The sequence below is a fragment of the Corvus hawaiiensis genome, chromosome 26, assembly GCF_020740725.1.
Source record: "Corvus hawaiiensis isolate bCorHaw1 chromosome 26, bCorHaw1.pri.cur, whole genome shotgun sequence".
In the NCBI taxonomy this organism is placed as follows: Eukaryota; Metazoa; Chordata; class Aves; order Passeriformes; family Corvidae; genus Corvus; species Corvus hawaiiensis.
In genome coordinates, this window is record NC_063238.1 from 22,749,415 (window position 1) to 22,970,138 (window position 220,724).

At 40.3% G+C, this 220,724-nt stretch overlaps 3 protein-coding genes across 7 annotated transcripts; 2 read left to right on the forward strand and 1 right to left on the reverse strand.

The window, feature by feature from the left end:
• The first annotated feature begins 5,014 nt into the window (after nucleotides 1–5,014).
• KCNS2 (potassium voltage-gated channel modifier subfamily S member 2) lies at nucleotides 5,015–10,067 on the forward strand. Of its 2 annotated transcripts, none has more exons than XM_048286289.1 (2): nucleotides 5,015–5,065; nucleotides 5,733–10,067. In XM_048286289.1, the coding sequence occupies exon 2, from the start codon at nucleotides 5,770–5,772 to the stop codon at nucleotides 7,201–7,203; it is 1,434 nt and encodes a 477-aa protein (XP_048142246.1). In that variant the 5' UTR covers nucleotides 5,015–5,065; nucleotides 5,733–5,769; the 3' UTR covers nucleotides 7,204–10,067. The 2 variants fall into 2 exon arrangements, with proteins under 2 accessions (XP_048142246.1, XP_048142248.1); XM_048286291.1 differs by lacking the exon at nucleotides 5,015–5,065 and adding an exon at nucleotides 5,189–5,268.
• Nucleotides 10,068–10,479: 412 nt separating this feature from the next.
• On the reverse strand, nucleotides 10,480–149,546 carry STK3 (serine/threonine kinase 3). Of its 2 annotated transcripts, none has more exons than XM_048286287.1 (11): nucleotides 149,360–149,545; nucleotides 142,371–142,451; nucleotides 141,811–141,939; nucleotides 139,747–139,861; nucleotides 122,264–122,428; nucleotides 121,672–121,839; nucleotides 90,259–90,396; nucleotides 88,211–88,336; nucleotides 76,557–76,749; nucleotides 65,980–66,155; nucleotides 10,480–21,155 (listed from the first exon to the last, which is right to left on the reverse strand). In XM_048286287.1, the coding sequence occupies exons 1-11, from the start codon at nucleotides 149,380–149,382 to the stop codon at nucleotides 20,997–20,999; spliced, it is 1,473 nt and encodes a 490-aa protein (XP_048142244.1). In that variant the 5' UTR covers nucleotides 149,383–149,545; the 3' UTR covers nucleotides 10,480–20,996. The 2 variants fall into 2 exon arrangements, with proteins under 2 accessions (XP_048142244.1, XP_048142245.1); XM_048286288.1 differs by lacking the exon at nucleotides 10,480–21,155 and adding an exon at nucleotides 50,276–50,341 and having other exon boundaries at nucleotides 149,360–149,546.
• A 21,141-nt stretch (nucleotides 149,547–170,687) lies between these two features.
• On the forward strand, nucleotides 170,688–176,871 carry OSR2 (odd-skipped related transciption factor 2). Of its 3 annotated transcripts, none has more exons than XM_048287139.1 (4): nucleotides 170,688–170,982; nucleotides 173,875–174,601; nucleotides 175,271–175,370; nucleotides 176,110–176,871. In XM_048287139.1, exons 2-4 carry the CDS (start codon nucleotides 173,946–173,948, stop codon nucleotides 176,290–176,292), a joined length of 939 nt encoding a protein of 312 aa, XP_048143096.1. In that variant the 5' UTR covers nucleotides 170,688–170,982; nucleotides 173,875–173,945; the 3' UTR covers nucleotides 176,293–176,871. The 3 variants fall into 3 exon arrangements, with proteins under 3 accessions (XP_048143096.1, XP_048143095.1, XP_048143097.1); XM_048287138.1 differs by having other exon boundaries at nucleotides 170,689–170,986; XM_048287140.1 differs by having other exon boundaries at nucleotides 170,689–170,986; nucleotides 176,192–176,672.
• The last annotated feature ends 43,853 nt before the right edge of the window (nucleotides 176,872–220,724 follow it).

Sequence of the window (220,724 nt, forward strand, 5' to 3'; positions counted from 1 at the left end):
GAAATGTTCCATTCATGTTCAGTACATGGTTCAGTTTCTTCAGCTGCCAGATGGTCTTTCTGTGGTCTACTGAGTTCCACTGTGTCACAGTGAAGGTCTGTTTTCAGACATTATCACTGCCTTGTAAACATATAGCTTAGTGAAGTGTCTGACTCTCCTCCCTCCCCAGTTGTATACTGCAAATGCCACAGAGCTTGTGCAAAGCCTTTGCCTCCTAAGAAAAGCAGGCATGTCAGTCAGGGCACTTACAGAATGAGGAGGCTCATAAACAAATGGCACTTCTTTTCTGCCTGTGGTTATGGGGGTTTGAGAATGACTGAAAGATGAAAAAAGCAGGGACAATCTCAGCTTTCATTAAACTTCCAGTTAGAAAAGGCTGGCCACAGACTGACAGGAACCAAGCATCATGAGAGTGGCTACCTTGCTGCCATGAGGGGATAAGAACAAAGTATGTTTAGAAGGGTCCCTCTTCTGCAATGTTCTCTCTCAGTCAGGGTTTCTGTCAAATTCAGGCTGTACTCAGATCATTTGGATAAATTATCCAGAAATTGATGTAGCCTTTATGAATTTGTTTAAATCCATTTTCAACTTCATTCTTATAAACTTGGTGATGTTCTGCACCAGTCCTTTTCTGGTATTTAGTGAGCATGATGCACAAAACTATTTTTATTTCTTTTAAACATATTTGCTAACTGGCCACAGTCAACAGTTGTGACAGTAGAAATGCCAACACAGAAGGGTCTCAGCCACCTTTGGAAAGAAAAACAGACCTTATCTATTGATCTTAAACTAACACATTAAGACTCCAGGATTTTCCAGTCCATCTGGAACAAAAGGAAATAGTCAACAAGAATGTACATTTGAATCTGGCCCCGGGAAACCTTTCAGTAAGTACTAAGCTCAGACTAAAGTTCCACCTTCAGTGTAATAGACAGTTGTGTCCTCAAGTTCAAAGTGAATCTACCCACTATATCCACCGTGCCAATCAAACTACTGACTTTGGTCCCATAACTTCCTTTAGACCCTGTTCAGTATTTCATTAGCACTCGTAGATTTAGTCGTTTTGTAGCAGTTTCACTTCTTCCAGAAGTGACAATGCATGGCACTTCTTCCAAAGGTGACATGTCCTCAGCAGTGTTAGCTCACTGTAGAAGTGGTGGGGGAGCCAACAGGGACCAGGCAGGAGGTGTTGTCTGAGGACAGGGCTTCTTAGGCAGCGGCTTCCTACGCTGAGTCAGTCGTTAGAATCACAATAATTTCCACATTCCCTCATGGTTCAGGTCACCACAAACCCCAAGCAGGGTGCATTGTCAAACACTGCAGTTGCTGAGTGTTCCTGGCCCTGAAGGGCACCTGTACCCATGCCATATTTTTACACAGCACTGGAACCTTGTGATATTCCTTAAATAACATGGTACCACATGTACCAATAAAACAAGTCCTGTCTCTCACACACAGTCTCAGTCAGAAACTATAACCACCAAACCCAAAGTTAGTTTAGCTTTTGTAATATTGCCCTAGGGTAATATGAATCACTCATTCATCTCCCCACTCCAACAGGCAATTCTTTCACGCTTCTTTACGCTCCCAGCCCAGTCCCATCTCAGCACTGCTCTTGCATTCCCTATGGTCCAAGAAGTGTCCACAAGATAGTGGAGACAAAGTGTTGTTTTGTATTTATTTGGAGTACTACCAGTGCATCCCAAAATGTGCTCTTATCTGACACATCACAAGCTCATTTTGTGCAAAAATGACATACCTGATTTCTTTTGACATATCTTTTGCCTCAGATTACACCAGTGATAGTGTGCCCACAGCAATTTTTTCTGTACTTACTGTTGAGAAAGGCAAAAATACTAGGTCAGTAACAGACCTGCTTATATGGCATGGAACAGAGTGTGCCCCTTGCAAAAAAATTCAGATGGATTTTGGATTACTAATTTGGGTGCTGGAAGCATTTTAGCCTTATTAGCAAAATGCTTGGACTGAGTCTATTAGTCCTAATTACAGGAGGAGTTATATCAGACCAGTGAGAGCTGTATCCTTATGCAGTTATATTGCTTTGCTGTTTATCTCCAGTATCTCTTCACAAACCTTGCTGTGTTTTTAAATGGGAAAATGCAAATTAGAAAAGTGACCAGCAATTTTTCCAAGATAAAGATCAGAGATGGATAAATGAGTAATGAGACTCCCTATAACCCTTTTTTCTTAGCCAAGTGGCTTAGAAGGTGAGAACAATTTATAAAAGCTTGGAAATCCTCTAAATATATCTCCACTTAGTTTCTTCCAAAGCAGCATTAGGGGGAAAAAATATTTAATTTAAGAATAAGAAATAAAAGGAATTTTTTTTTTTTACAAATTTGCTGAAGATGTTTCAATATGTTTAAAGCCCCCACTAGCTACGCAGGAGCTGGTGAAAACACACAGACATTGCTTGAATGCACTTCCAGCAGCAGCAGTTCACTGTTCCTTGTAATGTTACTGAGGAATATGAGTTATTTTTGCTCTCCTAAGAGTGAGTGGGAAATTACAATAGAGAAGTTTTATGATTTATCCAAGCCCTGGGGAATGTGGTGGGGCATCCAAGTCAAAAATCTTAACGTGGTGGTTCCCAGTCCTGTGTCCTGCCACCCCTTGCCCCAGGCACTAAAAGCCAGCATAATTAGAGCTCCCCAGTGAGTGGTTCGCCAGCAGACCCCTGAGAGGGGGCGGTTGTCACAAACACACAGCAGCTACACTGCCACTGGGAAGCAGGAAAGCTGCCTCTCTGGACATGAAACGCAGCTGTTACAGGGAAACGGGCAGGTCGCCCCTGCATTTGCAAAGCCTCCTGCCTGCTGTGTGCAGTCTCTGTCTCCTGCGTGCCACCTCCCAGCAGGGGAAGAGCTGGAGGGACCGGGCTGAGAGGAGCAGCACTTTCTCTGGCCAGGAGAGCAGCCTGCTGTCCGTAATTCCGTGTGGATTCAGCGTCCCCTGGGATGTCACCGGACATGCAGTGAAGCATGCTGGAACACAGGGCCCTGACCCAGGGCATCTGTAGGAAAGGGAGGCAGAAGCGCTCACCAGCAGGAGAGCAAAGCAAGAGCACACACCACCCAAGAACAGGCGAGCGGGGAGACCAACTGTAGCATCACGGAAACATGGATCTTCTGAAGCCTATCCGAGGGGCTGAGGGTGCTGTGGGTCCATGCACACGCTGTGGGAGTGTCCCCAGAGGTGTGGAGTCTTTGGCCACACAATGCACCAGCCTCGGTGGGATGTGCTGGGATGTGGTGGGATGATCACAACACCCCAGGTAGGAAAGCTGAGCAGGCTCTTGGACACCTAGCCAGTGGCATACACCAGGACTTATTTGCCCCACTCCATGTCTGCACTCAGTTTCCTGGGCTCTTAAAGGGCTGATCTTAAATACTGGGGGTTCCTTGTAAATAGGGCTCGTGTGGCTGGAGCTGGAGGCTGTAACCTCTCTCCCTCCCCAAGGGTTTGAGGAACAAGCCGAAGGTGATGCTCGAGGCTGGAGTGCTCGGGGCTCTGACAGGGCAGGGGGAAGCAAGAGAGGAGTCTCCATCCCCCTGCACACCCTAATCCTATGAAGAACTGACAGCGGTCAATTTCCAGGAGCCGCAGAGCCGTACATCAGATACGTGAGAGCGTGAGTGAGAGGCGGCCACGAGGCCGCTGGCAGGAGACGATGTAGGTTATCCCGGCATAAAGCACCTGTCTCCCAGCATCTGTGCTCTGAACAGTCGGCCCCTGCGGGGTCAGGTGTGCAGGGATTGTCACGATCAAGCCTCTCCCGGAGAAACTCAGTCTCACCCCGGGTTGAGCAAGAGAAGGGAGATTTCTTCCCAGCCGCCTCTAGCCTGGGCAGGGATCCTGCCATCGCTGACCATGTAGCTGGACATTATTCCATGTGCTAGCACGAAAACTCTACCCACCAAGGGCAGCAGCGCAAGGAAGTCAGCCCTCCCACCCGTCCTGCTCGAAGTGCCGCCGTTCACGATGATCCCTCCCGAAATGGCTGGCAGGGCTGCGTGCGGAGGTCGGGGGTTCCCAGACTGCAACTAAGGGGGCGGCGAGCAGCTTCGACACGCAGCTCCGCTCCCCTCACACCAAATTGCTCTGACAAGTGTCCTCGTCTTTCCTGTTGTCAGTCCCCGCAGGGGCCCTGCCCAGGCTCCACAGCGAGGACCCGCTGGGGCCACGGGCGGGCGGGGTAGCGGCACCCGCTCCCCCGGTCCCTTCCCGGCAGGTTGAGGGGGAGAGGAGCGGGGGGCGGGCGACGCCCCTCGGGAGAGGGTCCGCGGGTGCTCGGAGCCACTGCGCCCGTGGGTGGGCGTCCCCCGTCGCCCCTCGGGAGGTTGTGCCGCTCGGAGCTGGCGTGAAGCAGGATCGCGGTGGGGAGGAAACCCGAGTTTGCGGCGCCGCTGCCGCCGGTGCGCGGGGGCAAGAGCGAGAGCGAGCGAGCGGAGACACCTCCGGCACACCGGCTCCGCCGGGCCGCCCCTCCGCAGCCCCCGGCGGCCCACCCGCCCTCCCCGATCACTGCCGGCGGGGTCGGGTCGGGGGTAGGTGGGAGCGGCGGGGGCGGGCGGCAGCCGCGGGGGTCGTCGCCATGACGAGCGGGCGTGCCGCCGCCTCCCGCCGCTGAGCGGGGCGGCCGCTGTCCCTTCAGCACCGCGCGGCCGGCGGGGCCGCCCTGCCCTGCCTGCCCTGCCCTGCCCGGCCCGGCCCGGCCCGCCCCGGCACCGGCCCGCCCCGGCACCGGCATACCCCCCGCACCGGCACACCCCCGGCACCGGCACCGGCACACCCCCGGCACCGGCATCCCCCGGCACCGGCACCGGCACACCCCCGGCACCGGCATCCCCCGGCACCGGCACCCCTCCGGTACCCCACCGGCACCGGCACACCCCGGCACCGGCATCCCCCCGGCACCGGCATTCCCCGGCAGCCCCGGGCAGCGCGGCGAGCCCTGGCGGCCCCCGCGGGCGGCGGCGATGGCGGGCGGGGGCCGGGGGCAGCGGGGCGCGCCGGCGGGGGGCCGCGGCCGCTGAGGCAGCAGGTAGGGCGGGCGCGGGGGGCGCGGAGGGCGGCGGAGCCGGGCAGGGCGGGTCCCCCGCGGGTCGGAGCGGGGGCTCCGGCCCCTGAGGCGCGGCGTGGGACGGGAGCCCGGGCGGCGGCGGCCAGCGGGGGCTCCTTGTGTGGCGGGGCCGGGAGCGGCGGGAGGGAATGAAAGATCCGCGCGGCGCCGGTGGCACAAAGGCCGTGAGTAACGGGGGGTGGTGGGAGCGACAGCCGCAGCCCAGGTGAAGGGCGAGGGGAGGGACAGGAGCCTGCAGTTGGAACAAAGGAGCCTCCCTCAAGGTCTTCAGTGGGAGGTGGGAGAAAAGGAAACGGGGGAAAGGGGAGAAACGGGGGCAGAGGGAGAAAAAGGGAGGGAAAGCAAGTGAACGGGGGGAAAAAGGGGAAAAGGGGGGAGAGGGAAAGGAGAGAAGGAAAGAAGGGAAGAAAGAGAAAGAGAGGAGAGAATTAAAGAGAGAAAGAAAGAAAGAAAGAAAGAGAAAGAAAGAAAGAAAGAAAGAAAGAAAGAAAGAAAGAAAGAAAGAAAGAAAGGAAAGAAAAAGAAAGAAAGAAAGAAAGAAAGAAAAAATAAAAGAAAGCAAGCATCAATAGGTGAACATGCTGTAGATTTGTTCATTCTGCCAACTTTCTGTGTAATTGTATCCTAGGTTTTCATTCCCTACCCACCTTTGGAAGGAGCTCACTATGACAGGGCAGAGTCTGAGGGCTTTATCTGAAGCAAATTTTGAAGACAATGAGATCAGCATCAACGTTGGAGGCTTTAAGAAAAAGATGAGATCCAACACATTATTAAGGTTCCCTGAGACCAGGCTGGGCAAATTGCTGAGCTGCCACTCAAAGGAGTCAATACTGGAGCTTTGTGATGACTATGATGACACCAAGAATGAATTTTATTTTGACAGGAACCCCGAGCTCTTTCCTTATGTGCTACATTTTTATAACACTGGCAAACTCCATGTGATGGGCGAACTCTGTGTGTTTTCTTTCAGCCAGGAGATTGAATACTGGGGAATCAATGAATTCTTTATAGACTCCTGCTGCAGTTATAGCTACCATGGGAGAAAAATGGAGCCAGACCAAGAGAAATGGGAGGAACAAAGTGACCAGGAAAGTACCACATCTTCTTTTGATGAGATTTTGGCATTCTACAATGATGCCTCTAAATTTGACAAACAGCCCTTTGGAAACATCAGGAGGCAGCTCTGGCTTGCTTTGGATAATCCTGGGTACTCAGTTTTAAGCCGGATCTTCAGTGTCCTTTCAATAGTGGTGGTGCTGGGCTCCATTGTGACCATGTGCCTGAACAGCCTCCCAGACTTTCAGATTGTTGACAGCAATGGGAACCCCGAAGAAGACCCTCGCTTTGAAATTGTGGAACATTTTGGTATTGCATGGTTCACTTTTGAACTGGTGGCGAGATTTGCAGTAGCTCCTGACTTTTTAAAATTTTTCAAGCATGCCCTGAATTTGATTGACCTAATGTCTATCCTTCCATTTTATATTACATTAATTGTCAACTTGGTGGTGGAAAGTAGTCCGACTTTAGCAAATTTAGGCAGAGTTGCACAAGTGCTGAGACTCATGAGGATCTTCCGTATATTAAAGCTTGCTAGACACTCCACAGGTCTCAGGTCTCTCGGAGCCACCCTGAAGTATAGCTACAGAGAGGTGGGGCTTCTTTTACTCTACCTCTCTGTTGGCATCTCCATTTTCTCAGTAGTGGCTTATACCATTGAGAAAGAAGAGAATGAGGGGTTAGCCACCATCCCTGCTTGTTGGTGGTGGGCTACTGTTAGCATGACCACAGTTGGCTACGGGGATGTGGTACCAGGGAGCACTGCTGGCAAGTTGACGGCATCTGCATGCATCCTAGCTGGTATCCTAGTGGTAGTGCTTCCCATTACACTGATCTTTAATAAATTCTCCCACTTCTATAGGCGTCAGAAGCAGTTAGAGAGTGCTATGAGAAGCTGTGATTTTGGTGATGGCATGAAAGAAGTTCCATCTGTCAACTTAAGGGACTACTATGCTTATAAAGTTAAATCCCTTATGGCCAGTCTGACCAATATGAGCAGGAGTACCCCCAGTGAGTTGAGCCTGAATGATTCACTGCATTAGTCTACAAGTCTGACAGCAGCTTGCATGAGAGCTACCAAGAGCTATGTTTATAAATGTTTTCCTATATGTCTTTTTTTTCCCTAGAAGATAGAGTTGCTGACACTGCACTTTGCACTTGAGAAACTAAAGACATTTCTATTACAAGTTAACAGTTTGCACATTTCATCCTGTTGCATAGGGGTACTAAATGCTGACTTTTCCATACAAATGTTACCACTTCCATGACATTAGTGCTAATGGTATAGTGATGATCTGTTACTTTGTGCATATTCTCATCTGAGCAGAGAAATGAATGTACCCAAGTGGAATAAAAATTCTCAGCTGTGACATGAGTAATGAAAAAATCACCTATCACCTATACTGGTATCTGTACTGGTATAGGACTTCCCATGCATTTTACAATGGTTTAAAACAGCCACCTGTGAGTCACTGATGCAGGAACACTTTTACCCATATTGCTGACCAGTCATTCTGATCATCACTTGTCTGAAAACACCTCTAAGTTTGCTTACTCTTGAGTATGTGTGTTAAAAGCTGGGTGTTCATGTTCTGAAATGTTATGTATAGTAATATTTTTCAGAATCTCCTAAGCATAGACCTTCCTCTGTTTCCAAGATTAGATCAATACTGAGCCCTCTGAAGAAGGCTACCCCTCATTTTCAGATAGCTACATATTCAAAGACTACATTTCCACAAGTGACTCTAGGTATGGAGGCCCATATAGACCTCTCAGCATCCCATTTCCAGAAGGGATCTGCTCACAGCTCGGTCCCAGTGCAGCTGCAGATGTGTTGTATCAGTTCATCAGAATGGTTTTGAGATTAGACACATGGGCTTTCAACAATTAGAAGCTCCAATGAAAAACCTGGATTTGATTAATGAAGTGAAATATTCCCACATGAACAGTACAGGCAGCATTTTAGGAATTGACATTCATATACTGCAAAAAGACTAATTATAAAGATGCCATATGTGATGCTGAGATATAAAATCTAATTTTATCAGTAAAGCTTGAAAGCAGGTGTTGATGACAGACAATTCCATTAAAATTTCTGCCAAGGAAACTCTAAGCAAAAAACCATTTTCCCTCAGAAAGAAACTCACAATTTACAGCTAAGGGAGAGTATAAGGCCCTAAGAAGGGAACGGATAAAGAAAAAGAGCTTAATACTGCACTATCTGTGGGTAGATCCTCCTACCTACTTCTGTGATGTAGTCAATTTAAATCCTTTCAAGGGCTGGCATGTACTTGTTTAAAAAAAAACCCAACACCTTGAGAGAACAGATCATCTGGGATTTCAAGTGTAATAATGAATCTTCAGAGTTGTTTTTTGAGTGCTCAGTCTCCTCCCTTACACAATTGTAGAGATCAAACACTTGTAGTCAACAGGCAGAAGGTACTGACTCCCTCTTTTTACTTCTTGGGATCTGTGCTAGAAAACAAACTACTGGCACTCAGCAGGCAGAACAGCACTTCTCTTCAGATCCTACTGCTTTTCCATCCCATTCATTACATACAATGTTCCAATTAATTTTTTTGTTAGTTTTACTTGTGAAGACTAGAGAGGTGCAGAAATTAAATTCAAGCTAGTTAGAAGAGAAATTAAAATGAAGCTAAAATTTTCTTGTTTGGAAGACTGTGTTTTTATACCATGACAAAGCGTGGCTCAACTGACAAAATAAAGCAAATATGGTCCGAATAGGTAATTAATTACCTAATAATAGGTAATTAATAGCCTCATTTAGGCAATTAGAGGTTGCAGCTTGGTCTGAATCTTCTGACGCTGTATCAGCTCCACCTAAAAACCAGACAGCTGAGCACCCAGGACGGGATTTCTGTTTGCCCAGTGATCTATGACAGAATACACAGAGTGAAGTAACTTACCCCCCCTACCCCATCTCCATTGAACATCCTCCCCTCACATCAATTAGTAGCTGATTTAGGCCATGAAGTGTGAGGGAAAAAGGTCCTTTCCAACCTTACCAATTTTCAACATAGCCCACACAAGTTATAAGTCAATTGGCAAGCCATCGTTTGCTGTCCCTGAAATTCAAAGTGCCATATACATGGTCCTGAAGGTAGACATAGATAACCTGAATTTGGTGTCCAAACTTGAAACATTTTGCTAAGGTTTGCACTTCTGTATAGGGCTGGTTCAATTCAATTTATGCTGAGTCCCAGGCATAAATTCAATACTCCTGTCCCTGATTCATACTGATTGTGTGTAAACTGTGACACACCCACAAACAGCCACCCAGCACATGGACCAGCGTGAGGTCACCTGTTGAACTGAAATACCAAGAAAGAAACAAGGGAAGGAAGAGGTGGGCATGTGCAGCACATACACTCTGGTCAGGTTACATGCTGCAAGGGTGGCAAATTCTCTCACTAATGCGAAGGACACTGCAAACTCTCACTACGTCTGTTGGCTGGGGAGTTCAGAGAACTCAGCTCCAAGCAGTGGTTTTATCTCAGTTTCATAAGCAGTAGATTTACAGAGCTGAAAACCAGGGACTTCCAGGGCAGTTATTTGGTGAGACCTGTAGACTTGCCAAAGAGCCACAAATTCCCTCAGCTGTTGCTAGTTTAACATTGCAAAGGTTGGATTTAACTTTGCAACACATCATTTCACTAACCTATAGCTGAACTTATGTTCTAGATTTATTATTATTTGTAGGGCTGATGCTCTGTCATTTCTGCAAAAATTGAATGGAATGTGCCAAAATTGCATTTTACTAAAGAAAATGAAATACCCCAAGGAATTCCAAGTTTTATTGTACTGGTTGAAAGGAATTTTCATTATTGCATTTTTATATAAGTGCTTTTGATCAAAGACAATAAATAAATAAAGTACTGAAATTTAAGATGATCTTATTATCATGACAATTACTTTACACAGTGTACAGGAATTCCTTTCATAAACTTAACTAATTCCATGTTAAAAGTAGTCACATTTTTGCTGCCCCCTCCTCCTGAAGACCATTCCAGAGCTGTGCTGCTCTCCAAGACATGCACAACTTTTAGCATAATTTTATACCAGTTTTTTTTTTCTTTTGCCAACACTATTCTTTAGCTTAAATATTTCATTTTGCTCTTAGTGTATTTATAGACAGCAACCATATGGCCTTACAGACGTATTTTCACAGGTTTATACCTCCCAAGCTTCCTTTTAGTTCTCTTTTTGCAAGTCCTGTTCCCCTGACCACACATGGGGATGTAGCCCTTTTTCTGCATTACTTCTGCTTAGATTTATTATGTTTGAGTATTGTACAGCAGTTTTAATATTCGCTTATGACTAACAGAATTTTTCACTGAGCAGAATAACAGTTTAATGATTTAAGCAATGTTGCTGTCTTATCTCCCCCAAAATATCTAGGTAAGGAAGAATAAGGCACACCTTTCCTGCCATTTTATGAAGTAATGTCTATTCTAGGGCTCAGTGCAATAAGTGCTGAGAAAACTTATCTCGCATTAAATAAAAGCTACAGGAAAATGTTTACATTACACTTCGAAGAAAAAATGCAATCTCTCCAAATCCTCACAGGGGAGAAGAGCTGGTGCATTTTTTGCACAGTCAGTACTTTTGCCAGACTTCTTCATTCACTGTTGTGTGAGAGCAGGGCATCTGCACTTCCATAAACCAGTGGGTCAGAATTGAAGGATGAGAGGACTAATTGGCCACTTTCTCCAGAGCTGGAAATCTGAAAATTTCTGTGGTCAGAAATCTCCTTACTATGGATGTACAGTTTACTGAAGAACATTGCATCGGCCTGTGCTCCTCCTGCCTGTGACAGTCACCTTTCTGGCACCAGTGAAAATGCTGTGCCTATTCACTTTCATCTGAGAGCTTTGTATTGTTTAAATGAGAATTGTGGTAATGTTTCAAATGAGGTAACTTTATTGCCAGGAATAAACTGTTAGAGAATCTGGATTTCTAGTACAAATCTAGGCTATTATGAGAGTCAGAGATGCCCTTGAGAAGCAATATGTTACATTATGTTCCTGAGATGTAAAATCTATATATAGATTGTGATTAAGCTTTTTATGTATGTTCAGATTTTGTACTATTGCCTGGTTTATTACTCACTTAATTTCATCAGCTGCTAATTCTCTCTTTCCCTGCAGACTTTCCATTTTGAAAATAGACTGGTTTTTCCTCACATGTTATATAGAGCATGAGCTACTTCACATTGCAAACTTAAAAACAAAGAACTTTGCATTTAATTTTCCAAATTTATTACCTCCAGTATTTGTACCTTTTTGTATAGAACTTTACAAGACTGCAGGGAACCACTGTATCTGGTGCTCTTTGTACTGTGTGTCTTGTCCCAGTAGTGTGTAGCGCACTCAAGAACTCAGTTTTGTGCCACAAAAAGGAAATTAAATGCATAAAAAATTATCTTTCACCAGGGATCTAGAACTGATTTAAGTTTCAGGAACATTCTGAGTATATATTATAATCAAAGAGAAGCCTGGGCCTCGTTGTGAAGGTAAGTTTTTTTTAAATATGCACATCAGGCTAGATTTCTATTCTTAGAAATGCTCTTAATTGGTGATTGTGGTGGGGAACCCACATTTTTCAGTGGAACAAACAGTACATGCTTCTTGTTCTCTACCTGACAGACTGGGGACTAAACAACATACCAGCAGCATTTGTAGGCACTAAATCAACTTGACATGACCTTTCATCTCTTCCAAAATAACCCCCATCCCTAGAGGCCCCAGCTGTGCACATATAAGCAGCAGAAAGCCCCTGGAGTAACTGCTCCTGCTGTGCTGGTTATCCATTTCCTCTCACAATACTCTTGACTTTAATCTACCTTTGATGGTACTTTCAAACAACATTCAACCCAAGTCACTACTCATATCCCTCGGTGAGGTGTTGTGCCAGAACTATTCTTTTCTCATCATGTTATTCTTATTTTCTTTTCCAATTTATGCACCTGGCTTCCCATTAAGTTACACCAGAAATTAATTTGATCTCCTGTAACTAATTTTCAAGTTGCACACTATTCAGACAGGGTAAAAGAATGTTCCCATCTGACTTCTGAAGCATTTTTTACTGATTCTGCCTTTTTCCTAAAAAAAAAAAGATTATGCTTCTCATCTGAGAATAATTTACAGAGTTAAAAATAGAGCAATGGGTAATACATTATTCAAAGCAACAGTTCTACAGAACAATCATTGAAGCTGCTAAGAAACATCATTCTCATTAAAGATTGTGGATCTCTTCACCTCTCATATATAAAATTATGGGTTGTCAAGTGGAGGAAGCAACCTCCAAACAGTCTAGAAAGTGTTTCCCGAGATCATATAACACTGCTGGAAAAGATCTGGCTCTGGAATTTATTTGCCCTGCTAGAAAAGAGGACGGAGAATCATCTCACAGGTGTTGGGACTCACACTGACCTCCCACTGCAGAAATTTGTTTGCCTGACATTGCCTCACCCTTTACACACAACCCTAAATCATGTAAGTCCTCACTTGGATAAGCACATGAATTTGCCATAAGAGGCAGTGGCACAAATCCAGCATTTCAGCTTCACATCAGCACCTCCCACTCTTGCTTTTTTTCTTTAAGGGTACTAATGGGCTCTGGCTTCTCACAAATCTCTGTTCAGATATAAACAGGGCTAAGTTTTTCACGAATTGGACAAAGTCTGCTATAAATCTGACCATTTCTTCTATAGATCTAAAGCAGCCTAAGAGAGCTGCCCACTTTCAGATGCATGGTCCAGCATCCTGGCTTGTTGTCACCCAGTGTGCAGGTGTTCTGTGTGGTGCAAAAGTCTCTGTAGTTCTGAGCAGGCTATTCAACTGATGACACTGTCGACTTTCAAAGAAAACTCTTAATCTTACTTGGAAGATGAGTGGTGCTCACACAGCAGCACAGTTTGCTTGCCAGCAGCTGCTGTGCTGCTCATCCCAAGTCCTGTATCTCCTGCTTCCCCCTCTCTATCTGCCATGACCTGATGTGGCTATTCCTGGAGCCTCCATGACACATGAGGACAGGTGACGTGGTGGGGTTGTAACACAGCAAGATGAAGGTTTGGAGTTCCTGACTTTGGAACATCAATCCCACCAACTTTTGGTGGAAATTATCCTTTCAAATGACTATGCTATTTTTGAAATTTGTGTTCAAATTCTAGGAAATGTTCTGAACACTGACACCCTACCATAGCCCTTTAAGGACCATCCATTTAATTACCAGGTAAATTCTAATTTATTTCTATTGTATCAGTGCCTAGGCATGTCAGACCATGGGCTAGCAACTCCCTATGTTACGTTTCCAAGTATGGCAAAAGACAACATGTCAAAATTGTGGTTTCCTTTTGGGAAATAATCCATTCTCTATGTTTCTTCTTTCCATACCAAAGCACACCTTCCTGCTGCCACTGTTAGCATGATCATTTTTTAACATTTTGATCTCTTCCTGTTGAAGGAAGAAGCCCTGGATGTATTTTTCTTTGGTGAGTTGCTCACCATTCCCTGTGGGAGCATGCTCTAAATAAGACAGCTGAAACCAGGGAAGAGGCTGATGCCACTTGCAAGTACCTTCCAGGAGTGGGTTATCCCCATTCTGCTCTCCCTTATGCATATCCCCCTCTTTTGAGCGATCAGCAGAGAGGCAAGACAGGCCCCGCAACAGGGACATTGCAACTGGCCAAAGTCAGGCTGCAGCTCCTTCTCCAATCCTTTCTTACTCAGCCTGGCAAGGCAACTACCAGGTTTGGCAGTTGATTTTTAGGAGGGGCATCTCACTTCAGTATTGGAAACGCTTTATAAATACAGGGAAATTTTGCTTATACTTTTGACGGCAAAAATGCTTGGACCTTCCTTATATGTTGGTTGAAGGTAGCCCCACTCCTGGCTGTCACATTTTCCAAACTGGAGCTGTACTGGTGCTCTTCCCAGTGCTACCAGGGCAGTGCTGGAGAGCACACAAAGGACCCTGCTTCATGTGAGTAGTTACACAGCACTGGCCCATCCACCAGCACACAAAAATACAAATGTTTCTTCACACTCGGTAGAAGCCCCCGAGCACCAAAACAATTTAACGTGCTGGGAAAGGAAAGGAGGTGGTAGGTGTTTCTAGGTGTATTTGATTTCCTTAGGAATCCCTTTAGATTCAGAGAAAGGTCAGTCTAGACATACCAAGAATATAGAAGAAAAAAGCTTTGATAGACAGTTAATGATACCTGAAACAAGATACCTGACAATTTTCCATCCTGAGAAAGCAGTATTAAAAAAGTGAAGTGCATCTTTTCATCTTTCCAGAGAAGAATGAGAAGAAAGCCATAGTGAATGAAAGTTAGTCTGTTTCAGTTCTGGGTGTTTAAAATAAAGAATTAACAATACAGTCCAGAAAAGAATGAACCTGAATGGAAAACAAAGCTGCTGCTGAACAGCGTTTAAATTCTTTCCTTGAAAAGTGCACAGGACAGCCATGTCTTGCATGGTTTCATTTATAGATCTGGACCAAGAATCAGAGACCACCTTCCAAAAGTTTAGACTTCAAATTTGTAAGCACAGCCAGGGGTGTTAGACACACCCTTCCCTCACCTGGGTCAGCAGCATGGCACTCCAAACTCGAGGCTGGCAGCCTCACAATATTTTGGGAAGGTAAAGCCATACAGGTTCTGTCACTTGCTGTGATGAAGGAACATCTCTTTGGCTCTGCAGCACGGCCCCCATTCAGCCCTGAGCAGCCTCGCTTCCACTGATCAGGACAGAAGCTGGAAGACGGCTCAGAAATGGAGCAGTAATCTTCTAAAAATGCCTGAATGGTTGTTCCTTGTTGTAGAGCAAAGAGCTGAACTAAACACTTCAGTTCACATTAGTCAAACAGTGTGCAAATAAGACTTCCTCCTACTCTAGCTGCAAGATAGGACCAAACTGTTGAGCTTTCTGTGGAGGCAGTGACTGAAGACAAGCGCTATGAGATGTATAAACTTATGTCAGTTGATGGGCTGAATAAATCAATGCTAACTACACTTAAAAGGCTTCAAAATTATACCTACTCTTGGAATAAATTTGCATTAATTTTTGGGATGCAGGGCTACTCTACTGCTGGTCCTATAATCCTAGAGAGCCTCACTTCCTTATTTCTTCTAATAATTACATATTTGGGGGCTGTTTAAACATCTGCTTGTCAACAGAAGTTATAATTACACTAACTAGGAGAAATAGGTTTCTTGGGTTTGTTGAATCTAATACAACACTATTGCTATTGATTTTACCCACATTACATTGTGGAATGTAAACAGCCTCAAAAGCTAATCTATTTTTATAAAAGCTGAGCTATCAGTGGTGGATGTGTTTCCTTAGCAGGAGAGATACCCACATACCTATAGTGGGTTACCAAATTGCTTTTGGTTGTTTTAGAGTTTCTAATGGGATGAGAGACTCTTGGAATGAGTCAGAGCAGTATTTCAGTTGTATTTATTGAAATACTGAACCGGTACTCACCACATCAGAAAATTCTGTTCACTTTCTGAGGTAAATCAGATTGGACTAAGCAACTGTATGTGTATTTAAATTGGTACAGTGCTGAACATTAATACAGTCACCCCATTATTTTCTGAACAGTCTCAAGGCCATTTTCTGTAAAGATCAACTAATAGGAAAAGCAACCCAAAATTTTATTAATTGTATTTGTAAGTGGAGCATTTGATTTGTTTCTGCATTTTTATTACAAAACACTTTGAAAAATTCTGGTCTTCTTCCATAGTTTCAGCAGGAAAAATTGGTATATGACAAATAAATACGACTTATCTAGAGACTGAAATAACACCTGCACTTTTAAAAGAGTCTCATGTTTTGGATATGGTTGCTATGAAAAATGGTACTTCTACTTAATCCTTCCTCAAATAATCTCTGACCTTCATAATCTCTGGACTGTGACACCTGTTTTCATGTGTGATGAGAGATCAAAAGGACACCTCTTGCTGTTAAGCCTATATACCCCACTATACTGCAATAAAAATGAAATATCAATTGATGCATCACACAAAAGGCTAAGTGTCATATAAATCAACTCAAAAGCTTTTGGTCTCCCTCTTTGATGTATTTGCTGCGAGGCTTTTTTTAACAACAACCATGCAGGCTTTGGGAGCCCAGGAGGAGTGCAAAGCAGCAGAAAGATCTGAGTAGGGAAAAAAGTAGCGTTAGAAACATCTGAGGGCCACAGCCATCTTCTCATGCATCAATCCTTCCAGTGACACCGAGGGAATAAAAGGAGGAATTGGAGGGCGGGGTGCTTGTTTCTGGGCACACCTGTATGCAGCAAAAGAACAGCTAAAGAATTATACTGGTCAGCTCCAAATACTGTCCAGAGGGGAGAAACAGGACGAGGAGGGCTGAGCATTTCTCTGGGAGAAGCTAGGGAGAGATACTGCAATGTATTGTATCTGTCCTCGGAAGAAATATCCACAGGGAGAGGAAACGAGGTTTTTAGTAAACAACATGCAGCTTAATTAATTTGACAGAGGAAAATATATTCGTATACATTAGCACGTGGCCACGTATATTTACAAATTTAACTTCTGAAGCTGTGACACCTAAAGAGAAAATTTTTAAGGTCACTGGGGGTTGCAGTGCCATGGTACATGGTAAATACCGTTAATGTTTTCCCCCATTGTGACAGACAGAAAACCAGTATTTGAGCCCAGAACCAGATTATAGTTTAATTCTTTCCAATGTCTTCCTGCTGCCTGGGTCTGGGCAGCGCCCTACTTAGTGCCCAGTTTAGCCCCTCTGAATTTTCTGTGGCCTGTAGAAAGGTCTGTTAGCACCAAACAAGTACCAGCACCAGGCAAGAACTCTGGCTGTTTGCCTACAGCACGTGAAAACTTGCTGCTCCCACCATCAGTTCTGGCAAAGCTAAACCCAGTGCCCACAGTAAAAACTTGGGAGGCTTGGGAATAGTGCTATTGCACTAAGAAAGGCCCTGGCACAGGGCATGGAGTGATTGTTAGCTGATGCCATTACACAGACTCTTCCACTGCACTGAGATAATTCCCTAAATATTCTTTGTACATCAATAAAAAAAGACACAAGGAACTTTTGTCACTTCAAATATACCATGGTTCACTAAGGAGCATCAGTCATGAGTTCCATTTACTGAAGTGTATTCGTGGGCAAGTTCTTAAGAGAATAATTTTTAAAAATCAGAAAAGAAATGGGCAATGGAATTATATTCGAGACATTAAATGTATATGTATCCACTTTTCCTACTTAAGCCTATCCATTGCCTATTGGCTTTCCAGTGTGATGAGAACAACAAAGGAACAACTCAAACCCCTTATGTACCTCCAAGTTAAGGATGTCGAAGAAGATATTTGGGTGATGCTCAGCTCTCTCAGGATTAGGTCTTTAGCAACATCAGATTGCAGAGAGAGGGACCTCCACAGAGTACTGAGGATTCCTAGTCTGATCTACTTTCATGAGATCCTCAGACTTCTAGTTCTTGCAGCAATGTTGCGATCTGGAAAAACCCTTTCCAGAGCTGACTTTGAGAGACGTGGGTTTCTATGCTCACAGTGTTACAGAAAGGAAATGAAACATGAGGGATGCCTAAGGAAATGAACATTAATGGTTACTATTAAGATAATTTTGCTTCAGTTAGAATGAACAAGTCGACAATTATACATGAAAAATTAGCTTTTATTAAAAATGTTTAGTAATAAGCAATGATTTTTCAAAATTTTTTTTAACTTACTAAACCTAAACATACAAAGTCAGAAGCAAACAAGAAATTGCTTGGTTAAAATCTTACTGAAGGTTAACTTGTCAGTAGTTCTATTAGATTTCCTGCAAGGCTTGCTTTTAAAGTATCTTATTTATTGTATTATTGGCTTTCCTTCACAGAGATGCCCATCCTCCAGTAGAGATGTGTAGCCATCAACATGGATGATTCAATTCATTTATATAAACAGAAGAAAGAAAAAATAAGTTGCATCCATCTCTCAGTACAAAACCTATTTCTCTATGTTAATGCTTGCACAGAATTTGGAGCTCCATATGCTGGCTGCTGAAGCCTAAGGCAGCTCTTTCACTGGCTGCAGTCTCCACCATACCAGAATGGCCACATACTAATTTCATATTAATTCATGAAAGTATTCTTTGGTCATGAACATCCCGTACCTACCCAGCTTACAGTACACTAGATGTTATTTTTTGCCCTTTTAAGTAGCTTGTTTTATTTGTTTTATTCCATGGCATTCAGATTTTTCTCACGCATGTATTTTCCATTCTTGTGTGCGTGCACGTGCACGAAGACTGAGTTCTTTCTATGCAGATAGAAAAAAAAAGGATGTCCTTTATCTTCTGATAGCTTTCAGATGTCAGACTGCAACAGCTCTAGTCTAAAACAGCCTTTTATTGGAGGCCCTCGGGATATGCAATTCATCTTTAGGGTACCACATTAACTGAAGTTTTCAGAATACACAAAACAGGAAATTTGTGATCATTTTGTATCATTGTCTATTACACTGTAAAACCACATTATTCAAACTCAAAGTCTTATTTTTGGTGTGAAAAGTTCAAGATTGAGTAGGGGAAAATCTAGCTGCTGAGGATGAAGGTAAGAGTGTCTAGACAATGACACTTTGCTTAAAAGGCACACCAAGAAAAGGCAAGCTAGGTTCCTCTCCTGATGGTTTCAACGTGTTTTATATTTTCTCTTACATATACATATAGATATGAATATATATGTGTGTATATCTACACATATCAATGTATGCACACACATCTTTTGAGTTTTTGAGAACAAAAGTTCAAGAAGTAAAAATTACTTGTAATAAATAAGAACCATACTAATAGGGGGAAGTTGGTACTGTTATTTTTTCCTGCATTATGATTATTATCTAATGATATAGTGATATGTTTATACCATTTTTTTCCTTACATCATTTCATTGTATAAATGTGAGGCATAAGACTACCAGCTGCATTTTATCTTGCCTAAAGTAATTTTTATGGATCTTCTGTGTTCTTGCATTTTCACATGGAATGGTCATTGCTCTAAGAAGTATGAAGAGAGCTGAGGATAAGGATGTGCTAACAATCACAATTAAGATTTATTTGACTCTGGGGTTTACATGTCAGAGTGTGGTGTGCATGCATGTATATGGCTCAAACCCAAGTACTGGTACCAGCATGGCTGTAGAATGCTGATCCTTGTAAGAACTTCTTGTCTCCACTGGCATAAGCTTTATGACATAATGCATCATTTCCAAAATCGACACTGTTCAATCTTAATGGTCCATATATGTTGACAATTAATGTTAAGAGGTATGAGATGATTACTAACTTCCAGAAAACATTTAACAGAAGATGCCCATATAGTAGTCACCATGAAAAGTTTAACAGCTGAAGGCTGAATGTAAAGATCTTTTCAGCTGAAAGAAGTCTGACTATCACAATGAAGTTATTTACATACAAGGCAACAATAGTAAAGATTTCAACAGAGAACCCAGTAGATTGTTCAGAGAGTGGAACACATTTTCTGCTAAGTCTGAAATACTTCTCACAATGTTTTAAATTCTACCAATAGATATTCCACAACATAAACCAGACAAGAACTTGTAAAAAGCTATTAAGATCTTGGTCCTGCATTTCTGATTCCCCAAAATCTACCAACAGAAGACTATAGGAATTTTGAATGTTTAGCAATCACAGGACAACCCCCTCAGAACACTATTAAATGTTGCTTCTTTTCTATACTTATTAAATATAAGTATTCAATTTATTTTCTTTGGTTTTTAAATTACTATCCTTTGTAGCTATAATGTGAAAACAAACAAACCCCAAAGCACTAATAATTCCCCTCTCCCCTCAAAACAGCGATTAAAAAAACCCCAAATGAACCAAAAAACATATCCAGAAAGTGTAGCTGTTATTTCATTATAAAACTACGGTGCAAAATAGAGGTTTATACTGGTCAGAATTGCAATAGCAATTGGAAGTTTACATTGAAGGAGTGACTGTAAGTATTGCTTCTCCTGAATAACAAAAATTAAAACTGCTTAGGCACTTGTTTTCTTGTTTAATGATAGCTGACTCAGTGTGCGTACAAATGACAGAAATACTCTCTCAAAGAATGCTCTGTAGTGTAACAACTGTGCTACTCAACTACACCAGTCCCTGATTCAGGAAAGCAGAAAAACATGTGCCTATTACTTACTTTATTCCTAAATCTTACTGCTATGAATGGGCTGGATACATGTTCAAGTGCTGTCCTGAATCGGGATAAATTGGTGTTTTAAAAGATAATACAGTGGTGAGCAACTTTTCATTATACTACAATACCAATCTTATCTAATTTGACTCTGCTCTCCCCAGTATTATCCTAATACTTCCCAACAGAAAACAGGCATAAAATAAATAGGATAACCAAAGATTACATAATAAATATGCTACTAAGTGGGAGAAAAATACATTGCAATATAAGGCTCGGTAGTGTTGCACAATCAAGAAATCATTCCAGGTGCTCCAAAACACAATTCCCAATGTACAACACCTAGTTACCACTACACACCTGAAAAAAATTGGGAAGTAATAGATTAAACTTCTATTACATTAAACATTTGAAAATGCAAACAAGTGGTAATGTGTTTGCTGCCTTTGCAGAACACCATATGTATGTTCTTGACTGCTCCAATTGTCACTGCTTGTGAAGGAAAATTTAACAGACTGGAGTTTTGAAAACTCTCATAATTGAATTCCTTCTGACTTACAAAGTTACCAGTGTCCACACTGACTCATAGTATTATGTTTGAAAGTAAAACCAACTCAGAAATTTTGCTGCCTCCGTTTCTTTGCATCCATCGCATCTAGGATAGGTTGCCTCTTTGCAGTGTACCTCTGACGAAGCTCCTCAATTTCTCGTTCCATCATAGGGTCCAAAGCCTTTAATCTCATCTGTAATTCTTCTAAACTCAGATTCTTTAACTGTAAAACAACCAAACAAAAAAGAATCCCACAAAACATATTAGAAACTGTTTTCAACAAAAATGAAAAACCACTGCCTTTTGTAAGCCTTTGGTTTACAGCTGAAGGGTTTTTACACACTTAAGAGTGTATGTATACTTACATGTAACTGTTGATATAGCCAAAAGACTTAGTGTGCTCCACAGTAAATAACACCATATGAAATCAAACACACATAGTTTTAATTTAAAAAAAAAGCCAACCTTTTCAAACCTTGCAAATAAATTGCAAATAAATCCAGGGCTGGAGTTTAACTCATTAGGCTGAAAAAAGCATGCCACAGAATAGAAATATATATATATACATACTCATGTATATAAATTACATTGCATAATCAAATACTTCTTACTGAACTTCTGTCTCTTATAGAAGCCTGAAAAATAGAGAGCTGTTGTAAGTAATAGCCTGACAGATATTATGGGGTACTTTCTGATAAGAATGACAAGGCACCTGTCTTCCCCAACAGACTGATGTCAGAACTAGTCAAAACAAATTGCTAACAGTGTTTAAGTAATACATGAAATAATTTCCTGAATTCATGGTGGGTTACCTTTGACCAAGTTCTTTTCTTTCCAAAGATATTTTCTCAAAATGTTTAATGGTCCATTACATTTCGCTCATTAAAAGTGACTGGTCATACAACATGTAAATGATTTCACTGCCTTGCTGGCTGCTGCCAACAAAGGTTGAAGTCTTGTCAGATACTGGGGCAGGTCAGGCACTACTGCTCCACCTGCTATTGCAGGGAATGATCTGCATTTGAAATGCATTCTTTGTCCGGCCTATGTGGTTTTTTCCTGATGTAATTTAGTGCCTTTCTGTACTTCTCTCTTGTCAGAACTGCCAATGTGCCAATTAGTCTTCACCACAGTGAAAAATACCAACAAATTTCAAATAGCACATATAACTTCCTCTTAAGAAAGGGATAAATCTTTATTTTGTTTGCAAATATTCTGATATTGCAAACAAGCACGCTACCTAACTCATGGGGAAAAAAAAAGAATTTTCTGAATCAACTACTAATGAGTCAATACTTCATTCATGAATCTAGGGCAGGCTTCCATCAACACAGTCTGATCTGTTTTCCCCAAGGAATGAACTGCTACTTTTGATCTTTATTTTTATCAGCAATTGAGGCATACAAATTAGCAACACATACTGCTACATACAGTCCAAAGCCCAACATTACGACTTCTACTAACAGACCACATTTTCCATAGTAAACAACTTAAAGTCATAATACAGAGAGCAGACATATCAGAAATGCATAGCAGAGCATGTGGAAAAGATAAACATTTTCATGCAACATCATTTTAACCATAAGATTCCTAATGAAGAAGAGAATTAAACCCCAGATGTCAAAACACCTTCGAGAACCAAAGATCCCAAGATCTGTATGAGACCTCAGATATGCCCAGCAATGTTGGTCTTACAGAATCACAGAATATGCCAAGTTGGAAGGGACCCACAAGGATCACCCATGTCCAACTCCTGGCCCTGAACAGTACAACCACAAGAGTCGCATCACATGCCTGGTAACATTGTTCAAACGGTTCTTTAACTCTGTCAGGCTTGGTGCTGTGACCACTTCCCTGGGGAGCTGTTCCAGTGCCAACCTTCCTCTGGGTGAAGAACCTTTTCCTGATATCCAGCCTAAACCTCCCCTGACACAAGTTCAGGCCATTCCCTTGGGGACTGTCACTGGGCAACACAGAGAAGGGATCAGTGTCTGCCCCTCTTCTTCCCCTCATGAGGAAGTTGTAGACAGCAATGAAATTTCCCCTCAGTCTCCTCCAAGCTGAACAGACCAAGTTCTTCATACGGCTTCCCCTCCAGACCCTTCACCATCTTTGTTGTCCTCCTTTGGACACTTTGTTTGCCCTCCCTTGCTCTCTCCCAAGGACTCTTCTCCTTATGAAGGAAAGAGTTGCCTCCCAAGGCATCAAATATCATCCAGTTTACTGCACTCTTCCCATATGACATATAGAAAAAAGGATGGGGGAAAGGAATTCCACAGTCACCAAGACTTTTGCAGAAAAAGACCTTTTAATTTTTCAGAGAAAGAAAAGATTAAAAACCTGCACTATTCTACTTGATTTTTAGCCCATTGGTATATGTAACTGGCACATGACACACTTTTCAGTGAAGATATTCTCTCAGAGGAGTTAAGTGTCAGAGATTTTAAGTATAATGGGAAGAGATGACAGTGCCGACTCCACTGTTTAACATATCCCACAGCACAGATGAGAGGAACAATAAACCCACGTGTGACAGGAATAATGTATTTAGCACGTGTGACAGGAATAATGCATTTGGGGCTCCACACACCAGCAAATGCCTAAGGTAGACACTGAATAATCTTGTGCATGTGTTTTGTGAGAACTGCCAGTGATGAAGTCCCTACCCACTCTTGACCAGTCTGGACAGCCACTTATGCTCTCTCAGTCACCACTGCAGACATCAGGGTTACACTGCACAGAATAGACTCCAACTGATATAATCACGTAATTATTCTGCCCTGAAAAACATTTTTCATAAATCAGCGGAGAAGAATGTGGTGGGTGAGTTTTTATTTAAATTTCAATCAAGAAACAGAGCCAGCGAACAGAATTAACTACTCTTTAAAGATCACAGACAGCTGGGATGAATATTAAAATATAAAAAACCCAAATTTTTTAAGCCAGAGACTGAGAATCTCTTGGAATTATCTCAGACATGTCACCCAGGAGATCCAGATAGCCACAGTACTCACCTATATGAACAGCTGATGCTCAGGATATTTAAAGGAAGAAAGTGGCAGAAAATAGAAGAGTTAGGAAGGTCTTGTCTATCTGACATCAGATGAGAAAACCATGTTATCGGCCACAGCTGAATCTGGGAAATATGTGCGTGTGTCTGCACACATTTATGCCTACTTGGCAAATTTAAAAATATATTTCTTTGACTTCTGTCTGTGCTATAGGTATTACTTCACAAACCCTAAATGCCTGCAGTAATTCAAACACTGAATGCAACAGCAAATATATCAAATAAGATGTGTAGAAATAACTCAAACAAGATACTTAATTACTCCTATGTAATTTATTGCCCTGCATGATAAATATTTTGGTTCAAATTCTTAAAGCAATAGAGCTCAGCATTCATTTACTTCCACTTGCAAACAGTTTGCAATTTAAACTGCCATAAATAATTCACCAAGTAGCTTGTTGTTGTAACTACTGGGGCTACTGGCATTAATGGGAAAGGAGAGAGGAGCACTCAGCAGTACAAGCTACAGGAATTCAGAAAGGCTTTAAATTGTATTTCAGTAGCTTTTAAAAAGCTTTTAACTATAACAAATAAATCGTTACAATTACAATTGTAATCAGGATAGCATTTGTGTGACAATAATAGATAGTTCAATTTCTGCCACTCCACGTAATGGACTCAATCATGTACTATCAGAGATCAAACACCCACAACCACACAAGAGACAGCAATTAGTGTCAGGATGGGCCACTTCCAAGGCAGAGGTCTTTAGTGAATGGCATTTCTGGTGGCAGTGTTTGCCTTCACTGGGACCCTTTATTTCACCAGGTAATCACAAGGGTTTGGGAAAGCAATAGTCCAAACTCCAACTTGTAATGCCACACACAGACACAGCCTTTTAGGGTGAGTACACATACCCTGTTTTCCAGAAGAAAGATTAGCTGTATAAAAAACCCCACTTTTCTCCTTAAAGGTGTATTTGTCAACATAATCATTAAAGAGAGCTACAATGTATAAGTGAAGCAAATTGAACAAGGAAGTCAAACCACTGCCAGATCCAGATGACGTTGAACAATTTCTCCTTGAAGCTGACGTATTCTCAAGACACAGTCGCATGCAAAGAAACCTCACTGAAATTCTCTGCTTTGCTACAGCAAGGGATATCAACTTTGCCTACGAAGAGACCAGAAAACAGTCATCCTTATGGGACAAGCTTCCAGTGCTGCAAGCTGAGTGCCAGCAGCTCCTGCCTCGACCTTCTCCTCTCCCTGATCAGGGGGAAATCCTGGTGGAAGGCAACCATTCAAAAAGGAGGTCCATCAACCCAAGTTTCCAGTGGTAGAAGTATCTTTCAGCAGCACCAACCTAAGCTGAATAGCACAGAATAGAAGCATAACTAACCTTCTGACTGAACTAAAATTTTCAGTTTTAATCTTTGGAAAAGGCAACTCAGCCACACACTTGGGAGACCAGTAAGTCTGGAAACTTGGTACACTTTATCTCAAACTTCTAGCAAATGGAACACCAATCCTTTAACTCCTCCTTGCTCATTTTTTTGTAACAGGTTAGAGGCCTTTCCAGGAAACGCCACGTGTAGAAGTTAAAAAGGAGCAGAACAGATAAGGAATTGTTAGCAAGCTTTTCTTAATGTGACTGTCCTCATTAAGCTGGGATACAGTAAAAATCCCAAAGCTGAGGCAGCTGTGGCCATGAAGTGTTCTAGTTGCCATCGGAGCACTGGCCAGAGCTACAAGTGCTCCACAGACAGGCGCACTGCCCTTGTGTGAAGGTGGCAGGAACCACTGCTAATCAATCTGGGGGTTTACAATAATCCAGCATAATCATGCAACATTTGTTGAATACAGTGCAAATTAGCATGTCATCAGAAGAGTATTTCCTGTTGTAGTGGGTTGACCCTGTCTGGATGCCAGGCACACACAAAAGCTGGTCTATCACTCCTGCAACTGGACAGGAGAGAGAAGATATAACAAAGATTCATGACCTTGAGATAAGGTCTGGGAGAGATCACTCACCAAATTCTATCATGGGCCAAAGAGAACTGAATTGGGGATATTAATTAAATTTACTTATAACAAAATCAGAGCAGGATAACGAGAAGTCAAATGGATCTTAAAAACAACTTCCCTCCACCACTCCCTCCTTCCCAGCTCTACCTCCTTCCCCCAGCAGCGGAGGGAGACAAGGAATGGAAGTTACGATCAGTTTATCACATGTTATTTCTGCTGCTGCTCAGGGACAGGAGTCCTTCTCCTGCTCCACTGTGGGGTCCCTCCCATGGGAGACAGTCCTTCATGAACTTCCCCAATGTGAGTCCATCCCATGGGCATCAGTCTGCACAAACTGCTGCAATGTGGGTCACTCTTCCACAAGGTGCAGGCCTTCCAGGACAGGCTGCTCCAGCGTGGGTCACACACAGGGTCACAAGTCCTACCAGGAAACTTGCTCCAGCATGGGCTCCTCTCTCCACAGGCATGCAGGCTCCTGCCAGGAGCCTGCTCCAGCATGGGCCTCCTACAGATTCATGAATCTCTTTCCAGCATCCACCTGCTCCGGTGTGGGCCTTCTCCACAAGCTGCAGGTGGATCTCTGCATCCCCATTTACTTCCATAAACTGTAAGGGCACAGTCACCTCACCAGAGGCTGCAAGGGAACCTTAGCTCCAGCACCTGGAGCTGAACCTCCTCCCTCACTTCTTCTCCACCGACCTTGGTGTCTGCAGAGTTGCTGCTCTCACATAGTCTCAACTCTGCTCTTCTCTGGCCACAGTTACCACAGCACATTACCTTTCTTTTCCTTCTTAAATATGTTATCACAGAGGTGTTACTACCATTCCTGACTGGCTTGGCCTTGGCCAGCAGCAGGTCCAGAGCTGGCTGCCACTGGCTCTGCTGGACACAGGGGAAGCTTCTGGCAGCTTGTCACAGAAGCCACCCTGCTATCAAAACCTGGCCACACAAACCCAATACATCTATGCAGAAAACATTCTTACTCTGGTCAATACTGGTTCCAGGTGCTTGTTTTTTTCACACATCTTCAAACAGTGACACACAAGGAACTCCTTCCTCACATACTGATGCAGTCACCTCCCAGAACCAAACTTCTGCAAGGGAAGTGCAACAAGTTTTACTTTTTTTGTCTTTTGGTCTAACTTCTTGCCTCCCATATGGGTGAGGTTCATTTGGATCACTATTTTCAGCAAACCGAAGAATAATTACTTGCAGTCAATACTACTGCCTGTGGGAGAATTCACACTATCTTACATATTTTGCTTACAACCCTCATACTGATGAAAATTCCAGCCAAAAGGGGCACGTGGAAAATAGGTGTGCATTCCTGTCTACAGACCTGAGTTCTGTAGCAACAAGCTCAGAAGGAAAGAGATAAAGTACAATCAAAAATGGACTCTCAGAAGTCATGAAGTCAAAGAGCACAATGTAAATCCTGACTAGTGGCTTCCCCATGTATCCAGCATAGGAGTCAGCAGGAAGGACATATATCCAAGATACCTGGTGGTGCTTGCAGTCCATGGATTTAGGTGAGGGGGGTCTGGAACTCCATAGCCACATTTGGCCAGCATGTATCTGTAGCCATCCAAACTTTTCAAGGAGCGGAAGCCAAACTGTGGTGGATGTAGAACACTATAATCTTCATCGATTCTGGACAGCAAGAGAGGTAAATAAAACCTCTATGCCAATTAAGTTTTCAATATGATAAAAGTAGATTTAATTATTAATTCCATAATGCATGAGTTACCATTGCAAACCTCTAGTCTATTGAAGTAAATTATGAAATACTGCTATTTAGCTGGTGCAGTGAAAACAAGCAAATTTATTTTCAGGGTTTAAATCGTTAAGAAAGTAGATATTCAGTCAAAAAGTAATCTGTATCAAGTTTGTTGTATTTACTTGAAAAAACAAATTCCTCCTAGCAACTGCTCAAATGAATCTTACATGCAACATGCCTATTAGGGGCCTTTGATTAAAAAAATATGGATTGTTAATACTATATTCTGAGTCATCTATTTTCCCATCTGCTAGTAATTCCTACAATATGAATTATCAACAGAATGGCTAACAGCAACTATTGCATCAATGGCAACTGCAAAAGGGGGTTGCCCATAGCACCTTCGAAGATTTAACCAGTGCGTATCTTGGATTGTCTTGTGTGCTAGTGGTCTCAGGTAACAGACACTTTTCTCTCCAGCTGTTCACTTCCCTCTGCTGAGTAGAGTGTTCTTTTCTCTACTGGAATCAGCTCCACTGATGGTTTCAAACTCTTTTTCATTACCGGTATAAAAAGTTAGACTTGAGTCAGAATCCAAAAGGTACAAGGTGGGCCTTTCTGACCAATTTATCTCTACTATGAATTCACATCCAAAATCTGTGAATCCCACTAATAAAAAAGTTGTCACGTTTGTGTGCAAGGAAATACTCCACAGCTACTGTTGTCTGTTCAGCTGCTCCTGTGCAGCAACAGGAGGAGAACTGCTTTATGTTTGCTTATACAGCAAATCCTGCTGACCCTGTCTAAGCAGTGTCAGGTGAGGACGAGCCATCTCAGGCACCCACTGGCCACACACCAGAGCTCTGACTTGCTGCCATCCCCACTCCTGCAGTCACTACAGTGAGCAAATCGGTCACAAGAAAACAAACTTGGATGGGGAATGGAGGGAGAGCATTTATTTCAGGGTGTCAAAAGAGCAAGAATCCTTGTTGCAGTGCACAAAGTTATACAAATATAAAAGAGACCTCATTTACTGTAACAATTTATAGAAGAGAAGGACTGACAACTGTCAGAAGCCAAAGTTCATTCCACAGGACTGCAGTCATCTTAAGCATCTTGGAGGGTAAAATAAGCATATAAGAGAAAATTAAAGATGGACAAGTTAATGTATTTTTAAAATGTTTTTCTAGGGATAAAACTGTATATAAATTCTCAATTATTAATCCCTATTTTCACTAATAGAATTATCTTTGCTCTAAATTAAAGCTGAATGTAATTTTAGCAACACAAAGCTAAATCTTAGTCACTACCATCAATATTTTTCAGCTCTAGGAGACTTCTCTTAGTTTCATATAAAGTGACATTTCAATAGATATCACCACCAGGAACAAAGTGTACAGAAAGAAAAAGTCCTACCATTCTCTCTTTCCTATGTCATTTACACAGTGTATATTGTTACACTACATGCTAGGGTCTACTGAAGCATGACACTTTAATTTGCTATCACCTTCTCTTTAGAATTTCATCATCCATCATAGACTTTTTCTTTTAGAGTATCACAGGCAAAAATTCACAGTTGGAAATCTCTCAGAGAAAATCTTGGTGGCTTTTTATATACTGTGATTTTCTATACCAGGAATCTCAAGCTTAATTGTACAGTTTGTCCTGAAGAATACTATAAATGTTTACGGATGCTCCCAACAGAGTAAATAAGCTAAAGATTAGGAAACACACTCCATCTGGATACTCACCATGCTGTTTAAACTTCATTGCAAATATATCCACACATTGTTGATGACAAAGTAGCTACCACACGTGATCTAAAAATATGCAGGATTTCCCCCCCAGCCCCTTCTGCTTTTGGAGGAAAAAAAAAAGCATGGGAAGAAAAAACAAACAAAATAACCCCCAAAACATCCTTTTAAATATTACCAAGGAAAGATATGAAGGTTTAAAAGGAAAAGGAATTCTTCAGCTAAAGCTCTTAGTATGGCAAGCAAGTAGCATCAAAAAGTCAGCATTTTATCTTTATTAATCTGTAGCTCTCCAGGGCAAGTGCTTCTAAATTATCCTTCATACTGAGCTCAGCTAACAGCAGGTAAATTACAGTGCCCTTGAATTCACCATATCACATTTCAGCTACTGCAGCTATCATTCAGCTACATAAACCCAAATGTTACTCTTATATCCAAAAGTTTTCTCAAGTTAAGGCACTGCCTCCCTGACATCTGATTCTTCCATGAAAAGAGCATTTTAAAATACTCAGTAAATAATGGTATTTTATTTTTGTAAAATTCTACTGATCTACACATAAATGCAAGCTGTATTAAGAACAAAGATATAAGCTATTAGAGATGAGAAACCATTAAAAAAACCATTTATTTAAAACACCAAAACATTGTAAAGATAAATTAAAAAATGAAAGATGCTCCTAGTTTTGCTAAAATATTTTGTAAATGCAAAACTATAGTGAAAAGTGAAGACATAAGTAACTCAAAGTAGAAGCCCCGAAGTTAAAAAAAAGCTGTATTAAAATCTAAAAATTCATCGAATACACAATGATATAATTTAAAGCTATTTTTCCCCAATAGTCCATTTAAGATTCTTTTTAGAACAGGAAGAAAAATGGAAACTCATTTAATAGTGAGGACACACAATGCATGCACAGCAATAACTCTCAGATCCAGAAAAGCATTTAACCTGAAGAGCAATGAAAGAGGGTAGAAGAATTTTAAACCTCAAAACTTAGTGTCCTACTGAGGGATAATACAAGTGAATCCTAATCTTCCAAGAAGCATAAAAGGTTGATACTCAAAACTAAACCACAAAAACTAAATATTCCTAACAGGAAAAGTCTGTTGGAAGAGACACACAGCCCCCAAACCCAAAACGCACACGCAAATTTGTATCTTATTTGCTGGGAAACCTTGACTTAGTTATATTCTTTATAAGGAAGAAAATTCAGTTTAGTTTGAAACAGCCAATTCAGAAAAGACCTAGGAAAACAACAGATGATCTTCAATAAATGGAAAAATGATAGACATACTGTTTGCTGGGGTTTATTTCATATAGAAAGCTTTCTGGAAGGCACATATGAGAGGGGGTGGGTTTCAATGACTACTGACACAAGATAGACAGAAAAAATCCTACAGTCCAAAAACTCAGGGCAATTTATGAGGTTTATTAATCAGTGGGAGAAGGAAAAAAATACAGCAAGGGCAGCAAAAAACTCCCAAGAAAACGGAGACATCAGTTGAAAGAGGCCTGCAAAACATCAGTAATTGTATAATCTGAACTTGCAGCAACTCAATAAAGACTGGTCCAAGCAGAAAGATTTAACTGAAATCTTTGGCAGAGAGAAGAGGAAAACACTGCCTCAGGAAGGCCTGAAGGTTATCACCTGAGAGAGGGACTGGGGGAGGATGACAGCCAAGCACACCTGAGCCTGCTTAAGCACCAACACATAGCCCATGGATGCTGCACATAGGGACTGACTGCAGTGAACTGGGAGGGGAGGATCAATCCTCCAGCCTGAAGCGACCAGCATCTTTGCCAAACAGCATCAAATTTTCTTTTCTATACAACCTTAAAGATCAAAGAGAAGCACTGTTGACTTTTAAAGAATGCTTCTCGGTCCACAGTTCCTCAAAAATTCTTTATTCCTTCCTCAAACATGTTGTGGGAATCCTTTTTTCCCTACCAGAACTGCTTGGCTACTATTTAGTTTGATGCGGTTCACAGTTTTCCTGAAAGACCTGGGCACCCAATAGCAGCATCATGGCCCACAGCACCCCCGGACGGGGAAGGGTACTGTTCCACTCCTGCATGGCATTCAGCAGCTTGCTGAATCACAGGGGCTGGAGATTTCACTTGCTGAAGGAAGTTTTAATGTTATGAAAACTGGTAAAAGTTGTTTAGGAAACTCTTTTATTGTGCACAAGAACTTAACAGATTTTTAAAAATCTCTTTACAACAAAATGATAGTGTATTAAATCTTCCTAATAGTGCCTTCTATTGAAGCCCTATCTATAAATCATACCAATCAGGCACTACAGAGTTTCAGCTGGTTCATTAAAGTAGATTTAGTTTTTCTTTTGGCAAAATGCACCAGCCCCACATTTGGAAAACACATCATAAATAAACAGTATCAAATAATATTTAATGAACCTGATGAAATCCACTGTATGATGGGCTAAATCTAGTGGACATCTACTGGCTCGCCTTCAATCCAGACTAAACTAAATCTAAAATAAGTGAACAAATACAGAAAGGGATATTCTGTGAATAACACCACTTAGCTAACAGCTTTTAAATAATATACAGTAATCTCTTGTTTTACAAACATGTAGTAGACCATTCTACTGCAAATAACATACTAAAAAATATCCTGAATATACAGAACAAGATAATCACTGATAATCTCTCATGTCAAAATGCAAGAGTTCTATGTACCAACATAAAACTAAGAGCAACACTAAATTAAGTAGAATAGACCATTCATCTTAATGAACAAGAAATCCAGGGAATCTAGACACTGAATAGTACACTTAGCCATAATCTAAATCTAGTCTCTAAAACACAATCCACCTTGTGAGAAGTGGGATGCCCCCTCTGCATGAATTTAGAAACTACATTTATTCATTAAGATTCAATGATTCAGTGGCATATTCACTTACTCAGTCCAGAACCACCAAAATCATGTGCCAAAGAAAAATTTTAGTATTTGTCTATGACTCAATATACTATAAATTTAGTATTTATTTTGTCTATGACTCAAACATCAGTGGAATCAAGCCAACAATTAGCACAGTTCTTTCTTACCTTCAAGAATTATCTCCTAGGAAGGTCTACAGTATTTATCTATTTGCTTTCTCACAGAGAACAAAGCAACACTAGTTTATTTAATTAGGTTTTTCAGATCATAATCTGCAGATATAGTTTTGACTCACTAGATGCAAACAGGTACTATACAAGCTTCTGTGCCAACGCCATTCATGAATCCCCATTCAAATTCAGAGTGCTCACTATTCCCCTTCCGCACCTCTGGAGTGAATGATGACAACTACAGAGCCCACAACTGAGGAACGGTACAAGCTCTGCAAACCCTTTTGATAGGAACCAAGTTTCAGAAGAATCTTTCTGGCCTCTCTGCTGGTTTTCCAATCCATCTCTTGAATAATTATCTAGGGTTCAATTAAGGGCTCAGTTTTCTAGACTTAAAAATCCATAAAGAAAAAGAAAATAATTACAAAATCTTATCTATTGCATAGTGTATCAACAACGAAAAGGTTACACACACTGCATTTGAACATTAGTAATACTCAATGTTCAAGCGCAGAACATGGGTAATCTTCTATTGTCTGTAACCTCTAGTCTAAATCCCTCTCAAGAAAAACTGTTGGAAATTTAATCCAGGTTTTAGAATTGATTTTGTGTTCACAATCTGGAAACTGAAGTAGAACCAAAGGCCTAATCTATATTATTTCCAAACCTAACTACCAGGGCAGGAAATAACGTGAACTCTCATCCAGCACATTCCTAGACCACATAAAAAGCATAAGGAAAACGTGAGCTAGACAAATGCATTCCTCTAATGAGAGATGTCAGCACTCAAACAAAATCCATGCTCAATGCAGTCAGCTACTATACAGCTCACAGGCTCAGCTTTAAATAAAATTATGTTTCACAACTGCGCTTTCAGAAATAATTAAAAGCCAAAGAAAAAGTTATTTCAATTTGCAGTGCATTGTAAAAGCAGTTCACTAGCTCTGACCATCTTCATACCAGTGCCTTTCCACAGTAAAGATAAAAATACATGCCCTCGCAATTTATTTGGAGTGCATCACTGGGGTTTCTGCTTACAGAACATCTATTTCTCAGTTTGAACGGTAAACTACATTCGAAGATACAACACTGAAGAGAGACAAAGCACAAATTTACAGGACTGGTCATGTATTAAGTGTCATTGTTCAGTTTGTAAGAATAGAAAGCGGATGAATAACTCCCTTATCACTGACAGATCTGATGAATATACATGAGCTTAAACAGATGCAGGGAAACATAGGTTTAGTGTCAAAAGACTGCATATCTGTCCTGGACTTTAAATATTAATTTAGAAATGCACATGGATTTTTTCTTGATCCAGTTATCAGACGTCTGGACGTGCGCACTAGGATTTACTGTCAAAAAAACCCTACTCTCAGAAAGACATGTAAATATACAGCATGCATTCTTGAACTGATGCAAAAGAAATTCCCCTTATGTGGCAGAAGGATGCAGGAATGGAGTGGGGAGGAATCATGAGTATCTTCATAACTTCTACATCCCGTCACAAGCAGAAAACAACACTACCTCAGACAGTTTAAAACCTGGCATTATCATACAGCAGCAAATCATAAGAACCTCAAAAATGTAATTATTTAAAGAATCCCCAGTACTAGTATCATCTCCCCTTGTCCCCCAAAAGAGAGAGATGTATTTTCATTTGGAATTCAAATGATTTTCTGGGTAGATTCTATTGGTGACAGAGAAGTCACTTTTGGCATTAAGCCGCCATGTTCTGAAAAGCTGCCACAGTTTTGAATACTAACTGCCTTGTTGAACTACCCCACATACTGAGTAGTGGACCCACTTTTTCCTTGAAGAAATAAACTGCCAGCTCAGGTTTGGATGGAGGAAAAACTATACTACTTTTTCTGCTTAATGTCTCTGAGACTTGCATTCTTACAGTCTGAAATCAGTGCAATCCAAATCTCGATGTCCCAATATTCTATCACCACAAAAGTTACATTAGCAATTTAAGAATGCTATAGACATGAAGGAGGCAATGTCTTGTTGGGTTTTTTGACATCACTGAAAATGTAAGGTTCTCATTATAATAGTCCTACTTCATCTCACACACACACCTATGTTCACAAAGTTGAAAATATGAATACTGTATAAACTATGGGAATTCACAATGCTGTAAAATCAAATACATTAGAGAAAATTTTTAAAAAATTATTTTGTTACAGTGAAAGTCAAATTCACCAAAGACTCCATTAAAAAACACAAATGCAAATAATGACTTCACAATATTTTAAAATCTAAAACATAAGAAGAGGTATTTTAAAGTAGCAACATTATCATGTTGCATACAAAAAAAATGTGTGGAACTGGCCCATCAGTTAATTTTGTAAAATAAGTACCTTTGCTTCCATTTTCATTACTGATTCTGACTTTATACTCTCATTCTTGCCCATTTCAATCTCAAACCACATTCTTCTTTCCTCCATCAGTATCTCTTACTGATTTAAATAGAATCTCAGAAAAATAGCTTATTCTGTTGATTTTTGACATTAATATCTCCAAATATCTTCTATTCTGGGAGTTTGTACTTATGTCATTTTGATGCCTTAAAAGGCCTCCCAGAAACAGAGACTAGACAGGAGTAAGGGAATAAGAGTAGGTATTTATTTGAAAGGCCTTCAAAGGTACTCCCTGGGGACTCTGAAGCTATTCTCAAAATGGACCCCAAGATGGACCCCAGGTCATGAGTTCTTCACTCTTTTATAGGTTTGGTTCATTTGCATAGCAGGTTTAATTCTCCAATTAAAGGTTCAGTTTTCCCCTCCGCTTGCCCCCCTTAGAGGCTCTTCGGTTTATACTTTTGGCCTGGGACAGTCTTGGTGCCCTTGGAAAGCAGGGCTGGAGAGGCTTTGTTATGTCTACGTAGCACAAGACAGAAATTAACAAGCTACAAGAAACCTCAGAGTCACACACCAAGCAGTACAGAATTTGAAAAATATGAAAGTTAAAACCTAAGGCATCAATTTGATGGTCTGTATTACACAAGGAATCCTAGTAGTTATGAACTAAATGCCTACTAATCTGGTTGGTGATGATGTTAGAATGCCAGTCACATTTACCAGATCCTGGCCATTAGAATAGTAATAGCAAAGGCATATTTTCAGCAATTTAACAGTTTCTCCTACGTCAACAAATGTATTCTATTTATACTTCCCTAAGCAGAATCACAGTGCATAATAAGCTGCCTAGAAGCAGCAACATTGCAAAACTACAAGGTAAATTAATCACATTAATTTCCTTAATTATGCTGAAAATATTTCACCTCTTTCTCAGCAATATAATATCATGCAACATTTTGAAAGCAATATAATTTGAAAATTAACAGATTTGTTATTTAATGTTGCCGTAACAACCATAGAAAATTGTGTAAGAAAATACCAAGCAATAAAGGATGAAATGCCATAGAAACAGATAAGAATAGAACAAGTTGTGTCAGTTCTAGCCTTAAGGAAAATTTTAGGCACAGAAAAGCTCATGGACAGAATTATGAAAAGGTGGAGAAATAGAAAAGGGCAGTTCATGTTGGAAAATGAAAAACATAGCTGTATGGCATAGTGCCAGTGTTCTCCAGCAGAGATTACATGCAGATTAGTTGAAACCTCTAAGAAAACTAAAGCACATTAGATAAAAATTCAGCACAGATTATGATAGAAACTTGTTTGACTTTTTGGGTTTTTTTTAATCTCTTGCTTATAACAATACTGCTGCAGTGTTGCACAATATAAATAGTCAAAAGCCCTCACAACCTGAATACAGTAATAGCTAAATTACTGCCAGTTTTACATGGTTTTCTAAAATTCCCTCCAGCAGAAGGAACTAACAATTGACTTAGGAAGTTATGAAGGAATTCAAACGTAGAATCTATTTTCCTGTAGGTCAAGCCACTACTGCACTGTATAATGAATGTAAACATGAGATGATATCATTTAATCTCTGCTCCTCACCTTTTCAACGACCTTTCAGAGAAAACATCCTGGAGCCTGAATTTTATTTAACGTGGAAGTCATACAGGCTGGATAATATGACGTTCCTACCTATGAGCAAAACATCTTTAACGCATTTATTTCTCCTAAAATAAAAATGTTATACAGATATCTCTGTATCACAGCTAGAGCTGACACACAGACCAGTCAAATGCAGTTTTGTGTACAGTAGAAGAAACAATACATTTACAGCTCTTTGTTTGAAGAATTAACAAAGTCAAAATCAAACCTTTCTTGACTGAAACTCCACTTTGGATGTTATCCACTACCTTATATTGAGAGCATAATCAAGGAAAACCACTTTCTTATTACACCTCTCTTCTTTCAAAGAAGGACAAAAAATCAGATGGCATCAAAATGGAGCTCAAAGATGGTATATTTAGATTTGATACAACAGACATATGGAAACCATTATATAAAGAAAGGAATTGTTGTATAAAATGTTCAAGTGAGATGCAACTTAATGAAAGACAAGAATCTTGGGAGCAGCATAAAAAAGGATAGAGACTAAAGAAGCTTCATTCTACACCAAATCTGACCTAATGACAGGACGTAGCCAAAAGGGCCAGTCCTGCTGTGTGAAACCCTCAGGCTTCCTTGCATGAGGATCTACCAATTCTGCAACTGTAGGGTGAGCTGGGAGAGAGGTGAGGACAAGGGGGTGTTGGACATTTTTTGAGCATGACAGACTGACTCAGCTCTCTGGCTATGACTGACACATGGAAGTAACAGAAATAAGCCAGTATCCCCTTCTGCCATGCTTCAATCTTTTCATACCTCCCATCTCCTGAATAAGCCTGGGGTACACCACCCATCTGTCCCTGGCTCCAAGATACTGAGGCCACAATCAACCTTTCAGCATGCCAAAGACAACAGCTGACTAGGGGCTTCAGGCTACAACCCATCCTTCAGCACAGGTGTCAATCTGGATCCCTCTTCTCAAAGGGGCAAATTAGTAGCCGTAGTATTGAAACTTGGAGCAAATTAACTTCCTTTGAAAGCTCCACCTTTGCCAAATTTGGACAATATGACTCAAAAGTTATCAGGATAAACAGCACAATAACATAAATCAGATTTCCTCAAGAAACAGCTGAAAAATAATATACAGCTAGATTGCACAAAAGTAATCTTTGTACAGGGTGATTAAAAATTTGAAACACAAGTATGATTAAATGTTAGCAGAAAGCACATAGTAAGACTAAGTATCCCATTTTGGGTAGGTATAGGTTGGGAGGGGTAATCACAAAAATCTATGAAAGATGACTGTGCTTTTTACGACAAAGTGAATAAAATTGATTTTATACAGCACAACTTCTAAATCATATAAAGTATTTCCCCCAAAGCTCTGGAACAGGATTAGTAGTTTCCTCAAATTCAGTCTGTGTGCAAAACTGTAAACAAGTAATTTAAATACAAGAGTAGGGGATTCTGCAGGGCTGGGGTCAACCAACAGAGCAGCTTTTCTCTTTCTGGTATTCATAGCACTTTAGGAGAAACACAATGGAGGTGTATCCTTAGCCCATTTTAAGATTCACCATATATTTAACAGCAAAATAACAATACCAATACCTATACCAAGAAATGGCAAAGCATCTGAAAACCCAACAAGCTGTTAAATGAAAATGTTAATACCAGCAAGCAAAGCTTTTGTACCAGTTATTTCTGGTAGACTTAGAAAACACAATTGTAAACTTTTTTCTTACTTCACGATATTTTTTAAATGCCAAATGCCTATAGTAAATGTTATGTTACAATCATCAGTCATTATCAGTGGACTACACAATAAATGCTTTTGAAAACCTTTTTATGATGTCATCTTACAATATAATCTATTGCAACAGTTTCTTATGTTCTTATATTTCTTCCTTGTTCCAATAGAACAAGAGTCTAGTACCATATTAATTTATTCTCTATATAAATTTGATCTCCCATTTATAAAAAGAATGTGAATTAGGCCCAATTGTGGATGTAGATGGGGACCTACTCAAGTACTGAAGTTATACAACAATGAATTTTAAAGCACAATCTAACTTATCAATTGTAATTCTAAAAAGCCCTCACACCATTAAAGAGGAGGAAGTATAATCTTTGAAGAAAAAGTTTCCGGTGTCACTTATTTGAATTTTTATGTTGCTTCAGTGTTACGACTGACCTGTTCAACTAACTGCTCAGGCAGCCCTCGTTTAATTTGGAAGCATTCAAAATCTTCTCTCTCAGAAAAGCCTCCAGCAACTCGGCATCACATCTTCTTACCAGTGTGCAAAAGCATTGCCTTAGCAAAACCACAATAAATTTAAAAGCAGGATACAAACAGCAGAGTCTACAACTGTTGTGATAGCACTGATGAAAATGTTACAATCTTAATGCTTCAACAAAAATGTTTTAATTAAAATGTTTCACTGAGGCAATTGCTATTTTACTTTTTACCATAGATTTTGATTACATTAAAAACAACACAACTAATTAAAATAAAAGCTTAAATAACGTTCACAGTTTCATTAGGAGATATTTCACCAGAAAGTGAATGTTTATTGGTAAATTCTCTGTCCAGTGAATTAAAAGGCATCAGTGGCCCTATCGAATATAAAAAACACGGGAAAAGAAATCAGCAAGTATTGCAAAGTAAGTTACCAGACAGCCTACTAAAACTCTCCAAATACTGAGATTCTACAGCACTGCAAGAAAAACCTACCTCACCCCTGAAGTAGTTGACACTTTTTTAGTGATGAGCACTATACCACTCATCCAGTTTTACTTCATGTTATCCAACATGTAACAATGAGGTCAAAAGGTGTTACTAAAATGACAGGCTACAATTGATTATTACAACCTGAACTGGAAACCAAAGGCAGCAGGGAAAGGGAGGTTTTCACCCACCGTCATCCAGTGCAGTACATGGTCCAGGACCATGTAATGAGTTATCACAGTACTTATCCTGTAAGTCAGATGGCTTTTCCAAAAGCAAAGTCTGAAGTGCAGCCCAATTGTCTTTAGATTCCCTGTATCACATCCTCATGACATATGTGCTAATTTAAGGGATTCAACTAATTTCAGGTGACTGCTTTGAAAATTTCGAAATTAGAACAAGTCTTACACGGTTACTGCTAGTGACAAAGCTCTGACTGAACATGGATCAGTTTAACCTTTAAATATATATAGTCTAAGATATCACTTGTTAACATAAGCCTCCCACAGACTAAAAGTAGAAGCCCTTTTATACTTTAAATGTGAAGTTGCTTGGTAAAACTACTCTAGAAGGAAGAAATAGAAAGGAAATTTTGGTACAGAACAGTCAGGAAACTCTCCATTAACGATTCCTTCAGATAAGAACTTCCTAAAGCACCAGTGTCAGCATGAGCCTGAAATTTACCAAAACCAGTCTTAAGATACTTACCAAACTCCTGACATGTCTCCTGTAGATCTCCCTAAACTGATACAGTCTTGCTGTCTTTACAGCAAAATTTTCTCTTGCCTGCTTTACAAGTAGACATAGCTGCTATTAAGAAAAGTAATAAGAAGCGTAATTTTTACTCCGTACTTTTGTCCTCAAAAATCAACATATGCTTTTATGTACAAATGTAGCAAAAAGTCAATAGCAAGCACCACAGCAAGGAGAAAAACTCAAAGAATACATCAAGCATGCAAGACATTACTCATACATAAAAAAAAATATTCCATGTTCATGAATGCATTGAGCATAACAATTCTACTTAAATTTCACAAAAGGGTAGTTGAGATCATGGGCTATCCGGCACCAGGTACCATGTGCTTAGATGAGCGTAAGGCGAAACAAAGCATGAAGCTTGATGGCACAATCGCACAACAAAAGTAAAAAACCCCATATGGATAAGACAGGCAGCTTTCACTTAAACACCTATCACTTACTCAATTAATAAACCACCTGCATACAAAAGCTTGGAAGCTTCAAAATACCTTTTTCCTTTTTTTTTCTTTTTAAGAAAAAAATATTCTTCAAGCTATTTCCCATTACATCAAGCACAAACGTTTCCATTTAACCTCACAAATTGGAATGTGTCTTATTTTAATCTTTCACCTTTGCTCAGTTGAAGAAACTTGTACTGTTGGTAACGGGAGACAAAGCAGATCTTACTTAAATTATGATTTATGCTATGCGTTTCTATATTCTCAGGACACAGGATTCCAGATTGATAGCTACTTGGGGTTTTTTGGGGGGTGGTGGTGGTGTTTGTTTTTCTTTATTTTTTTGTTTGTTTGCTTGCTTTGGGGTGTTTTTTAATGTTTTCAAAGTAGTCAGTCCTGCAAAAGCAGTTGGCAGGATCACCAGGCTCCTGACGCAGTAGGATTATTCATCAGGCACTCATTTTGATTTTTAGCTGAAAAGCTCTAGTCTTCATTCCACAAATCATGGTTTGGGAATAGGGGATTCCCATGGCTCTGACACCAACACGCAAATTTGCAACAGGGACTGCATATTCCCAGTTCCAGACCCGGCATGTAGAGCTGCTCTTCCAGTGCCCTGCTGGATGCCAGCACAGAAGTGTCTGTAGGGGATGGACACGTGCAGGGTGGCTGTGTCACCTCCCCCTGCCCCGGGCTGGAGGAGCCTGGGCAGCTGCTGCAGGTACCACCCACCACAGCAGCTGCTGCACGTGCTGCGGATCACACCAGTGCCACATGGTATTCCACCACCTTTGCTTGCTTTTTTGGGAGAGACTTTACAATTCACAGCTTGGACCACTTGCTTTATTTTCCAAATTGACTGAAGGATTATCAGGTAGTAAGAACACAGCGCAATTGTTTGGCAGCAGGTTCCAAGAAATTAATACTTTTGTGGATCCAATGTTGTCAGGACAAACTGCAAAAATAACACATTTACAGTAGAAAATAAGATTAAGGAACAAAAATACAGACAACAGGGATCAGGATTACTTATGTAGCTGTAAGCATGGGGAATGAAAATCCATGAAAAGAAATAAGGGTATCTTCAGAAAAATAAGCAGCAATCTGACATGAAAGTAATGCCAAACATTATCACATTCCCACAGCTACAACTAAACCAGCCCAGCAATACCTTCTTCCTCATCTGAGAATTTAACAAGCCTAAGTTCTAGAAGAGATAATGGAATATAAACAGAAGATTAAGAATTATGCCCTCATGCTGAGTCATTTGTCCCAGTTTCCATGCTTGCTGAAATTCTGGTCCTACCTCTAAAGCAAAACAAATGGCAAAAGGAATTGTCCAGCTATTCTGTGTAAGAATATTTAATTTCCTCAGGAAACAAGGCATGGGCATGAAGCTCAGCAATGTGCAAACTGCATTTATACACGGCTGGCCTCTCTTCTAAGACACCTCTCTTCAGTTCCTGGTCACTTTAGACAGAGTGAAAATATTGATAATCTCGCTGAAAAGCATTTCCAAGTACATTGTAGTCTAAAGAAAACATGTAAAAAACAATCTAGTTCTTTTAATTTCAACTGCATAGTAATACTCAAAATACCAAAGTACAGATATTCCTTGTTTCACCTGAATGCAGCGAGGTAAATTTACGGTATTCCAAATTATGGTATTTATAGCATGAACCTAATTTTCTTTAGAAAAAAGAACCACCAAAACAAAACACAGCCAAACAACACAAAACAACAACAGGAAAAAAAAACCCACTCCCCAAACAACTAAACCACAACAACAACAAGAAAGAAAACAATCCCAAAAGAGAATAACCCAAAAAACTGAACTCTCCATAACCCCCAAAAAATCCCCAAGAGCCAAACACCTATCACTTTTGTAAGTCCTACCCTAAATATTATGTACCCCTGTAGCTTTGGACTATTTTAATTTTTGTATGACAAATCCAAGGGATTTCACTTGCATACAGGAAATTGAAGCAGCACACTTTATTTCTTTTCAACTCTTCTCCAAAAGTATACATGGTATGAAAAAACCAGAATGCTAACCGTGGGAGATGGAAGACCACAGAAGTCTCGCTGGTTAAACCAACGTCCATGGACTCTGCCCTGGACTGGTCAGATCTGTAGTTTACAATCCACTCCCACCCCATACAGGGAGAACCACAGGGGCCTCAGGGGAGGTCAGAGGTGCAGAAGCAATGAATATCATAATGGATTCTGTCTCCACTAAGGTTTGATTACTGTGTACTATGGAGGAAATTTGCTATCACCTTACTACACTAAGTATTTACAGAGCAAGAAATTCAACTCACTGGTACAAAAGTAGTCTATTCTCTTTCAAGTATTATTTCTGATGCTTTGAACCAGTTGCTCAGTACTGTGGCTGTCAGTGGAAGCTCACCCTAATAAAAGACTGCCTCATAGGCTCTCCTACTACCTTCTTTTTTTTTTTTTTTTTTTTTTAATAATCTATGCCATAAAATTATACATCATATATATTTTATTTCCATTCAAATTCAACACTAGGCATGGGAACATATTTCTATGCTACAGGTACTTTAGTAAAAATCTGTGAGCAGTTTGATTTAAAAGCCATGGACAGCAACCTAAAGCAATTTTTGACCATGTAAAATGTTTTATAAATAGTTCCATGTGCGCTGTTCTTCTGGAGTCTCACTAGAGACGAATAATGACCTTGTATTTCATTCTCATTTACTCTGAATTAGCCAAACCTTCTGGTTTTAATTACATACTTAATACACCTGGCATGGTCTAATTACAGAAAACAAAACATCATTTAAACAAAGGATGACCTTGAACTTAGTCTATCAAAATAACAGTTAACTTTTTCAGTTTTTAACGAACTGCCAAGACATGCAATAGCAATTTTCCAAATGTGATCATATGGCTTTAGAGCAACAGACTTATTGCATTAGGAAACATCTGTACACACCCTTTATGGCTTTCCTCATTATTAATGCAAATCCCTCTTAGATTTCAATAGTGCTATAAACAGTTCTATAGGTAAACACCAAATTCACACTACTGATATATTTAATGTGTTGGACTATACCAGATCTAGATTTGCCAAGCAGCAGCCTGTTGAAGCTGAAGCAACTTTTTTTAGTGGTTTTGTCTGAGTACTGCAACTACTAGCAAAGGGAACATGAAGCTATAGCCACGACAACATGCTGCAAAAGAGGCAACAAAAAGTTCTAATACCAGAAACTTAATTAAATACATCAGGTATTCTACTGCTCAATGTGGTTACTTATCTGCTTGAAACTGAATATTTGCTTTAATTCCATCTTCAGTTGTGTTGAAGAGTTTCAGTGACAGGTTGGTTTTAGAAGAATGTTTCAATATAATAATGAATGGTCTTCACACAGCTGCTAAACGTTTTTTTACTCCTACTTGTGATCAAGAAATGTTAAGAAGCATATTTATTAAAGCATCTGGGATTTAAAGTCAACAGAATGTAATGCCTACACAAAATTCAGTAAGGCCTAAAATTCCTGTAATATAACCAGATTTTATATCATTTTATATTGGTTATCGTTACAGCCCTAGCACTTGCCACCTCAGCATGTCAGAACAGCAAATGTGAAGTGCATACGAGGTAAATTATGTCAGTAATAGTATAAGGAAGGACAGGAATTAGAATCTGAGCATGCTCAACAAAGATCTCCCGAACTACTGGCTATTTCACGAAGAGCTGGCATGCAAAGATGTACTCCCTGAATACTGGTCTATGTTCCATATTGCTGACCACAGCATACTTCTGTAACAGAATACTCCAGCACACAAGGGTAGAGAAGCTGGTTATTAGAGATTTTGACAATGTTTCAGCATGGGAACAGATTACTGTCACCGCTGACACAGCCAACGTTTTGAACATACATGACAGGAAAGTTAGTGTTTTGCATGTATATTAGGTCTGAATAGGTAATATTTGTTGAAAAAAATAATTCTTAACAAATTAATAGGTTCAACGAATTCATATAAAAGTATCCTATATAGATAAGCAAATACATTCATGGTTACCATGAATGTTGACAAACATCCATTGCTTAATTTATTTGGCTGGCAAACTAATAATAACATTGATTGTCTGAAGGAGAAAAGCATCCTAAACTTTTAATACTTCACTGACAGAATTCAATAAATATATTGAAATAAATGAAATAGTAAGAAAAGATTTTACAACATAAACCATATATGTAATAGATTGTGATTAAACAATTACATATATCACTAATTATTTAACTGAAATGCAATAGCATCCAAACCAAGACTCCAATGCCTGACACAGACACATTCCAAACTGCCCGGGAGGGGATATGATCTTAATGAGATTTGTCACAAAGTAGTACATCTTAGAAAATTAAGATGAGATATATGGGAGTGAGCAGAATTTACACTTCAAATGAGACCTGATGGCAGGACTCTTGTGTTGTATTCCAGCTCTGCTATGAGCTCATTGTGAAATCACACACCTTCAGTTTCTCTGTCATCATTCTGATAACAGCATTTATTAACTTTTTTCCATTACAAGACTATAATTAAGGAAGTCCCTGAATAAATACTCAGATCTGAATCCTTCTCACTGTGCTCTCTCAACCAAAAGGTCTCTGTCAGGGCAATGACGTTGCTTTAGCTCTACCAGAAAATCCTGTTTTCACAACCTAGGCTATGCCAGATGCACAAACATGGCACCTGCTAACATAACACAAAAATAACATGTCATAAATTCAAACAGTATTTCATTCTCTTCAGATCTAGCATGGCTATGCTACTTTGAAGTGAAAATAATCCTGTCCATCAAACAATGCTAGTGACATAAACAACCTGGAGCAAATAGGCATGTTACATTAGCACAGGGAAATAAAATCAATATCAGCAGTTAAAAAGGTAATCTGGAAAAAAAGCCTTGAGACTATGCAGGACAAAATGCTCTATACCTGAGTTCTCACAAACTCTGAAATTAATGGGCACAAACAGTTAAAATACAGTTTAACTGCAAATTGAAAACCATGATAGTTTTTCCTGAAGATTATTTCCCTAAATAGCAACAGAAAATAAAAATAAAAATCACCATTTCACAAGCATAATGCAAGAAAATTAAAATAATCTTTTAGTTCAATTAAATCTGATTCAAAAAAACTTGACATTATTTAGCCTCTGCATTGTTCAAAGCACATAATTATAGTTCAAATGACAGCACAATATAGTTGTCAAAAATATTGCAAGAAGGCAAATCTACAGCAAAAATAAGAACACAATCCTAAAAATGAGTGCAAATTCATCCCTATTCTCTTCTTTTGTACTGGAACTAAGAGATGAACTTAAAAGTTTCAAATACTATTTCCATAAGTGGGCATTCATATTTATAGTGATGAATTTAATTAACCTATCTCAATATATGTATAGTAGCAGATACTCTCTTCTCTAAAGCCCTTAATAACAGGCATAAGACATCACAATACAGTCCAAGGCAAAAGTCACCCACTATAAAAAAAACACTCCTACAAACCACTGAATTACATGAATGACACACTGAGTCTGATAATGGGTCCATCTCTGCTTTCTACAATACACAACTATTTTAATAATCCTGGCAGCATCCCTGGTGATAAATTCCTTGCTGTCTGCCAGTGGCTAGCCTCTTCCTTCTGTGAGACCAAGAATTTATTTACACGGTATATAAAAACAGCTTACACATGAAACAACAGAGGGCTTTTGGTTGGTTGGTTTTTCATTTGACAGTATTTTGTCTTTGTGTCCAAAAAGAAAGACTCAGCTCAAAAACCTTTTTTCTGAGTCTCTCTAGAGTCTGTTCAACTGTAGGGAAAGAAAGTAGCTCCTTCAAGAGGATGACACACAGCCTAACTAATCTCCCCTGGCTGTTGTCAAGGCATTTATAAGGGTTTTTACAAGGGTTTTACAAGGTTTTTACAAGGGTTTCCTGTACTGTGGTTCCAGAACCAGGGATGACTTGTCACAACTTAAAATTAGTATTCTGATGACAGCTGTCCTGTTCCTGGAGAACCAGCTATTCCCACCTGCAAATGCTCATGACGCAAATACAGAATCGATACATGGGGGAACTGATCATATTCTTGACTGCTACTGACAACTTGTTTATGCTTCAGGGATCTTCAAAGTAGACATGAATGCCAAATCTTTATCATAACTTCTAGGGTGGGTATTTAAACACTCATATATACATTGTTTTAGTTGTGCAATGTTCTCCCTAAGGCAGACATGCAAGGGAAGATTTAATAACCTATATGACTTGAGTAAGTTATTCCTCCTTGGAGGAGTAAGAATTGTTAAAGATTGTTCAAAAAGCTTTAATTACGCATAACATCATAAAATTTTAAACTGAAGATTAAAAAATATTGTTTAGCTGTCAGATCTATAAAACTGTGACACAGCCCTCCCCAAGGAAAGTAATGGAAGTACCTTAAATTCAGACATGTCAAGCTAATCTAGAAAAAGTATTTGGTAGCACATCTACTTTAGGGATACAGAAAAGATCATTTAGTAAGTAATTTTAATCTCTCATTCTTCTGATTAATAATAGTTTAGACAAGAACTACCCTACTAAAAAAAAAAAATAGAGTAAAACATAAGGAAAGAAACTACTGGAATCAATATTCAGTTGCTAATTTACTTTAGGACAACCTCCACATGTATTCAAATTTGAATTACCATATGAACACATCCGTAGTATAAGTAGCTCAAAAACCACTGAAAGAATAAAGCATTTTTCTCATTTTGGATATTGTATTGGATACTACCAGTAGACTTGTGTGGTTTTGTGCCTAATATTTTCTTTATGTTATGTCTCCTTTAAAACATAAAGGGAAAATGAAACTCAAGTTTATCTGAAATAAAAATTTTGAAAGACCCCAAAAAATCATGATAGTCTACATAGGTCACCTTTTATATCCTTCACAAGAAAACCATCTACTTACAGTATTTTCGGACCTTTCTGCTTTTAATTTGAAGGAGGAAAATAACTTCCTTTATTTTTCCCCCACAACTTAAAGAGTCAGTATTTCTAGATTGTTTTGGAAAACTCCAGAGAGATAAGGTCAGACATCAATGATCCTCAAGTAGTAGTGTATTCAAGTACATGTCTTTGGAAAAATTTTGCCTGCCCACAAATTAGCAGCAGAAGCAAGTTTTCCTCAAATGCAAGGTGTTTTCCAGGTAACCCTTTCTACTCGCAATTTAGTGGCAGATGCAAACTACTATTGAGGCTCTGCAGATTTTTCCACATAACTGAAGATAGACTCTTGACTAAAGAAGCGTTATTATAGACACAATTTGTAAATTACAACCTAAATAACACAGGCAAGCAAACTTAATGCTTTGCTGAATTAGAGGTAGAAACCTGGTACTTGGAAAGAAGAGGGGTGAGAGAGTCAAGGAGTGTCATTAGGTATTCTCAGAGAGGCAAAGCCAGAGATAAACCTTACAGACATAAGAAAGCTTAAGTAGTTGATAGGTACAAATTAGTGGCTAGAAAATCTTCAGAGTCCATACCAAAAAACATGAAAAATCACAGTTGACATCGGTTTATTTAATACAAATTATTTGATCTAACCATTCATTCATTAACTGCCTCCACACAGTGTTGTGCTTACCATTTCTAGTGAGTGAAAAGGTGGAATAAAGAATGAAATAAAGTGAATCTGTTTGTGTACCAGCAAGAGGAAACAATTAAAAGGCAAGAAAAAACACTTAAAACAAGGGTTGCAAATGCTCTCATCAGTCTTACACAGGAAAGTGTAAAACAAGTTTTGACTCCATATTTTACTTATGGAGTTATCAGGTGACTGGGGTTTAACATCAATTCCTAAAGAAATAAAGCAGCCTCTCAAAAAAAACTCCAACCACCTTCTACCCAATTTCAAGAGCCATCTTCTTTCTATTCTTTCTTTTTTCATACTGTATGGCTATCAAAAGAATTTTAGTTTTAACCAAAATACTAATAGCTGCTGAAATAAGAGAATGTGAATGTCTTCTATAGTCATATTAACATGTAAAGTATAACTCAATATATTACACCAACTATTTACCTCCGCAACTCTGCTTTCTCTAATATGGTTACAATTACATTGTATTGCCATGGAGAATAACTCCAGTCCAAGCTTTCCTCTAATTTTGATTGCTGCTGAAGTTTCTCCCCTCATGTTTGTCCGAGAATGCCTTACTACTGAACAGAAATCCTAGTTCTTCTAAATGCCCAGATAGAAAATCAAAACCATAAACCTGGCAGTAAAAGAGAACAAGCATTACAGTTTCCAATGTTACCAGAAGACTTGCAGCCTCATGGTGGTTTTACTATTTTCATTTTCTTCCAATAGTGTGTGAAATTAACAACCCCAAAACTTAACTGAGTGGTTGTTATGCAACAAACCACATATTTACATGTAGGATTCTTCAAGCAAAAGTTTCTTCTGAATTCACATTTTCTTCTCTCATAATTCCTCTTATGTCATTAAACTAGTGGATGAATGCAGAAGTATCCTTCCTGAAATTTGCTGTTTGATTCCCACAGGGCTTTTTTCTTTTTTATAGATAGTAATATACAGCAACATCCAAAAATAAGCTACTGAGCAGTAACCAGAACATCCTTGAAATGTGATGCTCTATGCACAACTGTAGAAAGATTGGGGTTTTTTGGTCTCTGAAATACTCACAGGCATATGCACTCTAGTTCATGCTGTGGAGGTTGCATATGTGAGGTACCAACTGGTAAATGCGCATCCTTGGTTCCTCATATCCAGAATCCCCAGTAACTTTTAATGGGACCGCATATGGAGTTAGGTATATACACATGAATGCAATTCCTTGAAGTTCCATTACAAGCTGAACCCACTGGTTTTTACTGAAGAGGATATGTAAAACCTTAAGGAAAGCAGCAACTTAAGAACTACTTGAGCTGCATCATGCACAGAAGCCCCCAGTGATGGTACCATGCTTACAGAAAAGCACATATGGAATTTACAGGAACAAATCTGCAAGTCTTAGGGATAGACACATTTCTCACATCTCAAAGCACACTTGTGCTCATGTGGATACACGAGTCACACCTCTAGCCCTCTTGCAGGAGATCCTCACCCAGCATACTACCACACCATCTCCTTGTGAGGAAATCATCATGCACACAGGCATTTTTGCCATCTGTTTGAAAAGCTGAACAATCTTCCTAAACCTTCTTGTCCACATAAAAAAATAAAAATTGAAAAAAAAAAAAAAATCTGACATCTCAGATGTGTGTGACTTTGGTAAGAACACAGGCAGGGTGATTTCCTGGCTTGATTCACACGCTGCAGGAACCACATCAAATGCAAACTTACAGAGTTTTTTTCAACATAGAGAAAGCCCATATGACTCAAGATATATTTTCCTAAGTATGTAGCAATCACTAGAAAATATTATTTTCACTCAAAGAATTAAAAAATTGAAGAAGCAATCATGCAGCCATGAACTTACAGAGATGATTCCATAAGGGGATGTAAAGGTAACATTAAAGTCTCAATAAAACACTGGTTCATTAGATCAGCCAGAAAACTCTTATTATAAATCTTCATATTGGGAAATTTTGCTGAAGAATACAGCGAACTCGTTCCAGAAACAAGGTGTACTCCTAAAGATTGCCTAAAGAATAACTGCTATTTTTGTTTTCAAAAAATTATTCTGACCAAGGGGAAGGAGACCTCCCCCTCAAAACATATAGGATGAGTACAAAGCTTACCATCACCCACAGAAACTGGTTCACTTGTGTGTACACAGAGTGAACTTCCGAACACTTTTTCACACGGGTGTTCTCAGAGGACCAGTGGATGATCAGGATACTTTCCACAATCTGGAGTAACACTTAAGGCATCAGGCAATGAAAGTCCCATGACAGTAAGCCTGAAAACCCAAAATTAACTGTTACCATGGAGAAGAGATTATGGAATAAAACCTGCCTTCATGAAGCTAGGGTCAATTTAGGTCTTAGAATATTGTAACTTTCTAAGGATCAGTAATAATCAACCCCAAAATTAGCTCAGCTGGTTAGAGCATGGGGCTAATAATGCCAAGGTTGCAAGTTTGACCCCCATATGGCCATTCACTTAAAAGAGTTGGACTCCATGATCCTTGTGGGTTCCTTCCAACTTGGAATATGTTGTAAATCTGTAAATAAAGTTATAGAAAAAGACGAGTAAAATGACTGTGACTGTTGGATTAAAGAGGTATCCAAATGGGACCCTGTGGATAAACCAGGCCAAGACCAAAAATATTTATTCACCTAATAAAAAATATTTCTTCTTCATTATCAGGGAAAAAATAGGCCCATTTAAGCATCTCATGTACCACAAAACTGGCTTGAGTACCTTTTTGAAGTCTATTCACTCAAAATTCTCCAGTCCACACTACCCAATATTATGAGGGTTAGTCAATGAGTCTTATACTACATATATCAATTCCACATATAATCACCTTTTCTACAGAGCATAAAGATCTCATGCCTCCTTTTTTGTTCACAGAAATTATTGTCCTAGTATGTTCTTGGCATTCTTGACATACAGAGGGTTAGACTCTTCTTAATTACCACACTGGAGAACATGGTGAGATGGGCCAGGTGGGATCAATTGCTTCAACCACAATCACCCTTTGGGTGTATCTGAACAAAGCATATGCCTGCCTCATGAACATCACCAGCTGTAAGACTGAGACAGTCATGAGTGTACCTACTTGCCAATCACCTAGCTGTTGCAAAATACCAAGAAGACTCCAAGGCAGCTCTGATGATCACAATTCTGAGGACAAAAGTTCACTCCAGTGAACAGCCAAGAAATGCATTCAGGCCACCCTGTAGCCCTTCTACTGCAGATAAGGCCTTCTTCTAAGAAGTTCCAGAGAAAGCTGACGACTTTAATGAGTAGGAATTTGGAAGCAGTACTTCTGTACATGTGTCATGGGGCAATTTGAGGACAGCTCCGAAAAAAGAAATGAAAAAGCAGCTAGACTGATTCTCTGTATCTGGCATGTGTGAGCACTTATGTAGAAACTCACTGAAGTGATCTTAACTGTAGGACAGATGGTATTTGTGCTTTGGATCACTGAGGGGGAACCAGACCTGGCACTCTTTCCAATAAAGCGAGCATCTGCAATGGCGCTTCTTAGTTATTGAGCTGTGACTGCACGACAGAAGTGCTGTATCAGGAAAAGACAGAGAAGAGCTGATACAGATCATGAAAACTTATTCATATGTCAGAGACGGAGATGAGCTTCTAGCTATAGAAGATTGCTGAAATGAGTTTTAGCAGGTGAGGTGGGTTAAGTCTTGCTAACAGCCAAATGCCCACCCACCAGCTGCTCACTCTGCCCCCTTTCTTATCAGGATAGGGGGAGAAAATAGGATGAGAAAGCTCGTGTCTCAAGATAAAGACAGGGAGATTGCTTACCATTTACCATCACAGGCATAACATGCTTGACATGGGGCAAATTTAATTTATTGCCAATATAAATAGATTCATGTAGTGAGAACCAACCAACCAACCAACAACAGAAAACCACTGAAGCAATACTTGGTCTCTTTCCCTTCCCAGGCTTGACTTCACTCATTCATTACAGACTCTTCTACCCATAGCCACTACTCCCCCAACAACACAGAGGGACGGATGGTGAGCAATTATGGTCAGTCAATAAAAGTTCCTTGTTGCCACTCCTTCCTCCTCATAGTTTTCATAGAATCATTAAATGGTTTGTGTTAGAAGGGACCTTTAAAGACCATCTATAATCCAACCCCCTTGCCATAGGAAAGGGCATCTTTCGCTTGATCAGGCTGCTCAAAGCCCCATCCAATATTTGAACGCTTCCATGCATGGAGCATCCACAAGTTCTCTATGCAATCTGCTCCAGTGTCTCAGCAACCTTATAAAAAAAAATCTTTCAGTTCAAATATGCACTTGCAGCTCACTGAATCAGTTTAAAGTCATTGCACCTTGTCTTCCGCTACAGGCCCTGGTAAAAAGTCTCTCTCCATCTTTTTTTAAAACTCCATCGTAGATATTGGAAGGCCACAGTATGGCCTCCCCAGAGCCTTCTCTTCTCCATATTGAACAACCCCAACTGCTTCAGCCTTTCTTCCCCTCTGATCATTTTTGCATCCTTCCTCTGGACCCAGTCCAACAAATCTACATCTTTCTTGCATTGAGGATTCCAAAGCTGGATGCAGTACTTCAGGTGAGGACTCATGCATGAGAGCTGAGCACAGGGGAAGAATCACCTCCCTGGACCTGCTGCCTGTGCTTTTTTATGCAGCTGCCAGTGGCCTTCTGAGCCACAAATGCATATCCATAGAATCATTCAACGGTTTGGGTTTGAAGGGACCTTTAAAGACCATACAGTCCAACTCCCTTTTTTAGAAGCATTTTAAGGATACTGCCACTTTTCATGGAAGCAGAAATAATTGATACATGACCTCTCACATCTTACCTTATCAGTCCCTATTCTCATCTCAGTACACGTTATAACACATCTACTGGGCAACTCTGTCGCATGTGCACTATTACATGAAGGCCAGGCTGGACTGATTCTCTGCCACAATGACTGGTGGTCAAAGCCATCTGTGTCTTGTTCAGAGTAATGCATCTGCTCATATTACTCCTATCTTATGACCAGCAGAAAGACAGGTGATCTTCCTTGTTTTGTTGTATTCTCTGTTGCCTCCATCCAGACTCGCAGTAGTCTATTCCTCCTTTTGATTTCCTCTCTCTGCCAGTCAGCATATATGATCTGGGTACCAGTAGTTAACAATACAGTGCTTAGACCTCACTGATGTTGCGTAATGAAAGGCTTTTGTGTGTGCATGGAAAAAGTGTTGCTCTTCTCCCTCCTTTTCTTTTTCAAATTGATATGAAATTACATTCTGTGATTCCATATATAAAACCATGAAAGAATGTTAAGTAGAATACTTGAAAGACACTAAGGAAGAACATCTTACAATTCTTTAGGCAACCTTAATTTTGCTTTTTTTCCTAATTATAGCACTGTAACACATTTTTTAATTACATGACTATGGGTTAAAACTCAGTTAAATAATGGGCCCATAAGTGGTCAAGAGATCATAAATGAACAATTCCTTAACTTTTGACCATTTGATTTCAGCATCTGAACACAGATTTTTAACTCTTTTTTGCATTGAGAACCCTTCACAAATACTACTTTTTCTGACATAACCAACAAACTAAAGATCACAGATGAACATTCTCCTTCATATTTGGTCTTATAATCTGCTTGTTAGAGATGAAGGAAGACTGTCAATCCATGGCTCAACAAGAAAAAGTCCAAAATAATGCCAATAGATTTGGTGAATAAAAAAAAGCAGCTAGCTAGAGTATTCTTTCTGTCATATCTCCCACTCAGTAGGCAGAGGCTCCAGTATTACCCTAAGATGCTTCGCTGGGGTCCCAACTACTCCTGTGAATTCGAGAAGCAGTAAAAACAAGGTCTACCTCCTGGAATTTGTTCTTGGCAAAAATGTACTTTCCTTTTAGACACAGGTCACGTTACAACCACTCTTCTGATTTCATAACATGAAAAATGCCCTAAATTGAAAATTCTATTACACCTCTACTAACCAAACCTTCCGTTGTCATACCATACTGCTGTCCACCTGCTAAGTGACAGTTCTCACAAGAAGCACAGTACACTCCAGATGCCAGGTGAAGTTCACTGCACCGATTTTCAATGTAAGCTGTAAAATAGTGTCTTGAATCAGCCATCTGCAAAATCCTCTCACCTCCACATGTTAGAACGGCAACTGCCAGCAGTAGAGGCATTTTAGACAGCAATTCACTGATTAAAACTGTCAGGTTATTTTTCAATGAATGTATCTCAGTTCTGAAATTAATTTCTCCTTAACCTGTGGTCTAACAGCTTGTGTTTGCTGACTTCCACAACATGGGATATGGAACTGCAGAAGAAAATTACCATTGTATTTGGTGACAGGACAGTATGAGGACCACAGGGTACTATCATTCTTTGGAGGTGTTCTATTCTGGGAAGCTGCAATGAGATGAGATGTACAAAGGAAGAAATTAATTGAAACCAAGTTAAATTAATAAACTGCTCAGTAGGGTTTGGAAAATGTGTTTTCTAATGAACCTGTGTTAATTCTAGGGTAGCATAGGAATCTGTAAAAAAGGTGGGTGCAGGGAGCACAGTTTGATGTTGGAAGCAATCCAGCCACTCCACGCACACATGACTGCTGAACCTTCACAGCGCTCGTCCTCGGTGAGCTGCTGTTGCCGTAGCAACAGCTCTTTAAAACATGGAAAACAGGTCAGGTAGTTTCAAACTAACCACTGTTTCCACTGTCACTATCTTCCCCTGTAGTTTTGAACTAGCTCATCTCTGAGATGATCGCTGGGCTGTTGCTATTAAGTCAGCAGCCAGCAGAGAGAAGAAAACAAGGCTCTTGAGTTTCACAGGGATGCGTAATTAACATGGAGTTTGGCCTTCCTCCACCTACCACTCTTTCCCCTAAATCCTTTAGAAATCCCTTTCAGAGGTATCAACTCTTTTCCATCTCTTTTTCTTTGCATATATTCTTTACTCTGAAAACCATTTGGGACTTGAGATTTTCAGTTTTCTTTTTTAAATAAAAAAGCAACTGCAAAATTTTAGATTTAAATCCTGTTAACTGCACAGTGTAAGCAAAAGGTGCATTATTTGGCCATAACATCATTCCGTCAAAAGGCTGTAATAGTACCATTCAAAACTTTATGTAAGGAAGAATAACCATTGGAAATTAGGTCTTTAAACCCCATGAAAAGGAAGTTAGCCAGCTCAAGAGACAACAAATGAAACAGCTGAGCATATACACACCAAGCTGCACTACAACCAACGCACTCCTGCCAATTCCTTCTGTTTCTCTAAAGTAGCACTGAAGGTGGACTGCACACAGTTGCTCACATCTTGCCAAATTTTAAGTCACAGAAAAAATACAAAAGGACAAGCCTTCGTTTCATTTTTTAATTTAATGCCTTTGTTACATGAACCTGCCTGAAAGTAGGTCTCTTCATCTTGCCTCACAGCTGTATTCTACTAGTTAATGGAAACTCTTTAGACAGAAATCACGATAAAATTTACAACTTTGCAAAAGCAAAACAAAAAGCCCATTTCATCCTATACCACACACATCACAAGCACCATGGAAATACTGTATTTCTAGTTCTGTGAACATTATCAGTACAATAGTTCTCATCTTGAAGTGGTTAGCCATCTCTGTAGAATACATCTTCTTCTTGTGTGTGGATGGCATTTAGAACATGTGACTATAATCAATGGCAATCTTAAAGTAACCCAAATGTTTGCACTTTCAAAAGAAAGCTGCCTCTTCCATTCACACACTTCTTCAAGTATTCCCTATGCCAAAAAGCACAATCTTCAAAGAGGACACAACAAAATAAAAGAGGTAGTCATTTCACGATGGGTCATTTGTACTAACAGAACTTTTTGCATTTAGATAACTTTTTAGGGTAATGTGAAAGTTTGGTCTGTGTCTTTGAAGAACACTTTTTCCTCCATTCTTACTTGAAAGAATAATACTTAAATATAAAAACCAACTACATATACTGGACTGTAGTGACACCATGAGGGAAAAAAAATTCAAACATGTTTTTAGAAGGTTCCACCTAATTCACATCCACAAGCCCTACAACACGGTCATACAACATAATGTAGTCAAGGCTCCACAGGTTGCAAAGTTCCTGCTTTTCAGCTACAGACCTAACCTTGCCCATGACCCTCGTCTGCTGCAATGCAAAGTAAGTTAAATTTTTCAAAATGGTTTAAGGTAACTTGTTTTAGTTCTCACTATGGCACACTAAAAATTGTCATGGAAATGAAGTCAGGGTTCTCAGCTGAGCATCAAACAGCTTCTTGAAATAGCGATAACCATGTTACTGTACCTTTAGAGCCATCCTATTTGAGCAATTTTGTCCTGGAACATTTATGTCAAGGAACTAGATTATCTGATTACTATTCTTATATCTGTGCAACTCATAATGTCAAACGCAAATGTAAGTAATACCACGATCATTAAATAGATGCCAGAGAAGTGTTAATTCTTCAAGTGTTTCTTTCTTATGAACTGGGTGAACTTGCCCTAAACTAAGGAATGCTGAGAAAAACAGTCTAAGCTGTGAAATTTCTAACCCAAAATCTAAATGCAGTTTCCCATTTAGGTACACAAACAAAAGTAGCTTCTTCAACAGTCTCAGCAGTGAAACTTAACATTGACATCGGTAGGAGTTTTGCCACTGACTTTAGCAAGTCTTTATGGAGAGTTCGCCAGTAACTGCAGCTTTGTATACTGGGCTTGCATAGCTTTATTTTTAAATTTTTACTCATATAAAAATATAAAGTAGGTATAAAAACTTGTCTAATTAATTTTTTTGCTTTGTTGGATTTGTCATGTCTGTGTACCCTCCACACACCAGGGGATTTCACATGAGGTTTTATCTTTTTAAGTACTGGTGCTGTCCATGAGGTACATTTCTGTCCAGCCACAAATAACATCATCAATGAATAAAAAAAAAGTCAAGTCTCCAAAGAGTTAGATTACAAATTTCCACTGCAAACATCTCATCTTTTTCACCAAAAATAAAATGACTAGTTCATAGCAATGCTACAACTCCCAATGAAAGTAAATGTGAATTATAATGCATGTTTAGTCACAGATCTAACATAAAAGAATGACATTTGGGTAATTTTAACATACACTTTTCATACATTACTAAAATACAAGTAAATGAGAATAGCAAGTTATTCAGAAACTACAGAAATACAGATTTTGCTCTCAAGTTTCACAGCAGTCCCTTTTTATATCTGAGTTATGCAAGTTTTAAGAAAAGAAATAAAATTTACATGTAAGGCAGAATATTTTGGACAATCCCTGGACTTGGTATATGTGCACTAAGTCAAATCTAATCAGATATCTGAAGATACTAATTCAAAATAACGAATAACTCCAAGTATTTGAGCTGACTGCTTGAAGTCAATGCCTTAAATGCAGAAGCCTCTTTCTTCAAATTCTACAAGGTATTTGCAAACTAAAACCACACAGATTTTTTTCCATTCTTCATAAAGCTCAAGAGTATTAAACATCAGCCATTTAATTTCCAGCATTTTGTTTATGAAATATTGTTAACATCTATGCTTAATATATAGTCTACACATGGTACTTATTGGCTGCCGATCAAAACATGAGGCACAGAAATCTAATACAAGTATTGTGATTATTCAGAGTTAGCCACACAGTCACTAAGCTCATCCAATTTTTTTTTTCTGTTAAATTGCTAGAATCCTGTCTGACAAGATCCCATTTGAGTCCAAAAAAAAAGGGAGGGCCGGTGCAAAAAACCTAAACTGATAAAAACATCCCAAGTTCTTTACCAAACAATGGTGAGGAAATCCTCCTTGAAACTAAGAAGATATAAAAATTAACTTAAAACAATATTGCAATATTCCAGTCGCCCACTCTCCCAAGGGAAGTTTTATTTTTACTCCTTTTCATTAGCATTAATTACCATAGCAAAGAGTAGAAGAGCAGATTTTGTTTCCCAGTGGTAAATTTGCATGATACTGACATGGAGATGATTTCAAAGAATTCTGCTGAAACTCTGAACTGGAACAAGCACTCCTTGGTGTGAACACTCAGTTTGGAGATCAGACATTATGCACAAAGGTGTGGTACACTGTCTTGACACTAACAATGATACACAGAACACCAAAACTCCTTGGATTAAATATCCTCTCTGTTTGTTTGGGTTTTTTTTTAATTGCAAGGGAAAACAGAATATAGACCTGCATCTGAATTTGATGGACAAAAAAGGAACATTTAAAACTTGTCCAGCCACAACTGCTTTTTTAGAAGTTTTTCAAAGCTCCTTCTCAACTATGCACATCACTGAGCTATTACACAATGATCCTAAAGAGGTATATTAGTACAGACAACTGGTTACTACGGTAACAAGATGTTACTTTAAACCAGCAGCACTGTCCCAGCTCATCAGCTTCACTCATTTCTTTCCTTTGTTCTCTTTAAACTATGCACAAATTACACACTTGCTGTATAACCAAATACCCATACTAGAGCTACACTTCAGTCTCTCATTTTCCTCATTCGAGCTAATGAGGTAAAAAAAGGCATTAAGATGACGCAAGCATTTGGACTCTTGGTGTGAAGTAATTTTATTCTTTATACTAAGAATTTGAAAGTTGGCTGAGAATTAAGTTTTAAAATGTTTTCTCACTAGAAACTATTTTATAATTAAAAAACACACTGCACATTGAAACTATTTGATGTGATAAAATAAGATGGCAGGGATCCTTTAAAGTTTTGGGAGGGAAAACTTGGCTAAGTTTTACTGACTGAATCTTGGCTGAAATTTTCCAGAGGCGGACTCATATTTGGAAGTAACAGTTGACTGCTAATTGCGAAAAAGATTAAGGTTACCCAAGGTCTAGCTCCTCCAAAACACTGATGCTCCTAATAAACAAATTTAGTATGTCACTATTTTTGAGAGTTCAAGCTTGTAAAACCTAAGTGTTCTCAACATCTTTTATGATTACAAACATCAGGCATCAGCAGTAGCTTAAAAAGCCATCAAAAATAAGGCCATCGGAAACATTTACATGAGCAGGTCACCTATAACAATCCCCTGCTCCAAGTGGGATTAACTCCACCAAAACAGTTCCTGATGTATTTATCTAACCAGGTCTTCAACACTTACAACAACGGCAACTTCGGTAACCCTCCGAGGCAATCTGCTGTTGTATGTAGTTATCCATTCTTCTCACTAACTTCAAATAAACTGCTGCAATTCAAGCCTGACCTCTTGCCTTGTCTTCAGTGTGTATGTTCTGTTTTTAACATGTAAGAATGCAAAACGCTTTTTGCTCTCAGAGGGTATTTCCTGTGCTCTTTTAATATACAAAAATTTATATAATCTTTGTCAGATATCACAATTCACTTTCCAAAGCTGCCCAAGTATAGCACTGGCACTTTGTTATGCTTGACTCAGTGGTCAGAGTAACGGCTTTACAATAATCCTACAATTTAAGATTAACAGAAAATACTGATTCTGTTTACAGCCAAAAAAATTACTAGGGTTGATTTTCAATTATTTACTTATATGCTAATAGATAAAGGGACATATTCAAAGAGAAAGGATGCTATATTCAATACCAGTTGGAGGAACACTCTGTTTAGGTACCATACTTCCCCCTCTCTTCATGAAAAATAATTCTCCTTTTGTGATCAGAATATACAAACAGGATTTAGTTAAATCAATCAGTACTTGACTTACATAGTTTAAAAAAAAGTGTAATAAGTTGTTCTGTTATCTTTGCCTAGGAAATCCCAGCAACCAATACTACACTTCTAGTTTATGTGTCAGGCTGGCAAAAACTCCCCTCCTGAACAGCTGCATCATAAGCCTAACAAACCATGGCCACAACATGCAAACCATCCACTGTGGACCCCTAACACCAACATCTCTCCCATTAAATTACCCACACACATACCTTTCATTTTTTGTAAATAATCACCCAAGACACAAGAAGCTTCTCTAACAGCCACCTACTTTAAAAGGTACAGAAAATCTCCACTGCTGAGGATTACACTGTCCTCACAAAATGACCTAGATAAAGCCTATCATTTTCATTATATTAATTTTACAGTCTCTCCCCTTTTTGCCATGCCTGAACTGAACTGAATGAAATTCTGCATGGAAACTATAAGCAGCAATAATATCTTTATCTCATATGCATATGGCCCATGCAAACACAGAAACCTAAGTTTCATATTTGCTTAGTTAAGAAAACATTCTTCCTGTCAGCATCTGGAAATGCTTCATGATATTCAAGCAACTAATTAAAAAGAAAACAAAATGAATAAATATTAATACGTCATTTAAAATTTTCAAATCACTTAGAAGAGAATCAGAAATGATTGAAAATAGGTAAAATATGTTAACTCCCATTAATTAGAAAGAGGACTGTTTCAAACAAACTCATCCGCTGCTTAAAGTCAGCATAAACCCAGCCAAGATTCTGGACAAAGATATATTTCCAATGAAGTTGACTCAGCTTAGCTTTGTTAATGAAGTTTTAATTAAATTCTAGATGGTCTTCAGTCATTTTATGCTATTTAATTTTTTACAGAATCAATTGTTACTTTATACATTTATAAATGCTAACTGACGTGTCAGTATCTGCAGTACTATTATTCCAAAATTATTATATTCTAATGTATTTGTTCCTTTTGAAACCCAGGGAAATATTCTGCCCACAGTAACAGATGGCTTTTCAATTTTTTGTTGCTATTCCAGAATCTTTAAGTCACCCAAAATGCATCTACTTAAACATGATACTGCAGTTATCATGCAAAACATGATCTACATGTTCACTGTTTAATATTTAACAATCTGGATACAGTTCCTGTTTGGAAATAATTCTACTAGAGACAGAATCATTACCCTAGCATTGCTGTAATAAACAGATTTGCCTTTTTACATTTTATTGTCTCATAACAAAAAGTAAATGACTCATTTAAAATGAAATAACATATTCAATTAGTGCAAATGAACTTTAGCAACTCACTCTGACTAATTTTAATTCAGAGGTTATCATCAATTAGGTTAATGCAAATCCTTTGTTAGAATCACATCCCACTCTAACACACATTACTAAGGGGCAGAAGGATTTACAGGGCAATTTTACATCTTAATGAGATCTAAAATGTCATGATACAGTAAAAATGTAAGCAGCAGGTTATTTCACAACATGTACACACTGCATGTCAATCTAGCAAGCTAAGACTTATCTGGGTATCCCCACATAACAAAAATGTTGAACTCTTCTTCTTCAGAATTGAAAGTTCACCTTTTCTTGGTGAAAACTAATTTCTGTAATTAAAATTGTACAATAAAATCTTCAACTGTGAAAGACAAAAAATTTAAGCAAGCTGCTTTAACACCCTGCAGTTACATTACTCATTTAATACACAGATCTGTCCAGCACGTACATATTTCATGGGAAACATTCCCCATGAAAAGAACAAAGCTATCATAACAGCAACATGGTCATATGAATACATAATATCTACAAAAAAACCCTGTTCTTAAAAGGACTGGCCAGTCAGATGGGTGAAACAAACACATTATTTGCTCTCATTCTGATCCAAACTGCTGACTTCTGAGCTAAAACTAAAAGTCGGCCCATTAAACAGTTAAGCCTCCTTATGAAAAGCTGCTTATACCATGCATCATTAATGCTTCTAGGAACCTCCTACCCATACATTACAGAGCTTTACTGCATTTTTACTTATTCAATGACATTATGCCCCTATTCCTCACAAGTTGTATCTTGTTGATTACACTTACTGGCATCAAGGTTTGCTGCGCATAAAGCATCACTTAACTCCAAGTAAAACTGACAGAATTAAGATTAAAAATACTGCTTTAATTATGCTATCTACCACATGCCCCTTAAAAATTAGAATCAAAATGTGTAGGAGAATTGCCTATAGACTGGTAGAATTCATGGAAAGCAAAAATCCACAATGATACTTGAGTGTGAGATATACATTAACAATTTAATATAAAAGCTGAAGTTTGAATAAACATTAGTTTGGGCTTTTTGAAAGAGCTATATATCAAATCAGAGCTTCAACAGCTCCACTTCAAAGGCTGAAGTGGAAAAAGCAAAACAAAACATTACAAGTACTTCCCCAGAAATACATTTCCCTGAGATTCACTGGTATCAAAGACCCATACTTTTGAGTTTGAGAATTTTTATGAGACATCAAAAACAGACAGTAGAATAACCAAAAACAAAGATTACAACCAGCAATTCTATACAAATTCCTACTCACAGAAAACATTCAAAAGTGTTTGAGGTTGACTGGGGTTTTTTTTGTTTGGTCATAGTTTCTTTTTAAAAAGCAAGAAGAAATGTAGTCTAAAAATTCCAAACACCTCTGTTGCATGAAAAATAGCACTTTAAGTCTGGAAGCAAATTTAACAGGGTAAATTTGGAATAAATGGAATAATTCAAGGTGAGTATACAGTAACAGAATCAAGTCTAGTTGAAGTTATTTGCAGTATACGTGATTCAATATAATATAAAACTTGAAGGTCTGTGGTGACAATATTTTCTTATCGATTCCTGGCACACGACATCAATAACCAGCACAGACTGATCACAGAACTGAAAGCACGCAGGACCAAAAGTCAGAGATAGCTCTTAAGTTCTCATATGGTATCAGTGAAAAAGAATTAAGATCAGCTTTTGAATTTCAAAACAGATGTACTTCAACAGAGAAAAAACCCAAAGGATAAATACATACTTACAGAGCAAATAATGCTGCTAAAATTACTTTTTTTAAAGCTCAGATTGATGATCAAAGCATGTTATTTTCTTAGGAAAGTCTTCTAGTTATATTTGTGTTGGCAAGTAGTTTTTAAAACATTTATATCAGGGCAGAAAACTATGCTCACACCAAAACTTCCAAAACAGACCTAGCGCTAAGTTCATTTGCCTTACTTTATAAGTTTGTTTATCCACATTATGAGAACAGTTTCCTATATCATTTATTTACATTATCTAAAAACATCAGCAAGTATGTAACTGCTCTATGCACATTACATGTATTTGTACATTTCAACAAATAAAATAACTATGTTTTATCAAGCAGTACGATAGACTAAGAACAGGATAAAATATCATTGTGACCTAAAGCAAATATACTATTTGGCCACAAGAATTAGCTCCCAGTTCTGCATGTTTCACCTTACAATATACAGAAATAAGCAAACTAATCAGTTGCAGGGATTTATAAGGTTTGTTTTTACTTTCTTTTCCCTTCTCTTTCCCACCTCAGTGGCATTGCTACTTCCTAGTTCATGCTTTAACAGACATATACACTAATATATTTCTAGGGCTTTCCATCCAATACACTTAAATACTTCTTCTTAGCATGACCCTGTCATTCACCCTGGCTCACAAGTGAAGTGCTCACTGGCTGCCAGGACTGCCATGGTGTGTTTGGCTTACAAAGGTAAGAAATAATGGTTTCATTCAGCAAATGAGTTTGGTGACTTCTGGCTTACAGAGCATCCTTCCTCTTTTACACAGAAAGCTGGAGTACTATTAGTATACTAGTATTAAGTTGAATTTTGATCATTTATATTTTAGTTCTAGCGTATCAATCCCCTCTTCAAATAAAATTATGACTGTCATCATTTACAGTTTGGATACCTTTTTAGATCCCATTGAGGCTAATTCCAAATAAAATAGCATGGAATTATTTAGTACAAAAAGTTTCCATCATTTATCCCTTTTACGAATTATTTAAAGACTTCATGTCAGCAACTGAAAACATTAATGTTGATCTCACAAGGAACAGACAATATATTATGCATGCTGCCCACTCATTTATCCTTTGAGAAAGTCTCTTGCAGGCCACTTGCCAATACTGCCACTCACTGTCTAAAATATAAATACAAGTGCTTCTAGGATATATCAATAAATAATAATTGCCAGTGGTTCAAATCAGCTGGCAGTTTAAAACCCATATCCTGTACAACATCGGCTGGTACCAGGCGCTTTACTGAAATGTAATTTTGAGTGGACTATTCTGAAGCAGTACATCCACTACTGAAGCACCTTCCTAAACTCTTTCTTAGGATGGCTTATCTCTTCATCATGTTTAAAACAAACTACCATCACACACAGAGCCCATACAAATAGTTATTCACTTTTTAAAAAATCCTACTTGGTTTTCAATCAGAATAATTTTGTAGCAACAAGCCTCACAACACTGCCTTTTCAGGAGGCCAAGGACAAACTGCACATCACGTAAATTCCATGAGACTCAGGAACAGATTGCCCAGACAAGCTGTGGATGCCCCAAAATTGGAAGTTTTAAAGGTTACAGCCTTAAACAGCTAGTGAAAGATGATCCTGCCCACAGCAGGAAAGCTGGACTAGATGACTTCTAAAGGTCCCTTCCAACCCAAGCCATTCTAGGATTCTGAAGTCTGTATTTGCCAGTCTAACACCACTAGGAAGGTTTGCCTACAAAACAGAGCAGTTTCTGAAGATCAGAACTCCTTGGGTTTTGTTCTAGGACAAATTCCTATTTCAAGAAGACTACTTCATTGTACAAGCAATGTCAACAAATTCCACGTGATTATCCATGTGTGAATTATTCATGAATAGGTACTCACACAATCAGCATCTTGGCATTTACAAAAAAAGTAATTTTTGCCTGCATTTCTTCACAAGTAATGGAAAAGATAGGATGAATTTAAAATTGTTCTAAAGGCAGTTTTATTGCCACTATAATAAACCCACTGAAACAATGGCCAGTTATTTTCCAATGAATAGTGCAACTATTTTGTTAGTCAATCACCAAGATGATGATGACTGCATTTCATAGGGAAAAAAAAAAAAAAAGCCTAAAAAAACTCCACCCAAACCAAAATCCAACTAAATCAAAACTCTTCAGCAGCAACAGCTTGTACTATGCCATTTAACTGGCTTTACCTCAGTAGCTTAAATTTAATAGTCAGCTTTAAGTAGAAATGCTGTAAGTGAAAACTGGAAAGAAAATTCCACACCTACAGCCGTCACCTAAAATTAAACACAACAATTCTCTTCAAACCTCAAGTGTGCTTCAAAAAGGCACCATGTGATCATATTTAGCTACTGCACTGTAGTTAAGAACATTTCATGCACAACAGATAAACAAAAATTTCATTGAAATGTTAAAAAATAGCAAAGGTGAAAACCAGGTATAATTACTTACCAGTCTCTAATCAGTAATTATATATTTCATTTTAAGTGCAACCTATAACTTAGGAACATTTTCTTTTTGACCCTGTTACAATTTGCAACATAGGCAAAATGAAATAAACTACACATATGTTGGAGGGCAAAAACTCCACCCTAAAATAGATGAATTTGTGTTAGGTGGAATAGTTCTATGTAAAGAGATGTGTGCTATTGGAATAGTACCAAGAAGGTGACTTGTGCAAAACAGTAGGTGGTCTTAAACATCTCCAAGGAGATTGATTAAATGGCTCCAATCCAGTTTAAAATGCTTATCATTTTACTGGGATACACAGCAAACATGACAACAATATTCCATGTCTGTAGCAATTTAATTTTTTTTTTTAACAGAACTGGGTCAAATTTTAAAGTTGCCATAGCACATAAATTTTAAGGAACCAAAAAAATTTTTAAAAAAGAGTCATTACAAAGTAATGTATATACTGTCATACACCACTCCTCATTAAAAAAGTCCTGTGTTTATCAGGTGTACTTATTTCAGCAACCAGGATGAGGCACAAAGATTAGATATTTGGACAGTATTCTTGAAAGTTTACTTATTTTACTTGTATTAATACAGTTATAGAACGGGATTAACTATTTTTGGCATATATAAAATAAACTGCATGCAAGAGATTAAACAATAAAAAAGTACTTACGAAATCGAAGTCTCCATCTTGAGGGACTTTCCAGTTATCAGGGAAAACATTTTTGGATATGTGGTAAGGTTCATGCATGTTCTGATTACAGTTTTCAGGGCTTTTATTCTTGGAATCTTGTTTATCAAAGTAGTCCATGAAAGAAGGTCTTTGAACTTGTGGTGAAGTAGCATTTCCTTAGTTGAAAGAAAACAAAAAAAAAAAAGGTAAAAACTATTCAAATATTAAAGAATTAATGCACTATAAACTTCACTAATTAATTTTCCTGGGGTTTGCAGAAGCTAATACAGTCATCTGCATGTGATGCAAGCCTCTGTTTGTCCCCTGAGGGTCTTTGGCATAAAAGCTCATAGTCAAAGGATGATATTTTTGTAGCAAGACACAACGTGGAGAAATGTTCAAGACATTTCAGAGTTGCACACACAAATAATATTAGAAGTTACTTCATGCAATATCAATTTGTTGTTATAGAGACTGAATAACATGAGGTGCTAAGCATCCCTTTGGGCGCTGAATGCCCCTAACTTCAAGGCCTGGTCCACAGGCACTTGCAGGAAAGCAACAGAGTTTCACTAAAGGTGGGATTTAATAATTATTTAGAAAAAGAACTTGCAAAATGCAAGTACACAAATTGTGTCTAGATGCTGCTTAATTCAATTCATTACCAATGAAGATTCCCATAAAATTACAGGATCACCCTCTACAGATGGTTGCAAAGCACCCTGTCTCCATAGTGTAGAAACCCTGGGGGATTTTTGTCATCATCTAACAGCTGCAAAAGCTTTATGAAGCAGATCGAGATCAGCATGAACTCCTGCTCTTTTATGCTTTTCACAAAACTAAAAGTAAAAAAAAAATTATCTTCAGTCCTAAATGACTGAAATTTGTTTTCATTTGTGGGATTTCAAAGCAAATTCATTACTAAATAGCACAATAAACAAACATAACTGTTACCTCAGAGACCATATTCTGCATAGCATTGACACATGAAATGTACTTACTGGAAGTGTAACACATTTGACACGAAGATATATGAAATGTATTTCCACAAATAAAATATGAAATGGGATGAGAGATAAATAACTAAGATGGGGGGGAAAAAACCTAACACTAAAAACCAGACAAAACTATACATTTAAATTGCAAACTTAACAAAGCAATAGGAATTTTTATTTGATATACTTGTTTCAACAAGTGAAAAGGTAAACTGAAAATATCTTTTCAGCTTGTGTTTAACATGATCACTAGGACTTGCTAATCTCCTTATCTGGCTTTATACTTGTTATTCATTCACTAAGTGGGTTTTTCCCCTCTCTTTCACCTCTTATTTCATCATCTCTTCCCATCCCCTTTGTCTAAAGATTTTTTAATTCATTCTAATTTTGCTGCATGACTAATAGCAGCCTATTTTTTCATTAATGTTTATTTTTGTACTGCCATCTTTTCACAGAATCATCACGGCCAGAAGAGACATTCAAGATCATCTAGTCCAGCCACTGACCTAGAAACGTGATAATCACCACAACCATACCCCAAGTGCCACATCCAGACAATTCTTGACACTTCCAGACGTTCAAAAGATGTCACCCCCCACCACCTCCCTGGGCAGCCCATTCCAATGCTTACTCACTTTTTCTGTGGAAAAAAAAAAAATTCAAATACCTAATTTGAACCTTCCCTGGAAAACTTAAAGCCATTTTCTCTCATCCTTTTACTTGAGACATGGCAGAAAAGACCAACCCCCACCTGGCTAAACCTCCTTTCAGGGATTTGTAGAGTGCTATGGTCACCCCCGAGCCTCCTTTTCTCCAGGCTAAACAACCCCAGCTCCTCACAGGATTTGTGCTCCAGACCCTTCACCAGCTCCATTACCCTTGTCTGGACATGCTCCAGCACCTCAATGTCTTTCTTGTAGTGAGGGGCACAAAACTGACCACAGGATTTAAGGTGTGGCCTCCCCAGGGCTCAGTACCCAGGGCTCACTGCCCTGGACCTGCTGGCCACACTATTCTTGATAGAAGCAAAGACTGTATGTTGATTTATTGCTTCTTTTCTTTCTGCTTTTCTTAAATTTTTCTGTTCTAGTAAGATTTCTTCTGGCATTTTTTAATGCATGTTTTCTATTGTCATGCTCTAAGCTTTAGTGACTTTGACTTCAGCTGCTTTCCTCCAATTCCACAATGGTTCCTTCATTCTATCTATTTCCATACACACCTTCTTTTCCTCACATTTTTTAGCTGTTTTTTCTCTCAGTTTTTGCCACTTTTTTTCATATATTTTTTTCTAATCCCTGATCAGTTATCTCTACGCACCATCTTTTAATTAGTAACAACCGTGACCTAGCAATTCCGTGAACTAAACTCCAGGTTGAATTTAACTGACCGGACAGCAGACACCTCTTCTCCAGAATCTCCCAAGTTTGCCCCCACTGAACTCAAGATCCCTTGAAGGAGATTTCTTGATCTCTTGAACCTGGGACTGAGGAAGGGATGCGAAGTAACCAGCAGAAAAGAGCACTAAAGGGCAAAAACCATAGTCATAGAATGGGCTGAGTTGGAAGGGACCTTTAAAAACCATCTAACTCCCTGTCCATGGACAAGGACACCTTCCACTAGACCAAGTTTCTCAAAGTCCCATCCAACCTGTCCTCGAACACTTCAAGGGATGCTGGATCCACAGGTTCTCTGGGCAATTTGTTCCAATATTTTAACACTCTCAGAGTAAATAATTTCTTCCCAATATCTACTCTAAACCTGCCCTCTTTTAGTTTAAAGCCATTACACCTTGTCCTATCACTACAGGCCATTGTCACAAGTCCTCCTCCAGCTCTCCTGTAGGCTCCCCGTTGGGTACTGCAAGGTCCTACAAGGTCTCCCTGGAACATTCTCTTCTCCAGGCTGAACAACCCCAAATGTCTCAGCCAGTTTTCCTATCAGAGGTGCTCCACCCCTCTGACCATTTTCATGGTCCTCCCCTGGATTTGCTCCAACAGCTCCACGTCCTTGTTTTGGGGGTCCTAGGGCTGAACACAGTATTACAGACGGGGTCTCATGAGAGCTGAGTAGAGCAGAAGAAAAATGGAAAAATCTAAATTTTAGAAAAGCACACATTTACAAAACAGATCCAAAAGAAGTAGTATGAAGGAGGTAGAATTAAAACCAAAAAACACTATGCATTTTCTTATTACAAACTTTTCATTACTTGGTGATCGCTGCCCAAACTATTTGTACCAAAAAGATAGGACACCACATTGCTGGCCTTTCACAACCAATTTTTTCTTCTGCTGCGATGGCTGTACTTAAGTTTCATCCCTGAGACATAGCTATAAACAAAAAGATTACCAGTGTCTCTATTCAAAACCCCAAGTACCAAAATGTTGGCCCATTACAGGTAAGGCAGTCTCCGTCCTCTCATGTATCAGGCAATACTGAAGATTTTCCAAGCACTTCTTGTAAGTTTTGAAACTATTTATAAATATCTTCCTTATACATGTAATAGAAGACTACCTACATACATAAAACAAACCAACCCCTGTAAATTCCTTGCTATCAAATGCAAATTATGGAAATTGAGTCAAGAGGACTGAAATTAAGCCAAGGTAAGCAAAGAACATTTATTTTTTACTTTGAGAACTTCTTTTATTTGTCTTGATAAATAAGAATTTAGAATTCACTTCTGATTTCAATTTAGCATACAGTCAGTTAACCCAATTAAAACAGCACGAGCTGCTTACCTTCACTGCAAATATAAAAACTCACATACAAAATCAGAAATACAACTGCAAAATTATGGGACCAGATATATTTCAACTTCTCTTTTGGTTTCTTCCTCCAATGCAAAAAATCCCAAAGGATTTATTTAGAAATTTATTTTTAAGATTTTATTTTATTTTTATAAATAATTAAATTTAAAAGGAGACACTATTTAGATCTCTAGCTAACTTAACAGGTTCAGTTAGTGCTTCATAGGAATGGGTTGACATCTACCAGTCTAAAGACCATGTGAAAGCTCCTCTTTTGTATTTACTTTATAAAACACTCAGGGTCTATGCCATAGTGCCATAGCAAACTGATATAGGTTACACCTTTTTTTTTTTTTTTTTTAGTGAGATTATTTGGTCTGAAAGTACTTTTTCTAACTTTCATGAACAACAGAGTAACATTATCTTCTCAACCATCTTTCAAAAACCAAGAAAATTAGATGTATAATACATAAAGATTCCCTTAAGGACAACTAATTCACTCCTCTATTCAATAAGTTACATTTGCCACAAAAAATCTATAGCACAGTCAGTATCACTCCACATTTGCACCGAAAACCTACTGTGCAATAGCCTGTTCCATTCTAGAAGGATTTGGATTTTTCAGTTCTTCTAATTATTTGTTTTTCAATAAGCAATGATCATGTTTAAAAATGTTTTCCACAGTTTCAATATTTAAGAATATCTGTCTCCTATCACCCCTACACTTGCCTACTGCAAAGACAGCTTTGGAAAAAAAGCCATAATAAAACAACAGTCAGAAATTGCTGGCAAGCCATAAAACACAGAGAGCACCATTGATGCTGAAAACACATTCTACCTCAGCAATACCCCTGATAGGAACACAGCCAATAGGGATGTCCCCAAATAGTTATGTGTCTCCCAAAAAGTATGCTGAATAAAATGAATGAGGCAACGACATAACACAACACCAACTCTATGACACTGTTTCAAAAACATTATCACAAACACACATTTCTCAACACACATTTCAAAATAAGGAGGATGCACACTTCATTCTAATGCATATTTTGGTAAAATTCAACTGATGTCATCCACCATGAAAAATTATTTTGTAGTGAAGCATTTCCAACAGAAAAGTATTGTATTACTATAAAATTGATTTTAAATCAGTTTATAAGTTCTGCTGTTAGTTAACAAGTAAGGTCAGCAGATGAGGATGACCATCTCCTACAGAAGGGAGACTCCCACTACAATTTCCTGTGGAACGACTGTAAGTCCTTCTCTCACTCTGTTACTACCAGGACACTGGACCTCTTCTGCAGCTGCATATCTACAGAGGAAAGCTTTCTTCCTTTTGCCGAAAGCCATGAGCTTCCACAGCCTTCCACATTCTGTGGATCTCCATCTACCACTCAACTGAGGAGCATTTTCAGCCGCTTGGTGAAGTTAGAGATCTGGCTTTCCTTGCTCTGAAGTGCTTCTGTGAACATCCTGTCAGTATTTTTATTCCCTCAGAATACACTGCTTTGGCACTATTAGAGTCAGAACCTGTAAAGCAATCATCTTTCAGCCTTCTTTAGACCTATACCTACTTATGTGCTCTCACCCTACTACAAAGGCTACCAGAGCTTATACAAAATCACATACTACTTGGGTTTTGTATTCCATACATTCCTACCACTACTCTCTCCCCCCACAAGGTGCCCTACAACACAGCGGCAGTAATTCTGGGAAATGGGAGACAGGAGCCTAGAATTTTGACCTCAGTCTCCAGGCAAATGCATCTAACAGTGAACTACCACATAGAAAGCTGCCACAGCCACCTCCTTCAGCCATATGCTAAGCAGGAATTGTGACTGTATGAGCGGGAAAGTTCTGCTGCTAACGCATGCCTACTAGGCAACCATCTCAGAGAATTAGAGGCCAGGCTACTGGCAACCACAAGGAAGCAGCAGTAGTAACAGCAGCACCAGTTAGGCAGGCCAGAGCGGCTGGGAGTCTACCGCAGGACAAATCTAAGAAATGTTTGACTATTGAGAGCTGTGGAACAAAGTGGTTACTGAGTTCACAGTTTTTGTATCACAGTGACTTATACACCCAAGTCTTCGTTCAGTTTAGGCCTCATTAGGGCTTTTGCTTGTTGCATGACACACCTATTTACCAGAAATAATTGCAACTGGCATTTAAATGGAAAATCCACATAATTTTCAACTAGCTGAAGCTTTCAGAGGCTTTTTGAAGGACTATGACCCCAAGTTACAATTTTTAATGGGAAAAAGTTTCCAGCACAAAACATTGCTTTGCTTCTTAAGAATAAGACTTGTAAAACTGGTTTAATAATTTTTGTTCTTTTTTTTCCCCACTCTCTGAAAAAAAGAAAAAATATTCAATGATATTACTATTACAATCATGGAATATGCTGAGTTGGAAAGGACCCATCAGGAAGATCGAGACCAACTCCTGGCACTGCACAGGACACTCCAAGAATCACACCATGTGCCTGAGAGCATTGTTCAAACACCTCCCATTAGTCCATTCCAGCCGAATGACACTTTATTTCTGTTTTTAACAAAACAAAGAAAATACGCATTAAACTAGCATTTTGCAACAGCTCTCAAAAGCAGAATTGCTAACAACATTATAAAAAAAAAAAAAATCCCCACTTTTAAAATATACTACTACTAGTGATATAAATGAACAACTTTATTACCAACCACAGAAAATGGCTTGAGAACCATTTGAGGACCTGTAAACATCTATCACCTCTTTATACATACATACACAGGAGTAAAGCACCAGTACACCTACGTACGGCACCAAGCAAACCATCCTATCGGGGCACAGTAAACACACTTGACTGAAAATACATCCATGAAGTATCAATGCCCAGGCTTACAGCACCACTGAAACCAGCCCATAATTAAGTTTCCTTAATTAGGAATTTCTGGAATTAGGTCATAAATTGTTATAAAACATGTCACCAGCTTTTGCTTTTCAGCTGAAAAACCAGCTGTAGGATTTAGGCCTTTCTAAGAGTTTTGAAGCACCACTCCAAAGCTATTCAAGCATACACCTCATATCACAGGGGAGACTGACTTACAGTATCAAACAATCCCTTACCCTGGATGCTGAAATCACTAAAAAATAATGAATAAACCAACTCATGAATTCTTCTATCAACATGTAGGTTCTACAGCATGGTGCATGTCCCACTATTACCAAAACTACCATTATACAATAGGATAAGAAAGTTGAGCAAGTAAGTGCTGGAGCCAAACCTGCTGCCTGACAGCTGAATGATTAAACCATCACTTGCTTCAGGCTACCTCCAGTTTGCCAATTGTGCTGGAGTTATGCTGCTCAAGACAGTCACCTGTGGGGGGGGAAGGCCAGGGAAGGAAACCTGCTGTCCCAAAGATTATATTCTTGTTTGTTTAGAAGGAAGAATGTGTTTAAGAATTATACTGACTAAACCTAAAATGTTCATGTCTTACAGGGCAAAAAGTAATAAAACAAAAACCTGATTACTTTTCTACATTCTAGTTGTCAAATGCCACCTCATTCATTCTCTGTCCTCTTCTTTTAATACATTCATTACCAACCACAAACTATGCAGAAGCTTCACCGAAGTCTGAAGCAACAGTTAGAAACCCAGAATAAACTTAAACTGCACTAAGAGACAACTAGTTTTCCAGCCCAAAGCAGATGCCAACTATAAATTTAACAGGGCAAAAAAGAGAATCAGGGGGAATGTTACTGAAAAGGAGAAAAGAGAACAAGCCTAAGTACTCCTGGTGCACCAGAAAGCCCTAACACTAAGCCTTGCGGAAAACCACAAGGGGAATGTGAGGAAGCTGGTCTGAACACTAGTCTCTCCACTGACATATGAAAAAGCTTCCACACAAAAATAAGTAAAACCCAGGCAACTGAACAAAAGAAGTAACATTTCCACCATTCTCACTCTTTCCTCTACTCTGCATTAAACCTCGTAAGGTTAAGTTACTCCCAACTCTCTGCGTTCTTCATTTTCTTTCCTCCTTCCAGGTACATACCACAGAGTCTTTGATAAGAACATGCACAGGCATAACAAGCAAGACAGCATAAATGTTGTTTATTACTAGACTGTATATTGTATGTTGGGGTAGGAAGACAGGCCTCTTCTTGTTCCAGATCCCAATTTTATCTGGGCACAATTCCCTATTAGTGAAAAAAATATGGTTTTGGTTATTTTCTGTCATGGCTCCCAGAGGCCTCTAAGCATGGGTACTTATAAATAAAAACATATTATTGTTTCTTATTTTGTCCTTGAGCAGGGAAACAAAAGGCAGAAGGAAACAAAACATGAAACTAAACACAACAGCAATTAAATAAAAAGTTTGTCATAAATATTTTGTGTCTCTAGGAAGGAAATGAAATCCTTCTTCCCTTGTTTACTAAGTTTATTTCTCCAAGCTTCTTGCTTACAATGTTCTGTTATTCAGCAGTATCAAAGAGCACTTCTAAGATACTCATTCTGATTTATTACAATCAAATCACACAAACATCCAGAAAGTGCCTACTTTGCCTATAAAGGTACATTGGAAAAAGCAATCAATCTCCAAAATCTTGTGTCTTTGTCGAGTACAACGAAGCACAAAATCTGTGTCTGCCTTTCAGAGACAGCAAGGTTTTTTATGTCCCTTCCTGGTGACATTTATTTAGGAAACTTGCTATTGCTCCTGTTTCAGCCAATAGCACAACAATCACAAAAACCAGAGGACCAGCTACAGTGGACATGATGAATATTTCTTTTTAGCTGAGAGATGTGGAGGTCCTGTTCTTGACTTATTTCTAGTTTTTAATGTAAAAAATGCAAATAATGGGTGCCTAATGCAAAATACAAGAAATTTTAGCAAGGAAGTGCTGAAACCAAACCTGTGGCCTGACAGCAGAATGATTAAACCATCACTTGTCATGAGGCAAACTACCTCCAATTTGCTGGCTTTGCTTTGCTGCAGTTACAGGGCTCAAGACAGTCATGTGTGGGAGAGGAGGGAGGGGAAGGAAACCTATCACCTGTCCCAAAGATCATTCTTGTTTGAGAAGAAAGAAGAATGGGATTAAGACATATACTGACCAAATGTCAAGGTGTACAAAGGCAATTCCCTTTCTAACTAAAGATCATTACGGGAATCAATAAAAATTGAAAACAACAGTACATTTTAAAAGCAGTGTCCCCAGCAGACAAGTAAAGACACGGAATAAGAGAGTGCAATGCAAACCTAATGCCACTCTTTTGATCTGTTTGGCATAGTAGCAGGTATTTCCTCTCAGCACATATAAAAAACTACATGGATAGTGTGGTGCAATTTGGTATACTACTTACACAGAATTTACTTAAAAAGACTGAAGTGATTTGTCAGGCTGCATAGAAACTGCACTAAACCCTAATTCATAATACTTCCACCCTAAGAATTTATTCTAAATTTTTTCATACTATCTTTCCCCTTTCTTTTTTTTTTTTTTTTTTTAATCACTTAGCTTGTCCTTAGTTTGTTGAAACTGATGGGTTTGAGATCACTTGTACTAACCTTCCATTAGCCTCATGGTCTAACAGGCAAGTATTCTGTTTCAACATAAAGACAAATTAAAGCACATACTGAATCTGGAGGTGAATCATCATACTTAAACTAATCACTGTCAACAGCAATCTTATTACTGAGAACTCTAAAGGAAAAGCAAAATAAAACCCAAAACAAACCACAAAAAAGCCAAACAAACAAAATCTACAAAACCCCTTTTTCCTTCCAACTTCCTGTACACAAAAAAAAGTATCTGCTTTGCACTTCCAACTTATCTTGAGCAAATTACATCAGGTATCTATATGGAAACACAAATGCAGCTTTGTATTTACTACAAAACACTCTACAAAGTTATTTATTTGGCACTGATTTCCACTCTTGAGATATTAGCTCTCTGTATTACACACACACACAGAGCGCCCCACACCCCACCCCCCCACAACTGCCTGGAGTTAAACACTGCATTGTGCCTCATGAAATCAGGCAGCTACAGCCTGAGTTAGAGTCATCTATTGATGCTGCCTATTTAAGCAACTAATTCTATTAAAATTTATGAACCTCAATCTGCAGTAGTCTTCAGCCAAACAATGAGTGTATCAGTAAATAAGTATGTAAATTAACTATTTTTAAAATGTATATTTATGGATATTTCAGTATAAGTTATAATTTTATACATAAAAACATCCACAACTTTTTTTCTCTTTGTTACATACTCCCTCACATGCTGCCAAAATCAATTAGAACTTTTTACTTAGGTTTCAGTAATCTTTGGATCATGGCCTTAAATCAACCATTGTTGAATTACATTCCAAAAAAGTCCAAATAATTATTTGCTTAAAAAATACAGATCTGCTAGGTGATCATGATTTACAAAACAATTTTGCAGCAAAATATATTACTGATTGCTGACCCCAAAGAGAGTCACAATATGTTCCCAGGACCAGTGACATTGAAACAGCATAATCACACCAGTTTAGCTCTAAGGAACTGGTCCAAATGTATGTGGGACAGGAGACAAAGAGACAAGCAGTAAAAGGGACAATTCATAGAATGACAATTTGAGAGTCCTCTAGAGAAACTTAGTAAAACACCAAAACCAGACTTCTGCTTTGAATCTCCCACTATAGTCAAATTTTTCTCTACAAATTATAGAGTGCTTAGAGACACAAATACCCCTCTCCCCCTGTTTTAACCACAGAACTTGAAACTTAAAAGCCATTCATGATACAGCACTGTCATGCAGCATGAGAAAACATACTACATTATTAGAAGAAAGCAAATGAACAACATACGTTTCATGGTCCCATCTTCCTCTTCATCGTCATCACTGTTTATTACCATGGTCCCCAAGTCTGACTCTAACATGGTGCTGTTGTGTTCAATCATTGTCTGAGCGCCTTCACTCATCGTACTGGTGGCTCTCATGGTACCAGCGCTCTCTGAATTGGTCTTCACCATGGTGTGAGAGTCCAACTCATCTTCATCCTATGGGGAAACATTTGCCAGAAGGCAGCAGATCATTAAAAGAAAATAAAGGTAAGATGCAATCACTTATTGATTAGTTTTTATCTTTATGTGACCGAGCTGTACTGCTGGACTTCCAGGTTTAAAACTTTAAAAGAAAAATAAAAAATCTTCCATATAAAGAAAAATAAAAACTGTTCTTTCTCACAGATGCATGGCAGGGTAAATAAAACGTGGCCCAGCCACTCACTTTGCATTAACATCCAGTTTTGAGTTATCTCTGTGATTTTCATGACCCACTTTATCTCTCTGGGTTCCAAAAACCACTAACACAATTTACAGAAAGTGATTTTGCTGTTTTGTAAGGGACTGTCACCAAGGGTGCTGACCACCCTTAACTTTGCATCATGCCCAGCATCTGACATTACATACAGGACCCAGATGACAGGCTCATGTTCAATTTAGCTACTAAACAATTTTCCAACAGAATTTGTAAAGTACCCCTCAGAAACAAAAAGTCAACTTGACTTACTTCAAGTGTTTACTTCCATTTTAAAACCTTTGTTACAAACCTGAGTCAATAACTTGTTAATACTACACATAAAAATAGCCCTTGAGCACATACTTACCCACTAAGTGTGGGGGATATAATATCAAGAAGATAGACGGTAGCATTTTGAATCGGTAACGGTAACAGGCCAGGAATTTGAAACAGAGAACTAATGACAATCCAGTTAATGAAATGTGAAATTCATATGGAATACCAATATTTGAAAACACTAATGGGAAATCCCATGGGTTTCCAGAATCTAATTTAGATTATACACACAACATCACAACATTTCAGGAGTAATGTGATGTGATGGACTGTTGACTATACACATTTTCTATATGAATAAAATCTATTACTAAAGGAAAAAAACCTCAGACATTCTCATTTCTTGATTAAATGTAAGTAACAATATCCATCACTGTGAAGTTACTGTAAGTCAAATTGTTACATTTTAAATACAAATGCTACTTTCACCAGTTTTATAACCATATATGCATCCATTTCCTCTATTGTGTCAAAACTTCATTCGAGTTCCTTTATAAATGAACTCTGTCCCTGATTAGCAAAATATTTTAGCTACATAGTTTAAAAGACTATTGGACAACCCTTTTATTTCTTTTAATTTGCCCCTTACAAATAGCATGTTGTTGCTACACAGAATCATAGAACTGTTTAGGTTGGAAAAGACCCCTAAAATCATCAGTTCAACTGTTAATCTGGCACTGCCAAGTCCACCACTAAATCATGCCCCTAAATGCCACATCTACATGACTTTTAAATACATCCAGGGTAACATGTAACATTAAAACACTACTTCGCCCACGAAAAAATTTCCCCTTTTTCCTAAATCTTTGCATTGCTTTACAGATTTTAAATGTTTAACTATGAAGAGACTTGTAAGTTCAGGGGCTGGGGGAGACAGACACAGAATGGGAACAGAAAAAATAAAGTCTACACTCAAATCCCTGCAAGGTCCAGCACTTTGTGTTTCTCAGTGAACTCATTCCTTTCCTTCCTGTTCAGTCCCTGACAATTTGCCTCTCGTACAGACACACATGCACAAGCCAGCTACATGACCCAAGCGCCTGCTTCACTAAGGGTTGGTCTAGGCAGATACGGAGAATTGAGTCTGCAGTAACACCAGCTCCTGAAAATAATTCTATTACACCTCAACTAAGAGATACAAAACCAGATTTAATCTTGATACAGAAAGTCTGACTAACAGCATACCATAATGAATCCAGGATACAGACCTAAACAGACATACTAAAATTCCAAATGTCAAAGGAATCTTTATTTTCCAGATTCTAATTTGCAAAAATACTTGAGTTCTTCATTTGGATTCTTTCTGGGGGGTTTTTTTAGTTGCATTCTATTTAGTACCCTACCCTTAAAAAACCCTGTGATATTCACAAAGATATAGACAGCTTACAGCTGCAGCACTAGGCAACTGTGCCAGTAAAAAAAAGGAGAATATTCTGGGACTGCTCCTCCTGGTGGCAACTTTAATTTTCTCTACTTACTCCCACCAAATGTTACTGTTAACCCCAGTGTTTTCTATGAATTGCATTTTTCCCCTTCTAAAAAGGATACTCAGAAAAAAAAGTAGATTTGCATCCCATTTTAAAAGTGACAGAACAGTTAAACTACAAGTGTTTCTTTCAGTGCTGCAATACAGCGCAAAACTGACTCAAAACATACTGATGTTTCACCCACTAACCACTACAAATTTGGCATCTCTAACATACAAGCAGGCAAATCTGAGTTTAAGGCATAGTTACATTTGACTTACAGATTCACTTGACTAATATTAATATCAATATCCACTTGCAGTGCATACAGCCCTGAACTTATCCAAGCTGAAATAGGAAATAAAACAAACACTTTCTTGGAGCTCAAAACTTTTATTTTAGAAGTTAGTGGAGAAAAGTGATGGCTTTATGAACATACGAACAAGTATGAAATAGAGTCCTGAATTACCACTTGCATAACTTCTGCTTCACTGAAAAAAAATCATCTTTTATTTCTTCAGTCAAATCAAGTATCTGGGCTTAGTCCAAAGAATAGCATTTCTTTTTCCAGTCTAAGAGTGCCAAAAGCCTTATCTTAGTGTTGTCTCTCAGCAAAGAGAACAGTTATCTTTTACTACCTAGTAGACTAAGGATCACAAGAGCCCACCTTAGTACAAAAAGAACAGCTGTCCCAAAAAGGAAAGTACACATCAATTTTGATGAATGGTGTTCTCCGTATATCAGGAATGATGTACGGACACAGAACAATATAAAACTTCTTCATGGCCTGTGCATGCCCCAGAATAATTAATTTTGTAGCTAACACAAATTGCTTCCAGAACTGTCATTCCAGTATTTCTCACAAATATGAGATTTAGCTAATATGGCAGTAGACTACACTGGTTCTGGAAAGGTAACTTTATAAAAATATGCAGTGGATCCAAGTTATGGAAATGCACATTTACATGAGAGATGAAAGTGATTCTTTCATACAAATTCTGATTCATGCTTTACAGTGCATAAATATTGGTGTAGAAATTGTGATCTGTTGTTAAAAAAGGTAAACACACTGATTAAATAAAAACAAACACAATCTCAATTTTAACCAGGAAAAAAATAAGAAGTATTAAAGCTGAAGTGTCATGTTCTCATACTGTTTATAAAAACAGATCCAAGAATCAAACAATAAAAACAACTAATTCTGGAATTAAACTGTCTGCTGTTCTCCTGTGTACCAGTAATAAGCACCAAACTTGTATTTGGAAGGGGTATCTCTTACACCATTATACAGCAAGAGAAGGTGCGCCTAAGTGAGAACTCTAAAATCTCTTGAAATGCTACAGAATTTACAATAGACTACAGAAACTCTGAATAACATCATAATGTAAAGTACAAGTAAAGTACCAGCAATAACCTGCAATCCTATAAGACTAACTCTCTGGATCTCCTTATTTTCCAAAAAAAGTTATTATTAAGAAAAGCAATCCTTAAAGCATAAAAATGAAATCATAGAGATTTGATTATCAGGATAGAAAATACAAAAAGACTTCAGCAAAAACCACACACAAGACTTCATGATATGCTTGTAAAATAAAAGATCTCATCACACAAGAAGTTTTCTCAGAGAAGCTGACCCTGCAGATCATACCTGAGCCTACATCATTACAGAAGTGAATGAGCCAAGGTGATAAAGATTAATGGATTTTTCAGTTGCATTTTAAACACCAATAGGGACGAAGACTGATAAAAAACTAAACAAATATGAAGAAGCAAATATGGCAGCAGTTGCCTTTAAAATCTCTCTACCTATGGTTTGGCATGTAAAAAGAACACTAGATGGCAGCAAAGACGGGAAACTCGGCTGCAAGGCATTAAAGGAAGATTTACATGCTGGCAAAATTTAGTATCCTGTAAAATAATTTCATTTACTATTAACACCTCATCATCACCTTTGAAAAATGTAGCTGTAGTCACAGCTATCTTTTTTTAAAGCACTGTAGTAGCTACATAAACACATAATATCGTTTGGTCAAGCGCAAGGATTTCGTAAAAGCTCCCAAGTACAAAGCCAAGCTTCAACCTGAGTATATGATTAATACTGAGCACACAAATCTTAGACCCATCAGTAAAACAGGTAAAAACTTAACTTTCAGCACACAGTCAAATCCCATCACATTCAATAGACATCCATCACAAAACAGCACATAAGCGTGTTTTCTCCCTCCAGGTAATTGATGCATCAGGTAACGACAACTTGCTGCATGCCCATACCTCCCCATGTTTATTCTTCCTCTAAACCAGTTTCTGGCTCTATGCTGCTGTGGATTTTAACAATATGCTATATTTCTAACTTCAGGACACTTAAAGTACTGCAATCAAATTTAATTAACACATACGTCAAGTGTTCTTTGGCATAAAGAAAAAATGGTATGAAAAGAGGAAGCTTTAACACTGTCATGCAAAATTATATGTATATATATAGATATAGCTATAACATATACATGGAAACACATGAAAGAAGCATGAAAGCAAATATAAAAACCTTCAGAAAAGTACAAGATGGTGGATCAGATTTAAAATACAGGATAGCTCATTTGATTCACTAGTTCCTTTAAAACAACACTATAAATATTGTAAAAATATAAAGGAATAAATACAGCAATTATTTCTTAGAGTTTCAAAATACAGATGACAAATTTTCATAATTAATATAGGATTAACCAAATAACCCTTTGTATGAATGAATAAATAATCCTACATATAGGAACAATCGATTATCGACAGTTGGTTTTGGTGTTGATAGTTTGGTGTTGATAGTTGTCAACCACTAAGTGCCCAAGGAAAAAAGAGTGGATTACTGAAGCAGTAATTTCTTGATTTAATACTCTAAAAGACTTAAACATTTCTCACATCATAGAGACATTAAAATGTTAAAGAAAACATACAGAAAGCTGCTTGTTAGCTCATTCCTTTAAAGATCCACAGAAACAAATATTTAGACATGTTTTCTGTGAGCTGCCAGGCAACGAGTTACTTTACATTCCCATAATACAGCTGCCCAGCCTCAGCATCCACTTCACATCACACTTCTAAAAATGCATGAGAAGAGATTGGTCATGTCTCGTAATGCCTAAACTAACATTTAAACTTTGATATTGGGATTAACCTCCTGTAGAACACACCACTTGTGATTTTTGCTTAATTAAAAAAACCTGTACAACTACCTCAGCACCTATCAAAACACATCAGTTTGTCAGATGGCATTCTCATCACATGAGCAGCTCTCATAACAGGCATAAAATCAATTCTGAGCACACTATTTATGTCTTTTTATTATTTATCTCTCAGGAAGGATACAGACATAAAGACTGTATTCAACCTGGGCATCTATTTACAGCTTTATAATACATGGTTTTGAACAGCAAAAAGTATTTACATTACAATTGACAACTTCTCATGCTATAAAATGTTCACAGACAGTGGTGAAAAAGAAAAATAATCAATTTTAGGGATGTGACTCTTCCTCGCTTGAAGGATAACTACCTGAATTGACCCTGAAAATTAAGCACGTAATTGTGAAAACTTTGTATCTGATTATTTCTCCAAACCCACCCACTCCATTCTACTTCTAGTTACGCAAGTCACTTTTAACTTGAATGCCCCTTACTATATAATATATGACTTTAAGAAGGTATTAAAGCACAAAAACTTATTCAAATATAACTGTTAGGGTTAAAACAGGTTTCCTAACATAAGAAACTTCACAGTTAGAACATTTTACACCTTTCTTTTTGATGGATCCCAAATCAGGTACTAGTGAGTAACGAACAGAACTGCTCACAATTTATATAGGAAATTCTTGGGGGTTAGATCAATAAATTCAAGCCCCTGACAGGTTAACTGAAACCATTTTTTTTCAATAGTATATGGACTTAATTCACTGCCCATGAGAGACCTTTAACATCAGTAGACTCTACTTACCACTAACACCAGTATTTGCTCTTGCTTTTAGATATTGTTAAATATGCATTTCTCAAAGTTCAAGTCTGTTTTTGTATTTCTACAGTGAGGACTTCACAGTGGTATGGCTGGGAAGAAATCCATTCCTGAGGTGTTATTTTTCAAAATTTAAGTGCAAGGTGGCTATTACTTTGCAACTGAACAGTACACACAATCTAAAAACATTTATAGATATTAAAATATTAATAAATAGATGCATTATTTACTGTCACTACTACTACTACTACATAAGGTAACATAGGGACTGTCATTAGCTCTTTCTAGGACTGTTGCCATCACTGCAGATTTATCAAGACCTGTACTGTCATTTGAATTATGGGATCATGTAGTCATGCAAACTACATACAAGCAGCCCTGTATTTCTTATGGGGTTCTGTGAAACAGATACGTAAGGAGTAGGAATGTGCAAGGGTTATTTATCTTTATCCTTGAATGCTGGACTGCTGACTTCATCCACTACCAAAATGTATACCAACTATACCAAGCTGGCACTCATCTGCTTTCCCTTTCCAAAAGGAAAATAATAAGCACTCAGAAGTGCAGAAAGAATTGGTTTACTCTTTTCTCTGGCAGTTCCACAAACAAGTTCCAAATTAAATGAAAGACACAATCTTTGAGCTTATTTTCAAATTATACATTATTTCAAAGTGAAGTGGGAGGTTGGGGGGATTGATTGTTTCTTTTTTTAAAATGACAAACCTAAATATTCTAATGCTTTCATTTTATTCTTCCAGATTTTTATCCTGGTTTCCTTTAATAACTTGTGGGTCCATTGATTAACCCCTGCCTAGTATGATTAAAAAACTAAAATCAGAATTCCACTTAGTTCAGGCTTCATTTATACCTACATATTGCTCAGGAGTTTTCTATTACGCAGTGTATGAGCAACATGCATTCAAGAAACACCTTACAGAAAACTTCTCTAATTAAAAAGAAAATGGTAAGACTTTCAAGGAATCATAGAATGGTTTGGATTGGACGGGACCTTAATGACCATTTAGTTCCAACTCCCCTACCACACCTTCACCTAGATCAGGCTGCTCAAAGTCCCATCCAACCAGGCCTACACCACTTAAGGAATGGGCCATCCACAGCTTCTCTGTGCAACCTGTTCTAGTGTTACACATCCTCTCCACGAATACTTTCTTCTAATATCCAGTCTAAATCTACCGTCTTTCAGTTAAAAGCCATCATCCCTATACTACATGCCCTCAGAAAAAGTCCTTCTCCAGCTTTCTTGTAGCCCCCCCCTAGGTACTGGTACAAGTTTACACTGCTGTTTCCTAGTTTGGCTGGGTTTGCACTACTGCCTGATCAGAACCTTTGGTGACAGCAACTACACAAGATCCTGGTGTTCTCTCTCAAATCAGTCTGGAATTTCTTACAGTGATGTACTGCACTGAAACTGTTGCAAGACATAGGATGTCTGTATTATGACCAAACAATTATTAAAACTGGTCCAGAACAAAATGTGTTCTGCATTGTGACACACAGAAGATATCCATAGGTCACTCCAAAAATTGTTTTTGTCAACAAGGAAATCCCTCCTCACTTCACCATTAATATTCTTCATTTCAATCATTTGTACCCTCACTTTTTCTATTAAAGCTAAGTATTTCTTTTTTCACTCAGGGCTTACCAAGCAATACCAAATTATTGGACATGCATTTACTGATAGCAAAAGTCACACTTGTTTTAACACACCAGTCACACCAGTTTTAACAACTGTTAAATATTTAATCCTAACTACAAATCTTACCACAGATTATTTTCTTGAATCATAAAACTGTGTGAAAACTTAGGGAACTAAAAAAATCTCAACCGCATAAAAGAACATACACAAAATTATTTTTTACAGTAGGTACCAAAATCCTCTTTTACTTAATCTTTTTATTTTGAAACTTTTGAAAATGCTTAATTCTTCAATATAAACTTTACAGTAGAAGCGCCTGGATATCCTCTTGTCCATTACGAGATATTCTTGCACGTCTCTTAAAATCCCCTGTAAACATCGTTTGGTATTATTCATTAATTTAGTTAATCAATTACAGCCTGGAAGTCTGCATCCACAGTGAAAAATAAAAAGGAGTACACAACATCATATTACAAAGGATGATAAAAGCATTCTAAAAGAACATATTGCTGAAGTTTTTACCCAGACTCTCTCATCCTTCTCCTTTTGTCATCTTGAAGTCTCATCTAGTGATCCCTTCACTCAAGGAAATACTACAAAGCTTCATTTTCCAGTTTCTCCCCTTCTGTCTCTCACTGTGCTGAAGTCATGCTCTTCTTTCTATTTTTCTACTACCTTTCTTTTCTGAACTGACTAGTCTCATTCACAAGCCCACTTTCATGGCTTTCCCCTATTCTGTCACTCTGTTCAGTACCGAGAAGTCAGCTCTGCCTCAAGTTTGCCTCTTCCATTACTCACCTGTTAGGTTTTCAAACTTCTACTCTTTTCTCACATCCTGTGCTACTACAGGCAGGGCTGTCTCTAGCCCTCTGCAAGGCTGGCCTTTAAAACTCCTCTACATCATAATATACAAAAAGAAATGAGCAAGGTATGCAAATACTGAGATGTCCACTGCTCTTACTTCCTGCCTTATATCAAAGACCAATTTCTTCAAGCAGAGGTTGACTTCTGTTTCTGGGTTTGTTGATGCTCATACATTGGTATATGATTACAGCCCCTAAAAGTCTATTACTGTAAGTAAAAAATTACAGACTTAGCGTTTCCATATACTACAACTGCACTCAATTTTAAGAGCAAACCAACCTTTTAGCCAAAGTGCTAATTAGACAAGTTAGGGACTGCATTAGACAAAGTTGCCAGGAGGTGCAGGGAGGTGAGTGATCCTTCCCCTCTGCTCCACACTGCAGAGGCTGCACCTGGAGTGCTGGGTCCACTTCTGGGCTCCTCAGTATGAGAGAGAGGGACACACCAGAGAGAGTTAACACAGGGCCACAAAGATGATTAAGGGACTGGAACATCTCTCCCACGAGGAAAGGCTGAGAGAGCTGGGACCGCTCAGCTTCAATAAGACAAAGCTCATTGAGGCCATCATCAGTATGTGCAAATATCTGAAAGGAAGATGCAAAGAGGATGAAGTCAGGCTCTTTTCAGTGGTGCCCACTGACAGGAGCAGAGGCAATGGGCATATAAAAAACTAAGGAGGTTTCCTGCGCACATCAGGAAACACTTTTTGTTCCATGAGGGTGACCAAGCATTAGCACGAGCTACACAGGGAGGTCATGTGTCGCAGCGGGGATTACTGCAACAAGCATATTTCAAACCAGGAGTCCCGTGGAAAGGAAGTATATATGGACAGATTCGTGGTAGATGTTTCAGAGGTGTTTATTTCTCCAGCCGCATGGCCAGGGCTGAGCTCAGGAACTCCGCAGTCACGGGACCCGAGGGTCCTTGGCATTATCAGGGAACCCAAACCAACCAATGGGGAATGAAGCTGAGCAGGGGCAGGGAAACCCCGTGTCTCCCCCCCAGGGCCCCTCTCCCAGGGCTCCATGGCAGGGGGAGGGACCCCAACAGACATGGAGTTTCCTTCCTTGGAGATATTCAAAAGCTGTCTGGACATGGTCCTGGGCAGTCAAACCTCAGTGGCCCTGCTTAAGTAGAGGGGTTGGACAAGATGACCTCCACAGGTACCTGCCAACCTCAACCACTCTGTGATTCTGTTTTCTCAGCCCTGCTAATCAAATATATTCCTGTTACTTTCAGATTTGAGGCACTTATCTTCTATACTTAGTGACAAGCAGAGTCTTGCTGTCTTACTCATAACCTATTCCTTTACTGCACCACAAGAGTACATGGCAGAATTCCCAACTACTACAATGGTAACACAAGAAACAGATTGCTGCCTCAATCCTGGATTTGAGGTTCTCTTATACTAAATGCTAAATGGGGGGAAGTGTGGAGGGAAGGAGTGTGGGGGGCGGCAGAGTGGGGAGTGCAGTGTTACGTTCTGACTTCTGCACCCATGCAAGAGCCATGAGGAGTTGCTAAATGCTTCTTCAGCTGAGGTGAACCAAACTTGTCTTACACCCTTCCACGCAGTAGTGGGAGAGGGAGGTGTACACCACATCCTCAGCTGGCACAGACTGCGCCTGGCAATGTGATCTGAACCTCAGACTAAGTAATTAGATGTCATGCCTAATTTTGGGTTAATGCAAAAGACATCAACAATGCCCAAGCATTTAACATCTCTAGTTCAGAAGGCAATACTATAGATGAAAGCATACTAGTAAAGACATTAGGTTTTTATGTCAGTAGTAAATCAGTCTCCTCAGAAATCAACTATTCAATAAGTCAATTCACAAACATCAACTCCGCGTGTCAAGTCACACACAGGAAAATTTCCTAACATAAAAAAAGCAATCACAGCCTTCCCTGCCAGTTTATTACTGACTAAGCAAGTACAATTCAGAGTAAAACACCTTTATAAAAAGACGCGATCAATATTCTTAGAACACACACTCTTAGAACAGAAAAAAATGCAGCAAACCACAGATTGCTGGAGATCAAAAAGATTGCACAGAATCTGCTTGAAAAGTATTCCTATATATAGATCATCACATAACACTCTGTAACAAGGATTCTACAATTTGCTATAGGACAAACTGCATTTACTGCACTGCTCTTTTCTGTTTGCTCAAAGCTGTAACATTCCAGTCTCCATCTTCTCTTTGTGCTCTTCCTGAATTACCCTGGTACGCACTGTATGTGTGGCAATACACTTCTTTGAAGCACATTCTGCTGCATTGCACAAGACTAACATGAAATAAATTATGTTGGGAAGAGTAATAATGCCAGGAACACAGACTTAACACTGCCAAACAATTCTAAATGCAACCTACTTATCACACAACCTGCTCTCTCCCCAAACATTTGCTCACAATGTCATCTGAAGAATGAAGTGCCATCACCATTTTCATGTTACTTGGTTCAAACCACACTGCAATCACTACTTACTAAGTGTTGTGACTATTCTGTGTATTAGACTTAACCAAAACAACCCAAAAAAACACCAAGCAAAGTGCCCTGAACTAAAAACTAAACCACTTGTATAGAAGTCCACCTGTGAAAGTAGAACCTTAAAGAATTTGGGGGTTTTTAATGTTAGTCTCAATAGCTGACTATTCAGCTATGGTTTCTTTTCCCACTTTCTAGAAAAGCTTTTTACTAGGACATCTCATGAATAGTGCTGAAAGCTGGCTTTTACAGCATTACTCATAATTAAGAGTAGAATACTCAGAATTCATAGCATTAAAACCACACAGAAAACTGGTACAAAAAAGTATTTGAACACAACTACAGGAAGGAGGGGAAAACCAGCAACTTATCTGTAAAGTATAGATGGTTATAGGAAAAATGGGTACACACCGAATTTTCTTCCTCCTCTTCTAGTTCTCTCTGCTGTTCCTCATGTCGCTTTGCCTTTATCTCCATAGCTTCAGTGATCAGGTCCCTTAAAATTGAAACTGGCTTAGCATTCTTAATAAATGTATGCTAGGGGAAAAAAAATCATTGAAATATGTAGTATCATTACAGCAGTTGTGCTTCAGATTTAATTACAAATCCTATTCAACACCACAGATTCCAGTACATTACGCAATAATCAAAATCTATACCAACACAACATACAGTATCCTTCAGCTGCTTCATTAAACAAAATTTACTTTAACTATTTTTAGTAACTGCAAACCTTGGGAAATGTAATCACTTAACAACTGTTTTAGAGTTGAGGAGAGAATTTTCCAAAGAAAACATGCAGTAAGTAGTAAATAGAGTAGTGATGATCTGACACAGAAAACCAAAATTTTTCAGATATTCAGTTTCAAAAGTTAATTAATCTTACCAAATTGAGAGCATAAATTAGTGGCTCTAACCAGAGCAACTATGGCTGCTTACTTCAACAAAGCTATGCTTTAAATGTCATAAAATATTTCTTGATCTATGATGCTGAAATGTGGAACCAGTAAAAAAATACTTCACTTCTAGCAGGAAGTTTAATTTTAATTCAAGGTCGTTTAAATAATCACTTTCTCATTTAAGACAATGGGCATGATACCATTTGCACATTTTGCTGCCTAATAAACACCTGCTGTTAGAAAAAATATGAATTTTGCATTATTATATTAATTATTAATAATTATATTTGCATTATTATATTAATTTAGGCAAAACGTAACTAAGCACCTCAGAAATATATCATTAAATATTTAAAAATTGTTCCACGAAGAACAGAATCGATGTTTTCAATTGAAGCCTCGTGTCCTACACCTATTATCTATCTTTTCCCTTGATATATTAATTCAATTACTCTCTTTTTCATTCCATGATCTCTCCTCACAAGCAATACTTTCATTCCCACTCAAACACATTCACAGCACCTCCAGCTCCATCACATATGCTCCAAATTCCAGCTGGGGAAAAAGACAACACAGATTCCTGAAGAACACAATATTTGGTTTTCTGGTCAGTAAGCATGTGGAAAGAAACTGCACGCTGAAGCTTTTTCTTGTTTGTTTCTCCTTACTTGCTCACATTAATGCAAGTCTCTTCTATCCAGCTGCTGGTATTCAGCTAACCATACAAACTTCAAATCTTGAAGGTCTCAAGTACTGATTCATACATCACACAGACACACATAACTTTTAATTTTTACTTAACTTGGGGTCTACATTTTGGTGCTTTGAAATTTATAAAATTAAATATTCATAACATGATCTACAAATTTGACAGATCTATTACCAAAAACTACTTTGCAAAATTTTTGTTTTCCTTGTAGTGGAGTTCACTGGAATTTAAATTTTAACAGCTGATATTGCTAGCTCAACACAGAATAAATCTAGTAGGAGAGTCATACAGGCAGTAAGAGCCTGGCATACCCTGCCTAACTCCAAAAGTCCACACTGACAACTGTGGCTCCCATATAAAAGTGCCCACTTAGTTTAACTCAGCCCAAGAGAAAACTCATTTGTCCATCTGCATCACACCCTTCTAGGACAGACAGCCACCTGCCTGTTTAACCTGACATGACCAGAAGGAAAGACTTTGAATATACTCCATGTGTGGTCCACACAGAAGAGTAACCTGGGCTCAATTCTTTTACTAAACACTTGTCTAAATCCTGAGATCTATTGAGGGCCTCGAACCACAAAGCAAGGATCCAATTTTAATAGCAAGAACCAGCCTTAAACTATTTAAAGAGCAATGAATTTTCAGAAGCAGCAAGAAGAAAAATAAAATGGGGGCAGAGATGCAAGAGCTGTCAGAGAAAAGACCACAAAGTGAAAAATAAATAAGGCATAACAATAGTTAAAATAAGATTTTCCCTTACAAATTTTCACAATATTTTGGGTTTGAGGGGAAAAAAAAAAACCACCCAAACAAAAAATGTGCTTTTCCTCAGTAAGTTAAATACTGACCTGTAGCAGCTGGGTTGCTGTAGCTCTTTGTTCAGGATTTTTCACTAAGCATTTCTTCACAAAATCTGTAAACTCATCAGACCAGAGCTCTGGCTTCCGGAAGGTTGGAGGGGGATTTGTAGGAATCATAAAAATAGCCTAGATAAAAATCAAACAATAGCAAGTCTAAACAAAACACATCACCACAGCAGCTGAAGCCAAGTTAAAAAAAAGAAATTGCTTTATCCACCTTTCTTATCAGGCTAAGAATCAGGAAGACAAATTTTAAGTATGCAAGGATTTCTACTCAGATCAAGATTCAGGAAGTAAATCCATCTGCTACTAATGTAGCTACTTCCCATTAGATTTTCTCTATTTACACTGTACCCCATTGAGCACAAGACTCTTTATTTCATCGATTGCTGTTCATCAATCTGAAGAGATGATTATATTCTTTCAGAAATTCTTAGCAGAAATGACAGCACTGCTCGTTTATACACACATATAAAGTTGCTGACAACAGCCAAGCTCACCTTCTCCTCTCTTAAGTGTATTTAGTTTTATATGAGAATTGCTTAGGAAATTTGGGAGGATTGCTATTTCCTTTTGCATTCATAATTCATCAGATGGAGCTTTAAAACTTGCTTGTCCAAGTAAGATTTAGACACATATGCCAAAAGACCTAAGGTAACACTAAAAGATGACATAAATAAAATAATCAAGTAACTAGTTTACAGTATTGAGAACTTACATGAAATTGAAAAGGCACCACTTTACCTATATAACAGAAATTTCTTCTGTTGAGAACCATATGCAGACAGATTTTTCAACCAGGGAAAAATACTCATGCTATATAAAAAAATGTTTGTCCTACTTAAGATTATATATATATATAGTGCCATTTTTTATATTATTATTTCTAGGTTTTTATAATTATTATTATAAATTCATGCTTGCAGCTGGGGGAAAAAAGCTGTACAACTCTGACAGATTATTGCAAAATAATGAAAAATGTTGAACTTCTGTATGTAATAAATAACATCCAGTATCAGTGCTTAAGACTTACACATGATAGCAACACACTAGAGCTAGGTCTATTGACAAGAACAACAGGCTATTATTTTCTTCTAAACCCAGGTTCAATTCAACTACATTTTCCAAAGTCACAGGGAATAAGAGTTCTTCATTTGCTTTTCTAAAAGCATAGGCAGAAATAAATACTCAGAAAAGGGAAAAAAACTGATTCTGCAAATGTTTAAAGTATTAGAAGCACTAGAAGGTTCAGCCTGTGTCTGAAACATAGGGAGAAGGTAGAAAGAACTTAATGAGATTTTATCCGTAGCTTCTAAAGAAGTCTGACTGGCCTAGAAAGTTGGTTGAACTCATTCAAACCCTCACCAGAAAATTTTTTCTCATATTCTGAAGGGAAGTGGAAACCATGCAAAATGACGTAAAAACTGTTTACTAACATTTTAATGAAAAATTAATTCAGTACTGAATAGTTGCTTGAATTCAAATACTTAAATGTTTACAAAACTTGCCATTTTGTTTAACAAAAATGTATGCTACAACAGCAGCTTTATCTTTTCAGTGGGCAGCCATGCCAAACAAGTATATGGACTCAGATAGGAAACGTGGCACTCAGTAACTGGCCTTATCTACTTCACTTGTGAGGCAAGATTAATTGTCAGTACAAGTGAAGTGCTTCTGGCGAAAAGCAGTGGCTAACAAATTCAGCTGTTTCTGTCCTTGAAATTAATGATCTTTCTGAACTTTGAACTGATGACTTTTGATCTTATCTTCAGTTACTCTTAACAGCTAACTCTGCAGTAGCTATTGAAAACACACAGCTGTAACAGAAGTCTACCAACTTCTGTTTGGGTGGTGTCAAAATAGGTACCATCATAATAGGTTTCATCATAAACACTGACCTCTCTCCCCACAGGTAAGCACGGATAAGTTGGAGTCCTACTCAGCTCCACAGTTCTAGCAAAAATGTTTGCCTTGGCCAACTATTTTCATCAAATACACAGCAGTTAAGAACCACAGCAAAGAATTGACTTCTTTGTCATTCACAAAGGACAATGAGAAAAAGAGGAAATTCATGAATCATTCTTTTATGCCAGACAACAAAAGCCACAAAAGGAGATATTCAAGTGTTAGAGTCCTAAATCCACATTTATGCTTTGTACTTTCATTGAAAATACCTACTTCAGAAATATGTATATTTATGTAATGCTTAAACTGTAGACTTTTTAAAATCCTATGTCACATGAGCTCTATTAGCTGAAAAGAAAAATTAGATGCATTTTTGTAATACAAGAAAACATACAGAAACTACTTATTCCAAATGTTTAGTCCAACTTGGTACTCACACCACACACTTGCTAGCATGTACCTCTCCCTCCATCTCTCGGCACTCCATTCTATCAACCAGCCTAAAATTCTGGTTTTCAATTCCATCTTGCCTCTCTCCGAATTTTGGCTTGCCTATCTCTCTGCAGAAAAGTTAAACGCCTGTCCTCTTTCAAAATAGTCTATGATTTAGCTTTCAACTACTCTGTTTCCTTCCAAGAGGCTTGCAAAGAACTCACTGGAGCATTATAAAGCTAGTCCCAAATCTCCAGGAATAAAACAAAACACTTATCTGACAGGAACTGACTCCTCATTTTTGCTTCCACTTCTTGTCAAAAAAGGTCATTTCTACCCTACAATAACTGTATATTATTTTAAAACAAAACTATTTCAATCACTCTGGGTGCCAACAGAAGCAGGAAATACTTGGTTTTTTCATGCTTCTTTCATCTTACCTTAGATTTCTCCAGTCCCTGTGTTTTCCCAAACTATTACTTGAAGTTTTTTTTTCTCCTCCACTCCACTTGTAATTTTCTCAGAAGTTTCCCACAGCTATTGGTTTTAGTTTAGCTCTCACAGTAGGGCTGAGAACAGTGCTCATACAGACAGTGTTAGGCAAATGTTGATTGAAAGAAACACCAAATATAAGCTACTATCCACCCAATTACATGGGCTGAACTGGCAGTACCAACTGAGGAAATGTTAGGAGGAAATTGCTCAACAGAGGGGCAGGCTCTGACTTAGAAAAGAGCTGGGGCTAATTCTTTTTTCTCTCCCGCCTTCAATATCACCTTCCACATTTCCTTACATTTCTGAGACAAACTGACAAATCTTACAAGAGTAAGACATCAAATATACAACCAAAGAATTAGATTGTATGACTCAGTCTTCAGTTTTAACCATTCAATCATCTCTAAATAGAGAAAGAAATCTCTAAAGCTACAAGAAGGCTAAGCTTAATCTGCATTTGTCTTCACCTGCCTGTAACATAGAGCTCATTCCAAATTTGTCCTGAACTGGCCCTTCCACCTCTGCACCTTGAGCCCAATTCTACCTTGAATCATCTTTCACACACTGGTCTGAGGCAAATCCTTCACCTTGCAGTGAAACCAGAATTCAAGGCAGATTATAATCTATGTATGACAAAAGATATGGGGAAGATAAAATCATCCAGGGCAGCTTTTGGGGCCACTTCTGAATTGAACACTGGACAATCCAACACAGTTTCTACCATACCTGTTGCCTGGTAGCACTTCTCTGCTCAATCATCAGCAGTTACAGCTAAGCTGAATACCAGACTGAGAACCAGGTCTTAAATGAGAGCAGAACTGCACAAGTCAGCCCAGGATTTTCTTTTTATTATTCTTAAAGGGCCTAGTATTTTAAATTAAATCCAGGCTGAAAACAGGGCAGGGGGGTTTCCATGAAGGTTCTTTTATGGACAATTTTATTGGCGTGAAAATGTAATTATGGTGATGATGATGAATTAGGAAACGCCAAAAGAAAAATGAGATGCTCATATACCACACATGGAAATTCCTAATCAGAAAATCCTTGCAGCTCATTCTTCTTGTCAGTCAGGGTAATATATGTGTATTTCACACAGCCCATGAACACATTAAGTGATCAACAGCAATTTCGTAGAGGTACCGTGTCTTCTGGCTTTTAGCTCCTTGAGTAACTTATCTCTATTACTTAGCTGAAATAAGTTACTTGCAATAAAAAGCAGAAAATCTACCCAGTACCATAAATGCTACTTTAGAGAACAACAGAGACTTCTATATTGTGGTGAATTTATAATTTTCATGCTGTGAAGCTCCATTGCTAGAATCTATAGAGAAAAACTTTTTTATAAACAGGGTAAGGATCCATGACATCAGTTTGTGACTTCATAGTTTTTGCCACCACAATTAACTACTTAGTTTAGCAATCTACTGTAGGAAACAAACACCAAAACACATTAAACTCAGTAACACATTCAGGGTACAAAAACCTATTTGAGGCCGGAGGAGTTAAATATTGGGTACTGTAAAATTTTAGTAACTTTGGAAACAAAGAATCAGCTGAAAGACACATTTTTCTCCTCTCTGTGATACATAGAACCGCCCTCCTTTCTTGAATAGCCTTCAAAAAGACTACTAAAACATCATTAATTATTCATTTACACAATTCATCAGCTGTCTAAAAATGAAACATCAGCATGGAGATGGGTGAAATACTAGCAGGTTCTACACTGGGTTTGCTTTGTTGAGCATTTTTTCTTGATGTGGCTTTTTGGGGGGTGGTTTGATTTGTTTTTATTAATTCAGAACTACGATATTGCAACACAGTGAAAAATAAAGTTACTGAAAAACACCTCCTGTTTAAAGTCAAGAAAGTTGGTTCACAATCTACGTCATAGTAAATAATAGATGTATTTGTTAGAAGCACCCTAAAAATCACTGCTGCTTCCTCTCATCTGCAAACACAGACGTTGATGAAGATCATCTAGTGTACTCACACCTCTTGTGCAGAACTACAAACAGGCCTGGTTCCATCAGACATCTATCACATACCTGATCCAAGTTGATTCTTACTAGAATGAACAAACACAGGATTAAATGCAGGAATGGGTAAGTGAAGCTTTAGTTCAGAGAAGTTCTGGACAAACAATAACTGACATAAAATTTTTAATCCTAATGAGGGGGAATATGTGTGACATTTAACATGCAATTCTACTGCACTCACTTTGATAGTTTTTGTAATGGCCACTGATTAAACCATATTACACAATACTACATAAGGTAAAAATTACATTTAAATTACTTTATTATAAAATTACATGTATTAACACTAGGAGCACCTGGAAAATAAAATAAAACACCATAAGGGAAAAAAAACCAAACTAAATGAAACAAACCACAACGTGTACCAGTGGCTTAACAGCCATTTACTGTCATAAGCCTCCCTCTGGAATAATGACCTTTACCGATCAAATCAAAATATGATTCACTTAAGATGTAAAGTAATAAAGTAATAAACACAGAGAAAAGATACATAATGGAAGGACTATTCACATGATTAACAGCAAAGATGGGTTATTGAAAGATAAGCCATTTACATTTACTTATATATTTTTTATTGCTAGTAAGCTCGTAACATTTTGACAGCATTACAACAGGTCAAGAATGTAAAGATACCAATCTCAAATATTTTGCAATAGTAAGTGCAATTGCAAATCTATTGAAAAGAATCAACCCTTGCCTTGTTAGCACCGTCATGCACCAGAACGGTGTCTCGAGATTCACCTCTGAATTTACTCTTCGTACTAAGGTGGGAACTGGACTAATGATCCAGTCATGGTTCCCTTCCAAATTGACATATTCTTTGATTCTAAAAAATTGCTTTAAATTAAAAAAAAAATATTACAGATTATTTGTTATGTGACAACAGGTCAAGTTAGCATTCTAAGGCCAAAAGTTAATTCAGTTTGGGGTTTTTCATAACTGGTTTTAAACAAGCTTACTTAGAAAACGGATTTTTAAATCCCATCGCATTTCCTAACTTTAAACTTCTACCATATCCTTCACTGGTATATTTAAAAGACAGAATTTATTGCACTAGCTGCTATCCACTTATCAAGACAAAGAGTAAGTTCCCCCTGCTAACTCAGCTAAAAGTATCGTGTCCTCTGCATATATGCCTGTTCATTATCAAACCATTTTGTCAGATGAGTAACAAAAATATTTATTACCACCAATCTTTTCACAGAACTATCACCTCAGCATGTTGCCTTACTGCCAGTTAATTAATATGAGTTTATCCATTTCTTTTTTTCATTTTTCAATGTTTCTTGAACTCTTATAACCCATCACTTGTACAATCCAAAGATATCTGAAAGCTACTCAACAAATGATTTCATGGAGTTATACAACTCCAAAGAAAGAACTTTGTTTATCTGCACTGACCTCCTTGTGTTTGCTTCTTTCTTCTTCTCCCTTCAAGCCCAGCAGACCTATCAATATTTCTCCAGGTTTTCTTCTAACATATTTAAAAAATTCCCTTTTATTTGGGGAACTCTTCATTACTTTTACCTGTAGTTTTTTACTGTTATTTTGTCCCAACTTTCCATCTTCTACTTTAAAATGGAACAGTTTGAGTTTCTCTGCCCAACTCAGTAGGGCTATTTTCATTTCCCGAACCCAGCTCTTCAACACAAAATATTCCTGAATTCTGCCATGCAACTGAATTCCCTTTTATTAGGGATGTAACCTTCAAGTTCCCGTTTCATCTGCAAGATGCAAGTCATTGATGTCAGTGACATTTTAACAGAAGACACAGTCAGCAACCCACTCCTCAAAATTCTTCCCTCCTTCAACTTAGATCACAAGTCTTGTGTATTGGTTTTGCATGGCCTGGTTTTTGGTAGCAGGGGAGCCACAGAGGTGGCTTTCTGTGAGAAGCTGCTGGAAGCTTCCACCATGTCCAGCAGGGCCAGTCCCTGACGGCTCTGAAGATGGACATGCTGCCAGCCAAAACTGGGCCAATTAGAGAGGTTGGTAACGCCTGTGTGATGACATATTTAAGAAGAAAATCAAAGTGCACACAGGTTTTATTTTTCTAGTCAGAGAAGAGGAGGAGGTGAGAACATGTGAGGGAAAACAACATGGAGACACCAAGGTCAGTGCAGAAGGAGGGGGAGGAGGTGCTCCAGGCACTGGAGCCGAGATTCCTCTGCAGGCCACGGTGAGGACCATGGTGCAGCAGCTGTGCACCTGCAGCCCATGGGGATCCACGGGGGACGCAGAGATCCACCCGCAGCCCGTGGGCGAGGTGCCCGTGCCGGAGCGGGTGGATGCCTGGAGGAGGCTGTGATCCAGTGGAACACCCGGCAGAGAGAGAGGGCCCTGCTTCCAGGCTGGAGCAGCCTGTCCTTGGAGGGCTGCACCCCGTGGAAAGAGAGACCCACGGCGCAGCAGTTTGGGAGGGCTGTGTGCCCGTGGGAGGGGCTCACGCTGCAGCAGGGGCGGGGTGGCTGCTGCTCGTGGGAGTGGACCCACTCCGGAGAGGTTCAGGGAGAACTGTCTCCTGTGGGAGGGACCCCCGGCCTCACAGGGGAAGACTCCTCTCCCTGAGCAGCGGAAGGAGATCTCGGTGATGAACTGACCAAACCCCCACGCCCTGCGCTGTCGGTGGGAAGGAGGGAGGGGCTGGGGGGGAAACGGTGTTTCACTTCTCATTATTCTCCTCTGATTCTGTTAGTAATAAATTCACTTTGTAACTTTAAGTTAAGCCTGTTTCGCCCTTGAAGTGCTTTCTCCCGGTCCTTAACACATGAACCCTTCATTAACTTTTTTTTTCTCTCTGCTCAGCTGCAGCAGCGGAAGGTGAGCGAGCCATGGGTACCTGGCAAACCACGACACCTTGAAAGGAGGGCAACAAATGCCTTTTCAAAGTCTGTAGAAATTAAAAATAAAGCATGGCAAAAATCTGCAATCTCATGAAGGTTTTTTAACCTTCTTTGGCTTCACTGGGGTTTTTTGTTGTTTTCCTGGGGATATTTTGGAGTGAGGAGGACAGTGTTTTAGATAAGCAAAATTTTTCAAGGAAAGGCATTCAGTGAAATCAAAAATAATTTCAGGCTACTCAGGATTTTGTGCTTAAACTACGCAGTCAGCTATCAGTTCTGAATTTTAATTGACATATACAGGAATTTTCAGAGGAAAATACGTAACGTGCAAATAATCCCTTATAGGTATTAAAAAGTGTAAGTATTTAACATTTTATTGAAAGGTTATACTGAAAGTTCACATCCACAAAAATTGTAAGTCTGCACAAAACTTACTGTTCTTGGACATAAAAAAAAATTTTAAATCCCGACAACTTAAAAAAATCCAAGCACTACTGGAAAACAAGACAGTGAAAGTCAGCAAGTCTTACAAAAATATGGAAGTTTCTAACAGCTGAAAGGAACTGCAGCATTCAGACAACATCTAGGACAGTGTTTCTAATAATTTCATTCACCCAAAAGAAAACCTAAATGAGCTGAAATTTACGTCATTATTCTTATTCTGAAAAGTACCCTCAATTTTGGCACTGAGTGAGCAAGATTCATTTAATCAGGAGGAGAAAGAAGGGGGCACTGCATGTATGTGTACGTGGGTTTTTTAAGAGTTTTTTTAATTTGAGAGGAGGAAGTGTTTGAGAGGAAGCGGGTTGAGATAGGAAAAAATAAATAGATATTAAACTATCTTTAGACTGAAAGAAGTATCTGTTGTAGTAGCTTAAACTTCAAAGTGAATTTTTACTTGACACAGATTTGGGAAAATAAGTATTTTTAAACACTGTTGTATAGGAGAAAATTTCCTTTTGATAGTGATGAACACCTCCTCTTTGTGAGGAAATCACCATAACAGAGAAATGGGGCCACTTCAGGCCACTGGCCAATTCTACTCAAACCCTCAGAGAACTTCAACACTTAAGAGTCTCTCAGACTAAATTATACATTATGACAGATTCTGGATCAAGAGCTAGACAACTCATTGCCTAAAGGATATTTCCCACACAGGTGGCCAGGAATGAAAAGAGAAAATGTCTTTGTGAATGATGGTACCTCTCAGACAGAAGCATCCTGCTATGACATAATCACTGTGCTATCACTCCCTTCACAGAATACGAGATCAAGAACATGAACTTGAAATCAAACAACCTTCTCTTTTTTCAGTATGGAACTACTTTCTTGTCAGTTACAGAACAAGGAAATGGTTCAGAAAGTGCACACTGTATGACAGAATCCAAGGAATACTCTTGTGATTGATCTACTCTTCTTTCACTATAGTTAGTTTTACTCCTGATTCAGTACTATCTTGAAAATTCATAGGCACAATGCCTAGAAGGTTCCAAGTTTTTACCCAGAATATGAAACCTACTTTCCCTCCAAGAAAACTCCAATACTTTACTAAAAGAATATTTTCTGTTCTTCCCACAGTATTTACTGCAGTTTCTGAGAAAATGAGGCAATGATTACATCCAGAAACATACTAACATTTAATGAGACATGAAGTGGAAAAACTGCATTTGCAATTATATTTACTTGTAGAAGAATCAAGGAGTAACTTATATTTGTGAGAAAAAGCTGCAGTAAACTCATTGGACATTAAATGCGAAATCTCTGACAACCACAGACAGTAGTAATGAAAGAGGCATTCAAGAATTAAGTGGCAGTTCTCCTTTATTTGGGGTATGTTAGACCTCCAGCAGCAGTTTTGTGTTCAGTTTCAGGCATCACAATTTCAGAGATGTAAACCAACTGAAGATGGCTTGAAAACAGAGTAACTGCAATGCTTAGATATTTTAAAAACACACTCTGCAAGAAAAGATTGAATGAATTAGGATTGCTCAGTCTAAAGAAGAGGTAACTGTAGTGAGAGATATGGTAACAGTCTCTAACATGTTAAATGCCACTTCAAAGAGAGAAAGTGTATAAAGAACAGAAGAGGAGCTAATGAGTTTAAATTTTAACAAGGAATATTCAGGTTACATTGTAGGAAAGTTGCCACTAAACTACCCAAGAAGTTCCAGAACTTGTAATTTTATTCTACAAAAAAAAAAAATATAGACAAACACAGTTTCAGAATTTCATGATCAAAATTTGGGCATGTGTTTTGAAGATCTTTTCCACCACCACCAACACCTCCCCATTTGCCCTGTGCTCATATAAAATTAATTTAAAACAAAAAAGAGGATTATCATGTTCAGTCAGCCTAGGTACAGAAACAGAATGACCATGTGACCATGTTTAACACACGAAACATGAAACACAAAGGAACAATCCCTTTCAACAGTATTTGCTGCTTCCTACTTCACCTTTTACAGTAGCAGCAGATGAACAGGTGACAGCAAAACCCAACCACCAGCACAAAGAAAAACGACCCATTTACTTGCAGTGTTCAAACTAAGAACTAAAATTAAACGGACAGATTACAAATTTCCAGATATTAAATGCCAACATCCCACTGATATAATGAAAACAACCAATTAATTACAGAGTAATTAATTGTAGTCTATAAAAGTAGTCTATGAAAGAGTAATTGAGTTCTTACATCTTAAAGCACTGTCTACCTTCAAGTGAAGAATGAAAACTTCTCCTGTTTCTGCTCCACTGACTCTCAAGGTACTCAGAGACTACAAGACTCAATAGTATTGCTTTCCCAGCTACCAGGTACACAAAAAAACACACTTACTGTCCTTGCCTTGCTAGTGTTTCCAGTATTCTCCCTACTGGTTTCAAATAAATGTCATTTATATTGTAGCCCCTTAAATTCCATTGCTAGATTAGTGTAATAGCCACATGTTTTCCTGTAAGGAAATGTAGTTGCTACAGTAAAACTATTTTTTCTATTCTAGAGGCCATGATGCAGTGGGAGGCATTACAAAGTAAAATCTGGGCATTTGAATGTCCAAATGAAAAGAGAAGTACAACCAAGGCATAGTATTACTTACACAATTACACTAATCTTGCATTTTAAAAAACTAACATGCCTTTTAAACCAAACTGAATAAGACAACTACAAGATCATAGAGTCAAAGTTAAAATTGGTCAGAGTTAAAATTCAAATATACTGCCTGAACTGATACTTCAGTTCTTCATGGCACTGTGTTAGCTTGGTAAGTGTAAGCATTGCTCTCGGGAATAGAGAGTGAAAAATATGAACTACATCACAGAATTCAAAAGCAATCCTACCAAATGACAGAGGTAAAGCAATATACCAAATTCTGGACAGGCTAGGTAAATCAGTAAAAAATATCTCTCTGAAATGGCATTGTGTCTGAGGAAACTGGAATTGGTAATGATCACTTATGATTTAATAACTGATATGACATACATCATAAGGAAGAGTCTTCCAAAAATGGAAAATGTTCCAAAGAGAAAATGTACACACAAAATTCAAATGCCATGTATTTTTTTTTAAGAGACAGTAAAAAGTAAAATGAACTGTGAGCCAAAGTTAACTCTGTATCTTCAGTTTTATTTATCAAACTGAAAAATCTCTTCAACTTTCTCTTTTCCTGTGTAAGACCAAAACTATGAGATGTTCTGTTTGTATTACAATTATACTAATTCAATGCAGGTCACTTGCATTTTACTGAATCCAGATGACATTTAGTAAGCTAAACATAGGCCAACTGGCTTTCTATTTTTTTTAAAGGCGGGGGCTGATTGCCCCTGGGAAGGTCATACAGTGGCTACAGAACACAATTGCTTGAATTACATTTTGACTAACATCAAACACAGAAGAGAAGCTAAAAACTACCTTTTTTTTCCCTGCATGCCTTCTAGATTTCTCATATTGAAATACACTAATTTAAAAGTCACCTCTTTCCACCCTGAGGTGATACATACAAACACATTCACCAAAGTTTTTTTTGTTTCCTCTTTCTCCACTCAGTTTAAAAATACACATTTTTAATACTCTAAGTAGTACAAACAATTTAGTTCCCACTTTATTTTTAATATCCCCAGTGGCTAACTAACCTTTTCAAGCCTGCTCATTTGAACCACAGTAAAAAAGAAAAACATAGCACCCTAGATTTAGTGAGCACTAAAAATAAGCCTCTTCTATTTCTGCAATAACATTTGTATTCTCAAATCAACCTGAACTGCCATGTAATTAGCCATACAATAACCTTTACTGATAATGCAGAGAAACTAGTTCCAGAGGAGAAGGAAAACCCTCAAGCTTATCCCCAAGAAAGAAATAAACAATATGCCTTCCTTAATGTCTTAGTTGTGATCAAGGGCTGATTCTCTTTTGACAAAAACACTGGCTATAAAATAGCTATGCTATTAAATAAAACATCAGTTTAGACCTAGTGCTCCTGACTGCAAATCTGTCAGTGATATTCTTTCTAATCATGTCTGTCTGGACTTGGCCTCTTTTTTCCTTCCCCCCAGAAGTTATCCACCTCTCAAGCACCGTTATCAACTGCTAAAATAAAATGTAATGCATATTATTAGCCTCACTAGTTGTTTATTCTGTAACACACTGAATTATACAAGTTAGTTATTATTTGTATCATCTAAAGGTTTCATATCCATCTCTAACTCCTCACAATATGATTTGCTACACTTTTGATAAATTTCACCCAAAAGAGGAAACAGAAGCATAACCCAACACAGATTAATTAAAATGCATTACGCTAATGGCATCCAATGCTAATTAGATGTCCACTAGACTTGGTCATCTTCAAAATACTGCACATCCTACAGGAACTGCACACCCTACAGGATGTCATGCAGATAAACTTAGTTGTATGTCCATGGTATCACTCTGCAAGATATCAAGGACATAGTAGAGAAAAGTTCTTCATAATTAAGAAAAAAAATTCATAGAATAAGATATTTTGGAGGCCAGAAAGAAATACAGACACTGAGAGAAAAGATCTGCAACATGGTGAATTGGCCTTGCATCTATTTTCCTTTGCTTAAACCAAGTTATAAACAAACCTGAAGAGAGAAGATGAAAAAAATAGCAAGCATCTATCAAGACTCTTGCATTACTTAGCCTGGAATATTTTACAAAATTTCGTAAGTGCTGGGGTTGGGTCTGTGGTCTGTGTTTTACTGCCCTGTCCAAACACTTACTAATCATATTTTCTCCATTTTTGTTAGCATCTGGTTTAACCTACTACATTTTGTTCCATTCAAAGGCATGTATCAGACTGACACTGCAGAGAAAAAAAACAAGTGAAAGCATAGCCCTGTTACTATAGGTACACAGAGAAATAACATTCCTTCACAAACAGTTCAGGGAACAAAAATTTATAGCCTATATTACTGAAAAAAATTACAGTTTAGCAATGTGGCTGTTGCAATCACTCAAGTATGCAAACAATACAGCAATAGCTGAAGCAGCGACTAGAAATGCTGATATCGTATAAATGGGCCATATCATACCCTTAATTCCTAGCAGCTTGTCCCCACTTTATACAAAAATACCTCAGGGCAGACAGGGGAAAGGATTTCTGAATGCAGAGGTTCTTCAAGACATGGTAACCATATACAGTTACATGTAAATGGCCTTTCCTCTCTCCTCAAATGATACGTTTGCAATCATACTCCTGGCTCCCCTAGCAATATGATAACTATTTACTGAATAAACTGCATAGTTCACATTAAAAGCATCCCAAAAAGCATCTTCAAGACTCATCTTGCTTGAACAGCCTTTGAATGACAAGATGCTTTACAGCACATGTATGGAACTACCAAATGAAGGCTCTGCAGATCTGAGAAAGGTACACTTTGAAAACAGTGAAGAACTTGCATCTCTCTCTCTCTCTCGCTCTAATTGTATGTATTCATTCCACCCGAGCAGCTTCACAGAAATTTCTCTATCCAGCCTAAGAGTATCTAGAATCATCCCTTAGAGCAGACACAATAGAGGCAAGAAATATTGCTCAGTGGAAAAATACAACATGAACGACATCTATGTTAGCTGAGGGACGTATGCAATTTGAAAAAGGTTATCAGCTGGTTAGATTCCCAGCATAAGAAAATAATAACCTAATCCCTATAAAAGTCTGCACAGTCACAAAATTAATCAAACTCCTCCATTCCTCCAAAGATCCAAGGTCAACAATAAGGAAGACTATTAAAAAGGTGCAGGTTGAAGGAAATGATTACAGATTCAAGAATTTCTGAGGGACACCAGTCACAGAATGTTTGATATTGGAAGGGACCTCTGGAGGCCACCTTGTTCAATCCTCCCCACCAAGCAGGACCGCTCAGAGGTAGATGTCCAGGACTACGTCCATATAGCTTTTGAATACCTCAGGTATGCTCCAGAACACTCCCTAGCTGAACAGGGTTCCTAGCACTCAAATACAGATGACTGAATTACAAGTTCCTCATGGAAGCCAATAAATTGAGAAGTAACACAAGTGATAAAAATCCTAAAGAAAAGTCTTGACATGAAATAGGAAGAATCATCATTTCCTGTGGATTTCCAAGGCAAGAAGACCTTCTTTGGAAGTCCCCTACCACAAAGGTTAAGTTTTGAAGCATTGTTCCAGACCCATGTTTTCCTGAAAAGTGTCAGAACTGTTCCTGACAAATATTACATTACTGAGCTTAAGGAACAAAGAGCTTCACAGGGACTCAAACTTTGCTTGACTTCTTGCTTTCTCAGGAGACTGATCCTCACCTGGGAAAAAGCAGTCCCCCTTACGATATCACTCCTCTTGGTCACATGTACATAGAGTGTCCTCAGGCCACAGAGGAGCTCTTATGTCTAAAGTCTCAGATGCGAATGATGGGAGGTAGATGTTGCCATCGTGTTAGAACAGGACAAAGGCTGAAGCTATACCAGGCAACCAGAGTCTCAGACAGATTCTGAAAGTCACCTATGAGCTAGCACAGTGTGAATGCAAATTCCAGACATACAGTTCACTCATCCAGGCCAAAGCAACACACTAATATAAAGCTGGGCCACCATAAGACTTTGCATTAAGAGTGCCGTGCATTTCTGGAACACTCTTTCCTCTATCACAGTATTTAGAGCTAATGTCTTCTCTCTGAAACCCTACACATTTAGCTCAACAGCAGACCACACAGTGCACCCAAACCTATTTCAAATCAGAAATGAGAGCAACTGATTTGGAAGACAGCAAAAGTTAGAAAGCTGCTGAAGACTACTAGCACAAACTTCAGGCAGAGAAAGGCTGGGCATGCTGCCTGAAGAGACAGAACTCAACCCAAAAGCAGCAAATGCCAAGTCATACAGCAAAGGTTTCCCTAGAACAGACAGCAACACCAGAAAGTGCAGAGGGTGGTATCTTAATCATTCCTTCTGCAGTTTCTCTTGGCTACCTACAAGGAATGACGTAGGGTGATGCTCTGAAACAATGACTCAAAAACAGCACAGCACACTTCAAAGGGCCTTTCCCATGGCAGAGCCCCAGGCACTGCATAACCAAGACAACCAACAAGTCCCATGTCTAGTGGATTATCTTCTTTGTCCCTAAATGGATATGCCCACTGAAGAAGGAAATTAGCCTTCATAAGTTAAAGGGAACATAAAAACGTAACTAGGAATGGCATAAAGATGATTAAACAAGCTATCCAACCAGGATAGAGCACTCACTTGAAGAAATTACTCACTTATTTTGAACAAGCCTTTATTTTAAGCAGTAGCAAACTCCACAGTCAATCCTAAATCAGCTGACATACAAAAGAAAAGAGAGATGTGGGATTGTTCCAGGTTTCCTTTACACAGAAAAATAGAATGTGAACATACCTGTTACAGACTGCTGGGCTGTAATGCCTATGTTAGACTGACACAGGCAATGATTTAGAAGACAACCATGTAAAGAGAAGTGTCAATTGCTTAAGCTGAAATTCAAGCACACATTAAACTAAGAAGCTGATCTTAAAAACAGCAGCAAAAGTTTTAGATAGGATAAATTCAGGATAAATTCCTTCAAAGATTCTATGCCTGTAATTACATTTTTCATTTTAAAAAAATAGTCAACGATTGAAAAGTTTTCATGTGAATCTGCCCAGCAGTACAGATAAATACAGGATGATTTACCAGATGCTCTGCCTAATTCCACTCCAAAGGACATATCTGACATCCAGTTGATGCTGAAAATGCATAAGAAGACTCATTTTCCACACAGTAGTTAAGCATTACTTGGGCATCCATTCTTGGCAGTAAAACTGAGAGTGTCTTGGTTTAGTATCAGATGGAGATTCAAGATCACCGGAGCTCTTGGGCATAAATATTTTGTGAAGGTCTACAGAAACCAACAGTTTGCACTTGTATGGTCACCAAGAAGACATCATGAAAGTTACTGAACAAACAATGCCTTCCGAGTGTTATTAAACCCAGAGACTAAAACATAATTAAACAAATACTCATTTTTTGCCTGACTGAAAACATCCACTTGTAACAGGCATTATTTGCAAATATATAGAATCAAAGAACTCCTGTGCGTGTGTGTGCCTGTTTATCTATACGGAGTTCTTTGACAGATAAATCCATAAATATATATCCCTGCATCTAAAAAACTAAGTTTTTTTGTTTATAGATATTGAGATATGTTTATGGGTTTTATATATACAAATATATTCCCCTCAAAGAACTAACTCCATAGATACAGATATTTTAAAAAAACAGTAACAATAAAAATTTGTTGTTTTCTTCACCTTCATTCAATGGAGGCAGGTTTCCACATGTCTGGAAGTAGCTTGTAACCATGGGAAAAAAATACAAAGAATACAATGCTCATTTTTGTGTGAAAATCCTGAGGCTCTTTACCATCTTCTACATGCAAGTTTTGTAAATTTATTGCTCTGCCTCTCAACAAGATTTGCCTGTATTTCCCTAGCAAGGCTGTTTGTATTGGAGATGAAGCATAACTCTACAGTACATGAGCACGAGGTACTGCAGCTAAGGAATAGTGAATTCTTAAAATATATCAATTACATCCCATTAGCTACTCACATGCATATCCTGAACTCACAGTCACTGTTTCTTCTCGTTAAGAAGCTGGTGTGCAGAGACAACAAAATACAGGTGAAACTACTACTACTGAAAAATCTCAAAGCAGAGGTTCCCCTAGTGAAGGGATCACCATGTCTGGGTATGGCGCGTTCTCATTTTCTGTGTGAAACAGAACTTCAATCTCTCAAAGAGACTTTGCCAAGCTTCACTCCTGTGACTTTACTTACCTTTTCTCTGCTTGCATGCTGGAGAGCTCCCGTTTGCCTAGCCAAAGCACCAGGGATACAAAAGGAGGTGGAAGAGATGAAAATTCATGTGGAAATTGGGAAAAAAACCCCAATACTTCTGAGCACATCTTGCCTGACCTTAACAACTCAGACTAAGTTTCAAAATTTGGCTTTAACTTATGGTAGGGGACCAGCCAATCATTACTCTGGCTCTAAACGGGGCCATTTAAAACCTTCCACTTCTAGAACACATCCCTTTATCTGCCAAATGACACAATTTTTTTTTTTTGAGAACCACTGTTTATGTACTAAAAATAAAAAAGCCAAGCATACATATTTAAACTGTCTGTAACAAGTAGTCACCTTCATTTTTTTAGAGAATACTCGATAATTTCCTTAGGCAAATTATAAATATACTTAATGATAAATTTAGGAAGAGAAAACATATAACTTAACTCCTAAATTTGCCAGAGGTTCTGTAAAGAACAGCATCCAAAACCAACACACCTTACCTTTGCATATCATCCCACCAGCCTTAGCTTTCTCTGTCATTTGGACTTAACACCCCATATATACAAATCACTCCCTCAGTGTAAGAAAAGCAGTCTTTGGTTGACCATCATTGGAATGGTTATTTGAAACTAGTAATCACACAATTCTTATCATATTACCAGTATTTTATTGGAAACAGATGCTAGCAGCACAACTTAGTAAGAATTATTGAACAACTTTTCTTTCAATTTCATAACAAATTAGGCAACGCTTAGTTGATGCATCTGAAAAAAGTTACAGAATTGCAAGCCCTAAGGCACAGGGCTGGTGTCATAATTTAAACCATCACCATCTGAAATGCAAAGGCATTAGAAACATAATGTTTTACTCTGTAAAACAAATTTCCCTTATAGATGAATTTGTTAATAAATTCTGAAGCCTCAATAGCAACCAAAAGCTACCATTTCAATGTTAAAAGTCTAGCAGAATTCTTACAAACATAATACTAAAATTCCCCAGATGTTTATAAGTAAGTAGTGAAATACAAATAAATAATTAAATACATCTTTTTAATTAAAGCCCATTTTGGGCATAGCAATCATGAAATTATGACAGAGTTTTTGATTCCTATCATGAAAGCAAAACAAAGCTAGACAAGGGAATAATGCAGAACTCAAATCATCCTGTGTGTACACTACAGCAGCAGAGCCTAGGTAATAAGTCCCCAATTTAAACAGAAAGTAAGATATTTTTAGTGCCTGTTTTTAGCTCCAGATTTGGTTTCTTGGCCCCTAGCAATCCATTTTACTGCTTTTAAAGTCACTCTGGGAGGCTATTTTTATAAATATGATTGTTAAAGGAAACCAATAAAGGTGGAGATTTTGTCAATTGCTGAAATTCTGGAGTGTGAAATTACTTATTTTGGCAACATGCATCAAGAGCATATTTTCATCAAAGTTATGTTATAAAAGGCAAAAAAAAAGTTCCTGTGTCAATGCCAGGTTTGCCAGTCTCCCTCTACTCACCATGTGTCTTCTGATAACTGTCATTAATTAAATGTGTTACAAATGTAATTATGATATTCCAGATAGACTTTCTTCTTCTGTTAACACTAAAGGTTAATTTTATGGAAAAAAAGTTCCCTTCAGGTGTGAAGAAAACTGAGCCAACCATGTTCTTATTTTCTGCATATAGGTAAGGAATCAAGGTAACATCCTAACTAGGCTATTAAAAAGCAGTAGGAAAAGAACACAGTGCATGAAACAATACCTGACGACATATATGACTTAACAGCTTAAGAAAATGAACATTATACACATTGTCTTCATTGTAAGAAAAGGCTAAATAACTAAGGAGTCAAGAACAAACTCTCATATTATGGGCATGTTAGTCTAGTTGATTTTTATCAAAGCTCTTTTCAGACAACACTAAAGCAGCTTTAGGAATCGTAATGCCAGATCAGAAACACTGCAAAAGAATACATTGTTCTCCTCTCATAAGTTAATTTTAAAAAGAAATTTAATAGGCTAAATTTTGCATCAGCTAACTTCATGCTGAACCAAATCTTAATCTAACCTCAACATGCCAGCAGCAGAAATCCTGCAGCATATGCTTCAGCAGCTCCGTGAAATGCACTTCTGTGTCCACACTCAGTCCAGGCACCATGAATGAATTCAGCATGAAAGGTTATGAATTACAGCCTGAAATAGAAAGTATCTTTTACACGGAGAGAGGTAAACATGGAAACAAGTTCAGAGACCAAGCACGTTACTTTGGGTACAGAGGCACGTCAGGGCAGTGCACTGCTCCTGAGCTGGAGCCGTGTCATGTCCTGCTGCCCTCGGGCAGCACAGCTGTCAGAGGGAGCACCCACCAACTTTTCAACACCCATCCAGAAAGACACGTCCTCTGGCTTTTAGCCTGTCCTACTGTTCATCCAGGCCTACAGCAGTAAGACCTTTCTCTAGCAACATTAGCTTACTGTAGTATTTCCAGTCTAAGAAAGAACGTTCCAGCTACTTCACACGCCACATATTTTCACACCAAGCAAGTGGCAATGCAACCAGTTGCTCCATAGTCACAATTTATACATGACAATTCACAAGATTGCTAAAAGGATCAAGTTACCAGAAACTTTGTGCCAATTTCTCTAAATAATTTAACTATTCTGTTTAACTACACATGGTTTACAAATTAGGAACTTCGATACGCTCATTTTCACCACCAAGAATCAAAGGCTAGCCACTTCTAAATATCAAAAAATACAGCTTGCACAAATTAGTCGTATTTTTCAGAGAAACAAACAAAAAGCAAGACATTTACAGTACACACACAGTTGCTCTAGAGAAACTCCTGGAGAAAACTGGAAGGGGGACAGTATGGGCAAAGTTCACTTGTGTCTGGATGTACCTGCCCAGTGTAGATGTGCCCTCTGTCCCAAGGTTAAAGTCCATGATTATTACATTTCTTAAGGAACATCCCTCTTGAAACAGATGACTGTTTCAACACATGCATGTCAGTTTGCCAATAAATCCTGTGCTGGCTGATGCTACCTGTTTTACATTTTCATAGCACGAAAAAAGGAGCAGCAGTAGAGAGAATACTGGGCTGCCATCTCTAATGCCCAGTCTACAATCACAGCACCAGGACACTGGGAAGTACTGCACCATAGGTACCCATGAATTCCATCAAAGGTGCTCTCTTTTCTGGGAACAGATTATTTCGTTATCTTCCAGAATTATTCTAAATTTCTGGGGGAGAATGGAAAATGTAAGACACCTTAAACTTCTCAGACTGTGTTCCTGTAACTATCACTATAAATCCGATTTGCTCCACCAGAACACCAACTTTTCTTCTATTTTTAATCATCAACAGTATGGCATGGAGCTCAGGAATGTATATTGCAGAGAAGGCTTCTGTCAGTAAAGCATAGTTTCTCAGGCAGGTAGGTAATGATGAGCAGTATTTGCAAGAATTATGTCCATGTTTGTGTTTCTGAAACACAATCTGATAATGCATTAAGATTTGTGGCATTTGGAACACCATATATGTAATTTTCATAACATGAAAATTTTCAGACATGGTAAAGAAGCACAGAAGAAAGTAGAATCTGGAGGTAACACTCATGTTGCCTTTATTTGTTTCCCATGGGAATGCAAATAATGACAACTTACATCTGTAATAAAATCTTGGATCCATACAGCTTTAAAAGCAGACAGACTGTGTTATCTAAAAACTATGAATTTTTACTCTACTTTTCTGCAGGTAGTTATTACAGCTTTCAAACACAGCTTTTTAAGACAAAGGATATCAAAAATACTTCCCATATCTCAGTGTATTTTTAAAACAGCAGAACAATACAAACTGGCATTTGTACAGAAAAATCTAATTTTAAAAAAAATCTCAAATTGTATAACCAAATCATTTGAGTTAGTTTGCAAAGTACTGACTGTGTGTTAAAGCTTTGTCTAAGTATTTAGTCAGTAAAAAAGGCTGAGCCAGGCTGATTTCATTCTTCTCTAAAACCAGGGTGGTCTACAGGCAATTTTTGATACCCCGGGTGTTGCCAGGGAAACAAAATGAAAACAGGTGCCATCAAATATAAATTAAGAGATTTAGTTCTATTTTAAACCACCTTAAAACAAAGTTTCCATAAACTTAGCTGATACTACTACAAATTTGACAATACTTTATAACAAGAAAAGGATTATAAGTTGTCTTTAGACCATCAAGTTTTAACTGAAGCAAATTTAGACTGATTGGCAACCCTTCCTTTTAAATAAATAAATTTCTTCATTAAATATGCATCATCCTCTTTAAAAATTACCTAGTGTACATTTTAAGGCAATACAATACCATGACAGAAACAGGGTCCATGCTTTCTTAATAAGCTTTCCTCATTCCAAATTTTATCCTCCTCCCCATCTAAGCAATTTTTTAGATTTTTTACGAAGTAAACAACCAGTATAGGCTTAAAGCATAGATAAATCTTCTGGTAAGTAGCAACAGAAGCTTAATATTTTTCCTCCTAATCTGATTGCGGTTTTCTCCCACATATTAAAAAATCAGATATCCCTTTAACTAAAATCCAAGTAAATACACTTCTGCTTTTAAAACTTGTAATAACACGTTAAGAATTTGGCAATACAGCAGTCAAGTCTCTAAAGCACTTCCTCCAGGTCAACTAGCTATACTGACAGAAAACATATTTAAGAAGAAAATGAACATACAATTCACTTTAATAAATAAACATTAATTAAAGTTTCAAAGAATGTCTTAAAATGGGGGGTTTTTTGGCTTAAAAAGACGTTAGTCGTATACAAAAATTCATTTCAAATAAAATTCATTTCAATTAAAAGCAATATACAGTCATCCCCTTTAATGAAGCTAACTTCCAGACTCTGAATAAAAATTAACCTTGTATATTTAGTGCTAATCCTAGAACTTGAAAGATTGTAGAAATAAAAAGAAATGGAAGTATATTTGTAGCTAATATGTATAGCTCTTCCCTTAAACGTTTTGAAATCTGTGGTATATTTTAAAACATGCTGCAAGGTATTATAGAATCGCTAATAAAATAAATTCTCCTGAATTTGTGCATAAACACCATGCTGAATTATTTTCCACATCCATAGTGCAAGTTAAAGAGAAACTGAATAAATTCAGCATACAATGACATGTACAAATGATGGAAAGGTGGTTTTTTTTCCAAATAACAGTGGCGGTAAAGCTCATTAATAAAAAAGTCTCATCATGTTAAAATTTTGATTTTATATTTAATGAATCTTGATGATTTACTACAAATTGCCTACTTCAAATAAAATTTTCTTGAGATCTTCAAGTTGCAAAATAATTTTGCTTTGCACTCTCATCTATGTTTACAGTACTACTAACATCACAAATAAGCAAACTGATACCAATTTAAAACTTCTTAATAAGCTTTCTTTAGGGGGTTGTTTGCTTGTTTGTTTTTAATATTTGCCTGGAAAGAAGGCAGCCAGCTCAGCCACAGGGGTACTATTAACCTATGCCATGCTAGGTCTGTCGAATACATTCTGGACTTTACCCTCATTAACAGCTCTATCAAATAATCTTTAACAATGCTTACAGATGCAGAGCTTGAGGCAATGCTCACTCAAGTCATCAAGAATATTTCCATTAATTTCATGGCTTCATTCAACCTCTGTTTACTGTTCCAACATCTTCGAAAAATAATCTTCCTGGGTCCAGCATTTCCCACTGAAGTGTCTTGTAAATAAATAGGTAGCATCATGGTACAGTCCTTTTTTCAGATTAGCACTTCTAAGAATCTGAATCACTCACAAAAGATGCACAGCATTACATGAAACTAACAAAGATCAAACTCCCCTTACAGTTATTTTAGTTAAAAGTTTCAAGTTAACTCATTTGTGTGTAATTATGAAATTACTGTACCGATCCTCTGCTTACTTTGAAAGTGATTAATCAAAGTCAGAGAAAACCAACCATCAACTGAAGCATGTCTCAAATTTCCTATGCAAGGATAAGTCTAAAAAGATGCACTTATTTAATTTTAATTAAATCCTCATTTAGAAGCACGCAATAAATGTTTTCCATTTAATTCAAATTAAACTCCAGTTCCAGGACAAATTTCAAATATTCTCTGCTTCTGCTACTTTATTACACATGACAGATTAACATTCCCATTTTGTACATATACGCACCAGCAAACCCAACATAATTTAAAAATGTAAAGAATGTATACTTTTAACAGTAATAAACATTTATTCTACTTCCAAACTTCTAGTGATATAAAGAAAATTCTAGAGATGTGAAGGAGTGATAATGCATTCTCTAAGCCACAGTCAAACATGTATGCTAGATTCTGTAACTTTTAACTGCACTTTGTTTATATTGCAACAGTTTTATTACATGAACTTTCAAGCCACCTCTTCACTGAAAAGAAAAGCAAGATAGAGAGATGCAAGAAAAAAGAAGAGTAAAATTAAAAAGCAATACCTACAGGAAGACAACAATTACATACATCAGATTGCAGAGTTTTTCAAAAGGTTTAATGTGAACAGGAGTAGGATGCTGTCATCCTCCAATTTAATCATTGAACACACCTCAAGTAATCTAGCGTTTTCACAGCAAATCAATGCTAATGCTGTACCATTAAAGAGTTCAATAAACCAGAGAGATCTGTCAGTCTTTTGTTTGGGAAGCCATGTGGCAGAACCTCTTCAAAAAGTTCCTTGGGCTATTAGGGAGGAAATCTTTATCTTTGAAGTTTTGCCAGAGAACAAATGGTATTCTTCCTATCTTGCCTTCACAATGGTATTACAAATCTCTCCTTTCTCATAAAATTGGCTGATACTAAGCATATTATCCCTGTGCATAGCAAGCTGTCCAGTCTTGGAAACTGGATGCTGCCATGCTGGCACATTATTCTCTACAAGGCTCAATACATGTCACTGAATCTGGCAAAGTCAAGCAATGAACTGCTGATTGCAATTTAATAAGTAAAATATCACATGCTGTGTTTCATATGTTTTGCAACCAGATACCTCTAAACTTGTCTTCAGTGTCTGAGGACAACTCGCTACCATTTCTTTTTAGTCCATTTATATATTTTGACTAAGCCATGCCATAGGAATTTTCATTAAAATACTATGCTAGGCACACTGACAAACTGAAAGAAATTATATTTCTGTATCACAAGAAACTAGACTATACCCCTAGAGCAGTTCCCTGAGTTGACTTAGTCACTCATCAGAATTTCTCCCCCTCTCTTCTACAGCAAGTCCACAGGAGGGCTGATCACAAACAAATAAGCAAATTAAATCCTTCTGAAATTCGCTGCCTGCATTAATCTTGCAGGCATTAAATATTAAAAAAGAAGTTATGTTCAAAGGGTACTATATCTGTATCTGTGACTAGCATTTCCACAAAGAATACAAGCTTAAGGAAGAAAGCACTTAAAATCACCTTACATTTTTAAGTGAACACCAAACATATTTTAACTAAAATTATAAATTGTAACTTTAAGTTTGGAGAATCACATACCCTTTGAAATGAAAAAGAATTTCAAAAATCTACAGAGCAGGATCTCTGCACCTCTATGAGCAGCTTGCCCAGGAGCCACAAATGCAACTTTGACAGATAATGATTTTTCTGCAGGATCACAATTTGCCCTTTACTTAGTTTTCAATTCACTGCTGAAAACTCAACCACAGTGAAAAGTAATGTCAAGCTGACACAATTACCAAGTACCTAAAGATTCTCTTTTTACCTAGTAAAAATGCCATTACTGTAATAGTTAACAGCTGCCTTAATTGTATTCCAGAAAATTTAGAAATTTATTTCCTCACGTTAAGGTACATATAACAACCCTTAGAAAACATGCTTTCAATACACCCATCAAAGAATAACAGCTGACGAAATAAGCTACCAAGTCCAACTGTTGGTACAATTACCGCAAGCATTAGCTGGCATCGTAACTCACAGAAAGAGCAATTCTCCTGGTGATCAGTAGCTCTGTTATCTAGATATTAAGATTCGAGCAAACTCTATGCAAATATTTCATTTAGGTAGGACCTCAGGTATCTGCTCACAAAAAATGGAAACACACACAGATACTCAAGTTCAAATGCACACAATCATTCATTTTCATTTGCCCAACATTTATCATCTTATTCCAGAAACCTTGTTAAAAGGAGTCAACTCATGAACAGGGTGTTATGACCTGGTGTGCACCTCAGCAATTACCTGCCACATCATAAGCAGTTCAGGTAAAGAGGTCTGTTCACACACTATAAAAACTGATCATTCATTTAAAATAAGTAAGTAAATATGTTTATTTTGACAAATAAAAATAAATCTTGAATGAAAAAGCATTTAGTACCTTTTTTTTTTTAATGTACTGCTGAAAGTATTGTCTCATCTATTTTGGTTTTCTATTCATACAAAAATCCCCACACAGCAATCATTCACATTTTGATCAGAGCAGGTGGACCGGTTGCATACTAATTTGAATTAGCAGCATTTTTAATTAAAAATTAAAGCTTTCCTTTGTTAAGACCCCTTAAGTAAGTCACACTTCCTTAGAGTACAATCCTGAAAAGCTGTTGAACAAAAAAAAGAGAACTACCAAAGATACAGTGCCCAGATCAGCACTGGTATTAGTATAGGTGCAACTGGTCTGAACCACATACTACTACTACTCACCCAAGGAAAAAATGTTACATACCCCAGTAGAATATGGGGTCATATTTCTCATGGTGGTTTATGTGGAAAGCAAATCCTTTGAGATTGATTTTTTTTCCTCAGTCTATAAAGAGAATATACTTTATCTTCTGTTAGACAAATACAGTCTGGTGTTAACAGTGCCTTTTTTTTTTTTCTTGAATAAAGTTATAACACCTATTTGAAACTTTGGCTATAAATAGTACCAGAGGCAATTATATTATGAATCAACACTTCCCTTCAGCTGCACGCAAACTTAAGGCCACTGCAAGTTTCCCCCATGAAGTTCTGCTCTATCACAGCAATAGCATATAAAGATGGAAGAACAATGAGGTGGAGAAGGAGAAAGGCTTTGTGGGGGAACACTGAGACATGAAAGGTCTAGAATCCTGTCTAATTTTATCAATATGCCCAACCAGAAAAAGCCACAAAGGACAGGCAGAACAGCTACAAAAATGTCAGTTTGTCCCTTAGGACAAGCATTTTTAAGAGTCAACTGCAGAGATGCTTTACAGTTTCCTTAAATAATTACTAACTTTTAATCACAATAAATTTACAGATGGCCAGCTGAGACTCTGGTTTTTCAATAACCTTAAGTCAACTTGGTTGATGCCCAAAAACAGATGACCCATTTCTTCTACCAGTCCCAGCCACACATTTTTGTCCCCACCTGGCTCAAGCACCCTGTTAGCAATATTGTTGAAAGCTACTTCTTGCTACTTGGTCAGTTTTCAGATGGATCCATTTTCTGATCCAGTTTTTCATGCGGCCACCTAAATGCTCATTCCAGCAGAAATGGGTGTTGAAAATGCATGGAAACAGGTAGGAGTACCACCCGTCTGCACCCATCACCTGCATTTAGGTCTGTATAAAGCAAATACAAAAACTCCATTTAAAGCCAGGAGAGGGCCAAAGGTCTTACAACAGCCTTTTGAAAACCCTGCAACAAAACACATGCTTCTGCAATTCTTCTGCTGTCACAACTATATCACATCAGTGTCTTGGGTCCCTCACTGTAAACACATATTATGTGCACCTTACATTATCGCAGCTCACTGTCACTCTTCCACAAGATTGTGAAGAGTAGTAAAATAATGAACAGTAATGTACAATGAAATACCCATATTTTAAACTCTTTAAATATTAGCTCACTATCTTGATACAGCAGGCAAGAAGACCTCAAGTTACAAATTAACAGCGTCTCATGGAAAGTTCTTAAAAGGTAAAGGACTTTTAGAAGTTAATTCAAAGTCTTTTATAAAGATAAGCAAAAGCACTAAAATAAGAAAACCATATACTTTTACAAACCTAGCCTAATTTAAAAGCAGTAATGCTGAGATAAGATATATGAACTCTTAGAGAAAATAACAGAAACCAATGAGACAACACTATCTGTTGGAGAGAAGAAATGCAAGAGTGACAAGACAGAAGTGGTTTTTCTTTTTTCCTCTCCTCAATTTCTAGCACAAAAGGCATACAGAAAACTGTCTTCTCAATGGCTGAAAAACTGGTCCGAATCTGACTGCCATGCTCCACATGACACCTTTTTTCTTACAGCCCTACAGAGCAATAATTCTCACTTCAATCTCCAGTTTTAATGCAGTATGTCAAGAATAAAAAACTAGGAAATTGTAGTTTGTTATAAGACACATCAGGAATAAAAGGTTATTACAAACAGATTAGTCCAGGGTGGAAATGACACAGGCAAAGCAGGAGGCATGGATAATCTGGGTAAGTGCCATGGAAAAATAAATATCATGATTGGACTTAAGGCAAATGGAAGCAGTTCAAATTGGCTTCCTCCAATTCACTGCAGAACATGTGATGTCCACATGTCCATTTCCAACAAACTTCACCATAAAGAAACAAAGACCAATACTGTGAAGTGTTGAAAAACACATCTAGCACCAGCTTCTTCTATGCCACCACAATGTGAATTACTGCAGCTACCTGATAAGCATGAAAGAAAAGAGTTTGGGCTTTTTTTGGCTTTTTCTTTTCCTTCTCTTTTGTAAGAGAGCTACCAGCATTTATTTGAAGCACACCAATCTGTCAGTAACTGTTGGCCTTGCAAAGAAGAGCAAGTTTTATAACACACACATTTCAGTTCTATAGGTGGTCTAAAAGGCTCAAGAGCAGTAACTCCCCTCAGCCCATTTCCTCTGTCCACTACATGCTCCTACAACTTCTCTGGCCCAGTTCTAGGAGGTTTCTATCATGTTAACTTTTCAGAACATCAGTTCCTTTATCCATGTGAGGCCACAAAAATATAAGTGCTTGCTAACAGAAAGGTCAGGAACTCCTGGCTATGGACAGCCTGTCTCTAGTACCAGCAGCCCACACTTAAATTGATCATAAAAATCTCAGCCTTGCAGGAATAACTGATCACATCATTGCATGAACACAAGGAAAAATTTCAGTAAGGGTGGCCTAGAAGGACCTCAAAAAGAGCCATGCTTAAGTTTTAGGATTAGCTTTATGGCAAAGTGTTATTAATCTACTTGTTATTAAAGCCAAATACCAGCAGCAGAAGGATCATACAAAAACTATGCAGCTTAAAGGATGTTCCACCAAAACCAATTCTTACACGACAATTTGAGATCATGGCTTGATTAGCAAAGACAGAGGATATTTCACAAGCACGTTATCAGTTTTTAGCAAAAAAGCAAAATCACAACTACTACAGTAAAACAGTCCATTCTCTGTGGTCTTGTTACAGATTAAAAAAAGGGAATTTAGAAATAATAAGGATAGATATCACATGCGGAGGAATGACTGAACAAAACAGTTAGTGGTTTGAATTAAGTTTTGTCTGTGGTAGGACAAATATTTTATCACTACAGGACAGCATATATGCTGCAGTCAATGGGGACATGGGAAATCAGCTGTTACAACATCACTGCAGCTTCAGAGGAAGAGATTGAGTCTTACTCTAGACCCATAATGAAGTCCCCTTTAATTAGCTCCACTATAAATTGCTACCTGCTCATCACACCAGAGCAATCAAAGGCAGATGCAAACACTGTTAGCCACATTAACCCTGGCTGCTGAACAATCTACTGCAATCAACATGCTTTTAGCCCTGCTAGATGGGTTAAATTATCTAGGTTTGAGTGATTTTTTTATCAGCAAATTCCTTGCTATTTCTAGTGGCTGTATCATCATGTTTTAGGGCAACTTAAGGATATCTGCATTCTTCCCTCCTTTAAAACTACCTGAAAACACTACTCCTTTGAAAAAAAACCACAGAAAATACAGAAGTTTCACTTTTCATCATTAGCAAAAGCAGAAAAGGACTCTGACATTGAATATGTGAGGCATTCCATAAATCTTAGGTGAATAAAGCATTAAAACTACTGAGCTGGCAAGTACTCTTGACCTTTGAGCCTCAAACCAAGTGTGACAACTACAGCTCCTGTTGAACTCAGATTTGCAGCAGAAACAAGTGAAATAGCATGGATGACACTTACACAGTCAAATACACTATGACAGAAATACTTAGCCAGAAAAAAACCTGCTTTTTCTTCCCCCTCCCACCTGAAATACCATTTTGCATCCTCCACTTCTTCTTTCCCAGCTGAAACTAGTACAATTCTTTGGAATAGTCAGAGTGTGGTTAAGCAGAGGAAGCTATGCTTGTTTGCATGGAATCTGCTATTTCCTCTCTGCCAAAACACTTGTTTAAAGAAGTCATGTAATATTTCTATTAAGCTGTAAATGCAGTTGACAAGGAAATGGCCTACTGGCAGTGCATTACCTTTGTGGCAGTGCCAACCAGCCTACAGCAAAATAGTGCACATGGTAATTTCACTGTGCATTCCCAGGCAACAAAACTGTGCCTTACATAAATACCACAGAACTCCAGCAACATCTAGAAAAAGCAATGAAAATTTGCCCAAGCTTTCATGCTTGCCTGTATCAATTCTGTGTCATAACTAAAACAAAGCATCTACATATGGCCAAAAGTCCTGTGAAGCTGTATCATATGACACCAGAAAAACTACTGCAACTTAAATCTGTGTATTTCTTGTTAACCACTGTAACAACTCACTAATAAAAATGAAGAAAAACTGGAGGTATCAAATATACAAAAGAGTACTAACTACATACAAGCCCTTAAAAACCATAACGTAATTTATTAACAAGAACACATGTATGTAATTCAGAATTGTGTTAAATTACTTTGGCCTTTGATAGCATTCACTTGATTGCAAGAGTTAAACAGGTCCACAAGCATTCAAACTCAGTGACCTTTGATTTATAAGCAGCTGTTGTCATGCACATAAAAATTCTCTCTGATAATGTAGTCCTCACCTTTCAACAGCTGGAGCAACTACATACAATGATGTTACTTAGATGTAATTAAAGCATTTCTGTTTGAAATATAACCAAAAATCCCAGCACAATCAAATGTATTCAATTTGTCATCAATCATTCTTCAAAATATTTTTAGAGGTTATTTCATCTTAACTTAAATTCCCATCAAAATCCAGCTTCAGAGATACTTATTTTGTTCTCAGCTTTTGCCTGAGTATTTTTAGTTTGAATTGTTATTTTAAAACAGTTAATTACATGGAAAAAAAACATGGTGCAAGAAAATAATTGAACTTTGCTTCCAAAATTATGTAATGTCTCAACACAAATCACTTGCTTGCTTTAACAGAGCTGCACATTGTCATGAAATTTTAGGAAATATCTCTCCTCTAAAGAGCACACACAACCAAAAACCAAGAACCTCACTAAAAAATAGCACTGAATACACTTGAACTCAGATGTCCATCACCTCACAGGAATCGTATATGAACAGTACCTTCTCTTTCTATATTGGTGGCTTCTTTATAGTAAGATCCTGATACAGGAGGCACCAGCAAAAGAAAACTGAATAAAATTGCATGACATTTTTGCAGCAAATTGCAACGATTTTTTGGAAAAAAATATGCTTTAAGTAATATAAAGTGCCTTATTAATTCAAAATGGGTTTTAAACAATTTAAGACTGGAGTGTTTATTGATGCTCAGTGCAATCAGCATAGCTATTCTATAGCTCATTACAAAATAACAGCATGACTAGTGTCAAGTTAGCCCTAGGTAAACATTGTTCCCCATGAACTTCTCCAGGTAACTCCTTTGTAACTGCTACTCCTCATAAAGCAACTAATTCTATTTACATTTTATTTTGCAAAAAGTAAACTAATTCAGTAAAAGACCTTAGGAGCCATAATAAATAAAAGCTGTCAGGTGTTACTAATATTAGCACTGCTCCCATAGGACAGTTCTGAATTCTTCTTTAGGTCACCTTTATTTCAAAACTGCCTTTCAAAAGAGGACAGACTCTTGGTGATGGAAGTCTCCAAGTGCAGGTACAGTACAGAACAGATGCGATATATTACCCCAAAGCCAATTCAGAGCTTATTGCTGTAGCTCCCTCTCAAGTGGAGATAAAGGCATTCTGGAACCTTACAGAAACGTCTTAAAACACAGGCAAATTGGAGTCAATAGGAAGCAATGCGGAAAGTAAAAATTGTTAGTATTAAAATCTCTATTCAAAACCATACAGCTTTATGATTCCAGTATTAAAGGGTTTTGAATGATCAGTGGGCTTGAGGATTTTTTTGTTTTTAATATAACAAACAAAAAATACCACCATTCACTTACCCTCATTGGGTGAATATCAGCATATGGAGGCTTTCCTTCAGCCATTTCTACTGAAGTGATACCAAGGGACCAGATGTCTGCCACACAGTTATAGCCAATCTCTTGTATGACTTCAGGAGCCATCCAAAACGGAGTTCCTATAACAGTATTACGTTTTGCCATTGTATCCTGTAATTATATTGTTTATGCAATTAAACCAGAGATGCTTATTTTCAGATTATTTTTATACCAATTCTATATTTTAAATTATCCACCCAAAGATCAAATGGTAGTAACTTCCAATTAAGACCAAACAGATTCAGCCCATGAGCCTACAGAGGCCAAACTGGTGACAATAATCGTAAGCCTCTAACTAAAATTTAAAGTGGGATTATCAGGCACTTGATACACTGGGTTATAAAAACAAACAACTAAAAACTAAATAGCCCTGCACTACATTAAATATTCATTGTGATAAAGAACGCTAGTTCTGCCACTACCACTAGTGACAGTGACACCTCTCAGACATAAAATTCAAGGCAGAAGACAAACGTGAAAGAACAAGGCTAGGAGCACTAAAGCATTTTTAAATGATCTTTCCACAGTTACTTACTGTTAACTGGCCAGCCACACCAAAATCAGCTAATTTTGCATGTCCCTCGGTGTTAAGAAGGATGTTTCCAGCTTTTATATCTCTATGTATTTTCCTCATAAAGTGCAAGTATTCAAGTCCTTTAAGAGTAGATTTCAAAATAGTTGCAATTTCATCTTCTGTTAGCTGCAAAAAAACATAAAACCATTTTCAGGTATACACATACAGTCCATACATTTGACCTATTTAAAACATGATCATTTCATAGTGATTATTATAAAGAGCACAATGTTTGATTTATTTTTAGCAGACCAGAAAAACTTTAAAACTGAAGTTAAAAAAATGAATAAAAAATCAATTATTAAATGCCAACTAGAAAGAAAAAAAACATGGTATAGACTTGGTAGGCCAAAATGCTTCTCTTAACTCTAATATACTGCAGAGTCATACGCCATCACAAATTATACAGTAAGTGCAAGTCAACTGGCAACAAGCTGACAAACACTTCATTACCAAAGAAAACACAACACAGTAAAAAAACTGAGACATATTTTCTTTTATTTGCTTCATAAACAACACAGACTCTTAAGTAAGTCATCAGTTAGCAGCTGTTTATCCTCATTGCTTTCTATCAACACAATAGGAACACTCAAGCTCCTGAACAAGTGTTATCAGAGAAACAGCAAGAGTCTCTTTTTCACATACCAGACCCCCTTGAGAACTCCTCAGATTTTCATCAGCATTTGTTCTCAAATAAAAGCAAAAGCACACACATATAATTCATTCCATGTGATGCAATTTCTCAAGGAAATACAAAGAAATTATCCATACAACTGAAATGCCAGTTAATTACAGGATACTGATGCTTTAATATAAGAACTAAACAAATGAACTTGACACATTCTTAGAAATGCAAGAAATGGCAAAACTGAAGATGAACACTCTAATTTGGCTGCAATGCTGGGTTGCATTTTCCCCCTTTCTCTACTTTTCCAATCCTACACAGAAATTAAATTAAGCAATGGCAATTCCTTCCAGTTTCAGTTCTGAAATTGGTAGACATCCACACCTCCCTCCAAAAAACAACCACCACCAAAAGCCTGTAAGAAACAAAAAACCCACTCACGATCACTCTAAGCCAAAAGAGCAAATCAACAACAAGGAAAAAATATTATTAGTCAGCAAGATCATCTGCACTTGAGCTGCTCACAGCAAGTTTTATTTATTTAACAAACAGAACCACTTCCCCATTGCAGCTTCTATCCAATCTCATAAAACCTGGGTGTGGAGCCCAAGAGCACAGTTACACATACATTTATTTAAACAGCAGTGCCAAGCTCCAGTCCTCTTTTCCCTGCAACCTACAGCAGTAATTCACACACTGTGTCAGCCCTTCCACTGAACAACTGTAACAAACCCTAATTAAAAACAAACCTTTCTGCCAAATTATTTTTCCAACAAAACAGCTCCTGGATTCAACTCATGGCATAGTGAAGAAGGACAAAGCTAAGTAGCTGCTGCTCAGATTGGCATTGCTTTCAGAAAACTGCATGTGTTGATATACCAGAAGAGTTCCAGAGATTTTATAAACCTTTTCCTATGCAAGCAGAGGATGAAACTGATGGTGGTATTAGCTCCAAGCCAAGCAGTTACCGCCTCTGCTGTGCATTATGCATTCCATGCCCACCATTTATCTCTGAGATCTTTAAGTGTTTTTATTCAGCAGCACACTGCTCAAAGCCTTTATTTGTGCTACTTTATGCTGACTGCTGTGCTGCTTCAAAGGACTGTATTTCAGAAGAACTGCAAACCCTGTTCAAATAAGACAACTTTCCTGGCATTGTGCCATGGAGTCTACCTGATCTGGAGTCAAGCAAGAAGGGACATTAAATCAACTGTAAGATAAACTGAAGTATGGTCGAAATGGTATTTGGAGAAAGAGACAATCCTCATTATGTGAGCTAAAAATTCTATGGTGAATCACTAAAACTGATTATCTGCAGACTCACACAGGCAATTTAAACTCTGGCTATTAACAAACACTGTATCATGAATGGTTTAAGACCTGCTGCGTTTAACACTTTCTGCCCAAGTTTTGCCAAATCCACTCAATATCCAAAACAATACAATGTCCTGAATCTCCAAAGACTTCCATGCAGTTAATCCTGAACATGCAACAGAAAATGATCCCGAGCACTGACAAATGTGTAGCAAGACGAGCATACGACTTACTGCCCACTTCATCTAGAAACAAGTATTATGAAAAATGGTGCTTAGAGGACACAGCAGAGGTCTCTCTTCAATATGTTGTGTTTCCTAAGGAGGTAAATCCCTACCTTAGTTCTTGAAAAATTACCCACACGGAGACCTTTGGATCATCAGCTCTAGATGGAGAAGTGGTTTTGTAGCTGCATGGCAAAATCTGGCTCTCAAAAGGAGAGCTTAAGAGAATACTGGAACCAAAAGCTAGCACAGAAGCTATGGAGCAAGAATCCAGCAAACCAGAAGAGAGTTCTGGAGTATTGCAGCCTGATGCCCTATCTGGGGACCCTCAGCAAAGCAAAGCTCTAGCACAGCTAAATGTTACAGAAGAACCAAGCATTTACACATCCAAATACACAGAGTGGTCAGAGAAGCCCAGAGAAGTGAGCATCACCTCTAAGTAGGCAACAGGCATGAGTCATGTTTATCACGAACAGCAGTTACAGGGAAGCACAGAACAAAAGAAGGGAGAACAGATACACGCAGTTCCAAGACACATCAATCCCAACTCCAGACATCCTAGATTCATCCACTTGTGCTCCATATAACCATCATCTATATAACATGATGCAGTCAACTAAAATTACTCCTGCTTATACTATTGCTAAACATGGCCAAGTATGTGCACAATAATACTGAGACAAAATGTTGGGCTTTAATACCTAATAATATTTAGAAGCATGCAATGAATTTCCAGCTTTACTCAAGAAGCCAAGAAAGTGCACTCACCTTCCCTAGACAAAATTACCTTTTCAGAAAATAATGCACTGCAATATTGAACTTTATTATGCAATGACTACAAAAAAAAGTATTTTAGAAAGTATTTCAAAATCATTAATTTCATTATTTTTGTGCAATTTAAACTTTTTGCAGAACACATAGCATCTATGCATAAAAGTGAAAGCACATAAATACGAAGTTCTCCACATGAATACTTCTAAACCCAGAAACATTATGGAACTATGCAGTATAGCAGCTGAGCCATACATACACCATTTCTTCCCTTACTGGATGCACTAAGCATTGTAAAAAAAGTTCCACTTATGTTGTTCCTGTAGACCAGAACCATCTTGTGCAGATGTTTTTGGACACGTTCATGGTATTTAAGTATTTTGTACACTGCCTGCCAAAAAGCAAATGGTATCCTGGCTGCATTAGACAAAGTTGCCAGGAGGTGCAGGGAGGTGAATGATCCTTCCCTTCTGCTCCACATTGCAGAGGCCACACCTGGAGTGCTGGGTCCACCTCTGGGCTCCTCAGTACAAGAGACATGGACACACCAGAGAGAGTTCAACAAAGGACCACAAAGATGATCAAGGGACTGGAACATCTCTCCCATGAGGACAGGCCGAGAGAGCTGGGACTGTTCAGCCTGGAGAAGATAAAGCTCACGGGGAATTTTTTTAATGTATGCAAATAACTGAAGGGAAGGTGCAAAGAAGATGAAGTCAGGCTGTTTTCAGCGGTGCCCAGTGACAGGAGCACAGGCGATGGGCACACTCTGAAACACAGGAGGTTCCCTCTGAACAGCAGGAAACTTTTTAGTGTGAGCATGACTAAGCACTGGAACAGGTTACCCAGGGAGATTGTGGAGTCTCCCTCCTTGGAGACCATGCAGACATGGCCCTGTGCAGCCAACTCGAGACAGCCCTTCTTTAGCAGGCTGGTTGGGCCAGATGACCTCCAGAGGTCCTTTCCAACATCAACCATTCAATGATTCTGTACTAGTATAATTTACAACTCCATACAACAAAATTAGGTGCATTTTACACCAATTTGAATAAATCATGGAGTGGTTTGTTTTAGCTGACTTGTCTACATTTAAAGTTTGAATACCACCCCAAAATAAAAAAATTCCAAAATATATCTTAATATATTATTTTTATATATATATATATATATATATATATATATATATAAATATAACTTACTAAGGAATAACTAAGTCATGTCTTAAACTGCAAGTATGTCTGAACTGTCTGAACAAAAAGCAGGTATGTGTTCCTAAGGAGGTAAAATCACTAGCTTTAGTTCTTGAAAAATTAGTGGCTGAGGTCCGTGCTGACTGAAAGCCAGGCAGAGTTATTCCAATTTACAAAAAGGGCATGAAGGAAGACCCAGGAATCAACATATCTGTTAGTCTAATCTCAGTTTCTGCAAAACTAATGGAAAACATCACACTAGGTACTACTGCAAGGCTTTGAAAGAACAATGAAATCACCAAGCACTGTCAACATGGGTTCATAGAGGGAAAGTCCTGTTTGATACCCTTCTATGATAACGCAGTGAATGAAAAGTAAGTGGTGGATACTAGATGTTACTTAAGTAAGGCTTATGATACTGTTACTCACAGCATTCTTCTGCCAGATGACCATATACACAGTGATCTGGAGGCTGAAGGGCAGGGCTCAAAGGGTTGTAATGAATGGGGCTACATGTGGCTGGTGACCTGTCACGAGTGACATACCCACAATTCTAGGGCCAGTTCTATTTATCTATTTATTATTTTTATCAATGATCTGGATGCAGGAATTGAATGCACCATTAGCAAAGTTCTCCGAGGATACCAAAGTGGGAGATGCTGTTTGAACAAAAAGCCTTGCAGAGGGATTTGGAGAGAATGGAGCACTGGGCAATGATTAACAGGATGAAACTGAACAAGCCTGAATGACAGATTCTATGCCTGGAATGGAGAGATACAGGGACAAGCATAAACCGAGAGAGAAACGGCTCGGGAGCAGCCCTGCAGGAAGGGATCTGGGTGTGCTGGTCAGCAGCAGGCTCAGTAGGAGTCAGCAGTGTGCCCTGACAGCCCAGAGGACAAACCCCTTCCTGGGGTGCATCAAACTCAGCATCACCAGCCGGTCACAGAGGTGACTGTCCCTCTGTACAGCCTTGGTGCGGCCTCACCTTGAGCTCTGGGTGCTGCTCTGGGCCCCTCAGCTGAAGAATGAGGGTAAAGGATGTGAATGTGTCCAGAGGAGGACAGCAAAGGTGGTGAAAGGGCTGGAGGCAGTGTCCTGTTTGAAGGGACTGAGGACTTTGGGCTTGCTTTATTTGGAGAAAAGGAGGCTGAGGGGTGACCTCACAGATCTCTACAGCTTCCTGAGGAGGGGACAAGGAGAGGGATATGCTGAGCTCTTCCCTCTGGTATTCAGGGATAGGACATGTGGGAATGGTTCAAAGCTGCACCAGGGGAGGTGTAAACTGGACATTAGGAAGCATTTCTTTATTGAGAGTGGTCAAACACTGGAACAGGCTTCCTACAGGTGGTGGACGCCCCAAGCCTGTCACTGTGTAAAAGGCATTTGGACAAAGCCCTTAATAACGTGCTTTTGGTCAGCCTTGAACTGATCAGGCAGTAGGACCAGATAACCACTGTAGGACACTTCTAACTGAAATACTGTTTTCTGTTCTATTCTGGTTTTCTCCCTGTGATGAGCATAGCAGTTAACCCCATCTGGATTTTACAATGTATTCCATCATTCTAAACTTGCATAAAAAGGACATACAGACATATTCCTGAATACAGATTACCTAAATGCATCAACACCTTATGTCTTCATATTTACCTGATAGGAAAAAAACTATTTTGTTGGGAAATATTGAAATTTTTTTTTAAACGTGACAAAAAATAACATATAGTTCGTCTTTACATCATAGAGGCTAGCTGACATGTAAACTAATGCAAACCTGATGGAATTTGGGGAAAAAAAATGCAGGCAGACACATTTTTTAGCCTACCAATTGTTGGAAGCAACAAGGGACCAAAGTGCATAAAAACAGATCCAAAGCTCCTACAACTATTCATTTATTCACAAAACCACAAATAAACTCCTAAAATCCACATCAAAAATGCTTCCTAATTATGTATCCTCCCTTCTGTACTCTAAATCATAATCTGTCTTCATAAGCATGGTGAAAAGTCACTATGTAGGTAGTATAGTGTGTGTGTCCCTACAAGTGACTTTCAACATACAAACAGCTAAGTATAGAACCAGACCATTACATGCTTTGTCACAGCACACAACTTGCCATCTACTCAATGGCCAGTACTCTCTGGTTCTAGAGGTAGCTGGATATTGACATATAAGCAATGCCATTGAAAATCACGACACAGAACCATTAAAAGAAACAAAACTAATTCGTATTAATATAAAATTATGTTCCAGTCAGTGGTGCTAATCTGATCTAGATGTATGGTTCTTACACTATACTATTGCTGATCAATCTGTATGGGCAGTATCTTTCCTGTAGAAGAGTTGGTCTACTTTATTCTGAGCTTTTAAACGCACGCCATCCTTCTTTCATCAGCACAGCTCTATACCTTGCACCTTAGTATAATTTCACAGTCATAATCTTTCTGCTTTGTTTCTGATTTCCATTCGTGTCAAGATCCTCACTTAAACCTTGTGGAACACTAATCGGTTTGGTATCTTTGGCTAGTTCTAATCCTGTATGCTGTCCCTTTGATGGGTTGGTGCTACCCTCTAAATATGATTCAGCCATAGAGCAGTTTCTAATGCTTCACCATCAAAACCACATGCAGATTATATATCAAAAAGAATGTGAATAATAAAGGTGAACAACTCTACAGCCTACATAAAATACATTAGACACAAAGCCAATCTTTAAAATCAAAATCTGGAGCAAAGCAGCAAATTCCAGTGTTCCACATCTATTAGGAGACCAGCTAATTCACATATTTATATCTAGCTGACTATGAATGCCACGCACAAGGGGGACTGAGAGGTACATTCAAGTTCATCACACACTACCTAACCCATGCAGCTGTTGGGACAACTCATCTACAGGTTCTCTGCGCAGTCATTCTCCTTCCTGAGGCCCCTCTAAAGGGGTCTGGGTCAGCTGAATTGTTTTAACTGCTTAAGTCCATTCCCAGCTGCTCTTTTTACACTAATACATGCACATTAAGTCTGATGCTTTCAGGAAGTATCAGATTACTGCATCTAAACACTCTGATTAGGTTGAGCACATCGGGTAGGTCCACTCTCATGACAAATAAAGGAGCCATTCTTCCACCAGAAGCTATGAAGCTCAAACATTACATCCTATCAGAATCTCACACCTCTCCTATTCTTCATTTACATGAAAACAAGGCTGGACTAACAAAAAACCCGAGGTGCAGGAGAGATGGGCAAATAAGGAGGCGAGAAGAATGACAGTTACCACAATACCCTTGCCATTTGTAATACTTGACATCTAACTTGGGAATTAAGGCAGAAATCTTCAGAGAGAAAAAGATTTGTTACAGATACAGTTCTAGCCTGAAGCCAATCTTAGATTCTAGTTCCCACTACCTGTTACAAACTACACGGTCCTGAAATCGCTTTCCTTGAGCCTCCCTTTCAGGGCAACTACACTTCAGACTTCTTTTTTAAAGCAGATCTGTAGGCTATGTGTGAAGACAGTGCTCTTCAAACAAAATCACAGCCTCTGTCTTGGAGTAAAGTACCAAATCATGACATTACTTATGAAAAGAAGGTTTGGTCTAAGACTTTCAGATAATCTCTACTTAATCCTATAACTAAGGAGACACCTCAACATTACAGTAATGGACAGAGTAAGAACTCACTACCATAAGAGAATTACCAGTGCTACTAGAGTATAACAACTTAGGCATAAGATCATAAGAGAGGCGGCAAGAGTTGTTATTACTGAGCCCAAGTCATGCTGCACATAAAATAATACAGAAAATATGTTGCAATAAACATAACAACAAATATTCACTGTATAGGTGACGATCAGTGTTGGTATTTTTTAAGATTTGTTTTTCACTACATAATCCCAGTAACATAACTTTCATAATATTTCTTGAATATAATATGCAAGAGACCATATCTTCTCTCTTCCTTAAATTAGCATTTTTGTACTGGATAATTAAAGATAGTGCTAACACATTTCTTCTATCTGTAGTTTGAAAATTACTATAGCCTAGCAGCAACACAAAATTATCTAAAACATATCTAGTGGCTCATATGAAAAACGATTTTGGGAAATCTCAGGTGTCTCCCATGCTTAACATTAGCTAACATTAATACATAGGCACAGGGATCAGAATATGGAAGTCAGACTCCTCAGCCCTTCATTACCATGCTCCAGCTTTCTGTAAGATATCTATGAAGTACTGAACCAAATGTTGAGCACAACCTTAGAAGCAATGCAGAAAAGTACAGAACCTCTTTAGCACTGTAGTAAGTGCAGATTTTAACTATGATTCAGCAGCACATACATTGACACGTCTACACACAGCGGTGATCAGCACCAATGTAGTCAGTTTGGTTTTTCAAAGTCCTCTTCTGACAAGAATAAGGTTAAGAACTGTGAATAAAGTCAAGAACTTCCCTGGAAGCCCTTACCACAGGTCTGCTAAAACAATACAACTGTATGCCTTTCTGACAGGAAGCACTTATCCAACTTGTCACTGTTTAAAACCAACCTCACCATTGCAATAGAGCACATCTGCAAATAGATCACTTGGCTCACAAACTACACGCCTGTTCATAACATCCCCACTGGTTCTGACAGCATCACCAAGAGAGACCTTGGACAATCTTACAAGTGAACAAAGAGCTGGTTGAGCATAAAGGGCAACCTCCTCAAAGTATGAAAACAGTCCTTCCTGACGTGCAAGGTAAGTAAACACAGCAGGAACCCATCTTGAATGAACTAAGAACTCCTAACCGAGCTAAAGTGCAAAAAACATGGCATACAAAGAGCAGGAACAGACTACTAATGATAAATAAATGAGCACTGCGTGGATATAAAGGAGTTGAATTACAAAGGCCAAAAATAGGGCAGACTTGAATCTGGACAGTGAAACAGAACAGCAAGAAGATTGTCTACAATTGGTCTATATGCAGAGAAAAAGGGGAAAGGAAACGTAAGAAAGATTTTGTGTTGAGTGCTCAATCTATTGACAAACTATGCAGAAATCTCCCAACCATGTTCCTTGCATCAGCCTTTAGTAGGGTTTCTCTGGATCTCAGTTGTCTCTGCCTAGTAGGAAAACGGGACAAGTTAGGAATTACTCCTGTAAATTGGACAAATACAAGTCCATGGGAGCAGATAAAACACATCCAAAGGTGCCAAGGAGCTGGCTAATGTCAACTCAAGACGACTATTCATCAACTTTAAAAGGTTACAGCAATCAGGGTGTCATCTTCAAAATGGGCAAGAGGAACCACATGCTGATCAGCTCATCTTCAGGCCCCAGGATATTATGGGGTGAATCCACAGAGAACCTAATTTTTAGACACACAAAAGATAAAAAGGTGACTGGAAACAGGCAGCATAAGCTGACCAGAAGGAAATCATGCCAATTTAACCTGGTCACCTTCCTATGAGGATGAAGAGAAAGACGAGGATGTCATTTTGTTTGACTTTACAAAGGCTGTTGGCAGTCTTCAATAGATATTTTTAGCTAAACCTGGGGAATCATGGAGAAGATGTAGAACAACAACCAGCTGGACTGCCAGGCTCAGCAGTGGTTCATAATGTAACCAAGAGCCAGACAGAAGCAATGTTCTCAGACACTGATCATAGGGTGAATACTCCCAACATCTTGATCAACAACCTGAACAACGAGCAAGAACACACCCCATCATGGTTTGTGGATGACATGAAACAGGGTGGAAACAGTCAATACACTAAAAGACAGGGCAGGGCTGCCATGTAGAGGGATCTCAACAAGCTCGAAGAATTAGCCTGACAACAAATCTAGTAGCTCAACAAAGTCAAGAGTCCCACACCAGGAGAGGAGAACCCCATGTCATGACCAGTATGGACTGACAATCAATGTGGCAGTGAGCACTCCTGCAGGAAAGGTTCTGGGTGGCTCCAGAAGACAAGCTGAACATCAGTCAGCAACATCAGCAATACACCCTAACCATACACTGGCCTTCATTAGGAAAGCACAGTCAGGTCAAGTAAATATTCCCCTTTATTTAACACTTGTGAAGCCAAATCTGGAACACTGTGCCCAGTTCCAGGCTGCTACAAAAGATAGGCTGACAAATTGGAGAGTCCAGCTAGAACTGGACTAGAGGGGCTAGAACAAACCAAAACAATCCTCACTGAACATACAAGAATAACTAAGTTCACAGAGCTGGAGAAAGTGACTGTTGAGTCTCTCACCTTTCAGATTGTTAACACTGATCTGAACAAGGTCCTAAACACTAACTGGACTTCCTTCCTTGGAAGAGTAGATTCACCTAGCTGACTTCCAGAGGTCCCTTTCAAATTAAAATTATCACTTATTCCAAATTAGTGGCACACTGTTCACCTCCTTCCTTACCACCTCTAAAATAAACATCCAAATTCAAAAGAGTAACCTTTCACCTGCAGTTTTTCTACATTTCCTCCACTTCCTCACCACAATAATATATAGCAATAAACCCATCTAAAATTTATAAAGATTCTTTTATTGTAAACTAAAATATATGTGGAAGACCATAATGAAACTTGGCTTAATTCCTTGAATGGAGACAAATTTTATTGCCCAGATGATAACTTTATATGCAGAGAGTTTGACTCAAACTGGAAATACATTAAAAATTCAGCTGATATTTCTGGCTCTCCAAGGCAAACAATGATGGAGTTCTTTTGAGGGGAAAGAGCAGTGTGAGAAGGCAATAAGGCTAAACTTCCACCCTTTATTACAACAGGAATAAGATTTTCTGTGTTTTGCGATACAAGCTGTATACAGGGTACCAATAGATGACTGACCTGATTAAACATTCATTTAAACAGCTACCTTTTATTGCAAGATTTTATTGTAAATTTCTTTATATTCTGTGTTTACATGGTCATTTTATTGTTTGAGCAACTTAAAACTGCCCACAAAATGAACTCCAATGTTTTATGCACCTGCATTGGGTAATCTAAGTAAGGAAACTATAGAAATTATCCAGGAAGCTAATTCTCCCTAGAAGTGACTTGAAGATGTTCATGTCACTAGTTAACAACAGTATTTCTTTTAATGAAAAGAGGAAGGTCAGATAAAGTTTGGGAAGAGATAATTCTGTCTTCAGAGCAATTGTTATAGTATTTTATAAATAAACACCGGACTTCAGAGGATGTATAATTTAATAGCATATTATTCCTCACTGAGTGAGCATGATCTGCTAACACTGTAGAAAAAGGGGGAAGAGAGGACAGTAAGTGTATCCCAAAGCACATTTACCAGAGGATGCTGCATAGCCAATCTTCATTTTGAAACTTCCCCACTGTATTTGCATGTAATATATACATAGTTATTTTGGAAATGGGTGAATACCAGTGTAGCTCAAGCTTCCTTTGCTTTAATAAAATTTAGCCAACACATAACACACGTCTTATTTCTGGCACATAAAGTTTTTTCAACTCAGGGAAGAACAGTAATTTTCAAGAGCAAATTTCCAAGCAGATGAATACAGTTTAATGAAAGGCTGAAAGAAAGGTCTATCATCCTGAGAGTCAGACAGTACAACCCATTTTTTAAGGAACTTAAAATGCTACCCTAAAGAACTAAGGAAAAATAATTCCCAGTATTTATGTAACAGTCAATCACTCAGAACCACGGTAAGGATTCTATTAGACAAGCACTGAGTAATCTCTGTGTTACATTGCAGAAGCTAGTATAAGCTACCCTGCTTTGTAAGGCTAAACACAGAATAAGGCAACCAGGACGTTTGTGATCAAGTTCTTTCCTCCTTTTCCTCAGCCTGGCTGCAGAGAAAAGTAATTTAAAAATGCTGGCCTAAAGATCAGTCTTCTGAATAATAACACAGCTGATTAGCCCATTGAGTCAATTCACCACCTGGAAGGCCCACTGACAGAACATGGTCAGCAGCACATCCAGGATGGACTCGTCCATGGTCACCAAGTTCAGATAAGCAAGTGAGCCAGCATAGAAGGAATTTCAATCTTTGTGTATGGACAGCCTGGCTATTAATTACTCCATGTGGGCTCAACTGAGGAAGTTACACTGCAATAGACACTACTTAAACAAAAAATATAAGAGGTACTTGGCCCTAGATAGCCACTTTACAGCTGATAATCACATGTACTTTAGTGCAGCAAAGACCTACAAATCGAGACTATTTTAACTGTGAAATTACTGAGAAACATGACTGCTTAAATCCACAAAACATCTTTACGAGCAAAATGCCTTTAGCCTGGATAACAAAAGATTTACCCTGGATCCCCATGGTAACATACAGAGAAAGCGAATCCAGTAAGACATTTAAATACAACATCCAGAGACTTGGATACACTATTCACTTGAATTAGTGGAGCTTAAAGACATGAAAATATTACTTAGCTAAGAAATTGTGGCAGAAGCTAATCATTAAGAGTACATGAAGCACTATATACATAACTGATAAACTGGCATGTAAAGGAAGTAATTTTAGATACAAAATGCAGAATCTCTGGACCCAACTGCACACTACCTGCGCAGCTCTCCAATCCTACACTTGTCACTTACAATACTGACCCAAATAAGACAGGTTTGTCTCATAAACCTACAACATAGCCACTACCTGGTATATTTCAGCCAACTGAACTTGGTCCCCAAAGAGTCAGGATTAGAATGACTCAGTTAATCATGATCAGTGGATGAGCAAGTGCATTCTTAATTACCATTAGAGAGACAAGGTTGGTTATGTGTAAATATTCTCCCTTATGTTAAGAGCAGCCAGTAAGGCTTAGAGTGTTGCTTCACACTGTAATTACCTCATTCTATTGACACTGAAAGTCAGTCTCATACCTTCTCTTCCTTCCCTTTCCGCACTGCTCATTCCTAATGCCTCTCTTGCATCAGATCAAGCCGCTGTGCTGCCATAATAAGTCCAGAGTTAGCTCATGAGGGGGTGGGGAGGACAGACTAGAGAGGAAGTTCCCCCATCATATCATCAAGCTTATCAAAGATCACCCTACAGCCACAGACAATCACTGCATCTGAGGCACAGAAAAGGCAGGAGGAACAAATCATTCAGGTTGGAGGACAACAGCAGAACTGCCCTTCCTGGCAGCAACCCACAGTTTGACTGCACAAGATACATGTACCTCCCAAACCAATTTCTGAGAAAAGTAGACAAAACTAGATCTAAGCTCTGTTGCCCAGGAGTGATGAATACCACACCCCAGATGAGCTAACAAGCATCGTGAATTTGCTGAAGTGCTGCTGATCTGCCTGGCACACTAGAAGACTCCAGGCAGAATTCCAGGGGTCCATTTAACTTCAAATTAGTGTCTTAGGCCTCTTGGACAAAAACCTGCTCTTATCAAGCTGAAAACTTCTCTATATGAATAGGCTCCAAACAGTCACTAAAAACTACCCTAACTCTGAATTCTGTTTCCCTTGGGTTTGGTCCATTAGAGCAAAGCCCAGTGTTGTTCACTTTCTAGACAAACACAACTTTTGAAAAAGTAGGAGAACCACAAAAACAGAAAAAGATGATCAACAAATTCATAGATACGAGCAACAAGGGCAAATACATATTCATGTTTCCTCCCCAAACAGGAGGAGAAATCCACCTTTTCCTATGACTTAATTTAATAATGATCATAGAATCATTTAGGTTGGAAGAGACCTTTAAGATCAAATCCAAATGATAATCCTAATAGCCACTGAATTAAAGGGTTCTTACTTCAACTTTCTCAATTTCTTTTCCTTAAATATGAAGAAGCAGGAAATAAACTTTTCCTTGGCCCAGCCACAATCTTCATTTGACAATTTAGGAAAGTTACAGAACACATAATTCTATGTGCCTGACTGTATTCAGTAACTATTCTGACAAAATAAGGAACAACTCTCTCCTTGTTTGCAAGTGAAGATACTTATTTTCTTCTCATAAAACCATTTCCTATTTCCATTTAATGAATAAATAAATAAATAAAATGTAAGGCCATCAACAGAATGCTCGAGTACTTCAAGCAGCTTCATTCCAGTAATAAGAGTCACAAGCTTCCCATCACACACAGTCTGGGTGATCAGGCCACTGTTCCACAAAGAGCAAGAGAATTCAAACAAGTCCAAAGACTCTGCCTAAATCTTCCAAAACTTGCAAGACAGAGGCATAGCAAGGGAGAAATGGAGACATTTACTTTGCTTATTTTTTTGTTACAGGCGCTACAACACTCCCTATTCTACACCAGAATGAGAATTCTGTCTAGCCTGGTAGCCTGCCTGAATGTAAGTACATGCCAAGTAAACTGTGATAGTTGTCTGCTTCACCTCCCCAGAGATCTGAAGCACATGGACTTCCTGCTCTAGTCATTACACATTTGAGTGCAGTCACAGTCATTTTTTCTTGGTCTTATTTAGCTGCCTTTTGAAAATCAACTCTCAGCATCTACAAGAACTTTTATAACTATACAGTGACCCTCATCATCATGTGCAAAGAAAAAATTTTTGCTTTGCATCACCTACCACAAGTGATCTCTTGTTTTGTAATAAACAGTGAGTTACCCATATATCTTACTCTTCTTTACTCATGGTTTTCAAAACCTTTCACCTTTCACCATGTCTCTCTCTCCAGGTACCTCTTCTCATCACAGAAATACCCAAATGCACTTGGTATCTGCTTCTAGAGAAGTAGTCTTTACTTCTGATCACCCTTGCTACCTCCTTTAACTTTCACAGTTCTGCGGTGTCCCTGGTACCACTGTAATCTCTGACAACCACTTTACTTATTCAACTATTTCTAAAAGTTAAGCTGAAGTGCTCATGAACCTGAATATAAAGACTTTGCCTTCCCCACCAAGCCAAATGTATTTCTTCACATTTACTTGTACTGATTCTCTCAGTACCACAAAGCCTTTCAAGTCTTTCCCAGTTTCAACCACTAGGAACATAACCTCTCTCACCAGTATTTCTACCCTCTTTCTGAAACAGGATAGCATAGACCCATGGAGTAGGCCAAAAATAACCACCTACACCCTCTTTTTTGTATTTAAAACAATTACCCACCTGTGAAAGAACTTCCCATTTACTCCAAATTACAGCTGTACTAGCTTGAAGAGCCTCTGGTGTGGAAGTCTGTCCATAAACATTTCAGCACATCCAACCAACTTTACACCAGCCAGCATTAATTGCATCCTTACCAACTCCTTTACAGAACTCTACTAGCCATGCACGCCATGACTTGCCTTTACAAAAGCTTTATCACCAGTATCTATGTATCGAGTTGTTGGGGAAGATGAAACAGGAAAGCCTTATAAATATGATTGCCTGACAAAAGATTTTGGGAATATGAAAACTACAGGCGACATCGAAATGAAAGCCACTTTTGAAATACCAAATCTTAGTTACTGAACAACTGGAAAACAATGGTATGGCCGACTGAAGGTAATCCCCTCTTGATTGAACAATACCCTCTGCTTGCAGGCAGGTCCAAGGGTCAGAGCAGACCCTACTAGCTCAGCAGAAGGGGTCCAAAGAGTAGTTTTTAGAAGTTAAGATGTAACACTCTATGGTAATATAAGAACTCTTATAGGCTGTATGTAAATGCTATAGGATTTGTATCTTGTATTAGATTGGTTAGTGACAACTAGAATATTCAGTACAGAAGATGATTTATTGTATTGTAACCAGAACTTCAGACACACTTACTACACTCTCTCTCACTACTTCTTCTTCACTCGCATTCCTCTCTCTCTCTCTCTTTCTTTACTTACTCTCTTGCTCTCCTAGGCCTGCTCAGAGCTGCAGCTGGCAGCTCTAAGCAGTGCCCCTACACCCACGCCCTTTGCAATAAACCGCACGTTCCAAGATCTGACTTCAGAGATCTCTCGTCTCCGTCCGTCTACGCCCGGTCCAGACTGAACCTCAAAGCCCCTGCATCGAGTGATTATTCTGTTTCATACAATTCATGCTATTTAATCATATAGACTTTAACCACAAACAGCAGTAGAACAGGTAGTTTGTCTGATCATAAGTATGCATTTGCTCCAAGACTCCAATATCTCTTCCCCTCAAATCTTTAATATATCTGCTATGTCAATATCCTACAATAGATGTAAGAAAAACTAGATAACCTGATTTTACGTAAGTACACGCACATTCACATGTACACCTTTTTTAAAATAAAAATCAAGCATTTTCTGTCAATGCGCAAACAAGAAGTTTGCTCCTTTTTTTTCTAAATTCTGTTTTAAATGGGCTATGGTTTGTTTTGGTTTTTTAAATTCTGAACTAGCTTGTGCCATTTCTTATTGGAGCTACTAATCCTTGGATAATACACAACTGCAAGAACATCAGTTTTGGAGATTGCAGAACTCCAGCAATCTCACATTGGTTTTGGCTTCTCCCTAACCATCAGTTCAACATTGCAGGAGCCCTGATACAAGCCACCTTTGCCAAAGGGGCTACCTTTAGTCTTGACATCGCCTCCACTTCCTAATAAACCTGATTCCATTTTCCTTTATGTCCTGTTTTCTAGGCCTTTTCTCTCCTTTACTTTCCCCCTCTGCTCCCAAGTAAGGTGCAAGGAACATTTCAGGGAGTATTTACAAAATGTGAAGCCCAGCAAGCAGTGTCACCTCAGAGTATTTGTTGGTAAAAAGAATACCTCACGTTACAGCCCAATACTGAAAACAATGGACTCAAAGGAATTCCAGGTTGTTTGACACCTACAAAAAACACTCTTCAGAGAAGCTGTTTCTTAATTAGAACTAACAAAACCTGCTTCCTACAGGCTTCCATTGTATTATTGCTGTTATAAGTCCATTAAGACACTTCCATACAACCCTCATTTTGGTTCCCTTGCACATTCCTTAATTTTCATCTCTTCCCCTTCTCATTCCCTGAGTAATGCCAGTTACTTCTCATGCTCCCCAACTACTGAGTGAGAGTGAGACAGTTTTTTGCCTGTTTCCAAACTATGCAGCTACTAAGTGGCTGCTGACAAGACTGTAAGGTGGAAGGGTGTAGGGGAAAGAAGCCACAGTTTTGCCTTCTACAGAGCAGTAATTTCCAAGAAATTCCCAAGATCTTCGTATTTCAAAATGCATTTGCTTCTGCTGGTGATTCATTCCACAGAGGAATGCACAAAGACAGTCAGCAACTGCATGAGCTTGCTTCCTGGGAACCAAGGCACAGATAGGCCCCTTGGCATCAGCCAAGATCTTGTCTTGTAACTCCAACTTTTATTCAGGTTTCTAATCTTAATTCACAAGTTGATTTTAAGAAGTGCTACTTCTTAAAATTACTTTAAAAAAAAAAAAAAACAACTCACCGTTTTATTACGCAGTCTAATTATGTCTGAAACAGAGCCAGCTCCACAATATTCCATAACAATCCATAGATCTGTGTTCTTAAAGTAGCTGCCATAGTACTTGACAACATAAGGACTAGATGGAAAAAAAAATGTTAGGTAAATAGATGAATTCTTAGTAGAAGAAAAAAAAAATCACCAGCACACCTGTTGTTAAAAACTACGGTTTGACACAGCCAAAGAGCAAGTGCAACCAAATACATTTTAAATCTGTAATTAGCTTGACCAGTGCCTGGTTAGAATAAATTCTGGTTACTTAATAAAATTATAAAGGCACTACTATGTATGTAAGTTTTCAGCAATCTTCAAATAAAGACAGTTTTCCCAAACATCAGTCATCTGATAGAAAGCTTTGTTTTTCCCTCCTCTAAGGCCTCTCTTGAATGTTTCTCTTCTTAAAAAGACTGCCTTGTTTTCTTCTCTCCTGAGCAAAATAACATGGAAACTCGCCCATGTTTTCCCAGTTTTGCAAGCATCAATTTATTTCAAGCACAGAGCTAGACTTTCATATTAAAGAGAATTTAATGTTGGTTGGAAGCCTTCTGGATTTGCAAATGCGTTTTCATACTAAAGTGTCCCATGTGAAGTGATAGTATTGTCACGAACAGAACATACTGCCTTGCTACTCATCAGTTTGTCACTTGACATAATGCTTCCTTGGAGTCACTTGCAAAAGAAAGGCAGAAACAGATGTAGTAAACATAAAAAGGATCATCCTTCAGAAGTTATTAAATGGTGTATTTACGGAAATAAAAGACTGAAAGTTTGAGGTGGGGTGTTTTGCAGGAACTTAAACAAAGAAGGCTACAGTTTGATTGTCATCTATCTCCCACAAAGTGAGGAAGTGCAATACTGAGATTTCAGACAGTGGTTTCTCATCAGAACACCTACATTGCGGGGTGGAATAAACACCATTTTGTTTTGGAGCAAAGAACTGTATTTTAGGATCAGCATTTCTGGCCGCAACATTCTTTATATCGACAACTGATAGAAGAAGAAGAGAGGAGTTATGGTTGCCTCCTGCAACATGATACTATCTTTACGAAAAGACAGGTCAACACTATCAAAAACCTATTTCATTTAAAAGCAACTATTAGCACTAAATGAATTTGCCTTTTCAGAAGGAAAGATGGGTCAGTCTCCTCCTAACTAGTCTAAATGTCTATCATTTACAAGCACGACATACTGATCTTGCTCCTTATAAACTCGTGAAGTGAGGAAGGCTGTATTACTTTTAAACAAAACCCACTGATTTTTGTGACCATCTCTTACCACACTTATAGTATGCTAGTATTCCCAGCAACAACTGGGTGTTATTATCAATCAGGATAAGGTGATTTTTCAAAACATCAAGTGCTGTACTATCTCAAAACACTGTTCATATTTGCCTAAAGACTAATGCTAATAAATCTGATTTTGAAGTTGCAGCCCAAAACTCAACAGACAGAAAATGCGAAGTAATTTCTGCATCCTTGCATCAAGGCTTCCATTTCTACAAGACCTGCAATCGTAAGATACAGCATTTGTGAACAAGTCTAAGGTAACAGTCCACCAGCACTATTACATGATTGTTCACTTTTTAAAAGGTATGTTCCTGCATGAAAAAGGCAGCCAAGAGAATACTGTTCTGGCAGTTAACTGCTAGCCATGAATTTTCTGCTAGAAACATCTTTATCAATCTTCTGAAACAGGTAACTCAGAATTTCACAAAGCCTAAGACATTTAAAGGAAACAGTAACCTTTTGCCTTAACAGTGCAAGCAAAGTGAAGCAAGCATGGAGAATTCTAAACAGGCCAGTATTTACTCTTTCAACAGTTTCTGTTACGTACACTATTTGTACTTCCTTCAACCCAAACTAAGGAGAAGAGGAGGTTTACAAAGTGGTTCCTTTAATTAAAAAGCCTATGTTGGACAATTTACTTTTCCATAAAAAAGTTTTTGGTGCTTATATTTTAGCTATTTTCACAAGTACAAATACATTTTCACATAGACTCTTAAAATGGGAACAGGAATGTCATACCTACCTGTCACATTGCTGCATTATAGAGATTTCTTTAATTATTTCTTGAAGATCTGACTCCACGGGGACCTGTTTAATTGCTACAACTTGTCCAGATTCTTTGTGTATTGCTTTAAACACGCTACCATAAGACCTAAAAATAAGAGGCAATTTTTTTAAAAAACAAGACAAACTGCCCCTGATTTCCATTATGCACAAAAAGTCACAGAAGCCATATGCTCATGCAGAAGTTTGAGGGTTTTTCAGGCTGCAAAAAGATCAATCCTACCAGGACCTCAGGAAAGACTGAAGAACGCACCTTTGTCAAGATTTAGAGTTTCTAATTCCATTACAGGTGCAAGTACATTTGCTGTGTTAACAAACAACAGACATCAAAAATGCATAAATATATTAGGGAAAGTGTGGAAAATTACTGATGCATGCATTTGCTTTAGAAGTAAAGCTTGTCTATAGAGGCATTCCTTATGACATTTACAGTCACTCTCTCTGTAACTTAATATTCCAACATACGCTTTACGTATTGTTTCCCTCTGATCCTGTGCCCCTGTAAATAGCTGTACTTACCCTTCACCAAGCTTCTCCAGAACATCAAAGACTTCTTCAGGCTGCTTAGTTAAACTATCTTCACTTAGCTTTTTCAGTTTGCTAAAAGAAAGACAAAAGTTATTTATTTGTTTGGGAGAGAAAGAACCCAAGCAAATTTTCACACAAGTGAGCAGACAGAATAAATTATTAAAAAGAAAACTATATTCCAATGAAAATAAAATACTTAATGTGCAGCAACAAAATTTTAATCAACTATCATATAAGATGAATAAAGTTATGATATTTTTTGTCTTTATCAGTTTCCCACAAATGTTTTCTAAATTCAAAGCAGCATGGGACCAATTCACTCTTCAAACCACTTCCTTTGCTAAAGTAGAAACAGACAAAGAATACAGGAAAGTTTACCTTCCCTCAAAAAACAGTCAGCATGCAAACACATGCCCCTTATTGCCTATAGGATGCCACATTGTTCTCTAATTATAAACCAATCCTTCACCCACATGAAATACTCAGTTTCTAAATTGTACCACTCATCAGCCAATGAATAACATCATGAAAAGCAGAATTCTGAAGTCAAGATGATTCTGGGAGCATATAGTAGCACTTCCCAGGTAGCAGCAGAACACTGAAATTCCAAGAGCTGAGTACTGTAAGAGCTGTTGGGGCAGCTTCTCTTGCATCTTTGTGAATGTACATAGGGACAGGAGGCAACAAAATCTCAAATTACATAACATCACCATATTTTGCCCTTAGTTCTCTCTCACACAGTCTCAAATCACTCAGTAACACCCTGTGATTTCTTCCAGCACTTTCAACCTCCTTTTACTACCATTTGTTGTCCTTTACAAGCAGTCCTAGCCTTTCCCTGGTCTCTAGCATTCCCAGCTATCTAGCCCCCCAGACTCCTGGCAATTCTCAAAACACAACTTGGCTGCAAGCTTGCAATAGAGCCAACACTGAACATAACACAAGAAAATATAACTACACACACACTGCGGCAAGGCTGGGTGGCTGCAGCATGTAAATCCTTCACTGTAAAGTTATAGGGAATTTTGCTGCAAGATTGAAGTAACAAGTTGACTCTACATGACAGCCAAGGGTACTATAAAAGTAGAAGATGAGCTGAAGAATAGCTGGTGGTGTAGTGTTAAATACAGACAATGTATTCCATATGCAGGAGGAGGAAAAGGGGAAAAAAAAAAAGGAAGCTTTGAAGAACAGCAGATCATTGAGAACTTATGGAAACGACGTTATCCCACAACACTTTCTAGAAACAAATACAAAAAAGGGGAAGGAAGGAGGGCATGGACAGAAAAGAATGACAAATCTTAACAGTGGAAGAACAGTGATCTGAAAAAAAAAAACCCCTTCATATTAGGAGATGCAATTCTGTGATACATAAAAATAATAAAAATTAAAGTGAATGACCAGTGAGGGAACTCCTGAGTCAAAACAGACTTGTAATTGCCAACCATCTAAGTAAAAGCAAAAAATTTAAAGTAATTGTAAAAGCACACAGGTCATATGGATTGATGCTAAACAAGGGAAGCAAGGTGAAGAGAAGGCACAAGGGTGCACACATTTATACATCAAAGAACTATTTCACAGATGTAGCAATTATATGAATACAAAAAGCATCCACAATCAGTAAGGAAAGGTGCATTAACTACAATAAAGACCATGCAGTTTGCTACAGTAAATAGTCAAGAAGCTGTAAAGTTTGTGTGTTTAGGAAAAATAAAGATGTTCACAGCAAAGGAAAGGCACAATTCATGAACATGGAGAAAAAAAAGCAAAAAATTCAAATGAGAACAGGTAAATAACATCTGCAAAACTGGCCTACAAGATCAAAACTCTTCTTTTTCACTCTCTCTGCTGGTTAGACACTAGAAAGCAGAAAGACAGAGCTAATATCTTGCAGAAAAGCAGAAAATATTTCATTACTGAACAAGCATGTGCTGAGACAAATCAAAGAGGAAAAAATATTTTGCAGGTAGGTATTAAAGTAATAAATCATTCATTTTGCTTCTTTGTTTCAAATTTTTTTCCTCTCTGAACAAGTCATATGCAGCCTTAAAAGCAGCATTCAAGAATAAGTTGCTGCAATCATCCCCTTCTTGCCACCAAAAAAAACCCATGCACAGTATGTTTATAATATACGCAGAGCCCTGAAAAATAAAAAGCATAACCTTTAGCTGAGTCTCTCGGTCAAAGAGCTGCATGACAAAAGATGTACTAAACAGAAAAGCAAAGGGACTGAACTTTTTAATAACAGCAAGAAAAGAGAAAGCATGCAGTACACCCCTGCCTGGAGATGCCCATAAAGAGAACACTTCCACCTGCTCATCAAAAGAGTAACACCTGCTAAAATGAGAAAGAAGAAGAAAAAAAAAAAAACATACCAAAAGGGTTCCAACAGCACCATTAACACCAAGGCACTGTGAGTGCTTGAGAAGAGTTAATGAAACAATGACAAACAGCCATAAACTGATCAAAACCAATGTCACTGTCAAATAACAGATTATCTGGAGTACTTGAGAGGCAAAGGAGATCAAATAAATAAGCATGTTGTAGTTTTAAAACTATTTTCGTATTATCCAATTCTGACAAACATGCTATGAGACCAAATCACACTTAACACTAAGGCAGCTTAAGACAAAACCTATTTACAGTAAGAAAAATATGTCAACCTCAGGAATGTCATCACCAAATACCCTGTTCAAAGCACCTCCCACTCCTTCACAAACACTGTAACAGTACACATGCTAGGTCCGGTGTTCAAGTGATAGTATCAACACCACAATTCTTTGAATCACAGAAAAATCCTAATGAGTCAGACATTTTAATGATTTCTGTTTCTAGATATTTAAATAGAACATTCAGCTCTTGAACTACAGAACATCACACGATATACCCTGAAGGGCAACAATAAAGAAAGCATTTACAAAAACTCTGTGAGAAACAGGGAAGAAGGTGGCAACCAGTATAACTGGCTGCAAAGCACCAAGTAGAATACAAGAGACTAGAAATATTATCTTGTTGGTTAAAAGCAAGCAACAATCTTGGGACAGAGAAACACAGCTAAGACATGCGCACCAGCTCTTAATGGCGGGGAGGAGGGGAGAAGGTGAAGAGGGGGCAGGAGGCAAAATGAAGAGACAAAAGGGCACAAGAACAATAGGAAATATAGAATGTGTCCCATTCCTCTCTCCCTCATTCATCCTCTACTTTCATAACACAAGCATTTAAAACACAACAAATAAATCAGTAGATCAGTAAATCCAGGCACTGCTTTATTCTGGCCAAAGGACACCAGTGCCATATGTTTGTGCATATAGATATATATCTCTCTACATATGAGAAAGTCTAAAGGAGATGCAGAGTAGTTCAGTATAAAACCTGGGTAGAAAGTAATTCTGTTGGTTGGGGGGTTTTTTCTTTAGAAAATTATCAGGTAGTGATTATGAGCTATTTTAGAGGTCTTCCAGATGGGAAGCTGTTCCTTAAACCAGAAGGACTAACTAAACTACAATTCTGGGAAAAATCTGTCAAAAGAATTTTCTTTTTCCAAGAAGGTTTGACTTGCTGCATACCATCTAGTCTCTTAACAAGAAAAATACATCCTAGCAAATAATTATACTTTTATAAATCCAGTTCATAGGAGAAAACATTAATTCTTAGTCTGACCAGAATCTTATTTGTCATTGAGTACATCAGCAAAACTCTAGAAAAGAAAAACCTAGAAAACGTAACAGGCACCCAATCCCAGCATAAAGACCAGAAAAATCTGAACTGCAACATGAAAGAGCAGGAGATTTCCTCCCCAAAAATGAAAGAAAACAAAGTATGAGTATAGTATCCTACAGTCACTATATATAGATTTTACAAAATAAATTGGTGATGTGCTACAGAGGTAGGGATTAAAGTTCCCTGAAAGTTCAAAAATACAAATAAAGCTGGAATAAAGAACGCCATCAATTACTGTCTTGAGTTATGAAAAACTGGACAGCTGCTCCAAGAAACATGAATATGTGGTTTATTGTGCAGAAGAACTAGCACATATAAACATTTAAAAAGAATGGCTGGGATCAATTATACTGATATATTAAAAGAAAAGGTAGTAGGAGAAATCACTGCAGTCATCTGATGTAGAGGTGGCATGTGGAAGCCTTGAGACATTTACTCTGCTTCACACCATTCACACAAGTAGGAGCAACATTAAAACAGTTTACACCATTGTACTGTGTACTTACATTCAGCGTTCTATCAATAAAGCCCAAACATTTTTGTCCCATCATTTTCAGGAGGAACTTGACAACTGCCAACATGTCAATTGACAGAAACATCAGAAAATACACTTTTTTCACAAACAGTTCATATTCTAAGAACAAGTCCTTCCTCTTTCCACAAAACGTGAAAAGTTGTGGTTTTCAGTGAAAATTAAACTCAAGTTTAAAGAAAAGACTGGAAAACCTTAATTAACACTTCCTATGCTTGTTAAGCAGCCTTTCATTTGGCAGCAGCATGCAGGAGATGGGCAAAATTAAGAATTATGGACTTGAGAAAATTCTGTCTCTAACCTTTTTCCCTCATATGCAGCCTGTATTCTCACATCTCACATCTCACAGGCATACAGAAAAATACAACAATAACAGAGGAATATTACAAGACTAAGAGGCAATTTTTTTAACTATTTCAAGAGTGAATTTCCTTTTTAGTGAGAGAAAAAAGCCTAAAGCACATCTGAAGTACAGTTAGAGATTCAGATGCAAGAAAACACTGTGTCAACTACTGCACAAATAGTTCAGCATAAAATCAGAACATCTACTCTCAATTATTTTTAAAGTAAAAAATATTCTGAAAAGGACTCTCCCTTAGAAATCTTGTGTTATTGTTGCAGTACATTAGCCAAAGAAAAAAAGTGCATTATTTTGACAGCACCCCCATTGACAAGTCACAATGGCCTATAATGTCATTTGGCCATCATCACTGCTACTTTCTGAAGGGCAGTACTAAAAAATTAAACGGGCAATTGCATTGTGTGCTCCTCTACAGTGAAGTGGGGATAAAAGTGCCCTATACTTCTAAGGGAACACTGGGATTCTAGGACATCCATGCAGCTTTGAGGTGTACATATGAAATTCTTGCTACCTCTAAATGGATGTCTTCCACCACAGACAGGTATGATGCCAATAGATCCCTCTCAGTAACTGCTCCTGTTGACAACAGGCACCAAAGTAAAGAATTCTAGTGTTCACATCTGTTTTGCCAAGTAAACATGGTCCATTTTAAGCCACTACTTCATCCAAGGACAGCACCAAAAATGCAGCCCACAAAAAATAATCTGCACTTCTTCTGGACTTGCAGAAAAAGGAGGGTGGCCTAGAAGAATAGCTAGGAATACCAACAATCAGGAAACACTAGAAAACTACCAATAAGGGGGCTATTATACACAGTCATGAAAAATTTGCCTCAAATCTTATGAAATAACCTGAGTTAGTATCTTATGAAAAACTGAGTTCAAATCTTCCCTTTCACTGAAGAAACAAATCTAAGTTCTCATCACAAATTTCCAGAAATAAGCTTCAAAAAACATGTGGAGTATAAAAACATGCCAGAGTTTAGACATTCCTGCATCTAGTTCCTCCTGACTGAATCCAAAGATTTAAACATCTCTTAGTTTCAGTTAGGCCAGACACACCTCCAGCTAGGCAGTAAAGTTACAGCAAATGCCCCATCTTCCCCAAAACACCTGGTAGGTTATGCTAACTTCACAGTTTGATTTTCAATCCTGTTATATCACCAGATCCCAACGTTTCCACTGCTGCTGGTGACATTGAGTACTCCTCAGAGATTTCCATTTCTTTTCCTAAATCCTCACTGGTGCCTGTCCTGCTTCCTTCATTTGAGATATGCAGCACTGTCAGCCTGAAACTACAGTGAGGTTCCTCCTTACCCCACTGCCTGCTAAAACCACGCTACACAGCAACTACAAACCAATTCTTTTTCAAAGTTTTCCACAGTAGGTACTGTCACTTGATGTGTTATTGGAGGAGAAATCATCAGAAGTTCAAGACTACATTCTTCTCAAGTCCTATCATCCAGCAGGAAGCTGCTTTTAGAGAATTCTAAAGGTTCTAAACGGAGGATGTAGAGGTTTTAAAGATGAATGTAAAAACTGATTAAAATCCTCTATTATAAAGTTATATTGTGTAGTCCTTAGATTTTTCATTCAATTCTCAGGAAGCAAAAGTAAAATCAGAGCTCTAAGACACATGTATAGATATATATGTCAACCATGTAACTACATTCTGTACACTGCACAACTACAGTCTGTGTATTGTACAACTATACCCAAGAAAGGCTTGTTCCAACTAAAATATATGATTAAATTTAAATTTAACACAAAGCAAAATTATTTTATGCACTAAGAAGTCAAACAATAAATTCTTTAAGGAAACGTGCATAGTAATTAATATGACCTGATAGCCTATATATTTGAGAAAATACATCTACTGTGGGAATATTCTTGGGTTTTGTCTCTTCCCACTCCCTGATTTACAATTGCAATTATGCAACGCCCACCCCCACAAGCATCCATCCCTCCAGCAGCAGAACACAAGGACACTTCCCAACACGAAAAGAGAATACTCGTGTGTGCTCCTGCCACAAACCTGAACTACGGAGTGAGACCCCCACCCCCCCCCCCAAGCTAGAGAGGACTCTGCTCGGTGACTAAGTCTCCCTCACTTGACATTAAAAGTGTTCTTCTCCTAACTCAGCCAACCCCCAAGATTTCGTCTCCACCAGGGCATGTACTGTAAGGGGTATTTCGTGGCACCCTCCCCACAGAAGACCCTTCCCAACGTGACAGAGCCCGCCGGCCGCTAGGCAGGGCTCAGCGCCGTCCCTGTCCCACTGCCCCCCACAGACCCCGGGACCGAGGCCTCATCCCGGTCGTGCCGCCGCTCCCGGGCGGGGAAGGGGCCGCCGGGGAGGGTCGTTACCTCTTGGGCGCTGCCTGCTCCATGCCGTCGCCGCCGCGGCCCCCCGGGGCCGCTGACCGAGCCCCCGGGCGCCGCCGGACCCACACAGCTCCCGAGCGGCCTCTCTGCCCCTTGACACAGAGCCCGCGCCCTCCCACGGCCGCGCTCCGGCTGCCGCCACTACCGCTACCTCCGGCCGCGGCGGGGAGCCGCCCGCCGCGCCGCTCACTGGCTGCGGCCGCGCGAGAGCCGGCGCCGATAGCGTGGAGCGGACGTCGCTCAGAGCGGCGGCCGCGAGGAAGCGCCTCCCACCGCCAGACGGGCGGGCGCTGCCGCGCCGGCGGGAGGGGAAGATCATGGAGGCCGCGGTGCTGCCGAGCTCCCGGCATGCCCCGCAGGGCGACGGCCCGCGGGGCACGCCGGGAGGTGTAGTTCGCCCGCGGAACCCGCCCCGCCCTCGGAGCGCCCTCGCGAGCCGGGCCGGGCGAACCGGCATCCCCGCGGCACCGTCCCGCCCCCGCGCCTCGGGGAGCTGCGCCTCCGGGCGAGGGCAGGCGCGAGCGGCGCTGCCGCCTGTAAGCGGGTCTTGCCCCGCGGCCTCGGGGCACCGCTGCCGGGTGGCCGAGCTTTTCACCCGCTTGTGTACGCCGGGCGAGGCAGCGGCACCCAGCCCCTCCTCAGAAAGTCAAAGTCTTCGTGGACAACCGGCTCCAGAGCACTGCTGGGGGAAAGCTTGAAGTCAAGTCAGTCACGGCAGGACGAGGGAGCTGCTCCCCGCAGCCGCCTCGGGTGACACGGTAAAGCTTTTGAGGTGAAAAGTGGTGGCTCTTGGCACTTGGGTGTGTGGTGCCAAAGCACACGAGTTACCCTGCAAAGCCAGAGGAAGCTGTCACGTAATTATTCAAGCAGCAGGTTTCAGGCTCCAGAGCACCATGTGACAGCTGCAGTTTCACCACCTTACAAGTCCGACTTTCTACTGTTAATGTACTTGAATGTGTTGGATCCAAGTGGATCCAGCCAAGTTAATACAAGAAAAGCTTACATGCTCAAGCCAATGTCTATATCCTTTTCTGACAGTAGGTTTATTTGCCTAACTAATGGAAGTTCAAGGTAGTAAAACACTTAGGCAGGTTCCATAAAAATACTGGGATGCCCACGTTCCACTTCAAACTGATTTTAGATGTGCAAGTATTACAACACTCCCACTTAATAAAAAAATCTGCACTCCATACGTAATTTCATCTCTTTGATGTGCACTAGCAAGGGAATTTAGAATGAAGTCCTACTGTTGTGCAAGTCCTCTACTTAGTCTGAGTCAATCCAACCCAGTTGACTCACTGTGGTCGGGCCAAATGCACAATGGCAATACTGAATGAACCCACAAAACAAATCACACACCACCGTATGACCTTTTAGGTTTCTTTGTTTTTCTGAGTCATGGAAAAACTGCAATAGAGCATCTTCCTTTGCACAACAGATTAATGCAGAGCTCTTCCAAGTATCATCCCACAAACCACAGTGGCTCACCAGCAGTATTGCCAGATGTGTCCATAGCATAAACAACAGTCTGTAGGATACACCAAAAAAACCCACCCAGGAGAAGGAGCCAGCAGATGCCTGAGACAGAGTATGGTATGAGTGCCTCAGAAAGTGGTAAGGAGGAATCCCACAAGATGTCCCATTTTCCACTTCAAGGGCAGGTGAGTTCAGGCAGATAGCAAATACCATGTGGCTAGTGTCCAGCTTTGTTTTACAGGGTATTTGGCTATACCCACTGGCCAATTATTATTTACAGTTCACCAATTTCACCTAAGGAAGGGAAGTATGACATCCCTATTTGGCTTTAATACTCCTGGAATGCAGGGGTTGTGTCTCCACATCCTTTAACATAAATATTTAAGGCAGTATTTTGTCCAGGTTGTTTCAGAGGAGGCAGGTTTCACTCCTACATCTCAAGCCAAAGCTGCCACAGACTATACATTAAAGCAAGGAAAAGCATTCTTAGAAATAAAATACAGGTACTATATTATAGTTGTAACAGCAATACAAAGAAACAGAGCCAAGAAGTGCTCCCTCTCCCCATTCACACATATATTTCATTTTCTGGAAAAACTTAGGATAAACAGTCTAATCTGCCACTCTTACCTCTCCTTTAAATGACAGTTGACAAGAACAAAAGAAATCTTTTCCAAGCAAAAAGTAGCAGATTTAGATATTTGCTCTGTTCATTCAAAGCTATTTAATACCACAATCCCCACTTCAAAAAAATACCCTGACTCCTCAGTAACTGAGGAAGATAAAGCAGGACTGTCCTCCATCTATGCCACTGAAGAAAGAAAAGGCTGTAAAAAACCCATGATGTCTGAAACAGAAAAAGTTAGGTAGCCTGGCTTTACAGCATAGTGGGGCAGACAGTGCCAAAAAAAGTATGGACTAATTCCATGCCTCTCTCACAGAAATTTAAGTTGTATCCTATGCAATTGCCAGAAAGCTTTCTAAGTACATTTAAACTGAAAATAAAACATCAGTAAGATAACATACACACCACGGTATTTTTCAAGATCACTTTATTCATCTCTTATAATTTCAAGTAGTATTTTTAGTCAATGACATTGGAATAAATAACACTAGCTCACCTTTCCCCTGTGACATGAATTTGAGAACCGTGCTGTGAAATATGACACTGATTTGGTATTCGTTACAATACTGAACCTAGCCACTGGCAAAGAAGGAACTTTGAAAGGGAAAACAGATTCCCTCTGTTCTACTACCTCATTCAGGGTTTCCAGTCAAGAGAAGTCTAGATGTTCTGGAGGCATGAATATACTATGAGATTGCTGGTGTCTAGACAAGATGGAGATGAGGAAATTGCAGACACTCTACATGAGTATTCCCATGATTTCTTCCAACAGTAGGACTATCTAACACTACTAAGAAGGCGGCTGAGTAAGAAAAGGCTTAATGTAGCCCAATCCTAAAAATGTAGGAGAAAACTAAGTGAATTGCTCTTTTCCTTCTAAAGTATTTTATCCACTTTACAAATTCATCTGCCTGAATTAGGACTCCCTTTTCTGCAGAACTGGCATCAACATCAAATGTAATTCCTTAGACCAAAGAATGGATGAAGGCCATACTTAGTTTTTGAGTACTATAATTATTTTGTATTATAATATAGTTTTGTAAACAGATAAAATAGTCTATATTATAATTACTTATACTGCAACGAAATCAGGAATCATGATGGCATGGACAACTATTAGGTGCTGTATAAGCACAAACGAAGGAAGTCCTCAAGCCCCTAAAATTAGGAACAAAAGTGTTTTAAGACATCAATCCTGTCTCAGTTGTATAAAATTCATAATAAAACTAAGAAGAATAAAAGTTACTTGAGAAGCTCTTGTCTGCGTTTCTAACAGGTTAGGATTTAAATTACAAATACATACTTCAAAGTCATTCATAAACATCATGCAAATAAATTACCTATGTTATAGCAGGGACCTTATCTACTTCCTTTGATAGCATATAAAAGCAGCATTTACTTCAGAAGGTATTCGATCAGGCTCATGTAAACAAAGTTCATTGTAATGAGTACATGATGCTACTGTAAAACAGCAGAATTAATAAATAGTACGTGTTTTCCAAGAGATACTTGTCATGAACACTCCCCAAACAAAATACACCTAGTCGTTCATCATGTCTGTGGTGCTTTTCACAGCCCAGCCCTTTTTCCCATATGCTTTCTACCCTTTTGCCATGGTACCCCCCAGTTCTTTCACACAGGGTCCTCAGTGCTCTCTCCCTTGATGTGGAATTACATCCCACAGTAGTTCCATTCACCTGCTTGGCACACCAAAACCCACAATATCCCTATAGACCCTCAAGCATGCTACCAGCTCTCTCGTCCCTAAAACCCTCCACATCACTGATATTTCACCATGCCTTGGCCCTCTCTGGCATAACCCCACAGAGTTCCAAGGATGCTGTGCCTCCGTCACACCCGCTGATTAGCTCGCAGGAGAAGGTGTTTGGCTCACAGGAGAAGGCTGCAGGCCTGTCCACAGCTTGGTCCCAAACCCAGGTAAGGACAGAGTTTCCCTTACTTTTCACTTGCCTTGGGGTAGATAGCCCCACAAGCAGGACATTGTCTCCTCTACCCTTGAGTTCTGTAAAAGTAGGAACTTACTATAATTACAGACATCCAGCTTTTCATGAAACATGTTTAAGACTAGTAAGATAAGTCACAAATGATTGTGAAGGGGAGAAAGACAGGGAATGGCAGGCAAGCACAAAGATGGAATGAATGCAGGAGCCTGCTTTCCTTGGAATCCAATTCATAAATTCAATAGATAAATAGTCAACAACAACATATTTGCATGTCTCTCCCTGTGACTGCCTGATAGTGATCTGGTATGCCGAAAGTTGAGGAAAAGGCCTTGAATGAAATACCAGCTTGTTTATACAAAAGATAAGGAAAATTGACTTCTGCCTGTATTTTGTTCCTACCTATCGTGTCTAATGTGAAGTAACCTTGAAGACTTATCTAAGAATTTCTTGTATACTTTCCTAACCTTGTCAGTCACAAAATAGTTATAAATAAAATATAAAAGAACACCACATTTTCAAGTCTGGAATAAAATTTATACTTTTCTATAGTGAGTTTGTAAATAAGTTTAGGAATAAAGAACAAGGCAGAGGGAGGGGGGGTCTCCTTTCCTGAAGTATTCACAATTTAATGGTTAATTAATGTCACCTAAAAGGAAAATGAATTTTTGCTGGTCCAACAAAAGAAAGATGCAGAAAAGAAGTCAGGAAATATAGGTACAGCAACATAGATTCTGCCATCCATATCCAGTCTGTTAAAGTCAGCATTATTCACAAAATTCCTACTTAACATTGAAAAGAGCCATAAAAAACCTGTAGAATATTAGCTGCACTGCTGCAATTCCTCTCACTACCTAGTATACATTATTTTGATATCCGAAATACTATTACTGGACTTAAAGACATTTGTTGATTAGGATAGGATTTTACTGTTGACTAACCATTTAGCTCACAGTCTTGGTAACAGGCTATATATAGACTTACCACTTGCTATTTTTCCTATTATAGCACACTATGGTAAAAATAAACCATGGATACAGAGTTGCTATTTACAGTTGACCACAGAAGATATTCCGGTCTGTACTACAGCTGCATTGATTGTGCTCATGGGATCTACAGATTGTCATTGATGTGAAAAAAAAATCTCATTTTGGTTTGTGAAACAATTACTGTTGTTGTGGTAATACTGAGGGTTACTCTGGATTCTCTTCTGCACAAAAATATTGCTCCTTTTTCTGAGAGGAGCCATCTGCTCTCCAGTCTGTAAAGAAGTGTGCTCACACCCTGGAGAATAAATAAATATCATTTAACTAGCAAGCCTTGATGCCTGCACTAGGGGTAGAAACTAGTATCAATAAGAAAGATTGAATCATCATTACTTGGGGAAGCAAGTACTTCATGAAACCAACTTCAACTGCATGAATACACACAGCCTTATGACCAAAGCTTCCACCACCGTGGTTGCTGGATTTTCTCCTATCTTCCTTTAGCTCCTGAGCTGAGAATTTTAATAATACATGGCAGAAATATTTAGGGAGGATAAAGATTTTTATTTACAGTTTTTAGGAATAAAGCTTTTGAGAGGCTAACAAGGCCCATTCTTTCAGATTCAAATGAGGGAAGTTTCCTGGCCCTTGTGGGTCTTTCATCTAAGTGCTGGAAGAGGAGTATAAATATGTGTGAAGCCAAACTACAGAGTAACAAATAAGGAGAGCCCAATACAACCTGAAAGCACATCATGAATACAAATGCACTACAAATGCAATGCCATGAAGTGCTTACAGTTTAGTCAGTTACAGAGTTTTGGGGGTTTTGGTAAAACCCTTCCTATTTATTTCTGAAGCACATCTCCAGCTTGCTTCATAAATATTAAGAAGCAAGTGCTTCTATGAGGAAGAATCACTCATCTAAATGCTTTGCAATCCAGAAACCGCATTTCAGTTTCTTACTTTTTTCCGGCTTTCCCAACCAAAACATGCCAGAAGATCATAATTCAAATCCAAATAAGCTGCTTCTAACATGTACAGTCACACTTTAAAAAAAAAAAAATCCAAAACCTAAATACAATTCCAGTCTTAAAACTTTACCAAGAAAAATTGTTCAGGGACATAACGGCCATTTCATGACTGACTGCAATGTGTCTGATTACAAGATAAGGTCCTGTGGAAAGTAGACCTAAAATCTAAACAAGAAAAATATTAAGATTTGCACTTACATTCCCATTTTGCTCATAAAAGCAGTGGGAAGGCTTCCCTGCAGCAGCCTGTGTGCTAAAGAAACAGCAAAGCAGCAAATAATAAAGTTTCACAGAAGTGGCTTTGTACAATGCACTCATTTGAGTCTCCTCTAAGCGGGTTTGATTTGGTTCAATAGGGGAGAGTTTTATGGCATCCTCACCACTACCCAGGATGAGTCCTTAAACTGCTGTCACTACTGAGCAGGGGAACTTTCTGCTGAAAACAAAACTTTGAAGTGACTAAAGTGTACATAGGTAAGGCTGTAAAACCACAGCAAAACACAGAGCAAGTTACTATCTAGGGCTAATTAACACCATTAAATTTGAGAACTAAATTTTTTCCATTATTCCTTCCTTAAAAATAATTTTCTTAGTGGATGATTAATGGATTTCTTTAATACCACAAGAGAATTTATCAACAGCCATCAACACAGCCCATTTTTACCCAGCCTGGAGTTAGCAAAAAAGAAAACAAGTTTTGGTGGCATAATTTTCTTTGCAGAGCTGAGGAAAATAGAGCAATCCCACACGCTAGGAGCTTTCTTAATAGAAACAGTTAATTTACCACATAAGGAATATCACATGCATACCACTTCCACCTAGCATGAATCACTCCTTCCAGTTGAGAAAACTAAGGTCTTTTATCTTCCTCAGGGTGGAGTCCATCTCCTCCCATAGATCCCTACAGAATAAAACTCTAATCGTTTTAAGATTTAAAGGCATTACTTCTTTTACTTTCTTGTGTTCATATATCACATTTCAATGTCTTCTAAACAAGAGAGAACCTAATGTTTTTGTGTAACCTTGAACAGGCCAGTACATAACTTTCATTGCTTCATCCTTGAGCTCTTCTGTAGTTCCATGATCTAATTTGTTATACTGGTGGTATTAAGATGCTCTTACCAGATTAACAATACACAGTATAAATTCATTAAAGCTAATTTTAAAATGGATGTGCTAATTTGAATACTAGGTTAAACAAGGAAAAGCTGAAATGGAATAAAAAAGCCAAACGTCATGTTTTAATATCCTGTGTCTCTCCTTCAGTAAGGTTAATAGATAGCAAATCACTGCTCTATGCAGTTCAAACTAGGAAGAATGCCTCTAGGACCTGACCTAAAATCTGTTGACATCAGCAGAGTCTTTCTTTCAAATATACTACTTTGAGGATCAGTCCTTAAAGAGAGTCCTGTCTAATTTTCTCGTGGGAGTGTGAATATAAAGGCAGATTTTTTTGCTTGACCAGTGCTTCCATCCTTCGCCCAATTCATCTCCCAGGAGGATAGAGGAAAACTCAAGATTTGAGACAGATCATATTAGACACTAGCATTTATTTGAAGTAACCTCTTAATAATGTGCCATTGGTTCATTAGATCAGAACTTATGCAGTCAGAGAGAATAAACAGTGTAGAAGTGGTCCCCTTATTGTGGAATAGATACTAAGCATCTGAAATTTTAGACAGTGGGAAAATCTGCTGTTCCTAGTCACAGGGACACTTATGCAATGTTGTATAATATGCATTGCATGCTAATGTATTATGCATTACAATATCTATGTATAATATGCAATGGTATAGCAATTTTAAGTGAGAAAATGTGTAGGAAGATTAAAACCACACAACTGTGTTAGTATACCCACAAATATATGCAGCACTAATTTTACATAAAGTAGTAGGAACAACACATTATAAACACAAATGCTTGACTCAATTGTTATTGGCATTTTTCTTGACCTTTCAAAATGGTCTTTCCAAAACAAGTACCTCATTTTGATGGGTGTGGGATACTCAGAAGCTCTAAATTAAATGCCTCAAAAGCAGTCTTCAAAACTGTGTTCTAAAGTATATTGAATTAGGCTCCACAAGACCAGTTTTTGGCACCTGTTCTTGAAATGAAGGGGGAAAAAGCACATTGAAACGAGATTATGCATTATTTTTCAGGAATTCAGCAATTTCTTGGAGAGATTAAATTTACTACAGCTTTGAAATAACAGAGTTAGTGCACATTTTGAATGGTTGCCGGACTGGGTAAGAGCTAGCACAGGGGCCTCAGGGGATTTTGTTGTAGTTAACCCATCCTTGTGTTCTGTTCCTACTTTTACATCCTACTTTTACATGCAAAAGAAAACGTTTGAGCATAATACAATATTTATAGCTATAAGTAATAGTCAGTTCCTTTCTGGTTTTAATGTACCAGCATGTATAAGAAATACACAGAACTATATCTATATTATTGCTACTACTTTGCAAAATGTTGTATATATTGCAAAGCTGGCCCTCTAATAGACTGCAGTTAAAGACCTCTGCACTGAAATCTGCCAAAGCTGATACTGCAATCACAAACATGTGTTGTTACACTTCTTGTGGCTCATCTCCACATGGTGCAGCTGTTGTGTTGGCTAAAGAAAACGCAGGCCCAAGGGAAACAAATTTAATTCAGCTGGGGTGACTTCCGCTAAAAAAAGTGCTTTAAGAAGAACAGGTGTCTTACAGTAAGAGGGATTGTTTGAGAGGTTTTCCTCAAACTTGCTTTGCTTCTAGGAAAGCTGCTCTTAAGTGGTATGCCTGTGATAATAATCTTTTGCGGTCTAATTTTTAAATAATACTCTTCAGAAATGCAATGCATTCCAGAAATACTATTTTTGTTTGTTTGGCTCAGTCCTAAGACAGTAAAGCTAGTGCAGGACTTCATGCTGTTAGTTAGGAGCTGGAGGAAGGCTCATTGTTGTTACTCAGATTCCTTGGCCTCAAGAAGGTTTGTTTAATCAACAAATGATTGTACCAGGCAGACTTGCAGCCCATGTAAGTCACCGGCTGACACCCCTAGAGCTGTGCCTGTTTAAACCTGCATAACTACTGGTTTAATTTTTTTCTAAATTCACTTAAATGTAGCTCCCTCCTAAATACATTCCCATTTAGTCAAAATAAATAAGCTAAGATATACTATGTTTTCTAAGAGAACAGTATTAATGGTATGACTTTTTTTCTTTTCCAGGAAGACCTTTACCTTATATACTATGAAACCTCCTCTAGCTCCATCATGCATTCCTACCTCTTTGCTTTCTGTGTCCTCTGGTTTATCAGAATGGAAACTGTTTGATATTCAGCAGCCTTCACACTATGGGCAGTAGCATCCCACAGTGCTGAGATCCCTGGAAGGTGGGAAAGACTTTTCCCAGCAGGTTCTCAGGATGTCTCTCTCTGTCAGTGCTGGCTGAACCAGCCCTGCAGACAGATACTGCAGCAGACAGCAGATCTTTCTCTTCCTCTTGTCAGCTCTCTTTCCAAAATAAGGTTACTGCAGAGGGCACTCTATTGTCGTGTAGATGCCTTCATATTGTACTTTCCTCCTTTGGGCCTGTTTTTTCTATCTCCCACAACTTCAGAATCCCTTCTCGTTGATGCAGCAGAAGTCCAAATGGGGGATGATTTTTCCACACAGATTCCATTCCTTGGTTCTCCTGTAGGATGTATAGGAGTTGGTTTCAGCTCTTCTTTATCACATCTTAACTAAATAAATGTTATTACAATATTCTGTTTTTATATTTGCAAAGTTAAGCTTCTTAGCTCCTTCTTCAATATTTATTGCCACATGTTGTATCTTCAAAATGTCTTATGCAAACCCTGGGCTGTTTTTCAGACTTTTTCCCAGATTTCTGAATCGAAGGCCCAGTACTCCTCCTTTTGAATAACATTCAGAACTCAACAAGGTCAATAGCAAAATTCGTGAGAATTTTGATCTGTCTCTATGTCTGCATATGAAGACCTGCAACAAATCTTGCATTTTTGCTGATTTCTTCTTACCAAGGGAAAGAAAGTTGTTCTGCCCTTGCCACTTTTATCACAGGACTTGTGACAAAAACCCTAAGTCATACTGATAGAAGAAACTGCCATGGATATGCCTGAATTCAAAACCAGGAACAGATGGACTTACACCCTGCCAGTGAAGGGGGGGAAATATCCCAATTAACAAAATAAGGAGAAACAACTGTGTAGTGAAACCTGCATTTGCAGTGAAACCATTATGGAGACACTCACTCTTTACTGTGTATAGGTAAAACCAGTATCCCAAACACTGGGGGGGAAAAAAAGAATTATTATTTGTAGAGTGAGATGAATTCAACAGTGTCCGAGTGTCACTGAAAGAACCTGCTTAGAGTGATATCTGAATTTAAGATTAACCTCTTGCTTTTCATGGTGTTGGACTCTGTGCTTATCAGGGAAGTTTTATGTTTGAGGTTCAGGGAGAAGGTGATGGCCATGTCCTCTGAATGCTTTCAGATGACTGATTTTCAGAATGCTGCTGGCATTCTTCCAGCTGGAGGCCTGGCCATTAGATAAGCTTAACATTATGGTGGCCATTTGCAAAACAGATGAGAGCAGGAATAGCAAGAGGAAATGAGAAACCTAAGAAACCTACTGAAACTCCCTGAAAATAAAGACCTAGAATTTGAAGGAAAAGTCTTAGATCCTTCCACTGAAAGAAAAACTGTTAAGCATAAATTTTCAGCTGGTAAAAGTATAACCACTACCCCAAGGGAGACAAAAACATTGGCTGAAGCAATGTACCACAAGTACCGGCTAAAAGAAATCTAGGAAATGTTGCACTAGCTTCCTGTGTGAGAGTCTAGACAAAAGCTTTTAGATATTGCCAGATAGGATAAATTTACTTCTGCTTTCAGGTGGGGGTTTTTTGTTTGGTTTGGTTGGGTTTTTTTAATGGTGAAGCCCATAGCTCTGCTGGCTAAGAACCCTGTTTAATAATCCCTCCTCTGCCAGTATTTAAATTGTGTTAAATGGCATTGGAGCATTACACTACCAGAAGATTTGACAGATATCATTTGGCAGATCCTGTAGTGGCCAGTCACATCACCTTTACAGCTGCCTCTTCCCTTTCTCTGCCAGAAATTGCTGTTTCTGGAAGTGGCTTGGCAAAAGGATCATACCTGTACTTCAGCAATTCTTGTTCAGCCAGATGCTGTAATTCAACCTTGCAAGTAGAGATAGCTGAGGGCCATTCATTTTTGTTCTGCATTTAGTAGCTGAAGTCTCCTTTGCACTGGCATTTGGAAATGTTGTGAGCAGTGATCATTGGTTACCACATTTTCACTATCAGGCTTTCACATGGCAATGGAACTTGATGTGGTGGAAACAGGAATGGGGCTCTCTCCACTGATAATTTCCTGGCAGAGAGAAAATATTAAGTCATCTTTTTTTAATCAAATAGCCTCACCTGGGTAAATATTCTAGCAATTCCAATTTTTCATTTTATTATCATAGTCTGTTGCTCAAGCTGTGTTTTCTGACTGTGCAGCAATAATAGTGCCATGAGCACATGACAATTTTTCAAACTGGCATTGTATTCGGTTCATTTTACATTTCCACACATAATCTGCATAACATTATTAAATCTTTCCTGTACATTATTTAGCCTCTGGGATCAAATGAAATCATACATAACTGGAACTCTTTGGACTTTGACAGATGTCCTCTGGCAGATTTTTTGCAGTGGTTTTTAAGTTGTTACTGCTTTTAGCTATTTTCTTGGCCTTTTCCTGGAATTGGACTTGTGTCAGCTGCTCTGGTGGAAAACACTAACCTCTTAGCTTCTAAAGATGATAAAAGTGGGTTTGAGTTACTGTACCAGACTTTGAACTGAAGCAAAGGTATGATCCTTTTCACCAGCTCACCTGCAGGAAGAGTAGTGCTCCACAGACAGCTGTCAAAAGGGTTGGGAAGGTAATGTGGAGGACTTGCTTGCAAGCTTCTGGAGGAATATTTACGGCATCTTGCCTCTGGTCCTTTTTTCATAAAAGAGCACAGGGAAGCTGGGTATTCTCCTAAAACAGTGAAGGCCATGAAAAAAATACTAAACTTTTGCAGCTCTGTTTTGAAGTAATACAGATTCTCCTGCAACCAATCTGCTTTGTGGGCTCTCTCCTACTGTGGTGTTATGAAGTTACCCTAAGTAATACTGTACCTAGACATTGCACAGTTTGTTTCCTTTCATCTCTACACCTGTGCAAGGCTTTTCATGTGTGGGAGAGCTTTTTCTACCTTGTGTATTTTGTAAGTAATCTCTTTGATAAAGAGAACCCTAGACTTATTTCCTCTGCCTAAGTTCCTATACTTTCTACAGATTTGGAGCAAATAAAAATAGTCATCCCAACATCCATAATTTGTTTTTTAAAAACTCTGTATCAACCATATAATGCAAAAAAAATCTCACACTATCATATTTTAATAAGTTCAGGCATTCTTGAACAACTGAGAATTTAAATCTGTGAATAAACTGAAGAATGTGTCACTGCATTCAAGAAGCATACTTTCATTTTAAGAAACCACAGCTGCAACAATAAGATGGAAATTTGACACACACTAGGTTGGAGGTGGCAAGGATTAAAGGTATGGAATTAGAAAAGAAACCCCTTATGCTGTTGAACAGAATATGGGACATAAATCAATGACTAACTTTGGCTAAGCTTTGCCTTATGGAGGTATGCAGCATTGCAGCTTCACAGTTATCAGTATTTGTCATCTTGAGTATCAGTACACATGCCAGATGCAAAAGAGGGGCCCAGAGAGAACATGGGGGATGAGGAAAAGAAAATTAATAGTTTCAGTGACAATGTACAGTATTTTGATGTGAAACAGAACTTCTGTAATATTTCAAGGGGCTTACATACATATATATATATGAACAAAAGCTGTTGGAAATAAGCCTTTGACTTCAAAATGTGCCTGATTAAAAAGAATACTGATAAAAATTGAGACGAGAACAGCTGGAACTTTGATTGCAGTTTTACTTTCTTCTGGATGTTTATTTCTAGATCACTTTTGCAACTGCTTTTATCTACTCTTTAGAAGTTCTTTTAGATTTGAGGAACCATTAGCTGTAAAAGTAAACATCAGCTCAAGTCTGGTTTTATAGATCTTCTTGAAACCATTGAGGGTGGGAAAGATAATGTGAGACTAATGCTGAACTAGATCAGACTTAAGTTATGCTTTGAACAGCCTTTTAGCATTTGAGGCTCCACCTGTAACTCTAACAGAATGTCAAATATTTCTAGTATTGTTCTTTATTAAGCAGTTAGGAATTTCCAATATTTAGGAATTAAAATATTCATTTTGGAAAACTTAAATTCATGTCTCACTCTTGTTCAAAAGACAGAATGCTTTCAAGTATGCCTCCCCTATCTAGGTATAGAGATGGTCCTTAAAACTAGTTCTGCTGCCTTTCAGTATCTGTCATACATAAATATTATGCTTTGAATAAAACAGATCTGTAGTTTTGACTCCACTTCACTCTGTTTTGTTATTGTAGTTGTTTAAGAGTTCTTTAATAACTGTGGTTTTTATTTGCTTAAGAGATGCCTGTTTGGAGACTGGAGAAAGGTCAGGGTTAACCCTGCTTAACCTTAGCTAATGACCTATATTGGTGGTCTCTTTTAGATCTCAGGAGTGTCAGCAGTGATGCTGTGGCCACTGATTGACTTTCATGCCAGGTCCCACTGAAATAAACACACTGTTATTTTATGCTTCTTTCCAACAGAAATTTTTACCACACTATATTGGCAAAAGCCCTCTGGTCAAAGTCACTGAGACTTCTCTATTTTCAGATTTAAGATTTTATGAATTCAAGCACAAGATACATTTTGTTAAAAAATCCTTTCAGATGGCTTCATGAGTCTTCTTGTGGGACCATTCCTGGATTAAAAAAACATTTTTTCAGTTTCTATAATCAGCTTTCATTTCTCTGTCCTGTGCTTTTCTGTTAATGATGGAGATTTCCTCACAATTCTCAATAGGCACTCTCTCTAAACTCCCTGAAAGCCCCCAGTCTTGCAGATGCCATTGATCCTTGCTTCCATCACAACCAGGAAGGCTGTCATTCCAAAGTATTCCTTGTCCCAGGGTCTCTTCTGCTCGTTTCCACAGCCTCCTGACAGAGCAGGGTGCTGTACCTTCGCAGGCAGGCTCCATCCAGCAGCTCAGAAACACGTGGCCTCATGGCAACAGTGAGATTCAAAAACTCCCGATTGCATTTGAGCAACCAGTAGTCATCAGGACAACTGAAATGGAAAAGGAGAATATATATTGCACTGGAAAGTTTGCAGTGTAGCTGACAGTATCTCTTTCCCCTCTTCTCTGAAGCTGAAAATAAGAGGCCTTGAGTCAGTTCTGTTTCTGCTTCAATGTCATGTCCTTGGCTTTCAGCACTCCTCTGGTGCTAAAATGAGTTTTGGTGCCGAAATGAATGGGATTTATGTTTTTCTTGGAGACAGTTCCCAAAGGGGAATTTGAAAGAATAGTATAACCACTAATTTTCACCAGCCTAGCATGGGTGAGCAAGTCAAATAAATTAAAGAGTTAATGCAAACAAGGCAGACCTGCAATAATCATTGATACTGTTTATGAGACAGACCATGCCATCTACTCTAGACTAAACAAGGAAAATGGCCATTTGCAACCTTCATCCTACCCTTCACCATCCTGTCCAAGTCCCTCAAATATTTCTGTGGGGTCTGTGAAAGGGAACTAAGGAGAGCAATACAGAGACCTGTACCATCATGGGAACAGAAAACAAAAGTCCATGAGCAAAGAAGGTGGAAGTCCACTGCTGGATCTTCACTCTGATTTGTCCTGGTTTCACATGCTTTCAGTTTGTTGCTGACTCATGATACCCAGACACCAGACACTGTCTGCCATGACATGACACACTTGCTCAGCTCAACAGGAAGGGAAGGAAAATGAGACAGAAGAGTATTCTTTACCAGAAAGTCTTCTGACTGGTCCATGCCCAGCTTAGTTCCATTCTTGGAATGATCTGTTCCTTTTCCCAGTTGTTGCTTTGACTGTACTCCAGAGTGATCTTGCCCTGATTTTTCCCCCACAGTGGGTATGGAGAGTTCTTGGAGAAAAAAAGACACTTTTCCCCATGCCACAAGCTAGATTCGAACTGCTCTACACTGCAAAATCTCTAAAGTGTATCAGTCAGCATCGCATCCACAGACTCTGTGTTGGTGTGACTGTCCTTTCACCCAACAGGATGATGCACACAACTGGTGCTATGAAGTGACAGCAGAAGCTGAGAACACCAGCATTTAAGGCAAAAACAAGGTAGTCATACAGATAGCAGTGCCAACAACTTAACTCATGGAAAAGGACATGAAAGCAGGCATGATGAAAATTCTTGCCTAGAACAGTAACTGCTCTTGGGTTTTTTATAAACTTTTGTTCATTTGTTTATTTTTATGAGGCAGTCTGAAAATAATATCTCTGATTTAGTAAATATTTAAAACCAGCAGTAAACCACACATTCAGCAGATGACTGCCATGTAAAGACATTGAAGCACCTGCTTAGATACTGCCCTGGATAGCAATTATCTTAAGCATGCACTTAAATGCCTTTTGGATCATACCCAGTAGAGATACAGAGTTATGTTCAGCCTTGGCAGTGTCTTTAAGTGCTTTCTAATGCCTTACCCTGGTAAGCTTTCCCTCAATTTCCTTGTATTTCAGCAATCTTCAATAACTTAACTTTCAAAAACCCTGATTTTATTAAGAAGTGCAGGGTTTCATCAGTAAGGTTTGTCTGGACATTGTAGAAGTGAGTTTGCCCAGGAGCAACTGTTAGTTTTTTGTAATATCCATTATTGTCCTTTTCTTTGAATTAGATGCCACAAACAACTGAAAAAAACCACACAGAGATTAATACAGACGTTGTGCACATCTGTAAGTGATGATTTGCATATGCTTGCACCGTACTTGTAATGCTCTGAAAATATCTGAAATGCTCTGTAGTATCCTGGTTTATAACATATCCTTCACCACAGTTTACACATTGAGAATGCATGCTGAAAACAGGAAACACGCATATGGAGGGTAGGTAAAAGAGGATTATAGTATGCATGCATTCAACAGAATAGTCCCAGTTTAAGAGTATCATAAGCATCAGGCTTGCATAAACAAATCAGTGCTTAACCCACAGATGTATCTAATGACCGTATGGATTGTGAGTGTTTACAACTGGAAAAAACTCCCTGAGCTTTTCTATTGTTTGTTGACTTACACCCTATAATATTAATTTTATTTGTGAAACCAAGTTATTCACTGGGATATTGCAAGTTCTTAAAAGGAAATGGAGTTATTTAATATATGCCACAGGACAAGATGTATGGGTCTGTTCTCTGCTGCCTTGGAGTTCTCATGTCCTAGGTGAGTTACGAGGCATGTGACCAAATGTACAACTGCATTTCTAAAACCACTTTATCGCTTTTATACAATATTTCTTTTAGATTTTCCCCCTAGCAGTTGGCTCAGAGATTGCAAACTTCACGATCCTTTCGGCCTGAGGCAGCTGCAGAACTTCATGGGGGCCTGAACCCCCCCTTTAACACAGGAGTGGAGTCTACAAACCCATGGTCGTGCAGCAGGCAGGCAGCCCTGAAGCCCTGCCGACCTTCACCTTGCAGGTGTCCTTTGACACGTCTGCCAAGAGAGGTAAAATGCCACCACCAGAGAGTAAGCAGAGCCTGTCAGCCTAGGGACCCTTTGTAGTCCCGAGGCTCAGCTTGAGGGGGTCGGCAGCAAGGTATGGAGCAATGAGAAAGGGGCCCACTCGTGTGCAATGGGTGTCTGTGCTTCCACAGCACAGCCCTGCTCAGTGTTTCTGTGCTGACGGCAGGAAAGACTTTAGCCAAAAGGTTGCTTAAACCAAACTATAGCAAGGTATGGCATGTTGTATTTCTTTATATCCTGGCATCTGCTCACTTCAGACACCACAAAAACCTCTTATTGCTGATGGCGGGGGAAGGAACACTTTAGACTGGAAAGGTCCATTTATCGAGGGCTCGGGGCAAGACGGCAGCACCGCAGCTGGCGGCGTCCTCTCCTCGGTCCCCGCGCCGCCGGCGGCCGCCGCTGCACCATCCGTCGCCCCATCCGCACCGCGCTATTGCACCGAGGCAATAGTTGAGGCACAGCGCGCAAGTTCCGCAGGATAAGCGGCCCCCACCGCTGTGCATACGGCAAAGCCGGACTCGGCCAAAGGCGGTTTGACGCTTCTCCCGGTGCGCTCGTGAGCTCCGCGGTGTCCGACGTGGAGCCAGGAGCTTCGGGAGCGGGGAGCCGGGGCTCGGCAGTGGCTGGAGAACAAAAGCCCCCCGGGGCTCTGTGTTCCCTAGAGAGGGGAAGACGAGGAGGAGGCACCCGTCGGGCTGGCTGCGGTGGTGATGCACGTCGGGGAGGCGTCGGGGCGGGCAGCCGCGGTGCCGCGGGTGAGATGCCTGGGCCCGCTCCCTGCTGCCCAGGGGCAGCCCTGAGGCCGGGACCGCGGGCAGGGGCCGAGGGCGAGGGGGTGGCAGGGCTTGTGCACCCGGGGTAGATGCGGGCGGTATCCAGCCCACTGAGGTTGTTGAGTGCTTAATTACTTTCTTCTTTCATAGAAATTAATCGCGGCGGTATTCTACGGGGATCTGAGTCCGAGAAGGGAAAAAAGGGCACGCTGAGCGGGAGTTGCAGCGGCGGTGTCCCCCGGAGCCTGCCAAGCGCCGCGTCTCCGTCCGCCTACGCCTGTTTGTCAAATCTTGGCATTTCCTGACTAGTTCATTAAAAACAAAACAGAATATCCCACCCAATAAAACGGAGCGAAGTCGGTAATGATTTAGTCATCAAGAAACACCAGCGGAATCAGATGCCAGATAGACGGGCGGTCACTGTTTTCCTTAAAAAAAAAATAAATTAAGTCCTCGGTGTGTAGCCGAGTCGTTTGCCGCACCGGCCTATCTTTCGGCCGGCGTTAGCCCAGGGCTGGGCTCGGTCCGCGGGTGCCCTCGCTGCTCAGCGGCCTCCCTGCCCTGCGCGCCCCGGCAGCGCTTCCCGAGCCAGCGGCCGTCGGGAGCCCTCGGGTCGCCTCCCAAACTAGGGTGCAGCGGTGCCCTGCACTGGGGACTGTGCTCCTGGCCCCCTCCCTTGGCTTAGCCCCTGTGATAAGCCGGAGCCGGCCCGAATACCCGCTGACCCTTGTCTCTCCGGCGCCGGCTGCGGGTTGCACCCCTGACCCCCCCTGAAGACTCTGTCCCATTCATTTTCTCGGGGGTGAGTTCCCAGCGACCGCGGCCCCCCCACTGCCGACAGCGGTGGTCTGAACTGCTCCGTGCACGCATCGCCCACCGCAGCCGCGCACGGTGCCCCGGGGGAGGGCCCGCCAAGCACCGCTGCGGGGGCTCGCTGCAGTCCCGGGCGCATTTCTGTGCTCAGAAAGGGTCAAGGTTTGCCCCAGGCTTCACGGCCGCGGAGGAACTGCTTAAATCTCTTCTTCGCAGCAAGAACAAACACTGCCTATCTCCTTGCTACCCTGGACGGAATCCAGCACTCCGGATGAATTTTTTTGGGGGGTGTGGGAAGAGAGAGAGCGGGGGGAGGCTGAGATAACTGCGGCGATGTCTGCACTGGCGGGACGCGCGGATGGGAGAAGGCGGTGCGAGGTGAGCGCTCGGTCGCCCGCGGATAGCGGTGCTACCTCCGCGCTCCTCGGGGCCCCTCGGCCGCCGTCTCTCGGGCGGTGCGGGAAGAGCCCCGCTCTGGGTCCACCGGGGCCCCCAGCCCCAATGCTCTGGGTCCGCCGGGACACCCACGGCGGCGGGGCCGGGGCCCGCGCCGGGGCGGGCGTAGCGCGCAGGGCGCCGCACCGACCTCAAGGCGGCGCTGCAGCACCGCGGGCCGCCGCCGCCGGGTACAGAGCGGCTCCGGCGGCTCCCCCAGCACCGCCCGGCCGTGCCCGCGCCCGTCCCGGGCACAACGGGGAGGCCGCCCCGCCGAGGGGGGGAAGTCCCGTGGGTGCGGGAGGGGCCCGCCCGAGGTGGACATGGAAAGGTGACATGAGAGTGCTGGGCTCCTGCGGGACCGGCGGCCCGTGCCCCGGCTAGTGTCTCCCCTGCTCGACGGGTGCCGTTGCCGTAGAGCCCCCCGGCGACCGAGCGACCCCGGGCTCCGGCTGGTGCGGAGCTGACGCGGCACTCCCGGTGGACCTCGCGGCCGGCTCTCGCCGCGCACCTGCCGGCCGGGCCGGGCGGAGTGGCGCCGGGGTCACCGGTGCTCCCGGCCAGCGCAGACGTGCGTGGCGGCTGCCGCGCTGCCGGTGGTGGGAGAGCGCGGCGTAGCCGAAACGTGCCACGAGCGGCCGCGGAGAGAACAGCCCGGGCAGTGACGCCCACCGCAGCGTTCCCCTCCCGAGTTCCCTCTGCTTTGAAGCTTTTTCTTTGCCTGGTCGGCTTGTTATTTGAGGAGGTTGTTTTTGTTTGGGGATTTTTTTAGATTCTGGGTTTGATTTTGGGTTGGTTGTTAAATATATATATATGTGGGGGTTTGGGTTTTGTTTTTTTTTTTTTAATTCTTTTTTCCCTCCACGAGTGTGGCTTACTTCTACTTGCTGTAAAGGGCAAGAAATTATGGTTCTCCCGAAACAATTTCCCTTTGATCCTTGAGTCTGGGGGTGTTGTTCTTGGTATCCAGAAGCCAGTAGTGCAGGAAAGAAATTGCGTCTCTGAAGTACCTTTTTCACTTCGTTCTTGAGGCAACCTGCCTCTTTCGAGAAAGAAAAACGAGGGGATGCGGGTCCTGCCCCCGCGTCCTGCCGGAGTCCCCCAGCTCAGCCGCGACCGATGAGCCCTTGCCCTGTGCAGGCTCCCCGAGGTGGCCCGCACCCACCTCACACCCGGCCCGAGGAAATCTCTCCTTCTCCCGAAATCGTGAGCTTCCGTATCCTCGCTTCCCGGGAGAAGAAATACTATTTATTTAGGCTGCCTGGGATTTAAAACAGAGCATTTTCGAAGAAGGGATTTATGAAAAGAAACGAAAAATAGCCCCGGCGGCTGGTGGCAGCCGCGGGCTGCAACGTGCGCCATCCTCGGCTGCGCTGCCCTGTGAGGGGACACGGCCAAACCTTCGTCTGCCGACTCTTATTTCCCTCTTCGATTAATTTTTTTCTTTCTGTACACTAAAAGGAGAAAAAATCCCGATGTAGCTGTAATTTACGTCCTCTTCTCTACCTCGGGCTTGAATTAACTAGCACAGACCTTCCCGTTGAAAATTTTTCAAAGCTGTCCTTTAAGTGCCATTTTCTCCGACGTCTTTCTGTCCTTTTCCAATTCTAGTTCCAATTTCCAGTAGGGATTATACGATAAATTCCCCATACATGTGATTTAAATAACGCACACAACAAGATAATATTGCAGATAAAAAATGTAACCCAAAGTCGACATATGCAACCAGCCGCATTGCAGCTATCGACGAAAGTGAATTGGACGCCCAAATCGAGATATTTGAAGAGGGTTGGGGAGGCCCCATTTAGCAGTAAATTCCCCGGTAATAAATCGAAACTGCTTTCGAAACTATGTGTCTGTTCCAGGTAGGGATTGTGTGCTTAGTCACCGCGCATGGGGATGCCACCGCAGAGCTTTTCTGTCTGAATCTGCCCTTAGGCGACTCAATCGCAGTGAAAGAGCAGCGCCGAATTTCTGACAGTCCATGGGGCGACCCGACATGATGGCCACAAGCCCATTTGGACGTGAGCACTATCTGCACCCACTCTCGGCGACATGGGCACCCTCAAAACCCCACGCTCTAGGTTTGGGGGTGTTATTTTAGATATTTAAGCCAGTCGGGCCGACAATGTCACCCCAGCTGGGGCACGACGGGCAGCCGGGTTGGGCGGTGAGACGCAAGGAGCGCGCAAACACCCGCGCCCGGTAGTGGGGCGGGGGGCGTCGAGCTGTTCTCGGAGGGAAAAGTCACCTTAGGTGACACGGGGGGAGCGGGGGGCGTTCTGCCACTTTAAAGCCCAGTTGCTACCCAAACACAAGTAAACAGTGGGGCCGGCGCGGCGGGGCGGGCCGGGGCCGGGGCCGCGGCCGGGGGCGGTCCCGTCCCGTCGGGGCGGAGCGGCGCGGCCCCGAGCGCGGGGCTGTGCGCGCCGCGGGGTGGGCCGGCGGCGGCGGCGGGCGGGCGGGGACAGCGCTCCACGCCACTCACCGCTGAAATGTGATGGACCGGGCAGGGGGCGGCTCAGACTCGCGCCGAGCCTCGCCGGGGTCGAAGGAGGGAGGCTGCGGGCGGGAGGCGGCGATCTATGCCGGGGCCCCGGGACCGCCGCGGCCAGAGCTCAAAGCCGCCGCCCAGCCTTCCGCAACATGCCGGTCGCCGCCGGGCCCTGGCCCCGCTGAGCGCCCCCGTTGTGGATCTAATGTCTCCGTGAAGGTGCCGCGGCTCCCGCCTCAGCTTTGCACCGGGAGGAGCAGCAGGCTGCGGTAGGTGAGTGGCTCCGCTGGCCCGCCCTGCCCGCTGCCGTCGGCGGGAGCGGGGCGGCCGCCCCGAGAGCGGAGCGTGCGCTCAGCCGGGAGCGCAGGGCCGCCGGGTTTACTTTCAGTTCGCAGCTTCGCGGCGGGTTGGGGTGTGGGTGTCCCCCCCTTCCACGCCGCGGGCGCGTTAGTGTGAAGCCAGGGGACGGCAGCCTCCCGGGATGCGCTCTCGATGTTCTGCACGCGAAATTGCTAGCAGAGAGAAGCCAGTCCGTGCATGGACTGCGGAACCACGCCGCGGGTCGCCCTGGAGAAATCCTCGGTCAGGGGAAACACCTGACTGCGCGGGCAGTGGCGGCCGCGGCTTCGGGTGAGGCCGTCGGGGAGCGGAAGCGACCCGGTGCCTGCCCACTCCCTGGGTAGGACGGCAGCGCCTTCGGGGCACGGTCCCGGCCCCACCGCGGGAGAACGAGGAGCACGGGCCGGACCAGCAGGTCGGAGGCAAGCAGGTAGAGAGGGGTGTCCTGGCACCAGGCTTAATTTAATTAAGCTCTCTGAATAGAATGGGAAAAGGAAGCACCAAGGTTTAAGTAACATCCGTTTTTGGTTGACTTTCACCCCCCCCCCCCCCCGTCTCAACACACCTTAACATAAATGGCCTTAAAATCACGTACGAAGGCGCTTTCTAGTCTTTTTTGATACGTTTTACTAAAGTTACCTCCAAATACAAATAGTAACAGATGTACCGCCATTCAGACAGCAGTGTAGTTTTAAAAGTTTCTACCTTAAAATGCGGATTTCGTGTTCCGTGTTCAGAGTTGGGTTTTGGACAGCAAAACGAGCGTGGTGCAATGACACCCCCCGCCCCTCCTCCCCCCCCAGCCACCAAACGCAGTCGTAACAGAGGGAGCTCTGCCCTACGGAAACACTGCCCCTACTTCGGTCATAGCTTCCAGCCGGTGGCTCCGAAACCCAGCCTCAAACAACCAGGATGGAGGCAGGAGCCTTCGGAGCAGCCAGAGAAAAGCGATTTAATTGCTTCTGTTTCGGTTCCTCGCAGAAAGCGAACAGGAACTCACACTACGACATCTTTAAAAATAAGTCTCTATATATAACCACCCCCCACCCCCCAATAAAACGAAAAGGTCGCCATATGTAATAGGTCGTATCGATAACTGTCTCTGGTGTCGATAAAATCATAAACGAGGAAAACTGGGGAGCAGCGGAGGAAGCTCCGGAGAGCCACGACTCGAGGCAAACGAAAACAGGGGTAGGCAGCAGTGCAGTTCCCACTCGACCTCCCTGCCGCATTTCTTTTCCCCAGTCGGCAATTGTGCGGTGCCACAAACGTGGAGGAAAGCTATTTTAGGAAAAAAACCCGGAAAGCAGCTTTCCAGCCGGAGTGTACGCGGTGCCAGTGGAACGGCAGGAGCCGGGCGGCAGCGGCCCGTGAGGCAGGGACACCGCTCATGGAGCCCGGGCTCTGCGCTCGGAGAGTTTCCTTTATTTTTGTTGTTGTTTGGAGGGGGTGGTTCAGGATTTTTGCGGGGGGAGGGTCTCTTGTTTATTTTGGGAACTGAGCGTTACCAGACCCTCCACACAAATCCCTTGAGGTGCTGGGTCACCCTCGGCCCTACCTCTTGTTTACAGGCCCAGAGAGACCCTGGCGTTTGCTTTGGCTGCTTTCCTGGGTCGCGGCAGCCTCTTGGCTGCTGGAAGTGAACCCTCAACGAAAGCAGAAAAAACGGAAACGGCAGTGGCTTGCCCCCCATGCCGATGTCCCCCTACCCCGCGGGAGGGAGCGTCGCTCCGCGTCCGCCGAGGGGACTCCCTTGCGACGGGAGCAGCGGGCCCGGCGGTTTCGGTTGAATGGGCTGAGTGAAACCCTCTGACAGTCACACACCGCTCATTAGCTCACGGCCCCGCCGCTCCGGAGGAGCTCCCGGCCGGGGAACGCCCGAGGGAGTGCGGGGGATTCGGCCGCACTGCTCCGTCCCGCCGGGGCTGCGCTCGCCCTTCTCGGCCCTGCGAGACGGAGGGAGACGACTACGGGGCAGCGCCGTGCCGGGCGGCCCTCGGTGGGCCGGGGAGGCCTCCGGGCCGGCCGCTCTCCTCGCCGCCGGTGGGATGGCTGCGGCGCGGGGGGCTGGGTAGGAGGTGTGCGTGCGGGGCAAGGGCTCCTTTTCTCTCCTTCGGTTATCTTGATAAATGAGTTGTTGTTGAAGGAAGAAAAATAAGCAACGGAGCTAGGAACGAACGCGGGGTTTATTCCCCCCCCACTCCGCTCCCCGGGCCTGACTCGCCTCTCCGTGAGCACCCTGCTCTATCCCGGGGAGGCCCCAGCCAGGAGGGGTCGGGGGTCGGGGCCTCCGCGCCCGCAGGAGGCCGGACGGAGGGTGGGAGCGACGCCGGGGGCCAGGTCGGCGCGGGGGGCAGGAGGGAGGCGGCTCCAGGGTCTCCGCGGTGGGCGCTGCAAGGGAAGGTGGCAGGGTGACGGAAAGCGGAGAGGCTTCGTCCCCGGCCTCGTTTCTGTTACGCCTGTATTTTTGCACGATTCGTTTAATTTGAATCTGCGGCGCCTTCGGTTGGCTCGGTGCTGAGTTTTCTCCTTTTTATTTTAATTTGGTGTGGGCGTTTCGGGAACGCTATTTTTATTTATTTATTTACTACGCTTTAGCTTCTCCGGTCGAAGCGATCGCGCTGTGGGTCAGTGTCGGCCGCAGGTCCCGGCGGAGAACGGGAGCCTGGGCTGCGGCGGGGTGCTGGGGCCGCGGCAAGACAGTGCACCGGAGCCGTGCCTGTCCCTCCCTGGCTCCGCTGCTGCGCTCGCTTCGGCTAAGGAGCACCACGCTGCTCTCAGTAAAAGTCTCTCTCCCCTCCTTTCTCCCTCTTCCTTCCTAGGATTTTCTCCCCGTCTCGGAAGCCCATCAGAGGCACCAGCTGCTCCGCCGGCTCGCGCCCACCTCGGGAAGATGGGAAGCAAAGCTCTGCCAGCCCCCATCCCGCTGCACCCGTCCCTGCAACTCACTAACTACTCCTTCCTCCAGGCTGTGAACACCTTCCCCGCAGCTGTGGACCAGTTGCAAGGTCTGTACGGACTCAGCGCCGTGCAAACCATGCACATGAACCACTGGACATTGGGCTACCCCAATGTGCATGAAATCACCCGCTCTACCATCACGGAGATGGCGGCTGCGCAGGGCTTGGTGGACTCCCGCTTCCCCTTCCCCGCGCTCCCCTTCGCCACGCACCTCTTCCACCCCAAGCAAGGGGCCATCGCCCACGTCCTCCCAGCATTGCACAAGGACAGGCCCCGCTTTGACTTTGCCAACCTGGCCGTGGCCGCCACGCAGGAGGACCCCCCCAAGGTGGGGGAGCTCGCCAAGCTGAGTCCCGGACTGGCCTCTCCCCTGTCGGGCATCAGCAAGCTGTCCCCGGACAGGAAGCCTTCCCGCGGGCGCCTGCCCTCCAAGACGAAAAAGGAGTTCATCTGCAAGTTCTGCGGCAGGCACTTCACCAAGTCCTATAACCTCCTCATCCACGAGCGAACCCACACGGACGAGCGGCCCTACACCTGCGACATCTGCCACAAGGCTTTCCGGAGGCAGGACCACCTGCGGGACCACCGGTGAGGGACCACCACGACCGGGGTCGGGCCGTGGGCAGCCGGGGTGGGGTGAGCCTCTCGAGGGGGACGAGACTCAGCGGCTCCAGGAGCTCTGGGCTGAGCCAGGGAAACCGCGCAGGAAAAGCTCCCGGCTCAGATTCCGTGGCCACGGAGGGACCAGGGCAGCCGAAACCTGCGTTTTGTGTGGGACGGGTACCCCGCTGAGGGAGAGCCAGAGGGGTTCACAGCAGGAGATGAAGATCCCGGGGCTTTTGTGCTTCTGAGTCATGGCCCTGGGGGATGGAGGGAACAGGACGGGTCGCAGGTGGGCGCTTCCCTGCTGGTCCCCCATCCGTCTCCGCACACCGCGGCCGGTGCTGAGAGGCGCCCGCGGCCGCGGAGCGGAGAATGCTCTCCGCCTTCGAAGAAGAGCGGGCTAGGGTCCGGCCGGCAGCTCAGATGCTGTCCCGGTCTGGCACCAGAGAGTGCAGTCACGCTTCGATATGAATTATTGCAAATGTTTTGAACCCGCCAAGAAGTTTAACCATAAACAGAATAATAATGGGGAAGGGAGGAAAGAGCAGGGTGAGGGCGTCTGGGGGATTGTGTCGAGTTGGGGGGAGTGGGGTGTGGGGTCGTGTGTGCCACGCGCCTCCGGCAGCGCTGCTCACCCCACGGGTTGCCTTCCAGGTACATCCATTCAAAAGAGAAACCCTTCAAGTGCCAGGAGTGCGGGAAGGGCTTCTGCCAGTCCAGGACCCTGGCGGTCCACAAAACCCTACACATGCAGGTGAGCCCGGCGTTCCCCGGCCTTTCAACGTGCGTGCCGCCGGCGCGGACCCAACCCGGCCCGGTTCGGCCCGGCTCGGCTCGGCTTAGCCCGCCGCGGGGCAAGGGCGGTGGCCATCGGGGGAACGGGGCTCTGGTGGAGAGGGGAGGGCGGAGGGGGCTCCGGCACTGGAGGGTCTCGTGGGTCCGCGGGGGGACAGCGGCCGGTGGTTACCTCGGCGGCCGCCGGAGACCCGCGGAAAAACGGCGGCCGTGGGAGACAGGCTTAAAGCCAGCGGGGACGCGGTTGGCGGCCGGGAGTGAGCCCCGGGTTCGGGTTTGTCCACGCCGCTGCTTCGAGGCGTTTTTCGTTGAGGGCTGCAGCCCTGCCCTGGCGGCGGCGGCAGGCGAGGGGCAGAGGGGCGGCCCGGTGGCGGGATGCGGGATGCGGGGCGGAGCGGTGCGGAGGGACCGCCGTGGCAGCCGGGCAGGCAGCAAGAGTCCCGGAGCGGGAGGGCGGCGCGGAGGCTGCTTTCCGTGCGCCCCAGGGGCGCGGAACATCACGACTCGAGAACTATCAAATAAGGCTTTTGGGGCAGGATAGGGAGAGGTGGGCGGCCGCCCGGCCGCACGGGGCTCCTCTCGTTCGTGTCCTCCCCCGATATCTCAAGTTGTGCGTTGCGATGAGAAAAAGTGCAGTGATACGTTAAACCAGGTGGTTTGTGAAGGATTAATCCTTTGCTTGCTTCAAATCTGAACAGGAATCTCCACACAAATGCCCCACATGTGGAAGAACCTTTAATCAAAGAAGTAACCTGAAAACTCACCTTCTTACCCATACAGACATCAAGCCCTACAACTGTGAGCAGTGCGGCAAAGTGTTCAGGCGAAACTGTGATCTACGGCGGCACAGTCTAACTCACACCCCGCGGCAGGACTTCTAGAGCAGCCAGGGACCCGCGCCCGCTCCGGCAGCTCCAACTTGCCCACTTTACTCAAGGAGTGTATTGTAGGAACTCACAGACGCGCACACACACACACGGAGACACGCACGCAGACTCGGGGCCAAGCTTTCCTACCACATGTCTGCGAAACTCGTTTAGAGAGTGCGGACTGCAGGATCGGGCCCCTCTCCAACCCACACCCAAGCGTAAAGCTCATCTTGTAGATAATCGCGGCTCATTTTAGAGCTCTGTACAGAACGTGGTTTTTTCTTCATTTGTTTGTTTTGTATCGTGTCAGATGCACATCGATAACAAATCGTGGAGGCAAAGTATCTCTTTAAAAATGTATTTCAAAATAAATCTTTTTTTTTTCCAAATACCTCCTGCCTTCTTGTATTATTCTCTGAGCATTTGGGCTTTTTTTTTTTCCTGCTGTGTCAATGCAATGGTAAAGCATATTGAATAAATTTCCTAGCTTGGTAATTGTACTGTCACAACAATTTTGGTGATCGCTTTTGTTTGGTCTGTTCCACTGTCGCTGTTGTGTTATCTATTGTTAAGTAAAATGAAAGTGCCTTATTTGAGAGTTTATAGCTCTATTACTTAATAGTATGAATGTCTAAATATTAACTTCTGTACTTTTTTTTCCTCATTTTCCCGAACGATTTTTTTAAAAGAAGAAAAAGTAAGAAATATTTGCAAATAAACAGATCTTAGGAAATAATGCATAGAGCCGTTCTTACACCAAAGCGGCTTATTAGTAACTTATTCGCAATCAGCCCGTATATTGTAAAAGTTATCCCTCTCACGGGGATTGCAGCAGGCAGCCTCCTGCCTGTAGACTTTGGACACGGGCAATTCACCTGCCTAGACAGGGACTTTATCCTGCAGAAGACGATTCTTTCCCGACAGCTCTGGAAGCAAAGAGCGAGGCGCCAATACCGCCCTCCGCCCCGGGCTCATCCGCGGGCCCCTGGCAGAGCTGCGGCACTGGGAGCAGGGATCCCCTCACCCCGTTCCCCTCCTCCATCTGCGCTGCCGAGCACAAGTCACGCCCAGGGGGTTGGACGGAGAGGCGAGGAGAAGAGGGATTGTTCCCCCCCTCTCGGGAGACCCTCACCCCACGGTGGGGGCCCCCAGGCACTCCCCGCCGGGGTGGCTCTCGGCGACTCAGTATGTCCACCCCATGGGCCGCACGCTCAGTGCCTGCACCGGCTCTGCAGCCGGCAGGATGGTGGCACTGAACAATGGGCTCCCCTGCTTGTCATCCTTGCAAGCCTCTCACCAGTGCCTGTGGACTCTTCTGGAAAGGCAAGGTGCCAACGCTGAGGCATTTTCCCTGATATACTGCAGGGTGACATGGATGTGCATCCCCTCATTACCATCCCACTGCTCTTGTCACTTCTGGCACCCTTTCCACAGTGTTTTGAGTAGTTTGGGGCCCCAAAAATTGTTCTTTCTCAGGCTAGGGGCAACCGTCCTGCCCTACTCCTCTGCCAAATAAAGGACCAGGTTAGAATAGAAGGGAGAAATCTCTTCCCCAGGCCCAGGGAGCCCTATCCAAGGAGAGAGCAATCCCCTTGCTCCCAGCTCATCAGGGAGGGCTTCACTCCTGGACTCCACCTAGCAGGGTACCAGAACTCCAGGCTGGTCCATCCATGGAAAGGATCACAGATCCTAGCATGCCCAAAAGCAGCGGGTACTGACAGAGCTTGTGTGGCTACACTGTCCCCCTCCCTGATCCTCGTTGGTCCTTCGGCAGGGTAACCACACTGCCTGAACACTGTTAATGAGTAGCAAGTCAAAACCAGCAGTGCTTGGTCTGCAGTCAGACCATCAGTGCAGAAAGCGCTGCATCACTGCCTGCACTACCTCCACAGAGGGCTGCCACGGGGCAGGGACTACAAGCCAGCCCTGCTCTGACCCAGACCAGGCAGACAGGTGAATTTCCACGGGTACAGCAGATATGACAGTCCCAAACTCAGACAAAATTTATCATGTGGTCAAGGCCTATCTCTCCATCTGCCCCTATCCAGGAAGATGGAGAAGGAAAGAAAGTTTCTGCAGCCAGAAATACTGGTCTGCTGGCTTAAGAGCAGCCTCCCTAGTCAAAGTTTGTGTCATCTGCTCTCTTCCTCTTCACCACCTGTGAACTTGCACCCCTTCTTTGCTGGGGTGCTGCACCCCTAGAACTATCTTCTCCCCCACCCTGCCCTGCCCTGCTGGCAACCCTTGTTCTCCCTCTTCAAAATGCTTCTCTCTCCACGCTGCTCCTCTCCAAACCACTCTTCATGGCCATCTTTTGCTTCCTCTTCATGGGCATCTTCCCAATACCTGATGTCTTCCCATCTGACTGATTCTTCTACTCCCAGTGCATTCCTGTTCTCTCAGTAGGTTATTCCCTCTAATTTTCTCTATCCTTATTGTCCACTGAGTTCCTGTCCCCAGGCCATTTTATGTTCCCAAGTACACACAGCAAAGCTGGGATAACTCCATTTGAGTAAACACTCCTGTCAGGATACATATGTGCTTAGTCCGCTCCTCATAGGCCAAGTTCTATGTGAAGTTTGTTTGGAAAGAACTTAATCAGATGAAGAATATCAAAGCACAAAATTAAAGTGATTGTATATAGCTAAGGTTTTATTTAATTGTTTGGGGTTGCTTGTTTAATAATCTTCCTCCTGAACAGACACAGATTGTAAATTTATCTTCTGAGGATTTCTAAAGTTCAGCAGCCAGAAAAAAAACCTAAATTACTGAAGCGGGTCAATGACAAGCATTTCTAACCTTTGGTCCACGGACTGTTATTTTATATTTAAACCAGTAGCTATCATCTTAAAATGTCAGAGAATGATCTATTATTTCTCTTTACTCTCAATATACTTGCCTATAGCACTGCCACACCCCACTCACTTTTTAAAAAATCATCCCTCCCTGGAAAATTTCAGAGGCAGCTATAAAGAACATGTTAAAATACACATATGGTTTGTTGGTTTTAGACCTGTTGGGAACAGAAACAAGTTCTGTAAAGCTACCTTTTGGGCAGGGCTAGGGTTTTTATAGCCATAAAGTTCCATCCTGACTTTCACAATGCAAACACTAAATACAGCAATATCGCTGTGACTGCTGTTTGTGCCTTTGTGAAGTATCCTCCTTCCCTCTGGAAGTTCTCTGCTCAGTTGCAGAACACAGCACACAGTTCCATGCTTCTGCAGTTTCTGAGAGCTTCCCAAACCACCTGCCTCCTGCTGCTCCGTGTTTCCCTCTCCCATTGCCACTTCTTTTTCAGCAGTGCTTTTTTTTTTGCCTGCACTGGCATGGCTCACTCTGCACTTTTTGCTGTGTTAGAGGCAGCAGCTGCAGTGCTGTAGCAGGGAAAAGAACTAGCCGTGCTACATACCAGGGAGAATAAAACAGCAGATAATAAGATATGTCACAATAATCTCCATTTTTTGGGGGCAAATTATTGCCCTTTAAGTTGCATCTGAAAACTGAGCTCTTTGCACATCAGTTGCTGAAACAGATGCTGTCCACAGCTGATGGCAGAGCAGCTCAGCCCAGCTAATTGTGCATAAAACTTTTCTATGAGGTAAATATTACATAGCAGTGGCATATCATGCTATTCCAGACCAGCACAGACTATATCCAATGCCTGTCCAAATCTGCTGGCAAAACCCAGCTTTATACCAGTACCACTCTAGGAATATGCACAGCCCAGATCTAAATGTCAGGCATCCAGCAGCAACCCAGGAATGCAGCATGGCCACTGGGTCTTGGGGCTGGTGCCCAGGGTCCCTTTGAGTAGAACATGTGAAAAAACCACTATTTATTGAACTCCTCTCTGCCTGCTCTCCCCTTCCTTTTTCCTCTTCCTTCTTCCTTCGCACTGCTCTACTTTTGGACATTTGCTTCAGGAGCTGCTTCTCTTACCCCAGACATCCTGTACTACACCCTGCCTCCTGTCTAGACTCACCTCCATCTCTTTCCCTACTTTTTCCCTCGTTTCTTTTTTGCCTTCCCATGTCTCACCCCATTTCAACCTCTTTTCCTGAACAATTTCCTTCACTCAGACTTTTTGGTTCCCTCTTTTGAACCACTTCAACTTCCAGTTGTTGCCTCATTCTGTCCTTCAACCACCAGCCCATATGAGGTCCTCTCTCTTCCCTGACCCAGAGCTTGTGTCCCCTGTGTGGTACTTCTCACACTCTGCTGGTCCTTCCTTGCTGATCCCATTAACTGATGCCATGTCCATGTGGCACTCAGGAGACACCAGAACAGGTGCCATAGATGTACTTGGACCCCTTTAAGCATGCTGGCTCTGACACAAAGCCAGCAGCATAATCCCAGGAGGACCAGGGCTGGTGGCACATGCACCTGGTGGCAGCCTGGGCTACTCAGGGTGGAAGCACTGCTATCAGCAGCGCTGCAGCCCACAGACAGCAGGGGACAGGCAGGAAGGGGGACAGACAGCAGGAGACAGGCAGGCAGGGGACAGGCAGGAAGGGGGACATGGCTCCAGTGGAGACCTCGCATGCTGTGCTGGGAGATGCAATGGCCCCAGAGGAAGGACAGACTTCTCTTCTCAGACCTGGGAATGCTGGCTGAAGGTGGCATCTCTTCTGGCTGCAGGCTACCACCAGCTGCAGCAGCCAGGCCTTGCATCCATCACAGGGCTGGTTTGGATTTGGGGAGATGAGGAGCACTCCTACAACCTCTCCTCCATTGGGCCACGTTGAAAGGGGGTTGAAGAGGGTGGTGGGCAGTCTCTGGAGCAATTGGGATTGTCCAAGTGAATCTCCAGGTCTTTAGAATCCATTTGAAATCAGCCTCGTCTCAGTAGGAGAGCGGGAGCAGCAGGACTTCTGCTTCGCTGAAATTCTTGTAGGATCCAGAGAGTGGCTCCATCGCCTCACACGGCTGAGGGCTGCAGCTGGGAGAAGATTACAAGCCCCAGGTCTTTTCACTTTCCCTCTCTGCAGAAATCCTCCAGATTTCTGGCTTTGAAACAAGCTGACTTCACCTTGCCCCGATCTGCAGATCGGGGATGGAATCGGGAAAGAAACCTGCTGGCATGGGCGGTGCCGGTGGTGCCGTGCCGTAGGCAGTGCAGCGAGACTCCCACTCCCCCAGGCAGTGCCTTGACCTGAGGCTCCCTCGCAGAGCACTTGTGAGGACTCTCCTACATGCCAGGGCATTTCGGAGACCCATTTGTTCATCTGGGGGAAGCAGATTGACTGATTGCTTGCTTTTCTCTGTTCAAGTGTAAGAGGAAGCAAAACCTTTATTTCTTTTTCCCCTCAGAGATTCTTTATAAAGCATTATCTCTACTACTGCCAGCTGACAACCTTTGGCGTCACTACCACTCAGTGCACTGAAGATGCCTCAAGGTGTGTCAGTCGTGCTTCACGTCAATGTGCCTTGATGTATCTCTTTGGCTAGAATTGAAAGGTACAGTTTCTAAATCTCCCGGTGACCCATTTTGCATGGATCACTGGTGCGCTAGAATGTAGCTACTCCTTCCCATCGTGTTAATGCAAGTTTGCCTGCGTTCAAAGCAGCCTGGCCTCCATGTGCCACGCTGAGCACAAACGGAGAGCTCGCGCTTGGGTCTCTGTGTGAAACGGGCGCAGCTGCTTCAGACTTAATATCTTCCACACAAGTTACATGCTTTAGGTGTTTTCATTGCTCTATCATAGTCCCTTTATTTAAACATTGTAAATTCTTTTGCTTGATAAACACAGGCAGACAGCTGGGTTTTCTTAATCTTGGGGCTTGTAGTCAGCAAGCACAGTGAATGCTCCCAGGTTGCAGAGGCACCCTCTCCTGCCCGGGTCCCGTGGGCCCCGCCTCAGCTAAGCTGGGCAGCAGCGCTCAGCGCTCACTGTGTCACCAGGAAAAGGACCAAAAGGCCTGCGAGGGGGCTGCTCTGGTCACAGGTTGCCTGCCTGAGTGTCCTTGAAGCCAGCCCTGGGGACAGCCCTAATTAGTACTTCCAGCGCAGCCCTGTGGCTCCCTGCGCCGTGCTGGCTGTGCACTGCCCTGTCTGCCGGCACACTGGGATGGGAAGGCGGGTGGCGGGAAGGCAAAACCTCAGGGGCCCTTCTAGAAGGCCCTGAGGCCCAGCTGTGATGGCAGATGGGATTCATGGGCAGCTCCAGCCCCGGGCATGCTCAGGCTGCCTTGGAGGGCAATGCAAATGCAGTGCACCTGCCTGCAGGGTGCCATGGCCCCCTGAGTCCTTTAAAGGATGCATGGGCTGGGTGCAATGTAAACCCAGTGCTGATTTAGTCCAGGAGCTGGTTCTGCTGGGATGAATCATTTAACCACACAAGCACCCCATGGCTCTGCCTCTCATTTCCATGTTGTGGCCTTCTTTTCCCACCCCACAGAGGAAATGATGGCCCAATCCTCGGCATGAACCGCAACAGAAAAACGCTAGGGAAACAAGGAAGCATTCGAGGGCATTTCAGTTATATATACAACTGAATAAATCTGGGTGATTGAGTCAGATCCTCACCAACTTCATTTGTCATGCGCCGATTATCCTCTAATTTTATTTCATGAAAGCTGGGTCTTGAAATTAATGCTGCATTAAGAGGTATGTGGCAGCTCACATTATCACATGTAATGTTCCTGCCAAGCTACAACTGTACCTTTGTCATGATTCATATTTTCAAACTCCCATTAAAAAGGTTAAAAGCAGATTTTCAGTAGTTCAGCTGTGGGTACCTCACATTTTTCTGAGTCTCATTTGCCTAGTTAAAACAAAAAACAAACTCTAGACACACCAAGTTTTTAATGAAAAATTAGTCTGCAATGCAGTCGTGTGGTCCTGTCCTTTTCTGGGGTGCACAACAGGTCCAGTTCCCTAAAATGACCCAGTAAGTTCAAACGAGCTTACTGGCATTATTGCACAGTAGTGAGGGCTAAACGTGGGGACCTTGCTGCCTTTGCCTAGGTCTGTCCTTACATAGGCAGCACTTGTTTGTCTACTTCAACAGGGCTTTCCAACTGGGAAGTGAGGATGTGGGCAAATGAACGAGTCACTGCAGGGCAAACAGGGGATGTGGAAGTTCAGCACCTCAGCTACTGCCCAGAAACTGCTCTAATGTATTCTTTAACCCCCTCATAAAATGCAAACTCACTTTTCCTCTCCCACAGGGAATGATATACTTGGCTTTTGCTACAAGATGCTGTGGGTAAGAGGGTGCAGGTGGACACTTGCCACCACAGAGCAGCCAAACTGTAGGCTGATGGCAGTTGGTTGTCTCCCTAAACTCTGGGGCACAACAGGTTAATTTCCCTAAAAGCCCCACTGTAAAATCCTGATTCAGGGGAGGGAATGGCATGGGAGCTTCGGTTCTCAATTGGCCTTTGCTTCACAGCCACTTGCAGGCAGCAACCTGGTTTGACTAAAATTCGTCAGGTTTCAGCAACAGGAAATTGCAGATGAGAGAATGCTCTGTAAAGTGCATTTGCTCAGTTTCAGTTGCAAGCCGTGAAAAGTAGCAGCTCCCTAAGCTCTCAATTTTAACCCTGCTATTAATACAGTTTTTTCTAATAGCACTGAGACTAATGCAGCATGAGGGTCTTGTTGTAGTAAACAATCTCCCAATGATGTTCAAGAAACCCACGTCCTGTCTTCACGCAGTTTGCTGTCTAAATGTCCCAGCAAACTCCCAAGCACCTTACAGTGTCCCAGCCAAAATACAGATGGTTAGGAAGGTGACTCTATATTAAAACCTAGTTTTGAGGTGTTTCCTGCACCAGAAAGCAGAACAGGCACCCTGAAATGCTTTTCGAGGAAATGATGCATGCTGTTCAGGGTTCATGAGAGGAGAAATTAGGGTTTTGGCCAGTGCCTTACTCTTTTTCCTTGGAGAGCCCCAGGGACTGTTCTCATACAGATGCTTGGAGTGCAAGGCAGGAGAAAATCCCTGCCCCAAATTTGGATGGGCTTTGCAACCTGCCCCCGAGGACTTAACACCACTCTGGTTTCCACACTGCTCTCACTGGTAATGTAGACAGTCTTTGGTAGTATAAAAGCTGTTCAAGATGGTTGAATAAACTGCTAGGACTCTCTGCAGCACTGAAGCCTGAAAATATATTCCTCCCAAAAAAGACAGGAGAGGGATGGATGCATGGCTGATAGGAGCAAGGCTGGCTGGTGTCTGCCCCATGGCGAGGTAGTGACTCTTCCCACTCCCTGAAGACAATAGGCCCCATCCTGGGAGTGGACTGGTTTCAATATGGGACTCTCCATCTTGATCCAGTTTGGATGGGTCAAGACATGTTGAGACATGCCCTTTCAATATGCTGCATTTTATTAAAAACAAAGTAACTGTGGGCCAGATTGTAAAACTAGGTGGGCCTCATTTGTCTGTCCCTACTGTAAGCCAATGAAACCTTCAACATATTCAAACTCTCACCTTTTTACCCATTTGAATGAAAAAGCATCACTAATAAAAGAAAATGACTCACCTAATGCTAAACCTGAGCTCTGTAGATCAGCTTTGATCAAATTCACTGACATTTGGATAACTGCGTTATTATAACTAAAACATCTTTTAAAGTTTTTTTTTCCAGACGTTCATTCTTTAAAATTTGCTTTGATCACTGTGCATATCCTTTTCAGCAGAAATTTGTCCACAGAGGGTGAATTTTTTTCATTTGTTTTGCATATGGATTCTCTTTCCTTTGTTCATATTTTAAATCAGTGAAGCTACCCTTCAAGTTAGCCCTTACAATAAAAATGCAGCTACTGTGTGGCTTTTAACAACTCATTTAACCCATCTGTGCTTCCATAGTCTTGTTAGAAACTCAAGGCAACTCACACTTATTTATGCAATCAGGCTGATCATGAGGCTTAATTAGATTTTTTTTAGGATAAAATAAACATTTCAGAAAGGTAGAGCAGGGAAGTGATGGTCGCTGTTATGGTGGTCTGACAACACCAATTTGTTATAACAGTAATATGTTATAACAGTAGTGTTACAAAATGCTGCACAGAAGGATATTTCTTTCAGAAACTAGTTTTGAATTAGTTCAAGTGCTCCAGTTTCCAAATAGGAGTCACAATCTGAGACAATTAAAATAAATGGAAGTAGGAATGTGTCAGGACAATTACAAATTAAAAGACTGAAATCACTGGAGATGGAAGGGCAAAAATCTGCCTGTGTGTAAGTATGCATCTGTGTATGAAGCTCAACTTTAGATGTTGAGGAGGGTAAAGTTTGACTTTTCTTTTTCTATGGAAAAAAATTCACACATGTATGATGCAATAAAATTTAGTTTAGCAATAGATAAATGCATTTGTAACCAATTTTTCCCTTTCAAGCAGGCAGGATCACTGTTCAAGCTTTAATTTGCTAATTATCATTTATTGTAATTTGACCATGCAGCTGGGGAAGGTGGTGGTGATTGTTCATCAAAGAGGGCAGTTGCCGGGCTCTAGAGTCAAGATAGTCTTATTAGTGGCTTTTTACAGCGTGGGCAGAGTTCTTGTTAGAGCTTGTAACAGAGGTGGATTAACCACAAATAATTTTTAAAACTTTGAAGTCTAAAGCTGTAGCACCTTTTGCCGTATTCTAGGAAAAAAAAAGCGAATGTGTTCAGATAATGTTCGCTGGTGAGATTCTCCCCCTGGCTCGTACCAAAGTGCACTCTTCACCCTCCCAGGGCTGCCTGCGCGGCCATTTTGCAAACACGGATCCTTGTCATTCGACAGAGTGAGCCCTGGAACTCCACACGGCTTCTGCCTCCGATAAAACTATTTATGAGCGCACACGCTTCCAAAGATCAGGCCCTGTGATCATTAGCTCCGCACCAAGCTTCTTAGCGATAGCTTGTTCTCCCAAAACACTTTAGGCTGAGAATTCCTATTAATATAAACCTGCTTTAAAGAGGAGATAGTAATTTTTTAATGCAGACATCCTCTAATATTTTCATGATGTGGCTTATACCTTAATAGATAGCAGTTGCAGTGCAGATCTGGCCCTGCAGTTGCATAACATATTTGCGGTAATGAGAACCCTTGCCAACATGGAAAATTAATACTAAGAAAATTAATGTAAGGAAAATCTTTAATAGGTTTTTGTCTGTGTCTATTGCAATTTAGCAGTTAGCAAAAGAAACGAATTTAGTACCAGGTGAGTAGCCAGCTCTTTAGAAATCATGTTTTGTTGACCACATTTTAAGACCTGCTGTTTTGATTTAGCGCATCAGGAGCAATATCTACTTTGTAAACAACATCATGAAACACCACACTCAGGATCCTGCCTGGCATACTCAGCTGTCAGAACCTTGCCCACAAGAAGGAGTTCCTTGGCACTAACGTTTTTCATGTTGGTGCCCGTTCTGTCCGGGAAAGTGCTTTGAAAGCTCAGAAACTTCAGCAGGGCAGGAGAGCAGCTTAATGCCCAAATCCGCCTACCAGTGACTGGGTGAAAAGACAGTTTTTCACAAGCAGCGTCTGTCAAATCCTTTGGCAAAACAGAGTAGCTGTTTTCCCAATAAGAAAAGCTGCTCTTATTTTTCGCATGTCCAAGGACCGCAGTGTTACAGCAATAGGGCAGCGTGCAGACACCGCTCAGCACAAAAGGGGAAGAAATCCTGGATGGGGACCAACCTCCTCTGCCTCCCACCCCAGCCTCTGCCCTCCCAGCTCACAGCTGCCATCCCATCAGAGAACACCAATGTTGGCATCAGCTTTTGTTCAAGGTGATCCATGGTTTAGGTGTTAGAGTCTTTTCATCTGTTGCCTGGGTTTCTCTTGAATGAAAGAAGACTGGCATATTTTTCTCCTTTTTGCTCTCAGGAAGGTAGGTACTGACCCCCTTTATTTCCTGGTGATTGTGGATATTAGGAATGACGCAAGCACAAGATATCTGGCATGACATTACAGAAATCAAAGGGAAACGAATTCTTGGAAGAAACCCCATTTTTTTCAATTTAGACAGCTTGAAGTTGTTTTGTTTCATTACCTCCTACCTAAATTTCTTGAAAACAATACTTAGCGAGAGGGAGGGATTCCTTGGTAAACACTGTGTATTGTGTGCTATTTTTCAAGGAGTGGGCAGACTCCTAACAGCCTTCTGAGTGCTCCCTGAGAGACACCAATTGTGAGAGGAAGGGTAGTATTTGATCAATAAGAAACGTGTGTGTGTGTGCACAAATAAAAAGAGCAGCAAATCCGACCCTCTTATCTCCCTTCCTTCTTGCGTGCCAGATCACCTTTGGCATCAGCTCCAGTCCTGCAGCTGCTGCTTTCAAGCAGCTCTCATCAGCACCAGCCCTGACTGCTGACCTGCTCTGGGTACAGATTCAGGCCTGGTCTTTCCTCATCCCTTCCCTTCACCCTTTCATTTCCACAGCCCAAAGGATGTGGAAAATGAAAGTCAATTGTTTACTCCGCAGTTCTTAAGAACTAAACATATATCAGAAGTTCTCTGGAAGTGAAAGATGACAATTATTTTCTAAAACACTGCCATATTTTTTTTTTTTTTAGAAACCCTCTGCTGCTCATCCTTTCATTACTCAGGGTGCACAGGGAACAAGGCTTGTTTTATCACAGAATGGACTGTCTTCCTGGAAACCCAAACAGACACATAGAGAAATGTTGTTAGGTTGAAGGATCTTTCAAGATTTGGATAGCTAGTTTTGCCCAGATAAGAAATAATTTATTCTTCATAACTAAATCAGAAAATCTTTAAAACAGATTGACTAGCAATGTGTTAATATTCATCATGATCTTGAGTACTGGCAGTGGCTTGATCACATTTTTCAGAAATGATACATGAACAAAACATGCTTATAAAAGATAAATATTGGTGCCCATTCTGTGCTGTGCATGCCCGTCTCATTTATTTATCTCCCCAAATATTTAATGCAACTTCATTTTTCAACATGTGGATGGTTAGTTCATAGTTAGTTCATACAGAAAAAGTAACAGAGTAATGAAATACTGCACTTTTTTCCCCCTTAAGAATGAGATAATTAAATCAACTTTTTTTTCAGTTGCCTAAGGTATTTTTACAGAAGGTAGATAACACACATGTATATTTGGAGACACACACATTAACACACACCCAAAATATATACGATGTTTTGTGGCTAAACCAGTTGCTTTTGTCATCAATAATAGCAAAACATGGACTGGATCCAATTGCTTTGCAGTTTTCTGTCACATTAATGCAGTATAGAAATATAAAAATAACATACAGTTGTACTTACCGTATTACAGGAGAAAGTTTTCTGTCTGGATTTTGAACTCTATTCTCATCTCTATTAGAAACCACTATTTTATCTTGCTTTACAATGTTCCTTTCTCATCACAAAAATTGCTGCTTATATTCACATAAGCCATTCGGCAGAATGATAAAGATAAAAATGTGCACAAAGAATAGACGAAAGTTTATATCAAACAATACACATCAAAGCGGAGAGACTTCACTTCCTTTTTGCTACCTCCACCCGTAGATTTTCACATTAATCAGATCATTACTACATCATTGCTAGTAGCCCCAAATGGCTCTTATTAATTCACTTCTTCTCATTGAAAATGATTGTTTTATTAAATCCCTAAGTATCATTATATCAAAATAATATGCTAATAAACATTTTAAATAGTTGATAATGTAGAACATTGCCCTTTTAATTTTTGCTAGGTGGACCCCAAAACAAAAACACGTCAAAAGAGAAAAGAATCTAAAATTTCAATTAATCTTAGCCAGAAATTCAAGCGATGACAATATTGAAGAGACTTTGTAATACCCAATATCCCCTGACAATATTTCAAATCCACATATGAATATAAAATAACTTCTCACTTGATTTCGTTGACCCAGAATTGTCAGTAGAATAGAAACTTCAGTAATTCCTAAAGGTATCAAAGTGTGATTTGCTCTGATTTCAGCTTAAATTATCTGTTTGTCTATATCTGTCTTTTCTCTCTTTCAGAAAGCAGAGGGGATTTGTTCGTTCATGGTCTTGAAAAACACTGTCTTATTTTCATTAAGCTAAGCCCACTGCTGATGTAATTCTTGCATTACAAAGGTCTTAATTTAAACCATGACATAAATGCTTTTCATCAGTTGATTTTTTTGTTCTTTGTGCCAAATTTCTTGCATTTTTAAAATAAAGAATATGGTGTATAATAACTGCTGTGGGACAGGCTGCTTTATTCTTCAATATGAAAGACAAATGGGGTGTGACATGCATACGTTTCAACATGCAGCACTTACTTCTTCAGGACCTTTACTTTTTCCACTGTTTTCTCAGTAGACTATTTCACTTCCTTTGAATCAGGCCTAACGATAACACCGGATTGGAAGCACGGTTCTCGGCGTTGAGCACACTGACGGGACCAAGAGGTGAAAAGTGCTTCTAATCTCTCTCCTCTCTCTCTCCCCCTCCTCTCCCTCTTCCACTCCCTGCCTTCCTCTCCTTTCTTCCCCCCTCCACTCAAGGATTTGGGGTCTGCAGATGATAATTTACAGAGCCTTTGGAAGAAGGGTGGGGATGCATTCCTAACACCCCAAATCCTGGTTTGCATTACACATTAGGGATTTCAAAGCACACCAAGATTTAATCATAATCAGAAAGAAGAGAAATCGTTTCTACAACATTCTGCAGTATCGAGTCTTTTTTTTTTTCTTCCTTTGGTATCCCTGTAACTAATACAGCAAAATTGTATTGCCCTCATGTCCTACTATTATTGCAATGATCAGTGAGCTGTATTAATGCATCTGGGAAAACTACATAACTTGTTTGGATATTATTTTGAGTTTAGGAGCTTGGTTAATTTTAAGACAAAGTCAAAAGACACTAACTGTTTCTCTACTTACATGTGAAAGTACAGAGGAACTGTTTCTTGATTAACATTGCTACAAATGAATCAAGATTACAATGGAAAGGATGCAAATATTTTATTTAAGTAGAATTTTTAACACGATCTACACTAACACCAAACTGCAGCATTAGTTCATTGATCTCCACAGGATAATATTGTCAAATACAGAACAGATTTAGAAAATCTCAGTTGAATTTGTGGAAGGAGTAAAATCTTTCAATGATCTTTCTGCATCTACTGCATTTTAGAAGATGTTGACCTGATACTTCTATGTTTGTCCTGGCTTTATACTTTGTCTTTAAAGCAATGCTCTTAAAATTGCCAAAACCAGGATACAGGGACAGGTTGACCGCTAGTCTGTCAACTTTCTTGTATTATGCAAGACATTAAATGAAATGGAAAAGATGCCTTTTTTTTACTCAGATTAATTATTTGTAATTAGTTAATTTTACTTGAGGTAATAGATTAATTCTATTTCTTGAACATTGGGAATCTAAGTAAAATTGAAGCTAGGGAAACAAATGTTTTTCCTATGAAGCACTTAGGACAACAGTATGTTGAATACTTCTAAATTGCAGATTATATCCAGGTTGGATATTATTTGGTCTGTTATTTTATCTTTCCTCCTTTATTCACTTCATTGTCTGTGCAACGTTCTGTTGCATGAACCTGAGCTGAAGAGAGCAGGGCTATTCTGTAAGGGTGTGTTCATCTTTACATATTTTAAACCTATTTTGATAGATTTATATCAAGGCTGAAGTAATTCACTCTGGGAAAAAACTTGGCATCAAAACTTTTAAATACAAGCAGATTTTTCTTTCAAATTTTTTTAAAGAAAATTTAAAAATATTTCGGCATGTTCTTAAAGGCAAAGGTTTAAGTCCTGATTCATTTTAAGCTAATGGGAGCTTTGCCACGACTTCAGTGGAGCCAGGACTTCCTTCAAATGATGGGAAACAATTACGTTTAGCATTTTCAGATGGAAATTTTGCGCTTGTATAAATTAGAATTGTCTCTTTTTTTTTTTTTTTTTGAGGTGGGGGGGTGTGTATACATATTGTATAATCCATAGCCTGAACTCATCTCTGGATATCTTTCTGTTAAGTGACTGTCTTTTTTTCATTAAGATAAGTAACAGTTCAACATATGTGGTTACTTAAGAAATTCCTCAGGATCTTTAGTGGAGTCTTTCGGGATAAGATGTGAAATCAGCCGTTGTCATTCATGACAAAGATCCCGCATAATTTTTCCAAAGAGTTCGGCATGCCAATGAGAGTGGATCAGCATGAGTGATTGTATTTTGCCCATGCACTTTCCATCTGAGGTTTGGATCCGAGATGGGACTTCTGCCTTGCCTGCCCTAAGCTGCCTTCAAGTACCGCTTTGCATTAAAGTACCTTACATTTTTGGCCAGGCCAGGAGAGCTGTGAACTTCATTACCTTGCCTTGCTTCACAGAAAGGCGAGGTTATCGTTGGTGAAATCCTGATCACCTTAATCAAAGACAAAACCAAACCCCCAGAGAAGGAGTTAAGGACTGTTTGAGTGAGGTACCTGCAGGATGGGGCTGGCCTTTCTCTGTCCCTCCAGTAAAGCTGTTCCAAAGAGATTTATCATACCTGTCACCTCCAATTGTTTTCAAACATCAGCGATACTAAAGCTATCCGAAGCAGATGGTACAACTTTTGTACAAGGGAGTAGTTTGACCAGACCTACCCTGAAATTCCTGCCTTGAACCATCAGAACCCCAATATTTCCCTGGGGATTTAACCCCACATGTGCGGTCTTGTGGCCAAGTCAGGCTACTGTAGAAAGGACAGCCCCTTCCCCATGCCAGCAAGGTGGGACAGAGTCCAGCTCTGTGTTTCTGGATGTTAGAAGCTGGACCAGCTCTACTGTCATAGTCTTAGATGTAAGACAGCATCTAAGGCCTTTTTGGGTGTTTCCTGTGGATGTGAGATCGATGGTCATTCTCTGGTGCAATCCTGCTTATTCACAAAGAATAAAGAGTCTGCTTTCCTGAACCCCATAAGGGATGAGCAGCAACATGCAACAACTTTTCCTGGAATCACTGGCCAGCACTTCCAGAGAGTTTTCTACTGAAAGGGAGCTCTGCTCCCTGCTTTCCTCCCTGGCTCTGCCATCAACAGTGGCTCAGCTGCACCCTGGCTGTGGTTTCTCCCCAGATTTTGTGGACCTTTCTCACCGCTGCTTGTACACTCCACATTGTCTGCACCAAGGAAGGCTGGGCTCCCACACACCACAGGTGCATGGGCTGTGCAGCCTGGGGAGATCAGAGCTTCCATGTGTCTCCACAAAAATGCTGTGAACCTGAACAAACTGGGTCAGCACCACACTATGGCCATGCCCTCCCCACCGAGGCACAGGTATGACAGAGCTGCCCTTGGCATGTGTACCCTGGCTGCCTGCCCTTCCCAAACTCTGGTCAGAAAGCTGAGTGACAAGTGTCACCTAATTGTCCAAATAAAAAGTTCCTTCTGCTAGATACACATGTACCATGGCCTTCTGAGCTCAAGTGTGTATCTTACTGTGCTCGTGATGAACAGGCAACACTGCAAAGTCTTGAAAATGCAAATGCTGGCAGTAAGCACTGAGGTGAGGCTGAAAAGTGAGTTAGATATGGCTAAAATCAGTGATTGCTCTGTGAGCAAACATGGAAACAGAGCCAAGAGAGTGAAACACTAGGCTCTTATTCCTTCCTCCATAAATGGAGGAAGGAATAGAAATGGAGTCCCTGCATGTTTTGGCTGTTCTCTATATGTAAATGTACTATTGCAGTGTGTAGCTGGCTCCACACATACACTTTCGTCATGATATTAATTTCATCCTTCTGGGGGGAATAACTACATTACATGTTAATACTATCAGTAATTTGCACTGTTAACATTCTATTATACTCCCAAAAAATCCAGTGACAATCTCATATTTAGAATAAAGAACTCTACACCCCCAATCTAAATCTATGTATGTATGACCAAACATCATTTTTTGCTGTTAGGATGAAGAATTTTCTAGATTTTAGAAGATTTTTTTTTTTTTTACATCAGCATGCAGTCCAAAGCCCAAGGTAGATCCCAATGTAGAAGCTAGATGTTGCAGGGACTTCCAGGCAGCCCTGTCACAACTGGATGTTGCCTTATGCTGCTGTGTTTTGTGATACAGCTTTTGTTTCCACACTTATGATCTGTTATGTTATGGCTGTGACCAAATACACATGATTGATGTACTTGCAGTTTCAGTTAAATGTATGAGGGGTTTACCAGTGTGACGAGAACTTGTTATTTCAATTTGCACAGCTTTTTGTGTATGCTGAAATAACGTGCTTCTGTGTGTCTCCGATCTTATAAGCATTGTAGCCTTTTTATTTTGTTGCTCAGAGTAACCACTGGCCTCTATATATCCATCCTGCTCTCCATCTGGTATTCTGAGACTGCAAGCAGTAGTAAAGGTGGGGCTACAGACATCAAAGATACTCATATGTCTTGAAACTAAGCACTGTGCTAACCTCCCTTTAATGCCTCTGTGGGAAAGTGTCTCCATATGTCATCCCATGTATTTTCTTTGCTATTTAAAGTATTGCTTAATAGTACACTAAGCTGGTGGAAAACTATTTGCTTTGTTGGGTTAGTTCTATTCGGGCTTAATGCAGGGCTGGGTAAGCACCAGAGCCTGAGCACGGGAGCGAGTGGGACCAGGAGCATCTGGGGTGGGAGGAAGAGGAATTGGGGCACCCAGCAGGCAGTGGGGTTTCCATTGCCGGGAAGTGGTTATCGGTCCAGCTGAGTGGAGAAATCCTTGGCTGGCTGGGAGGTGTTGAGGCAGGGGTGTAACTGGACTTGCACTTCATCAATTGCACAAACACCCTGTGGGTAAGTGGGGTCTGTATCTGTGAAGTATTTTCAGACCTTGTAAATCCTCATCCCCATCTCCTTTGCCTAAGTCCTACTCCTTTTGGATTGCTCTTCCCAACTTCATTCTTTCTCTCCCTTCTCAGCAATTAGAGCACCTGCCTTCAATCCTGTCCTCATTTCTTGTCTTCTCTATCTTCTGTGATTCTCTCAACTCTGTAATCACTCTTCTAACAAGTCCTCTGGAAACTCCTTCTTATGTTCCCCTACTGATTTTCGAAGGACTCTTTCAGGTTTTGACTTTGATGTCCTTCCCTGGTTTCTGTACACTTCATCTCTGGACAACCTCCTACCAGAAACAGATATGTAGAACTCATTACTGTGCTAACAAGTCATAGACCTACCACGTGTCTTCTGCCACATCCTCCTGCTTTCAGTTTAATTGTCTACATTTTAAAAAAAGCCCACCCGTTCCCATTTCTTAAATCTGGGCCACCACACATTCAGGAATGCAGAAGTCATGAGACCAGAAGGACAATCACTCCTTTAGTCTGGTTATTTATCTGGACTTTAAAGTCAACTTCCTTTAGAACCTTGATTTTTCAACTTTGGAGTTGTTGTTCCCTCCTCATTTATAACTACGGATCAAATGCCTTGTAAGAATTTGTTTTTCTCAGAGGTATTATTTCTTTTCGTCTCTAGCACATGGTGACATCTTTTGTGTCTTTCCAACTTCTGTAGTTGTGGAGAGGCCATTTCCCTCTGGCCATTCTTTGATGCCACTTGGGCTACTGTGCTTTCTTGGTTGCTGTCCTATTTCTGCAAGATACCCCAGGCAAGAAATCAAGTTAAGAGGTAGGTTCTTGAAAATGAAAGTGATAAGACTGATGTGGTGGCCGATTGACCTGTGGTACAAGAGACAGAGGGAGGTCTTGTTAAGACAGTCTCTGGTGCCAAAGACTTTGGTTATGGTGAGGGACAGAAGCCTCTCCCAGAATGCCATGTTCAGTTATGGTGCTGTACCCCGGTTCAGGTTCCCCGGTTGGCTCCTGGTGTCAGCCTCACCCCTGTACTTACCCTGAGCTGCCATGTGCTCGGGGTCATTTGCCTCTGGAAACCTTCACAAGTTGTAGCAATAAACTGCTTTCTGTGGAACTCTACACAAGGACCCTTCTCAACTCCTTGCCGTCAGCTTAATATTACTGAAGCCATCCCTGCGTCTGTGTGTTCGTGCGTGTGAGCCACGGAGCCGGCAGGGAACTCAGTAATAGACTGACAAGACTATCTTTCAATTCACAGTCTACTTATCACTAGCTTGATTATTTCACCTGTGCTATTGCAGTGGTTAGGACCCCTACTCTTGCAGTAGGACTTCTCTTGTACTAGAGAGGGTTGTATTAGTGAAAGTCTTTGTGGACGACCTACTTGATCCAGCCCTAAATCTCTCCTCTGTGCTCTCCTCCCTGCCTTTCTGCACGATGGGATCAGGGTGGCCAAGGTTCTTGTGCAAACGCCCTTGGTACAACCCTGCCTGCTGTTACACAGTTTAACCCCTTATATAAGTGGCTGCACTCAACCCCATATGCACTTTTTTCATTGCAGTATCACAGGAGGAAAAGTTAGAAGACTTTAAAAGCAATGTTTTATTGGAATAAAGGTGATTTTTCAAAGGTGGCTTTTAAACAGATGGTAGAAAATGTCAAGGCTTTTGCTAGTGTTTAACTGTAATATGGCATTGATATGGACAATGCATTACCAAAAGGTAATAAACTCCAATCCTAAAGGATGTATGTGGCCAGCACTTACACTTATTCCAAGATCTTTTTTGAAATCTTACTATTCATGAACCATGCATGACTCAAGCTTGCCATATAGGAGAACTGTTTTATCTCTCCCTCCAGTTATAGTATTTATAATAAAAATAGACATTATAGTATACATTTAATATAAATATATATAATTTTACTTTCCAAAGACATGCACTTATGGAAAACTACCTTTGACCACCAGAAACTGAGCGCCCAATATGTGTTACCCAAAAGACTTCATAGCATTTCAGTCTGAGAAAATCAGGTCTCATACCTTCTCATGAAGCAGCCTGGTGTGGTGATGTGAGAACTGCTTTTCATTTGGGAAGGCTGAAGAGAAGGGATTTGAGCAAACTAACTCCATACATTCAGGACTAGAAAAATGCTGGTACATAAATTAAAACTTTTCAGAGAAATCAAATTCTACTCACTTTGTTGGAAGCACAACTCTGTTTCCAGCCAAAGGAATGAGCACGGTTGATCCGTCTACATATAGCTTTTTGAGTTTGGCAATTCAAACACGAGAGAAAGTATCTCTCTGACTCTTCTATAGAGGAACCATTTTTCCTGCACTGATGTGAGTTGGGCTGTACCAGTATAAGTGAGGACAGCACTTGACTTGGCCCTGTGTTCATGCTTATAATATTGCCCCTATTCACAGAGTGGAAACTTGCTGGATTTTTCCATTAGGAGGAGAAATTGATGATAGGAGTCAGGAATGTCTTTGGTTTATTTACAAAGCATGTACTCAGAATCTTGTTTCTCTGAATGCAGCAGAAACAAACAACAGGCACTTTTCTTACTCAAAGTTTCCAAGCCTGAGTCTGTAGTGCGGTGTGTATTCCATAGAGCCGTGCTGCTCTGGCTTGGGCCCCTGGCAGGGCTGTTTCCCTGGCTGCTGCTCCTCAAGGGCAGTGAGGTGAGACATGCACATGCACACGCACACCCAAGCCTCCTCCTCCCCCCATCCAAGCTGGCTTCCTAACCCCCACATGCCACAGGGGATTCTGGTCAAGCTCAGCCTGCTTCTGGCCAAGCTCTGTCACGATCCAGGTTGCATCTTCTGTTGTCTCCAGCCTCCTACTCCTGAAGGGACTAGAATGCTCTTCTCATTTAACTTGAAGGACAGACATGTGCAATAGCTTTTTGGACGTATGTGACTGCCATGAAAAGCTCATATAGATACAACCCACATGTGCACATGCACACACGTGCACACTCCTGCATGCACACATGCAGAACCTCCAAGCCTTTGGAACAGCTGAGTAACTTGCAGTATAACAGAATTATAAAATTGCTTCATAGTTGTCTAAATAATTTATAATTCTCAGTTCCTTTATTGTAGGCATGGTTTCACACTAGTTTTACAACCAAATAGCTTATCTCAGACCTGTTGCATGAACTTTTTTCAAAGGGAAATAGGTAAATGACAGGGAAAAATCTTGACATTTAGGTATCATTTCTGAATGCCTGCAACAAGACAATGTTCTCACATTTCAAACAAGTGCTAATTTTTATGGTATTGACCCAGTCACTCTTGAGCTCTGCTGATCACATTTTGACAGGAGGGTGCAATGTGTAATGTCTAAGAGTTTTCATTCCATGAAAAAATTTCCTAATAATTTCAAACTAAAAAGGTGGAGACGATGGCCAGGCAGAATTACACTGTGCTATATTTTTCAGCTCACAGTCTTAGAGGTTTTTTCCATCTTTAGTAATATTTACTTGTAGCAAAGAACATTAAAATAGTTTTAAGTGCAAGTGAAGCTAAAAGCAGACTCTTACCAAAACCCACTGCACAAAAAGTGGAAAGCTAATAGAAGAAGATGTTCTCATGCCATTGCAGCTTTGTAGTGTTCCCATACTTTCTTCTCAGGACAACCTGCTTGTTACCTGAATTGCATAAAGGTTCCCTTTTTCTCTGATCTCTACAATTTCCTGATCTCTGTAATTTGTGAATTTTCATATGTAAAATTGATCTGATTAATTCTATTTTAAGTACATGTACAGTTCTAAAACAATTTAAAAACTATTGCTAGGTTGGGATAAGCATTAAATTTATCACATTTACATCAAATAAGAGAGTAGCTAGTAGTTTATGAAACAGATCCTTTGAACCCGATGTTGGACCCATAAGAAAGGGATGTTTTCAATGATTCTTTTCATATGTTTATTGGATGCACACATTGCTTATATCTGTCAATACCATTGAGAGCTATGACTAGATAGGGCAAAATAAACATTTTTAAACATGAACAGACTGCATTGGTAGCAGTGGAATGCATCTAGCTAGCTAAAGACCTTGTCCTCAGGCACTGAAGGGATCATAATTACAGTTGCAACTCCACCTTCTGGCTTATTTTGCTCTAAGGAGTCCAAGATTTTGGATCTTTTATTTGAATAAATGTGGATACTTCCTTCAGGGTTTGAAAAAGGGAAAAAGTGACAGCTACATTCCAAAGAAAGCTTAGCTGGATGGAAAACGACTGCTTGCAATACTAACATGCTCTTTGTTTAGTGGCGCAAATCACTATCATCACTTTTAAAATGTGTAACTAGAATAAACACTGGATATGAGAGCAAAGACTTATCTTCATTTCATGAGTTGAAGATTTCCACATGAAAATAAATGTATATGTGTAAAATCTTTTTTTGAACAACATTCAACAAATTTATGGGAAAAATACCATGGAAAGCTCTTCTCACCAATGGCATTTGGGCTACTTTAAAGGAACACACAAAGGATAAATGAATCACATGGAGATGGAGAGTGAAAAAGCAGCTACATCCTTGAATAATTTCGTTCTGTGATAGCAAAGAGTCTGAAATTTTCCATAGTTGTCTCCATATTTGTAAAGCTAGGGTACTGCCACAGACATTCTTCTATACTAAAGACAGTATTTTTAACATTTACTATTCCTCTTCACAACACCTATCTGTAGCAATCAATTTTGTGATTACTCTCAATGGCTTCAGAACATTCAAACTCATATATTCCTGGTCAGAAGGATTTTAAACATACAGCTCTCTTTTTAAAAAGGAATATACACAGATATGGTTATAAACATCTTCTTTCTGCATCCTTAGAAATAAATAGAGACTCAGAGCCATACACAGGATTTAATGGAAGAAGTTATAACCCTGTGTAAAGACAAGCACCAGCAGTGGAACAGTGATAAATGAAGCTGTTCAGGGTCCCTGGCATGTTGATTCTGTGGAGTACATTTTACTGAAACAGTTTCCATATCATGTTTGGCCTCATGAATGTTCAGTGGTAGAGGCCAAATCCTGTCTTCAGTCCAATCTCTGCAATTCCCTTCAACCACGTCGCAGCTTTCATCTGTTTTCTTGCATCAGATTCTTTCACGGGAGTTCAGCCCTGCCAAGCATCTTGAAGTTGTATTACCAAGAATGTTTCAAGCACAAATCTCTTAGCCTCATCGCTGAACACAAGTGCCTTTGCCCAAGTGCAGGAAAGGTTTCTTTGCCTTGAATTCAAGGAGAAAAACTGGCAGTTTTGCACCACTTTGAGTCAAGATCTTGGCCTTTAAAGCTGTGGCATAAACATAGGTGTTGAGCCAAAGCGGGATTTGGACTTTGGAAGAGGAATCAGTGTCTGTAGGAATCTGTGAAATGTTTCTGTGTGAAGAGAACATTCTCCAGTATGTCCCTACCCTGGCCTGTCCGCAGGGCTTGGGAAAAACAGCATCTTGATTTTCTCCACTACAACTCACATTCACAGACTGAAATTATAGCTGTGCCTTGGTCTGAACAGTTTTCACCCCCTCCGTCCTTGGGGTGTCAACTCTTTCTCCCTTCTTGTGAGCAGAAATTAATGGAAAAGTAAGGAAACTTTTGTTAGTCTTGGCTCAGGGCTGCCTGGGGCACTAATAGGCTGGCCGAAGTGTCAAGATCTCCCCAGAGGAGAAAGGACTCAGCAAAATAAAAAACCCCATGATGAGCAAAATCAAAACCAGGCAGGAGTGTGAGGCTTGAGGGCTCACATGTAGATCAGGAAGGTATCAGGAGATCACACTGGGCAGAGAACTCAAAAAAATGCTCATCAGGCTGCAAGTATCTGGTTTACCTCTCATTTCTTTACTTTTCCTTAGCTAGACTGGTGCACCTTGATAAAAAGCCTTTCCTGTCATCATCCCTCACGCTCCCTACCTCACTGTGCCAGGCAGCAAGCGTGTGCTGAAGGGACATGCCCTCTCCTCCTGTCCTGCTCCCTGGCAAAGGGCCTGGTTAGTGTCTCGGTTTTGAAAGACAGGTGTCTGCTAAGGAAGGCAGAGGCCCCCCTTGAAGTGGCAGATATAACCCCTTTTCCCTCCAAGTTATTATATTTTGAAATCAAGAGCCTTTAGGCGAAGATGTGGGAAATAGGAATAACAGTTCTTTACTATATATATATATGTATATAACCAGTCAAACAAAACAACAACTATGGCAGTAACAGCAATCACAAACCCAGTCCCAGCCTTCTCGGCTGTCAGGCCCTTTCCCCTCGGGTGCAGTTCCGCTCACAGCCGGCAGGGGCGCTGGCGGCTCCCGGTGAGCAGGGCAGGTGCGATGGTTCCCCCGCGGCTGCAGGGGGCGCTCTGGAGCGAGCTCGGGAAACCCGCGGCTCTGGTGCCCTGGGATCCCGGGAAGGGATGGAACAAAGGCTTCACAAACCCCTGGGCAGCCGATCCCGGGCTCTCAAGAACAGCAGGCTGAAACGGCAGGCTGGAACGGCAGGGACGGACGCAAATCCCGGGTGGCAGGTGAGATGTATCCAGATGGGAGAACCCCACGGAGGCCCAGGCAGGCAGGGCGAGCAGGGCTACAGCGTAGCGAAAGCTCGAAGCAGCAGCGGAGCAGGACAGCCACAGCCCGGTCTCCAGCAGGGCAGGGAAAGCGGCTTTTGGGGTCCCGGCGTTGTTTCCAGCAGGAAGAAAGAACGGCCAAAAAGAAAGAAGCAGCAGCTCCTTTCTCTGCAGCTTCTCTCTCTGGACGCTCAGAGCGAACTGACCCCACACCCAGGTGTAGACAAAGGAGTAGCCAGGCCCGCCCCACTCTCCTTTTTGTCTTTCTTAAGTACAGCTATTTGTCCCCTAGCAACATGCATATGGGAGAAAATTCCTTTAACAGGAAAAAAACCCTAAGACTAAACTAAAACCCCAACAGTTAGGCTCCAGGCAGAGCTGCTCTCCTCCCCTTGCCAGTACCAGAACAGCTTCTGTGTAAAAATGGAAGACAAGAGAAGGCCTTTTGCAATGCTACCATGCTACCAATCCCAGCGTAGACAAGCCAGTGCAGGAGCACTGCCCTGCTGGTACTGGGACGTTTAGAGGGTCATGGATTGGCTTTTGGGGTGCTCAAGCGCATTCCTGACTGGAGCCGCTTTTAAGAGAAGTTTCAGGCTAGGGATGGGAATGAGTGGAGGATGGTAGAAGGAAGCCAACAAGAAAAAGCAGCTGAGGAACAGCAAGGAAATGAGGAAGGTATTGTGTCTTTCCCTGCTGTGAATGGGACCATTTCGCTGGAAGAAGAAACATCTGAGAAATAATTTTAAAATACTGTCTCAAAAGTTAGGACTAGCAGACATCAGTCAGGGGAAATCTGTCTTTAAGTTCCAGACTCTGGAACTGTATTTCTATTGTGTTTGAACCAATTCAGTCAACCCCACTTAATTTCCATTGTTGAGGGAGTCTAAAATAGGCAGGAAAATAAGAAAAAAAAAAGTCTACTGGAGAGATATGCTGAGAAAGAAAAGAGCATTTTGAGAAGAGGGCAGAAAAAATGGAGAATTGACAGTAAGAATACAAAACGTAGAGCTAGTGAAGCAAATTTTTTGGTGTGGTTTTTTTTTTGTTTGTTTTTTTTTCTACAGCAATTTTGTCATCAGCCTATTGTAACCATCCACCTGTACAGTACCTGTAAATACACTGGGCATAACAAACTAATCATCTGACTTTTTTTTGTGTCACCCTTATGGGGAAAATGCCACAAGAGAAATTTATCTGACATGTTGTCATTTCTCTTTGCATTTTAAACCTGTCCAAAATGAAAAAGTAAAGCAGTTTGTTTGAGTTGCAGAAGGAGTTTTGGCTCACTCCCCACGAAAATATGATTATAAATTCCTCCTGCATTTACTGTTGGCATATTATAAACAATTGAGTCCACTGATTACTGGGTTATATAACAATTTTCATGTTATTTGAGACCTAATTCATCAGGTGCTCTATGAAAGTGACATAGATATTTTTTAACATCTAAAATTCAAACTAAAGGAAACTTTTTCTGTTCTGTGGGGTTTTTATTACTAGCCTGAGGAAGAGGAAAGAAAACTGTGGGAGTTCTTGCCTCATACTCCCAAGATGATTGCTTTCAGTGCAATTTTTACCCATTTGCAGCTGGGCTATGAGTATTCCTGCTCTATGACAGTGTTGTCCCCATCCAGATATTCAAAAATGTCAGTGTCCTTATTTAAACCTCTGGGGCTCAGCCTCTGCGTTTGATTCAAGATTTTGAAAGTCTTGGCATCAATCCTAATGCTACTTGGTGAATTGGTAGAGCATGAAAGAAGCTGCATTTTGATCACCCTATTTTACCTTAGTGTAGAACACTGAATTACCTGTCAGAGATGGGGAAAACTCATGGGAATGAATATAATCCATTTATTAGGTTATGGTCACAAAGTCCTTAAGGGAGTGTTCCAAAACCAGAATGCTGGATTTGGTATTTCTGTGAGTTAGCAAAAAAACTTGACTTCCTATTAACTATATGCCCATCAGTGCCAAAATTTTTAATAAAGCCATCAAAGTCACAGAGCAGTCCCATACACAAGTATTCCTGTAAGACACACTACAAATAATTAATTTTTTGGAAAAGCTTTCTGAGATCTTCAAAACATAATTGTAGAAGAGATTATCTGTATAAGAATGACCCAGCTGAAGAACATAATTTCAGAAAACATTACTAGCCACACTATGGAATACATAGTTCCATGCATTCTATTGTATTCTATGGTATTTGTTATATTCTGATGTATTCTTGCAAACTGTATAATTTTGCCTACTACTGCTATAGTGAGGCAAACCTGAACCTCAGCTATTTGGGTAAGTGAGAGTGAGGGTGTTGTAAACTTCCCTTTTCTGCAAGTTTCTCACAGGTTAAAAGGCTTCCTTAAAGAGAAAGTAAAGCATGTCCATTTTGTAGTTACAGCAAATAGGACTCACATTGTCCCTTAAGTTCTCTTCAGCTTGATTATGAAAGGAAACTTATTATTAATAAAAGAGATTCTCTGAGCAAGCTAGCAGTCTTCACTCTTCCAGTTTGACTTGTCAGTTGGGGAAACAGTTTTCTGATAAAAGGACATTTTCCTAGTCAGAAAGCTGTGGAGACCATCATGTTCTTTTGCTGGACTTGTGTAACACCCAAGAGTATTTGGACCCCTTTAGATGACACTGGATTTTCAACGTACAACAAGCACATACTCCAAGATTTTTAGAATGGATCATAAATCCCATTTGATAAAATGTGCAAGTGAGACATAATGTGAAACTTTTTAAACTGATAGTTCAGGAATTGATTATTCATTGATAAGAGGCTCATACAGCAAAGTAAGAACATACTGAAGAAGAACTTTATTAGATCAATTTCTACAGCAGGATTTCTGGCCCACAACAAGCAGCAAATCCCACGTCCCATCTTTGATTCCATTATCAGCTATTTAATGGAATTGTTTATAAATATAATCATTATTTGTACAACAGTGTCACTTAGAAGTTTTAAATATGAGCCCACAGGTGAGTCATTCCATCTCCAGGATTCAGTTTCCCAATCTCATAGTAATATTTCAGAGCCATGTTGTTAGGAAGGCTTAGCAATGTTTGCTGAGCCCTTTGAAGAAATGAAGCAACATATTAAGGTATAAGGAGGGTTGTTATTTTTTAAAAATTGTAATTATTTTTCAAAAGCAAACAATTTTGGCAAAGTGATAAAAGGCAGAAAGAAAGAGGGAGTGTAGGACTGAAGATAGTATGTTCATTTTTTCCTCACTAAACAATAAACTCTTTAAGGAGCACTATATACTTTCATTCTCATTGTTCTATCACCCAGCCTCTTGCACTCAAGAGCAGTCATTTCATATGTATATTTACACTTCTCAGGCCATAGTCTCTGCTCATGCTTTTCAGCACTTTATACATTTATTTAAGGATCAACTTGGAGCACTTACTTCTCCTTTTGAGAAAACACATCACATTCACACATCACAGCCTGCAACTGCAAAACTACTATAAATCATAAAATATCACTGACATTCCCCTTTCATCTTCCGATAGATGCTCTTTTCAGGGGTTTGCTTTTATTTAGGTTGCTTTGCTACTTTGTCCTTGGGATTGAAATACATCATCTTTAATTTCTTTTCTCAGCCAATAGATGTTTTTCCTCCTGATAGTGCACAACAGTGTGATTTTAAGCTATTGGTGTATGCAAGTCCATCCATGCATCTTTGGCAATCAAAACTATACCACAAAGTCAAGTCCTTTACCAAAAGGCAATGCCCATATCAAAATTATTAATCTTACATCTATCAGTAATATATTTCCTGCAAATTTTTGTTGTCTAAGTACCACTTTGGGGATGAAAAACATGAAGGTACAACTCAAATCATGACATGTGTGTGCTATGAGGAATAGGATAAAATGTTGACTTTGCTTTCCATGGTTTTAAGCTGAATTCAAGTAGTATAAATTAGGTAAGTGTCCAAGTGAGAGGAAAAAGTAATGCAGTCTAATGAAAAAGACATAACACAGAAGAGACAGTATCAGGAATGGAAGGGGAATGTCCAGAGGAGAGGCCAGTGAGAAATTTCATAGGCAGCCAGATGTGGTATGAGATTTAGAGTGTGTTACTGCAGAGATGCAGTCAGGACCATTAAAATTAAAAAAAAAAAAAACGAAGAGGATGTTACTAGTTTCAAGCTCTGCTGGTAATTCTGCAGCATGCTTTAACTTTATCCACAAGCTGCTGCTTGTTGGCTCATTAAGTCAATCCACTCGCTTTTTAAATTGCCTCTATTGCTGATGATATGCATGTAAATATTTTGTGACAATATTTTGTGACAACTGCTTCCCATCATTGAAAATATGATCTAGCTCTGACGAAAAGGTGATTAATGAGACTCCACAGCTCTTTTGAAATTTCTTTTGTATGACTACAAAAAATAGAAATATAATTTAAAAAATATCCTATTCCTGATGAACTTTAAACAAGCAACAAAGAGTCTGGTCGGGACAGTTTGGGTAAATTTAGTTGGTGTGAATCTGTGGCTAACATGAAACAGCTGGATTTATGGTATTCCACCAAACTTCTTTCTGTTTTCTGCTTAAAGTCACCATTAAGTCCATTGCTTGCTTTTAACTACCTAGTTTCTAAAAGCTGTACATTACTTTAAATGGTGTGTTCTGTGAATCTGGTCACAAGATACTGCCTTGACTGTGCATGAAAAATATGCTGGAGATAAACTGTCTGTCTTTCTGTCGAATACCAAAACGTTCAACTCTGTAAATAAAGTTAAGGCAGTCTATTTGGAACAGGAATCTAGCTCGTTTTAAAAACTGCTTTCTGAAAACAATAATTTCCTATGTCTAAAGGTGAAATGGGCTCTTCTTGGATTAGAAAATACTGTCTTCTTCAGCATTTGCAGGATTATGTCTCCACTGTGTGAACCCCATACTCACACAGGATTGTGTAATGGTAAAAGTATTTGCCTGGAACAGCCAGCTTTATGATTGACTGATGATATTCTACTGAAGATTGAAGCGAAGATAACATTTTCAAAAGAAAAAATATTGCTGGCACTTGACTACCTGTTCTGTACAGCATTCATTCGCACTTGTCAACTAACCAAAATAAAGCCTTTAATGCTGCCAATTTGTGACCTTCTTTGCTGTAAAATATTCTGTTACTAAATCAGCATTTCTCTGCTGCCTGTGTTTGTCTTAAACCTTTTTGTGAAACAGTATCTACCCCCTTAGAGCCATTTACTGCTCTTGCTGTGTACGCAATGAGAGCTCTGTGCAAAGATCAAGGGGACATTAGGTGTAGTTACATCCAGGTGATAGTGATGCAGGGTTTACTTTAGGGTTGCTCATTTATTAGGATACATTTTGTGTGTTCTTACTGAAGGACAGCTCAGCGGTATTGGAGCCTGAACTCATTGTTCTCAACATTTAAACACTTTTTACGCTGAATAGTTGGGATGAGCTGGGGTAAATGTTTTGAGGTTTTTTAAGGTAATGAGTGAAAGACATATGAAACTAGAGTTATGTTTTACCAGCTTAATACAGCCATAAACTGTACTGCCTGATTTATAATGAGAAAATGTTAACATTTCTTATAATGATCTGTGATGAATAGGAAGTGTTTTTGCCTATGGCTATATTGTGCTAGGGTCTGATTATATCAGAGCTCATAAAAGAAAAAGTCAGAAGGGGCTACTGTGATCATCTGGCTCTGCCTCTTTTTTTAATACAAGCCATGGGACTTCCCTGAATTAATTCCTGTTTGAACTGGAGCACAAAGTTTAGAGAAGCAGCCAATCTCAATTAAAATATTTCCAGTGATGAAGAGCCCACAGCAACCCTTAGTGAATTGTTTCAAGGAAAAACTATCCTTGCCCTTACATTTTTGAGCCTTATTTTTATTTTGAATTTCCCTTAATTCAGCTTCCAGCAATTAAGTCTTATTATGCCTTTGTCTGCTAGACTAACACTTATTTATCAAAATCGTATTCCTGCCATAGATACTTATGGTCTGTGATCATCTCAACTCTTAGCCTCTTCTTTTCTAAAACAACAGATGAAACTCTCAGAGTATGCTGTAAAACTTTTTCTAGTGGTTTAATCAGTCCCATGGCTCTTCTTCATAGTCTGTGTAATCCTTCAGCATCCTCTATGGATTGAAAACATCAAGAATGGACTGTAGCCCATCATGAGTCCTACCAATGCTAAGTGTAGCAGTGACATCATCTTCCTCGCTCTATGCATGCTCTTGGATCCCTTGGATCCCTTTTGGCTGCAGTGCTCATTGAGAGGTTATATTCAGGAAGTTACTGACCATCAACATTCAGAGGTTCAAGTCAAAGTTAGAAATGTACTAAGTAACTTAGAAGTAAAAAAAAAGAAATATTTCAGAAGATATTCTGAATTATTTATATTATTATTATATTTATATATAATATATATAATCATATAAAAATCGATTTTTTTTTTTATATGATGTAGGACCAAATTACATCCAAGTTGAACATAGCTGGATAGGGGTGCAGGAAAAAATTCTGCTCACTGCCTGCCCCTCTTATATGTCTATGTATGTGGTTGTGTGCAACAGCTTTCGTGCTTAGAGAAGCAACAGGGTTGAACTTCATGTGCTCCACTCCAGAGCACATCAACTGGTGAAGGAAAGCGAGGAGAGAAAGAGGTGGATGGCTTCACCCACAGCAGAACTTTCTCCACATCTCTCCGCAGTGCTGTGGAGATGGGCCGGGTGATGGAGGTCCTCTGGCATTCCCTTCCTGAACATCACCAGTCCCAGAAGACTGTGAGGAAGGAGCACATGGAGAGGCAAAGGGGTGCCTGGAGGTGGATTTCTCCAATCTACTTGACTGCAGAAGCCTGGTTTTATTCAGTTTCTAAAGCAAGGGTAGTGAGATAGTCAGGACCATACGATAGCCTAGCAGTATTCCTTCAGCCTTGCATGCTGTTTTCTCAAACCAGCTTCCTCAAAGTAACTTTGCGCTTCATTTTGGAGAATGAGTAAGCATCCTCACACCACTTTAGACAACGTCATCAGTAGTTTGTGTAACTTGCACAGCCACCTTCATAAAGCAGCCACTCACCCCCAGGAGATTAGCAAAGCTTGTGCTAAACCTTCTTCCTGTGTTTAGTCGCTGTTGTTGCATGAAATACTTACATAAAATCTGATGTAGGTATTGTTGCTGATGCTTCCTTTGCCTTTACTGTGGCAGCATAGATGGGCTTTAAATTCATAAATACTACTGATATCAGCCAACAGTACAGGGTAAAAATGGACATGTTTTAAACAGTAAATTAACCTGTGACAATGTCCCCATAGGAACTATACTTACACTAATGTTCCATTTACTGCATTTATTTAGGATACCAAAATTAATTGCAACTACCACAGCCAATTTATGTGCTTAGCATTCTCTTACACACCCTTGAAGTCTGAAATTCATTAACATCATACATATTTTAACACACTCATCTGTCTCTTTCTCTTTCCTTAACTGTGTGTAGGATCTAAGATATTTTCCTCGGGGCTTGGAGAGGTGCTGCTCCACACTGTGCTGTAGCACAGGGTCTTGGATATACCCTGTAGGAGTTTAATGAGTGTTTATCTTTTGATAGTGCCAAGAGGCTGTCTTGCAGTCAATCCTTCCTATGTGGCTGTAGTTTCTCAATGTAGTGCTGATCATATCTCAGTGAAGGTGGATCTTACTATCCTTCATAGCAATGCCAATGATCCAGTGTTGTAATGACGTCTCAGAGAAACATACTGCTGTATTATATCAACAAGAATTTACTCCTTCAGTGCCCTGATTTTTTTCATGATCACAGCTTGTCCTGGGGAGATCCCCAGTTACAACAAAGTCTCCTGTTTAGAAGGCAATCAGGGTTCTGGTTGTAGTGAATACCCATCTTTTCACATGCACCGCTCTTCCTTGTCCTCTCACCACCACTAGTGACAGTGGTGCTGGGGCTATGAATGTAGAAATTTGCAGACAACATTGTGTGCAGCCTCAAGATGTTGTTCAGGCTCTCGGTACATGTATTTCTTTATTCAGGAAGGGCTGGCTATATTTTTTCTTTGCTTTTTGCAAAGATAGAGTCCCACACTCTGTTCAGGCCATTGCAACCACCCAAGCTAACACACTCCTATATTAACTTACCATCTCTCACTTGGGAAACAGTTCAATTCACAACATGCAGCTCAAAACCAAAGAAATATGGGCTAAATTTACACAGCTGTGACAGTGCTTTAACTTCACATTTACAAGAGATGTATGAATACTTACTATCTTCTAGCTCAAAGTTGTAACTTCTCAGTGCGTTTTCTTAGAAGGTCCATTCCTACTATGCTGCAAGGCCTGCTAAGGGTTGCTGCAGTTTTTCACAGCATCTTTTGCTGTTTGGACCACATTTCCCCACATGCCTCACATCTGCTTACCAGGTTCCTGGATATTCTTGATATAGTTTGGCCAGTCTACTGTGCCTCTGGCTCTCCAGATACAGAATTCTCTTCCAAAATCACTCTGTGTTATTCTTAAGAGTTTCTATTTTCAGTCATCCAACTGCCCTTACATACATTATCTTCTGTGCCCAATTCATCTTGATAGCTCCAATATATTTGAGAAGCAAGCAATTTTTTTCCCTGATGGCTGGCTACCCTATCAGAAATCTAGACACAAGCACTTGTAAATCTTTGTCTTGTGAAGTTTGTTTTCAGATATTTTCCAAATGCCTGCCTTGAAACCATCTGTATAAGAATTTGAAAAAAAAAGAAAACTATCCACTTCACACATACATTGGGCAGAAGCTCACTTTTTTTTTTTTAAATCCTTGGTTAAAAACAGTGTATGATTGGATTTTCTATCTGTCAGAGTACTTCTTGCTCATTTTCACTACCTTCACGCTGTAGGACTTCTATGGCTCAAAATTAATTCTTTATATAAAAAAGTAGAATTGCTTTGCAGAGTCAGAAGATTTTGTTAAAAGTTGCTTATGATTTTCTGCCCTTAAACTTTCACACACAACTCTATGGCCAGACACTCTTCCCAGTGCATATTTTCAGCCTTTTGGTAAGAGTGACCTTGACATAAAAGCTATGGAATATTTCTGTCTTCAGTGCAATGCCCCAGTTTTGTTTCAATTGCATAATATTTTTTACTATTAATTTTAGTTATTGCATTTAAAGGTGTGAGATATGTTCCCTGATAGATGTGATGGCAGCATTATGCTGAAATTTTCTTTCTATAGCATCTTTCCTCAGGAGCTGCATCAAGGGTTTCCGATGCATTCAAGATTCTTGGAATAAATATCAATAGGTATTTTTTATAGTCTGTTAGGAGAAATGAGAGAAAATAGTAATGAAAAGCATAAATATAAGTAATTAAAATATATGTGAATAAGATTATAAGAATATAAATTGAGAATGTAATGCAAAAAAGGAGACAGCAGTCAGCCTTTTTCTCCCTTCTGCATGTCCTCCTCCTGACCACTGCTCCCTGGGAGTCAGATCTTTTTAGCATTGTCTCCATGCTGAGCCCAGCAGTGATCCCTCAGCTCGCAGGGAGCCACGTCAGCATCTGGCATAGCACAGATCCCTGCTGTGCAAATGAGCTAGACAGGGGCTGGCAGAGGATGGCGTAAGGCAGAACTCGTTTGTTCAGGCACATTTCTACCACTTATCAGCCATGCCAGCTCAGGCAAAATTTCTTCATCAGCAGTGTAGACACATCCTAGGCTCCTGGACATTATTTAATGCATGAGACTAAACAATGATCTTGTGGGACTTTCTGTGAGTTCAGACCTCGGTGACATTGTGTGTGCCTGCTTTTTCACACACATATATAGGAGGAAGCCACTACTATGAAGATTTTAAACCAAAGCAGTATCAAGCCCAAAACAGAACTCACTGGACAGGAGTCTGTTCTGTGGCATAACTGGCATTCAAGTGAATCATCTGGAACTGCTGATCATACGAGAAATTAGATGACTGTAAAAAGAATGTGACATCATTTTATGCAAATAATGACTTGATGCTTAGAATGTGACTGGTATTTCATTATGAAAGGATACAAACACTTAATTGATAGTTTGGTTCAATTGCTACCAAAGACTGGCCAAAAATGGCTGGAAGACAAGCACATGGTCTCAGAGTTGCTGTCCAAGTCTATCTGACTTCCTACTCCTGCTTTATTTGTAAGACAGAAAACACTGACTTTCCCGGAGCACAAGTAAGGTGCAGGTCTTTCAGCATTGCTTGCTGATGGGCATTGAGAAATTCCCTGGCTGGCATAATGACCTTGACACACCATGGAGATCCTGAAATTAAGAAAGCAACAGATCTGCATAGGAACCCCACATAAAATTGGGTTCTCAGTACATAGGACTTTCCTCCTCAGTTCCATTGTTTTCTCCATTGTCCATTACTACCAAGAAACTTCAGCATCCTGTCCAGAAGAAAGCTGCCTTGTATTTTAACCAGATGCCCATTTTTGATCTGAGGAATTGAAACTCCTGGGACACACCAAGCATGCACACGTGCACCCACCAGCATGTCTAACTGCAGTCTGAAGAGCTGAATAGTTTCTTTTTCCCTGTAAGAATTTCCCAGTGCAGCTGAGGAGTAAGCTAGACTAGGTGGAGTGAGGAGCCTGAGAACAGCTTCAGGGCTGAAGGCATGTGTAGGTTGGATCACAGGGTTTAGGTGTGTGGGGCAGGCCTTGAATAGAGAGGACACAGGGCAACAAACAGTTGATAAACAGTAGTCAAGATCCAGGTTTTAAGCACCTCAGTGATCAACAAGTGGAAGTCTCATGGAAGTTGAGAGGGCCTTGAGGAGGGTAACATTGCAGAGGCCAAGAGCCACAATTCTGAGGGGCTGTTGGCAAAGTACACCTTGATAGACTTGTGCTATATCTTCACTGGGTAGCTGGTGCGTGCCCTGTGCTGGGGCTCTGGCCCACCGCTCACACAGGTACAGGGCCCAGCCAGGCTGAACCATGACCTCTGCAAGTGCTTGCCTTCCCTCATTGTAGCTGCAATACTGGGAGAGTTCTGCTGACAGGCAGTACATTAGGCAGGCTGCAGAAAATGGTTCCAGCACAAAGGCTGGAAGTCATGTCTCCATATTGCCGTTAGCTGGGTGGGCAAGAGGAGGGCAAATTACTTGGAGAAAAGTTAAAATAATTTTCCCCAAGTCCTGATAAAATCAGGTTCTCTATGGGGTGTGTCAGCCTTTCTGTATCACTTACCCAGCCCTGAAGAAGGGTTGGTAGCACTGTACTGTTTGCACCTCAGTCATAAGTCACAGAAGAGTCAGTAGTTAGGGTTGTCCTTTCTTGCACTGCTTTGAGGAACCTCACTTCTGTCATGAAACTGCTCTTACCTTAGTTTTAAGTTTCTTCTCTGACATGCCTGAAGTCAAGAAAAAAAGCCTAAAATCAAGAGTGATAAGAGCATGCTATAAGTACTGTCCTCTGAAAAGTCAAATGAGCTTCCTCCTAAGATCAAGTAAGGATATTCTTCCAGCCCAGTTGTTCAGCAATATGCTACCAAAATCCTACTTTTCAAAACAAAGATGATCCTTTGTTTCTTTCAGGGATAAAAAATTTTAAAACCCTCCCCTGAGAAAATCTGGAGAGTTTTTCCAAACTAGAGGAGCAAATCTGTCCCCCACAACACTCACTCAACTACTTTCAGTCCAGCTGATTCCTTATCACTCAAAATCTGAACACCTTTATTTTAAAGTCTTCTGAGGGTGGATCTATCATGAAAGGAGAAAAGACATGAGAAAGAGGTTCTCTGCACATGTGGAAAAATGATCTAGAAGAAAGTGGGGAAGAGAAATGAAATGTGTTTCAGTAGGAGGTTACATTACAATTCTCACATAAATTGGGTCTGGCAAGAACCTGTAAAGCAGAGTTCTACATGACAAACACATATAGGGAAAATCTTCATGTATCCACATATTTGGTTTAATTGTGAAGTGCCGCTGCAATGTGTGTGCATAGGAGAGAACAAGAGCACGTACAAGTGAAAGCAGGAGAGAGTCAGTTTCTGTGGCTATGCCAGCAGGGCATGACTGTATAATTTGTAGTGTGGGAAGGAGCTAGCATAGAAGAGCTTTGCAATGTTGAAAGTATGATGAAATACCTGGGTTAAAAGATTAATACAAAGAGAGCACATGAAGAATCAGAGTGAGGAACACAGGAAGCTGAAGGATTGATAAGAGTAGTCCAGAGAGACAGGGAGGGACAGCACGTGAAAGGCAGAGGAGAAAAGCAGGGGACCGACTACTGGCAGTGTAAAGAGGAAACACCTCGAAATAGAAGAAGATAGGAATTTTAAATGGGAAGAAATAATGTGAAGACATTGAGGAAATGCAAGGGAAACAAAGCAAACTTTAAATTTTGTTTGATAAGTTAGGAGTTTTCTAGAGTGAGGACTTTTTGTTTGGGGATTATTGCTCTTTTGGTATAAAATGCACTATAGAGACAGAAAAGTGTCTACAGTCAGTACCATCTGATTGCTACCTCTCTTATGATTTTGGTTTGGGGTTTTTTGGTGTGTTGTAGTTTTTTTGATTGGCTAAATTCTTGGTTGGTTGATTGGTTGGGTTTTTTTGGTTGGTTTGAGTTTTTTGGTTTGGGGGGAGCAGTGGCAGGATTTGGTTGGTTGGTTGGGTGGGTTTTTTTAGTTTGGACAAAATTTTTTCTTTTCTTTACAAGCTCCCTTGAAAAGTGGCTCCTTCTAGCTGTACCTGTGCATCTCTGTTACTGGCTAGTGTTCAAATTGTCCCATTTACTTTTCAAAAAGAATCAAAAAAAGTGCCATAGATTTTTCCATGTTAAGGGAAATTTTCAGCTCTTCCTTGAGCAGTTAATTCTCTTCACATCATTTGCAGTGAAAGATAAGATAAGGTGTGAATATCTTCCCTCCTAGTCTTGCCTGAGATATTTCCATTCTATTCTGTCAGGATTTCCACTTACAGGTGGGATGTAAGCATAAAGGGTGCAGCAAAGAGGAACACAAGCTAGAAAAGGGAAGTAAAGGGCCAGGCAGAAGAAAGATGCACAGATGGATGAAACAAAGCAAGGGCAGTCAGGAGAGAGTCTATGAAATGTGGAACAAAAGTAAAGCAGAATATAGAATAAAAACTTGATAGGTAGAGGAAGTGAAGTGACATGAAAACTGCAAATAGAGCAAAAATAGAATTGAAAAAGAGAAAATTAGTAAGAAAATGAAAATATAACAGAATTTGGGCAAGAAATCTAGAATAGTGGGAGAAACTAAAGGAAACTCTAGGGCAAATGAGAGAAAAGTAGAAAGAAAATAAGTAGAAGAAAAGCAGAAAAATAAGCCAGAGAGTAATTTTTTAAAAGAGTAAAAATTGACTGAGGTCAGTGTCCTTTTATTTATAGGGGCTGTTAGGGAAGAGATGTACTATATATTTATGAAACATCTGGGAGGTTGGAAACAAATGCTGGAAACAGGCACTCCTGCTGGAAGACATATTTTTGCTTTCCTTAGGCCTTTCATGAACACACAGTTAGATCTCTGTAGCTAATTAGGCTGCTGCATTACTGATAGGGTATATTGACATTGAAAAAGAGTGGACAGGAGGCACAACAGGTACAGTGATGTGCATATAAACATTTCTAGCTACGCCCTCATGGGAAAAAGTTCCAACTCTCTCTATGCAGAAAACAAGTAATGACCTTTGAGAAAGTAAGCAATAGAGACAGGTCTAAACTGCCAGATTTTTATTCCTGTCCAACAGGACAGAAAGGGATGCAATGGAAATTAGAAATTTGGCTTAGTTTCTTGAACTTCACTTCTATGTTACACACCTCTGTTTATTTCACCACAATGGTTCAGGTATTTGGGCTTTTCTTGGATCAATTTCTAACCAGAACCATGTCCAGTTATTCTATATACTTTTTAGCCCAGTTTCAAAGCATTATCCAGATTAATATATATAGAGCCATTGACTTTGCTCATGTGTGTATGTACTTACCTTTGTTTCTAAGGCCTTCTAAATGCTTTAATTCACAGAACAGATTGTTCTTTTGGTGTGAAACCATATTTTTTGTTGGTTAAACACTAGCAGCTGGATGGACTTTAAATGTGTTTTAATAGGGACCATGAAATTGCCCTTTTGTTTTACATCTTCTTGTACTTAGATTGTGCCCTTATTCCTTGTATTTATTCACAGTATTTAATGTAGATAGTTAAAATGCTTATAAGAGAGTGGCAGGGAACAGTTTAACCTCTGACAAGGGCAGCATTTTTAAATTCAACTGTAAGCACTTAGTTTAGGAAAATCTGTTTCCACTTTTCTGATGAACCCTTTAAAAAACAATTCAGGTTAACTACATACAGCAAAGCCATGATATCAGCCTTGTCACAAAAGGCCAAATCCTGCAGATCCCTATTTGCATGAGAAGTTCTTCAAACTGTGAGTCCTTTTCAAGTGAAAGGAATACACACGTGATTTTAGGATTTGCAGAATTTGGCCTCCACCTAATCACTTGGCAAAATTGTGCCTCCACAAAATTTGTTGTCTCAGGTAAAACTTCATAATTGGTTTTTGATTCCTTCACAGTAGTATTAAGATCCTTTAGGAAAAAAGACTGCCAGGTGATGAACTTCCCCGGGATTCAGAATGTTTGCTAAAATGATAACAAAACAAGCCCCTAATAGCTGAGTCATGGAATTTAGAAAACCAAAGCTTTACAACAGTGTAACCTAGAGATTAATTAATTAATCTAATTTCCTCTGTGGATTTGAATAAATGTAAAAATAGAATTAGTCTTGGAAAAGCTGATTTCAAAATGAAGGCTAACCTAGTCACTTTAAATGGGCCAAATTCCGTAGCCTTACCAGAGGATAGTTCCCAATGTTGGCATTTGACATCAAAGGAGTATTACCTGACTCAGGGCTGTAGCTCTGTAAAAGAAGATGTTACTAGAGCTGGCATTTTTATTTGCTTCCAGAAGTATTTTCAGAAGTGAAGCAAGGTTTCCCTTTCCTCTGTTGAAAGCAAAGAGGGATTTTTCTTTTCCAGCTTGTTTGAAAAGAAGTGCTGCACCACACCACTGTCTCTTCTTGCCTGTTACAAGAAGAATGTCTCCTGCTGCCTCAGCAGATATTTGAGGGCACTACGTGTGTCAGTCTCTCCAGGGATCCTCCTGCAGCCAGTAATGTCACTTCATATGGCTCCATTGCATTGCAAGACAACACGGTATGGAATGGTATCCAGATCTTATCAGAAAGGAGCAGATAAAATCCTCAGAGCAGGCATTCCTCAAGGAAAGTTCACACAAGAAAAAAATAAAACAGAGCTACTGTAGGTCAACAGCAGAACTACAACTGTTCACAACTCCATGGCATCTCTATCCAATTATCCCAAAGGATTTGGTGAATGCCCAAAAGGAATGATATGGTTGTCCACTTTTGTAGGAAGAAACAAACTGGATAAAGTTAATTTCTTTCAATGACAGACATCTGTGATTTTTTACAAATGAAATGTGTTCCAAAAGGCTGGGGGCAGCAATATAGCCCTGAAGTTAAATATTATTTTATCCTGAATGTATTTTCACTAAATCAGGCTTCTGATATTGCATGAGTTGAATTAGACATCTTAATAGAAAACTCTTTGTGATACAAGAATCCTCTAAGATAACCTGAAAATAGCTGCTCCATGTCTCTTCATGCCAAAATTTTGCAGGCTGCTATCTCTAGTACTCTCCCTCTCTTTCACTGTTCCCCTTTTTGAATCTATCCCAGATGCAACACTAAATACCACTTTATCCAAGACCTATGTTTCTTCCACCTCTGAAGAGGAAAGGAAACCTTTATCTGGAAATACGTATTTTTGGTTGTTTGGCTCTTAATATGTTTCCAGCTGTTTCAGATTAGTCTTAGAGGCCTAGGTGGTATACAGAACAGAAGGCAGGTGAGACTGTTCATGATAAATGAAATTTATCTCATGAACATCAGCACCTCATATGTGTACAAGTCTGTTTTCCCTGTTGCCGAGTTAATTATTCTTGGTAATAATATTGAGTCAGACACATGACTATATCATTGCAGACAAACCCATGTTATTAATGCATTTTCACTAAAGTAATCCTTGCCACAGGCAAGATTTTAACCTTCTAAGGGGTTATAAGCTGCTCATGCACGTAGTTGCTCTACCCAAGGAACAGACTGTGAACAAACTTAAACTTGTAGTCCTGGTTTATGTGTTGTTCTCCCTCATCTCTGGGGAGGAATAAGACACAGAGCCACAACCATTTCAATATCTCTGGAGATTCTTTGATACAGATGAAGTTCTATGTAAAGATCATTTATGAGAAAATCCTGGGTTAACAAACACTTCTTTCTTAGTGTCCCTGCAATTTCTTTATTAGGTACAGGAAGAAAGAAAAACACCAGCTCTTGTTCATGAAGGAGATAAACCCAGCTGTCACGCAGCCACTCAGGAGAGTTGAGTCCTGTTTGTTCCAGTGACTAATCCCAGCTGAACAGAGCACATCTTGTCTTTGCTGGCATTTCATTTTGAAGGACCTTACCACCCAAACCCTGGTATCTCTGTTTTTTCCTTTCCCTGCCCTGGTGGCTGGCGGTGCATCTGCCTGCCGCTGGAACACAACGCAGCTGCCCCGGCGCTGAGCACCGGCAGCAGCGTTAAAGAACACGCTCTTACTCAACAGAGCAGTTCCCTGCGTACCCTGCAATTAGCGCTGCTTACTTTTCTGACCTCTTTTTACTGTTGGTAGCACTGCAGAGCCAAGGAGCTCTGGGAGGGTGAGCTGGCTTCTATTCTGTTTTGTACATCTTCAACCAAATTCTCAGCTAATTTCCTATTGTGGAATCTTTATCACCAACAATGACCTATGAGGCAGAACGAATACTTGTTACTTTCAAATCTCTTGTGGAAGCTGCAGGTTGCCAGCTGGGAAAAAAAAAAGATTTCTGACCTGTAAATTTAGCAAATATGATAGGAAAGTAATCAAAAATGAAAAATAAGGATCTTCATTTTGTCCCAGTTAAAGACTAACTGAATTATAAACTCATTTTTAAAAAGTGTCTTTTTCAGTTTTGTGTGTGTGTGAGATTTTCCTTTTTTTTTTCCTTTATTGTCTTTTTTTGGTCAGATGTTCTTTAAGGCTCTGTTAAGTCCCTTGGTTTCAAAGCATGTTGAAGCATATAGTTTTGTTAACCCTAAAACTGGCATCCTAGAAGTGTCAAAAATGAGATTGGCTTAAAAATCTTAAGTTCCAGAAAAAATAAGGTGGAATTTTTAAACTCCTAATCTTTTACCACATTTATATTTTTAGATGTTACAAATGTGACCAGTAGAAAGGCACACAAAGAAAAAGCAGCTTAAAACGGTCATGGGTTCATTCACATCCAAGAATGGCAGTTATAAAGGAAGAAGCAAATATTGAAACTCAAGATAAAATCTTGAGACTTTTCAAAACTGAGCACCACCATCCCCCCAGTCTAAAGCAGCTCTTGTTCTGGAATCTGGATTGTAAATCTCTACTAAGAAGGTAGAGCAAAAATACAGCACAATGGTGTCATTTCTGTAAAGAAAAGTTAACTTAAAAAATATCCTGAGAGCAAAGCCACTTACAGCTCAGCAGCTGGTATGAAAAAGCCTGAAGCACTAGAAGACTTGCAAGTGCAGATTAAGGTATACTTCTCCTAGCCAATTTTGTCCCCATGTCTCTTTGCTCAGTGCATGCCCTTTTGGAGGTGAAAACAGTTAAAATCAACTAGCTCCTTATGCTTTGTCGAGGTCAACAGTAGTTTTAAATGTGACAGGACTGAAGAACTTAGTCCTTTTCCAGGTAGCCATTATAGCAAGACCTGTTGATTGTATAGTTCCTTACCCTATGCTGATATTTTAGGAAGTCCACAGAGCAGTTTAAATTATTCTGAGATGAAGAAAATCATAAAGAAGGAAAGCATGTAACTGTAAAGCGTCAGTCCTGATTTTTTAGTCCATCAGAGTGGACTAAACCAAACCTATGCAGGAAAATAATTAAACTATGCTGTCAAAAAAAAAGGGAGGGAAACGTTTGCACAGTTTGTAACCTACAGAACAAAACTCTATCTCAGGCTAGGATCCAGTGGCAGGAAATATAGTGCAAATAGAATTGAGTAGAAGGAGTAAGCAGGGTTGAATTCAATCTGTATTAGAAAGCTTGTAGTAGCTCTAACTCTACAGAAATCACGACCACTCAACATGGTAAACAGCCTACAGGTAGAGATCCTAGTGCAACTTCAGAAACAACAAGAAAAGTGGAGATCATCTGAACGACCTCTCTACTCCTGCAAAAAGAAAGCGCTGAAAATACATCATTGTTGTACTGAGGAGTAAGTGCTCACTCAAGGAAAGCATGAAAAGTGCATAGATCTACAGGGCATAAGGTTTTCCTAAGTAATGCCTCTCCTAGGTGTAAAATACCTTTTCAAGAACTACTTATCTATTGTTCAAAAATGAGCTACTTTTGCTGATACAGAAGCCCATTTTATCAAAGCTTTTGCTGAAATCCAAATAAATTGTTCTGTGTGAACTTTTGTATTTTTATCAGCTTTGCAAAACTCTAAAAAGATAAAGTCAAGATAGAAGACTAATCAAACAGAGGGAGCTTTTGACCATCCCTAGATGCAGTGAACTAACACAAAGTAAGTAAAACTAACATGTGTGGAAGAAGTTTGCATGAAATTATTGTCAGCAACTTTGCTCAAAACACAGACCAAAATTTTTCTGAGAGTCAAAATGCCTGTTACATTTCTAAGAATGATTTTATTCCTTTACTATCCCATTTGCTCCACTTACTTTTGGCTGGAATGCACAGAATGGCTGACTTGTGTGCTGAGTGAAATTTTAAGCCAAACCAGTAATAACATTTTTTGACAGCTGCTCCCTTGAGTTTTCCCTCCCAGATCTTCATACTTATAGAACCTGGGAAGTTGGAAAACTTAGATTGCTGGGTGTTCTTTCAGGTTGAACTCCTGAAAATTATTTCAGGGAAAACAAAATTAACATACTATGTTAATTTCATTTCAGAATACACAACTTCTCTGAAAAAGATGAACAGAAAAAAGCAACAGAACTAGCCCATGTTTGAACACCTTGGAATTTGGGATGCCTTTATCACATACTCTACCTTGATGAGAAATTATCTGTCTCCTGAGACAGTGGCCATTTTGTTTGCAGTTGCTGTTAGGTGAGAAAGGTGCACTCTGTTTCCTCCAAAAACAGAATTACTTTTATTTCTTGGGTTTTTTCTTGAAATTAGAAGAAAAAAAACTTAAAGACCAAGAGAAAAGTGGAAAGGTTTTGTGTACATACATGGGTATAAAAAATAAACTAAACCAAAGCTAATATAAATATAAAGTAAATAAACATAATCTATAACCATAGATGGTGTTATAATTTGGTACTTACCTGCATTTTCATATATATTTTGTTGGAGAGAAAATAGGAAGCTGCACCAAGAGATGTTGCAGAACTGCAGCACAGTGTCCACAACACCCTTCTCCAGAAGCAGTTGAATACACAGCAGTTCCAGGCTTTATCCCTCATAATTACATCAGGTGTTACCATTATTCTGCACACCATCAACATAAAATATTTTACTTTTAATCAAACACCTAGCTATTGATCGTCATTTCAAAATTACTCAATTTTTGAGAAAAGAATCCAGACCTTAACTGCCAGTGCAAACCCACATTTTCTGTGGCAACTGCTGATCTCCACAAAGGCAATAAGAAAACTCCAAAAGGCAGTGGAAGAGCCCCTTGCTCAGTATCCCTATCAAGCAAGCCCATTTTGTCCTTGGAATAATGCATTGTATGGTATTTTCTACCTTGTTTGGTATTTAGAGTTGGAATTTATTGCCAGGCTTCCTGGCAGCAAGCTGTGCAGGTTGCAGGCGGAGGCTGATGGAGGTGAGTGAATTAATGTGGTGGCTGTTTGGAATGTCGTCCAGCTGCCAGGGAGAATTATGTTTGTTTGCCTTTGGCACAAGTGTGAAAGGAACAGCCATAGATTTCAGAAGTGTGAGTCTACATTTTTATATCTCACA

Excerpts from the sequence above, each read along its gene's own strand:
- KCNS2 (XM_048286289.1), top strand. The coding sequence starts at position 5,770 with ATGACAGGGCAGAGTCTGAGGGCTTTATCTGAAGCAAATTTTGAAGAC.
- STK3 (XM_048286287.1), bottom strand. The coding sequence starts at position 149,382 with ATGGAGCAGGCAGCGCCCAAGAG. Across the intron at positions 122,429-139,746 it reads TTAGACTGCGTAATAAAACG|CTAACAGAAGATGAAATTGC; the intron begins GTGAGTTGTTTT and ends GTTTTTTTGCAG. Across the intron at positions 90,397-121,671 it reads CTGATATTCACCCAATGAGG|GCTATTTTTATGATTCCTAC; the intron begins GTAAGTGAATGG and ends ATTTTTATCTAG.
- OSR2 (XM_048287139.1), top strand. The coding sequence starts at position 173,946 with ATGGGAAGCAAAGCTCTGCCAGCCCCCATCCCGCTGCACCCGTCCCTG. Across the intron at positions 174,602-175,270 it reads GACCACCTGCGGGACCACCG|GTACATCCATTCAAAAGAGA; the intron begins GTGAGGGACCAC and ends GTTGCCTTCCAG. Across the intron at positions 175,371-176,109 it reads ACAAAACCCTACACATGCAG|GAATCTCCACACAAATGCCC; the intron begins GTGAGCCCGGCG and ends AAATCTGAACAG.